This window comes from Cydia fagiglandana, chromosome 25, assembly GCF_963556715.1.
Source record: "Cydia fagiglandana chromosome 25, ilCydFagi1.1, whole genome shotgun sequence".
Lineage (NCBI taxonomy): Eukaryota > Metazoa > Arthropoda > Insecta > Lepidoptera > Tortricidae > Cydia > Cydia fagiglandana.
In genome coordinates this window covers 6175346-6406904 of record NC_085956.1, presented here as the reverse complement: position 1 = coordinate 6406904, position 231559 = coordinate 6175346, and the positions used below count along the sequence as shown (strand labels likewise).

Below are 231559 nucleotides of genomic sequence, written 5' to 3'. Positions count from 1 at the left end.
GATGATGTGACCGCACTGTCTAAGAAAAACACGACAGTTTTATCGATTTTTCGATGACGCGCGCGTTTTTAGTACAGGCCACCCTAACCAATGGCGGCGTTCTGAATTCAAAGGCATCGTATTGGACGGAACTAGTTTCGAAATTTAAACACGTTCTATGACCCCAAATATCCGTCGGCGCTCGAGTACGCGAGGGAATGTTATCTTTATCTCACTTCAGCTTACGGGAAAAAAAACCACGCGTGAAAGAGATAGTTGCAATTTGTGTTGTCTGACGCGTAAAGATTCTACTTTTGTTTAAGAAATACGAAAGATTTTACACTTTTTTGCGAGCCCATAGAGTCGAGTATTGGTCTTAGTTTTGCGAGATCAATTATTCTACTATGACGTCAACAGTATGGCTGATGGCGTATAAATTACTTGGTTTGATAGGCCTTTTTGCGTGCAATAAAAACGTACTTTTATTTTATTTTACTTGTGGGTTGAAGGGGACATGGGCTATGGCACACCCTAGCTGCCATAATAGATAGGAAATAAACAGCTAACATACTAAAAATAGTTTGTTTTAAGACTTGAAGTAAACGTATTTTAGTCACGATACATGAAATTTTTTGGAGCTAATACGATAAATTGATTAACAAGTTAGATTTTGAAGATCTTCGGTCATATGAAATCAAAATTATTACTGCAGGTGCATGTATAGATATTAAGACCTGTATAATGAGCCTTTTTTTTAAAGCTACAAAGTCGCAATTTCATCCGCGAGCATGCGAATGATTTAGATCAGTTTGATGATAGTGTTGAATTTTATTTACGATTTTTTAACAGATGTTTTGGTTTACCTTGTCTAGTATATTATCATATGAAATAGTATGATTTACAGAGACATGTAGGGACATATGTAGGTGAGAAATATACCTAGGTATGTGATTATTAATAAATATTACTGGTTTTTAGGGTTCCGTACCTAAAGGGTAGAACGAGACCCTATTACTAAGACTCTGCTGGCCGTCCGTCCGTCCGTCTGTCACCAGGCCGTATCTCACGAACCGTGATAGCTAGACAGTTGAAATTTTCACAGATGATGTATTTCTGTTGCCGCTATAACAACAAATACTAAAAACAGAATAAAATAAAGATTTAAGTGAGGCTCCCATACAGCAAACGTGATTTTTGACCGAAGTTAAGCAACGTCGGGCGGGGTCAGTACTTGGATGGGTGACCGTTTTTTTTTGCCTTTTTTTTGCATTATGGTACGGAACCCTTCGTGCGCGAGTCCGACTCGCACTTGCCCGGTTTTTATTAGCTAACGTGATATGTTTGAGTTTTGCCGAGAAGCGCGAGAGACGTCAAACTTTATTTTTGACACTGCATGATTGGTTGTTGCATCTTTGTTATACCTAAGCTCGCAAATGTTGGATAATAGTAGGTATGGGATACGGGATACCTACTGTCCCTATTACCTATGAAAATAAGAACCAACATACCTATCCAACAAATTACTTAGCTACAAGGATATAAATAGGTACCTACTTATTCCTAGGTTTTATTGAAAAACCGGGCAAGTGCGAGTCGGACTCGCGCACGAAGGGTTCCGTACCATAATGCAAAAAAAAACGAAAAAAACGAAAAAAAAAAACGGTCACCCATCCAAATACTGACCACTCCCGACGTTGCTTAACTTTGGTCAAAAATCACGTTTGTTGTATGGGAGCCCCATTTAAATCTTTATTTTATTCTGTTTTTAGTATTTGTTGTTATAGCGGCAACAGAAATACATCATCTGTGAAAATTTCAACTGTCTAGCTATCACGGTTCGTGAGATACAGCCTGGTGACAGACGGACGGACGGACGGACGGACAGCGAAGTCTTAGTAATAGGGTTCCGTTTTACCCTTTGGATAGGGAACCCTAAAAACTAAGAAGTGTTAAGTAATTCAAATATATTAGTGTTTAGGGCTATCGATGTATTCTGTAGGTTCCTAGACATTTTTCTGTTCAATTTATTCGTTGTGTATCAGTGTGTACCCAGATACATAAATATCGATAAAAATATCGACCCATACAGAACAGCACTAGTAAAATCCGTTTTAGACTAACACTAGGTATCTCTCGGATCCTATTTGTCGGATAGTAGTGTAAAAAGAGTTTAGGGTCAATGATATTATATAACTATAGGCACAGAATAAATAACAGTACTACCGTACAGAAAGGACACTTCCTACAAAACCGAAGTTTGACAGTGATTCAGGGTCGAATCATGCTATCCCTTTCTAATATATGGCAGTATCCCTTTCGGCTATTTAGGGTTGTCAAAATTCAAATCTTATCTGTGGTCGTGCACGCACAAGGAAGTCAAGTGGTGCCAACCCTAATAATTGCTCGGAGCAATGCTGAGCCGAGCGGAGCAGAGTTTGACCGAAGTCAGGAGTTTCGCACCCCTGCCCTTGGGTACGGAACCCTAAGTATGTAAAATAATAAACATTTTGCTGATCGAGTCTGTTATTACGTAGGTACGAGTAAAGGTAATAATTAGTCCCCTAATCCTACTTACTTACGTTATTTTAGTTCGCTTCGAAATTGGTAGGAATAGGGTATTCATTATTTTGTAGCGTAACATCTACCCGCTATTTTATGTTCCTTTAGCGCGACCTGCACCTTCCTGCTAACCCGGGGTTAACCGGTTAAACCTGGAGTTACCATGGTTACCAGTACAATTTGACACTGGGATAACGATTTAACCCCGAGAGTGCATGGGATATAGGATGGTGCACTGCACGTCAGTGGCACTTATGGATAAAATGGATGAAATGAAGCGTCATTTCAAAGTAGATTTGTAATTTGTATTAAGTAAAAGTAATAATTTGAGATTAGTAATATACCGGGTGTGGCCTGAAACATGAGCAATAAATGTAACTGTAGGCTTTACTCCAGAATAAAATAAAGATTTAAATGGGGCTCCCATACAACAAACGTGATTTTTGACCAAAGTTAAGCAACGTCGGGAGTGGTCAGTACTTGGATGTGTGACCTTTTTTTTGCCATTTTTTGGGACGGAACCCTTCGTGCGCGAGTCCGACTCGCACTTGCCCGGTTTTTGAGTTTATCGCGAACATATAAACAGGCAGACGCAGCGGGGGACTTTGTTTTATAAAGGTGGCCTGACGAGCCTTCCAACAGTCCAAATAGCGTGGCTGCAATCCAAAATCGGTCCGTGAATGTCAAAAACGTACAATGTTTAATATTAGGATGCCGTCCATTTGGATGAATCCATTGTAACGGCATCCATTTGGAAGGCTCGTCAGTGGCCTGCTTAAGTACTGATAGCTGACTTGACCAGACTTTTTATTCATTATTTGTTAGAAATAAATAAATAAATAAATATAGGAAAAGAGTGTGTCGGCAATATAATTTTATTATCTTAGTCACTTGGTCAGCATAGGCCATGTTTTGACTAACCCACTGGCGCCAGCATATACGCCATACACCCTCTATATAGAAGCATATACGGAAATATAACAGGACTTATTATCATACAAAGAAATGTTCGTCAGACAACCTTGTACGTTTTTCTTAGACAAACTAGGTTTTATTATACCTACCTAGGTACTCTTTAACTGAAGTCGTTAGTGAGTTATTATACAAAGAAATTAAAGCGTGTAGAAGTTTTCATACAAAACATTTATAGGTCAGTAAATGAATGCTCAAAAAACGTTGTAGAGGGAAATGCTAGGAACACAATTTTTGACTCCGTAACTTTGTTTAGACTAGTTAGGAGGTGAACATATCAAAAGTCCCCGGCTGTAGCCCCGGTGCTGCGGGGTAGAGGGGGGTAAGAAGGTCGAATTTTTCGGTTTTTCATTGATATCTTGGAAACTTTGCATCTTAGCGACATGACTACTAAGACAAACCGAAAGCTCATAAAATTAGTTACAAGTTTTATCTAGTCAAGTTTTTCGATATCTTGAATAGTTTTTGAGATACCCGCTCTTGAAAGTTTATTTAGGGATTTTAATTTTATCTTGATATCTTCATCAGTGATGCTGTTAGGCCATGTTTGGTATCATTTTCGTATAAATCGGGGGTGCTAAATTCATTTATGATATCACATTGACACTATTCCGAAGTAAAACCGAAATTAAAAAATATATATTTTGAAAAATCCCTCTTCACGCTTAAACCGCTGAACCAATTTCGTTGAAATTTTGTATAGAAATAGTTTCAGTCTCGACACAGGACATAGGATGGTTTTTATAACCAAAAGCATCTTTTGAGGATGTGAAAAGTGTGGTGGAAGTTTGTATGAGGAGTCAATAACCGCTGAACCGGTTTAGGTGAAATTTAGGATGGTATACATCTGTGATTTAGATGAAAAAGATACCTAACATGACTTCAAACTTTACCTTAAGCAGTATTTACCTCAGGAATTCAGTTTCGTCGACGAAGTTGAATTCCCCCCATACTCCATTTCACAACTTTAAAGGATGATTATTGAGATAAAAAGTATCTTATGTCCTGTCATGGGACTCGAAATATTTGTATACCAAATTACAATTAAATCGGTTGAGCGGTTTAAGCGTGAAGAGGAATTTAAAACAAAAGGTATTTGTTTAAAGTTTATATGTTTTTTCTAAGGAATGGTGTCAATGTGATACCAAAAATGAATTCAGCACCCCCGATATATACGAAAATGATTCCAAACACGGCCTAGCAGCTTCACTAATGTAGATATCAAGATAAAATTGAAAGCCCTAAATAAACTTTCAAGAGCGGATATCTCAAAAACTATTCAAGATATCGAAAAACTTGAGTGAATAAAACTTGTAACAAATTTTATCAGCTTTTGGTTTGTCTCAGTAGTCATGTCGCTAAGACGCAAAGTTTCCAAGATATTAGTGAAAAACCGAAAAATGAGACCTTCTTTCCCCCTCTCCCCCCCAGCACCGGGGCTACGGCCGGGGACTTTTGATATGTTCACCTCCTAACTAGTCCAAACAAAGTTACGGAGTCAAAAATTGTGTTCCAAGCATTTCCCTCTATAACTTCTTATTTCTTGGCCTATTACCTACTCGCTCTTTGTTTATAATAAGTTTTCGCAACGAAAACTAGTATTTATGTACCACACAATTAGATAGGTAGGTACCTATAGGTATTTTACATAGTCTAATAAAACATGGTCTTCTCTTCCCAGAGTGACACAAGCCTACGCCGCATTAACATGGCCGCTATATATAGCGCTATCGCATATTATCATATAGCGCTGTCGCATGATGACGTAGGCTTGTGTCAGTCAGGTGACCTAGAAAAGACGGGAAGAGAGTACCAGGCGGAGTATATTATTATACCATGGGTATTTTACGTAGCTCGTAGGTAGGTAGGTACAGGGTCATGCCAAGCCAACGGCATGCATGTCGGTTTAAAATGAGAGTGTGTATAGCCTCGATTGTATGGGAGCGGTTTTTTTTACGACCAATCCGTGTGATTATTAATAAATTCGAAGACGAAAAATCTGGCTAGTTAGGGTTCCGTACCCAAAGGGTAAAACGGGACCCTATTACTGAGACTTCGCTGTCCGTCCGTCCATCCGTTCGTCTGTCTGTCACCAGGCTGTATCTCACGAACCGTGATAGCTAGACAGTTGAAATTTTCACAGATGATGTATTTCTGTTGCCGCTATAACAACAAATACTAAAAACAGAATAAAATAAAGATTTAAGTGGGGCTCCCATACAGCAAACGTGTTTTTTGACCAAAGTTAAGCAACGTCGGGCGTGGTCAGTATTTGGATGGGTGACCGTTTTCTTATTGCATTTTTATCCTTTTTTTTTGCTTTATGGTACGGAACCCTTCGTGCGCGAGTCCGACTCGCACTTGCCCGGTTTTTTTTTTTCGCTTGCGTGCACTAACGGCGCACAGAAATACTTTCCACTATCACCGAGGGTAAGTTGAAAATTATTAAAATAAAACTACCGCCGCCACGATATTCTTGAGATAGGTTAACGAGTTGGTATCTACATATTTTTTTCATCTCACCAGCTGGCAAACGCCCTCTTGATTGTTCAAAAAATACACAAGAGTGCCGAATTAATTTGATGCAAATTTTGAGTTCTTTTTCTTATGTTGGCTGGTATAATTGACTTTTAAATATGGTTATGAATGATGAATAGTGTTTTTGGATTGATTTTGGATTTGATTTTTTACAGTTAGTATTTTCCTTGCGTTGGTGTGGTCAGTGGTGATTTTTTTTTTGTTTCACTCGGGGCCACTTGCACCATCCCAATAACCCTGGGTTAAGCAGTTTAACCGTCAACCCAGTGTCAAATTGTACAGGTAACCATGGTAACGCCAGGTTTAACCGGTTAACCCCGGGTTAGTAGAATGGTGCAAGTGGGCCTCGATGGCAAAATTGATTTATCCCTCGTGCCTCAATACTTTTCGAACCTTTCGCTGCTTCTACTTTCAATTTTGGAATATTTTGCTTGCTCAGTGGCCTATTTTATAAAGCTACAAGTTACAATTTAACCTCTAGCCGCCCAGAGTCCTATAAAATGGTCTCCTGTTCCATTCTAATTTGAACTTTGTCTTGACAAAATAAGATTTCATTTTGCTTGGCAAGGTTTGACGTATGGGCTGGTTATTACAAGCGCAAGTCTCGCTGACACATAGGGTTTAAATTTAAATAAATTTTCGGTTACTGATGAAGTTAAAGTGACGTCACAAAGTTTGTGTCTCCCCCCTCCCCCCATGTCACAATATGTTACATTTTCTTGACCCCCTCCCTCCCCCTAAACGTGTGATGTAATTCAAATAAGTAACAATTTGGAATGCTGCGTTGCTGTGGATGGCGAAGAGTCTAGCTTCTTCCCCGTTACCTGTGGGGTGAAGCAAGGCTGCGTCCTAGCGCCAACACTCTTTGCTCTACTCTACTACTACTTGCTGTGGCTGAAAATGAAAATGAAAATGAAAAAATATTTATTCAGTTTACGAAGTACTTATACAATTGTAAGTGTTGGCGCCTCTTTTTATGTAATAAATACCTGTGTTAAGAGGCACCGCTCTTCCTTGTTATGTATATATTTTAAAATTAACATAGATATTAAATGAAATAAAATTTCACACGAGAGAATAACAAAAAACAAAAATAATTTCTTATACTTAAGTAAGTTTAATTTAACCTAATGAGAATATGGACTTGCAAGTCCATAGTGTGTGTGTGTGTGTGTGTGTGTGTGTGTGTGTGTGTGTGTGTGTGTGCGCGTGTGTGTGTGTGTGTGTGTGTGTGTTTATAATCCAAAAACATTTTGGATTAAGTTTTCTGTATCATAATAAGTCTTACATTTAAGCCAGTCTGTTATAATTTTTTTACATTCATAAAATAGTAAGTGATATATATGTGGCTGTCCGTGAAGTCTTGCAGAGGCAGAGCTCGTCGAATGGAATTCGCATCCGTTTCCGCACTGACGGTAGTCTTTTCAACTTGGCCAGATTTAAGGCTCACACTAAGGTCTCGTACGCTGTGATCACCGAGATCATGTATGCGGACGACTTGTGCTTCATTGCGGAATCTCCTGGTGACCTACTGCAACTTTTGACCGACTTTCACGATTCCTGCTGCAAGTTTGGACTGAAAATCAGTGTCAAAAAGACGGAAGTAATGTCATTAGACATCCATGGTCGCGAGACACTGACTGTCAGACTTGGGGAGGATTTGCTGAAACAGGTCAATGACCTTTTATTTATGTAGACGGGTGACGTTCATAGTTGACAAAACTAAAATTTGATCCAACGATTTTGACAACTTGACAGGTTGGCGTCACCCATACGACTAACTAAATATAGGTTCCGGAACCTATATTTAATGGCTCACGATCGTGCGCCTGGTACCATATCTACCTCAATTTACTTACATCTATGAAACAGGTAGATAAGTTCCGGTACCTGGGAAGCACAGTAACTTCTACGTGCGACCTTGACGCTGAGATAAACATCAGAATCGGTGCCGCTGCTGCGGCATTTGGTAAGTTGGATGGAAAGGTCTTCCGTTCACATGACCTGACATTAGCGACAAACATCTTCATATATGTATGTATATGGCTGCTGTGCTTCCTAACATCTTGTATTCTTCGGAAACGTGGACCATATACCATATACCGTCGTCACATCCGCACTTTAGACCGATACCTAAAATGTCTTCGCAAAATCTTGAACATCAGCGGGTCCGATCGCGTACGGAACACCGAAGCTAAAGTGGATGGGATCGAAGTTTATATTATGCGACGACAACTTCGCCACATGAAGACCTGTAACATTGACCCGCTTCTGTGGGAGAAGCAGGCAGCCGACCGCCCTGTATGGAGAACTTTCGTCTTTAAGCAAACGAATGACTTTAAATCCCGTCGACTTGTGGAACTGTATATCAGACGGGATGAGCTGCAGGCCCGCTCACCAGCGGCTATTAGGTATAATTACGTCAATGGTGTGCTTTCCTGCCCGTCATGCGCACGGGTCTTCGCAAATAAAATCGGCTACGCGAGCCACATGCGAGCACACGAACTTATACAACAACGGAGCTGAAACAGTCGCCGTGAGAGTATATAAATATATATATATATATATATATATATATATATATATAACTAACAATTATCAGTCTAAGCCAAAAAATACAGTTCTTTTAACTCACGCAATCCCTATTCTAGGCTGGCTAGGCTCTCCGAAACATGTCGTAATTTCGACATTTTCCCGCAGTCGAAATTGTTAACCTACTTTTAATATTTAAATACCTAAAGTTACAGAGTTATAGTATGACTCACGACAGTTTATATTCGATTATGATCAGTTTATGATAAATAAACTAAGTAGGTATATACATACGTGCCTAACTATAGGTACGTGTTTTATACTAACCCAGTCGGTGGCGCCAGTCTTAGATAGTCTAAACATTTGTCTAGGCGGAGATAGGGTAAGCCTACCTCACGACAATGGAATTGTTAAACGAAATTAAGTTATTATAGTATAGTTATATATTAAATTATATATTAATAGTTAAGATACTAGAAAAGATATAACACCTACCGTAAATGTATAAAACTATGCCCACCGCGTCACAGTTCAGTAAAAGGAGCATTCCACGGGCTGTCCCGTATACAAACGCATTTTATTTCCTGTGTTGCGACTTTTTTCTCGGCATTTAAAGCAGGCGATTATTTTTCTGTGATTTTTGACCATTTGTCATAGAAAAGGAAACTCTTATACCTATAAATCTTCAGAAACTTCGTGTTTGTACGGGACAACGGTAGACAATTTCATGGAATGCTCCAAAAGCGAAATAGGTAACTTAAAAATATCTGTACTTAAATTAAAAATACAAAATAGTCTTTAAATTTTCATTATTCAACTTTCTACTTTTGTGTTTCTTGGAGGTTAAAATGTAGGTGTTCGAAATTAGTTTGAGCTTTTGGCGCATTCTTGTTATATAATGTAAAACGTTAATCAATCTTCATAACACCCTGTATACAGCTGAGTCAGACTCGTCTATTGATGCTAACCAAAATATGATTTGTTAGCCGTTCGTCTGGCTCGCATTTGGTCCAGGTCGCTATTTGTCCAATGAGCGTTTGGTCCAATACGCAATTTGCCCTAAAATCCGGACCAACAGCGAATTGACTTAGTAGCAGTTGGTCCCAATCGGAGTTCGTCATAAATGCATTTTGACATACTCGCTACTCGCCTGAAAAGCAGTTTGTCCTATACGCAGTTAACCCTTTTTTCGTAATATTAGCCACATCGTCAATTGCATGGTCAGGTATTTGAACAGGAACAATTATCTGCGTTCATCACGCGCGCGTGGATTGTTTCTATACTACCATGCGTGCACGCGCTGCATCCCTGGTGCGCCGTGTGCGTGTCAGTCCCAACAGCATCCTTCGTATAATAGCAGATAGGGTTGACTGTCCCTACTTGTTACACTGTGAGGGATTGTATTTCCCCATCAGTGTTGTTTTGTTTAAAACAATAATCAAAAGAAAAAGAAATAAAAAGCTTTACTAATAAAAATGTGTACATGTGTAACACGTAATAAATAAAATATTCATTCATTCATCACACAAATAAATGCCCTTACCGGTGTTTGAACCCAGGACCATCGGCTACACAGGCAGGGTCACTACCTACTAGGCTAGACCCAAGCTTTCCTCATGGACCAACTACGTATGCACAACTAATTGTGCCATCAAAAATATGTGTTCCTAGTGGCACAACCTAGTTGTGCATAGTACGTAGTTGGTTCATGAGGAAAGCTCTCTAACCCATTCTTTATAACACAACTACAGTCAAAAGACGACATATATAGCTTTCATATTAATAACCTATTCGATAGGGGGAGGATAGGATCACGAAAAAATCACGATAAATCACGTTGGGGGAGGGGGGGCTATAAGGAAACCTCACGTGTATTTTTCTACAGTGAACGAAACTAAGAAAAAAATTCAAAAAATACACGTGAGGTTGTGAAAAAATACACGTGTGGGAGGAGGGGGTTGCCAAAAACCGCACCAAATATCATTAAGGGGGAGGGGGGTTGGGGTCAAAAAGTAGCCGAAAACACCTCGCGTGATTTGTGTACAACCCTTAAGATAAAGAAAGCGGGAGCTATAATTTGTTGAAGAAAAGTGAGAAATGACTTTTTATTTTCACAACTCTACCGCTACGCTAGCTCTACCGCTGGGGATATTTATGGAAGTTATAATGTTCAAATATTCCTACTGGCTTTTAGTAAATTGGAAATATTCCACAAATGTGCACGAAAAAGACCTATACGTATATCTGATGGCGACTGTACAATTCTACAAAAACAGGCAAGACTTAAGAATAGTTGTGTATTTGGGAACTCAAATTAAATGACAGTAAACCAGTTGTGTCTATGGGAAGGATTTAGAAAAAAAAATCCTTATGACACAACTAGTTGTGCATACGTAGTGGGCCCATGAGGAAAGCTTGGCTAGACCGGTCGTCATGGTAAGTGGTTCGGTAGATGGTTGATTGGTACCCATGGCAACCTTCCGACTCCATTATCATACCCTGAGTACAGTCTGCAGCAATAGTTGCTAAGCGGGCGAGGTGTTCATAATGATCTTGACGGGACTTTATTGTTAAGAGAATAAAGAGCGCGTCATGGTATTCTTGAACACCTCGCCCGCTTAGCAACTATTGCTGCAGACTGTACTCAGGGTATGATAATAGAGTCGGAAGGTTGCCATGGGTACCAATCAACCATCTACCGAACCACTTACCATGACGACCGGTCTAGCCTAGTGGGTAGTGACCCTGCCTGTGTAGCCGATGGTCCTGGGTTCAAATACCGGTAAGGGCATTTATTTGTGTGATGAATGAATGAATGAATTAATGATTATTTTATTTATTACGTGTTACACTTGTACACAATTTTTATTAGTAAAGCTTTTTATTTCTTTTTCTTTTGATTATTGTTTTAAACAAAACAACACTGATGGGGAAATGCAATCCCTCACAGTGTAACAAGTAGGGACAGTCAACCCTATCTGCTATTATACGAAGGATGCTGTTGGGACTGACACGCACACGGCGCACCAGGGATGCAGCGCGTGCACGCATGGTAGTATAGAAACAATCCACGCGCGCGTGATGAACGCAGATAATTGTTCCTGTTCAAATACCTGACCATGCAATTGACGATGTGGCTAATATTACGAAAAAAGGGTTAACTGCGTATAGGACAAACTGCTTTTCAGGCGAGCAGCGAGTATGTCAAAATGCATTTATGACGAACTCCGATTGGGACCAACTGCTACTAAGTCAATTCGCTGTTGGTCCGGATTTTAGGGCAAATTGCGTATTGGACCAAACGCTTATTGGACAAACAGCGACCTGGACCAAATGCGAGCCAGACGAACGGCTAACAAATCCAAAATATGAGCCGACGCATTCATTACTATGACAAGGGGTCATCCATTAATTACGTCACACGTTTAGGGGGTGGGAGGGGGTCAAAAAAATGTGACATGTTGTGACATGGGGGAGGGGGGAGTCACAAACATTGTGACGTCACTTTAACTTCATCACTATTCATCAGTAACCGAAAATTAATTTATATTTTTTTATTCGCTGTACATTTAAATAATGAGGTTTTCGAAGTAGGCAATTTTCGTTCCTATTGGTTTTGTGTTATAAAATTACTAATATTTATTTTACCAAAAAATTTTTGTATTAAAAAAAATAATGCCGAGTTAGTATTGCCGATTTCGTTGAAAACAAAATTGCCTAAAATGTGGCGTCACACCAGGTGGGGAGGGATTTGTAAAATGTGACCAAGTGGGACAAGGAGGGGGGGGAGGGGTCAAAAAACGTAGAAATTCGTGTGACGTAATTAATGGATGATCCCCAATCAGTTTCCTACATATGTCGTAGGTTTGTGATTGTGACACCCTTTAGGGCCTACCGCGAAAACAGTAATTCGCAAATTGCGGGGATCTTTCTCTTCTACTCCAATGAAGGCGTAATTAGAGTGACAGAGAAAGATGCCCGCTATTTGCGAACTTCGATTTTCGCGGCTGTAGCCCGTATAAGGTTTACTCGGGTAATTCCGAATGTCGAAAACTGTCGGATAATTCCGAAAAGAGACTTTTATTATGACGGAATTAAGGGTGATTTTCATCTGAATTTCGGAATTATCCGACATTCGGTATTACCCGAATACACCTTACAGCTGATTCAGACTTGTCTAGTGGCTGGCGCCAGCGGTTAGTCAAAACAAAACATGCACGATGCTGACCAAGATATTTCTGACGCAATCATTACTATTGACAATCATCAGTTTCTAACATATTGTGGGCCCGATTCGATGTTTAAGTACGTCAAGTAATAGATCTAGAAACGATATGGATTAGAAATCTCAATGCTAAAAGTGACATTTTTGTTTGTTATAAATTTTTATTTACCAATAACAAATAAAGTGATAATAAAAACAACATTAAAATTAAAATTTAACAGAACTTATAAATAAAAAATGCTCCCCAGGTCACCTTCGTTTGTTATGGTGCCCAGGAGGCTGGCAGCGTTTCCTTTTTGGATGGCCAGGCTTATTCTCTGGCCGAGGTAGCTGCCAGCCCTCTGGTTTGTTTGTTTGAATGAGATATCGTTTCTAGATCTATTAATTGACGTACCATACCTATCTTAATTAAAGTTCGAATCGGGGCAGGGCAGTGTCGTTGGTTTGTGACCAGTGTGAACTAATCAAACCGTGGGCGAAATCACATCTGCGAGGCCCTTTTCTTTCACTGTGCCGGAAAGGGCCTAGCGCGAGGCCCCCCTTGAGCGCGAGGCCGGACCGTGGGCGAATAGTTGTATACCTACAAGCTGAGTCAGACTTGTCTGGCCCCTGTTTCACCAACGTGACAGGTGCGACGAATTGTAAAATCACTGTTGCTGACGTCACAGGCATCCATGGGCTACGGTTACCGCTTACCATCGGGCGGGCCGTATTCCTGTTTGCCACCATCATTGTATTATTAAAAAAAACTTTATGATATCGGAAAAAAACAGATATTTCTCTTGCTAAGTTTATGGCATAATACAATGATGGTGGCAAACAGGAATACGGCCCGCCCGATGGTAAGTGGTAATCATAGCCCATGGATGCCTGTGACGTCAGCAACAGTGATTTTACAATTCGCCGCACCTGTCACCGATGTGAAATTGGGGCCTGGTGTCTAATTGAGTAAATTTTATTTCTAACTGGGACAAATGACAAAATTGATGTCAATCACAGTTCCGATTCAAAGGGGCGATTCAATTTACAAATTAAAAATCTTAATAAGCCGTTGTAATATCCTAAATCCACTTATAAAAGTAAAATAAATGACAAAAAATAAACAAAAAAATAAAATAAAAAAATTTGATTTTAGTAAGAGTAGGGGCATTAAATTGCTCGTTGTTCAATGGAGTTAGAAAAACTTATTTCTATTCACGAGTATGATTCACCCTGTATATTCTTTTATTGAGCTCACATATAGTCCAGTCGACGTCAAAGATTCATGTTTACATTTTTGCACCTTGCTCATGTGCAATATGGCCAGAGAAGTAAACTTATCTGAGTCAGGCGTGTCTCACTCCGCGATTTCGTCGCTTTGCTACAGGTAGCTAAAAGTACATCCGTTCGACCCCAATTTTGGGGTTTGCCATAAGCCGCGCGTGGCGCTGTCGCCACCTAGCGGCCATATCTGTGCTGATCGTGACAGACGCGTTTCGTTAGAGAGTGAGTCTTCTGTACCTAGTACTATTATTTATTCTGTGGTCCAGTCGACGTCAAAGATTTATGTTTACATTTTTGCACCTTGCTCATTTGCAATAAGGCCAGAAATGTAAATTTATCTTTGACGTTGACGTGACTACATCAACTCAAATCGTATTATTCGTATGAATAAAAACAAATTGAAAACAATAAAATATAAATTAAAACATAAAATAAATAAATGAATATGTTTATAATTGTTTGTGTTTGTTTATGTGTAATTAATGATTATGTTTTATGTAGGTATCTACATAAAACATAATGTTTTCAATTTACAAGTTTTTAAGAGACATTTCTTAATTATGTCAGTTTTTTTTTCTATTTTTAGGGTTCCGTACCTTAAATGGAACCCTTATAGGATCACTCGTGCGTATGTGTCCGTCTGTCCATCCGTCTGTCACAGCCTATTGTACCAATATATGTCAACTACTGGACCAATTAAGTTGAAATTTGGTATCGATACCCCGCAGCTCCACCATGTAAAGGGATACGACCTATAGTTCGTTTTTTTAGCATTAGAAAGAACTTGCAAGAAGGTAAGCGATCTTGACACGTCTTTTAATTGAAAAACGCTCTTTAAAAATCAAAAACTATTACTTATGAAAGCAGAAGAATATAAATGATCGTATTAGATTCATAATTTTATTGTTACATATTTGCCGTAACTTAGGTATTTTTAAAATGTGTTTTTCAATTAAAAGACACATCAAGATTGTTTACCTTATTTCTAATGCTAAAAAAAACGAACTATAGCAGGGAGGATGTGATCCGAACCCTTCAGGTTTTTAAAGACATATAAAAAAAATACATGTTAATAATTCTGTAATGTACGGAACTCATGGACTGCGAGTCAGACTCGCACTTGGCCGGTTTTCTATCTATAGATGGTCAAGCAAATCTTGTCAGTAAAAAAAGGCGCGAATTAAAATTTTCTATGGGACGATATCTCTTCGCGCCTACATTTTTCAAATTTGCCGCCTTTTTCTACTGACAAGATCTGCTTGACCAAGTATATGCTATATGCTTTTCTATCTATGAACAGGATTAAGTGATACATTTCGGCCCTAGGGCAAGGTTTTTTCGTTTATTTAAGATTATAAATGAAAATTGGATTTGTTATATAATTTCCATTCTCTCTATTCCATAAATACCTTATAACCCATGTACCCATAGACTAGGAATCCTAGGATGTTTTGTCTGTGCCTTTACCCAAATTCCTCCGATCCTTTCCCGCCATTAGGTACCTATACCTACATTTTGCGAATTGAAATTTAACCAAGTAAATAAAAATATCTAGTCATCCTTCCGATTTTGTTAGGTAGTTAGATAAGTCTAACATAAGTCTGCAACGATTTTGACAGCACACACAGTCCAAAAGTTATTTTAAGTGTATATAAGTATAAATAAAAATAACACTTGCATTGCTTGTGCTATCAAAATCGTTGCAGACTTGTCTTGGTCTAAATCTAGCACTAATAAAATATAGGTACCTACCTAATTAGGTATGTGGCTACAGATTAAAAAAGTTATAGTGCATTATTATCTTTTATTTACACGGCTATACACTTATCGACATATTTTCGCATTAGACATTTAAATTCGCATAAAACAACATTAAAATTAACAATCGCATTGCACATTTTTATAATTCGCATTGCAATATTGCACTATCTTACACAATATAAAGTTCAATATAGGTACATGATCATTATTAAAGTCATTAGCTATACATTTTACTATACATAATGAATATTACAACAAGTCTAATTAATTCGCGTTGCACTAAATAAAAAATAATAACTCGCGATGCTTGTTGAAAACAAAAATAAGGCACAATCAATTCGTCACAATGTTCTCTAGAAACTGTCCAATTTCCAGAATTTTCCTCCTTCAGCTTTCTAAATCTATAGTCACTGAGCTTAAGATTTTAATTTCGGCTTCATCTTCGGTGGTTTAATGATAGATCCTATGCTTTTCCTCTTCATCATTGTCGCTTTCTTCTTAGTTGGAGTTGCCGCCGTTTTACTTTTCTTCTCCTTCAAATCAGCTTTCTTCTTATCTTTCGGTTTTTCCGTCTTCTTTTCCTTATCTTTTACGTCCATCTTGACTTTCTTCGCAGGCTTCATTTTATCTATACTCGCTTTTTCCTTCACAATTTTCTCTTTCTTATCTTTCGTGGGTTTTTCTTTTGATTCTTTACTTTTCTCCTTTTTAGGCTTTTCCTTCTTGATTTTAGGTTTCTTTTTAGTTTTTTCCTTAACAGGCGCTAACTTGAAAGATCCTGACGCTCCGATGCCTTTCAATTGCACTATACTGCCGTCTTCAACACCGGTCTTCAAGGTTTTCTTGATGAGATACTTTACTTTATCCGTTTGAACATAATATTTGTCTTCCATATACTTCTTGATGGCTTGTATTGAGACGCCTTTTCTCGTTTTCAGTTCTGTCAAAGCTTCGTGGATCATAGCTTTGGTTGTGACCTTTTTTTCGTGGGCTTTTAGTAAATCTTCCGTGGGGCTGTTCGGTGGTTTTTTGACGGGCTTCATTGGAGCTATTTTTTTGATTTCGACGTCCGAGTCTGACATTATGAGGCACGTGACAAATTTCAGGTAAAGTTGAGCAAAGTCTTGTGCTTGTTTTGAGCTTGGTTAATAAGGGGGAAGCGTTACCATAAAGAGAGCCGCGGGTAGTTTTAAATTTTAATTTGTTTTCTACCCTCATGACTGCGTGTTTTTTTTCTCTAATATTTAAACATAAATATCTAAAAAACTAAAATTGTATTTGTATTTATTTTGTAGTATTTTTGTTGATTTTGTGGATGCATCTTGTTATTCAGTATTATCGCTCGGGGTTACTTTTAAAATCCAATAACTATTAAAAATCTGAATAATGGCTGATATCCGTTCCATCGCGATAGTATAAAAGTTTTAATAAAAAATAAACATTATGTATTTTATCCTTTTCCTGTTGAAAATTATTGATAATAGCAAAAAGTAGATATATTTATCAGTATTTTAAAAAGTATTCCTAGGGTAGTTTAAATAATATAGTAAACAACAACCCTCATCAGAAAAAAATATATACATTAAACAACTGTACCGCTATTCGGAACCTAATAATAATATTGAGAATGGCAACCCTGTTGTCGGTCGTATTGTCCTTTTCTAGCATATACGTCCCTCTCTCTCCCACACTCCCACCACACAGCAGTTTGCTTTTTGGCGGTTGTCGCAAAAACAAATTTCCAACTCATTGGCTTGCTGTTTTTCCATCTGGAAGGTCGTGAAGCTAAACTGCTGGTGAGTTTTTGAATTGTACCCCAGTTTAGCTGACTATATTGAAAAACAGTTTCTAACGGCTTTTGCCGTTCGAAATAAATAATTAAATTTAGTGTCCGTTAAACTATCTAGCAAATAAAAACGATCCGGAATAGTAATGTGTAAGTTTTCAAAGGCTGCCTGCGCGCACCGTGGCTATGCTAATGAAAATACTAAAACACATAATGGTAGAAAACACATCGAGCTGGTAAAGCGTGCACTTGTCACCATTAGAATTTAATTAATATTATACCTACATTAAGTCTCTTCAGAGTCTTATTACTTAATTACTTTAAATCTTTGTGTGTCTATAATAACTGTTGAAATTAGGTATAACACTTAAATGGTGATGTGTGGAGGCATACCCTTCAGTTTTCAAGTGATTTGTGTTTTCGAATACGAAAGGATCGGATAGTTAATACGTGTTACGTAGAACCTACATATTAAGGTAGAAGCTTATAGACGTGTAGGGTTTATCTGTCCAAGTATCTATCAGCAACTTGTCGGTTTATCCCGTTCCGGGTTAAATATAATATTGCATTTTTGGTAATAAACTTGCTGATAAATAACGTGTACCCGCTTAGGAGTCGACGAAGCCCCGCTTCGCGGGGCTTCTATTTCCGCTCTGAGGGACACAAGGTAACGAACAAACCTACATCGCAAGAATTGCATTTATTTTTGTGGAAAGTGAGTACTTCGGCAGTACGTAAACTTAAGTCTGACTAGATAAAGAGATATATTAGCATGGCTCTGCGCAAGAATGACATGGAAATCCTTAAGTATCTCACTCCTTATCAATTTACATCTCTCCAACTAGATCTTAGATTTTGAAAAAAAAAAAAAAAAAAATGGTTAAAATGTAGGTAGATAGGTATCTCTTTAAATAAATAACAGGTACTAACAGCTTAAAAGAACTCTTGCATGTAGTTGCTATATGTGCTTGTATTATTTTGGATTTGAATAACTTGATTATTCATTCTATATGTAACTATAGGTACATACAAGACGGTTCTTTAAGCCTACCTACCTACCTACATAAATAGTACCTACACTTGTAAACGTTTTAAATAAAATCGGAAGCCTGTGACTTGAAAGGGCATTAACAATATGGGAATGTTTAGATTGATTCATTGACGAAGACGCATGGTTTGCTTCATAATTTCAAATTATATTCGCTAACTGTAGAGTTAAAGTTTAGTCATGGCAAATCTCGTCACCGTGAATGACACTTTCTAAAAGTGCCTATTAAAGTAAATCCTTTCCCCTTGTCGAGCGAAGAACTCGCAACTAAGGGAATATTACCCATAAACATAAACTTCATTTGAATGATATTCTTAAGCTATGTCTGTTATGGTTCCACCTGCGTAAGGTGTGCCTAAGAGAATCTTTTATTCAGTCACAAACTAACGTCAAGTTATTTGTGATGATACCAATATGTTGTGTACCTATTTAAGCCTGCGCAAGGCTGCCATGTTTCCACCTGCGTAAGGTGTGCCAAAGAATCTTTGATTCATTCACAAATTGATGTCAAGTTACTGATGATGATATTACAACCTATATAAGCCTGCGCAAGGCATGTCAGAAATTAAATGATATGGTCATAACACAGGCGAGCGAGTAGGCCACAATCATAAAAATATAACAAAGATGAATATGTAAATACCTCCTTTTGGACAAAGGACAAGTGAAAAGGGTTCTAACAAAATAATGTTCTGGGTAAAAATCAGTCGAAATAGGTTACGTTATTCGAGGTTTCATTTTTGTTTACCAATCTATTTTAAGGGTCCCGGACACCCTATTGGCTAAACTCAAAATTGGAATAATTAACATTTCTAAAATTATAATATAATAGATATGAAATAACCTAAGATTCCAGGCCTATCTCGACTCATTTTTATTTTAAAGATGAAAAAATCTTTGCACCCTAATATAAAATTGTGGTCTAGAGACGCTAAGCCTCATAACGTTGGTGGCATAGATAATACTAAGAGATTTAGTCACCTAAATTCGACCATAAGCCCAGACAGAATATTGATATTTAGAATAAGGTGTGGTCAATCCTCCAAGGTCCAGATAATCTGTGGACTCTAATTAAATCAGGCTCACTTAAGCTCACGACACAACATAGCTTACGGTTCAATTCTGAAATAAGCTATGTTTAATATCACTGATGGTGTGAAAATAAAATTACAAGAACACAAACAGCCTGCTCAAGGTGTACAAAGGGTTCCGTTTAGCGGCCCTATGAATATCTAAAAACCTTTGAAGTCTATGCCTGCTATGACAGACTAGAAATTAATATAAATTATATTTGCCTCGAGAGCACTAGTCTTTCAGTTAACATTTTTACGAGTACCTACCTATGTAGGTACACGACATAACCAAGGTTAGGTACCTATTTAATTATTATATCCCTGACTGGCATGGTATAGGAAAATTGTCATGTGCTGCACAAGCATGTTGGAAATAAAAATGTACAAAACTGACCTAACGGGGCGTTTATGAATGATTTATTTTACACCCTTATGTCTGCCTTGTGAACCTTGAGGATTCGAACCACCTTGATCGTAAGTGCTCCTATGCACAGATTAAGTTTATTTTAAACTACCCATGCACTAATCTCAAAGGCACGTGCTTCTATGCACGGACCAAATATTGTTATCACTTAATTCACTTAACATTATTCGTCATAGTTTGATACTATACGTTTAACAAATGTACCCACCGTGGAATGTAATGTACCCAGTCATAAGGTTTTTAATAAACAGTGACTTAATGGTTTGCACGAACGATTCTAGTATAACTTCTGGGCGGTCACGTCTAGGGCATGACCCTCTAGTTCTCAATTTATACAAAATTATAGCATTGCGATACTGTTTGCTTTGCACAATGTGAAACAGCAGCAAGCCTTGCGAAAAGGCGAAGCTATTTTGAAAGGCGAGTACTTTTCAAAAATACATTGTAATATATATAAATATGTTTTTGTCGTGGAACAAGTACACCCAAACAAATGCAGTCATTTATATTATATTATAATATGTTGGCAAAACTCTGCAAAAGAGTTATATAGTCTGTCTGTACAGTGTAACTTGAAGGCATCAATGCACATGAATCTCTTGAAACATGGTGGATCAATTAATTTACACCCCGTCTGTGTCTTGCTCCTATTACCAAATCCACAAGTTAAGGACCTCAACCTATATATAGGTACCCTTCTTGCTCGAGACCTGTAAAAAATGTACACAATAATTTCATGCAGTCAAGTGTCGGAAAACTAGATCCACACACTTAGCGATATCGTGAATATATATCCAAGAACTCTGTATATTGCCTCCCAGGAGGCGGGATGTTATTAGACTAACCTATATAGTAGGTAGTAGGCCAGAGATATAGTATACAAAAGTACACTGGCCCAAATTAAGTAATATTATATTTCAGAATATAAAATAATTTACAATCTTGCTATTATTGAAATATAAACAAGTAACAATTATCCTTAGTTCATAAGGAGGATAAGTATACCTAAATATCTAATAGATTCGACAAAGTGTTGATTCTAGCATTGGATAAAATAGGTCCCTCTTAAAGGGCCTCTGCGCTGTGGCTTTGGGGCCACAGGCGCCCGGCAAATGGTCGGGAACCCCCTGGTTTCCCACAGCAAATAATGTAAAATCACGAAATAAGCACATAAATTTGTATTTCGGTTAAAAGCACCTATGCGATGAGCTAGGGTTTCGAATTAAGTATCTGATTCCTTATAATTTACACACTGAATAGAGAAAACTGAATATTCAGAATTAAGCAATGTCTATGAATAGTTTACAGAAATTAAGCCACTTTAGCGGTCAGAACCAATAAAGTTTTAAGGCTTATGTCTACCAGTAGGCACCAGATAAAGTAAACCACTAAGAAACTACTCTTACTACATATATACAAATTATTGAGTAAAATTAAGGTTATGATAGCTAAACATGAATTTAATTAGAATGACTCTGCAAATATTATTGATAAAGTTCTGTGGCAATTCTACACAAGAACACCACAAAGCGTCATAACTAGTGCCACAGCGCAGTGAACAATGAGTGTTGTGGCTTAAGCTCTCATAGTACCTAACCTTCACACTTTTAAGTAAGGTTTATTTATGTATTTACAGTGACTTGCGTTCTCGTTAGTAAAGCATATAAAAGGGTTAAATGCATTTTATAGCTATAACTATAACCTATAACCAAGTATATGGCTTACAGTCATTAAATAAATTTAGTGATTCCCTATGACATTTGAATAAGTACCTAATTTTATTAACTCTGTTTGTGGTGATAGTGATATAACGAATAATTAAAATATTCGTCTACCTAATCCCGAGGGATTCTGGAAATAAGAAAGGTCCTGTCCTTGTTATATTCCTGCAACTGCTTACTTTACTATTATAGATAATTATTATCAAATTTGATAAGAATTGCGACTTATAAATAAAAACTACTCTAGTACGTTATTATTTTTATCTTTTCATACTTGAATTACATTACTCCTTATAACAGATGTTGTATGCTCTTTGAAGAGTAGACTGACTTATCACATCTTCTTTTACCTAGTTTTCACATACCTACATTTAAGTAATTAAGTATAGCACCCTTGTGGTGACTCACTTATTCTTTTTGAACATTTATAAGTACATTAAGTACGTATACAAAATGTTAAGTTAGTATCATAATCATAATATAATGGAATATCAAATTGTATGCTTTACTAAATACCTCTCTCCTCACAGGTGTTAAAATAAAGGGTGTACTGCATAATTAATTAAACACTCATAATATAATAATATTACATATACATAATAAGTACATGTATAATCACATTGGCTTGGCGTCTTCCCACCACCAGGCGATAACAAACACGTCTCAATATTATTATTAGGTTCCGAATAGCGGTACAGTTGTTTAATGACAGCGTTTTACACAAAAATAAAACGCTAATTAAATAACTTACCCTATTCGGAACCTAAAGTTTTAATCCTGCCTGGTGTAATTTTGAGACAATGAGTTGGAAATTTGTTTTTGCGACAACCGCCAAAAAGCAAACTGCTGTGTGGTGGGAGTGTGGGAGAGAGAGGGACGTATATGCTAGAAAAGGACAATACGACCGACAACAGGGTTGCCATTCTCAATATTATTATTAGGTTCCGAATAGGGTAAGTTATTTAATTAGCGTTTTATTTTTGTGTAAAACGCTGTCATTTTAATCCACGGTCAATAATAATAAATAACTGATTTTGGGTGTATACTGCAAAACGTAATTCAAGATTAAAAAAAGTAAAACAATGTTGCCACTGCAATAATTTGTTTGTAAAATATACTGGGTCAAGCAAATCTTGTCAGTAGCAAACGGCGGCAAATTTGAAAAATCGCGGGTTAGCAACACTGTGTTCGAATAATTCGAAAATCGCGTGTCATCTGTGCTTTATCTGTGGAATGTGGATCGTGAATGACAGCCGTCATCTTTGTTTATATTTTGTTTACATTCTGAATCGATTCTATTTCAAGAGATATTTCTGCTGTGTCACCATTAAATACCAATATATTAAATAAGATTGTGCTTAATCAAAGCTAAGATGCCTACAATGCCTACGGTGGCAACTGAGAAATCTTATAAAATATTAAAATCCAGTAGTAGGACATCTACCTGCTGAAGCAGTGATTTTATTCATACATTCTTGTTTAACGGCATAGTCCACTTCTAATTTTATTTTGAGATCTTCAAATTAGTTAATCATTTTTATCAACATCACACACCGCTTTTAAATTGTCCGTCCATACCTATTAATAACAATTTCAAACATTTTCAATAGAGAATCCGCGAGTGACAATTTGAATTGACGGGCGCGCTCAGCGGAAAAAAAGTTTAAGTTCGATGTACATTGTACATTGCTGCTTTTCTTAGCGCAATATTACTCTTTGAGTGTTGCCCTACTTTAGTTTGCTTTACATTGCTACTGACAAGATTTGCTCGCACTATAGTAAAATCCTTTTGATAAATAGTCACGCTAATTTATTCATTAGTAATTTTACTCCTACTATTTAATAAAGTAGGTACTTTTATTTAGTTATTGTACATAAATACAAGACGCGCTACTAAAAAAAGTGGCAACATTTCTTTTTTTTTTTTGTCTTGAATTACGTTTTGCAGTTTAGGTAGGTACATAATACCTATATATATTCCCACTTATCCCCCCCCACGGAACCAGATGTGTGCCTAAATGATTCCTATTTGTCCCGTGTCACGTGGGGCGCGGACAAATGGGAATACACCCAATTTCGATACGATTATTAGCGTATGTTATAGTCAAAAGAATTTTTTATATTTCTTTCACATTCATTCATTCAATACTGTTTTTAGGGTTCCGTACCCAAAGGGTAAAACGGGACCCTATTAGTAAGACTTCGCTGTCCGTCCGTCCGACTGTCACCAGGCTGTATCTCACGAACCGTGATAGCTAGACAGTTGAAATTTTCACAGATGATGTATTTCTGTTGCCGCTATAACAACAAATACTAAAAACAGAATAAAATAAAGATTTAAATGGGGCTCCCATACAACAAACGTGATTTTTGACCAAAGTTAAGCAACGTCGGGAGTGGTCAGTACTTGGATGGGTGACCGTTTTTTTTTGTTTTTTTTTTGCATTATGGTACGGAACCCTTCGTGCGCGAGTCCGACTCGCACTTGCCCGGTTTTAATTTTTGCGATTAGCACTCTGTGTAGCTGTATGTGTAATCATTCACCTCAACTCTCCTGCTGATACCTATAAGTCTATATCTTTAGGTATTACCTTTTCCCGTGGAACGTCACATATGTTTTACTTAATAAATTACAAAGCACTAGGAATTTTGAAGTAAAACAAAGCATTCAGTACAAAAAATCTTTAATTTCCACTTAAAAATAATTATTTATATATTATACAAGCGTTTTAACCTTAAATCTATTGGTGAAACTTATAATATACAAGCAGTACAGTCACCTGCAATAATATGTTACACAACGAAGGCCGCAAAAATATCTGACACGATCTTATTTGTAGAGCCATAAGAGCGTGTCACATATTTTTGCGGCCTTCGAAGATCAACATATTATTGCTGGTGACTGTACAACTGCGTTTTCTTGAACTTTGGTTCTGTAGTTAATAAACTATAACCCCCTTATTCCCACTTGCACCATTCCACTAACCCGGGGTTAACCGGTTAAACTTGGCGTTAGCATGTTTACCAGTACAATTTGACACTAGGTTAACGGTTTAACCGCTTAATCCCAGGTTAGTGGAATGGTGCAAGTGGGCCTTATTCACAAAACTTTGCGGGCCTGATTTAGTTAAATTATGTTTCATCCCTTTCTTACAAATACATAAGTTAAAAGACAGAAAAGGATAAACGATTATTTAGCTAATTGAGTTTTGTAGGGCGTTTATGAATAAGGGGTTAATATATACGTACAGATATAGTGCATATATAATTGTTTTCCATCGTATTTCCTCGGAAACGTTCGTATTAGCAAAAAGAATAGATAGTATAGAGGGGTCCTGTCATAGAGTTAGACCGTAAAAAGTCTACAGCGATTTTGATAGCCCACGCAGTGCAAGTGTCATTTTAAACGTCAAACTTCTATGAAATTATGACGTATAAATAACACTTCCACTGCGTGGGCTATCAAATCCGCTGCAGACTTTTATTGGTGCGACTATAGTAAATGTTGTAGTCATTGTAAAACTGCCATCTATCGACACACGACTACAACTCAAAATAAACACGTATAAAATTACCAAAAAATGAATATATATGGATAAATGATTTTATTATTTTTATATCATTTTGATCCATGTTCATTCACTGATATCTATATGTTAAAATTGTTAAATATGAAACGGTGTCGTCACGCCATCTAGCCGAGAAAAAGCTAAAGGTGTGTGCGCCATCTATCCGAGAATGACTTTTTTTTTATTTCCGAGGCACGTTTTTTTCTTAGACTTTATTCATCTTATACGAAGTTACATATGTCTTTGGTATTTGTCATGCTACTTCAGTCAACCTCAGTACTTTTTGTACCGAGACTGACTGAAATAGCAAGACACGTTCGTATGTTTCCGTGAAAATACGATGGAAAATAATTATACACTACATCTGTAGAACAAGATATTATTAAGCAAGTAAAGAAAGGACGCTTATCATAAAGAATTTCGTACATTAACCCCACCTGTTGCTACCTCTATCGCACACACATAATTATATTGTTTTCTCGCTCGCAGTGTCACTGACGGACGGCATCATGGGCGGGACAGCAATATAACAAAGCGCGTGCGATAGAGATAGAAATAGGCGGGTCAGTGTATAAAATTCCTCGTTCTAAGCGTACTTTCTTTAATGCAGAATATTGCAGCTGAAGTAGATGGCGCTGCAAGGAGTACTTTTTGCGGTAACTTCTCTGTAAAGCGCCATCTATTTTAGCTACCAAAGATTCAGCTACAACATTTTGCACTGAGTTGCTTTACACTTAGGCATATTTTCACCATCCCACAAACCCGGGGTTAAACCGTTAACCCAGTGTCAAATTGTACTGGTAACATGGTAACTCCAGGTTTGACCGGTTAACCCGGATTAGTGGAATGGTGCAAGTGAGCCTTAGTATTTCTTTGACAATGGCATGGATAACTAACATTTAAAGTAAGGACGCATAGCACGAGGAATATCGTACATTGGCTCACCTGTTCCTATCTCTGTCGCACGCGCGTAACTATATTGCTGTCTCGCCAATGATTTTTTTTAATACCACATCGGTGGCAAACAAGCGTACGGCTCCGCCTGATGGTAAGCAGTCACCGTAGCCTATGGACGCCTGCAACTCCATGATGCATGGAGTTGCAGGCGTCATGGCTGTCATTTTTTGTACGAAACAGTCTGCTGATTTTTGTGGCGGAGGGGACGTCAAATGTATTGCTATTTCTATATGATTTCTACGTAACGTACAAATAGCCATGTCAGTTCATACAAAAGTTTGCACAATTGTGCAAGGTTTTCGGCAGAGGAGTAAGCTCTTAAAGGCTACTCCAGTCTTAGAGAATATAACCAAACGGAGTGGTCATTAACCGGCGTTCCCCTCTGTCGAAAATAGGCGGCCAATGGTCAACCACATGTATGGACTGACCTTTATCTGACATGGTTATGTTTACGTTACGTATACATTTGATGTGCCCCTCCCCCGCAAAAAACGGCAGACTATTTTGTACCGAAAATTATAGACATGGCGTCTCCGTTGGTTATATCCTCTAAGACTCCAGTTATTAAATGCTCTAAGCAAGGCCGGCGGTCGATACACTGTGCGAGCGTGATAGCAATATAATTATGCGCGTGCAATAGAGATACCTACAGGTGGGTCTTTGTACGTAATTCCCTGTGGCAAGCGTCCTTACTTTATACCGGGTGTGGCTTCTAATGAGCAAAAAATTAAACTGTAGGCTGTACTCCTCATACTGACCAACATTTGTTCAGCGACTTTTAAAAATAACCTGAGGTTTGATTTTTAATACACTTTAAAGTTTATTCTAAGACGCAATGTATTGCGAATTTTGTTATGTTTAAGGCGTGACAAGCAACGTCAATCACAATGGGTGGCGATGGCGTCCATTGAAGATAATATTTTTTTTGTATGAAAAATATGAGTCTAAATACTTCATAATTTTTAAAAGTTGTTGAACAAAAGTGTCACCGTTTGAGGAGTACAATCTATGTTTTAATTCTTTGCTCGTGTTACAGGCCACACCCGGTATATATTCTCAATACGGTTTTGTAGCGAACATGGTAAATAAGTAGGTACAGAGTATTAAAATTTAAACAATTATACTCAATTTAAAATAGCTTTAGGTACAGTCAGTAGCAGAAGTTGTTAATCTAGCGAGGTGTTCAAAATTACCTTGACACGCTCTTATTCTCATAACAATAAGGTCGTGTCAAGATCATTGTGAACACCTCGCCCGCTTAGCAGCTTCTGCCGCTGACTGTACTTAAAGTACATTTGTACAAAGTAAAAGCTGGTGATTCCAAATACATTATGTTACAAAAATGCAAATTTGTTGTACTGTGTGGCTCTGCAGCTTAGTTGCCAAAAGTATCTAACCGTCGTATATCCCTTTAATAACAGAGGTAACTAAACGGTCGAAGTGTTCAAAATTATGTCTACACTAGAGATGCAACGGATAGTTGTTTGGCCGGATACCGGATACCGGATATCCGGCCTGGACACTGGCCGAATATCCGGTATCCGGCCGCCGGATATTCGGCCGGCGGAACTATACCTACATTTCGATTTTTCAGGTGCGCATTCTGCAAGTTTGACCTGTTTCCTAGTAAATCTTCGCGCGGACTCATTTTTAGGTTCGAAATGAGTGCGCGTGCAAGTCAGTGGAATAATTAAAATGTTTTAAAATAATAAACAAGTACGATTATGGCCGTGTCTGTTACTTAAATCCAATTTGTTTACTCCGAAATCAAGCAATGTTACTATCCGGTATCCGGCCGGATAGTAAAATAATGGCCGGATAGGCCGGATACCGGATAGTAACCGGATATCCGGTGCATCTCTAGTCTACACTGTTTAAAACTATAAGAGAGATACAGTGTGTTGAACATTAAGACTCCAATTAGGTACTTTGTCCAATGTCAGTGCGTCTCACTCTCTCATTAAAGCAACATGTGAGACGCAATACACATTGGACATAGAAATGGGATAGGTAGAATACCACCCTTAGGCCCACTTACACCATTCCACTAACCCGGGGTTAATCGGTTAAACCGTTAATCCAGTGTCAAATTGTACTGGTAACCATGGTAACTCCAGGTTTAACCGGATAACCCCGGGTTAGTGGAATGGTGCAAGTGGGCCTTAGCGGAAAAAATACAGAGTGCTCACTTGATACTGTTATTTGTTTTACAAGGGGGCAAAGTTGTTGTTTAACCGCTCGTGCTAATATTGATAGCCGAGCAAGCGAAAAATTCCAAAATTGAACCACGAGCGTAGCGAGTGGATCGAAAAATGGAATCTTAAGCGTTGCTAGGGTTTCAAAGCATGAGGGTTAAACAAAATTTGCCCCCGAGTGAAACACAAAATTTTTCACCACACCAACCCGAAGCAAATATTAAATGTAAAATATCAAACAAAATCGAATCCAAATGAATGTTATTAAATATTTATCATCCAAAATCATCATTTAAAAGTCTATTCTACCAGCAAACACAAGAAAACAACTCAGAATTTGCATTTGATTACTTTGCCTCACATGTGAATAAAATGCAACTTTGCTATCAGTTTTTGAAGTGGAAAGTAAGCCTTTCCGAGCTGGTGTGGTGAAAAGAATATTATTATCGTAGTCGACATCTATAGTTCGTTTTTTTTAGCATTAGAAAGAACTTGCAAGAAGGTAAGCGATCTTGATATGTCTTTTAATTGAAAAACGCTTTTTAATAATCAAAAACTATGACTTATGAAAGCAGAAGAATATAAATGATCGTATTAGATTCATAATTGTTACATATTTGCCGTAACTTATTTTTAAAATGTGTTTTTCAATTAAAAGACACATCAAGATTGTTTACCTTATTTCTAATGCTAAAAAAAACGAACTGTAGCATCGAGCTCTATGGAAAATGGCGTCGCTGCACAGTTGCGCTAACGTTACGTCGTCTGCCATAGTGTTGAGTACACGACGCTCGGGAGACGCTAGTGTGGGGCTCTAAGCGCCAATTGCACCATCCCACTAACCCGGGGTTAAGCGGTTTAACCGTCAACCCAGTGTCAAATTGTACTGGTAACCATGGTGACTGCAGGTTTAACCGGTTAACACCGGGTTGCTGGAATGGTGTAAGCGGGCCTAAGGGACCCACTAACCCGGGGTTAACCGGTTAAACCGTTAACCCAGTGTCAAATTGTACTGGTAACCATGGTGACTGCAGGTTTAACCGGTTAACCCCTGGTTACTGGAATGGTGTAAGTGGGCCTAAGGGTCCCACTAACCCGGGGTTAACCGGTTAAACCGTTAACCCAGTTTCAAATTGTACAGTCGACGTCAAATATATGTTTAAACTTTTGCACTAAGGTTGTTTTTGGAGTAAGCTCATTTGTAATACGGCGAAAAATGTAAATTGGTAACCATGGTTACTCCAGGTTTAACCGGTTAACCCCGGGCTAGTGAATGGTGCAAGTAGCTCAAAGGGTTAAATAATATTAAAGTTAGAACAAGCCTTTTGCCCTGGCTTCGGCCGTGAATTTCCTGACATGAACGATATAGTCCAACATCACTGTCGCGAAGGCGGCGTCGAGCACGAACTGAGGTATTTTACCTGCAACGATACGGAGAAATAAAATCACTCAATTTTATTACAAGTTAAAGGCCCATTTTAATGTTAGATTAGGTAGGGGAGACCGGGTTGCGGAAGAGTACTTCGGCGTTCCTGGGACCTCGCCATATAGCAGCGAGGCGGCAACAGAGGGGTATTAGTGGGTAAACCTGGGGTCTCATTAGCCCACAACAGGGAGTCCCACATAACCATCCCGGCCCGTCCCCGCGCCGGGTGGTATGCGTTAAGCATTTCCCCTCTTGTAGGGGAGACCGAGGTGAGTTGTGACAGAGGAGAGTTGTGACATTGTCGATTTTTTGAAATCTAATAACTGTTAGTGAGCTCGCATCAGTGTGCGTTTGTTAGCTCGCAACTTGAACTAACAAACGCGCGGTATAGGCTACATTCCTACTAGTCAAATCAGCTTCTTTTTTAGAACTGTCAAAACGATTTGCTAATATGGAATTTATATGAAAACGAATGTAGTGACGTCACGGTAAACTCACCTACTTTTTATATTTCAATCCGATTTATTAAATACAAATTGTGTTTAAAAATAGCTGCTATCTATGTTTTATAATTATCTGGTGCTTTATTTCGTGCACGGTTTGAAATAATTTATTTTAAGTACAGGAAACATCCCTATTGCGACCTAGTTTTTAGTTAATAGATTCCAAAAAATCGACAATGTCACAACTAGGGAATGCAAATCGGTTATTTTTTGTATGGAAATGATCGGTTTTTAACCGAAACCGCGGTTATTTCCATACAAAAAATAACCGATTTGCATTCCTTAGTCACAACTCTCCTCTGTCACAACTCTCCTCTGTCAGAACTCACCTCGGTCTCCCCTACATTTTATCCCTTAGATCGGAAAATAGGACGATTGGCCGCCATGTTAAGATTGCTAAGTCACACAATTATTGTTCGTTCGCGTTAAAAAGTCAATAAATAGTAGCCCCCTTATTCATAAACGTTTACCAAAAGTTGACAAGCCGATAATAATCGTTTGTCCCTTTCCGACGTATTGGTATGATGGAAAGGGACAAACGATTATTATCGGCTTGTCAACTTTTGGTAAACGTTTATGAATAAGGGTGTAGGTATTTAATTTACCTTTGAGATCACAGCACATGAGCCACTGGAACTGCGTTTGGTAAGTTTCCGTGCCATCCGGCATTCTCACCAGGACTGGCTTCAAGTACCAACAACCCACTTTGTTGTTACCCCTGAAAATAAAGAATTAAATAACATATACATTAAATTACAACATAAACGTAGTATTTATTCGGTCCTATAGATAGGGGCAAAGAGAATTTAGACTAGAGGAATATTGTCAAATTAATAGGCATGTTGACATGAATCGCGAATATATAACATGTTATGTTTTTACCATAGCAGGGAATAATAGAATGCTGAAAATCATATTTTGCAAGTGTAAATATGCGTAATAAATTAATTAAAAATAGTCAAAAGTATTTAAAATAATGCCCAGTATCACGTGACTGTAAACGCCAATCGGAGCGCGTGACGTCATGACATGAGAAACACCACAGACAAGTCGTCAAACCTGACTGTAATACATACGACACCACCAAAGAGTTTGGATGTTCAAAAACTGTATGTATTTTTTATTTCGACAATAGACATTTATTACGTACAAAAAATATTATTACATGACATAAAGTATATATTTATTTGTTATTAAATAAATAAAATGATATATAATACGATATTTCACCAAAATCTTTTTAATAATTTGGCTGAATGGATTCCTATCATTGCCACGTTGGCTGTCGGAAACAAAAAAACAAAATTTAAATAGTTATATCTGCGCCCGCTATATTTACATTGAAAATTTTAGTTGTATCATAATAATTCATCTTAAATTGTAACTGTAAGTGTTTTTATGTGAAATCAGTTATTGTAATTCATTTTTGAAATGTTTTTATCATCGCTGAACGTAATATGTATACAAATAGTGCGCAATTAACAATATCATTCAAGTCAAGATTCGTAACTGCAACGTAAGTATAAGACATGTAAAACTTGTTATTCATTATTTTAGCTTATATATTTACGCAATATACTTATCTTTTAGAAAGAGAGATAAATTAAATACTACAGCTTTTGTTCTACGCTAGGACTGACATTTTGGCAGCAGTTTGTTTATTTATGTGTTCGTGACGTCACGTGACAGCTTGGAGCGTTTAGGCTCAAACTTTAAACACTAAACTAATTAAGCTCTATTTAGTATTTAAAATTAATGAATAAAAATTTTAAATATTTTTTTTTGTAATAATTACGTGTCTATCTATAAAATGAATACAGTTCTAAAAACTTGTCAACATGCCTATTATGTCGTCAGTACATGTACTACCATCTTTCGACAGTAGGCCAGTAGACTCGAGAGTAGGCCAAAGGTATGGCGCCATCGCTCAAAAAGATGGCTCCATACCTTTGGCCTATCCTCGAGTAGATGGCGATACTTTTTGACATTTAACAAATCTAATACATATCAGTGAATACATAAAGATCAAAGTCAAATGGCGTTCTAAGTGTTAATCATTTGTGTCGAAAGATGGCATTAAATGTACTGACTACATAATTTACTTTGATAATATTCCTCTATTTCAAATTCTCTTTGATAGGGGTAAAGGTGGGCCATAATGGTTACTGAGTGGGACCACAATAGACGGTGGTCGGAGGCCGGGGCTCAGACAGACCGAAAAGGAGATGGCGGGACGACTTGGACGCATTCTACCCCAAATGGTGGGAAAATGCCGATGACAGGGTCGAGTGGAAAAAAGGAGGGGAGGCCTTTGCCCAACAGTGGGACACCAGAAAAAATCAATTGATAGTCAGTTCAGTACCCATAGTCTAGCAAACACAATTTTCCGTCAGTAAGAACCAGGAAAACTATACTCGTCCTTTCTTTTGGGTGATAGTATTACTAAGTACTAGCCTAATTCTAGCTTAAGACAAAAAAAACCGACGCTATTTTTCGACTAGGTAAATAGGTATAGGTATACTAATTTTTACAAACAATGCCACATCTCAAAATAGCAAAGAACTTCAAAGAGTTAGGGATGTAATAAAAAGACAATACTGTTAGAATTTTTATTTTTCAAAACACAATAATAACAATTTTGGTTATTAAAAGTATTACTTAGTTAACTATAATTCACCTTGTCTGTTCTTTTATATAGTTGTAGTCCAACGTCACGAGAACTCGCACGCGAGTTTCATTACATTGCGATATTTGATCGGTCGGCTGAGTTCATGTAACCTCAATAGTTCGCAATGTAACTAAACTCGCATGCGAGTTCGCGCGTCGTCTAAATGAGCCCTAAGTCACAGTACACAGAACAGTAGTGAATCTAAGGCCGCTCGGCAAGTTATTTGCCTACTCTTGCGTTGGCGCTTAGGGTTGTCACTTTTATTGTACCTTCATACTGATACGCGACCCGGCCGCCGCGCTCCGCGCCCCACGGCGGGTCAACGACACCTTCTCGTAACTCATGAGGCCCTGGTACTTGTGTAGCGCTAAATTCAATTTTTAAAGAGTTTTTTTCTCGATTTTAGCCACCGTAGCCTATGGAGACTAACAAGTAACGCTAAGCGGTATTCGTAGGCAATGGATGTTCCTATATTAAGGGTGTCACATGTGCGTTTCTGACTTATGATGCAATTGTTCCTACAATACAATACGACCGCGGCGAGCTGTACTGAGGCCTACCGAGAGCAGACAAATGCGAGCGGGTGGGCAGCGTACTCGAATGCACGCGATCACAGTCGCGGTACGGCCCACACTGCCGCCACCGTATTCCCCCGTATTTTATGCTAATGTGTGCGTGGCAGCGCGTGCGTACACGGCGTCCGGCGCGCACGCACACATTCAAGCCGGCAGCGGCACATTTCTATGAAGGTTCACTACTGTTCTTGTACTGTGCCTAAGTGTTTGAGCAATACATTTTCTCTGCTCTTATTACTGCATTTACTATATCATTATCTTCCGCTTTCCTTTTATAATACTCCAACGGTTCCGGCAACTCATTTATTAATATACAACAATCATCTTCTTTTGTTATATAATTAATCACATTCTCAAGGTCTTTACACTTCACTTGTTTTATTGCGGGGTATTTTAAATTAAGTCTTGTAAACACATATCTGTGGCATTTGCGGTATAACAAGTTGAGATGCTTATGTTTTCCTTCGCGTCCGTGCTCGATAGATGCGAAAATAGGTTTAGTTCTCTGTAATAATATCTTTTCGATTTCTTCATTATAGTTTTCCGGCGAATACACAGTGAAATATATCTTTTCCATTTAAATAATTGGTATTAAAACTTCGTTGTTGTTGCACACCTCGATAACTCACTCCTAAGATCTCGCTGTTCGTCTTGTTTACTTGTGTTTAGATTTCTTTTTCGTTTTTACTAAGAGTTAAACTTGCAGGCAATGTTGGTATCAAAGGCAAAGTTGCAGCACTTCGTTTTGTTTACACGCAGTTGGATTCCTTTTTCGTTTTTACAAATTGATAATTGCAGGCAATTTTGGCAAGGCAGGCAATGTTGCACCGGTATACAATATTAAAATAAATAAAAGTGGGACGTATGACACTCCCCGGTCGAAACGGAATGATGACTAAGTCTCAGTGCGCAAAAATAGCGCGGGCCGATAAAAAAGGTGACGCCTCGGGTTATCGTAGAGTTACGTAGATGCGTTACTCTTCGGATAAATACAGTGCATATCAAGTAATGTCCGATCGAAGTTTCGGATACGATAGGTTTCGGGAGAAAAATCCAAGCCTTTTTTTCGGTAGATTTTTGATTTTTAATGTTTTTTCGGTAGATTTTTGATTCTTGCTTAATAATACAGTAAAATTATACATTTAGCGTTTGCGTCAAATCCGGTAGTTCTGATTTTTTGCAGACTTATTTATGATGTTGGTCCAATGAATAGTCTATGCTGGTGACCTCGAGCGCCGAACGCAACTTTGCCAAAAATCGAAATCCTGCGAAAATTTCGGTTTTTGTTTAGTTTTGGGCGATTCTAACCCTAAAGGACTAGTTTTTGATAGTACCTTCCTTAGACGTTTTTAAAGAAGACTAAATTTGCTACAATACGAGATTAGAACTGTCTCTAGATTGAATAGTTTCCGAGATAAAGGCTTTCAAAATTTAGATATTTTTGAAATTGAGCTCGTAAGCTAAGTTTGTGAGTGCAGTGAGTATGCACTTTTGACTCAGGCGATGCCGCTTGGCACGATTGTTCCTAAGGTCAAACAAAGCTGATTTGGCGCGGTAGCCACGATATCGTACCGTGTCTACCCCCCAAAAAGGGAAGGGAAAGGGTCGGATTCCCCGGTCCAATCTAATGTCTTCCTGCTCTTAGCAACTAGGGCAAGTTATATATGATTTTAAGACCTTTTTAATTTTTGTACTCAGTTGGATTTGTCAATTAATAAAAATTATTAGTTTTAATTTTAATGTAGTAGCTTTAATAATAATTTATATTTCGCTTAGATCCCCACGTCACAGGCTTGCCCAGTGTGGGGATCACTGTACTGCCCCTCTGTAATATCAAGTTATGAAATAAATATATTTTGAATTTTTTTGAATGCACCTACCTGACGAATTCCTTGTTGGGGGGATATCCGGGCACGGTGACACTAACCCCACTGCTGATGTAGCTGTAGGGGTCCGATTCCACCACCATACCCTGCAACGAAAATGTTTATATTGGCAGGGGTGCGAAACTCCTCCCTTCGGGGAAACTCGGCTCCGTTCGGCTCAGCATTGCTCCGAGCAATTACTAGGGTTAACACAACTTGTCTAGCTATCACGGCTCATGAGTTACAGCCTGGTGATAGACAGACGGACGGACAGACGGACAGACTGACAACGGATTATTAGTAATAGGGTCCCGTTTTACAAGGTTTTATTTAGTTTCATCTGACCGTTGTCTGTCTGTCTGTTATCAAATCTTGCAAGTTAAATTTGATCCACTTCCCGGTTTTCGATTGAGCTGAAATTTTGCATGCATGTATGGAGACAGGAGGTGGCCATAGGAACTCTGTGATGAGACAACGCAACCTAACTGTGTTAGGGGTTTTTAGGATTGTCTGGGTGAGTATTAGTTGTCTGTCGTAAGAAAAGTACAGTCAGCGATAAAAGCTTGTACCAACAATGTTTTTTTTGCCAAAAACTTATTACCCTTAGGGTCACTTGCACCATCCTACTAAACTGGGGTTAACCGGTTAAACCTCCAGTTGCCATGGCAACCAGTACAATTTGACACTATTTTAACGGTTTAATCGGTTAGCCCCGGGTTATTTGGAGTGGCTCTTAGGGCCAATTGCACCATTCACCTACCTGGGGTTGACCGGTTAAACTTGGAATTGCCATGGTTACCAGTACAATTTGACACGGGGTTAACGGTTTAACCGGTTAACCCCAGGTTAGTGGGATGGTGCAAATGGCACTTAGGGTACGGAACCCTAACAAGTACATACCTGTTTGTTGAGCGGCGCACAACGCCGCAGTATGACGAAGTCTCGAGGCGCGATGATCCCTTTCCCGCCGCCGGCCGTCACTTGGTACGACAGATCTATCCCTGGTCCGATCTCCTGAAAGTAGTTTTAGGTTGCCATGAATAAATGAAATTATTCTTATTTTTATTCTTAACCTTTTCGACGCAGTGTCAACACACAAAAGCTGTCACGCTGACGCCACGTCACCGAAGTGTCAAAACTGAAATTGAACTTTTTTCATATGCACGTAGGTCTATGTTGCTCTGTGGTCTGTGACTGATTAATTGGTCTTTGGCGTTGAACCGACGGTGCGCATATATCCAAAAGGTTAAATGTTACGCAAGAGGATTAGAAGTTGACTGATAAATATAGTTTATTATTCAAGTAGGCATATTACAATGCGCTTATGAACGTCAAATAAAGCTACACCGGCTCCAACCCTACACCTCTGCCTCGAGAAAATAAAATCCCCCCTCATTTGGAGGAGGGTATCCCAATATGGGGGTTATTCGCGAACGGTCCAGCACGCAAAATGCCTACATCATTTTCCGTCGTTTAATCTTTACGTTAGAGATGTCGACGGAGCCCCGCGCGCGGGGCTCCTATTCTGTGCGGTTTGGCCTTCGGCCATTATAAGATAACTAACGAACCTAACCTACCTGTGTGGTATAAAAAAGTGGTCATTTTGCGTTATAGACCGTTCGCGATGTAGACTAAAAGCGATATAGAGTTAGACCGTAAAAAGCCTGCAGCGATTTTGATAGCCCACGCAGTGCAAGTGTCATTTTAAACGTCAAACTTCTATGAAATTATGACGTATAAATAACATTTACATTGAGTGGGCTATCAAATCCGCTGCAGACTTTCATTGGTGCGACTATAGGCAAAATATTAGACTAGTAATTTTGCGTTCTAGACCGTCCGTGATTATACCGAATAACCCAATATGGGACAGGCAGGAAACTCGGCGGAACACACACACACACACACGTGAGCTCCGCGTTCAACAAAAATTTTTTTTCCGGTTTTTTGCGTAATGGTACAGAACCCTTCGTGCGCGAGTCCGACTCGCACTTGGCAGGTTTTTCTTTCGTGTAAGACATGTGTTTCAGTTTATAATTGGTTAGTTACCTTGATGAGTTCACTCCGCAGTATGGTCGGGTTCCAGTCCGGCAGTTTGGTGACGTTCTCTTTGAACTCTCTGAACAGGAACTCCGCAGGGCAGTCTACTAGGCCCTGCAACAATAATAGTCAAATCATTAAAGCTGTATAGTGAACATATCCATACTAATATACTAATCCTATTTATGGTGACGGAACCCTTTTGGAAAGCGAAATATTTGACGGAACCCCAAATTATAAATTTTCGTTCGTCTCTGTGGACCAGATATACCTACCTATAGAAGTGCTGGTTTTTTTCTTATTATTACAAGTATTTTCGCGGAACCCCAACAGAGGCTTTGCGGAACCCTAGGGTTCCGCGGAACACTATGAGAATGGCTGTACTAATCCATACTAATATTATAAAGGCGAAAGTGTGCATGTCTGTCTGTTACCTCTTTACGCTTAAGCCGCTGAACCGTTTTAGTTGAAATTTGGTATTCTGACACTATGTTATTTAGAAAAAAAAAATCCTTATGGTGAAGAATTTTTACTCGTGTAGCGGGTTCGATTCCCGGTTCAACCGGAATCGAACCGGAATTATTTTAAAATCTATGAATGCAGTTTTTTTTTTTTTATTAATATAATGGCTTCTTTCAGTAAGATGTTCCATCTACAATATTCAAGGTACTTTCCCTCCATGTGGCATAGCCGTGGGACGCCCTGTATACCTATATTGAAATCATACGCAATTCTTGACAAATACACAATTCTTCGTGGCAACTACGCCAAGTGGACGGAAACTGGCACTGGACGGTGAACTGACGCAATGACCCTATTTGCTTTATTCTGACATAGTAAGTATAATAAGTAAATATTCTTTATTGCACCAATAATACATTTTACTTAAGTACATATAAAACTACAAAGAAATTTTGACAGAAGAATAAAACCAGGTAACAACAGGCGGCCTTATCGCTAAATAAGTTTTTGGCAAAAATTTCATTTTTGGTACAAGCTTTTATTGCTGGCTGTACTTTTCTTACGACAGACAACTATTACTCATCGAGACAATTCTAAAAACCCCTATCACGATTAGGTTGCGTTATTTCATCCCAGAGTTCCTATGGCCACCACCTGTCTCCATCATCAGATCAGCTTGATGGTACCATAATATTGCATTGTCATCCGATTTATACATGCATGCAAAATTTCAGCTCAATCGGAAACCGGGAAGTGGATCAAATTTAACTTGCAAGATTTGATTACAGACAGACATACAGACAGACAGACAGACAACGGTCAGGTGAAGCGATCTCTTCCAGACAACCTTTGGGTAAGATATACTTACGGTAAACCGGTACACTTTCCCAAACGCCTCCGTCTGCCTAGTTTCCACTATGTCCCCCTTGGTAACGCCCCGTTTCTCGAACTTCCAGTTCGGCAGTGTGATCACTTTGTACGCGTGCTGCATACTCTCTTCCGCCATTCGCTTGTATTCGTCTATCTGTTGACAATAATATAGTATGTATATTAAACACGTGAATAATTTTTTTTTATCACATTGTTCGGAAAGGCTCACTTTGCACTTCAAAAACTGATAGCAAAGTTGCATTTTATTCACATGTGAGGCAAAGTAATCAAATGCAAATTTTGAGTTGTTTTCTTATGTTTGCTGGTAGAATTTACTTTTAAATGATGATTTTGGATGATAAATATTTAATAACATTCATTTGGATTTGATTTCGGTTGATTTTGTTTGATATTTAACATTTAATATTTGCTTCGGGTTGGTGTGGTGAAAAATGTTGTTTCACTTGGGGACAAATTTTGTTTAACCCCCGTGCTTTGAAACCCTCGCAACGCTCAAGATTCCATTTTTCGAACCACTCGCTACGGTCGTGGTTCAATTTTGGAATCTTTCGCTGGCTCGGGTATCAATATTAGAAGGAGACCACCAGACTACGTCGGAAATTTAGCACTACGACGTTCCATCCCCGGTAAAAGAGGCAGAGGTAAACCGAAAACAAGATGGAAGGACGTAGTGCTAAATGATATTATTGAGTGCAAAGTGTCCGAAAACGACGTCGAGGATAGGGCGAAGTGGAAGCAAATAACACGGAAAGCTGACCCCATCACCATGTGGGATATATAGCTCGGAAGAGAGAGAGAGAGAGAGAGAGAGAGGTTAAATAAACAACAACTTTGCCCCCTTGTAAAACAAATAACTATTTTAGTAGCCTATATTGTGTACCACTGCTGGGCAAAGGCCTCCCCTATCTTTCGCCACTCGTCACGGCTTTGTGCATGCTCCCGCCAGTCGCCGCAGAATGAGTCCAGGTCGTTTCGTCATCTCATTTTTGGTCTAATTGAATAAATATTGAAATGAAAGAAAAAAAAACGAATACAGAAACTGTAAAATCATGGGTCGCTGAACGAAGTGACGGTTTGATTTGAAGTAGCCGAGTGGTTCGAGGCCTTAAAAATATATGAGGCAGGCAACCCTGACTTCTACCTTTAACCTTTATTTTTACCGTAGTACTGTCAGGCGTGTCTCACTCCACGATTTCGTCGCCTTGCTACAGGTAGCTAGCTAAAAGTACATCCGTTCGGCCCCAATTTTGGGGTTTGCCATAAGCCGCGCGTGGCGCTGTCGCCACCTAGCGGCCATATCTGTGCTGATCGTAACAGACGAGTTTTGTTAGAGTGAGTCTTCTGTATTTAGTACTATTATTTATTCTGTGGTACTGTTTCCTTTTTTAAATATTATGTGATTGCATAGTTACAATATATCTAGAGTATCAATTCCACGGGCAACGAGTGTCTAGACTGGACCTTTAATAATCTAAAACTTACTGTCAACCAGTCCGCCTTAAATTCTTCCTCGGGTGCTCTATTAAACAAAATCTTCATCCAATTCGCAATAGAAAAGCCAAATTTACTAGATTTCTCCAATTTCTGCTCAAACTCCTCAACGGTCTCAACATTTTCCAGTTCCGCGATAATTGTTTTCTCGTCGACGGTCTCAACAGCTGATGACGCCGCCGCCATTTTGAATTCGCGCGCTTCAAGTTTTTATCAATGGAATAGCCGGTTGTAAGGTCAATGAACTTGTATCTGTACGTGCGTGTTTTTTTTTAAGTTGTAACAGTAATGTAGGTCGAGGTTATTTCAGATTCTTTGTTTTTTATTTTTATGTTTTACTATTTATTTGTAAATACAATACGATTGTAAATAGTTGTAATAATTAGGTAATACTTATCGAACTGTGTCAATGTTATTTTCTTCTTATTTTAAATTTAAATAGCAAATTTTAATTTTAAATGTACAATCAATTGATTGTACACTACGAAGTACGCTAGCAAGTAGTATATTATCGTCACAACATTGGTATCAACAATCAAATATAGTTCATGTCAACATTAAAATACTTTAATTAAACAACAAAATGTAGCTGCTTCAACAAAATGTTGAGGTTATATTTCTATTTACACGAAACACGCCAACTTATATGTCAACACGGGGTCCCTTTGTTTCCCATACAGTTTTAAGTCATAATGTATTGTTTGTCATATTATCGTTAGTCATAAAACTGAAACCGTTAACTTTTCAGGATTTTCGTAACGTCATTCTATAGATAGGTTAGGTTAGGTTTGTTTTATGCCAATCCTGAAAAGTTACGCGTTTCTGAGAAAAACCAATTATGACTTACGAAAATTCGGACATACAATATATTATGACTTAAAACTATTTGGGAAACAATAGAGACCCATGCCAACACACATTACAACACGAATGCACTCTGCTTTTACTTTAGTAATCAAATGTTATATCTTTAAATGTAAGATAGTAAATCCCTAAAGATAACCTCAGATAACAATTACATTTAGTTGTCAAACTTATCAATACGATTGAAGTTTTTTTTAATTTAATTGAAAGTCAGACGCGCGGTATTTTAGCAAAGGTTCGGCGCGTGGTGCTAGTAGAGAGGCACGGACGCGACTGGCTTCAGAGTTTTTAGCCTAAGAAGTCAATTAGATAAAATAGAAGTGTTATTCGAATCTGTATATAGTCAGCTAGTGACATTGTAAATGCTATGCTATTAAGTGTGGAAGAAGCGTTTGGCCCTGTTGGTAGTAACCGGACATAGAATGTTTGTACTTCAGAAGTGTCACATGCGCGTTGTTAACACACGTACACGTACACGTACACGTTGAATATGACGATGTACAATTAATACAAATAAAATATATCCTATTCTATTCTACAGTCAAAGTCAATAGCAGAAATAGCTAGGTAAGGGGCGAGGTGTTCAAAACGATCTACACAACACGCCCATACTGCTTGTCAATAAAATTGTGTACCACCAATACCTCAGACTGTATTGATATTTATTACGAGTACTTATATCACAATTCACATGTCCTTCTTAACTCATTCCACTTGTAATGCACAATCAATTTACAAGCAAAATTTGATAATACAACGTCAGCATAACATAAATCACAAATTTCAACATGGTTTTCCAAATTGCGGCAATATCACGACATGTCTCTAAATAAGTCGAATACAGCTTCAGTTGTGCATTGGAAATTATGAGTTAGATATCGAATTGTAAACAAAGCTTGATAATACCAAAACTTGATAATACTATGTACATCAAATATTACTATGTATTTCTACAAATTCTACATGGTTTTCCAAATTGCGGCAATATCACGACATGTCTTTATGAAAAGTCGAATACATCTTCAGCTGTGCAATGGCATCGGCAAGTATGATTAATACCCAGCCGATTTAGGCATCGAAGTGTAAACGTTTGTGAAGCGTTGTTGCCACTCTGATAAGGATAATATGACGCCGGCCAACCATGTTATTGTTCTTAAACAAAGCTTACACTTACACGGGCCACAGAAAAAATAATAGGTACAGCAGATTCACTCTCTAACAAAACGCGTCTGTTACGATCAGCACAGATATGGCCGCTAGGTGGCGACAGCGCCCCGCGCGGCTTATGGCTAGCCACCATCAGGGACTGATGTACTTGTAGCTACCTGTTGCAAAGCGACGAAATCGCGGAGTGAGCCACGCCTGGCGGGGCAATCAGAGATGGCCTACTTAAAATAACTTTGTGACTATATTTTTGAAGCATAGAGACAGCTCTCAGGCTATGATAATCTAACGAAATACTTAAAATAGTTATTTACGATAAAAGTGCGGAAAATAGTTAATTCGAAACGAGTGGCGATAAATTAAAAGACGACCGAAGGGAGTCATCGGATTTGCGAATTACCGTCATCAGATTTGAGTATATTCCCTAATCATAATCAGACGGTCTAGCATGAGTTGCGTTCTCACGCGCGACTCTATATTGATGTACAGACTTCAAGTATGGACTCGCGCGCGGGAACGCAACTTATGCTAGACCGCCAGAGACTAAAAATGTTATTTGGACTAATTAAGGATCAAATTTTAAATTACACTATTGTTATATTAAGTTTCATTGAAAACCTCTTCCTTTCTACACCTAGCATTTCGACTGCGTCTTTAGCTAAAAAAACAAATATAAAAATAAATGTTTTTTTTTAGGTAGGCAGTGCCCTTTGTCTTGCCTTCGCGGGGGCACGGCCGTGCCCCCAGATTCTTAGAAACCACTAATCATTCGTAGGACGGATAATCAGCCTGGACGTCAGGACTCGTGCCCTCAATTGACTAATCATGAGACCCCTTTTATGAGTAGCCGAAGTTTTATTAGTTAATCAACGAGGTTGCAACTCGCGACGGTGACGTTAGGACCAGTATTTTAACTTAGGCCACAGAATAAATAATAGTACTAGGTACAGAAGACTCACTCTCTAACAAAACGCGTCTGTCACGATCAGCACAGATATGGCCGCTAGGTGGCGACAGCGCCACGCGCGGCTTATGGCAAACCCCAAAATTGGGGTCGAACGGATGTACTTTTAGCTACCTGTAGCAAAGCGACGTAATCGCGGAGTGAGCCACGCCTGCTTAGGCCCAGTTGCACCAACCACATACCACCAGGTAGAAACCAATGTTCCTGTACACTTCTACCTGTTTACAGTCTAGGAGAATATCGTCAGGTGACAAGCAAGTCATTAATTACTAAAAAAAATTAAACAAAAATCGACCTTCTTTTAGTACTCATATGGTTCACTATGGCTATGAACTTGTGGTGGTACTTGGTGACTTTTGCTTGTCACCCGACGATATGTTTTGAAGGTGTACATCGTCGGGTGACAAGCAAAAGTCACTAAGTACTATCAAAAGTAAAGTAACAATGCACTTTGTTACACTTGTAACATGTCGTCGGGTGACAAGCAAAAGTCACTAACTCCTCCTCCTTAGTCGTACACTCTTGTCAGAGTGGTCGTGGTTATGGGTTGTCCTTTTCTATGTTTATTGTGGCTGTTGCGATACTCCTCCATCTCTCTCTGTTTGTGGCACTCCGAGCAGCCTCAGTCAGGGAACATTTCGTCGTGGACTTTATGAGATCCGTCCACCTTGTAGGAGATCGGCCACGAGAACGTTGACCTTCCACTCTACCCTGCACTACCAACCGCTCCATCGACTTTTCGTTGCGGATGATATGTCCAAACATTTTCAGTATTCGCACTTGCACAATCGACGAAAGTCTTTGCTTAACATTTAACTCTTTTAGGATGGAGAGATTAGTACGGCGAGCCGTCCATTTTATTCTCAGCAACCGTCTCCAGCACCACATTTCAAGTGCGTCAATCTTCTTGCGATCTTTTTCACGGATTGTCCATGTTTCAGCTCCATACAAAAAAATTGGAAATACTAAACACCTCATGAGTCGAACCTTTGTGTTTTTGGTTATTCGGCGATCTTTCCATATTTTCGTGAGCTTCTCCACAGCTGATCGTGTTACAGCACAACGTCTTTTAATTTCTTGTTCACAATTTCCAGTATTTGTGATAGTGGATCCCAGGTAAACGTAACTCTGGACGACTTCGCAATTGGCTATGCTGTGTAAATCTGGTCGATTGTTATTCTTACGATCCACTATCATCATCTTCGTTTTGTCCCGATTTATGGTGAGACCAAAATCGGAACTGGTTGTTTCCAAAAGTAAAAGGAGCTGCTCACTTTCCGCCTTTGACGTCGCAAGAAGGGTGGTATCATCTGCATACCTCAGGTTAGATATCAATCGTCACTAACTAACATCATTGAAATTATTGGACAATAAACCGTGTTACAAGTGTAATAAAGTGCATTGTTACTTTAATTTTTTGATAGTACTTAGTGACTTTTGCATGGCACCCGACGATGTTTATTGTCCAATAATTTCAATGATGTTAGTTAGTGACATTTGCTTGTCACCCGACGACATAATGACTGACCTGTTCTTGTGTCAGTATTAGCTGATGTATCCCCGGCCGTGGTGTGCCGGCTGGGGAGTCTACTGGTGAAAACCAATGGGCAGTAGATTCGCCGACGGTGGACGCCACGCCTTGAGGCTTGCCGGGTAATAGCGGCGTCCACTCTGGTTACAACAAGCTGGATACCAACAGGAAGTATATAGGAATGTATATATGACTGACCTGTTCTTGTGTCAGTATTAGCTGGTGTATCCCCGGCCGTGGTGTGCCGGCTGGGGAGTCTACTGGTGAAAACCAATGGGCAGTAGATTCGCCGACGGTGGACGCCACGCCTTGAGGCTTGCCGGGTAATAGCGGCGTCCACTCTGGTTACAACAAGCTGGATACCAACAGGAAGTATATAGGAATGTATATATGACTGACCTGTTCTTGTGTCAGTATTAGCTGATGTATCCCCGGCCGTGGTGTGCCGGCTGGGGAGTCTACTGGTGAAAACCAATGGGCAGTAGATTCGCCGACGGTGGACGCCACGCCTTGAGGCTTGCCGGGTAATAGCGGCGTCCACTCTGGTTACAACAAGCTGGATACCAACAGGAAGTATATAGGAATGTATATATGACTGACCTGTTCTTGTGTCAGTATTAGCTGGTGTATCCCCGGCCGTGGTGTGCCGGCTGGGGAGTCTACTGGTGAAAACCAATGGGCAGTAGATTCGCCGACGGTGGACGCCACGCCTTGAGGCTTGCCGGGTAATAGCGGCGTCCACTCTGGTTACAACAAGCTGGATACCAACAGGAAGTATATAGGAATGTATATATGACTGACCTGTTCTTGTGTCAGTATTAGCTGGTGTATCCCCGGCCGTGGTGTGCCGGCAGGGGAGTCTACTGGTGAAAACCAATGGGCAGTAGATTCGCCGACGGTGGACGCCACGCCTTGAGGCTTGCCGGGTAATAGCGGCGTCCACTCTGGTTACAACAAGCTGGATACCAACAGGAAGTATATAGGAATGTATATATGACTGACCTGTTCTTGTGTCAGTATTAGCTGGTGTATCCCCGGCCGTGGTGTGCCGGCAGGGGAGTCTACTGGTGAAAACCAATGGGCAGTAGATTCGCCGACGGTGGACGCCACGCCTTGAGGCTTGCCGGGTAATAGCGGCGTCCGCTCTGGTTATAACCAACTTCATACCAACAGGAAGAATATAGGAATGTATATATGACTGACCTGTTCTTGTGTCAGTATTAGCTGATGTATCCCCGGCCGCGGTGTGCCGGCTGGTGAGTCTACTGGTGAAAACCAATGGGCAGTAGATTCGCCGACGGTGGACGCCACGCCTTGAGGCTTGCCGGGTAATAGCGGCGTCCGCTCTGGTTATACCCAGCTGGATACCAACATGAAGTATATAGGAAGGTAAATATGACTGACCTGTTCTTGTGTCAGTATTAGCTGATGTATCCCGGGCCGTGGTGTGCCGGCTGGTGAGTCTACTGGTGAAAACCAATGGGCAGTAGATTCGCCGACGGTGGACGCCACGCCTTGAGGCTTGCCGAGTAATAGCGGCGTCCGCTCTGAGCTCTGGTTATGGTGGCCTGCTGGATATCACAGAAAGCATTACAAATCATTATAATAACATAATAATTCAGCCTATACAGTGTATACGTCCCACTGCTAGGCACAGGGCTCCTCTCATTCGCGAGAGGGCTTACAAACCATGAGACCTGCCCATTCCGGGATTTGCCCCATAGTAAAAGTTGTACAGTATGAGTATGACCTACATATTCACCCCTGAGTTTGGTCAGTGATAACAAAAGCACCCTGTATAATAGCCTCGTAAGTATCCGGTTGTGTAAGTATAGTTACAAATTAAATTCGAGTTTTAAACTTTTACGGAAATAAAAGACTTTCAATTTTAAAAGCATAAAAGTTGCCCTGCCCCTTACGAAAAAAAAAACTCCAGTTTTTGCCTAGGGCGTCAAAAATATGTAACTCAGGACACATTTCAGTAAATTTATTGACTGAGTTTGGGCAGCAAAAAAAAACGTCTATAATTTTAGACTACTCTATAACATACTCGTAATATATAAAAATAAACCAAATCGAAGCCGGACAGTATGGTATATCAGTCATCATACTGTTTTATAAATGTACTGTGGAATTGATTTGACTACTCTGTTTTACAATGACGACCGAAGAGGGCAACCTATTCTTGAATTAAGACAAAACAGGAGCTGAGTTTTAAATATTTTAGGTAAATATATCCGCTAACGGAAGCGGCTCCTGAAACTAGTGCGATTAGGACAAGGCGAAAAATCCTGCGTAAAAATCTCAAAAATCGAGGTTACGTACTCGACTGTTTCCTCCTCCAAAACTTAACCAATCGTAACCAAATTTAGAATTCTAAATGATTATGAAATTATCTGTGTGGGACCGTTTTGTTTTTTGGCTAATTGATATCAGTTTAGAATACTACGCCTCTCAATGCCGCATAGTTAATGAGGCCATTTTGGCCATTTTTGAAGGACTCTTGTGCCTTAAAAAACAAAAAAAAAAACAAAACGGTCCGACACAGATATTGACAATACCTATTAATCTGTGTTGAAAAAATCATTGCTCTAGCATCAAAACCCACGGAGGAAACAGTCGAGTACGTTTGTATGGAGAAATGACCACTCCTGTTGGCTCTTAACTAACAGTACGTAAAAGCAGATGTATAGAATAATTAGTCTTCAATCATATACATGGTGCGGCTTGTACAGTCAGTAGCAGAAGTTGCTAAGCGGACGACGTGTTCAAAATTATCTTGACGCGACTTTATTGTTACGAGCATTCCTATATCTTGCGTGTCAACTTGTCAAGGTAATTTTGAACACCTTGCCCGCATACTTATACTTAAAATTAAGTCCCAATATGCCTTTTTAGGCTACAAAACCAACTCTAAATTCATTCATATTTAAAGAAATAAAAGGTTTCTATCAACAATCAGACAATGGAAATGGAATACCAAGCATAGTGAAGGTTTCAAACGATATTCCTAATCCATACTACAGTATTACAAATGCGAAAGTGTGTCTTGTCTGATACCTCTTCACGCTTAAGCCGCTGAACCGATTTGGACAAAATTTGATATGGAGACAGTTTGGGCCCCGAGAAAGGACAGAGGGTAGTTTTTATCAATCAACATCATTCCACGCAGGCGAAGTCGCCGGCAGGAGCTAGTATAAAATAAGCACTAACCTATAGCCTCTATGATCTGCTTGGCCTGCAACTCCTGGGGTAGTACTCGGAAGTCCAGGAACCAGGCCTCGCCCCAGGACAGCGTGAATGAGGCCAGGATTAGGAATACTTGGAACACTGGCTCTGCCGAGTTGGGCCTCTGTTGGAGGTTAGGGTGGCCAGTTATTGGCCGGTGGTCAGTTACTGCCGAATTACCCTAAATACTAACCTATAGCCTCTATGATCTGCTTGGCCTGCAACTCCTGGGGTAGTACTCGGAAGTCCAGGAACCAGGCCTCGCCCCAGGACAGCGTGAACGAGGCCAGGATTAGGAACACTTGGAACACTGGCTCTGCCGCGTTCGGCCACTGTTGGACAAATAAATAAATATTATAGGACATTTTTACACAAATTGAATAAGCCCTGCCCTACCTTAAGCTCAAAAAGGCTTGTGTTGTGGGTACTCAGACACCGATATATACACCGTGTTTTTATTTAATTCCGTTAACTTCGGGGTATGGTTAAAAACGTTTAAGTGAACTAATTGGCATAGTTAATTTTCAAAAAAAAAAAATTTTTTTTTGCTTTTTTTTAAAGAAAATATTAAGTTTAAAAATTAATTAAATGTAGCATATAGCGTTGTTCTAATTCGGGCATTATATTTAACTCAACCAAACAATTGAAATCTGTGACATATCAATGTCATTTCGAACATCGATCGACCGAGATTGTACTTAAGTTTAGTAGCAAATGTATGAACTCATTCTAAACACTAACCAATATGTAAACCGGCCCTAAGGCAAGTGTACACGCTTGTAGAGGCCTTATAAGAAAAAAATAAACTATTGATTATCTCCGAAATGGAGTTAGTTAGAATATAGGTGTCTTTGAGAAAGTTACTTAATTTAAGCTCAGGAATGCACCTTTGAAATTAACGGAAATAAAAAAAAACACGTAATATGTGTAATTGTATATTAATACTTGAATACATAGAAAAACAACCATGACTCGGGAACAAATATCTATGTCACCACACAAATAAATGCTCTTACCGGGATTCGAACCCGGGACCATTGGCTTCATAGGCAGGGCAGTAAGCCATACCGATCGTCACTGGTTCTGCCGTGTTCGGCCACTGTTGGACAAATAAAACTGTAAAGGCGCCCACTGATTAACAGTCCGCCGGACGGTATCGGCCTGTCAATTGTTCGGAACTGTCAAAATTTTGTTCTAACTGACAGGCCGATACCGTCCGGCGGACTGTTAATCAGTGGGCCCCTTTAGATTTTATTTTATTTACCGAATGCTGTGAAGCATTTGTAGATATAAAAACCCGCCACGTGCGAGTCGAACTCGCGCACGAAGGGTTCCGTACCATTAAGTAAAACATGGCAAAAAAATCACGTTTGTTGTATGGGAGCTCCACTTAAATATTTATTGTATTGTTTTTAGTATTTGTTGTTATTCATAGAATAGAAACGGTACTCACGTCGTATACAAAAACTTTGGCTATCAAAAAGGCGCACGTCCCTGACGTGGTGAGCTGGAACAAAGAAATATATGTTATTTGTGCAATAATAAATAAAAACTAAAGCTCGTGATACTCATATTCATATTTATTTATTGCATCCATGGTATAACATGATGGAGGCATGCGTGGCTCACTCCGGGATTTCGTCGCGTCGCAACAAGTAGCTACAAGTACATCCGTTACACACCAATTTTGGTGGCTGGCAATAAGCCGCGCGTGTCGCTTGCGCCACCTAGCGGTCATATCTTTCCTAATCGTAACAGACGCGTTTTGTTAGACAGTGAGTCTTCTGTACCTAGTACTATTATTTATTCTGTGATGGAAGATATATTCTAAATAGGTTCACATGGGCCCTGTGAGGGCATGGCATCATGGGAGGGTGTGAATCATTTTGAATCTAGCCCGTAGCGAGCTCAAAAGGCACTAGGCCCGTACGATCAACGTTTTTTAAATAAATAAATACATATTTGGGAACAATTAAATTTTGCAATATAAAAAATAGAGTTAGGGAAATTAACTTTTCCTCATAAAACTAAATTTTGAGCGACTGTAGTGAATAATATTCCCTTAGCCACTTTTTAGGAACATATCATTAGGAAAGACTAAGCTACTGTCATATTTTTAACAGTAATATTTATTTGTTATTGAAGTGAAAACTTGTGCACTTTTTGAGGTGGGGAAAAAATGTTAAACTTGAGACAGCGTAACGCGTAAGGCGCTTGCGTGACGTCATGTGTGACGGACAATGTCATTGTTTTTTTATTTAAATGTCATTCCCTCAAACTGGTATTAATATAACTGTAATAAGTCAAGTCAAGTAAACCATACATAGTGCTGCAGATATTTTTCACTAGATGGCGACGTTATTAATATTTTGAGTTACAATGTCGTTGAGTTTTCACTTCTGCCGGCACTCCTGGAGTGTACCCCGTTGTTTTTTTTCACTGTAATATTTTACATACATATAATATGTATTATAATTTAGTATACGTACCGCTATAACGCTCCAGTTATGTATATACAGCACGCCGTAGAACAGCAACAATAAGAAGAACCTACATATCGCCACCAGAACTATGTCGAATAGAGATACTTTAATGCTATAATGTACTATTTCTCTATTTACTATCTGCTCTAGGGTCTCACCCTTCATCTGAAACAAAAAAGCAAATTGTTCAAGTGGTACAGATGTATTAGTGCATAATTATTATTTTTTGTATCTCTCGTAGGTAGGTAATGCATAGATGCGATAGCACCACCCCATCTCGTCCGTGGGTGTCATATAAGGCGACTAAGGGAAAACTGGCGACAGATATGCATATGAGCAAGGCTCGCCCGTATCCTTAGCGGGGTCCTTGCTCACAAGAGCTGTGCGCGCGCCACATCGAAAAAAAAATTATACATAGATGCGTTTTGTAATGTTAGAGAGTGAACCTTCTGTCTAGATTCAGTACTATTATTTATTCTGTCCTATTGTTAGATTATTCCTCTAGCCATCCACCATACCTACCTCTTACCATACCTCTGCCATATAGACCTAACTGATACAATTACCTATAGTTCGTTTTTTTAGCATTTTGAAAGAACTTGAAAGAAGGTAAGCGATCTTGGCGTGTCATTTAATCGAAAAATGCTTTTTAAAAATCAATAACTATTACTTATGAAAGCAGAAGAATATAAATAATCGTATTAGATTCATAATTGTTACATATTTGCCGTAAATTATTTTTAAAATGTGTTTTTCAATTAAAAGACACATCAAGATTGTTTACCTTATTTCTAATGCTAAAAAAACGAACTATACGTTACTCACCATAACACATATGAGCCACATGAGACTAGTGAACAGCAGATCAAAGGTGACGAACAGACAGAAAAACCGCCTGACTGTCGACATCCTGCCATCTGGCCGGTGGCCTGCCACCAGGTCTTCTGTCACCAGGTTGACAGATTGTGAATGAGCTGGAACATATAGACATATGTCAAAAACCGTCTGACAGTATACATTATGCCATTTGTCAAAAATTTCGCAGTAGCGTGTGGGTTTTGAGGCCCATAACTATTTGGGAACCATAGGGCTATTTGAACCCTATTGGCTATTCAGGGCTAATTGGGCTATTTTGGAACCAATTGGGTTTTAATTACATACTTACACTTATTACAGTACACATGGTGCTGCTTTACCGCACTAGTGCGATAATTAGCACATTACGTAACTATATCGAAAATTTAAAGGGTCATACGTACTGTAAAACGTTGTACACGGGCGAATAGGTAATTTGCAACTCGTGCTGAACTAAATCACTCCCTTCGATCGTGTTTTAATTTATAGTCACTTATTAACTCACATTTATAGACGGGTCTAACGCGAATTTTATTCAATTACCTTGATTTACCGACGTGTCCGTACCGACGTACCATAGATGCACAAATCTCTGTTTTGACATTTTGCTGGGACATCAGTCAGCCGCGACCACGACCAGTGAAACCTGTGTCGAAACGTCGGTAAATCAAGGTAATTGAATAAAATTCGTTTTAGACCCGTCTATAAATGTGAGTTAATATGTTCAAAACGCGAAAGTTTAAAATATTATAGTCACTTGTTGCGAATTTCCTACTTTTCGCACTTTTGTATCGTAATGTAATATTACAGTACATGTTGCGCTACTTTCCCGCACTAGTGCGTGTAGAAGAAAAGAAATTCAAACTTTGTATGGAAGATCTTCGCGCCAATATTTTGAGAACTTGTCGCCTTTTTCCGCTGACAAAATTGACGTGCACTATAACCGCGCAAATGCGCGTGCAAATTACGGGCATTTTTCTCTGTCACTCGAGTTACGCCTTCATTGGAGTAAAAGAGAAAGATCCCCGCAATTTGCGAATTTCGGTTTTCGCGGTAGCCCCTCTGAGGGGTCATCCATTAATTACGTTACACGAATTTCTAGGTTTTTTGACCCCTCCCCCCCTCCTTGTCACAATTGGTCACATTTGGCAAACCCCTCCCCACTAGTGTGACGTCACATTTTTTCTACGAAATCGCCAAATCAAATTAAGTAAGTACCGAAGTATTATTAATATTTTATCAAACTATTTTTGACGATATAAATATTAGTAATTTTATAACCCAAAACTGCTTAGGAAAGGAAATTAAACGAATAAAAACGATTATCGTTTTAAAAACTTGTTATTTGAATGTACAGCGAATAAAATAATTTAAATAAATTTTCGGTTACTGATGAAGTTAAAGTGACGTCACAAAGTTTGTGTCTCCCCCCTCCCCCATGTCACAATATGTCACATTTTCTTGACCCCCTCCCACCCCCTAAACGTGTGATGTAATTAATGGATGACCCCTGACTATAAAAGCAAAAACCACAATACTCACATAACGTCCTATACTGCGAACTGCCTCCCAGCAGAGATTCAGCCGCTATCCTAACTGTGTAGTCAGTCATTGTGTAGCCTGCAACGATAACGTTTAATTAACAATAACTAATGAGTTATAAATAACTTTCAATATCTGCCGCACTAATGGACGTGTTTGCTTAAACATTTGTGTTGCTTCTATTTCTTTGATATGGTAAACAAAAGTGACGCAAATTCGACTTTTGACTGCAAAGTAGATTGCTGGGATAGGTGTATCATTCAAACATTTTAAGAAAGTAATACACTCGTGGAATGGGGTTGGCCGGTGGAAGTTATTAGCAGATGGCGCCATCATAGCTTGCCCTGTCAATCCCTAGAATTGTGTCAAATTATTGTTTCTTTAACACCCTGGATGCCAGCTCTTTAAGCCAAATCTCATAGCAAAAGGGGCAAGGTATGATGGCGCCATCTATGCAAACCTTTGACAGTTGCCAACCCCATTGCCCACACCAGCAACACTTGATAAAGTAATCATATCAGGCGTTTTACCTCAGCATGAAAGATAATAAACTGGGATTCTATACACGGTGGCTAAAAAATAACTGCATTCCCGTTGCCAGGGAGGTTTTGGGATTATACTGAGCAACTTTTACTATGGGACCAACCCCGAAATCAGAAAAGAAAGAAAAAAGAAAGTTTTGGCTGTTCCATACATTTTGGCTGGTCCATTTTCTATGGGCGAGTAAATTTTTTTTTTCTTGATTGTTGTCCGATAGTAAAAGTTGCTCAATATAAACCAAAACCTCCCTGGCAGCGGGAATTCAGTTATTTTTTAACCTCGGTGTATAGGTAAAAACTAACTTTCATTTTGGAATTCTAAATGTTCTCTCAAATTTCAATAATTCGCAGTCTGAAATGGTCTTTTTGAATGTGTTTTTCCCTCATATTGTATAAGTATTTTCTACCTCTATTAACCTCTAGCCGCCCAGAGACCTATAAAAAGGTCTCCTGTTCCATTCTAATTTGAACTTTGTGTTGACAAAATAAAATTTCATTTTGCTTGGCAAGGTTTGATGTAGGGGCGGAGAGAGGTTAAAGATCATGATCTTTTTCTTTGAGTTAACCTGGCATTTTGCCACGGCTGCCTGATGGGGTCCCCTATACAACTAGCCCTAAGAATTGGCGTAGGCACTAGTTTTTATGAAAGTGACTGATCTGCCAACCCAAAGGGTAAGCTAGACCTTATTGGGATTAGTCTGGTTTCCTCTTGATATTTTCCTTCACCGCAAAAGACTGATAAATATCTAATGATATTTCATACATAAGTTCTGAAAAACTCATAGGTACGAGCCAGGGTTTAACCTGCAACCTTCGGATTGAAAGTTGCATGCTCTTACTGCTAGGCGACCAGCACTTCCATCTCTATTAAAGATGTATGTAAAATAACATATTTGTCATGTTAGCTTGTTTAATACTAATAGAATAAGATGACTATAGCTGGTCAAGCAGATCTAGTCAGTAGAAAAATGCGGCAAATTTGAAAAATGTAGGCGTGGAGGGATATCGTCCCATAGAAAATTTGAATTTCGCACCTTTTTTTACTGACATAATTTGCTTGACCAGCTATATATTTTACTTGTTCCTTTAGGGCCCCCCCACATCTGGCGTCTTTCGAGCGTCGGCGTCTATCGGCGTCGGTCCAGCGCTATGGAAAATGACGTCGCTGCGCAGTTGCGTCGACGTTGCGTCGACCGTCGACGTCGGCCATAGAATTGTAGACGCCGACGCTCGAAAGACGCCAGATGTGGGGGGGCCCTTAGTTACATGATGTATAGTTTGTCAAAGGACTGTCTCATTTCAATAGACAGAGAGAAATCATAGTATCTGTGTAATCATAGCACCCAAAAGAAAAGGATGAATATAGTTTTTTTGTTCTTATTTACTTTGCTTTGACCAACTATACAAATATAGTCAACTTCCTTTTTGAAATTGAGGTCAAGGGTTTGCAGATTAGGCAATCGAAATGGATTTAAAATACAATGACTGCCTGTAAGAGTATTTCTTTAGAATTAAGCTAGATGTACCCACTTTACATGTTGTAAATTAAACTAATACAAAAAAACAAGGTAGTTTACAGTTTAAATAACATCAATTTGATTGCGGTTCACTATAATTAAAATGAAAAAAGACTAATTTCTCATTAGAATACAATCTCTGCTCTACTTATTTTGCATGTTTATCAGTTCTAACGCCCATTTCTCTGGCTGTTGACGAAAAAAAATAACCTAAAGATATAGTTTTAAATTAACTTTTTAAAGATAAAGGTCAAGTTATAAACATCGAAATGCAAAATACATCTTAACAAAGACTTACCTGATTGGTTTGTAATAACACGACTAATTAACTAAAATCACTTATTAACTAGGTATCAAATGCATCACAAACGGTGGTACGATATACACTTATGTTATTGAGTCTTGCTTTTATCAGGAAAACATAATTTTATTGTTGTTTCAATTATTTTTTGTTATCAAATTAGAAAATATCTCGCGAAAGTGATTGACGTTTGGGACGTTTGTTCGGTTTGTTACTAACAGTACCGTTCCGTTTTACGCCAGTTTACTTCCTTATTAGATAATGCGATTAAGTAAATTTCTAAATTATTTAGAAGTCTGTGCGGAAAGCAGGAAGTTATATATTAATCGGGAGCGAACTGTCACTTTTTTTGTCATACTAAATTGAACCTTATCACCGAGCCAGAAAGTTGTTCGTACCAGACTAGAGAAAACGGTCCACATGAGATAGAAAACCAGAGCCCCGTGTCTCACTCGCACATGTTGCCAATGTAAAAAAGATACCATTGTGGCAGTATTTATATCAATATACTTTATATACTACTGAAAGTAATTACCTTCATATACTATTTTAGTGCTATATTCCGATTACAGTTCCGATATCTTTTAAATAATTTGTTAATCATTATGATGTCAATATTATTAACTGATTAAACCAAGCATGTGCATAACAAAAAAAAACATTAAATTGAATATGGTAGAAATTGTAGTAACTTTGGATATTAATTGGTATCCCCAACTTGATGACATATTTTTCGTGTACACACACACACACACACACGTGTACAATCAAGAAAACACTGTCAAACTCATTAGGGTGACTATGATATCGGTGCGATTTGGATCGGTCTTACAGAATTGTTATTACGTACTTAATGTAAAAATAAGTTTACCTAAATAGTATACTAATAAATAAATAAAGATATACTTATTTCGGCATGTTTAATTATTCGATTCATGTAATGAGAGCTATATAATTGCCAAAAATTAAATCCAAAGTCCTTAGACATTACAGACTCATGTTTATACTTACTTACATAATATTTAATTACTGAAACGTTAATTCTAACTATTTATATAGATGTAATCGATTCTATATAGGTTGGACACACATTTCCGTCAGTATACAAAGGCGGCAAATTTGAAAATTTTGTTGCAGACCACAGATCTACGATGACGCTTACGCTTAAAGAATAGCTTAAGTATGCAAAAGGGAAGTCATCACGTATATGAACACACCATGAGTATGATATTGATAGTGATAGGTATTTTGTTAAGTATAAATAGTGTAAGATGCCGGTTTACACAGTTAAATGTAAGTTTTTATTTCGTTGTGTGCTAATATTTTATTATTTTAGTCAATACTCAAGATAATTTCGTGTATAAACATAAATTGTTACGCCACGCTACGCTAGGGCTTGACAAAATGACTGGTATCGATAACTAGTCGGTATAGTATTAATATAAGGTAATTTGCGATACAAGTGTTGAAAGTAAAGTTGCTAACACACTATCGCACCGCACCAAGGTCATTGTGGGACGCACCCATAAGTAAAAGGGAGAAAGCGATATCTCTTTCTCCCTCTTACTTATGGGTGCGTCCCACAATGACCTTGGTGCGGTGCGATAGTGTGTTAGCAACTTAAGAATCAAATTCGTAACGAGTGGTGATAAATTAAAACACGACCGAAGGCAGTGTTTTTAATCGACACGATTTGCGAATTACCTAGTTACGTAGTACAACGTTTTACCCCATCCTGGATATCTGTCTCGCTCTCTCTTATAGCTGTGTTTTTGATGTAGGTACGGCGGACCACACCTTCCTCACAATCGACCATGATCGCGATTCAATACGCCCATCCCATCTGTAACAGCTTTTATAACGACTAAAAGCTGTTATAACGACTAAATTAAGTAAGGTTGTTGTGAAGCGTTTTACAGGAGAGAAAAGAACTATATCCATCTCTTTTCTGGGACAATTATACTAGCATAGGGAAAATACAGTATGATTCTCTCTGATTATGTACGAATGAGAAAAGATCCTGACCAAACTATACATTCAATCTTATGCTAATATCCCACATACATATGACTTATGGTCACCCTAATTAGAAAGAGATGGAGGGCTCAGGTTTGATGTCTCATGTGGACACACTTTTTGGTCAGTGTACACTATCCCGTTTATTCTCTACGTCCGTGGCGGAAAGAGAAGAGTCGTGGCAGAAACGGGAACTAACATTTTAAATTTTATATGGCAATCAAACCTTTGACACCTGTCTTGTAAAAAGTAAACAAACTTTTGTCATTGTATATTTTTATTAACAAAATCCGCAAGTTTTATGTATAAAATATTTTCAAAACACGATAAAACTGTACATAAAACCACAAGGAAAATTATATTTAACATTGTTCGGTTTTGTCAGCGGGAAGAAAACGGCTAAAAGCTGACTATCGACTTACAAAAAGTCGCAGAACGTGTTTCCGCTATTCGCGGGTATTGATGTTGTTTATAAAATTAAATAATTACCTATTTAATAAGCCCCCTAAGTAACTTGTCTCCGGTACATAATCGGTAAGTATATTCATTCAAAATATATTATGTGTTCCGTACTCCACATCGGATATCTTCATTGAGAGAGTAACGCGATCGTTGACCAATGATGCCGCTAGCGTCTATGTAGTCGCTCCGCCCCACGCCGTGACGTAGTTCCGCTTCCACTTCCTGCGAACCGTTGCTCGCTTCCCGCCACTCGCCACCGCCATGTCTTTGTTTCGTCGACCGTCTTGACCGATGGTCCGCAAATATTTTTTGCGTATATTTTTGCAGCATGGTGCTTTAACATTTCCGATCCAAAGCTCGGTCGATTAAATAGTGAGATATGGCAGAGATCGCCACTATTAGTCTTTTGGCGGTCTCGCGATCGAAGTCATCGAACGGTGCTTTTCGATTCTACCCACTTTTTTCTTGCTAAATTAATTTTCACATTCCATGCTGCTAAAATCGTTACCGTTAACTCGCATTTTCGAGATCGAAGTAGGAAGTGCGTCAGTGGTTTTTGTTAACAAGTGGTAACAAGTCGCTCCGCATCGGAGAGGGAACGCGCGGTCATCGTGCCTGCGGCGGCGGCGGCGGCGCCCGGGCGGCGCGGCGGCGGACGGCCTGCGCGCGCTGCTTTCGGGCGCCGCGCTTCGCTGATAAGGAGGTTTGGATTGTCTCGAACCATCCGGTGAGCCAGTTTAAGATATTCTAATTTTATTGGCGTTCAGAAGTTACTTCGTCACTAAAGGAGGGTTCTCAGGCAGTAGCCTGGGAGTACCTCGTGTTGTTAGTTGCGGCGCGACCGGGGCGCCCCGTCCCCCGGCGCGGGGGCGCGGGCCCGGCGCCCGCCCCCGCCCGCGCGCGCCGCGTCTTCTGCTGTCGTCCAAGGTGACTCCGAGACACCGCGACGCTGCGGGCCACGGTGGACGCCTCCAGTCCGCAGGACTCGGAGAGACGTCACACGCCCGCTCCTGTTGCTGCAGTCGCGGTGCGGACGCCTCGAGTCCGCGGGACTCCGAGAGACGTCACACGCCCGCTCCTGTTGCTGTAGTCGCGGTGCGGACGCCTCCAGTCCGCGGGACTCCGAGAGACGTCACTCGCCCGCTCCTGTTGCTGCAGTCGCGGTGCGGACGCCTCCAGTCCGCGGGACTCCGAGAGACGTCACACGCCCGCTCCTGTTGCTGCAGTCGCGGTGCGGACGCCTCCAGTCCGCGGGAGAGAGCCCGCTCCTGTTGCTGCAGTCGCGGTGCGGACGCCTGTCGCGGTGCGGACGCCTCCAGTCCGCGGGACTCCGAGAGGCGTCACACGCCCGCTCCTGTTGCTGCAGTCGCGGTGCGGACGCCTCCAGTCCGCGGGACTCCGAGAGACGTCACACGCCCGCTCCTGTTGCTACGCCCGCTCCTATTGCTGCAGTTGCGGTGCGGACGCTTCCACTCCAGCGGGACTCCGAGAGATCCGCGTGGCTCTGCGAGACGTCACACGCCCGCTCCTGCAGCTGCGGGCGCATCGCGGGTGGATCGCGCCAAGGTGAAGGCGGACCGCTTCTGCGTCCCGACTGCTCGAGCGGAAGGAAGGTAAGTTACGTGTAAGCAGTGGAAATGCTACGAGTACAGCGACGATCGCCGCGTTGGTTGCCGGCCGTCATGACGTCGCTGGTGACCTACGCGCCGGTGTGGCCACCACGATGGCACCGCCGAGGGCAACAGCGTCGCCGTGATGATGCGTGCAACTACGAGCCTAGCCATCGGCGCCTCCCGTGCCGGTAACGTCCGTCACGCGCACCGGCGCCTGTCGAGCTGGCCGCCACGACGGCGCCTCTCGCACCTGAGCCTGGCGACGGTGGCCGCCATGATGGCGCCGCCCGCTCGATGACACCGCCTGCCCCCCGAGCTGGCCGCCACGATGGCGCCTCTCGCATTACGCATCGACGCGGTGGCGGCGGCTGCCACAATGGCGCTGCCCGCCACGATGATGCCGCCCGCCACGATGGCACCACCACCTGCGCACTGGCGCCTCTCGAGCTGGCCGCCACGATGGCGCCTCTCGCCTCACAGCAGTGCCTCCCAGACCAGCCAGCCAGACGGCGACCGCCTCATGCACCGGTGCCTCCCGAGCTGGCCGCCACGATGGCGCCTCTCGCCGCACGCACCGGCGCCTCCCGAGCCGGTGGCGGCGGCCGCCACGATGGAGCCGCCCGCCTCACGCGACAACGCCTCTAGAGCGGGCCGCCACTATGGGTCCTCGCCTCACGCACCAGCGCTTCCCGAACCAGTGGCGGCCGCCATGAACCGCCCGGCCTCAGGCACCGGTGCCCCCCCCTTCCCCCCCGAGCCGGCCGCCACGATGGCGCCCCTAGCTTCACGCACCGGCGCCTCCCGAGCGGCGGCGGTTGCCACAATCACGCCGATGCTGCCCACCGATGCTGCAACTACGACGATGTCGTCCCTTGCTCGCTGGGCGCCACAGTATCAGTTTTGTCCTGTCCACATGGTTCCATTGAGGTACGCAGGCGCCTATAGCTATGGTGCAGGTATAGGTATGGTATGGTACAGCACGAACAGACCGCTAAGCTCTTGGTTTCGGTTAAAGAATCCTCCGGCGACGGCAGACAAGGTCGTAAAGAGCCCCGTCCTAGCGCGGCTCGACTGCCCGGAGTTGAAAGCGGTAAGATATGTCGATACTCAGAGGAAAATACGTCGTGTTCCCGGGCTTCATAAAGGTGCTGATCGACTTCGCTGTGTCGCTTCGAAGCTCCTACGACTTCTCGAGGCCATGGAGTGGTCCAACCAGAGAACAGCTAGCGACAAGGCCCTGTGCGACCGCTCGAAACCGAGGTGAAAGGCATCGAAAAGGTCTGCAGACTTCACATAATTATCTCTGCTTGCTCGCGCTCTCCAGCTTAAGTTCCGTCTTACAAAGACGAACTCGTGCGAAAAGCCATAATAAACAAAATGGGACAAATAAACCCGCTGCGCCTGAACAAGCTTGAGTTTCCGGTGCTAAGAGAAAGGGGCCAGGAGGACTCCAGCAGTTTCCATCTGTCTGTATTCGACTTTATCGAAACAGTTTTGTTACGCAAAGCGCCAAAATCGATTTTAGACTTGATTTCATCAGTTCGATTTCCTTAAAAGCATGCTACTAACTCGATGCCCTATACTAACTCGATATAGGGTGTCTCTTCGGATAAAGCGAATTAGACCATCACGCTCCTAGACATCACGTGGGACACGCGGCACAACACACCGATTGAAAGTTTTCTTTTTCGCGACATACAGGCCTGCCTTGCTGCAGAGTTTCTCGCAGAAATGAGACTCAATGCCTTCTGTTCAGTCTCAAATTCGCAAACTTTAGTTCATGGAGGAAGGTGAAGCCTTCGCAGTCCCCAGCAACACGGAGCTGCCGAAAGCCTCGCACCACTTTCTTCCTCATCTTATGCAAGCAGTCCGTTACAATCTCCAATATTGGTAGACAATGTACGAGGTAAGGCCCTTTCAGCGAAGAGTAACCGTTAACGGGCCGCATCTGCAGCGCTGACGACAGAAGTGTAAACATACAACCGCACCGGTACAGTATACATAAAACGACGGCGACACTACATCCCTTCCGTTACTACGGCTGTCGCAAAAACTGCTGATGCCAGCAGATCGTCTACAGGTCGCGCTGGTTGCTTGCTACTTGCCAGGTCGGTACAACCCCCGAGGGCAACGGTTTATCAAGAAGTCACTGCGCGCCCGAGTGGCAGCTGCGCCCAGCAGCCGCCGAGACTGTCTTCACCTGACAGGCGCCTTGTTGGCCGGCCTCCGCTTTCGAGAGCCCTCGCACTGTGCCACGGTATTTCTTAACAGACTCATTGAACTGCTACCACGACCTTTGACAGCTGCCTGTGAGACTTGGCATGGATGTCTCCACCTCCCAGCCTAGTCTGTGTACTGCGACGGCGTGATAAGGAGTCTTAAAGCAGCTGTAGTAAGCTTGCAATTTACTGGCGGTCCTAGTGAACACAACGTCAGACCGCCCTCCCTTACGAGTCAACGACCTTAAGAATGAGGCGTAGCTCCTGTCAGATAGGACGCTCCAACACCAAGCTGGCGGGATCAGGAGTGACGTCCGCTACTGGCGTGACTGGCGCATGCATATAACATGCCAAGGTCTAACGCTACGTAGCGAACGAAACGCAACTGTCACTGTCTCACTAATATGGAAGAACCGGATATTCACGATTCCGGTACTGTGTTTGTATAGAAAACAGTAACGGGAGCCCCTAGATCGTCCCCTTGTCTAGGCTGCATGTACGGCCACAATGTAGAAACGGTCTTTATGGTGCATCAAAAATAAGATCAACTGCCAGGTACCTCTATCCAGTGAAGTAGCGAGCTATCTCAGACGTCTATTTCTATTATCCATGTTAGCTTTCAGAACGATACTCGTTCATAAGCCTCTCACAAGTGCTGTGTATGAACCACTATCGGACACTATGCCTTCTTCCAACGCCATTAATAGCGAGACCAGCGCCTCCCAAAGCACCAGCTTGGGACGCGAGACATCTACTTGCCCTAATTTAAATAGCCCTACAACGTTAGGTACGTTAGAAGAAGTACGATAGAATAGCTGCCGCACTTTTGCTGTTAGCATCAGGCAGCAGGGTCAATGACCTTACTCTACTACACTGTAGCCCGGGCAATTACATAGATAATTTTAACGCTATTATTTTGTGTCCGAAATTCGGCTCTAAACCAGATAACGTGTCTTACCGACTGGACTCTTAGAAGCTCCGGAATAAAGTATAGACCCAGTATAAGTAGGTAGTCTGGGTACGTCACCTTGCGAGAATTACACAAAATGTTAGGGGACACTTCGCTTATTTCTTTCAGCCACAGTCTCATCCAAGCCGGCCTCGCCTACGATTGCTTTTGATCCACGATGTACTTAATAACTAAATTGGCTGGAAAGCTATTCACTTAGCGATATTTTCGCTTATGTTAATTGGGAACATGACTCGCCGAGATTCTGCGGATCGGATGCGATTTCGAATGAGAATTCTCTTAAACCAGTTTCGAACCTGAGATTACAATTTCAATTCTCAATTTCCTGTAATTCACATTATAACGAGTCACTGTGATTTCATGGGTTGCAATATGGTGTATACATATTTATTCGTTCTCTGAGTTCTATGACAGTAGGTGTAGCCCTATCGCTTGCGCGCCCGCTAACTCGCCACCAGGAGATAATAAACAGGTCTCAATGAAGATATCCGATGTGGAGTACGGAACACATAATATAAAAATTTTACCTTCCAATAAAATTATTATTATGTTTCCTATCCACATCGGATATCTGAGTAATGCCTTCCTGGCAGGCTACTAGGCTACTTTTATGCCGACGGTACTTCTCCTCAACAATGACATGGCGGTGGCGAGTGGCGGGAAGCGAGCAACGGTTCGCAGGAAGTGGAAGCGGAACTACGTCACGGCGTGGGGCGGAGCGACTACATAGACGCTAGCGGCATCATTGGTCAACGATCGCGTTACTCTCTCAATGAAGATATCCGATGTGGATAGGAAACATAATAATAATTTTATTGGAAGGTAAAATTTTTATATTAATTTTCATAAATATGCAGGTCATTCATGATCTTTAAAATAACTGTCAAATAGTCTTGATACTTGCCATTTTATGCATATTTATATGTAATTTCTTTTTCAGGATTGTGTAAAAGTACCTACGGTATCTCGAATAAAAGACCGCTAAGTAGGTGATATGCAAGAATTCGTAATCTACGTGCCGGATTCAAGCACATCCAGTTCTATGAATGTCCCTGGTTGTTCTGAAGCTGGCTCAAACATAAGTGATATTGAATATTTTAATTTAGACTTCGATTACAAAGAATAAAACTTTTTCTAATAAAATATTTCTTTATTTGTAAGTTCGTTTACTAGGTTCTGACTAAACTTTTTATAATAAAATATTTCTTTATTTGTAGGTTCTGTTAGTTACTAAATTATATTTCATATTTAGCAGTGACTTTTCGGCGAAGTAAAATATCGTGAGATGAGAGAACCGGACATATCTCAATATTTAAGGCCTACCTACTTATGCACTATTTTTATTCATATTCATATTTATTATTAATAATGTACACATACATTACAAGTCAAGTTTACAATGGGTGAAATATATCCCAGATAAAATTACAGTTCTATTGCCCAATTTCTACCCGATCTACCCGGTTTTAATAACTGTTGGAGTGCACAGATTAGGCAGTACATAAATGAGACTCTATCTTGTTTGGTACTAAAATTACAGTTGTATTGGGCAGATTCTTAACTAGTTTTAGCAGTTTTGTCAAACGCACTATCACTTTTTAGTATCTGAGACATAAAAACAAGTGTGTTTTAAAAAGAAAACTAGTGCATGCGCTAAATCAGAGGATTGAGTTGACGAGCCGACACCACCACCAGGCTCCGTTTAGTAAGCCGTGGTAAAAAAACCGGAACAAAAGGGATTCAAGTATCATACATATCACCTTTAGTGTCGTACTATAATCACGTGACCAGTGTTGTCAGCATAGCAAAAACCATAAAATAGCACTGGCGCGCCCTCAAATCCCACGACTCTTCTCTTTCCGCACAGACTCTAAGAACTAATATATTTAAAATTCTCAACTAAAATAATTGGAAAAATTAAAACCGTTTTAAAATTCAATGGATAACCTTTCTTTAAATCCAAATATTATAAAATAATAACTTGACGTTCCGTTTTACACAGCTGTTACTGAACTAATTATTTATATTTATTTCACACCGTGGTCTCGGAGTAATTAACAATGGAGCCGCCATTAACAGGCGTTCCCCTCTGTCGGAAATAGGCGGCCAATGGTCAACCACATGTCAACCATATGTATGGACTGACGTTTATCTGACATGACGTACCTATACATTTGATGTGCCCCTCCCCCGCAAAAAACGACAGACTATTTTGTACCGAAAATTTTAGACATGGCGTCTCCGTTGTTAATTACTCCGAGACCGTGGTGGTAAACAAGCATACTTAATACAACCTTTATAATTAGCAACTTAGCAGTTACTGGAGGTACTACTCTTTGATGTAGCCTATGAAATCACTTGCGTTTCAAAAATGTATTACACAAGGTACTTGCAATCTTTCCAGTTCTGGTATAAAATATTTTCGGCTAATCTTCATTTCTTGGACCGTATATATTATGTAATGTACATATGTATATATTTTAATTATTCATGTGTCTATAGATAGAGTTGTCAGGAAATGAAAATGATAACCTAAGGTTATTCAGCAATAGGCAAGATAATTATGTTGCAATAAGATACAAAATCATATTTTTATTGTAAAATAAAACTTTATTATATTTCTTAACAATATACACAGAAGAATTTGGCTTTGGCAATAGATAATGAATTACATAATCAAACACATAAGTCACTGTTTAAGTTTAATACTTAAGTTTAATTTCAAAGATGGTCCCATTAAGAATGGCCAATGGGGGTATTGGGGGTATAGATAGGAATTGTTTACCATTCTTAATAAGACATTAAAAAAAGTACTGTAGTACGTAACGTTAGAACTAGATGGCGTTAACCAAACAACATTAAAACGAGTAAATAATAGCGCCATCTAGTGAAAAACACACAACTTTGATAAAAAGTGTTGGACGAACATACCTAAATACAAAGTGATTTGGTTATGTGTTATGTCTGATCTGATCATACCTTGAGGGGTCGATATGTGGGTCACAACGAAATCGCAAAAAATATTTTAGTCATTTCGGATCATATATCAATGTTTTCTATGGAATACTAGATTTTTTTCGCGTATTCGGGGTTGGTATATTATAACCTTCTGACCTACATATATCCTCCCCTCAGAGTATGGTCAGACGTAATAAAATCAACCTTGTATAGTGATTTATAGATACATAGGTACATGAATTACATGATTTACCTAATAATCTAAATACTTAAAACGTTGACGTACTTTAGCACATAATATATAGGTATTACCTTAATTAAAGCATATCATGATCTCGTGTATCATCTTGGAAAAACACCCGCCTTTATACGCAAAGTGCAAACACTTCTCAGTAAAAGATGGGTGTTTTATCTGTGTGGCTAAATGCGATCATCATAGGCCCATATTAAAGTTATTAAAATACTATTGTTATTGTTCAATTCTTTCACATTTATACAAATATCCTGTTTAAGTTTTTAAAGTAGGTATTTATTTATACCGTAAAGGTTAGAAATAGGTTAGAACAATGGACCAACAAGTCACGTAAATTACAAATCTTCTACTCAAAACCATCTTAAGGATGATTCACGCTAGACCGGGCCTTGCCCTGGCCGAGGCGTCCGTCATTTTCTATAACGGCTGATCGGTGATCACGTGGTGAAAACGAAGCCCCGGCCCGGTCTAGCGTGAGTCGTCCTTTACTGCCCCTACATTAATATTTCTAACAACACTGCTTTTATGATCCTATACGGAGCGCTTCTTACGAGTATGAAGTTGATTTCAATCTCACTGGCAGTCATTTAATCGACAAATAAGGCCCCATTCGCACGAGAGCTTATTCAACGCGCGTTAAAAAAGCGTTTGAATGACACAAATGAATCACCATGTACCTATATCTATTCACACGACAGCGATGACGTTTTTTATCAAGCGTTGTTGGATTTTCGACTTTAAGCCTCGGTCGTTAAGTCGAATTTAGAGTGTGGACAGATTCAAGCGCTTTTTTAACGCTCGTTGAAAAAGCTGTCGTGCGAATGGGGGCTTAGTATATATGACATTTATTTCAGTATGTACTGATATGTCTTTTAGTGCTTATCTAATACCATCTCACTGTCCCCACTCTGTTATCAGGCGGATCCCTCGCGCAGCAGTACGAGGCGAAAACTCCCAAGGTCGCCACGAACAACGACAACGCGGACACGGCGCACACGGCGCCTGAGGTTATGTCGCTGAGCGGAGTCCCGGGCGTGGGCTGGACGGAGAGGAGGAGGAGGAGACCGAACGCGCTGAGGAGAGAGAAGGAGGAGAGAACGATGTAACCTGAAAAAAAGGGTCCTTAATTAATATGGTAACAAACAAAATGAGTAAGTACCAAAAGCATTTAGGTATTGCTTAGAGGCTTTAGGCCTGGCCAAATACACGGCTCGACGCAGCGCCGCGTGATGCCTGTTCAAACAGGGCGCGCGCGGATCGCGCCGGCCTCACGCTCTCAACACGCCCTCATCGCGCGCGCGAACGCGGTGCGGCCGCGCGGGATCGCTACGCACCGCTCGCTGCCTAACGTCCGATCCGGGTTCCGTCTATTTGGCATAACTTCCGTGACCCGAAACGCATCTGGCATAACCTATTTCGCAGAAATGTATTTCGACGAATGTTAAATTTGCAGAAAGCTTCAGTTTGTATAATATGCAATAGGCCGAATGTTTGCAAGTCCGAATCTTAAATAGACTACTATTATTTTGGCCGACTTTTGATACGAATAATTTTATTTTGCGTTTGTTTAAATGTCCGAAATGTGATTTGCATAATCTGTTTAGCATAATAGGATTTAGGCGAATATTTACATCGCAGAAAACGTATTTCGATTCTTTCTATTTGGTATAACTTGTATGATCTAAAACGAATCTGTCATAAGCTACATTTAGCAGAATGGCACATAGCATTAGCGCCTGCGCTTTGCTACGCAAGGGCGAAGGGGCTGCTATGCCCGTAGCGCAGGAGCAGATGCGGAGCCCAACAAAAAAACTGTTGCTAGAAAAGTGGGTTAGGTTAGGTTAGAACTGCGACCCCACGGAAACAATCTATTGCCAGAAAAGTGGGTTAGGTTAAGTTAGATCTGCGACCCCACGAAAACAAACTGTTGCCAGAAAAGTGGGTTAGGTTAGGTTAGAACTGCAACCCCACGAAAACAAACTGTTGCCAGAAAAGTGGGTTAGGTTAGGTTAGAACTGCGACCCCACGAAAACAAACTGTTGCCAGAAAAGTGGGTTAGGTTAGGTTAGAACTGCGACCCCACGAAAACCAACTGTTGCCAGAAAAGTGGGTTAGGTTAGGTTAGAACTGCGACCCCACGAAAACCAACTGTTGCCAGAAAAGTGGGTTAGGTTAGATTAGAACTGCGACCCCACGAAAACAAACTGTTGCCAGAAAAGTGGGTTAGGTTACGTTAGAACTGCGACCCCAAGAAAACAAACTATTGCTAGAAAAGTGGGTTAGGTTAGGTTAGAACTGCGACCCCACGAAAATAAACTGTTGCCAAAAAAGTGGGTTAGGTTAGGTTAGAACTGCGACCCCACGAAAACAAACTGTTGCCAGAAAAGTGGGTTAGGTTAGGTTAGAACTGCGACCCCCAAGAAAACGAACTGTTGCCAGAAAAGTGGGTTAGGTTAAGTTAGAACTGCGACCCCATGAAAACAAACTGTTGTTATTCGGCGAAATGAAATTATGAGAAATAATAGTTGCGAGTTTCGAAACATTCGGCGAATTAATTTCAGCCAAAAAATATTGAGCCTACAACATATATGATTCTCGCAAGTATGCAAAACATTTCTATGCCATAAGATTTTATGCTTGTAGTACATTATGCTTAATGGCGAATTATGCTAAAATAAATTATTAGAAATAAAATTATGCGAAATGAAACAGATACCAGGTCTCGATTCGGACATTAAAATTATGCCAAAAGACACTTCGATCAATAAAAATTATGCGTAGAGCACGTATGCGCAACAATCCAGTACCAAGTGAGTTTATGCTAACAGTATATTATGCCTAAAGTTATAATGCACAATAGAATTATTACAAAAAAAAATATGCCTAAGATAGGGGAACCGTCCGATCCGACTGATGTGACCCAGCGCGACGCGGCAGGCCGCCGCGTCCGCGTGGCGGAGCGCTGCGCACGCGCCGCGTGGACGCAAGGGGTCGCGCGGCGCGGGGCGCGACAAAAGCGGGGCGTGATACCGGCGGGACGCACACGCAGTCTGTTTGACGTCGGTAACCTGTTAGCATGTGCCGCGGTCGCGCGGCGCGGACGCGGCGCTGCGTCGCGCCGGCTGTTTGGCCAGGCCTTTAGAGGAAAAATTACGCGATAATGGGCCCGATTCGGATTTTGAAATAGACATCTATTAGATATCTTTTAGACATCACCAAGATACGATAACGATATGTTTAAGATCTAACCTGTCAAATTTGACATTAAATTTGCGCGATTCTGGAGATACTATTGAACGATTTCCACAGGATATGACTTACTTAGAGATCCAATTCACATCATCTAATAGATATGTTAGATACTCTATCTAACGTAAAAGTGACATTGGTTGCCCGAATTGCGATGAAAAAGAAAACTAGTTGATATCTAAACTATAACGTACCTAGAATGGATCTAGTACGTGTCGTCTCTTGTGAATATCTTGAAGTTCGAATACGGCAAAATCTCACGATATAACGATACGTCTGGTAAAACCATGTAAACACTTAATTGTAGATACCTATTAGCAACACTGAATTTTATTGTAGTAAATAGTGTTAAGGCCCCAGTACACAATGGGCCATCGCCGGCCATTCCAAGGGACGCATTTATGCGTTAGAGGGAGCAAGTGATATTGCTATCTCATTCTACCGCATGGCTGCGTCCCTTGGAGTGGCCGGCAATGGCCCATTGTGTACTGGGGCCTTTACGTGCCTAACGTTACGTGAAAATAGGAAAATAATTATCCACTAAACTGCAAAACGTAATTTCAAGACCAAAACAAGTAAGAATATGTTGCCACTTTTTACCTACTAGCGCGTCTTGTATTTATGTAAAAATACGTAAAAGTACTTTTTTTAAATCGAAGGAGTAAAATTACTTAGTAAATAATTTCTCTTTGCGTGATTATTTATCAAAAGGAATTTACTATTTTACAAACAAATTATTGCAGTGTCAACATTGTCTTATAGTAGAAGAGCCGGCCGCAAATTTTCTAACCGACTTGATACCACGATGAAATACACAATGGGAAACCATAAAAGTGATGCTAAGTCCGAATTCGATAGTCTGCCACGGCGGAACTTGCCGAAAGTACGAAAAAGAAGGCCACTTCCGGTGCGAAAAAAGGGGGCAGATTTAACCCATCTGATACCGAAATAATAATTATGGCAGCAGTTAGAAATTTACATGTAGACACATAAAAGCGAAGTCTGCCAGTATTTTTTTAGCCGGAAGTGCTTGGCAGACGCTCTCAAAGGTGGCCAACGGGACCCCTAATTTAACCCATCTGATACCACCATGAAACCAATTCCAGTCGGTACCCTAATAGCATTTTCTTGTAGGGATTTTGTTGGGCCTTTGTTTACGTATTAGTTGGGCAACCGTTATATTTGGCCGTACGATTTGCTGGAGGGCCCTCGACAAAGGCCCTCCCGAAGATTCCCAACAGAGGGCCATAAGAGTAATTTTTTCGTTGGGCCTATTTAAATAAATCATACAATTATTCAACGGTGGTGGTTTTGGTTGGGCCTATACACATTTGTTTGATGGTTGGTTAATTGTTACATTTGGCCGTACGATTTGCTGGAGGGCCCTCGACAAAGGCCCTCCCGAAGATTCCCAACAGAGGGCCATTAGAGTAATTTTTTCGTTGGGCCTATTTAAATAAATCATACAATTATTCAACGGTGGTGGTTTTGGTTGGGCCTATACACATTTGTTTGATGGTTGGTTAATTGTTACATTTGGCCGTATGTCTTGCTGTAGGGCCAAAAGCAAAAAAATAAAAAAGGGCAATTTTTTCGTTGTGCTTCTGTTTGCAAATTCAACAATTACCCAACGGCAAGTCAGGTAGGTCGGTAGGTAGTCGTGCACCAGGTTGAAGGCCCAACACAGCTTGTCCCACAAAGGGCCAACATTGTAACTTTAACGTTGGGCCTTGTGTAGGATTCTTACAATACTACCGTAGGTAAATAGTTGTGTAATTTATAGTGTGCCTACAGTCTAATTATGTAATGGGCTTTTGTTTACGAGTCCTACAGTTACCCTACGTTAAGTAAGTGGTTGTGTAATACGACGTTGGGCCTTTGCTGATAAATATTACAATTACACTACCTACGGTAGGCATTGGTTGTATCCACATGAAGGCCCTAGGCAGCAGTTGTTGTTAATCTTCTCTGTATCGTTCCAATTTTAGTATATGTACTGCCAAAGCAAGTATACTTACTATACACTCTAATTTGTATATATACTAACCGCACTTCGAAACTTCGTAAGCGAGATTTATGTTTTTTGAGATTTAAATTGAGAAAATGTTGGTAAAATACAATTTTTTAAATTTATATATAAATTTTATAGTTATAGCTATTAGATTTATAAGTTACTTTAAAAAAATATTATGATTATATCCGGAATAATCGAGAAAATAACTATAACTTCGATGTTTGGAGACAGTAACGCCATCTAGTGACGCCACAAGCAAACTCAACTGGTATTGTTGGGCATCAGTACCACAGCCAATGTTGGTAAATGCGATATTTGTGCTCACTGGGCCAACGAATGTTATCGTTGTTTAGCCACCGGTACCAAAATACACAAAGGCCCATTGTTAGGCGTCAGTGCCACAGCCAATGTTGGTAAATACGATATTTGTCATCATTGGGCCATCGGATGATATCTTTGACTAGCCAACGTTACCAAAATACACAAAGGCCCATTGTTGGGCATCCGTGCCACAGCCAATGTTGGTAAATGCGGTATTCGTCACCATTGGGCCAACGAATGTTATCGTTGTTTAGCGAACGGTAGCAAAATACACAAAGGCCCATTGTTGGGCCTCAATGCTACAGCCAATGTTGGTAAATGCGATATTTGTCGTCATTGGGCTATCGTATGATATCGTTGATTAGCCAACGTTACCAAAATACACAAAGGCCCATTGTTGGGCATCAATGCTACAGTCAATGTTGGTAAATGCGATATTTGTCATCATTGGGCCAGCGGATGATATCGTTGATTAGCCAACGTTACCAAAATACACAAAGGCCCATTGTTGGGCATCAATGCTACAGTCAATGTTGGTAAATGCGATATTTGTCGTCATTGGGCCATCGGATGATATCGTTGATTAGCCAACGTTACCAAAATAAACAAAGGCCCGTTGTTGGGCATCAATGCTACAGCCAATGTTGGTAAATGCGATATTTGTCGTCATTGGGCCATCGGATGATATCGTTGATTAGCCAACGTTACCAAAATAAACAAAGGCCCATTGTTGGGCATCAGTGCCACAGCCAATGTTGGTAAATGCGATTTTTGTCATCATTGGGCCATCGGATGATATCGTTGATTAGCCAACGTTACCAAAATACACAAAGGCCCATTGTTGGGCATCAATGCTACAGCCAATGTTAGTAAATGCGATATTTGTCGTCATTGGGCCATCGGATGATATCGTCGATTAGCCAACGTTACCAAAATAAACAAAGGCCCATTGTTGGGCATCAGTGCTACAGCCAATGTTGGTAAATGCGATATTTGTCATCATTGGGCCATCGGATGATATCGTTGACTAGCCAACGTTACCAAAATACACAAAGGCCCATTGTTGGGCATCCGTGCCACAGCCAATGTTGGTAAATGCGGTATTCGTCACCATTGGGCCAACGAATGTTATCGTTGTTTAGCGAACGGTAGCAAAATACACAAAGGCCCATTGTTGGGCATCACTGCCACTGCCAATGTTGGTAAATGCGATATATGTCATCATTGGGCCAACGAATATTATCGTTGTTTAGCGAACGGTACCAAAATACACAAAGGCCCATTGTTGGGCATCTGTGCCACAGCGAATGTTGGTAAATGCGATGGTGGGCCAATACAAAATTAATGTTGGCTACGGAACGAACCTCATCCCAACGTTTTCCCTACCGTTGGCACCGTGGGCCCCAACGAAAATGCTACTAGGGTAGGTATGAACCCTCATGTCAGGAATATATAAGTCTGCCAAGGCTATTCCTGCCGAAACACCTTGGCAGACGAGATTATGTAAGCAAGGTCGGCATCGGTTACCCTACACTAACCCATCTGATACCACCATGAAACCAATTCCAGTCGGTGGGTATGAACCCCCATTTTAGAAATATATAAGTCTGCCAAGGTTTTTCCTGCCGAAACACCTTGGCAGACGAGATTATAAGCAAGATGACCATCGGTTACCGTACACTAACCCATCTGATACCGCCATGAAACCAATTCCAGTCGGTAGGTATGAACCCTCATTTCAGGAATATATAAGTCTGCCAAGGCTTTTCCTGCCGTAACACCATGGCAGACGAGATTATGTAAGCAAGGTCGGCATCGGTTACCCTACACTAACCCATCTGATACCACCATGAAACCAATTCCAGTCGGTGGGTATGGACCCCCATTTTAGAAATATATAAGTCTGCCAAGGTTTTTCCTGCCGAAACACCTTGGCAGACGAGATTATAAGCAAGATGACCATCGGTTACCGTACACTAACCCATCTGATACCGCCATGAAACCAATTCTAGTCGGTAGGTATGAACCCTCATTTCAGGAATTTATAAGTCTGCCAAGGCCTTTCCTGCCGAAACACCTTGACAGACGAGATTATGTAAGCAGCATCCGCATCCGAGGGATCCGTATTTTGGAATTATACAGATTACGGACATTATTAATAGCTGTAGGCTTATTTATTACTTTATGCTTATACATATTTGTATATTATTATGTTATTAATAAAATATATTTATAATTTATCAAACCTAAACTTAATACATTGGGAATTCATTCCCTGCTTACAGCAGTAGTAGGGATTAGTGGGTGAGTTCTGGCTCACTGAGCCAGGCCAACAGTCCCTCCCCCTTTTTTCCCATGTTGAGGCCCTGCAACCTTGCCTTGAACCCAAACTAATATCATTGTAGCTCGAATTTAACCTAATCTATTTTCATCGCTTTTAAAATATTTCAATTATCTACTTTTGCAAAGTTAAATGTTGTAATCTCTATTTCGCAAAATGGAATTTTAATGTGACTTTAATGTATGTGCAGTCTACTTAGTAATTGGGTTTAAAGATATAAAAACACACATTTTATTTCCTATCCTAAGTATCCTATCCTAAGTTTATTCAAATAATATTCTGAACATATATAGTAACATCATTACTTATTCTGTGTACAGTGGAGAAAACGAATGAAATCATGCAATTTGATTTTGCTATTTTTAAATAAAGAGTAACCAAACAGTATTTTCCACAGTTGTTGGTAATGATACCATCTCTTACAATTTCTCTTCATGAACATTTTATGATACCTAACCTTCCAGTTTTCGCCCGAATTAATCAAAAAATTCACCAACACCATTTACACCAACCAAATAGAAAACGGGTCCGTGTCCGAATTCGCGATCTCGAGTCCGGGTCCGCGTCCGGGTCCAGGTTCAGGTAGAAGTCGAATTCAAAATCTTGCTTGTTTTGCCAGTGGGGTAACTTGCTTAACAATCAATTAGAAAAAGACAAGTCGTCGAGGAGTTCCGTTCTGATCACAATCAGCAATACCACTTCATCAAATGCCACTGTTCTTAATGTAAATCCTTGTTTGCCTGATGAAAATACAAAAGTCACTATACAATGCCATTCAGATCTGTAGAGTTCCCTCGATTCCTTATGTATCCCATCATTAGAACTTGAGCTTGACGAAAATGTGACTTAAAAACCTAACGTGCTTAACAAACATAACGAAGAGGACAAATCCCCAAACATGAGCTATGCGTCGTTGAAGAGTTCCATTCTGATCATCATCAGCAGTTTCACTTCATCAAATGTCACAATTTTGAATGTAAAAGCTTGGTTTGTTTATAAAAACACCAGTATCACTATATGTTGGGGTGGTCCAATAAACATTTTTTTTTCCTAAGGGGCCCTTATTTAGTTACACTTATTATGCTGATAAAATACACCAAGTTTCGTAATTTATCTCAACTACAAGGGGGTGCTTCACCACGTTGAAATTTTGTATGTTGTTTGAAACCCAAAAAATAGAGTATTTATTATTCAGAATTTTATTTAAATATCTGTTTCACACTATTTGCACATGTGATGTATAAGTTTTGAAGTAGAAAAACATTTTCTTTCAAAATAATATCTTTTAAATCACACTTTCAAATAATGTGAAAACTACTACTTACATAAAAATCTAAAAAATAGTAACTTAATTTTTTTGGATTTCATACAATTTGAAAATTTCTAAGTGTTTGAGCACCCCCTTGTAGTTTACAAACTTGGTGTGTTTTGTCAATATAATAAATGTAACAAAATAAGGGGGTGCCGCTTCTTTTAGCTAGAGTTTGAATTTTTCCCATACAAACGTGAACCACCCTACTACTATATGCAGCACAACGTCCTGAGTGGCGCAGGCTGGTGCATGACAAAGTGCGCGATTTCGAGAAGCAACGTAAAGTTGACCTCGACACTAAACGCGATGATCTGAAAGCGCGCCAGCCTGCTTCCATTCACTACCACTATGTGGCTGGTATTCTTACGTGCCCTCAATGTGCGCGGAGGTTCACCTCCAAGATCGGCTATGTCAGCCATATTCGGGCGCACGAGCGCCGAGCTAACTAGGAGTCGAAGTGGTCGCCATGTTCGAAATCGGCCGGAAGGATCATCATCATCATTTCATTCACCTACAAGATTTGAAGAGTGCCCTCGATTCCTCATAAATCTCACCATCAGAACTGGGTTTTGACAAAGCCGGAACCAATCTGTATGTATATTATACAGCGAAATGATATACATGGAAGTATTCTGTCCGCTCAATTATGACCCAACGCAAACTACCCCGCGATAGGCGGTACTTACAAACTGCTCGATTGGCAATCTCAGTACGCGACCGAGATGACAGTCAGTGACAAATGGCTAAATTGATTTATAAAAACAACGTTTTTGTAATAAAAATATATTCATGTGTCGTGAAGTGGTGCAGAAGTTATTTTAGTTCATACCAAGGACAATGGAATCACTTTTCACTTGTAGTAAACAGATAACTCCAGTAAAATTTGGAAAAAACATGACGATTTGTTTTCAATACTACCGTGCTAAGCTAAAACGTAACAACTGCATACGACTTTCATAACAACATACGACTTTTTAAATTGCGAGGATAATAGGGATGGTGTTATGCAAAATGAAGCAGACTATTTTATTAACTTGTGTTTGGTTTAGGTATTTTCTATATAATTATAAATAAATTCCTTCTTACAGATTTGTATTTTCCTTTTTTATTTCATGAGATGGAGCTATAAAAAAACTACCTAGTTATTTCAAATTAATAATCAAATTTGGTATTGCCATTTTACATTACTTTCCATTCAGATTCCCACAAGATGCTATTCGCAGAGAACTATGGAAAAAAGCGTCCAATTAGAGAGACATGAAATTGAGTGGATGCCTGGCAAGATATCTAGAATGGTGTACTTTCGTTTGGGCCAAATACATTTCGCCAAATTTCACTTCCCAACAAACTTATCGCAATAGTTTCATTTCCCAAAGACACCTTTAGCAAAGTTACACTTCGCATATAATTTATTTGGTCAAATTATCATTTGGCATGATTTTACTTTGTCAAATGTTATTAGGACAAAAACTTATTTAGCAAACGTTTTTTATTGTCTAATATTATATTCCAAAAAGACATGCTGCGCCGACCCCAAGTGAATGGAACAAGGACAAGAGAATGATGATTATATTACAATGAAGTATTTGAACAAATTAAATTATAATTATAATTATTTATTATTTTTCAGTTGATGATTATATTCCAAAAAGATGTTTGGTCAAAATTGTCACTTCGCAAATTTGACAAATAAGCATATCTATTTAAAGTAATTTTTGTTATGTTAATATAGGTACGTTAAATTCTACGTAATTTGGGTGGGTTGGGTTAGGTTTGAACTGCGATCCTCACAAAACGGAACCACTATCAGAAAAGTGGGTTAGGTTAGAACTGTGACCCTCACAGAATCGAAATGCTATTAGAAAAGTGGGTTAGGTTAGAACTGCCGTCCATACAGAAACGAAATACTGTGTACTAGAAAAAGGTCATCGAAGTGGATTAATTAATTTAATAGAATAACGAGATGTAAAAAAAATTGCATGTCTTTTTGACTAAAATGTGGTTTAAAAATTGGTAGTTATTTACAATTTTTGGGTTACAATTATTACTTTGGTGTTATTTGCTTTAATAGAATAGCAAGATGTAACAAATTTGGTTATCATTTTATATTAAAATGGAGTTTTAATTTTAGTGATCATTTACTACATATTTTAGAGGAATGTTTTTTTTGACGTTACATTTTACTATGTACATATATGTAATGATCAGCTAAATACCAGACAAATAAATTCCGCAGCCTCCTCTCTATTGGTACCTATGTAAATTGTATGCCATGCAATATTTTGGGACATGTAAGTTATGCTTAATGATACATTTGACTAAATAATATTTGGTAAAATGAAACTTGTCCAAGTAATCATTTGCTAAACAATAACTTGCCAAAAAAGACTATTGCTAACTGAAAATATGCGATAAGTTGTTTTGCCGAACATTTTTTTGGGAAATGATAATTTGGGAAACATAGTTTGGGATGTGATACTTTGGGAAACGTTTTTGGGCCATTCGTTAGTAAACCATCTAGAATATGTTCTATTCATGAGATATAACCCGTGAGATAATCATACCCGGTCTCCTATATGTAGATACATTTTTCCTATCATGCTTTCACTGAATTAATTTAACAAATGCACACAGAAAAAAGCGGCAAATTTAGAAAATGTAAGCGCGCGAACGGCTGTGGTCCCATACAAAATTTTCATTTTGCACCTTTTTCTACTGACAAACTTGCTTGACCGGGTATATACATATAAAATATTCTGAACTGAAAGTGGGGATTTATTGTGACTCCGCCTGTTCAAATATTTTTGACCCGATTCTTGTACCCATGTAAATTTTGCAGACTGTATAGCCAGTCCGATTTCTAAGATCAAGTTCGCCATACATTTACTGTGGCGTACTTGATCTTAGAAAAACGGACAGACTATACCTGAACGTGACTTCGCACTGCCATACAGATAGATAATAAAATATACAAAATACTTATTATAGCGGAATACATTTATACAACAATGATATATATTTACTTATGTTGAGTTAGTCTGTCATGTCATAACAACATTTTAACTAGTTATCTTTTAATCTGCATTAAATTATTATACGTGAATTATTTGACTGGTTCTTCACTGTATGGCATAAACCTATCCCTGTCCAAGTCATATTCTAATCAAATATGAACCGCGAACTCGAAGCGGCCAGTACGTACAGCAAGAAGGTTATTAGCGGATTAATGTCGCTGATTGGTAGTTATTGACATTATATGCATTTCATCTACACTTAGCTATGTACCATTAGAGTAATAAAGATGACTCTTATTTTGTTTACCAGCTTTGATTACAGGCTCTGTAAACGCGTCGTCCTATTTGAATGTAGGCGTAATTGTGTGTGTGTGCTAATTTGGCCCGAGAATTTGAACGGTAATGTTCCTAAAGGCGGTTTCCATACTAAATATATGCGTTCACTGATATTATATACTTACAAGTTACAACTCAACTAAAAAAAGAATTTTCAAAATCGATCCCGAAATGACGGAGATATCAAACATTAAAAAAACCGAATTAATACCTCCTTTTTAGGGTTCCGTAGCCAAATGGCAAAAAACGGAACTCTTATAGATTCGTCATGTCTGTCTGTGCGTCTGTCCGTCCGTATGTCACAGCCACTTTTTTCCGAAACTATAAGAACTGTTGAAACTTGGTAAGTAGATGTATTCTGTGAAACGCATTAAGATTTTAACACAAAAATAGAAAAAAAACAATAAAGTTTGGGGGTCCCCCATACTTAGAACTGAAACTTAAAATTTCTTTTTCATTAAACCCATACGTGTGGGGTATCTATGGATAGGTCTTCAAAACAAAAATGATATTGAGGTTTGTAATATAATTTTTTTCTAAACTGAATAGTTTGCGCGAGAGACACTTCCAAAGTGGTAAATTGTGTGCACCCCCCCCCACCCCTTCCAACCGGTACGAATGGAGGTCCAAGGGGGAGGCCTATGTTCAGCAGCGGACGTCTTATGGCTGAGATGATGATGATGAACATTGTCCGTCACCCATGACGTCAGCGTGTTACGCGTTACGTTGTCTCGAGTTTATCATTTTTTCCCCACCTTAAAAAGTGCTCAGCGCCGCTAAAGAACTTTTCACTTCAATAATACAAAAACAATAATAAAGCAAACCCAAAAAGCGGCCAAGTGTGAGTCGGACTCGCCCATGAAGGGTTCCGTAGCAGCAAGTAACATAACAAAATTGCGGTTTACGATTTATGACGATTAAAAAAAAACTACTAATGTACATCATATATATTTTTTAGTTTTGTCATTCTATTATTTTAGAAATTAAAGGGGGGGGGGTGCACACAATTTACCACTTTGGAAGTGTCTCTCGCGCAAACTATTCAGTTTAGAAAACAATTATAATAGAAACCTCAATATCATTTTTGAAGACCTATCCATAGATACCCCACACGTATGGGTTTAATGAAAAAGAAATTTTAAGTTTCAGTTCTAAGTATGGGGGACCCCCAAAATTTATTGTATTTTTTTTTCTATTTTTGTGTTAAAATCTTAATGCGGTTCACAGAATACATCTACTTACCAAGTTTAAACAGTTCCTATAGTTTCGGAAAAAAGTGGCTGTGACATACGGACGGACAGACACACAGACAGACAGACAGACAGACATGACGAATCTATAAGAGTTCAGTTTTTTGCCATTTGACTACGAAACCCTAAAAAGGAGGTATTAATTCGGTTTTCTTTAATGTTTGATATCTCCGTCATTTCGGGATCGATTTTGAAAATTCTTTTTTTAGTTGAGTTGTAACTTGTAAGTATATACATACAGATTGGTTGCGTCTTTGTCAAAACCCAGTTCTGATGGTGAGATTAAGGAGGAATCGAGGGCACTCTTCAAATCTCGTAGGTATACATATAGTAGCAGGGTGGTTCACGTTTGTATGGGAAAAATTCAAACTCTAGCTAGAAGAAGCGGCACCCCCTTATTTTGTTACACTTATTATGTTGACAAAATACACCAAGTTTGTAAACTACAAGGGGGTGCTCAAACACTTAGAAATTTTCAAATTGTATGAAATCCAAAAAAATTAAGTTACTATTATTTAGATTTTTATGTAAGTAGTAGTTTTCACATTATTTGAAAGTGTGATTTAAAAGATATTATTTTGAAAGAAAATGTTTTTCTACTTCAAAACTTATACATCACATGTGCAAATAGTGTGAAACCAGATATTTAAATAAAATTCTGAATAATAAATACTCTATTTTTTGGGTTTCAAACAACATACAAAATTTCAACGTGGTGAAGCACCCCCTTGTAGTTGAGATAAATTACGAAACTTGGTGTATTTTATCAGCATAATAAGTGTAACTAAATAAGGGCCCCTGTTAAGGGGATTATTTTACTTCGATATTTAAAAATTATGTGGACTGTATTCAAACGAAATACGAGACGAGATACGAAACGATATACCGTGGAACTTAGGACAGGCTAGGTCAATTGGTAAAAGCACTCACCTTGCTGAGCTGTAGATGACGGTGCAGCTCTCGGTGGAGGCTGGCGCAGGCTTCTCAGACCTTCGGCTCGTCTAGACTTACCTCGAATCCGAGTTACCTGGACCAGCGTGGACACCGAAACGGAGCAGGAGCAGTGCTTCTTCAACTGATTAGCCTTCCACAATGAGTACACACAGTTTACAGACGAAATTGAATCTTTTAGATGAACCGAGACGATAATATTCGAAAATAATAACTAGCGCAGCGAGATGCGCCCGACATGTTACATTTGCGATACGAGAAGGGGAAGGTAGTATATATTTTTTTTTAAAGTTTGAACGATAATGTTGCCAGGCGAAATTATTTTAAGACTACAATCCTTAACATTTTCCGCCCACCAAAATACAACGTATTTTCCACAAGTTTGTACTGTTATTGTCAACTGAGGATAAAATAGAATCGATATGGCTCAGGGTTTATTTTCCTATTACTATATATTTTTTACTTTAATCTAAATCTACGATAAAATTAATACTTATGACTATATGATAGTGAATTAACACTAGTTTTGTAAAGGTAAGGGACACAGTTTAACTATCGGACGTTTAAGTTCGCCCGATTCTGTGCGAACTGTGACAACTCGACAAATCCCGTCACTTCCTGGATGGAGTTGTACCACCCGGCCAATTTTCCACTTCATGGGGCTACATTGCTCATTGACAATGAGCACGAGCGTCCCGACGACAATGTTTTTCTGACCATCGAACCATTTGTGGCGTTGCTGCAATGTGTGCAAATATTCGAGGTGCCACTTGCGCCAGAAATCTTGATGGATCTTTTGTAATAATTTCCATCTCTGAAGTGGACCTAATTTCGCATCTACCATGTTGCTTTCAGGCAATATGGTGAGCGGCTCCAAAGTAAGGAAATGTCCGGGGGTCAAAACTGACAGGTCGTTTGGGTCCGAGCTGACAGGGGACAAAGGCCGTGAGTTCAGCATCGCCTCAATTTGGGTCAAAATGGTATAGAATTCCTCAAATGTAAGGCGCTGAGAGCTCACGACGCGAGCGAGATGTGTCTTTACTGACTTTACACCAGCCTCGGCTAACCCCGAGAAATGTGGGCTGCCGGGCGGGTTAAAAACGAAATTTATTTGTTCTGCACGTGAAGCCTTGGCCATGAATTCTTGGAGCATATTGGATGCGCCAATAAAGTTTCTACCCTGATCCGAGATCAGCCTAGAGCACCGACCGCGGCGCGAAATGAAACGGCGCAGAGCTGCGAGATATGCCTCTGTGGTGAGCTCTGAGGCCAGCTCAAGATGTACTGCTTTGGTGGCAGTGCATACGAAAACGCAAATATACGATTTAAATGTGCGTAGACCACGGCCCCGGGCCAAACAAGTATCAAAGGGACCAGCGTAATCTACTGCCGCTGACGAAAATGGTTTAATTTGATTAATTCGAAACGATGGTAAGTTGCCCATTATTGGAGGAGATGCCACTTTAGGCCGAGCGCGAACGCACTTCATACAAGATGAAATAACCGAGTTTATAGCCCTTCTTGCCGATAGAACCCAGAATTCTTGGGCTAATAAATTTTGCAATGTTTGCAATCCAGGGTGCATAAACCGGTGATGGTAATCCTCAATGATCAACGTAGTCAACCTGTGATCACGAGGCAATAATAGTGGATGTTTCACATCGAACGACAGGTCTCCTTTAGAAAGGCGACCGCCCACCCTTAGCATTCCACGCTCATCCACAAACGGCGCCAATTTCCGCATGGGCTTCGATAGAGAGTGGGGTGACTTATCTGTCAACAAGCACCGCAATTCTGAAGCGAAAGCTCGCTCCTGGACATGTTTCACGAGAAAGTGAAGAACTTTCGTAATTTCTTCAGACGACAGGTTCGGATCTGTGATTTTCGACAATGATTTTTGCAAGTTATGCATGAACCGAAAACAATAAGCGAAAATACGCAATATGCGTTGTAAAGACGAGAATCTGCTTAAGATGTTGTCAATCAACGATATATTAGAGTCTGTGAACAAACTATAGATTTTTTGCTCGTTCGAAGCGGCTTGATCTGAAAGGATCTCAGATTGCGGCCAAGATTCTTGTGGATTAGACAGCCAAGTAGGCCCCGCCCACCATAGCGTATTCTGGATTAAATCAGCAGGTAACAAACCGCGGGAGCCGCAATCCGCTGGATTATCCGAACCAGAAACGTGGTGCCAATTTTCAGGGGGGACGTTCTCTTGTATGTGCGCAACCCTATTAGCCACAAAAGTTTTCCACTTTGATGGACACGAACGAATCCAAGTCAGCGCGACAGTAGAATCTGACCAAGCGTGGATATCATCAAAAGTGTAAAAATCTTTTAGAGCTTCTGTAAACGAGACAATGAAATCCGACAACAAGACAGCAGCTAACAGCTCACATCTCGGGATAGAACATTTACGAAGTAGGGCCACCTTCGTTTTAGCGCAACAAAGACGCACGACAACGGATCCGTCATTTTGAACGACACGACAGTAAATGACAGCACAGTAACCCTTCTCCGAGGCATCACAGTACCCGTGAAGCTGTAACGATACGAAAGATACAACCATTCTACGGGGAATGGACAACGAGCTCATTTCCGCCAATTGCGATTTGAATTTACGCCATTCTTGAGCGATAGCGATAGGAACCTCGCTGTCCCAATCGACACCAGAAACCCATAGAAGTTGAATTAAATATTTTGCGAAAAACACGACAGGCGATAATAGACCCAGAGGATCAAAAATACGAGCAATGTCCGAGAGGATCGATCGCTTCGTACAACGACAATCATTCAAGGAGGTCTTGAATGTGAAAGTATCTTCCTTGGGAAGCCACGACAAACCGAGAATTTTTAACGATAACGATAAATCATGGACGTTTTCGACATTGTGAAGTTGACCTTCAAACGACAAGGGAGGATCAACTTCCACCATGTGACCACAACTAAGGTAGTCATCCATGAAATTGACATAATCTGTCCGAAACTGAGGATTCAATTTGAATTTCCTCTCTAAATTTAAGAGACGCTTGAGAGCTATCTCACGAGAATTTGAAAACCTGGGTTTATCCTGAGGGTCGACATAAGTTAATGGTACGACCATCCTACCCTCGGGAGTGCGACAATATGAAGTTTCCATTTGGTTTTCACACGACATTTCTGATTTCGACAAAACGATATTTTTGGGAGGATCTACACTTTCCAGTTCCCAGAAGCGCTTGATATTATTGTCTAATGATAGACTCGACACGAGATAGCACCTCTGAGTATCACCTTCTGAACCTTTATGACAACGAGAACGAGAAGTGTTAACGTTTATAGGGCACTCACCCATTACCAACCAGCCGAAAACAGTGCGGACAGCTATGGGCTCATCTGCGTTGCCCTTGACAACGCCAGATTGTAGTGCAGCAGCGAAAAGGTTGACGTTAACCAACATGTCTATTGGTCCAGATTTGTGGAAAGACGGATCAGCAAGATCTAAATCCTTCAGATGCCTCCAAGAAGACACATTCAGTGGTTCTGGTGGCATATCATGGCAGATCTTGGGAAGCACGAACGCTTCAAACGAAAATTTGCATGAGGAGTCCCCATTCGAAGGAACTATCTCACAATCGACAATTCCAAAAGTGTCAGTCGATGACAGACCAACACCGTTCACCGTTGGTGAATTATTTCTAATTGGTATTCCAAGTTTTTGAGCGCACTTCAATGTTACAAAGTTACAAGCCGAAGCATTATCCATCAATATTCGAATTGGTACAAAATTATTAAATTTATTTTTTATCAGCACGATAGCTGTCGAGAACAAACTTGGTGCATTTGCATTATGCACAGCCAATGCCACTTGGGTCGGTGGAGCTGTTGGTTCCAACTCCTTATCCTTTTCGAAATGCAATAATGTGTGGTGTCTGCGCTTGCAGATGCCACAAGTCACCGCTGATTTACAATTTTTAACCGAGTGTGATGGCCTACAACAAAGTATGCAAAGTCTCCTCTCCTTAACCTGAGCAAACCTTTCCAATGGCTGCAGTTCCAAAAATTTAGTACAGTTATCCAATTTGTGTCCCGGTGCGGAACACATAGCACAGTTGCTCACTGGCGGCACAAGGAGAGCAGGCTTAGCCTTATTCGACACTGGCTTACTATACACTGGTTTACTAGATAATGTTAACGACTTACCAACGCTGTTCTCTAATGCCTGGCTCCGCTTTTCAATAAACGAAATTAATTCCTCATAACTGGGAATTTCTGTGTTTGATTCAAGTTGCAACTCAAAAGCTTCCTTACTACTAACATCTAATTTTGACCAAAGTGCATGGAATAACATAAAGTTCCTGTCAGGCAATTGATACTTTGATAAAATTTCTAAGTTTTCCTTAAAGGTTCGACAAACTCTAACTAATTCCGATGCAGTCTTGGACTTCGCCGCCTCACAGTTTAATATTTTTTCATAAAATATACTGGCAATCACCCTTTTTTTCTCAAAATGTAATTTTAGTGTGTTATAGGCCATTAAATAATTTTCATCACATAATGGGTAATTTTTAATTAAGTCGAAAGCATGGCCGGTAACACTCGACAACAAATAGTGCAGTTTTTCTACTGCCGGGATATTTTTACTGTGAATCAGCGAGTCAAAGATCTGGATGAACGACACCCAATTCTCAATTTTCGAATCGAAAGGAACTATATTAATTTTAGGTAATTTAACACTCGAACTTGAACCGCAACTGTCACTTTTATTTAACACTTCAGGTTTTATTTCTGCTAAACGTATTTTTATGGATTTTACCATTTGTTCGAACTGTGATGATATTTCTAATTCACTTGACCTATCACCAGCTGGAATCGCCGAAAGCAATTCAATTTGAAAGGCATGAAATTCACTTTCAAGTTTAATTACATCTTGTAAACAATAACCTTGCAGATCGGAACTCTTTATATACTCCATCCGCACGAACGCATAATCCCGACCTACACGGCTCTTGTCGAAACTTTCGGACGAATCCCCACCAAGTGTCATGTTTATTTTGTAAAAATATGTATATTGAATCACTAAAACAACAACAAAACTATTTGATTCGATAACACTGATATGATAGGTTATGTTATGATTTTCAATTGACACTTGTCAAAAATGACAGCTAAAAGTTGCGTTCAGAAACGTAATTAATTCGACACACAATTTTAGTCTATGAACTAAACGCTCGATAGTTTAACTAACGGAAAAACGCCCAAGCCAAGTGTTTCAATCTTACCCTCCAATGTTTTTATGATTTTACAATGAACAATTTATTGACGAAAATTGATATTTAAAGCGAAAATAACCACGGTCACCTTACAAGTTATCCGGATCGTGGGACCAAAAAATGTTAAGGGGATTATTTTACTTCGATATTTAAAAATTATGTGGACTGTATTCAAACGAAATACGAGACGAGATACGAAACGATATACCGTGGAACTTAGGACAGGCTAGGTCAATTGGTAAAAGCACTCACCTTGCTGAGCTGTAGATGACGGTGCAGCTCTCGGTGGAGGCTGGCGCAGGCTTCTCAGACCTTCGGCTCGTCTAGACTTACCTCGAATCCGAGTTACCTGGACCAGCGTGGACACCGAAACGGAGCAGGAGCAGTGCTTCTTCAACTGATTAGCCTTCCACAATGAGTACACACAGTTTACAGACGAAATTGAATCTTTTAGATGAACCGAGACGATAATATTCGAAAATAATAACTAGCGCAGCGAGATGCGCCCGACATGTTACATTTGCGATACGAGAAGGGGAAGGTAGTATATATTTTTTTTTAAAGTTTGAACGATAATGTTGCCAGGCGAAATTATTTTAAGACTACAATCCTTAACACCCCTTAGGAAAAAAAATGTTTTTTGGACCACCCTAACATATAGTGATACTGGTGTTTTTATAAACAAACCAAGCTTTTACATTCAAAATTGTGACATTTGATGAAGTGAAACTGCTGATGATGATCAGAATGGAACTCTTCAACAACGCATAGCTCATGTTTGGGGATTTGTCCTCTTCGTTATGTTTGTTAAGCACGTTAGGTTTTTAAGTCACATTTTCGTCAAGCTCAAGTTCTAATGATGGGATACATAAGGAATCGAGGGAACTCTACAGATCTGAATGGCATTGTATAGTGACTTTTGTATTTTCATCAGGCAAACAAGGATTTACATTAAGAACAGTGGCATTTGATGAAGTGGTATTGCTGATTGTGATCAGAACGGAACTCCTCGACGACTTGTCTTTTTCTAATTGATTGTTAAGCAAGTTACCCCACTGGCAAAACAAGCAAGATTTTGAATTCGACTTCTACCTGAACCTGGACCCGGACGCGGACCCGGACTCGAGATCGCGAATTCGGACACGGACCCGTTTTCTATTTGGTTGGTGTAAATGGTGTTGGTGAATTTTTTGATTAATTCGGGCGAAAACTGGAAGGTTAGGTATCATAACACATTCGCGGACGCTCAGTCACACCAGTTGGACACCTAAATTTTGTATGGAAATATTGGGACTGTTACAGCATTCCTGTCACTACAAATATATCTTTTAGGTTTGTATATGACGCGTAATGCTATGCAAGGCGAATGCTATGCAATCCGCGTCAATATGAAGTATATTTTTTATACGCTATGTGACAACAAATGCTATACAATTCGGATGCATAAGCATGTCTGTCACATGACGTAATCAAGATGGGATTTTATATGACATCGCATGTTATAGCATTCATACATCGTGCTCGATGGACTTGATGGCTGAGACTTCTGACTTCCTAAGCGCGCGATTTTTGCTCTAAAGACTCATTTGCTGACCTCTTCAAACAATTTTCTTCTTCTGTTTTGTTCCCTCTTTGCTTATCATTGTAATATTGAGTCCATCTCATACATGCCCCATGCCAAGCACGTTCGCTGTTCATTCGACCTCAAATTATGTGATACTACCTACAAATTATGCGTTGGAGACCGGCTCTAATCTAAAGGCCCAGTCATGGGTCTCATAGCATGTTGTAGAGAGCCGAGTTGCAATGTTGAGCTCTCTTAAAATGAGAGGTTTGTTCTTCTAGCTGTAAAAGGTATACGCAGCATTTTACGCCAACACTACTTCTCAAAAGTGTCAATATGTACCGCATTACACTTTTTCAGTTCCCTGTAACGCACCGCCGCGTTAAGTTCTGGACGTAAAGCGTCCACCACTTTTCCTGCCAAGCGATGATTCACCCAACTTTATATTCTTTTTCGGATGCATCTGCACCAAATACAAGGCATGAAATATACACAGAATGATACCACAAATGCGTGTCATAAGGTGCTTACCTTGTGGGAGGTGATCATCGAGCGCCAACAGGCTATAATTCACAATTATATGACCAAAACTATGACTAGTAACGTAATTATTTCAATAATAGGTATACACATTCATGCCTCACTTTTACACATTAATCGTTATCAAAATTTTACTGTAGTATAATTAACAGCAAGTAAACACGTTTGTTTATTAAAACACAATGAAAAACTTAAAGAAATTGTAAGAAAAACATTAATTACGATTTTATAAAAATACGTCAAAATCGCTATCGCGCACGAAATTGACCCAAATTACATGTGTCCACTCCCAGACGCACCTGCCGGGCTACTAAGGGAGCTGCCATACAAAGACGAATGCTATAGCATCCGCGTCACAGAAAGGGGGGCCAATTTGGAGACGTCACAGGATAATTTTTAACTTCGATAAAACTATGTAATATGGCAGTACGCATTATTTGACTCTGGTGACTGGTAGAGGAAAAGTTGATGAATAATATTATACTGTGGTTAAGCGGATTGATAAGCATTTCAACGAAAAAATTTAAAAAGAATAACGGATGCAATAGCAGGCGCGTCACCAGGAGGAGTACAAAAACGGATGCTATGCAATCCGCGTCCGCGAACGTGATAAAATGTTCATGAAGAGAAATTGTAAGAGATGGTATCATTACCAACAACTGTGGAAAATACTGTTTGGTTACTCTTTATTTAAAAATAGCAAAATCAAATTGCATGATTTCATTTGTTTTCTCCACTGTACACAGAATAAGTAATGATGTTACTATATATGTTCAGAATATTATTTGAATAAACTTAGGATAGGATACTTAGGATAGGAAATAAAATGTGTGTTTTAATATCTTTAAACCCAATTACTAAGTAGACTGCACATACATTAAAGTCACATTAAAATTCCATTTTGCGAAATAGAGATTACAACATTTAACTTTGCAAAAGTAGATAATTGAAATATTTTAAAAGCGATAAAAATAGATTAGGTTAGATTCGAGCTACAATGACATTAGTTTGGGTTCAAGGCAAGGTTGCAGGGCCTCAACATGGGAAAAAAGGGGGAGGGACTGTTGGCCTGGCTCAGTGAGCCAGAACTCACCCACTAATCCCTACTACTGCCGTAAGCAGGTAATGAATTCCCAATGTATTAAGTTTAGGTTTAATAAATTATAAATATATTTTATTAATAACATAATAATATACAAATATGTATAAGCATAAAGTAATAAATAAGCCTACAGCTATTAATAATGTCCGTAATCTGTATAATTCTAAAATACGGATCCCTCGGATGCGGATGCTGCTTACATAATCTCGTCTGTCAAGGTGTTTCGGCAGGAAAGGCCTTGGCAGACTTATAAATTCCTGAAATGAGGGTTCATACCTACTGACTAGAATTGGTTTCATGGCGGTATCAGATGGGTTAGTGTACGGTAACCGATGGTCATCTTGCTTATAATCTCGTCTGCCAAGGTGTTTCGGCAGGAAAAATCTTGGCAGACTTATATATTTCTAAAATGGGGGTTCATACCCACCGACTGGAATTGGTTTCATGGTGGTATCAGATGGGTTAGTGTAGGGTAACCGATGCCGACCTTGCTTACATAATCTCGTCTGCCATGGTGTTACGGCAGGAAAAGCCTTGGCAGACTTATATATTCCTGAAATGAGGGTTCATACCTACCGACTGGAATTGGTTTCATGGCGGTATCAGATGGGTTAGTGTACGGTAACCGATGGTCATCTTGCTTATAATCTCGTCTGCCAAGGTGTTTCGGCAGGAAAAACCTTGGCAGACTTATATATTTCTAAAATGGGGGTTCATACCCACCGACTGGAATTGGTTTCATGGTGGTATCAGATGGGTTAGTGTAGGGTAACCGATGCCGACCTTGCTTACATAATCTCGTCTGCCATGGTGTTACGGCAGGAAAAGCCTTGGCAGACTTATATATTCCTGAAATGAGGGTTCATACCTACCGACTGGAATTGGTTTCATGGTGGTATCAGATGGGTTAGTGTAGGGTAACCGATGCCGACCTTGCTTACATAATCTCGTCTGCCAAGGTGTTTCGGCAGGAATAGCCTTGGCAGACTTATATATTCCTGACATGAGGGTTCATACCTACCGACTGGAATTGGTTTCATGGTGGTATCAGATGGGTTAAATTAGGGGTCCCGTTGGCCACCTTTGAGAGCGTCTGCCAAGCACTTCCGGCTAAAAAAATACTGGCAGACTTCGCTTTTATGTGTCTACATGTAAATTTCTAACTGCTGCCATCATTATTATTTCGGTATCAGATGGGTTAAATCAGCCCCCTTTTTTCGCACCGGAAGTGGCCTTCTTTTTCGTACTTTCGGCAAGTTCCGCCGTGGCAGACTATCGAATTCGGACTTAGCATCACTTTTATGGTTTCCCATTGTGTATTTCATCGTGGTATCAAGTCGGTTAGAAAATTTGCGGCCGGCTCTTCTACTATTACTATTTTTGGTCTTGAGTTACGTTTTGCAGTATACTTACATCTGTAACTTTTGAACGCCAAGAATAGAACCCTTTATAGAGCCGAGAATGCTATTGGAAGTGCTAGTTTATAGTATAGTAATCTTTATAATACCTACCCATGATGTTAACTTTTTTCGTGTGTTTGGGCAATACCTTCTATCACTAAGTACATTATGATGATGCCAACCAGAGCCCCCTGACGATGGGCGCCCTGGGCACGGGTTCCGTGTGCCCTTATGGCAAAGGCGATACTGATGCCAACCCACCTGAGATGTAGTTCCTGTTCGGCAGCAGCTGGTGGCGACGCGAGCGCAGCCCTAGGAGCCCCAGCAGAAAGCAGGTGAAGCCCGCGAGCACTCCGAAGTCCAGATAGTACCGTCGGCCAAGCTGCAAACAACAATTAACCAAATTAATCTAATTAAATTCGGCAGTAACTGGCCGCCCTAAACTAAAAATGAATTCTATGCACCTATAAATAGAATTCATATTGTTATAAGGTGGCCAGTATTGAAAGCTAGCCAGTTATTGAAACCTTATACTAAAATGAATTCTGTTTATATGTGAATAGAATTCATTCTACAAGCTTTGTATATATTTTTTAATTTTTTTTTTTTAGTTTCACCTGTCCGTTGTCTGAGTGATGAGTATTACTTGTCTGTCGTAATAAGTACAGCCAGCGATAAAAGCTTGAACCAAAAATGAAGTTTTTGCCAAAAACTTAATGAGTTTAGGGCGGCCAGTTATTAAAACTGGCCATTTACTGGCGAATTACTCTACTCAATGTTACACAACAGTAAAAAATTAAGAATAAAACTATTTTTTTTAATCAGTTACAGAAATATCAATTGGGGATTGCAAAATGATGACTGATGCTAGACTGATGATGTAGAACGAGGCAACCGACAACATTTTCTATAACAGGCGACCGATGGTCACGTGATGGTTTCTATAGAAAACGAAGTGTCTGATGTCCCGGCCCGGTCCCGGGCCGTTCTAACGTGAGTCATCCTTAAAACGATCGCAACACTCATGCATTTTAAACAGTCCCTACCTAGTTAAGTTTTATTTGATTCTTACCGTACCTATATACATCATATAGAAGCTAAGTCCAGTAGTGAGTCCACCGCTCAGAGTGAGCATCAATGCCGCTATAGTGAGTGACGCGGCGGCAGCGCTCATGGTTTTTATATGGATTGTCTCTATGTGTGTGTTGGTACTGTTGGTTGATTCTTACCGTATACATCATATAAAAGCTAAGTCCAGTAGTGAGTCCACCGCTCAGAGTGAGCATCAAAGCCGCTATAGTGAGTGACGCGGCGGCAGCACTCATGGTTTTCATATGGATTGTCTCTATGTGTGTTTGTTGATCCTTACCGTATACATCATATAAAAGCTAAGTCCAGTAGTGAGTCCACCGCTGAGAGTGAGCATCAAAGCCGCTATAGTGAGTGACGCGGCGGCAGCACTCATGGTTTTCATATAGATTGATATTGTCTCTATGTGAGTGTTTGTTGATCCTTACCGTATACATCATATAAAAGCTAAGTCCAGTAGTGAGTCCACCACTCAGAGTGAGCATCAAAGCCGCTATAGTGAGTGACGCGGCGGCAGCACTCATGGTTTTCATATAGATTGATATTGTCTCTATGTGAGTGTTTGTTGATCCTTACCGTATACATCATATAAAAGCTAAGTCCAGTAGTGAGTCCACCGCTCAGAGTGAGCATCAAAGCCGCTATAGTGAGTGACGCGGCGGCAGCGCTCATGGTTTTTATATGGATTGTCTCTATGTGTGTGTTGGTACTGTTGGTTGATTCTTACCGTATACATCATATAAAAGCTAAGTCCAGTAGTGAGTCCACCGCTGAGAGTGAGCATCAAAGCCGCTATAGTGAGTGACGCGGCGGCAGCACTCATGGTTTTCATATAGATTGATATTGTCTCTATGTGTGTGTTTGTTGATCCTTACCGTATACATCATATAAAAGCTAAGTCCAGTAGTGAGTCCACCGCTCAGAGTGAGCATCAATGCCGCTATAGTGAGTGACACGGCGGCAGCGCTCATGGTTTTTATATGGATTGTCTCTATGTGTGTGTTGGTACTGTTGGTTGATTCTTACCGTATACATCATATAAAAGCTAAGTCCAGTAGTGAGTCCACCGCTGAGAGTGAGCATCAAAGCCGCTATAGTGAGTGACGCGGCGGCAGCACTCATGGTTTTCATATGGATTGTCTCTATGTGTGTTTGTTGATCCTTACCGTATACATCATATAAAAGCTAAGTCCAGTAGTGAGTCCACCGCTCAGAGTGAGCATCAAAGCCGCTATAGTGAGTGACGCGGCGGCAGCACTCATGGTTTTCATATAGATTGATATTGTCTCTATGTGTGTGTTTGTTGATCCTTACCGTATACATCATATAAAAGCTAAGTCCAGTAGTGAGTCCACCGCTGAGAGTGAGCATCAAAGCCGCTATAGTGAGTGACGCGGCGGCAGCACTCATGGTTTTCATATAGATTGATATTGTCTCTATGTGTGTGTTTGTTGATCCTTACCGTATACATCATATAGAAGCTAAGTCCAGTAGTGAGTCCACCGCTCAGAGTGAGCATCAAAGCCGCTATAGTGAGTGACGCGGCGGCAGCACTCATGGTTTTCATATGGATTGTCTCTATGTGTGTTTGTTGATCCTTACCGTATACATCATATAGAAGCTAAGTCCAGTAGTGAGTCCACCACTCAGAGTGAGCATCAAAGCCGCTATAGTGAGTGACGCGGCGGCAGCACTCATGGTTTTCATATGGATTGTCTCTATGTGTATTTGTTGATCCTTACCGTATACATCATATAGAAGCTAAGTCCAGTAGTGAGTCCACCACTCAGAGTGAGCATCAAAGCCGCTATAGTGAGTGACGCGGCGGCAGCACTCATGGTTTTCATATGGATTGTCTCTATGTGTGTTTGTTGATCCTTACCGTATACATCATATAGAAGCTAAGTCCAGTAGTGAGTCCACCACTCAGAGTGAGCATCAAAGCCGCTATAGTGAGTGACGCGGCGGCAGCACTCATGGTTTTCATATGGATTGTCTCTATGTGTGTTTGTTGATCCTTACCGTATACATCATATAGAAGCTAAGTCCAGTAGTGAGTCCACCGCTGAGAGTGAGCATCTAAGCCGCTATAGTGAGTGACGCGGTGGCAGCACTCATGGTTTTCATATAGATTGTCTCTATGTGTGTGTTGGTACTGTTGGTTGATTCTTACCGTATACATCATATAAAAGCTAAGTCCAGTAGTGAGTCCACCGCTGAGAGTGAGCATCAAAGCCGCTATAGTGAGTGACGCGGCGGCAGCACTCATGGTTTTCATATGGATTGTCTCTATGTGTGTTTGTTGATCCTTACCGTATACATCATATAGAAGCTAAGTCCAGTAGTGAGTCCACCGCTGAGAGTGAGCATCAAAGCCGCTATAGTGAGTGACGCGGCGGCAGAGCTTATGGTTTTCATATAGATTGATATTGTCTCTATGTGTGTGTTTGTTGATCCTTACCGTATACATCATATAGAAGCTAAGTCCAGTAGTGAGTCCACCGCTCAGAGTGAGCATCAAAGCCGCTATAGTGAGTGACGCGGCGGCAGCGCTCATGGTTTTTATATGGATTGTCTCTATGTGTGTGTTGGTACTGTTGGTTGATTCTTACCGTATACATCATATAAAAGCTAAGTCCAGTAGTGAGTCCACCGCTCAGAGTGAGCATCAAAGCCGCTATAGTGAGTGACGCGGCGGCAGCACTCATGGTTTTCGTGCTGTTGAAGGACTTGTATGTCTCTTCGGAGTACACTGATGGTGGTGCTGCTACCCTGAAACGGTTTAAAAGTGAGTGACACTCACAACGGCCCTCATAGGACGATTGCCTTTACCGGTTGTTTCCGTTATCTCGCGACCAAATGCTGGAATGATATCCCTCCGCCTTTAAGACAACTTAAATCCAAAAAAACATTTAAAAACCACTTTAAAAAACTTCTCCTTGAAAAACAAACCGCTGGGATTCCATTCGGCTATTTGGTTGCAGATTTTAGGATATAACATGGTGAGGCTGATGTCACACAACTGGGAGACTTACACAGTACACACGGGTCGATTTTACCTACTAACTATTTTATTAAAAATTATCACACGACATGCACATATCACACTTACACTGTACGATTGTTTCCGACGTACGTAAATACTTCTACATAAATATAATATTTGTTGTGACCTGGGTTCCGGCAGAAAATCAGTGCTTTGCTCGAAAGAGCGAAGCGTACCACTGAGCCGTGACCCTTTTGTCCTGCTGCAACGCACACAGTTTGTACCTACCTACTTTTATAAAATTTTACTTTTGTACCTACTCATTTCTATGCTATTTTCTTTGTAACTCAATTTTCTTTGTTAGTGTAATAATTATTGTTTTTTCTTTCTGTTATGATGTGTTTAAAATTATATTGTGTGTCATTGCAGCTGTCAAATAAATGATTTATCTATCTATCTATCTATCTAAAAGTTTAGACATTATTTTCTTGTATACCGGTGAAATGAAGCCCTAAAAGACCTGTCCAACCCCAGTGGTAGGTGTACTCAACTGGCGAGAAGTGACGCAGAATAGGGTAGAGTAGCTCTTGTGTTAGAGGCTAAAAGATCCATTTTTTGGTCACTGAGTCATTGTACAGTGTATATAAGTAGGTAATATGGGGCATTATCTATGAAAAGGGACCTTATTGTCGATGGCGCTTACGCCGCACAGCGTCGCGCGGCATTGTATTTATATCAGAGCATTGTTAATAATGGCGTAAGCACCATCGACAATAAGGTCCCTTTTCATAGATAATGTCACATATGTGGTTTACTAACGAATGGGCCAAAATCGTTTCCCAAAGTATCACATCCCAAACTATGTTTCCCAAATTATCATTTCCCAAAAAAATGTTTGGCAAAACAACTTATCGCAAATTTTCAGTTAGCAATAGTCTTTTTTGCCAAGTTATTGTTTAGCAAATAATTACTTGGACAAGTTTCATTTTACCAAATATTATTTAGTCAAATGTATCATTAAGCATAACTTATATGTCCCAAAATATTGCATGGCATACAATTTACATACCAATAAAGTGGAGGCTGCAGTGGAGTTTGCGAATTTTATTTGTCTAGTATTTAACTGATCATTACATATACATAGTAAAATGTAACGTAAAAAAAAAAAACATTCTTACTGCCAAAAATATGTAGTAAATGATCACTAAAATTAAAACTCCATTTTAATGTAAAATTACAACCAAATTTGTTACATCTTGCTATTCTATTAAAGCAAATAACACCAAAGTAATCATTATAACCCAAAAATAGTAAAAAACCACCAATATTTAAACCACATTTTAGTTAAAAATGTCAAGCAAATTTTTTACATCTCGTTATTCTATTAAATTAATTATTCCACTTCGATGACCTTTTTCTAGTACATAGTATTTCGTTTCCGTAAGGATCGCAGTTCTAACCTAACCTACCCACTTTTCTAATAGCATTTCGATTTTGTGAGGGTCACAGTTCTAACCTAACCTAACCCACTTTTCTGATAGCGGTTCCGGTTTGTGAGGATCGCAGTTTAAACCTAACCCAACCACCCAAATTACGTAGAATTTAACGTACCTATATTAACATAACAAAAAGTACAAATTTTTGTCAAATTTGCGAAGTGACAATTTTGACCAAACATCTTTTTGGAATATAATATTAGACAATAAAAAACGTTTGCTAAATAAGTTTTTGTCCTAATAACATTTGACAAAGTAAAATCATGCCAAATGATAATTTGACCAAATAAATTATATGCGAAGTGTAACTTTGCTAAAGGTTCCTTTGGGAAATGAAACTATTGCGATAAGTTTGTTGGGAAGTGAAATTTGGCGAAATGTATTTGGCCGAAACGAAAGTACACCCACATATGTGTCAATCACAGACCCTGTGGTATCAACAAGTAGTAGAAATATTTAGACGAGATCTTGATCTACCTACTATTTAATACACGAAACAGAAGTAATCTAATTTAGTTCTTTAGGTACTCACCTGGGCACAATAACCGCTGTACTTTTCTTCTCCTTCTTCGGACTTCTTCTTTCATACTCCCTCCTACTCTCCCTACTCATCTCTCTCCTGTCCATATCAAAACTTCGTTCCCGACTCTTCTCCCTAAAACTAGTCACAAACACATCATGCCTTTCAAACTCTTCTGGAGTCCCGTAATGTAACTTCTGTTGCGCTTTAGGGGATATAGGAGACGTGGCATTTCTTGGCGACGTCAAGTTAGCACAAGATTTTGACGGTGTAACTCCATGAGTCGGTGTACTGTGCATAATCTTTTGAGGAGTGCCTGTATAGCGATTAGGACTTGTAGCCTTATTAGGAGTTATCCTTACAGACGGTTGGCTGGCATAGCTCTTTAATTTCCTAGGCGTTGACAGCAGTTCATGTAGTTTCTGTGTCGCTATTATATTCTTCTTCGTCATTACAGGGCTGGATATGGTAACACTGTGTTTTTTAACTGGTTCATCATCGTCTGAAGGTACAATTGCGTATCTATGCGTCTTTCCATTGACAGTTTTTACGATTTCAGTTGGTATTTCTTTCAATTCGTGTTCATCTGGCGCGTCGACATTATATTCTTCTATTTCGTTGGCATTCGCTTCTATTATCCTCTTTTTCGTTGGAGAATAGTCTGCTAGATCATCGAAATCGTCTCTAATAACTTCGTATCTGTGTTTAACACGGCTGTCTTCTAAACCATCATCGCTTTCAGCGTTTCTATCGTATTTAGTCTTCTGTATTTTAAATTGTGCCATTTCTAAGTCTTCGCTTCTTGTCCTACATCTCACAGGAGTTCGTGTAGGCTTACACATCAAGGAAGACTGCCTATGGAACTGTTTTTGGAACTTCGGTGGTTTCGGCGGCAATTCTGGAGGCTCATCTCTGTTTCTCATAGCGCCTGCTGGCGATATCCTTAGAGGATTATCAGAAATGTCTGTCCTAAGTATCCTGTTGCTGTATTCGACTTTTCTTGGTGAATTTCCTCCCAGCGGGGACATTCTTCTGTCCGGACTTTTGACATATTTGGTGTAAGCTTCGCTCTGCCCGCAAAAGGCGGGGTTTGAGTAATATTTATATACTATTTTAGGCGAATCCATGTTATAAGCGTAAGGTTTCCCCGAGTGCGTGGTTCCGTTGGGTTTCTTAGAAAGGGGTGTGCTTCAAAGCATGACCGTTAAGGTATTGTGCTCTCTTCCTGTTATTATTATTCCAAAGTCACAATGCTTCACGTAAGTATTTTATTTCAAAAGATCTCTAAGCACTTGACTTTCCCGTTCACTTTTTCAAATTTTAACGATCACTTTTTAAGAACGCAACTTTCACTTCACTTTTTAAACTTAATTCTTAAATTATTCACTATAAGTACGTATTATCTTAATCTCTGTTTATTACACTTTTTCTAGCCTATATTATTACTTCACTATATTATTATTACTTTATAATTATTAATAATGTACACGTATGTCTCGTTCAACGGATTACCGTCAACTGTTCCTTTTTCAAAAAAACTTGGGGTCGCCGCGTACGCGCACCCTTATGGCACGCGCTATTCGAAATTCAAATAAAACTACCGTTAAACCAAATCGAATCCTGTTACCTTAACATTAAGATTGATTTTAAATTGATATTGTACTTGTTATGCTGTTATATTTGTATCCGATTTCAAAAGGATGTAAGTAGTGTTTTGTTCATTCGGTTTTGAGTCGTGTGTAACTCACATAAGGTTGGTATTAGCATAGTTAGCTGTTGTTATTGTGTCGTTGTGTCTGTCTGTGTGTTGTGCAATTATTGAATAAGACCGGTGAGCGGAAACACAGAGGGAATGCCTTAGGGATCCTTTAGTAGGGTTTTTAAAATAGCGACGGTTTGTATAGTTCGTTTTTTAGCATTAGAAATAAGGTAAACAATCTTGATGTGTCTATTAATTGAAAAACACATTTTAAAATTAAGTCACGGCAAATATGTAACAATTATGAATCTAATACGATTATTTATATTCTTCTGCTTTCATAAGTAATAGTTACTGATTTTTAAAACGCGTTTTTCAATTAAAAGACGTGTCAAGATCGCTTACCTTCTTTCTAATGCTAAAAAAACGAACTGTAATATTATTTTTTGCTGGTTTTATTTGACTCCTCGATAAGAGAAGTAGCTTAGCAATCGAAAGTATAGGTATAGGTGTATGTACCTATGTTAAGTCGTTTGTATAGGTATGTACAGTCAGCAGCAGAAGTTGCTAAGCGGGTAAGGTGTTCAAAATTACATTTGACACGCTCTTATTCTCTTAACAATAAAGTAGCTAGCGTCAAGACCATTTTGAACACCTCGCCCGCTTAGCAACTGCTACTGACTGTACCTAAATAATTTAAAAAATCCCTCTAAATACCTAGAACAGGTACCTATAAGTACCTACATAGGGGAGCTCGGGAGACTTGGCTCATTGGGCCACAGACCATCAGTTTTAACTGCACAGTTTTAACTGTTCAGTCAAACTGTTCAGTTAAAACTTTATATAATGAAATTTCGATTAGATCGTCAGTTCAACTGCACAGTTCAAGATTTGCCTACACACGTACGTTTTAACTGAACAGTTTGACTGAACAGTTAAAACTGTGCAGTTAAAACTGATGGTCTGTGGCCCGCTTAAACGTTTCAATTTGACGTTCATGGTGACACTTCCACACTATGTGCAGAAGCTTGCGGCCCTATTCGAACTTTAAGATACGTCAGCTAATAGATCTTGAAACGATATGGATTAGATATGTCAGTGTCAAATGTGACGTTTCTTCAAACAAATACGTCACTTTTGACACTGACACATCTAATCCATATTGTTTCTAAATCTATTAATTGACATATCATAAATTAAGTTCGAGTAGGTTTATATTTACAAGTTTTTGGCGGTGTCCAGTCATCATCATCATCATCTCAGCCTATATACGTCCCACTGCTGGGCACAGGCCTCCTCTCGAGCGCGAGAGGGCTCGGGCTATAGTCCCCACGCTAGCCCAATGCGGATTGGGGACTTCACATACACCTTTGAATTTCTTCGCAGATGTATGCAGGTTTCCTCACGATGTTTTCCTTCACCGAAAAGCGACTGGTAAATATCAAATGATATTTCGTACATAAGTTCCGAAAAACTCATTGGTACGAGCCGGGGTTTGAACCTGCGACCTCCGGATTGCAAGTCGCACGCTCTTACCGCTAGGCCACCAGCGCTCCAGTCCAGTCCAGTCATATGGAACACAAAAACAACCGGCCATGGACATCCTCACCTGCCGCGCAGATGCATCTATCTTTCTCTCTCACTCGTCTTCTTTCTCACTCACACTAGGGCAGAGGTCAGTACGGTCAGTAATAATATCCCTGACCATTTTAGTACCTTGTCGCTGTTACTGGTTTCAGTTGTTTAGCTGATGTGATACTGTCAAGTTGGTATGACAAAGTTGTAAAATGTAAAGGGATTTTAGGCGAGTAATAAAATTGCAAGTTTTATGGGGTGGCTAACCAAGGGTGACCATTTGGTTATTACTTTCTTAGTTAAATTGCAAAGCAGGTTATGTGAGATTGTTTTTAATATCTGTGCTATTGACGATATGGATTCTAAGACTTTTAAATAACTTACATTATTATAAAACAGAGTCTCCCGCCGCGTCTGTCTGTCTGTCTGTATGCTCGCGGTAAACTCGAAAACTACTGAACGAATTTTCATGCGGTTTTCACCTATAAATAGTATCAATAGAGAGTTCTTGAGGAAGGTTCAGGTATAAAAAAAAACCATTGTGGTCTAAATAAAAAAAAAGTATATAATTTATTAAGACTTACCAGTGTGAAGTCCCTATTTATATTAGTAATATAAATTTATAGATACCTAGATAGAATAAGTACTCTTTATTAGCACACCTCAGTAAAAGATACAGATAAGGAAAGACAATTAAATAAAAATATGTAAGTAAGTAAAACACTTTATTGTACAAAAAACAAAACAAAACAGGAAAAATAACATTCGTCATTAGTACAAACGCGAACTAGTCCCTTAACTTAAAAACATGTACATACAAATAAAATAAAATATACAATAATACATCCACGAAGAAATTCAAAGGTGTAGGTAGGTACCTATGTGAAGTTCCCAACCCGCATTGGGCCAGCGTGGGTCTATAGCCCAAAACCCTCTCTTGAGAGAAGGCCTGTGCCCAGCAGTGGGACGTATATAGGCTAAATTATTATTATTTTTTATTATTTTATATAAAATAATATAAATTAAACTTTTGTGGTCAATCATGGCTAAATTTAAACATGGTGGTCAATATTATTATGTCATTCGGGCTACGGCCAAGGTCGCGATATCGGTCCTTTGTGAAACAGGAGACGATCGATAATCCAGGCGCCCGCGCATGCGGGACAGCGATCGACAACCTTGTTGTATTAACCATTTAATAAAGCAAATTAACGTGAAAGCAGGCGGGTCTCACTCCGCGATTTCGTCGCTTTGCTACAGGTAGCTAAAAGTACATCCGTTCGGCCCCAATTTTGGGGTTTGCCATAAGCCGCGCGTGGCGCTGTCGCCACCTAGCGGCCATATCTGTGCTGATCGTAACAGACGCGTTTTGTTAGAGAGTGAGTGTTCTGTACTTAGTACTATTATTTATTCTGTGGTGAAAGTTTATATGATAATACATATCGATGTTTGGTTTGTTCCTCCTGCACACGTAAACGGCAGTTTGGATTTCGATGAAATTTCCGGACGCAGCGAATTTTGCATACCCTTGCCTTCTAACCCACCAAAGTAGCAATTAACTGCCAGAAGATGTCAACAAGTGCGTCTTGCAAACCGGAATTCATTAAATTAATTGAATGTTGAAAGGATTTCTTAAAAGTTTTTTTTTAGCCTGGTTAAGTGTCCCACTGCTGGTTTTGTGTCTCAAAAGTTATGCACTAAATTTTATTTGACATATGAGTCGCTTAACTTCAAACTCGGGTAAATCCATCTGTCAGATTATGCGATTTTGGTATTAAGAAAACGTAATAGGGTAGATATTTGCTGAGAGGGTCCAATGGATTTACCCGAGTTTGAAGTTAAGCGACACATATACCCAGTTGATCTTCGGTGAGGGAATACCTACATCGATAGATTTGTGATACATAGAAACGAAATACCAAAGGAAATTGGCTTTAATTAACTAGAAGTATGCATAAGATAAATTAGACATATAGGATAGACACTAGGTTTCTAAAACACGTATGTCAATATCATAGACAATATGTAGAAGGCAGAACGAGATTATATGTCAATTTGTGAAGCAATACAACGATGTGCGGAGTGTAAATAGGTACCAATAAAAAGGAGGGTTTCTAAAAGTGTAGTCCACGTCCCGGATCCCTTAGGGGTCCGTAGCATGTTTATCAGGGTTTATGTGTATTATGTTAAGTGAACATACTTAAAATTAGGAAATCTTATAGTCTTATACTTATAATTATCTTGTAGTTTATCTTAATCTTATAGTACCTAAACTTGACGACACCTAAATGTAATTCTTTACCTTATAGCTCCTCTACACGATGGGCCAGCGCCGGCCACTCCGAGGGACGCAACCATACGGTAGAATGAGATAGCAATATTACTTACTCCCTATAAATGCGTCCCTTGGAGTGGCCGTCGTTGGCCCATCGTGTAGATGTACAGGGGTCCGTGAGAATTTTGAAAATGGTCCGTGACTGCAAAAAGTTTAAGAAAAGGACTTCAACTTGCAATATTAGTTGTAGTTAATTATGCCACACGGCCATGCAGCCATTGGATTTTCTACTTTCAATCCCTTGCCATCAGTGCGGGACCCCTGCCCGCAGCTGCGCGCGCAGCTGCTCGCGACCGTTACTGGCGCGTGCGCCGTGCGCACCATCCCCGAAATCCATTCATAGTTCATACACCTCGGTGCTAAAGTTAAAAGGGCGTAACAGACAAGGATGGGGTGGTAAGATGAGTCGTTTTGTGTATGTACGTTATATGCACTTTTACGTTAATGACGTCACATTCTAGCTAGACGGTTTGACACCTCTCATAGATAAGTTTGTACAGTCACCAGCAATAATATGTTACTCTTCGAAGGCCGCAAAAATATGTGACACGCTCTTATGGCTCTACAAATAAGATCGTGTCAGATTTATTTGCGGCCTTCGTAGAGTAACATATTATTGCAGGTGACTGTACGCAGGTATCTGTAGATACCTGCAATTATATGTTACACAACGAAGGCAGCAAAAATATCTGACACATCTTATTTCTTATTTGATCCATAAGAGCGTGTCACATATTTTTGGGGCCTTCGAAGAGTAACACATTATTTTATGTTTTAACAAGCAGAAACCACGTCTGCAAACGATGCTAGATGTATAAATTTAAAAGTGGAAAAATTACTGTCTTTGGCGAGACTTGAACTCACGGCCTCTGGATAACATCAGGCGTGGCTCACTCCGCGATTTCGTCGCTTTGCTACAGGTAGCTAAAAGTACATCCGTTCCGCCCCAATTTTGGGGAAAGTCATAAGCAGCGCGTGGCGCTGTCGCCACCTAGCGGCCATATCTGTCCTGATCGTAACAGACGCGTTTTGTTAGAGAGTGAGTCTTCTGTACCTAGTACTATTATTTATTCTGTGATAACATATTATTGCAGGTGACAGTACCTATGGCTACCACCGGTTTCAAACGTATTGAATCAATTTGTAATCTTCCACGACAGTGCTTATTGAGTAGGTATCTAGGTATGTACATATACCATGTATCTCTAGTAGTCAAAGCAACAAGGTTCTATAGGAATCGAATTAGTCGACTGTACCTATTTAATAAGAGTGTTTTTAGGGTTCCGTACCCAAAGGGTAAAACGGGACCCTATTACTGAGACTTCGCTGTCTGTCCGTCAGTCTGTCACCAGGCTGTATCTCACGAACCGTGATAGCTAGACAGTTGAAATTTTCACAGATGATGTATTTCTGTTGCCGCTATAACAACAAATACTAAAAACAGAATAAAATAAAGATTTAAATGGGGCTCCCATACAACAAACGTGATTTTTGACCAAAGTTAAGCAACGTCGGGAGTGGTCAGTACTTGGATGGGTGACCGTTTTTTTTGCTTTTTTTTGTTTTGTTTTTTTGCATTATGGTACGGAACCCTTCATGCGCGAGTCCGACTCGAACTTGCCCGGTTTTTTTTATTGGAGAATATATTTTTCACCAACGCTTTAAGAAACAAATGTTATACTAAGTATCTACTGTACTTATGTGTACTACTACCTACACCCTACTGCTGTTCATATGCCTAACTTTAGTAGGCTTGCTTTGTAGTAATAGATAAAGATTTAAAACTATAATTTTTAAATTACTTAATACTGAAATGGGAATATAAAACGATAATATATGCACATACTAAATTAACATACAGCATAAAATAACATGTTAAGACTGTGGGGTAGTTTAAAACGGCATATTTTTATTCTACCCATCAAATCATTCAATGATTTCAAGAAGCCGTTCTCTTTCGTGATTGGCCCACGAATTTCTCCGTAGTCCTATAAAACCCGGTCATTTGCTGCCGACAGCTTAATACGCGAATTCATTCCGAATCTTACACTTGTCGTAATAGTAGATTGCAAATTATAAATATAAAAACAAAATGGCGCCCGTCAAAGTTCCGAAGAAAGCTCTCAAGTCCATGGAGCCAGGAGGCGGTATAATCCCGAAAAAGAAGGAGAAGAAGATGGCAAGAAAGAACTACGACAGCTTCTCAATATACCTCTTCAAAGTTTTAAAATCGTGTACAGAAATTAACGTTGGAATCTCTAGAAAAAGCATCTTAATCATGAACAATTTCGTCAATGATATTTTAGAACAGATCGCGTGTGAAGCTGGGAGATTAATAGCGCATGGAAAGAAGACTACTTTAAGCGAGAACGAAATAAGAACGGCCACAAAACTACTCATTCCTGGCGAGCTGGGAAAGCACGCATTGCTGGAGGGCGAGAAAGCACTACGCAACTACAAGAACAACTCAAACAGCCAGAGTTATTAATTTTAGTTAATGTATGAAATCTATATTTGAAGTTGATTATTTGCAATTGTTGACATGAATGGCCCTTTTTAGGGCCGCAATTGTCTGTTTCTATTAAACACAGTCGATCGATCGTTCAATAACACAACTATTGCCCACAGGAGAGAAAAATGTACAGTTCGCGCGAACACACTAGTTTTCTCTCCTGTGGGCAATAGTTAACAGCTTGTGGGCATGTAAGTAATGATTATAAGAAAATTAACCTTTATATAGCCCTTAACTCTTGTGTATGTCTACAGGAAAGACGTAAAAGTTTTATGTTTGACCCGAATCTTGATTTTACAATTTCCAGGTTTTTATTCAGTAGCAAATTTTGGAAAAAAGCATACAATTTAGTTTTCTTAAAAACGACTACTTATTGGATATTTCGTTGTTATTTAGCATTAGAAAAAAGGTAAACAATCTTGACGTCTTTTTATTGAAAAACCCTTTTGAAAAATAAGTCACGGCAAATGCCTACCTATGTATGTAACAATTATGAATCATAGACGATTTTTAAAAAGCTTTTTAGGGTTCCGTACCTCAAAAGGAAAAAATGGAACCCTTATAGGATCACTCGTGCGTCTGTCTGTCTGTCTGTCTGTCCGTCTGTCACAGCCTATTTTCTCCGAAACTACTGGACCAATTAAGTTAAAATTTGGTACACATATGTATGTTTGTGACCCAAAGACGGACATGTAACGTAAACAAATTAATTTTAAACATGGGGGCCACATCGGGGGGTAAATGGGAAAATTAAAAAAAAAAAAATACTATATCGTGTTACATATCAAATGAAAGAGCTCAATGTAAGAATCTTAAATATATATATATATATATATTTATAATTTTAGAATAAATAGTTTAGAAGTAATTTAAGAAAATAGGCAAAAAATTACCATTCCCCTTTATCTCCGAAACTACTGGGTCTAAAATTTGGAAAAGATTACATAAAATAGATCTTTACCCATAGATGTCAGGAAAACCTATTAGAAATATGTAGTCAAGCGTGAGTCGGACTAATTACTTAGTTTTTGATCAGACTCCTACGGGTTATTTAAAGGCAATTCACTCGCGTTTCAAATAAAAAAATCCATTGTTAAAAATTGAGTAATGTACGGAACCCTTGGAACTCGAGGCCGACTTGCACTTGACCGGTTTTTCAATTAAAAGACATAACAATATCGCGCGCGTAGTCGTTAAATGTTCACCTTTCTATTGTATGTAGGCATAGACCTACAATTTCTATCCGAGGGCATACCTGATATCTGAAATTACTAAGCTACCCTCCCATTTAAAACAGTATTTAGCTCAGCATCTATATACATATACCAACATTTCTATTTGAGGGTATGCCCGATATCTGAAATTACTAAGCTACCCTCCCATTTAAAACAGTATTTAGCTCAGCATCTATATACATATACCAACATTTCTATTTGAGGGTATGCCCGATATCTGAAATTACTAAGCTACCCTCCCATTTAAAACAGTATTTAGCTCAGCATCTATATACATTGTAACGTATACATTTTCTTAGATTTTAAATTAATAATTTTGGGTTGAATTCCTTTTCTTATTTCAACGATTTTAACAATATCCCAAACTAACTCGATTGATTGCACTTCTTTGCATAATCTGTTGCATTCAGATGCACCTTTTGATGCTTATCTGTTGTCGGGGTTGTCATATGAGTAAAAATAATTAAAACTTGAGATATTTATGTTGTCACTCCAGGAAAACTTTGTATGATTTAGGTATGATTTTTATAGATAAGTAGAAAATAAGTTTGATGTAAAACAAAACATATAAATTACAGACTTACAAAGTGGCTCTGAAATGAAACCTTATTAGATTTAATGATAAAAATATATTTCTTAGGCTCAGGAGTGAATTTGTCTAAATAATCAGTTCAGAATTTTCGAAGGATTTGTGTCTTCAGGGATTGGCACCCTACTTTTGTTTATGGCCTTTTGTTCTCAACATATGAGGTGGTCATTCTGAGGTGACATGCACTTTTGATGTGTGGACCCCTCCGGGGACGCACGCTCGCATGAGCCCTATTTTGTGATAAGACCACACATTCCACATGGTGGTCAAGATGGTGGAAGCAGTTCGAGTCCTTCGGTGTGTTCCACTGAGTAAGTATAAATGGAATTTAGTTGTGATCAATTCCACAATGGCGTGAAACGTTGTGGGTTTGTTCTTAATCAGGTTTTGGTTCTTTACAGAGGTGACTCCTGCTCGAGGGAAGGGAGCGCTCCGCCAGAAGTCCTAACAGCTTCCAGTGCGGTGAGCTAAATTTCCAATTGTTTCATTTTTTCTCTAGCGGCCATAAAGGGCATCGGCTAATATATCCTTTTCTCGCTTTGCAGGAGCCGGGATGTTTCTAGAAGCTTTTGATGTTTATAGAAGTTTCAAGATGTTTCGAATTTGAAGTTTTAAAATGATGCTGTGGGATCTGTCCCACGTCATCTGCACTGGCCGGCTCCAACCAGGTTAGCAGTCAGCTTCCCGGGGATAGGCGAGGTCACTCCCCGCCGCTCCAGGTCCGGTAGCAGTTTTTGAGGTCGGTCCGATGCATCTTTAATTTTTAAATTGCGTCTGCGCTCGGCTACAAATTTAAAATGTGATTTAGAGCAATAGTTATTTTAATTTAAAGTTTTGAAAGTTCTGGTGCATAAAACTTAGGTATTTCGAAATTTAGTCTTTAGTAATTAATTAATTGGTGTAAACCTTATAACATGAACCTGTGAAGCGACCCAGCTATACCACTGAGCTTTTACACTATAACTTTAGGTTAATAAAGTTTGTTAGACTTAAATTTGTTTAATTGTTTCTCCTCCTAGCTTTCCGACAGCAAGGTTTCCATTTAGTTTATTTTATTTTATTTTGATTTAATTTTATTTTGTTAACATGGCTGTTTCCATTTTAGACAAGCCGGAGCTTTTCAATCATTTATTTTACCCCCTTTCAAAACACCCGTGTTACAACATATACCAACATTTCTATTTGAGGGTATGCCCGATATCTGAAATTACTAAGCTACCCTCCCATTTAAAACAGTATTTAGCTCAGAATCTATATACATATACCAACATTTCTATTTGAGGGTAATGCCCGATATGTGAAATTACTACCTACCCTCCCATTTAAAATAGTATATTTAGCTCAGCATCTATATATACCAACATTTCTATTTGAGGGTATGCCCGATATGTGAAATTACTACCTACCCTCCCATTTAACACACAACCAATTAAACCCAGCTTTGCTAAAACTTAGTTCCGTTACTACTGAGCCACGCCTGGTTTAGGTTAGAATTAACCTAAACCAGGCGTGGCTCACTCCGCGATTTCGTCGCTTTGCTAGAAGTACCTACATAGCTAAAAGTACATCCGTTCGACCCCAATTTTGGGGTTTGCCATAAGCCGCGCGTGGCGCTGTCGCCACCTAGCGGCCATATCTGTGCTGATCGTGACAGACTCGTTTTGTTAGAGAGTGAGTCTTCTGTACCTAGTACTATTATTTATTCTGTGCCTAAACCTATGTTGTTTGTATGAGGATTCACATTTTTGACGTAAAAGCTTAAACGTGGCAACAATTTAGTATGTTTTTTTTAGTTCCAGTTTGTTTAATGTCTACTATTTTATGTCGCACTATAAGATAGGTATATCAATAAGTACCTATGCGGGCTTTGCGGTAATACAGCATCTCCCAAACTAATGGCTCTTCTACACGATGGGTCAACGCCGGCCACTCCAAGGGACGCAGCCATGCGGTAGAATGAGATAGCAATATCACTTGCTCCCTCTAACGCATAAATACGTCCCTAGGAGTGGCCGGCGTTGCCCCATCGTGTAGAGGAGCCATAAGGGTCGCGACCCATTGGTGGGTCGCGAGCGAATATTGAGTGAGCCCTGACGCTACGTCTTACGTAGGCGAACAACGCGCGAACGCGGCGCGGCGCGGCGCGGCGAAAGCGGCCGCCGCCGCGCCGCGCCGCGCCGCGCCGCCTGACATTCGCGTGCAAATCGCGCCGCACCGCGTTCGCAACGAGATCGCTTACGTAGGACACTTCTATGGGCATCAAAGGATTGATTTCGCCGCGCCGCGCCGCGCCGCGTTCGCGCGTTGTTCGCCTACGTAAGACGTAGCGTGAAACTACTACGGCAACTGAGCGTTGCCAAGAGCGTTGCGAACTCTTGTAGAGTTGCCAAGAGGTGGGTCCCGGATTTGGCAGTTTTTGCTCAGAATAAATAATAGTACTAGGTAGTAGGTACAGAAGACTCACTCTCTAACATACGGCGTCTGTTACGATCAGGACAGATATGGCCCATCGTGTAGACTAGCCATTAGGTGGGTCGGAGCCCAGTTAACTTTGGGACCACTGTGCTATTTTAATAAAATATTTCATCAAAGAGTACAATTTTATATAAATTTGCACTAGATTCACAGAATATTAGACAAAATTGAGGACAAAATGTTCATTAACTCTTTAGTTTTACATTGAGGTGGCGGATTTTTCAAAGTTTCGCATATTTTCTTCTTCAAGTCTTCAAACATTTCAAACTCCTCCTCATTTATTAACACGTAAGGTACGTTTCTGAACTTGACCTTGTCAGTCTCCTTTCCGTAGTATTCGAGTAGTTCCTCCCCTTTATCACCTTTAGCGCATTTCTTGATAGGCTTTGAGTCGATTTTCATTTGATCTCCGCACTGAAATCGATAGATTTTAAGTATAAAGTATTGAATTAGTAAATAATTGTGTCGTTTTCAATCAAAAGGTACATTGTGGCTTACCATAAGGACGCTCTGACAGGTTATTAGTATAAAAATACAAGCAAATTTGGTCCTCATGGTACGTGACAAAGACCTTTTACATGACGATGTCAGATTTACAGTAGGATATGTATTTTTCTTTAGAGATTTTTGTATTTGTATCTGTATTTATTTATTTGCTGAATATGGGTTTACAAAGGTGTACAATAACATATTAATTAGTTCAACCATACCCTGCTTGGTGTAGCATGCAAAATTTAAAGTATAGTCGCACTAACATAAAATTATAACATAAAAAATATTAGAAATAACATGTCAGATTAATTATTAACATTAGAAAAGTCATGCAATTCATTATTTACAATTTCAAATTCCTATTTCTATTCCATTTCATAATCAAAGTATTCATGTATGGAATAAAAACACATGTCATTAAGCCATAAAAATAATTTCTTTTTAAACTTGTTGATTGGAAGGTCTTTTATGTCAGCTGGCAACCTATTAAATATTTTTATACACATATAAAATGAACTTCTAGCTGTTTGTTTGAGGCAGGTTTTTGGCAAAAATAGTAGATTGCGCTGTCTAGATATACGGTCATTGTAACTTATCATATCACAGTTTTTTTTTAAATGAGTTTCATTGAGGCGAACAAAAAGAGCCATTTCATATATGTACAAGGATGGTAGTGATAACAATTTATTCTTTTGCATTACTGGCTTACAGGATTCCATTTGTTTCATTTTGAAGATGGCTCTTATACATCTTTTTTGCATTATGAACGCCCTTTGCACATCAAATGAGTTACCCCATACTATTATACCATATCTGAGTGTAGACATAATGTAGCTGTGATATGCCAGTAATGCTGATTCTCGAGTTACTGTTTGTCTGACTTTCCTCAAAGGGAATATAAATTTATTTATTTTACTACAAACACCATCAACATGCTCATTAAAGGTTAAATGTTCATCCAAATCTATACCAAGAAATTGGAAGCTTTTATTTTCGCTGACAGAATCACCTAAGTAAGTTATATTTAGCTTCAAACTTTGACGCTTACTAGTTCTAAATTGCATATACCTAGTTTTGCTTACATTTATTGATAGGTTATTAATTTCCAGCCAGTTGACTAATGCATTCAGAGTTCTATTAATGTCACTTTCAAATGTTTGCATATCAGTACATGGTATAGTAACATAGGGGGCATACTAGGGACATTTTCTGAAAAAACTGTAATTTACTTATTAGATACGAGGTGTTTAAATGCTCTAAAGGCGCGCACAATTATAATAACTGCAATATGACATTGATCAAGGCGATTTGTTCACAAGGGCCTACCGGGAAACGCGAAAATCGAAATTTAGTTATCTGCCTCTTCTCGCACATGCAAGAGTGATATTAGAGTCATAACGAAATTTCGACTTTCTTGTTTCGCGGTAGGCCCCCAGATTGTGATGGATAGTGGTAGTGGCGCCCACGCAGAGTTTCGCGTAATATTCATATTAAAAACCGGGCAAGTGCGAGTCGGACTCGCGCACGAAGGGTTCCGTACCATAATGCAAAAAAAAAACAAAACAAAAAAAAGCAAAAAGAAAACGGTCAACCATCCAAGTACTGACCACTCCCGACGTTGCTTAACTTTGCTCAAAAATCACGTTTGTTGTATGGGAGCCCCATTTAAATCTTTATTTTGTTCTGTTTTTAGTATTTGTTGTTATAGCGGCAACAGAAATACATCATCTGTGAAAATTTCAACTGTCTAGCTATCACGGTTCGTGAGATACAGCCTGGTGACAGACGGACGGACGGACGGACAGCGAAGTCTTAGTAATAGGGTCCCGTTTTACCCTTTGGGTACGGAACCCTAAAAAACATATCCCCGGAAACTTCTTTTTTTGAATGGGCTTACTCATGGCATAGAGAAATATAGTAAGACAAGAGTGCTCACTCCATACATCAGTTTTGGTATCAAAAAAATATTAGTATTTTCATAGTCGACATCCAGCATCGAGTAGCGGAATTATCAGTACCGCTACTCGATACTAGATGTCTCTCGAGTGGCGACCCACAAAAATTGTATTGAACAACAATTTACAACTAATATTAGAAGCAGGAGTTGAAAACAGAGTTCCGGTTAATCCGTTTATAGGTATAATATTAGCTGAAAATTGTTGAGCATTAGACTTTTCGGTCGCCGATCTATTGTCAAGTAACGGTACTGATAATTCCGCTACTCGATGCTAGATGTCGACTATGAAAATACTAATATTTTTGGTACCAAAACTGATGTATGGAGTGAGCACTCTATTCTATATTTCTCTGATGCTCATGGCCACAGACTAGCCGAGGCGTAGACGTGGCCTACGATGGAACGAGCTCGCACTTTACCTTAGTGGCGTCTTTATCAGTGGATCCGTCGCCTCCCCACGTCCCGTTCATCATACAGGTTATGTAATGTGCAGCCTTATAGATGTCCTTCAGTTTATCAATAGCACAGGCGTGAAGCTTGTTCCCGTAACACTCCTCTTCGCCGTGCTGGCAAGTAATTACGGTCTTGCCATTTTTTTCATGCCTCTGAAATGGAACAGAAATCTTAAACATATGTGACGTTCCACGGCAAAAGGTACCTTATGGCGGCTGGCGCTTACGTCGCATAGCGCCGCGATAATATTCGAGCAGCGGCCATAAGGGACCTTTACCCGTGGGACGTCACATATTATTTAACACTGTATGAAAGAGCGAATACCTACCTCCTAACACAAGTGTCAAACTTACAAGGACGATTGACGAATTCTTAGGGAAAAACTTGATAAAAATAACCGAATTTTGCATTTTGAAATGGTAAATTTAATGTTATGCATCCATTTTTCTGATATAGTTTGTTTTTTAGGTGTAGTTTCCACCAGAAATGTGCGAGGATGCGTAGCGTAGGGTGTATTTGTTAAGAACCAATATTCATTTGTTTTCCTCGGTTATAGTGTGCAGTGATTTTATTGGTTCTTAAAAACACATCTTTCGCTACGCATCCTCGCACATCTCTGGTGGAAAGGCAGCCTTAGAAAGTAATTTAACAAGGGCACCTACTTATGTCGTATATAGGTAGGTATCTATCTTCTATACATCTATCTATACATATAATAAAGCTGTAGAGGGTCGAAAGTCTGTACATGGAAGATATTTGAAAAAAAGTTGGCTGGGGATACTTAGAATCGATAACAGAACACGTTCCAACAGTTTTTAGAATTTTTGTCTGTTTGTCTGTTTATCTGTTTATCTGTTTGTCTGTTTATTTGAACGCGCATCACGTGAAAACGGCTGAACGGATTTTGATCCAAACTTTACTAATCTATCGAGAAAATCTCCGGCCAGGTTATAGGCTATAAAAATTCAACCCTTAAAAGGGGGGGTAGCCACAACACTCGCTTGATTCAAGTTTGCCCCTGAATCTTATGGCGCTACTTAGGAAGGAGGGGCAAACTTTTTTCAAATATGTGCTACCACTATTGAGTACCCTGGTAAACTAACAGATGGCGCTGAATTTAATACGTAGTGACATGAAAAGCCACCGAGGAAGGTTTTTGTCAAATTAACTCTAAGTTTAGATGAGGGGGTACGGACATCAACAAATTTAATTGAATAATTATGTCGATATAATAATATACAACAAAATTAAACGACAGTAAATTAATTACCCCTCATTGCACAGTGACATCTTTTTCACGACTACCCAAAAAAAGTGAGAGAGAGTGTATTGTGTTTTCAGCGTTCGTGTTTGTATGTAGGTATATATTTATTTATCTGGGTTTCACTCTCTCTCACTCTTTTGCGGTTCGGCGCTAGGTCTTATGCGAGGCCTTCTGCCTTACGGCAAAGTTGATCTTCTGCCTTAATTACACTTGGGCGTGGATCCAAGCTTTCCTCTTTCGCAGCTGGGCCTACTGCCTTGCTCACACTTCGCCAATTCAATTCTCTTGGTCAATTCCAAGCTCTGCTTTCTTGCATCTTTTATGCATGAAAACAACCTCGCTGAAATCCTTAAATATCGAGCCCTATGCGAAGTTAGGCTGATAGAAAACTGTCCCATCCCTTCTTTGTATGAAATCCTGGATTCGCGCCTGGTTGGGACTAAAAGTAAAATTGCGTTTTTTATATCGAAAAATTTTCGCGCTCGCTTCGCTCAAGTTTTTAATATCTTTCTAAGGTATGATAAAGGTGACATTCGGGTGGCGTCTGCAGCAGCATTACTCTGTTGCAACGTTACTGTCAATTTTCGTCATAAAATGATGTGACCGATTTCCATACTAAAAGTAAAAATGTACAACTGTCTATCATATTGCGTTTTTATATCGAAAAATTTTCGCGCTCGCTTCGCTCGCGTTTTCAATCACTTTCTCAGATATGATAAAGGTGACGTTCGGGTGGCGACTGCAGCAGCATTACTCTGTTGCAACGTTACTGTCAAACGCATTTTATTTCGTATATTAGAACTTTTTTTTCGGCGTTTAAAGCCGACAATTATTTTTCTGGTCATATTTTTGACCAATTGTTACAGAAATAGAAACTCATGTACCTGCAAATCTTCAGAAAACTCGCGTTTGTACGGGACAACGGTAGACAATTTCATGGAATGCTCCATAAAATGATGTGACTGATTTCCATACTAAAAGTAAAAATGTACAACTGTCTATCAAATTGCGTTTTTATATCGAAAAATTTTCGCGCTCGCTTCGCTCGCGTTTTCAATTATATTTTAACCTAAGATATGATAAAGGTGACATTCGGGTGGCGACTGCAGCAGCATTAGGTACTCTGTTGCAACATTACTGCTGCGGCACTGTCAATTTTCGAGATATAATAATGTGACTGATTTCCATTCTCAGCTGTAATGCGGCAATGAACTTCACTCAATTTACCAAAAAAAATAATGTAATCTTAATGACCCTAGGGAGAGGGGGCACCATGGTCTAGAAATGCTTAGGGCATTAAAATATCTTTATACGGCACTGCTTCGGACTTAACCCGACGTACGTGTCGCACTGTACGCGTTCCAAAGCCGGGCGCCTTCGGCGCCCTCATACTAAAAGAATCTGGCGTAGCCCAACAACGTGGCGCGCTGCACGCGGTCCAAAGCCAGGCGACTTCGACTTTCTCATACTAAAAGAGACGTACGTGACACGCTGTATGGTTACCAAAGCCGGGCGCCTTCGGCGCCCTCATACTCAAAGAGTCGGGCGTAGACCGATGTACTTAATTGACACACTGTGCGTGTTCCAAAGCCGGGCGCCGAAGGCGCCCTCATACTCAAAGCGTCGGGAGTAGACCGACGTACGTGCTGACACGCTGTACGCGTTCCAAAGCAGGGCGCCTTCGGCGCCCTCATACTAAAATTCAGGCGTAGACCGACGTACGTGACACGCTGTACGCATTCCAAAGCCGGGCGCCTCCGGCGCCCTCATACTCAGAGCGTCGGGCGTAACGTACGCGTTTCAAAGCTGGGCGTCTTCGGCGCCCTCATACTAAAAGAGTCGGGCGTAGACCGACGTACGTGACACGCTGTACGCTTGCGAAAGTTGGGAGCCGAAGGCACCCTCATACTCAAAGCATTGGGCTAAGCCCGACGCACGTGGCGCGCTGAATGCGGTCCAAAGCTAGGCGACTTCGACTTTCTCATACTAAAAAAGTCGGGCGTAGTCGGACTACTACAAATCGCGCTCTAAAAAGTATGAAACAATAAGATAGAATTATTTTAAGAAATTATCATGCAGGAAATTATAAATGTTATAATTTTTTGAATAAAAAAATACAGTGTAATGTAATTTACTATTTTTTATATATTTAGCAGCTTACTGACACAAACCGAATTCCACGCGGGCGGAGCCGCGGGCACAGCTAGTTACATATAAACCGGAATGGCGGAAGCTGTTTTTCAATGAAATTTTAACTATAATTCTAATCTTATTAAAGTAAATTTCACTAACCTTCGCTTTTCCATAAGGGTACAGTTTAAGATCGATGTAAGATCCGATTTCCTTTAATAAGGGGTCCAAACGTTGTATTTGGAAGTCTACGCAGTCAGGGCATAGACTTTCATAATACAATTTTAGATTCGCTTTATCTCCTTTCTTCATCTGAAATCAAAAAGGTATCCAAAACACGAACTGTTAAAAACTTTAAGAATAAATTTTACTAAATACTTAGTCTTAATACCTATACGAGTATTCATGTTCTGACTCATTTTAATTAAATATAAAATGAGTCAGACCATGAATATACCTATGAAACCAAAAGTAGTCAATACTTAACACGTTCCTTGTGCATGCATCATATGTGTAGCATTTTAGGGTACAGATGATACGTGCATGCACCACTAATGATGCACGACCCCATATAAACTTAAAGCATTGCCAAAATTTACACGTGTGAGCTAGGTCTTTTTTTATTTGCATGCACATACTGGCTTTTTTTTGACAAAAAACATGTTGCACTTGTGGTCTCAATTTCTGGTTCCTAGGTACACAGGGAACGTGTTAAACAGATTAAAAAGGGATATTTTCAGAAAACTACATAAATCATGTTACATGACTGAAACACTACTTAATACCTAAGTTATAATTGGTTATACTTATAATTAATGTCATGACTTATGTCACGATATTTGGAAAACGATAATTAATCTTGGTATTAATGTTGGTAAAGTACGGATGTCTACCCTCTCCAATTCTCCCTCAATTGCTCAAAGGTTAATTGGAAGAGATCCCTTAAAGGGATAAGTTCGCCTTTGTACTAATGACGAATGTTATTTTTCCTGTTTTGTTTTGTTTTTTGTACAATAAAGTGTTTTACTACTACTACTAATCTTACCTCCGTGGATTTGATATCCCAATCACTTGACCTATGTTCTGAAAACATAATTAAAATTAATGTAGGGATTAATGAAGTTTATTATTAACAAATAATATAAATCCCAAATATATTTTAATCACTTGCAGAGAGAGCGACCGATTTTATTATTACATAATATTCAGTTGTATGAGCTCTGTTCTGTGTAAATAATCCTAAAATAAACACATTTATAGCAGACTGTGGGTTTTTTTTCAAGAAACGTATTATAACGAAATAGTTATTTACGATACAAGTGCGGAAAAGAGGAAATTCGAAACAAGTGGCGATAAATTAAAACACGACCGAAGGGAGTGTTTTAAATCGACACGAGTTGCGAATTACCTATTCGCACCTGTATCGTACAACGTTTTACAGTACCAAAAAAATAGGACCATATGTACTGTAAATAAAATTTATATCTTTAGGTACATACCAGCACTTCTAACAGCGGCAATAGCCACGAAAAAAAGCAACAACATGGAATATGGCAACATTCTGACCGATTGTCTGTAGAGCACCTTCTGACGAATGTGAAGAAGTGGGCACGTCAATAAATATATATATAGTCTGTCTTCAGGCGTGCCCGACATTTTTACGCTCGTTCAGTGCAATACAGGGTGGCCCAAATAAAAAAAAGTTGTAGGAAAAATTATCTAACTTACACATTTTTCACGAAATTTCACTAAACACAACGCATTCTCTTCTAAATTTTATGCTTCAGTTTTATCACACAAACGCAAACGTTATCATCAATAAAACACAGTAAAAAATGTCAACGTATTTTTGGGCTAACTTGTAAATAGATAAAATAAGGACTTAGGACACATAAAAGTTCTACAGTATATTAGCACAGTTTTCATAATGAGTGTCATAAATTATCTCTCTTCGACCTAGCGTTTTCCCGGCCTAGCGCCAGTATGTAACGCTACGTCTTACGTAGGCGAACAACGCGCGAACGCAGCGCGGCGCGGCGCGGCGAAATCAATCCTTTGATGCCCATAGAAGTGTCCTACGTAAGCGATCTCGTTGCGAACGCGGTGCGGCGCGATTTGCACGCGAATGTCAGGCGGCGCGGCGCGGCGCGGCGCGGCGGCGGCCGCTTTCGCCGCGCCGCGCCGCGCCGCGTTCGCGCGTTGTTCGCCTACGTAAGACGTAGCGTAATAAATTCAACGAAAAATTTCGATGTTGCCATTTTCATAGAATAGGGTACTTGATTGTCGATCCGAACGACGGCCGACATTGAGGTAGGTACCCTTAGTCTTTAAGCGTGTTTTATTTTGAAGTTATCGTTCGAACTTGCACCGCGGTACCTAGTACTATTATTTTCACCACACCAGCTCGGAAAGGCTTACTTTGCACTTCAAAAACTGATAGCAAAGTTGCATTTTATTCATATGTGAGGCAAAATAATCAAGTGCAAATTTTGGATTATTTTCTTATGTTTGCTGGACTTTTAAATGATGATTTTGGATGATAAATATTTAATAACATTCATTTGGATTTGATTTGGTTTGATTTTGTTTAATATTTTATATTTAATATTTGCTTCGGGTTGGTGTGTTGAAAAATTTTGTGTTTCACTCGGGGCAAATTTTGTTTATCCCTCGTGCTTTGAAACCCTCGTATCGCTCTAGATTCCATTTTTCGAACCACTCGCTACGCTCATGGTTCAATTTTGGAATCTTTCGCTTGCTCGGGTATCAATATTAGCACGAGCGGCTAAACAACAACTTTGGCCCGTTGTAAAACAAATAACTATTATTCTGTGGCCCGGTCGAGGCGGTTTACCCACAGCGCTATACAAAACTTTGCGCGCAGCGGGGCAGTGACACGCCTCTACGTGGGCGCTTCGCTTAAGACGAAACAGGAGCTGAGTTTTAAATATTTAGGTAAATATACGCGTCTCGCTAATGGAACCGGCTCCTAGAACTAGTGCGATAAGGACAAGGCGAAAAATTCCGAGTAAAAATCTCAAAAATCGAGGTTTCGTACTCGACTGTTTTCTCCTTCAAAACTTAACCAATCCTAACCAAACTTGGAAATCTAAATGATTATGAAATTATCTGTGTCGGACCGTTTTGGTTTTTAGGCTAATTGATATCAGTTTTGTATACTACGCCTCTCATTGCGGCATAGTCAATTAGGCCATTTTGGGCATTTTTGAAGGGCGCTAGCGCCTTAAAAAACAAAGCTATCAAAAAAAGCAAAACGGTCCGACACAGATATTGACAATAATAATCTGCGTTAAAAAAAATCATTGCTCTAGCATCAAAACCCACGGAGGAAACAGTCGAGTACGTTTGTATGGAGAAATGACCACTCCTGTTGACTCTTAAGTAGATAGGTTGTGGTTAAATATAATAAAATACGCTAATAAACAATTTCATCAAATAGGACAATTATATTTGCACCAAATTCAGAGTATGTTAGACAAAATTGAATACAAAGTGTCCAATAACTCTTTAGTTTTACATTGAGGTGGCGGATTTTTCAAAACTTTGCATATGTCCTTCTTCAAGTCGTCGTTCAGGTCAAACTCCTCTTCATTTATTAATACATAAGGCGTACCATCTATCCCGGCCTTATCGGTTTCTTTGCCGTAGTATTCTAGTAGTTCTTCCCCTTTTTTACCTTTAGCGCATTCCTTGATAGGCTTTGAGTCTATTTTCATTTGCTCTCCGCACTGAAATCGGATAAATTTTAAGTATATGTAATTTTGATTCCCTTAGAACCCTTCAACGTGCACACTAGCGCCACGGCTAAATAATCGTGGTTATTTAAATTTTAACGAAAGATATTGAAAAAAGGGGGCCGCTACGTACTGTATTGTGTATTTAAGTACCTACCTTTTGAATACATCAAACTAGTTTTTGTGTTGCTGGTTTCGTCGATCTAGGAACTCAAAACAAAAACGGCCGTTTTAACTTTGGACGCATAGATTGACGAATCCAGCAACATAAAAACTAGTTTGATGTATTCAAAAGGTACTTAAATACACAATACAGTACGTAGCGGCCCCCTTTTTTCAATATCTTTCGTAAAATTTAAATAATCACGATTATTTAGCTGTGGTGCTAGTGTGCACGTTGAAGGGCTCTTAAGAGTGTCGAAATATACGTTTATTGTGGCATAAACAGCCGTATCCTTTCTTACTTAGATGTTTGATTTTTTCACAGCTTCCAGGGACTGTAGACCTGAGTATATATAAGGTTTTAATTTCAACTCGGTGTACCTCTACGCGTTCCCGTGATAAAGGGTCTTAAAAGACAGACGGACGGACAACACAGTGATCCTATAAAGGTTTCGTTTTGAGGCACGGAACCCTAAAAATATTTGTATATACCATAGAAGGGAGCATCCTATAGAAGTGGTATACGCGTGCCGCCGTGAGGGACAAAACATACCACCACCATTTCAGCCTATATACCGTCCCACTGCTGAGCACAGGCAGGCCTCTCATGCGCGAGAGGGCTTGGGCTATAAGTCCCCACGCTAGCCCAATGCGGATTGGGGTTTTCACATACACCTTTGAATTTCTTCGCAGATGTATGCAGGTTTCCTCACGATGTTTTTCCTTCACCGAAAAGCTAGTGGTAAATATCAAATGATATTTCGTACATAAGATCCGAAAAACTCATTGGTACGAGCCGGGATTTGAACCCGCGACCTCCGGATTGAAAGTCGGGCGTCATATCCACTCGGCCACCACTGCTTACAAAACATACGCAATGCGACAATATTGAAAACACGTTTTAACATTCCTAACAATAAATAAACAATCTACGTAATTCGGTCGGGTTATTTGTTGCCCACCATAAACCATACTTATGGTGGGGAACAAACAAAATATAGCCCGACAACGTTCAAATCAAGAGTGAACAGGCACCTTCTGGGCGAGTTCGCTCCATCGTAGGCCACGTCTACGCCTCGGCTAGTCTGTGGCCATAAGTAAGCCCATTCATAATAAACATAAAAAAGTGAGATTGTGACAAGGACAAGCAATAATATCGCTTTCTCTGCTACTCCTCTTGAAAGTTCTATAAGTGTATCTCATTGCCTCCCCCCGTTCCCTCTCTATATTATTGTACCTCTATGATATATACCTTAGTGGCGTCTTTATCAGTGGATCCGGCGCCTCCCCAGGTCCCGTTCATCATACAGGTGATGTAATATGCCGCCTTTTGAATATCCTTCAGTTGATCAATAGCGCAGGCGTGAAGTTTGTTCCCGTAACACTCTTTTTCGCCGTGCTGACAGATAATTACGGTCTTACCGTTCTCGTCCTTCCTCTGAAATGGTAAATTAATGTTATTCACACATTTGCGACGTCCCACGGGTAAAGGTATCTTATAGCGGTTGGCGCTTAGGTAGGCTATTATTAATGCCGCTCCAATACTATTGCGGTGGTATGCGACGTAAGCACCAGTTGCCATAAGGTACCTTTTCCCGTGGAACGTCACATTTAATTAGGATTTCGTACCCAAAGGGTAAAAACGGGACCCCTTTACTAAGACTACACTGGCCAGACAAAGTAAAAACAGAATAAAATAAATATTTAAGTGCCCCATACAACAAACGTGGTATTTGCAGTTTTTTTTCGCAATGGTACGGAACCTTTCGTGCGCGAGTCCGACTCGCACCTAGCCGGTTTCGGCATGTCGTTTCCACCAGAGATGTGCGAAGATGTGTAGGATGTGTTTGTTAAGAACCAATAATCAGTTCATTTGTTTTCCTCACTAGTGTGCAGTGATTTTTTAGTTCTTAAAAACACATCTCTCGCTACGCATCCTCGCTCATCTAGGATAGTGGAAACTCAGCTTTAGCAAGCTGCAATTTAATAAAGCACCTACGTATACCGTATATAGATAGACCAATAAAACTCTGCAGCGATTTTGATAGCCCACGTAGTGCAGGTGTTATTATAAACGTTAATCTTCTATGAAATTAAAACGTATAGGTATCTATAACGTATATGTATTTATACCTATGTACCTATAAACTGGCAAGAAGCGCATTTTATAAATGAAATAAAGCTATAATTTTAATCTTATTAAGTAAATTTCACCAACATCAGCATTTCCATAAGGATACAGTTTAAGATTGATGTACGATCCGATTTCCTTTAATACGGCGTCCAAACGTTTATGGAAGTCCACACAGTAAGGGCATAGACTTTCATAAAACAATTTTACATCCGCTTTATCTCCTTTCTTTATCTGAAAAGAAAAACGTACCTTAAACACAAACTTTACTAAATATACTAAATAGTTTAAATAAAATTTTACTAAATAGTTTAAATACCTATTATTTAATTAAAATGAGACTGCATCACCTACTCACATTACTTTTTTTTTGCCGTTTCTCTATTACCCTAAGGTTGTCTGGAAGATATCGCTCTTCAGCGATAAGACCGCCTGTTGTCTACCATAGTTTAAGTTATGCTTAATTTGTACATCATGTTCGTTTTCATATTGGTGAGCAATAAAGAATATTTGTATTGTATTGTATTGTAGGTATGATTACATGAAACCAAAAGTAGGTAGTGAATATACAGATTTTAAAAAGGGATGTTTGCAGAAAATACAGAAGTTATGTTACATAACTGAAACACTACCTAATAAAGTTTTAATGTCATGATGTAAATTTATTACGATTTTTGGAAAGCAGTCTTACCTCCGTACCAGAATCCTTTGCTCCACTTTCTGAAAGCATAATTAAAAATATAAGGAATGTATTTTTTTCATAATAAACCTCTAATAGGTAGGTACTATTTATATATATTATTTGCTCGCTTGCCACTCTGTCCTCCACTGACGACCAGATGCCAGGGGCTCTTGCTGCTGGCTCATTTTCATTGCTCTACGTGTAGTGTGTAACTATGCGCACTAAATACAGAGATTTTGTAGTTTTATAAATGATAAACTTATTTTCGTGTTTATATCTTAGAACACAAATAAATACCCAACAACAAGTAGTAAGTATATATGTTTACCTAAATTAATAAATGCCTTATTTTCATACAAATCGGGAGACAATTAAGGACCACTGAGTTACTGGGAATACTGGGATTAAGAATTATTACAGTGGTTATTTCTTGAACCAAGCTATTGGTAATGTTAGCGTAAATACCTAAGCCTTTTCTCCAGCACAAAACAGAAAATGAAAATAATTGCCAAGTAGGTATTTTAAAATAATCATTTTGTGACACACGAAAATTTGTCAAACAATTATATACCTACTACAAACAGAAGAATGGCCCTTTTGCATACACAGTGTTTTTATTGAATTCCGTTAACTTCGGGGTATGGTTAAATAGGTACGTTTAAAACTTTAAAAAAAGTGAATTAAATGGCATAGCGAATTTCAAAATAAAATAAATAAATTGCTTTTTATAATACCAAGTACCTACAGTCGGCAATAAGCAAATATGTGTTTATTTTTTTATATGAAATGAATCCTATTATGGATAACGAAAATTAAAATACATACTAGCACTTCCAACAGCGGCAACGGCAACCAAAAAAAGCAATAACATGGAATATGGCAACATTCTGAACGGTCTGTCAGAGCACCTTCTGACGAAAGTGAAGAAGTGGGCACGTCAATAAATATATATATAGTCTGTCTTCAGGCGTGCCCAACCTTTTTACGCTAGTTCAGTGCAATACAGGATGGACCAAGTACGTTGAAAAAAAAAACTATTAGGAATATTGCCGTGAGGCATTAAATCCGCCTTTTGTCACTGTATATTTTATACTGTGCAATAAAGTTTAAATGAATAAATATTTTCTAACTTATTCTACACATTTTTCACAAAATGTCATTAAGTTAATTTTAACACTACAATCATTTAACTAAACACGACGCATTATCCTCTACCCTGTACAGTCAACGGTAAAAATATGGGTGTACAAATCATCTCAAAAATGTGTCCTATAACTCTCATGTCAGTGAAGTAAGAACTATGGGACATATTTTTGAGTAAGTTGTCTACACCTATATTTTTACCGTTGACTGTACGTAAAAGAAGTTATTTATTTCAAAACTAAAATAATACATAAACTTAATATAAAACTAATTACAAAACTAAACTTAAATATAAACAATATAAGTATAAATAAAATTGCCTACTGAAGCCCGTCCCGAGCTGCTCCCCTGTAAATAGATAAATAACGACTGAGGGAACCATAAAAGTTCTACAGCATTATCACAGTTTTCACGACGTAGGTCATAAATTAAACGAAAAACTTCGTTGTTGCCATTTTTATTGACTTTAAAGGCAGACAGACTCGAACACAGCTTTTAAAAGCTATGTACGATCTGCTCGGTTAAGGGGCTACCCGAGGTTTTCATCGATTTTTGACAAGTTTTGAATCGTATCTTCTTTTTTTGCACTACAGATAGAATTATACGTAAGACAAACGGTTATCGGTTCTTCAATCTTCTTTCTCCGGTTTTGTCCACCGGATTTTGAAAAAAATGAATCCTTTTTTTTATGAATTTTTTAAACATTGTCTAAAAAAAACACTTTTTTCGTATCTAGTTTACAGTGAAGGATCTTACATGTACGAAATCTACATATTTGGGTTCGTCTTTGAAGTCTCGAAAATCGTGTCCAAGGTTTTAATTTTAAACTAATTAACACAAAAGTTATGGCCAGAAAACCAGTTTTTTAGCCTAAAATTGTTCAACGTTGATGCCAAATATCTCGAAGACAATGAACTTTAAAGTAAATATGGGATACTATAGTGCTTAAAGCCGTTGCTGTTAATATGATAAGCTACAAAAAACATTAGAAAACTAAGGGATCAGATCGAAGGTCATTGGCGTGGGGGAGCCCCTTAATGATAACGACTGGTCTAGGCACTACTTGAGTAGATCGTAAAAATGATAAATGGAATTTTAAAGGTGCGATGCGAAAGCGCTGATAACAGGCGGCATGCCAACCATGGTTGTCAGGCCAATTCACACTGATATTCAGTCTGGGGGCCGATTTTTGAATTTCGATCGCTCGATTTCGTCACTCGAAAATCGGTGGAAAACGGCGAAATGCAAATTTTTGAAATAAGAGCGAAATTTGGAATCTAGCGGTATTGACCACTCGATTTCAATTCTATTAGTAGAATTTAAACGCCTGGTAGTGGAGATATCATTTAACGAAATACACAAAATCGAGTGGTCGAATTTCAAAAATCGGCCCCCCCCGTTATCTGTTCAGTAGTGATCCAAAAGACTCCAGCCTTTTAACTCTTTTTTAGGACTCCCTCATCTCTTGACGCCTAGAAGGCTAAAAGCCTACTTTACAAATTAAATAGAAATAGGCTTTTAGCCTTTTAGGCGTCAAGAGTTGAAGCGAGCCCTAAAAAGAGCTAAAAGGCTCGAATCTTTTTTTTAGCATTAGCATTAGAAAGAACTTAAAAGAAGGTTAAGCGATCTTGACATGTCTTTTATAATGGGTCAAGCAGATCTTGTCAGTAGAAAAAGGCGCGCGAAAAATGTAGGCGCGAAAGGGTATCGTCCCATAGAAAATTAGAATTTCGCGCCTTTTTCTACTAAAAAAATTGGCTTGACCATCTATTACTGAAAAAACGCTTTTTAAAAATCAGTAACTATAATACTTATTAAAGCAGAAGAATATAAATGATCGTATTATATTTGCCGCAACTTATTTTTAAAATGTGTTTTTTCAATTAAAAGACACATCAAGATTGTTTGTCTTATTTCTAATTTCTAATGCTAAAAAACGAACTATAGATGCCATTCAAAAAACGATGGTTTCTTCGTATCTTATGTATGAGGATATTATATCTATAGCTATATAACATCAATGTTTATTTGGCGATCATTTAAATCACATCCTTTATTATAGTACCTACTTAATGGATTAGCTCAAAATTTGAAACGACCTTGAGAAGAAAATACAATCTAGATTTATTATCTACGGTTAGAAATCGATTTAAGTGCTCATTAATGCAAGGCATGTATTATATTTAATACTATTATAATAAATGCATATTAATTACCGAATAATTCATGAAAATTGTGTGAAGCTTGATAAGAGATGTATCACGCTTGACTAGTTTTTATTTATTGTTGCTATGCTATTTTCTTTATAATCACAACGATTTAAAAGAAGCAATAAATAAAAACACATTTGTAGGTAAAACACAGGGAATCGGCCGAGTCTTTAAACTTACGTCTTAGACTTACAATTTTATTTTATGATTTGTTGCTGTACCTGCAATAAATTATTACACAGAAATCTTTGTAAGTACATCTACCTACATATCAATTTAACCTATTGTTTGTATGATCCTGACTGAAGGTATAGTCATATTTTTGCCTTTTTAGGATTTTATCTACAACAGCTTACAGCACAACTGGGATTTGAACCATAGAGAATATTGAATATTAATTTGAACCCATGGGCACACTGCCCATCGGCAGTGACTTGGGGGACGTTTTTTATTTATAGGCTTTTTATTTTAAGTTTATTTAGTTTAGAGATAGTTTGTATTATTATTTGTAAGCTAATTTAATGTTTGTTTATTTACGTTATAACATTATAATTTTTTATCTATAATTTGAACCCATAGTCTAATAAAACATGGTCTTCTCTTCCCAGAGTGACACAAGCCTACGCCACAATAACATGGCCGCTATATATAGCGCTATCGCATATTATCATATAGCGCTGTCGCATGATGACGTAGGCTTGTGTCAGTCAGGTGACCTAGAAAAGACGGGAAGAGGTACCAGGCGGAGTATATTATTATACCATGATTTGAACCCACGGTTTTAGAACATCACACATATATGAAAGGTTAATTCTGTTCTTCTTCTTCTTGCAGTGCCATCTCCTACCGGAGGTCGGCTATCATGAGGGCTATACGAACTTTAAGGGGCCCACTGATTAACAGTCCGCCGGACAGTATCGGCCTGTCAGTTAGAACAAAATTTTGACAATTCCAAACAACTGACAGGCCTATACCGTCCGGCAACTGTTATCAGTGGGTCCCTTTAGACACAGGCGACACAGCTGCGCGGAATAATGAGCGTGTGCTCAGTTTGAACCATGTTCGGAGAACAATTAAAATATCTGTTAACACTAGTAAATTATTATGAGTATTTTGCATAACATTCTATAGTAGATACTTATTGCAAAGACAGCCTGCCTAGCCATGGTGACAATCGCTATCGCTTCGAAAACGAAACGCTTTGTGTCTCTCTATCACTCTTCCATATTAGTGCGACAGTAACAGTTGCGTTTCGATCGCTACGGAGCGTAAGCGATTGGCATGTTGGCTACGCGGCCAGGATGGTTTAGAGTGTGTTAACAAAAATAAAACAAACATATTTGCTAACATTATTTATTTAATCTGCACTTTACAACGAAATATATAATTATATGTAAAATGTAAATATGTGAACAAACTACACGTCGGAATGTAACTCACAGCACACTAACAAACGATATCACTTATAGCAACACTTGCGATTATAGCAAATATAATTATGTGAAGTTTGCCCTTTTATTTATGGAAAGTTTTAAATTACATTTTTTTTTCACAAAAAGAAAGTTTATTTTACGCTTGAGTTATCTAGAATTTAATAGAAGAAATGCTTCTGTTACTTTGATACATGCATTAAGAATAAACCAAAAGAAAATTAAACATTCGCATGTAACACTGAGAAAATACAGCAAAAAAATTCTAAATCACATTTACCAACTTATATTTTTAAAATTAGAAAATTACCTTTTAGGTAATTTTTTCATTGAAACTGGGATCAGTGCTATTAATACTGACAATTTTCTTTGACATAGATAACAAAAAATATTGTTTAGGTATACATATTTATTCACCAAAATATTTTTTACCAAAAATCTAAACTATACGTACATTGCTAATTAATATTGATTTCATCATATATATATATGTTAAATTATTAGAACATTGTATATCATATTTCTGTAAGTACTCATTGCTTTTACATAAATGCTGCCAAATTACAGTAGATATTAAGTAAGTATATAAGATATGGATTATATTGCTTTAGTTGCAAATTTATAATTAATACATAAAGGAACATCGAACATCGAGATCATTAATAGTTAATTGGATATATTCAAAACGTAATATACAATTATTAATACGATTTTAAATTATGTGTATAAATTTCGGTTTATAAATGAATTTTTGTTATTATATAATTCATTTTGAACTAATTTTAATTTGTTTAACATTTATTTGAGTTTGGTCAATTACAGATTTTAGAATTGGATAAAATTATAATAATATAGATATTTTCAAATGATATCACAAAAGGATTATTTTGTTTTGTATTATTTTGTTATTTGATACATGTATACTTTCGTAAATTGATATCCATAATCTCGAGAATCCGACACGATTGGATCCATACAATTGAATCAAATCAAATCAAATGCAATTAAGTATTAGAGCCTTGAAAATATGTCCCTAGTAGGTAATATCAATTTAAAATAGATACTGAATTAATTACATTGATACATACTACGTAAATCTATAATTTAAACAACAGGGAAGTTATTATTGAGCACCTAACCATTATAGAATTTCAAATTTATCAACATATATATTTTACTATACATATAATTTAATACATTTAGGTAGTACCTTTAAGTTTCAATTTCATTTAGGATTAAGTACCATAACACATTAATTGTTGTGAGGACAAAAACCAGCCAATATAATATCGCTATAATTTTGCTTATCGTCGGGTGACAAGCAAAAGTCACTAAGTACCACCACAAGTTCATAGCCATAGTGAACCATATTAGTACTAAAAGAAGGTCGATTTTTGTTTAATTTATTTTTTAGTAATTAGTGACTTTTGCTTGTCACCTGACGTTATATTTAATTCAATTTTATTTAAAAAAGTCACATACGAAATACTGAAAAACATAGTATAATTTGCATTGCAATAGTAAAGTAGGTTTGTCCTCATCAATAGCATAATTATATGTCAATTGTTTTTAACATTAGCATCGAACATTCGTTAAAACTAATATTCTTATGATTACATATAAGTGATCTCGCATAATTTGAATAGACATAATATAGAGATTAATAATTAATATTCTACTAAAAATAAATAAGTACCAAAAGAATACTGGTCATAATTTCTCTACAAAAATATTTCTGCATGGGATGTACATCTAATAGTGAAATTTTATGTATAAATATATAAATACATATCTGGTGTTAGTGACGCCGTGTTTCAAGCACCTAGTTTTATGGTAACAGGTTTAGCACTATCATATAGTAATATAAAAAAAAACAATGATCTGATTTATATAATTTACGGCTGTTTCGTAAAAAAACAATGTATTTCGGTCAATATATTTAAAAACGCATAACAATAATGGCATGGTGATTTTATATATGTAAATAATAACTAGAGAAAACGCCTAAAACACATTAAAACAATGTCATAATATCATGTTATATTATTCTACAAGCAAACTGCGTAATAAATCTATTCTTTACTTTTCATAAAATTTCTTCTAAATTCAACTATCAAAAGGCATGCCACATCTATATGTAATACGTTGGTCGTATTATGTGAAGAACTATTATGTGTATCTGTATCTAGCCTTTAACATTATATTTATTTATATGCTAAATATATTTCTCCTAAATATGTCAGGGTAAATCAACACGCATCGATATAATTACTTACTTATTAATAATTATACTCTTAATAGCTAAATGGAATGATATAAATAAATATAAGTTATAACAAATTTGAACTAATTGTAACAACATCTAAAGTACAAAATTGCTTAACAATTAAAAATATAAAAACAGAAATTAACTTAATTCGTTGATAACAGTTGGTATAGACAAAGCCAAATATCCAAACCATGACTTCACTCGATAATTCAATAAAACTGAGCAATTTTTTGGTAGCTTGAGTAACTTCAATGAAAATTATATCAATAAAAATTATGTGAAATTGATTGTCATTAAGATGAATAGTAATTAATCAGCAGCAACTACAGAAACAATGTAAATTAACAAATTTCGCAGCATTTTATAATTTGCTATAAATAAATCTAACATATGGAACTTTATAGCAAAATTGGTCTAGTACTATAAATGCAGTATGGCAAGTGAAGTCAAAATGGAAAAAATCATGTACTTTCTTTTCTAAGTTTTGTACAAATCGGAATGGCACCAAAATAATTTCAAATTATGGCTTTCCATAGTCTAGGAACCGATATTACTTAAAACAAGCTCATTATGCTGAAATATTAGGACGAAGCTTATTTACCTTCAGTCCAATATTAAATTCTATTTTGTCCTGTAATTATATTTTATCCTTTTAATATTTCAGTAATTAATTCTTGTAAATGCTGCTTAGAGGATATAACCAAACGTCTGTAATTTTCTGTACAAAACAGTCTGCCGAATTTTGCGGGGGAGGGGCACGTCAAATGTATAGGTACGTAACGTAAAAATAGCCATGTTAGATAAACGTCAGTCCATACAATGTGTATGACCATTGGCCGTCTATTTTCGACAGAAGGGAACGCCTGTTAATGGCTACTCCGTTTGGTTATATCCTCTAAGAAATGCTGTGACCTTCAAAGCACAAGTTAATATGTTTGTTGATTTCGGTATTTTTTTTAATCAAATGAATTACCTGTTTATATTTACCATTTGGAACTGATAAAATGTATTTATGTTTTGATTTATCATATCGATTAATATCCTCCTGTTAAAAAAATATCTAGATCAAATAATTATTATAAAAAAATGTAGCCGTTATAACATTTAAATTATGGCAAAATAAGTAACTTTTTTGATTCTTTCGGCATTTGATTTGCAGGCCGAGAGAGAGAGAGTTACTAAATTACTTGCCTTTAATTAATATTTAAGTTCATTAATTATGAAATATACGTTTTCTATGAATAAATAACTATTTTTTTAAATCCTCAACGGTACTGTTTCAAACAGCACCAAAAATATTAAACTGTTCTAAGACAGAACTCGCTTTGAAGCATTAAGTCTGCCTCTAGAAATTGTACTCTTCTTCTACATTTATATAAATAAACATAATCACTTATAAATCATTCTTAAATTCGGTAAACAATTCAATTAAATATTACTTGCATTTAAGCTTACATTAGTTACTATTAGGTTAACATAAATTATATGAATTTTGGAGTTGTATATCATAAAATAATTATTTTTGTTTAGTTTCTAGAATTTTTCAAAGTCCCCCACCGCGTCTGTCTGTGTGTATGTATGTTCGCGATAAACTCAAAAACTACTGAACGGATTTATGACGAAGATTTAGGTGTATAATTTGTTAAGGTTATGTGAAACCCGTGCGACGCCGGGGCGGGTCGCTGGTAGCAAATATAACAGTTAACCCTTTTATCTTAATGAGCATGGACTAAGATCATGTTCAAGTCCATAGGGTTTTCCTGTAAAAGCCTTTATAAAGGCCTCTGGGCTAGTTATATGACAGTTAACACACACGAGCGTCTTCAGCAGCGGGGTTGAAACAGTCGCCGTGGTTGAAATCGGACGGGAGAGTATATATATATGTGTGTGTTAGTTAACCCGTTTATATCTTGGTGACCATAGACTAAGATCATGTTCAAGTCCATCGGGTTTTGCTGTAAAATGCCTTTATAAAGGCCTCTGGGCTAGTAATGTCAGTTAACCCGTTTATATCTTGGTGAGCAGCCCCTCCAGCCCCAGCACGTCGGGCAGCTCGATGTCCTCCAGCCGGATGGAGGACGGGTTGAACGGGAACTGCACCGAGAAGATCATCTTCGAGTCCATCAGGAGGTTTTGCTGGAAAATAAATTGTTTTGATGAGCGTTCTACAACGAAGAAAATATAAATATAGAAAAAAAAAATCTAAATTTAAAATAGCGTAGTTATAGTTCGTTTTTTTTAGCATTAGAAAGAACTTGAAAGAAGGTAAGCGATCTTGGCATGTCTTTTAATTGAAAAACGCTTTTTAAAAATCAATAACTATTACTTATGAAAGCAGAAGAATATAAATGATCGTATTAGATTCATAATTGTTACATATTTGCCGTAACTTATTTTTAAAATGTGTTTTTCAATTAAAAGACACATCAAGATTGTTTACCTAATTTCTAATGCTAAAAAAAACGAAGTATAGTACATGACGATACTAGTGCGAAAAATTAGGAAATTCGCAACGAGTGGCGAGAAATTCATTAATCAACTCTATTCCCGGCACTAAAGGTTCAAATTTCAGTGGCAAATTCTGGATTTTTCATTTGTATGGCTGGGCCTAAGGAGGGTATAGCTCATTTAGTATAGAATAGACATTTACCGGTTCCTTGTCCGCGTTGGGCCCAGCTTTCTCCTGCATCTTCTTCTGTATCTCGTGTATGAACTCGCGTGTAACTTTCACTTCGTAGTCTTCGGCGGGCGTGTACATATTTAGGATCTGCAAAAATATAATTAATACACATCTGTGTTTGTCATACGGCAAGTATTTTACATTTTAGTATTATTTTCGTCTGTTTACAATTTCAGCACCATGTATAATTGTATAAGACCCATTGGAGAATTCCACGGGCTGTCCCGTACAAACGCATTTTATTTCCTGTGTTGCGACTTTTTTCTCGGCATTTAAAGCAGGCGATTATTTTTCTGTGCATATTTTTGACCATTTGCCATAGAAAAGGAAACTCTTATACCTTTAAATCTTCAGAAACTTCGCGTTTGTACGGGACAACGGTAGACAATTTCATGGAATGCTCCCATTGGAAAATCAGTTCGAATGCGCGAGAATACGGCAAACAATTGATCTAGATATTTGAGTAACTGTTACGGCCTTCGACGAACACCGGCTTTCGATCCGACACGTCGGGGCTCCCCCTAGCGATATTTTACCGTACTAATAGTTCTGAATTTTTTTGGGGGTAAACGTGCACACAGTCGCACTTCTCACTCACTACATACAAAATCCAATCTGTAATAATGACCAGAGCTCGGCAGGGGTGAGCCATTTTGACGTCACTTATGTCAAGTGTAGATATTAATATAAATACACCTTAGAAATAAATATTAAAATAAAACTTTATTAATTCAAATGAAACTAAAATGACAATGCCTTATGTACAAATAAACTTTAATAGTAGCATATGGATGGATATACATATTATTTGAAGAGGTTTACTATAAATAGTTATTTGTTTCACTCGGGGGCAAAGTTGTTGTTTAACCGCTCGTGCTAATATTGATACCCGAGCAAGCGAAAGATTCCGAAATTGAATCACGAGCGTAGCGAGTGGTTCGAAAAATGGAATCTTGAGCGTTGCGAGGGTTTCAAAGCACGAGGGTTAAACAAAATTTGCCCCCGAGTGAAACACAACATTTTTCACCACACCAACCCGAAGCAAATATTAAATGTAAAATATCAAACAAAATCAAACCAAATCAAATCCAAATGAATGTTATTAAATATTTATCATCCAAAATCATCATTTAAAAGTCAATTCTACCAGCAAACATAAGAAAACAACTCAAAATTTGCATTTGATTACTTTGCCTCACATGTGGATAAAATGCAACTTTGCTATTCGTTTTTGAAGTGCAAAGTAATTCTTTCCGAGCTGGTGTGGTGAAAATTCATTTGTTTTAATGGCGACGTAAAGATCGTAGCGGAAAGGCAGCCTAAATAAAATAATTTATTTTGTTATTAAATTACACCACATATACCATGGAATGACAAGGTATGTACATGTTGTGCAAACTCTGAAAACAGCTCACCCCCGCCGAGCTCTGATGATGACACAAATACATAGAAAATGACACACATCAAAGACAAATCTTGCACACCACGATCTCTTTATTGTGTACGGATGAGTCACAACACGCGACGCTAGTCGTGTGCATGCCCAGTAGATCTTGTACAGTCATCAGCAATAGTATCTCACACAACTAGGGCCGCAAAAATATGTGACACGTTCTTATTTGGAGCGCAATAAGAGCGCGTCATATATTTTTGCGGCCCTAGTTGAGATACTATTGCTGATGACTGTACCTCGGCAGAGGGGAAATAGTGCGATTACCGACTCCCTTCCGTGTTGCTTGAAGATTACGGCTGTTTTGCGTGGTAGTACTTTTACACTTAATGCATCAACGTGCACAGTAGCGCCACTGCTAAATAATCGTGATTATTTAAATTTAACAAAATATATTTAAATAAGTTTTTGGCAAAAATTTCATTTTTGGTACAAGCTTTTATCGCTGACTGTACTTTTCTTACGACAAACAACCTAATACTCATCGAGACAATTCTAAAAACCCCTAACACAATTAGGTTGCGTTGTTTCATCACAGAGATCCTATGGCCACCTCCTGTCTCCATCATCAGATCAGTTCGACAGTACCATATATTATTGTATTGTCATCAGAACTACATACAGCTGCCAATTTTCATGACGCTTCGATCCTTGGAAGATGGTTAAATTAGTTACCTTAGATTCTATTCCATAGTTAGTTACATACAGGTCGAGAGTTCCTATGGCCACCTCCTGTCTCCATCATCAGATCAGTTCAACAATACCATATTATTGTATTGTCATCAGAACTACATACAGCTGCCAATTTTCATGACGCTACGGTCCTTGGAAGATGGTTAAATTAGTAACCTTAGATTCCATTACATAGTTACATACAGGTCGACCTAATAAAAGCTTGTTAAAAAGGGGGCCGCTACGTACTGTATTTTATATTTAGATACCTTTTGAATACATCAAACTAGTTTTAATGTTGCTGAATTTGTAGATATATGAACTCAAAACATAAACGGTCGTTTTAACTTTGGACGCAGATTTTTTTTATATACCTATCTTTAAATTTAAATAATCACGATTATTTAGCAGTGGCGCTAGTGTACAAGTTGATGAGCGCTTAAAGAACACGAGATACCTTGCAGACTTGCATGGCAGTGAGATTGGAACACATGTCGACAGTGCTCTGAACGTCGGCCAGTGACTTCCGTGCCTGCAGCAGCTGCACTGCTTGTGTGATCGGCTTCAAGACGCTTAGGATCTCATCCACCTGTAAATATAACCATATGTTACAATATAACACTTTAAACTCTCGCGTTTTGTTGTTTGTGTTTTGTGTGTGTTTGTGTTTTGTTTTTTCGTGTTTTGTTTTGTTTGGTCAGTTTTTCCGTGACCACAGCTGGTGCAACTCAGCTGAAACGTCGGAATTAAAGGTAAAAACAATGAAATTATATCGCGGTAGACCCGTTTGCGTAATTAAATACATATGTTACAAATCAAATTTAAAAAGGACCCCGCAGCAAACATAGGGAAAAAGTGGTATCAGTTAAATCTCACGAAATTTTAGTATGATGTTAATTTGGCTCTCCTGATTATTTTTTTGTATGGGCACAATTCTCTCAGAAGTATACTTTCAGAAATGAGTTGAGGCTGCTGCTGATGTAGTTACTTACGCTCTTCTGTCCGTATTCAGCCAGCTGCTCCTTGATCCAGTTCTCCAGGTGTGAGATGTTGTACCGGATCTGCAGACCCTCGGCCCAGCAGCACAGGTCTATAGTTGAGGCCGTTGCTGATGTAGTTACTTACGCTCTTCTGTCCGTATTCAGCCAGCTGCTCCTTGATCCAGTTCTCCAGGTGTGAGATGTTGTACCGGATCTGCAGACCCTCGGCCCAGCAGCACAGGTCTATAGTTGAGGCCGTTGCTGATGTAGTTACTTACGCTCTTCTGTCCGTATTCAGCCAGCTGCTCCTTGATCCAGTTCTCCAGGTGTGAGATGTTGTACCGGATCTGCAGACCCTCGGCCCAGCAGCACAGGTCTATAGTTGAGGCCGTTGCTGATGTAGTTACTTACGCTCTTCTGTCCGTATTCAGCCAGCTGCTCCTTGATCCAGTTCTCCAGGTGTGAGATGTTGTACCGGATCTGCAGACCTTCGGCCCAGCAGCACAGGTCTATAGTTGAGGCCGTAGCTGATGTAGTTACTTACGCTCTTCTGTCCGTATTCAGCCAGCTGCTCCTTGATCCAGTTCTCCAGGTGTGAGATGTTGTACCGGATCTGCAGACCCTCGGCCCAGCAGCACAGGTCTATAGTTGAGGCCGTTGCTGATGTAGTTACTTACGCTCTTCTGTCCGTATTCAGCCAGCTGCTCCTTGATCCAGTTCTCCAGGTGTGAGATGTTGTACCGGATCTGCAGACCCTCGGCCCAGCAGCACAGGTCTATAGTTGAGGCCGTTGCTGATGTAGTTACTCACGCTCTTCTGTCCGTATTCAGCCAGCTGCTCCTTGATCCAGTTCTCCAGGTGTGAGATGTTGTACCGGATCTGCAGACCCTCGGCCCAGCAGCACAGGTCTATAGTTGAGGCCGTTGCTGATGTAGTTACTTACGCTCTTCTGTCCGTATTCAGCCAGCTGCTCCTTGATCCAGTTCTCCAGGTGTGAGATGTTGTACCGGATCTGCAGACCCTCGGCCCAGCAGCACAGGTCTATAGTTGAGGCCGTTGCTGATGTAGTTACTCACGCTCTTCTGTCCGTATTCAGCCAGCTGCTCCTTGATCCAGTTCTCCAGGTGTGAGATGTTGTACCGGATCTGCAGACCCTCGGCCCAGCAGCACAGGTCTATAGTTGAGGCCGTTGCTGATGTAGTTACTTACGCTCTTCTGTCCGTATTCAGCCAGCTGCTCCTTGATCCAGTTCTCCAGGTGTGAGATGTTGTACCGGATCTGCAGACCCTCGGCCCAGCAGCACAGGTCTTTAGTTGAGGCTCCAGGTGCTGATGTAGTTACTCACGCTCTTCTGTCCGTATTCAGCCAGCTGCTCCTTGATCCAGTTCTCCAGGTGTGAGATGTTGTACCGGATCTGCAGACCCTCGGCCCAGCAGCACAGGTCTTTAGTTGAGGCTCCAGGTGCTGATGTAGTTACTCACGCTCTTCTGTCCGTATTCAGCCAGCTGCTCCTTGATCCAGTTCTCCAGGTGTGAGATGTTGTACCGGATCTGCAGACCCTTGGCCCAGCAGCACAGATCTTTACGGAGGAGCAGTTGATTTAGACTGTACGCGCAGATGTAGTAGAACAACTGAAAAATAACAAATCCAGTTTTATTATTAGAGTTATAATCTTTTGTTAAAAGTCTGCATAAAGTTATGTTCGTGTATAATGTAAACCCAGATTGTCCGACTTCCAAGGCTTCATGGACCTTGGCGGATAGCGATTTGCTAACCTGGTCGGACCATCGCATTGGACTGCGGCCCCTTCTCTTTCCTTCCACCGAACCTGTGACCATTAGCTTTTCCAGCCTTCCTGGCTATGTGTCCAAAAATTCAAGTACATTCCGACATGTGGTTGAAAGCCTGGTGGTTACTCCGAGCTCCTGGAGTAGAGAGGAGTTGGTCCAGTGTTCGGTCCATGATATGCCTAGCATAAATAATACGTAGAAGAAGAAGAGGGAAAGAATAACGCACGCAAAGTTCTTTATGCAAGGAATAGACTCTGGTTGGAGAAAAAAGCTTTGGAAACTTAGCAAAAGATAACTGAAAAGCATAACGGGGGTGTTTACTGGCCATTACGGGATCCAAGGAATTCTGGCCAAGATGGGACACTCTGACAACACCGATTTATAGTCCGTTTTTTTTAGCATTAGAAAGAACTTCGCAGAAGTTCGCTTGTGGTTCTAAATCTGGCACTTTTAGCGGTAACAATTTGAAGTAAATTATATGTATTGACCATGCTACATTAGATAATTCAATAATTATTAACAATTAACAAGCCTGATAAAAACTGCACGCTTGCTTCTGCGGAGTTCTTTCTAATGCTAAAAAAAACGAACTATAGTGTAGTAAACGAAGCAAGTTGTTGTATGGAGACCTATGCATTAATTCCTCAGTCGATGAAATTTTGCTTGGTTATTGTATAGCATGAGCCGAAACTAACATTATAAATATCCAAAAAAAAACCGGCCAAGTGCGAGTCTGACTCGCGTTTCTAGGGTTCCGTACATAATTCCGACTCACGCTTGACTGCATATTTCTAATAGGTTTTCCTGTCATCTATAGGTAAAGAACTATTTTGTGTATTTTTTTCAAAATTTTAGACCCAGTAGTTTCGGAGATACAGGGGGAATGGTCATTTTTTGGCTATTTGTATTTTCTTAAATAACTTCGAACCTATGTATTTTTAAATTATACAAAAAATATGTCCATATTTGGGTTACTACTTTACTACTTTACATATGTGTACCAAATTTCAACTTAATTGGTCCAGTAGTTTCCGAGAAAATAGGCTGTGACAAACAGACAGACAGACGCACGATGATCCTATAAGGGTTCTTTTTTTTTCGTTTTGAGGTACGGAACCCTAAAAACACTCCTAAGTTAGGTATTTATACGTAAACATACAAATCTGTTTATTTATTTAACCGAGTAATTCCTCCGTCCGAAATTTTTTTACCAAATAAGTTATTGGTATTTCTGCTGGGATTTTTTTTATTGTTATGTCATATATTGTTGCAATACGTTACATGAATATTTCCGGTGGAGACGAAAGATTGAACGGAGCATTTTTCCGTAAAAAGATATTAACGATTTAAGACTTTAGGTATTTACTTAAATACTATTACTATTATTCTTTGGATATTTATACAATACTTTTTATTTATTGATACTTTATCATACTGTAAAGTTTTTTCTGGCTGAGGAATTACTGCGGGGTCCACTACCTTTATTTACTCCACTAATTGTCGTATGTGTGGCGAATAGGAAGAGACAGTAAAATACCTAACCTAATGTCACGCCCTCTCCAGACAAAGAATGAAGGAGTTTGGAGCAGGATATCTAGAACCGAAAGACTTCAAAACGCTACCCATGAGCTCCATTATCCGGCACATCGATATGGTGGGAAAAGATCTCGAGTAGTTGACGGATCTTTATATGTTTGATAATTGCACAAACGATCCCTATCCAACCAATCAATCAAAGCATTTATATTCAGGCTACTAAGGCCCATAGATATACAATAATAAAAATTTTAAATACTAGAAAATCATTTTCGTGACGCAGTTTTCTGTTGTTGTTGTTTTGTTGTTGTTGTGTTTTCTGTTGTTGTTGTGTTTTCTGTTGTTGTTGTGTTTTCTGTTGTTGTTGTTGTGTTTTCTATGGGTCGAAGTGTATCCGTAAGGGCCCCCGAAAACGATAAGATAAGAAGGAAAGAATAGTGGTTTGGAAGTGTACCTGTTTGAAGATCATGACGCGCAGAGACGCGTCCACGTGGTATGTGTGGAGGTGATCGTGCGCCGCGCTCAGCTCCTGCTTGAGGCGCGCCGGGCCCGCGCCGGGCGGCGACGGCGGCGCGCGCGCAGGACCGGACAGACCGCTGGGAATTATGGATTTCTTCAGTAAATATAGTTCTTTTTTTAGCATTAGAAAGAACATGAAAGAAGGCAAGCGATCTTGACATGTCTTTTAATTGAAAAACGCTTTATAATAATCAGTAACTATTACTTATGAAAGCAGAAGAATATAAATGATCGTATTACATTCATAATTATTACATATTTGCCGTAACTTATTTTTAAAATGCGTTTTTCAATTAAAGGACACATCAAGATTGTTTACCTTATTTCTAATGCTAAAAAAATTAACTATAGAGTTAGACGTTTAAAATAACACCTGCCCTACGGTTGTTGGTCTAACACTAACTAGTTTGGGGACGATGTTACACAAATCCGATTTAACTCAAAACTAATATTCGAATTTAAATCCGGCATTTGTGACGTTTTCAACCAAAAGGTCACATTGTCAGTTGTCGATAAAGTCGATTTCAAATTATGTGCACAAATCACGCGAGGTATTTTTGGCTACTTTTTGACCCCCCTCCCCCTTGGTGATATTTGGTGAGGTTTTTGGCTACCCCCGCTACCCCATGCAACCTCACGTGTATTTTTTTTATTTTTTTTCATTCGACCTAATTTTAAGATAAAGAGTGTTGTATTTAGAAAATATTGTTTATTTTTCTATTTTCGTTAAATACACTCGCTATTTTGAAGCGCAGAGTGAAGATTTATGTTTAACGAAACCGAGAAAAGGTATTTACTCATATGGTTGTTTTTTTTTTCTTAGTTTCGTTTACTGTAGAAAAATACACGTGAGGTTTCCTTATACCCCCCTCCCCCAACGTGATCTATCGTGAGTTTTTCGTGACCCCCCTCCCCCATCGAACATCGCGTGATTTGTGCACGAGCCCTTATTGACAGCCGACAATAAGTACAGTTTTGGTTGAGAATGGGACGTTTATCTGACGTGCGTATCTTAAATCGGCACAAAACAGAATATGTGCTGTTTAGTAGGTATAACTTCTTCTTAAAATGGGTCTAGTCAGGAAAAAATGCAAAAAGAAGATAGGTTATTATTTTAAACGTCAAGTCGAGTATTTTAAACGTTATCAAATTGTATCTAATTATGTCACTACGACGATACACATTATATGATAACTATAACTATGTATATGTCTATCATTATATAGTTACTACATATATTGAACTAAAATTAACATATTTATGTCGCTTAACTTCAAACTCGGGTAAATGCATTCGATCCTCTCAGCGAATATCTACCTTATTACTTTTTCTTAATGCCAAAATCGCATAATTTGACAGATTTACGCGAGTTTGAAGCTAAGCGACTCATTTCTAAATGCAGATACGTACGGTGCTGGCACATTTTCATCAGTGGTGTTGTCGTGTGTACTGGTATATTTGAATAGGCATGCAAAAACATAGTAATCCAACATAAATGCTAAATAAATATGTTCCGAATACTATATCCACTCTACATAATATAAATTAAGAAATAACATAAATAAATTATCAGAAATAAATACACATATTTATATTTTATATGTCACGATGTTACAAAATTATAATAATGTGGTAATATGATAAGGCAAACCCATCGGAATATGATATGAAACAAAATCTAGTTAGTTAGACCAAGAGAAGTCTGCAACGATTTTGATAGCCCACGCAGTGCAAGTGTTATTTTAAACGTCAAACTTCTATGAAATTATGTCGTATAAATAACACTTGCACTGCGTGTGCTATCAAAATCGCTGCAGACTTGTCTTGGTCTAACTTATAGTAGTTGGCTGTTTTGATGGCATGCAGTAATAGAGTTAGACCAAGAAAAGTCTGCAGCGATTTTGATAGCCCAGGGGATATTCATAAATTACGTCATTTCAAATTAGGGGGGTCTGGACATCGGAAGATGGTAGCATGACGTAGGAGGAAACGGGGTCATTCGAAGCATGTTTTTAAGATGATTTTAGGGGGGGGGGGGGGGGCAGGGCAAAAATCGTCAAAAATCGATGACATAATTTATGGACAGCCCCCCCACGCGGTGCAAGTGTTATTTGTACGTAATAATTTCATAGAATTTTGACGTTTTAAATATAATAAATAGCACATGCACTGCGTGGGCTATCAAATTCGCTGCAGACTTTTCTTGGTCTAACTCTATAAATTTATTAAGTATAACCTAAATAAATATTTAAAATAGAACCTGATCTCCTCGTATTCCAATATGGCGCCCACAATCAGCCGCTCCACCTGTCTCTCCAGCAGTGTGATCACACCTGTCAACATATTAAATACTCAGGACAATCACTTTTATAATACCGGGTGTGGCCTGTAATACGAGCAAAAAATGAACGGATGGCTTCCATGCCATCAGACGCAAGAGGGTAGCTTCTTTGCTGCGACGAGTGAGAGACAGTAATAACAACATCCTGAGGATGGTGGCTGGACGCCTCGACTGTCCAATATTAAAATATTGAGTCAGTATTGTGACGGGTAGGGCATAGCATTCTAATTTAATTATGTATTCACACATATTTACTAACATGTAGTTTTTTAAGTTTAGATATAAGTAGACTAACACAAATATGGATTGTAAAAAAAAAATCTGAAATAAACATTTTTTTTTTTATTAAACTGTAGGCTCCTTCTCCTCCTCATACTGACCAACATTTTTCCAGCAACTTTTAAAAATAACTTATGGTTTGATTTTTAATACACTTTAAAGTTTATTCTACGACGCAATGTATCGCGAATTTTGTTATGTTCAAGGCATGACAAGCAACGTCAATCACAAATGATATGGCATGGCGATGGCGTCCATTGAAGATAATATTTATTTTTTATGAAAAATAGGAAGTCTAAATACTTCATAATTTTTAAAAGCTGTCGAATAAAAGTGTTATCGTTTGAGGAGTACAATCTATGTTTTAATTATTTGCTCATGTTACAGGCCGGCTCGTGTTCATGTTAATCCGCCACTGACCCAACGGGTGGCTAAATATAGTTAGTGAGCAAATATAGGAGCAAATATAGTTAGTGAGCAGATATCAGAGAAAAACTGTTGAGTCTAATAAAATCTATCTATCGTCGTGTATTTGCAAAATCGTCATTGGAAGGTTGCCTGTGCCAATTTTTGGAATTATGTTGTCAAAATTAGACCACGAAAAAAAATAATGCTAGCGGTGTGCCGGTGTACCTTGGTGGATGTGAACAGCGGTATCACTGAGGAGCTGGCGGTATTCCGACAGGTCGAAGATACGAAGACACTGCTGGTTCTGACGAGGGGTGTTCTCTTTCTGGTACACGGACTACATGGGTTAGTGATAACGTACCGTGGTAGATCTGCACAGCGGTATCGCTGAGGAGCTGACGGTATTCCGACAGGTCGAAGATACGAAGACACTGCTGGTTCTGACGAGGGGTGTTCTCTTTCTGGTACACGGACTACATGGGTTAGTGATGACGTACCGTGGTAGATCTGCACAGCGGTATCGCTGAGGAGCTGACGGTATTCCGACAGGTCGAAGATACGAAGACACTGCTGGTTCTGACGAGGGGTGTTCTCTTGCTGATACACGGACTCCAGGGGTTAGTGATGACGTACCTTGGTAGATCTGCACAGCGGTATCGCTGAGGAGCTGGCGGTATTCGGACAGGTCGAAGATACGAAGACACTGCTGGTTCTGACGAGGGGTATTCTCTTGTTGATACACGGACTCCAGGGGTTAGTGATGACGTACCTTGGTAGATCTGCACAGCGGTATCGCTGAGGAGCTGGCGGTATTCCGACAGGTCGAAGATACGAAGACACTGCTGGTTCTGACGAGGGGTGTTCTCCTTCTGGTACACCGCGTCGCCGCTGTACTGGCGGAGGTTGTTTAGGAGTCTGTGAAAGAATAATGGGGTTATTCATAAACTTCTGTCAAAAACAAGCCGTTGATTATCGTTTGTCCCTGTGCGTCATTTAGATATGTATTTAAGCTTGTCAGAAAGAGACAAAATTTAACAGAGCTTTGTTTTATGGGGGTAAGTCATAAACAATTATTATACCTACTCACAAAACATAAGCCAGCGAGAAAGGGAGAGGGAAACAGCTGTCGTTAAAAGAGTTTTTCTTCCATCTTGAGTCCGTAATCCGTCTGTACCCACCGTAGCGTATTAGCAAGCTAAATAGCACCGTATATTGTATTCACACGTACGTAGAGGGCGCGCTATACTTCACGCTATCAGCGCGTTTTCTGAGCATCTTCTAGTCTCCAATCCTGACTGCCTCCAGCAGCTGATGCATCTTAGGCTCGTCGTCCACGTGATCCACGTATTTTATACATAAATACCAACTACATACAAAAGATCCCTTACATGGCGACCCTGCCAGAAATAGTGCTTTACTCGGACATGCTTGTTTTAGCCTACCACAACACATTAGTGTCATAATAAGTTGTATTGTAGAGCCATCCTACAGTCGGTACTCCCATCCTTACATGGCGACCCAGTCAACGCATGAGAATGGCTATTTTGTAGGATTTAAGTACTTAAGAGGAATTATAATAAATTCTGTCTTACCGTAGCATATTAGCAAGCCATAGAGCACTATACTCCACGCTATCAGCGCGTTTCCTGAGCGTCTTCTTGACTCCAATCCTGACTGCCTTCAGCAGCTGATGCATCTTAGGCTCGTCGTCGACGTGATCCATGTGGCGCAGCATCATAAAGATGATGTAGGCCGGGAGGCCGGGGAGGAGGGTGACGGCTGTTCGTGGTTTCAGGTCTGAGGGAAAGAGAAAACATATATTCGATTCGGGTTTAAAAATAAACACATTTAATGAGACATCCGACTCGTATGAACAGACATAGAAGTTTCTGTGGCAAAATTAAGTGATAGACTAAATAAAATATTGACATGTGTGTTATCGATGTTACCTCAACGTTATACCAGGGGTGCGAAACTCCTGGCTTCGGTCAAACTCGGCTCCCCTCGGCTCAGCATTGTTCCGAGCAAATTATTAGGGTTGGCACCACTTGACTTCCTTTTGCGTGCACGACCACAGATAAGGTAATCACTTGAATTTTGACAACCCTAAATAGCCGAAAGGGATAGTGCCATATATTAGAAAGGGATAGCATGATTCGACCCTGAACCGCTGTCAAACCGAACCGCTCTCATCTACTCAAAGGTTAACTGGAAGAAATCCTTCAAAGGGATAAGTTCGCGTTTGTACTTCTTACTAATTGTATGTTATTTTTAATGCCTAATTGTACAATAAAGAGTTTTACTACTACTACTATGTTAGGGGCGCACTACCAGTTGTTTCAGAGTATACAATAATGGCGTACCTGTAATAAGCTTCTTAATGATCTTCGCCTCGTCTTGTATCTTGTACTCGAACATGCCTAGATACTCCCTCTCTTTCTTGCGCGTCACGGGCGCTATTTCGGGAGCGAGAGAGGCGTTCTGCGGCACCACGGCATCTAAAAACAATATTAGGATTAATGACGAGTGATATAAAATCAACGAGAATCTTCAATAACTCAAAACTGGAATTATAGTCTGTATCTTTAGGTATTTAAATAGAAGTAAACAAACAATTGGTACATTTTTGGGTAGTTACATTTATTGGTTAACCAACCAAATACAAAACCGCCCGGATCAGTCACTAAACGACCTGACTTTAACCTACATTATTTGATCGCGTAATGTTTCCATCTACCCTCGACTGGCTTAAAGAGCCATTTGAGGGCAGATTTTGATTACTTTAATTGAAATACCTAAAGATACACAGTATAACTTTAGGGTGATATTCCACCTGTCCGGTCCCCTAAACTCATAATATGGTGGAAAGATTTTCTGGCTATGGATGAGGTCTTGGTGGCTCAGATGGCAGAGCGCTGGACTATCGATCCAGAAGCCGTGAGTTCAAGTCTCACCCAAGACAGTAATTTTTCCGCTTTTAAATTTATAGTTATATTATAGAAGGTTTAGATGTATAATTTATTAACTCGTACGAAACCGGAACGGGGGGCGGATCGCTAAGTGTAGTAGCGTGTGTAGTGTAGTGGGTGTGTGTGTGCGTGTGTCTGTGTGTGTGTGTGTGTGTGTGTGTGTAGTGTGTGTGTAGTGCAGTGTGTAGTTATAGTTACCATTGCTTTCCAATATATCGCTGACGTCTTCTATGCCCGCCTCCCGTAACTTGTTGACGAGCAGCCGAATCTGGTTCTTGTAACGGCGGCAGCTCTCTGATAGTTTGTCTACACGCTCCTGTTCAACATTAAAATGAGTTAAAAATAATTCATTGCCATAAATAACTTAGAGTTAGGGCCAACACATGTGTGCTGTAGCCAGCCGGCCTAGCCAAGGTTACAATCGCTATAGGTTCGACAACGAAAAGTCACACTTTAAACTCTCGCGTTTTGTACACATATTCAATTACACAAACGGGTCTACCGCGATATAATTTCATTGTTTTTACCTTTAATTCCGACGTTTCAGCTGAGTTGCACCAGCTGTGGTCACGGAAAGACTGACGTCCCAACAAATGTCAACGGAGATATTAATAAAACAACACTAAACTACCCGAAATTAGTTTATAAAAATGTTCGGGGTAGACAAAGAAATTGCAGCTACCCGTTAAAGTTTAATGTTTATTGTCGACGGCACGACACGCAACACTCACAGTATCCGTACACTGGTCCGAAGACCACTGGTCGGAATTAAAGGTAAAAACAATGAAATTATATCGCGGTAGACCCGTTTGTGTAATTGAACGAAAAGTCATTATGTCTCTCTATCACTCTTCCATATTAATGCGACAGTGACAGTTGCGTTTCGATCGCTACGGAGCGTAAGCGATCGGCATCTTGGCTACGCGGCCTGGGCGTAAGAATACGGCTACGGTATCCCCTGCCTGTCGTAAAAGGCGACTAAAAGGGTTCTCGGGGTCGGAGACGGTCGCAGCTAGGGACTGAAAAAAGAGGAGACCAACAAAGGGGCATAGCGCTAGGACGGCACTGGCGCGTTCACTGGAGATCCCAGAGCCGTCCGAAATGCGCCGAGGAGGACAACTGGGAGGTTTTTAGTCGGTGAAAGTCCGACATAACCTCCGCGCTGTCCCTGCGGTGCGGAGGTATCCATAACGGATTTTCCTCCTGTAGTGTATGCGATTATGCGAGTAGCTTAAATAGCATACATACGCCGTCTCGTGTGTCCTTGTGTTGGCTGCAATGCCATAAAAAAGTAACTGTCACTGTCTATGGTACGATGGCCGCGGGCTGTACGATTGCTGTTGTGGAAGTGAAGTTATATTGTGTTTGCGAGGGCATTGCCGAGCCGGTGTTTATGTTTAGGTGTTACATAGTTACATAACTACTAATTTAACAAACACTATAAGTGGCGACGAGAAAAAGGTAAGCTTTAATGCTAAAATCTCAAGGAAGGGGATCACCGGTCTCTGTACAAAATTAAAGTTATAATTGCATTCCAAAATTAAAATTATTTCGTTATTTTGCGTAGCTTCGTATACAAAACATTATTTTTACAATATATTCGATCGTTTGTAACATTAAATTCCATACATTATGATGTAATTGGGGTTTTTAATGCAAATGCGAGGTTTGTTTACCCGGCTCGTATATAAACAAAGTAAGGAACCTGGACAGCGTAAATACCTAGTAACAGTGTTTCATTCTGGGATTTCTACAATCTTATTACATTTATACGTTAACATTGCATTTAACTTGTAGTTTTTCTTTCCTCCTGCTATTAAGTAGTTAAAAAATAAGTTGTCCATATTCACTCATAATGACAAGACAAGTACTGCTAGTTACCTACAGATACAAAATGATTCCCGGGTTGTTATAAAAACATTTATTTTAATGGTAATTATATTATAAGAATACAGTATTTAAAACACTGGTCTAATTAAGGCAAATCATTTCATTAACTGTATATGGGTCATACCATATGGGTGTAAGAAACAATATTTTCTGTGAGTTCCATACATATCTATTATCTGATGAATTATAATTACACAGTGAGCCTCTAAATAATCACACCATAAGAAACATGTACTGCATATTTTTTAAATTTCAACTTAACTGACAGTGAACAGCGGACAGAATGGCGCAAACGTGTTGTGGAGGGTCGCTAGTTTTGTAATGAAACCGAAATGGTTCGCCACACTCGCTGATAAGAGGTAAAAAAAAAAAGGACGACAAGGTGTCTCAGTACCGGTTTCCACAAACTTCTCTTGTCGAACCTGTAGTAGACCATGTTGGTCTCGCATCGGTCTATTCAGCCACCAAAAAATGGTGTTTCACCGGTGACACCATAAAGTGAAAAGGCCTATGATGATGATGATGATGATGGTGAAATAGAAATCAAGGTATAAATGTTCTATTTTGGTTGAAATGGGTTTGTCTCAAATAATAAGTAAACATTTATTTTACTTTTATTTAACTTGCAAGGTAAGATATACATATGTATCCGTTTTACATTTTGTTACCTCGCCTTGAAATAAAGAAATAAATAAATATGATATAACTATGTATGTTGTAACTATGTATGTATGTTTGTAGGGGTCAAACTTGCCAGATAAATTGGACCCTTTTATCATTGTTCGAATAAGCTTGAACACCACATGCATGTGTATGTTGGGTGGCAATGTGGTATTGTGGTGCCATCGAGCTGGTCTCGTTATGAAGACGGGAAGTGGCATATAGACTTTGTTTTGAATTGTGATAAATAAAAAAAAAATAAAAAAATGTGAATTATGATACAACATAACCTGATTATATTTGGGTTTGTCTGAATTCTGAATTGTCTCAACAAGTGTTACTTAGTTGCCTGTTGGAAGAGGGTTGCAGTCGGCTATATAGAATTATACCAAAACAAAAAAATAAATGAATTTTTCCAAAAATAAATAAATAAAAGAATAACTTATAAAACCTTTTAGTAATTAAAATAAGTTATCATTACCTCTATTAGAAAATATCTGGTAGTTCAAATGAATGCCTCCATTAAATTGGAATTGGTTAACATAACCCCCATTAAATTAGGATATATCTGGTAGTTCAAATGAATGCCTTCATTAAATTGGATTTGATTAAAATAACCTCCATTAAATTAGGAAATATCTGGTAGTTCAAATGAATGCCTCCATATAATTGGAATTGATTAACATAACCTCCATTAAATTAGGAAATATCTGGTAGCTCAAATGAATGCCTCCATTAAATTGGAATGGGTTGACAGCCGCCATTAAATTGGAAAATGTCTGGGTTGACAGCCGCCATTAAATTGGAAAATGTCTGGTAGTTCAAATGAATGCCTCCATTAAATTGGAATGGGTTGACAGCCGCCATTAAATTGGAAAATGTCTGGGTTGACAGCCGCCATTAAATTGGAAAATGTCTGGTAGTTCAAATGAATGCCTCCATTAAATTGGAATGGGTTGACAGCCGCCATTAAATTGGAAAATGTCTGGGTTGACAGCCGCCATTAAATTGGAAAATGTCTGGTAGTTCAAATGAATGCCTCCATTAAATTGGAATGGGTTGACAGCCGCCATTAAATTGGAAAATGTCTGGTAGTTCAAATGAATGCCTCCATTAAATTGGAATTGGTTGACAGCCCCCATTAAATTGGAAAAGGTCTGGTAGTTCAGATGAATACCTCCATTAAATTGGAACGGGTTGACAACCTTCATTAAATTGAGAACAGTCTGATGGGTCACCTATTGGTTACCAACAAATTTGATATTTCAGGTTGCATTAAAGTGATTACATAGATATCATGATCAACAACCATCGCTGACCCTGGAAGGGTTAGATTTGGAAGGCGACCGAAGTTCCATCGGCAGCAAATAGGAGAGATGGAAGAGGTCATTGTTCATAATATCTGAACGCGGCGGACGTCACTGATAAATTAGAAATACATATACGAGGATAAAAACAAGGAAACCTAGATTAGAAACAAGAAGACGAAGAAGTTAATGCTATTTACAATAGAGTCAATAGAAATAATAAAATATATGGTACTTACAGAACTAAAAGGGAAGGGACACACATCAATAATAATATAAACTCTTGTGGACGTTGTGGAAATAAAAATCATTAAATGCATTACAAAGATTGCCCTACACTAGGAAAAACTTGTTTTATATGTGGAAAAATGGGACATTTTCGCCAATTCTGTGGTATGAAAAGGCACTCAAATATGAACACAAGAGGAAACAAAAAAGCTAGAGAAGAAGTAGGTTACATTTTCTAATATGTATTGATTGACAAATATTGCTGGTTAATTCTGGTTGTAAACCGAACCTTATTACTGTACAAAAATTGGAAACCTTGAATAGTTTAGAAGCTAGAGCAATTAACCAAACGTCCATCACAACCAAATTTCATATGAATATGTCACGTCACAACCATTTCCTAAGCTTACAACTGCTAGCTATGTTAATTTCCTACATTCGTTTGAATTGGTAGTTGCAGTTAGTTGTATTTTATAAAATTGTTGATGTATTGTTATTATTTTTGCTTGTATGTAAATTCATGTTCACGTGTAAAAGTGCCCTTGTGGCCTATTTGCTGAATAAATGTTGAAGTTTGAATTCAGACAGCTCTAGCAGGTTGTAAGGGAGGAGTTTTGATCGTTCTGTGTAGAGTGTAATATCATTGTTTAGTACTTATGTTGGCCCTATATGAATGAGTGAAATGTTTCAAATTTAGTCATTTAGGATGGAGACAAAGGACTTTCAAGAAAGTCTAATGGAGTACCTAATGTACCTATTAAGATATAAATTATATTATATTAGCGTATTAATGTATGTAGGTACAGCCTCATTCATCCACAGAAAAAAAAAACTGTTCATTAGATGGCAGAACAGGAACAAACTTCCATCGATTGATAGACTTAAAAGCACTGATGTTGATCTGGATGTGCGTGAGCGAAGATACAAAAAGAAAAGGGGTAAGAGTATGAGTCTAGCTGAAAGAGATAGAGTATATATGTTAAGAATATGGATAAAGGAAATAAATTCAGATCGAACTACAACCCAACACCTCATACTGTACAGAGTTTTAATAGAGGTGATGTATCTGTGGAGAATTATGTAACAGGGCAGATACTCAGAAGGAATATGGTTCATCTGAAAAGTGGGAAGATGTTCAGAGGAACGATCAGGAAGAAGGAACTAATAGAGAACACAATGATAGTGATAATGAGCGAATGTAGCTGTGATTTAATGTGCCATGATTTGGTTATTTGTTTCTGGGTTGTGGTTGTAATGCTGTTAATTAGTATGTACTTTCATACTTTATAAATATAATATGTACCTGATTTATCTGTTTCAAAAGTACATATAATATGTTTCGTTACTGTTTAATTTGGAAGACTGATTCTAGTATTGTACCTAGTAATATATTTGCTGTGGTCATAAAGCTCTTGTTGTTAATTATCTAATTTAACTTCAAGGGAGGGATGTAGTGTATGCGATTATGCGAGTAGCTTAAATAGCATACATACGCCGTCTCGTGTGTCCTTGTGTTGGCTGCAATGCCATAAAAAAGTAACTGTCACTGTCTATGGTGCGATGGCCGCGGGCTGTACGATTGCTGTTGTGGAAGTGAAGTTATATTGTGTTTGCGAGGGCATTGCCGAGCCGGTGTTTATGTTTAGGTGTTACATAGTTACATAACTACTAATTTAACAAACACTATACCTCCCAATAAAATAGGGCCCAATAAAAAATACGACGTCGTTATACGTCGTGTCAACGTTGCGGCGCCGCAACGTGGAAATCTAAGATGTGCATTGATTGATTCACGACACGATATGGGATTCCAACCCGGGACCATCAGCTTCACGGGCAGGGCCACTACCCACTAGCACAGAATAAATAATAGTACTAGGTACAGAAGACTCACTCTCTAACAAAACGCGTCTGTTACGATCAGCACAGATATGGCCGCTAGGTACCACGCGCGGCTTACCCCGGCTATTTATCGTTACGTATGTAGCCGGCATTATGGCTTTCCCCAAAATTGGGGTGGAACGGATGTACTTTTAGCTACCTGTAGCGAAGCGACGAAATCGCAGAGTGAGCCACACCTGTCACTAGGCCAGACCGGTCGTCAATATGAATAATACTCAACATTTTGCAGCAGCAATCGTACCTGCAAAGCGAGACTTTCAGCCGCCAATTTGATGATCTCGTTCTGAGCGAATTCCTGCTGCTTGTTCTTCGGCTCCTGACTGAGCTCCACACTCAACAACCTGCGTTACATAATTAAATTAGGAAACTTCAAGAATTGACAGCAATCGAATTTAAACTGTTGTTATACATACTATCATTGAATAATTTTACGGTTTAGACTAAACTGCAAAACGTAATTCAAGACCAAAAAAAGTTTAAAATGTTGCCACTTTTTTACTACCGCGTCTTGTAATTATGTAAAAATAAGTAAATAAAAGTACTTTTTTAAATCGTAGGAGTAAAATTACTAATAAATAAATTATCTTAGCGTGATTATTTATCAAAAGGAATTTACTATTTTACAAAATGAGTAATATTGCAGTGGCAACATTGTCTTACTTTTTTTGGTCTTGAATTACGTTTTGCAGTATAGCTTGTTTATAGTCACTCACGCAGCACAACACTAGCAGCGCATGACGCGCGAGTGACTAAAAACAAGTTAGTCTGAACCGTAAAATTAAAAAGAATAGATAGTATAGTCCTGTCATAGTAATTTTGTAGTCACAGTAAATTTACTGCCCATCTATCGACACACGACTAAAACTCAAAATAAAAACGTATAAAATTATCAAACAAATGTATACATATGGATAAATGATTATTATTTTTATATCATTTTGATCCATGTTCATTCACTCATATCTATGTGTTAAAATTGTTAAATATAAAACGGTGTCGTCACGTCATCTAGCCGAGCATAGGCTAAAGGTGTGTGCGGCATCTATCCGAGAATGACATTTTCTTGATTTCCGTGGCACGTTTTTTCCTTAGACTTTATTCATCTTATACTAAGTTACATATGAGTCGCTTAACTTCAAACTCGGGTAAATCCATCTGTCAGATTATGCGATTTTGGTATTAAGAAAACGTAATAGGGTAGATATTTGCTGAGAGGGTCCAATGGATTTACCCGAGTTTGAAGTTAAGCGACACATATGTCTTTGGTAAAATTATTCAAAGATTGACAGTAAATTAGCCTTAAAAGGAAATGTTATACTTACTTTTGATATTTCTCATTCTCCTCCCTCAGGCGGTCGATCTCGGCCTTCGTCTTCGATATGTGATCCGAATAGAACTTCTTCTCGGCCATAAGCTCTTCTTGCAATTGCCTGCAATTATAAAAGCAATAGTAACATCGTGAGGAATCCTGCATACACATCTGCGAAGACATTCAAAGGTGTATGTGAAGTCCCCAATCGGCATTGGGCTAGCGTGGGGACTATAGCCCAAGCCCTCTCGCGAGAGAGGGCCTGTGCCCAGCAATGGGACGTATATAGACTGAGTTATGTGTTATTATTTAGTAGTAATAGCAAGCCAACATACTATTAGTAGACCTTATATTTGTGCAATAAAATGCACACATCACATAGTCAGTCATCAGACAGATAGAATATTCAAACCTTTGAATAATAACTTATCATTTTACCCATTCTAATGATAAAAGTCAATGATGATCTGATATTTATCGCTGTAATAGGCTACATTCCTACTAGTCAAATCAGCTTCTTTTTTAGAACTGTCAAAACGATTTTCTAATATGGAATTTATATGAAAACTAATGTAGTGACGTCACGGTAAACTCACCTACTTTTTATATTTCAATCCGATTTATTAAATACAAATTGTGTTTAAAAATAGCTGCTATCTATGTTTTTCTAATAATTATCTGATGCTTTATTTCGTGCACGGTTTGAAATAATTTATTTTAAGTACTGGAAACATTCCTATTATCATGTAATATTAGGATCTAGTTAGAGAAGATTTTCTAGAATGCATATTCAGTCACTTTACAGTGACGCCTAAACTATTTAATTAAAGCCTCTTGTCTTCAAGCGATTTCGAACTCTATAGCTAGAGAAATAAAATTGAAATTGTGTCACACACCTGTTGATGAAAACTATAGCCAACTTGCCAAGATCATTGAAACGAATGATTTTAAGTCTACGATCTATATTAGCATACCCCGGCGTTTATTGTAAGATACTTTAATTCAGAGTTACAAAACTATAATTTAAAAACCGGGCAAGTGCGAGTCGGACTCGCGCACGAAGGGTTCCGTACCATAATGAAAAAAAAAACAAAAACAAAAAAAAGCAAAAAAAAACGGTCACCCATCCAAGTACTGACCCCTCCCGACGTTGCTTAACTTTGGTCAAAAATCACGTTTGTTGTATGGGAGCCCCATTTAAATCTTTATTTTATTCTGTTTTTAGTATTTGTTGTTATAGCGGCAACAGAAATACATCATCTGTGAAAATTTCAACTGTCTAGCTATCACGGTTCGTGAGATACAGCCTGGTGACAGACGGACGGCCGGACGCACGGACGGACGGACGGACGGACAGCGAAGTCTTAGTAATAGGGTCCCGTTTTACCCTTTGGGTACGGAACCCTAAAAGTATGTAGAAGGTAGAAATCTCCAAATGTCCTTAGAAATGTTGGAACAGTTTCTTTTTTACAGTTTTTACCTATTTTTTGACTAGTGTAAAACATTCCCGTACCTAAAAGCCCGATGTATGTATATCAGTAACATTAACTTTGCCTTGTGTCTCATATTCTAACTCCCTTTTCATAAAACTTTACGGGCTTGATTTAGTTAAATTATGTTTTATCTCTTTCTTGCAAATACATAAGTCAAAATGGCAGATAAAGACAGACGATTATTAGCTAATTGAGGCTCGTAGCGCGTTTATGAATAAGCGGGTAAGTCTTCAAGCGATTTCCAACTCTACAGTTACAGGAATAAAGTTGATATTGCACTCACCTGTTGATGCCCTTCTGCGTTTCGTATGCCGTAGCCAACTCGCCATCTTCGTTGACGATGTCCACATCGGACCCGTAGCTGGACGTCGTGAGCGACTTCAAGTTCACCGTCTATACGAATAAGGTTCAAATTGTAATGACATACCGAATTTATAGATAGACTGGCTATGTAAGACTTCTTCCATACGTTGACAGAGGAACTCAAAATATAATGTCAAGATAATAAAAAATACCCTCCCATAGGAAATGGACCAGTCAAAATGTATGATCAGCCAAATTATTTTTGCGATTTCGGGATTGGTCCCATTGTAAAAGTTGCTCGGTATAATCCCAAAACCTCCCTGGCAACGGGAATGCAGTTACTTTTTGGCCACCCTATTTACCGATATATTGTATCTATAATTCTGTATCTTAGAAGTTTACTTTTTCTAATGATACTTTCTGTCTTTCACTGCAAGGTCTATGCAAGGTAGCTTAGTCCGACTGTTAACTGTCTTTATCGAATAAAGAAACAAGACCGGAGTGATCCCATAAGTGTTCCGTAAACAAAGTTTTGTACGGAACACTAAAAATGGAAAGTCTTACATAAACCCAACCAAGTTTACTTTTAATACTAATTAAATGTGACGTTCCACGGAAAAAGGTACCTTATGGCGGCCGGCGCTTACGTCGCATGGCGACGCAATAATATTGGAGCGGCGTTAATAATAGCGTAAGCGCCAACCGCCATAAGGTACCTTTACCCGAGGGACGACACAAATTGACTATCATTCGTATTGAAATTAATCGTAAAATAACAATATTGAATTAAAAATAAACTAAATACCATGCAATGTTCGCAAAAGAAGGCGTGGGTGGAAAAATAACGGATTAGTAAAAACATTCAAATAATCAATAAAATAACTTAAATAACATTAGTTTGACTAACGAAAGCTTAAAAATAACCCGTGAATTCTTATTACGGGGCTAATAGAAACATAGGAGTCGACGGGGCTATTAGAAACAGAGGTACATTGAATCGGTATGTATGTATTCAACATAGTAATAAAGTATATTTTGCCCAATCCAGTCCAATGAAGTCCAGGCGGTCTAGCATGATTGCGTTCTCCCGCGCGACTCCATACATCTAGCGCGACACCAAGTATGGACTCGCGCGCGAGAACGCAATCATGCTAGACCGCCAGATAAAATATCTCACAACTTGTAGTTAATAAAATAAAGGAACTAAACAGTCACGGGATCCAATGTATCCACATAAAAACAATACCACGTAATTTAATATGACAGATTTAAAAGTTTAGCCATATGCAAAAAATCAGGCCAAATTTTAGAAATCATTCAAATAATATCGTGCAAAACCTGTAAATAAATACACAATCGATACAAATAATGAACACCATGCAAAATAAGATCAATAATCGTACGATGGGTAGCAGACGTCTTTATGTTTCTTTTGTTTTACTCACGACATTTTTCAGAGTTTGGAACCATTGCGGTTTCTGTCAGGAAAAGGAATATTGTCAAAATAGAAACTTGAAATTTTTTTCGACATTTTCTAAACACTTATTTTGATAATTTAACTATAAATAAGTAGATAAGGGGTGAGTTTGACCGGTAAGAATACATTTATTAATGACCGCGTTTAAAACTGTAAGATTAAATGGGAAATATAGACCCTTCTCAACATCTGTCTAATTTTTCAATTAAGAAAAGGCACTCATCAAAGTCACCCCATTTATAAAAATAAGACCCAAAATTCTTGTTTTGTGGAAACTGAATGAAATGAAAATATACAATCAACCTTAGCCCTGTTTCATACTTATGTAATGTAGCAGTATTTCACTCAATAGAAATTACAATAATAATACTAAAACATATATATTTTTTTTTGAATTTTTAAAGATATTCTGAAGTAACATTAAATAAATCTAACTGCACTATACTAAGAGCTGGGGGCTACCTCGCACAACGTATCAGCATTGGGACACAGCGAGGAAATGCCGCCAGCATTCTTGGTACAATGCCTCAAGGGCCTATTTTAGATTTAAGCTACTTATTCATTTAGTTTAGTAGTACCATTGTACATATATTTTACGCAAATAAATGTTTAGTATATCCAGATCCAAAATAACTATACTAATTGAGAGATTTCGATCTGTTCTTTACCTTTTTAAAACCTTGTACGAGATTGCTCCTGGCTAACGGCAAATCTAAATAAAGCATCTTCGAAATCTTAAGTTCATTCGAGTGGGGAACTTTCAGACGCCTACGCGTATATACTATAAGTTCCTGTTTAGGTGTTTCAACTTTTTGTATAGGTGTACCCACTTGTTGTGTTATTTCAACTTGTTCTATAGGAGTTTCGTGTTGCGTAGGTGTTTCAACTGTTAGTGGCCGTGTTTCAACATGTTGTGTAGGTGTTTCAACTGTTAGTGGCCGTGTTTCAACATGTTGTGTAGGTGTTTCAACTGTTAGTGGCCGTGTTCCAACATGTTGTGTATTTTCAACTTGTTCTGTAGAAGTTTCAACATGTTGGATAGTTATTTCAACTGGCAGCGACCGTATTTCAACTGGTTGTGTAGGAGACTCAACAGTATCTTTTTCTACATTCGTTGAATCTGTTTTAATTTCGCCCATTTTATTCAATATGAAATCTTTTTCACTGTCGAATAATAGTATAAACTCATGCATATGTTCGTGTTAAAAATAATGTATTAACTAATTCCAACTCAATCAATTTATATCAAAAAATAAGTTCACATTGCACATACGAATTTTGTTAAAATATTAAAGTAATTATAATTAATTGAAACACTGATCAAAGTCACCCCAGTTATAACTAAGCAGAAACTACATCTTTGCGCGAGTTTTAAAAATCGATATCTACACGTTATTACTGTCCAAACCTGGCCGGCAAATAAAAGTATGTACATTAAAAATGTGTCATGTTTGCTTCGCTATCAGGATGAGATAGATCATTTAGATCAAGATAAGACAGACGGACAGGTTATTTTAGCTGAGCTGTATGTAAACATAGGTAAACGCGGTGACCATTTATAATTTATTATTTTTTCGGCTTAAATAAATATTTTATATGTATTAAATAAACAAATTCTAACGGAATATATCGCGTACAATGAGTTTAAAATACATCCACAATAATGAATTATACGCGATCTAAATTATCAATAAAATATGCGTTCAATTCGTTATATTTCATGAATATATAGCGGTAACCGAAGACAATATCATTTTATATGTATTTTAAATCGTTTTTTAGAATATAATTATGAAGCGTTTGACTGTTGCGTATACTGTATTGCCGTCGAAATAAATTAGATTTTTTATGCGCCGGAGCAAAAAGGCTTGTATTTCAATGTATAATTTCGAATTAAAATATATCAAAGAATGTAAGGCAAAGTAGCTAGTAGGTACCTAAAGAGGAATTTAATTATTTATGAACTAAGCCGCTTCCGTTATACACCGTGTTTTTTTTTATTTCCGTTAATTTCAAGGGTGCATTCCTGAGCTTAAATCAAGTAACTTTCTCAAAGACACCGATGTTCTAATTAAGTCCATTTCGGAGATAATCAATAATTTATTTTTTTCCTATAAAGCCTCTACAAGCGTGTACACTTGCCTTAGGGCTGGTTTACATATTGATTAGTGTTTAGAATGAGTTCATACATTTGCTACTAAACTTAAGTACAATCTCGGTCGATTGATGTACGAAATGACATTGATATGTCACAGATTTCAATTGTTTGATTGAGTTGAATGTAATGCCCGTGTTACAACAACGCTATATGGTACATTTAATAACTTTTAAAACTTAATTTTTTTTACAAAAAAAGATTTTTTTTTTCAAAAACTAACTATGCCGTTTAGTTCTCTTAAACGTACTTAACCATACCCCGAAGTTAACGGAAATAAAAAAAAACACGTTATATATTTAAAATGCACATACCTTCATGTGTTAGCGCTGGATTCCTCTTTAATCACACGTGTGTACACATCATGTCACAGAGCAAAGAAAAATGACATAATCTAGACATGTGACGTTTGTGTGTAAGCAAAGGATTTACGAGATTTCAATGTTATTACTATCTGATTTTATTTTTATATTACTTGTGGCAACAGTTGAGTCATCGGTCTAGATCAGCGGTCGGCAACCTTTTGGCAGCCAAGGGCCACATAGTAGTTAACGAAGTTGACGCGGGCCGCACTTTGGTAATATTTATCAGACATTGTCGTTTGTCACTATTACATACAAAATAGCCAAAGCGGAACTCGGGCCGCAAGTGACAGTTTCACGAGCCGCATGCGGCCCGCGGGCCGCAGGTTGCCGACCGCTGCCGACCCGCCGCGATTTTAAAACATGACTTTATACGACGTGTTGCTATACCATTTATAAGTTCGTTTTTTTTAGCATTAGAAATAAGGTAAAAATCATGATGTGTCTTTTAATTGAAAACACATTTTTAAAATAAGTTACGGCAAATATGTAACAATTATGAATCTAATACGATCATTTATATTCTTCTGCTCTTATAAATAATAGTTACTGATTTTTAAAAAGCGTTTTTCAATTAAAAGACTTATCAAGACCGCTTACCTTCTTTCAAGTTCTTTGCTGCTAAAAAAACGAACTATAGCAAACATAATTAACATGACAGTTATGTTAATCGGTATTTTAGTAACAGACGTTTAAATAAGGGCATTAGACATTAAAGCAAGTTTTTGCTTCTCCATAATTTTTTTTTTAATTTATATCTACAATTTCTACACGTCGCAAGGATGACAGACAACCGATGGACTCACAGACTGACCACTTGGAAGGGACCATCAGGTACAAGAAAACAAGGCAAGCCCAAAGCGCGATGGACTGACGAAATAGTGAGACTGGCTGGTGATCAATGGATGCAAAAAGCTAATAATAGAGACGCTTGGAAATCACTAGAGGAGGCCTTCACCTTCGAGTAGCGAGGGGTTCTTACATTATTAGATACTATAAATTAAGTATAAAGATGTTAGAACGTAGAACTGTTTTGTAGAAATAGGTTTATTTAAAAGTGTGTAATTTTTTTTTTGTAAGAAATATAAGGCTTTTTTATTTTATTTTATTTTATTTATTTATTATCTACAATTTCATTCAGTTTCATCACAATATGTAAAGTAACACGGCAAAAGGTACCTTATTGCGGCTGGCGCTTACGTCGCATAGCTCCGCAATAATATTGGAGCGGCGTTAATAATAGCGTAAGCGCCAACCGCCATAAGGTACCTTTATCCGTGGGACGTCACATATGTAAAGTTACATACATAAGTTATGTTTCCTAAATAACTTTATCAGTTTATCACTATTATCAGCATATCACTTACCGTATTTATGACTTACCGTACTTTGAAATAAAGTTCAAAATCAGATAAGAAATATATTCACTCTACCTTATAAAGGCTTAATAAAATACAGAGAACGCCGGTTCAATCCCAGCCCTAGGCACTGGAGGCCATGGTCACTTATTTTTTCGTGTATGACATCTATTTAAGTAGCCCTACCACAAGTTGACACTTGAGTCGCTTAACTTCAAACTCGGGTAAATCCATCTGTCAGATTATGCCATTTGATTTTACAAAAGGTAACAAGGTAGATATTTGCTGACGAGAGGGTCAAATGGATTTACCCGAGTTTGAAGTTAAGCGACATATTTGACGTTTACGTTAGCGACTACGTAAACTCGATCGCAGTCTATCTCGCTCGCTCTAATACAGCGGTCGGCAACCTTTTAGCAGCGTAGGGCCACATAGCAGTTAACAAAGAGGACGCGGGCCGCACTTTGTTAGTATTTATGACTTTATCAGATATTGTCATATGTCAATATTACATACAAAATAGCCAGGGAGGCTCGCAGGCCGCAATGCAGCCCGCGGGCCGCTGGTTGCAGACCGCTGCTCTAATGTATTGGTGCGATAGAGGAAATGCGATCGAGTTCACGCAGACGCTAACGTAAATTATATATACGACATATACGAAATAATTATATATTTATTTCGTATATGACATCTATTTAAGTGTAAAACTAGTAATATACGTACGGTATTGGTAAGCACGCTCTTTAGCTGGATGCACTCGTCTCGACGTCTGTCCAGCTCTTTCTGCATTATGCCCAGTTGGTCTACAACAAAAGACATTGCTAACCTATCTACTCTGTATATTTAGGTATTTAAAAAAAAGTAAACAAATAATTTGTTTTGAATAATTTTACGGTTTAGACTCACTTGTTTTTAGTCACTCGCGCGACATGTTTCGGAGAGCCTAGGTCTCCTTTCTCAAGCACTAAGGGTTGTTTCATACGTACCACAACCACACGACAACCACAACCACAACACGTGGTCGGGCGCATATTTTGTATGTTTAATGAATAGTGGTACGTGTGAAACAACCCTAACAGTGCGAGCAGCGTTCACGACGGCCGTGTATCGCACGCGTACGACGCGGCGAGCCGCACTAGCCGCAGTACGCGATACACGGCCGTCGTGAACGCTGCTCGCACTGTTAGTGCTTGAGAAAGGAGACCTAGGCTCTCCGAAATATGTCGCGCGAGTGACTAAAAACAAGTGAGTCTAAACCGTAAAATTATTCAATGTTAGTATGTCTCACAACAGTTTAAATAATTTGTACATTTTCGGGTAGTTATAATATAACATTTATTGGTTAACCGACCAAATACAAAACTACCTGGATCAGTCACTGAACGACTCTCTACTGGCTTAAGGAGCCATTTCAGGGAAGATTTTATTTACTTTTATTTAAATGCCTAAAGATACAGACTATCCTCCTAAGACCCAGCCATACAAATGAAAAATGCAAATTTGCCACAGAAATTTGAACCTACAATGTAGGAAATAGAGTTGATTTTTAGTTGTTCAACAACTGAACGAAACAAAGCAAAAGCAACTCTGTTCAAATCGAATATGATTTAAATTTCATTGAACTGAATAAATACTATAGGTAGGACCTTGGGCCTAAGGAGGTTATAATTAAAGTCCATTCATACATCAGGGGACCGAAAATATTTTTTACAGTACATACGGTCCTATTTTTCCGCACTAGTGCGTAAAATAGCACTTTTCGTGCGATGTCAAAAGTTTAAAGGGCCATATGTACTGTAAAACGTTGTACGATACACGTGCGAATAGGTAATTCGCAACTCGTGTCGATTTAAAACACTCCCTTCGGTCGTGTTTTAATTTATCGCCACTCGTTTCGAATTTCCTCTTTTTCGCACTTGTATCGTAAATAACTATTTTCACCACACCAGCTCGGAAAGGCTTACGTTGTACTTCAAAAACCGATAGCAATGTTGCATTTTATCCACATGTGAGGCAAAGTAATCAAATGCAAATTTTGAGTTGTTTTCTTATGTTTGCTGGTAGAATTGACTTTTAAATGATGATTTTGGATAATAAATATTTAATAACATTCATTTGGATTTGATTGGTTTTGATTTTGTTAGATATTTTACATTTAATATTTGCTTCGGGTTGGTGTGGTGAAAAATGTTGTGTTTCACTCTGGGGCAAATTTTGTTTAACCCTCGTGCTTTGAAACCCTCGCAACACTCAAGATTCCATTTTTTGAACCACTCGATACGCTCGTGGTTCAATTTTGGAATCTTTCGCTTGCTCGGGTATCAATATTAGCACGAGCGGTTAAACAACTTTGCCTATACTGTATGTAAATAGTACTAACTACCTAGGAAAGAAACTGTACCTACTTAAAATGTTTGGAAATAAAGAGCTTTATTATTATTATTATATTGTTTGGAGATATCGGCCATGTACAATTACAATTGTACTCGTACAGTCCTTACCTATAACTTCCTTGGTGAGTAGAGTGGTATCGCCAGCGGAGCGCAGCCGGTCGAGATGTTCTCGAAGCTTCTTGTTTTCTATCTCGAGTTCTTCCACTTTGAAGCGATCCAGGTTGGGATTGGTGGGGGGTGAGGACAGGCGATCTGTTATACAGAAAAAACACGTTAGGTCCCCAAACTGTTAGGTTAGGTCACAGAATAAATAATAGTACTAGGTACAGAAGACTGACTCTCTAACAAAACGCGTCTGTTACGATCAGCACAGATATGGCCGCTAGGTGGCGACAGCGCCACGCGCGGCTTATCGCAAACCCCAAAATTGGGGTGGAGCGGATGTACTTTTAGCTACCTGTAGCAAAGCGACGAAATCGCGGAGTGAGCCACGCCTGGAGGTTAGGGAATTGCGTTAGAATCTAAATAAATCCATATTTAGTGTAACAATACTAGCGTCTACAGCGTAGAACTTGGTAAAATAAATAAATAACATTGTGCTACCAAAATCAGTACACAAAACATATATTTTTATTCATATTTTTCTAAGGCCCACTTGCACCATTCCACTAACCCGGGGTAAACCGGTTAAACCTGGCGTTACCATGGTTACCAGTACAATTTGACACTAGGTTAACGGTTTAACCGCTTAATCCCAGGTTAGTGAAATGGTGCAAGTGGGCCTAAGACAGATTGTAAAGTAGCTAACACACTATCGCACCGCACCAAGGTCATAGAGGGACGCACCCATAAGTAAGAGGGAGAAAGAGATATCGCTTTCTTCCTCTTACTTATGGGTGCGTCCCTCTATGACCTTGGTGCGGTGCGATAGTGTGTTAGCTACTTAAACCTGTTCTACTGTAGTCTGTCAATAATAAGTATTTGTAGTGTAGTATTTTCAATGTAAATTCAATGTTGACGTGTAAAAGTGCCCTTGTGACCTATTTTCTGAATAAATGTTAATGTTTGTTTGATGTTTGATGTTTGTTTAAAATCTAAAAAGTGCTTACTCATGAGACGCTCCTCCAAATCACTCGCTCGTTTCGTAGTTCGCGACAATTCACTCTGTAAGGCGGATATCCTGTTCTGCATTCGCAGCACCAATCCAGCATCCGCGATCTGCAAAAAATATATTCCTATAGTTCGTTTTTTTTAGCATTAGAAAGAACTTGAAAGAAGGTAAGCGATTTTGGCATGTATTTTAATTGAAAAACGCTTTTTAAAAATCAAAAACTATTACTTATGAAAGCAATAAGCAATATGAAAGCAGGAGAATATAAATGATCGTATTAGATACATAATTGTTACGTATTTGCCGTAACTATTAAAAGACACATCAAGATTGTTTGCCTAATTTCTAATGCTAAAAAAAAACCGGGCAAGTGCGAGTCTGACTCGCGCACGAAGGGTTCCGTACCATAAAGCAAAAAAAAAACAAAAAAAAGCAAAAAAAAAACGGTCACCCATCCAAGTACTGACCCCTCCCGACGTTGCTTAACTTTGGTCAAAAATCACGTTTGTTGTATGGGAGCCCCATTTAAATCTTTATTTTATTCTGTTTTTAGTATTTGTTGTTATAGCGGCAACAGAAATACATCATCTGTGAAAATTTCAACTGTCTAGCTATCACGGTTCGTGAGATACAGCCTGGTGACAGACGGACGGACGGACGGACGGACGGACGGACGGACGGACGGACGGACGGACGGACGGACAGCGAAGTCTTAGTAATAGGGTCCCGTTTTACCCTTTGGGTACGGAACCCTAATATAGGAATGTGCTGAAGCATATGATGATATTTTAACGGCCTCCTAGCCTAGTCGGTAGTGACCCTGCCTACGAAGCAGGAGGTCCCAGGTTCGAATCCTGGTAAAGGCATTTATTTGTGTGTTCATCACAAATATTTGTTCCTGAGTTATGGATGTTTTCTATGTATATAAGTATTATATATGTGTATATTATATATATCGTCGTCTAGTACCCACAACACAAGCCTTATTGAGCTTACTGTGGGACTAGGGTAATCTGTGTAAAATTGTCCTATAATTGTCCTAAAATATGATGGTATCATAATTACGGTCAACGTGGTTAAGACCGTCAATCAGATAAGACCGTCTACAAGCTGTTTCGTCGCTTCTAACTCTTGCGCTTGTATAACTCCAATAACAAACGGTCGGTAGAGCAGAACGTGGAGCTCTTTCTTACGAGAGTTCTTGCCTTTTGACGGACTTACCGACCAAAATGTTTATATGACGGTCTTCTCCACATAAGCAAGTATGGCTTACAACAACATTTAATTAAAAAAAAAACAATACAAACAGAATATTGAAAATATTTTATAACAGTAACTCTGAAGGAATTAAGGCATTCACTGCCAGGGGGCGTGGCCTAGGAACAAACTTGTATGACGGTGGACGCACATGTGCGTCGGGGGCAGTGAATGTGTTAAGAATGCGTAGCACTCTGGTGTGTGCGTTAGGGGCTATTCATAAATTACGTCATTTCAAATTAAGGGGGGGGTCTGGACATCGGATGATGGCAGCATGACGTACGAGGAAACGGGGTCATTCGAAGCATGAATTTTGGATGATTTTAGGAGGGGGGGGGGGGGTCAAAAATCGATGACGTAATTTATGGACAGCCCCTTAGGTACCGGCATAGGTCCGTTGTGAGCGCCGGCCGACCAGTTGACGGCCTCGAGAGCGGGCCGGGAGTTCTCCACAGAACGCACTGACCCGTACCCGAAGTCCTGTAATATACATTACATTACATCAAAGTTCCACATAACACCATATAACACTAGACCCTGCTGCTATGAAATAATTTTCTTAAAAGTAGTTTATATAATACTGATTTCTGTGCCGTCTTTAACATGCGGGCACACAGGGCCCGTGCCCAGGGCATCCTCGGGGCAGGACAGACAGTAACAGTATATTTGATTACCCATAAGATCATTGCATAAAAATGTTAGTTTAATTAGTGTAAGAGTAAAAACACCAGAACACCACTTAATACAATATTTATTATGGTATCACAAATATGAGAGTATAGGTCTGAAAATAATATGCAACGACGCTCTCTCGCAAAACCAATCTGAGATGGACCTCTAGTGAATCACCTCTAGTGATGGGGCATACCGGTTATGGTAGTGATGTAAATTAGCTTTGTTCACTTTCCAAAGGGCCTCAAATTCTTGTGTGCCCAGGGGCCCCAGCATAGTTTAAGACGGCCCTGACTAATTTTAATAAGGTATATCACAATCATCCTATTATTTATTTATATTAAACTTTATTGCTGTTTGTACGTGCGTTAAGGACACAGCTATAAGTTAGAGCGAGACACAAACGACACTCACATCTTCAACCGTCGTCTCCTGTTGAGAGTTGTTGCTGGCGTCAGAGAGAGAACGCCTGTGTTCTTTCGTCGCGGGTGCCCTGAAAAAAGAATTGGTTCACATTACTAAAACTCGATACCTACGGGCAGGCAAGGCTCACTCCGCGATTTCGTTGCTTTGCAACAGGTAGCTACAAGTACATCCGTTCCACACCAATTTTGGTGGCTAGCGATAAACCGCGCGTGGCGCTGGCGCCACCTAGCGGCCATATCTGTCCTGATCGTAACGGACGCGCTTTGTTAGAGAGTGAGTCTTCTGTACTATTTAGTGATCCAAAGGACTCTAGCCTTTTAGCTTTTTTTTTAGGGCTCGCCTCATCTCTGGACGCCTAATAGGCTAAAAGCCTATTTAGCTCTTTAGCCCCCGACCCTAGTTCTATTTAAGATCCTAAACTCTTGGGGCTTATTAAGCTTTAATAACCTTATTAAGCCGGTCGGGGCAAAAGAGCTAAATAGGCTTTTAGCCTTTTAGGCGTCAAGAGATGAGGAGAGCCCTAAAAAAGGAGCTCCAAAGGCTCGAGTCTTTTGGATCACTACCATTATTTATTCTGTGCTAGGGGTCGACAAGAGAGTTGATGATGCGAATGATTCCTTTGTTTTTTCCCAAGATCCCAATATCAGAATCTGACATAATACAAACGGTCTGACGTAATGTACCGGGTGTGGCCTGTAATATGAGCAAAAAATTAAACTGTAGGCTGTACTCCTCATACTGACCAACATTTGTTCAGCGACTTTTAAAAATAACTTGTGGTTTGATTTTTAATACACTTTAAAGTTTATTCTAAGACGCAATGTATTGCGAATTTTGTTATGTTTAAGGCGTGACAAGCAACGTCAATCACAATGATATGGCGTGGCGATGGCGTCCATTGAAGATATATATTTTGTATTAAAAATAGAGAGTCAAAATACTTCATAATTATTAAAAGTTGTAGAACAAGTTTTAATTATTTGCTCATGTTACAGGCCACATCCGGTATATGTCTAAAATTAGTTAATGTAGCTTCAGATACCATACCTACAGTTCGTTTTTTTAGCATTAGAAATAAGGTAAACAATCTTGATGTGTCTTTTAATTGAAAAACACATTTTAAAAATAAGTTACGGCAAATATGTAACAATTATGAATCTAATACGATACGATATTCTTCTGCTTTCATAAGCAATTGTTACTGATTTTTAAAAAAACGTCGTTAACATTAACGTCTGTTTATAAAAATACAGCAAATTTAAAGTTTTTAATACAAAATTTGTTTTAGCTCTATTTCGTTTGTTTTATTAGCTGAAGCTACATACATACATCACTGGCTCAGTGATCCAAAGAGGATCTTGGCCTTGGCTTGGTCTCGGCTTGGAGGAGCTGAAGCTATATAAACTAATTACAGACATAGATATACCTCATGTCATTGCATGTGCATAGTTTCTCTACATTCCAAATCGTAGTTTTAAAACGAGAACTAAACTCGTGCGCTTGATCAATAGCTAGGATTTGTAACAATTTTAACTTAATTGTAATTAAAAACTTCAAATTTTTTGAAGTCGGTTAAAAGGAGATTTCTCCCGGAACTGAGATTGTAGGGCACGTCCCGGGAATCCCCAGTACCGGACCGAATTTGTACAGAAAACCGGTATCGGGAGCACGCCTTAATAAGTTTTTGGCATAAAATTCATTTTTGGTACAAGCTTTTATCGCTGACTGTACTTTTCTTACGACAGACAACTAATACTCATCGAGACAATTCTAACAACCCCAAACACAATTAGGTTTCGTTGTTTTATCACAGAGTTCCTCCACCTCCGGTCTCCATCATCAGATCAGCTCGATGACACCATAATATTGCATTGTCACCCGACTTACGTATGTATACAAAATTTCAGCTCAATCGGAAACCGGGAACTGAATCAAATTTAACTTGCAAGATTTGATTACAGACAGACAGACAGACAACAGTTTTGTGAAATTCTTAGTATTAAATTTGATCTGTATAATAATCCAATATTACTATGGAATAATATTAACTTCAATAAATTGCTCTGATAATTAGCTTAAGATAATATATTATTATGTAAAACGTTCATAAGTGCTTGTTACTAGGCCTACATGAATAAAGTATTTTTGACTTTTGACTTTTTGACAGTCAGGTGAAACTAAATAAAAGCTTGTAATAAAAGGTTTTACAACCTTAGAAAAACGTTAACGAATATACTATAGTAAATATAGACAGTCAAACAAGTTTGTCAGTAGGAAAAAGCAAGAAATTTAAACCTTTTTCGGGATGCGAACTCCTCGCGCCTACATTTTTCTAAATTTACCGCTCTTCTCTACTGACGGAAATAGCTTGACAAATTATAAATAGTTATTTAATGTATGAATGTTTAAATATCTTACTTTTTTTACGTATAATATGATGATGCCACGCCCTTGTAGGGTCCATGCTGTACTTAATGAAACTTAAACACCTGTATAAACACCATGGATTGCCTCGAATAAATGATTATGATTATGATTATTACTCACCGCTGTAGAGAGTCCAAACGCTCCTGCAACTCGTATTGCGTGGAGAGTAATTTCTGTCTGCTCTGCCTCTCCGCTTCCAGCTCCGCGCTCAGCGCCTTCTTTTCTTGCTCGTGCTGCTTGTCTCGTTCTGTAACAAAATAGGCCTTCGAATTTAAACTGTTGTGAGACATACTAACATTGAATAATTTTACGAAGAGTGCGACGTGAGTACGAGAGAGTGCGACGCGGCGAGCCGCACTAGCCGCAGTACGCGATACACGGCCGTCGTGAACGCTGCTCGCACTGTTAGTGCTTGAGAAAGGAGACCTAGGCTCTCCGAAACATGTCGCGCGAGTGACTAAAAACAAGTGAGTCTAAACCGTAAAATTATTCAAAAATAGGCCTTATACGTATTTCCAACAGCGCAGCGTGGTTAGATCCCCCACAAGGTGGGCTGATGACCTGGTAAAGGTCGCGGGAGTCCGCTGAATGCGGGTGGCGCAAGACCGGTCATTGTGGCACTCTTTAGGCCTATGTCCAGCAGTGGACGTCCTCTGGTCGATAAGATGATGATGATGATGACGTATTTCCAAAAATACCCAATCGTACTAGACTAGTATTAGTTGCTGAAATGTCAGTATGAATTAATCAAGAAATTAAGTTAAGAAATCTTTCTTAAACGCGATTTCTAAAAAACTAATCCAAGTCAATTCGCGCATGAATCCAAATGTATACCATGGTTAGTAAATTTGCTACCCGACCTTCCTCTCAATTTATTTTGTCAAAAAACAAGTTTTTTGTTTTTTGACAAAATAAATCCTACATGTTATCTTTGAACACTGTGGTTTTCATCCATTTTTAACAGTTTACAACAAGAAACCGCACAAACCTTTCCAGAATTGAGCTCTGCTCTCAAACTCCTTCGACCACACCGGAACTTCTGGCGTCGTGTGGTCACACTGATCATATTCGTCCGTTCCATGTTCGGGAAATTTCGGCGATTCACATGTATCTAATGAGGCCACCGTGGGCTCCTCTGGTGCCTTTTCAGTTGGGACCCCCATTGTCATTTTACCTCGGCTTCATTACATGTTTATACTCTGTATCTTTAGGTGTTTAAATAAAAAGTAAACAAATAATTTCTACATTTTCATCACATACAATTTATTGGTTAACCAACCAAATAAAGAACCGCCTGGATCTGCCACTGAACGACCTGACTTTAACCTACATTATTTGGCCATGTAATGTTTTCATCTACCCTCAATTGGCTTTAGGAGCCATTTGAGGGTAGATTTTGTTTACTTTTATTTAAATACCTAAAGATACAGACTATAAGTATTTATCTTACTTTTCTGTTCAATCTTATGTTTCATTATATTTTCTTACAATTAGTACTTGCATTGCATAAGGCAGCCATTCTAAAACTGTGCTTTGCGGACCCCTAGAGCTCCGCAAAGCCTCAATTAGGGCTCCGCGAGAATACTTGTAATAATAAGGAAGATAACAGCTCTTCTATATGCGTGTCCGGTCCACAGTGACGAAGGAAAACTTTTAATGAGGGTCTACACAGGGTGGGGTAACTAAACAGACTTGTAACCATTGTTACCAATAAACTTTCATTTTAATTTTTCATTTTCATTTTTCTCTGTCAAATATTTGCGGTACATTTTGCACTAGATGGCGCTATTATTCATATTTTGAGTTACAATGTCGTTGAGTTTTCACTTCTGCCGGCACTCCCGGAGTGCAACCCGTTGTTTTTTTTCTCTATTAAGATTATAGCTAGTAATTGCCTCTTCCAAAAATTATGAATAAAGTGTTGAACGGAGCACAAAAATTATACAAATCAATTCACAACACAATCACCGATAAAACTTATAAATCTCACTCGTTATCTACATTTTAATTCATTTTACCATCAAACATATGTTTACAATTACGGGCCAAAACATAAACAATTAAAGGTTATATCACAGTTTTTGTCAATAATTCGGTTCAAGCCGCGTGGCCAGTAAACAATACAATATGCGGCTTATCAAAGCTGTTATCAGCTTCATTACGTTATCAGATTAATCAGGTTTTTTTATAATAGCACTAGCTACTCACCGTGACTTCGTCTGCTGATAATGATTTTCGTGATAATAACTATCCTGAGTTCTTCCCCGGAACTCTATACCAAATATGTATACCCCCCTTTTTTAACCTCATAGATATCGTTCGTTCGAACGTTTTTAGATATTCTGTGTGATTTTATGATTTGCTATTAGAAATATTTTAACATGAATAATATTTTGTAATATATTTAAGAGTATATACCATTGTATATAACTACTGTTTAATTGTAATTTAATTATTTATTTTGTATCCGACAATCGCTATACGATAAGTAATTGCTTCTGTATTCTTTTACATTAACTACGAAAATTGTATTGAGACATCAATAAACTAAACTAAACTAACCTCAATAGTTTTCTTCCGAAATGCTAGGGTTCCTGCAATTTTTAACGCATTCGCTGCCACGCCTGCCACCGCGGGCGTGGCCTAGGAACAAACTTGTATGACGGTGAACGTACATGTGCGTCGGGGGCAGTGAATGTGTTAATCTTATCAACAATGTCCCTTATCATATATTGTTTAGATTGATGTTAATCAATTTTATTTTAATTAAGTACAATCATCAGCAGAAGTTGCTAATCGGGCGAGGTGTTCAAAATTATCTTGACACAACTTTATTGTTAAGAGAATAAGCGTGTCAAGGTAATTTTGAACACCTCGGCCGCTTAACAACTTCTGCTGCTGACTGTACCACCCTTAGCTACACGTTCTAAAGTAAACCTTACCTTCAATCGCCAAATCGAACTGCTCCTTAGAACTCTTCAACTCATTGGCCAGCTTCTCGCTCTCTCCCTCCCACGCCTCCCTCTCTATCTTGTACGTCTTCTCTATCTCTTTCTTCTCCTCGATGAGCTGCTTGTTGCTGTCCCGCTCGCTCGCCAGCTCGGCTTGGAGTGCGGCTATAACGCTGTCCTTGTCTTCGATGGACACTTTGAGAGTCTTAGCCTCGATTTCGACTAGGCGCAGGAGTTCCAGTTTCGCTCTAAAAATGAAAATAATAAGTTAAAAGGGATAATGGACTCTTGAACAACTGAATGAAAATATTTCTAAGTTTATGAAACTACACAACGGGACTTAATCGCGTATTTAAGTTTTAAGATTTACCTCCGACGTTTCGAGGACGGCGTTGTCCCCGTGGTCTCGGAGAAGACTGGCTCAAGTTGACATCAACATCTTCTAGCCGCGCGAGTTTTTCGAACTACCCGCACTTGGTCTTGTTTATCAGTTTGAACGTTTTGCGCACTAGGGATGTCACTCTGTCGACACACAACACTAACAATATTCGATTTATCGACTGTCGATATTCTTTTCCGCTTACATTTACTAATGACTGGATTCCATGTGGATGAGATCTTAAAACCCTCGTCCCGATTAAAATTGCAATGTTCCCGATGATGATGATGATGAGTCCCGTTGTGTAGTTTCATAATGTTAAATAATCGTGAAAGTTTAAATCAGTATTTCTAAGTTTGTTTAAAAACTCCGAAATTTATAATTTTTGTTCACTCTGTGAATAAATCATGTCCCCAAAAGGGTATTCTCCTACTAGTCAAATCAGTTTCTTTTTTCGAACTGTCAAAACGATTTGCTACTATGGAATTTATATGAAACACTAGCATGTGACGTCACGATCAAATTGCCTACTCTTTATAGTTTTATACGGGTTTTAAAATAGATATTGTGTCTAAAAATAACTGCTGTCTACGTTTCTCTTTTAATCTTGTGGTGCTTTATTTCTTGCATACGGCGCCGCCATGTTTTGTGTAACTACATTAACAGAGTGTCACATATTTTTGCGGCCTGGGAAACAATCTACCGGTCTAGACAGCCAGATGAACCTGGGTATTGTGGTTGTTTGCAACCCTCATAACACATACTTAGCCTCAGCCAGCTGAGCGGCCTACGGTTCCAGCGCTTTGGTCTTCTGCTGCGCTTCCCCCAACTTCTGCTGCAGGCTGATGATCTTGTTCTCCAGACCCTTGTTCAAGGTCTTCACGTGGTCCAGTCTCCTGGCCTCGATGCGGAGACGCTATAGGGGACCTGGGTATTGTGGTTGTTTGCAACCCTCATAATACATACTTAGCCTCAGCCAGCTGGGCGGCCAACGGTTCCAGGGCCTTGGTCTTCTGCTGCGCCTCCCCCAACTTCTGCTGCAGGCTGATGATCTTGTTCTCCAGACCCTTGTTCAGGGTCTTCACGTGGTCCAGACTCCTGGCCTCGATGCGGAGGCGCTTGTAGAGGACCTGGGTATTGTGGTTGTTTGCAAACCTTCATAATACATACTTAGCCTCAGCCAGCTGGGCGGCCAACGGTTCCAGGGCCTTGGTCTTCTGCTGCGCCTCCCCCAACTTCTGCTGCAGACTGATGATCTTGTTCTCCAGACCCTTGTTCAGGGTCTTCACGTGGTCCAGACTCCTGGCCTCGATGCGGAGGCGCTTGTAGAGGACCTGGGTATTGTGGTTGTTTGCAAACCTTCATAATACATACTTAGCCTCAGCCAGCTGGGCGGCCAACGGTTCCAAGGCCTTGGTCTTCTGCTGCGCCTCCCCCAACTTCTGCTGCAGACTGATGATCTTGTTCTCCAGACCCTTGTTCAGGGTCTTCACGTGGTCCAGACTCCTGGCCTCGATGCGGAGGCGCTTGTAGAGGCGGCGGGCGAGGAAGCGACGGACCTGTATTATGGCTGTGTTTAGAGTGTGTGGCGATACGGGGTTATGATTTGGGGTAGCGAGCAATGGAAACATCGTAATAATCAGTGATCGGCAAGGATGGTGCCACACGGGGTGAATCCGATGGACAGTTGTCACGTATCTGGATGACACATTTAGACTGGTTCGACTCGCCAGCACTCAGTAGCCGTAGAGAATTACACCACCCTTTTTTTTACAGGTTTTACTTAAAAATCATTAACGATAGACAAAGGATTAGCGGCTCGGGGCCAGTTACAAATCGAAAGACTATACTCACAGCAGCCTGCGCTATAATGATGCCGCGTCGCATCGCCTTGACGCGCTTCCTCGCGAGGTAGCCGCGCGCGTAGCGTTGAATCGTTAAAGCCTGAAACAATTCATATATTGACATACAAGAAGAGAAACGAAGAAATTCTATAATCTCAACTAAGCAAAATCGTTCCGGTTTTTCCTTTTGAGGTACCATCGCCTACACTGTTAACAGTCCATCGGTGGACGTTATGTCTTTTGTAATAAGTAGAGATGCACTGGATATTCGGATACTATCCGGTATCCGGCCTATACAGAATACAGGCATTATTGGTAAATATAAACATAGTTACATTTTACACCATAGTATTCGGCCATTATTTTAACATCCGGCCGGATACCGGATTGCGGGCTACTATCCGGCCGGATACCGGATAGTAACATTGCTTTATTTCGGAGTAAATAAAATTGGAATAAGAAACAGTCACGATCATAATCGTACTTATTTATTATTTTAAAATTATTTAAACATTCCACGCACGCTACGCGCACTCATTTCGAATCTAAAAATAAGTCCGCGCGAACGTTCACTACGAAACAGACAAAAACCTACACAATGCGCACCTGGAAAACCGAAATGTAGGTATAGTTCTCCGGCCGAATATTCGGCGGCTGGATACCTAATATTCGGCCGATAGTCAGGCCGAATATCTGATATCCGGTCAAACAACTATCCGTTGCATCTCTAGTAATAAGGTCCACCGATGTATAGTTAAGAGTGTTGCTGTTTGTACAAGCAAACAAAATAAAAAAGTCTTACCGCTTTGACCCTGCGTGCATCCCTATAGAGCCTGCGGGCTAAATATCCTCTGGCGTGTGCTTGGAGCCCTATGGCGAGGCGCCGCAGCTTGTTGGAGCTCTATAGCAAGCATCGGAGTCCCTAGTACTGAGTAGGTAACATTAGCAAAGTCTACTGACTTACCGCTTTGACCCTGCGTGCATCCCTATAGAGCCTGCGGGCTAAATATCCTCTGGCGTGTGCTTGGAGCCCTATGGCGAGCCGGCGGAGCTTTTTGGAGCTCTATAGCAAGCCTCGGAGTCCCTAGTACTGGGTAGTACCATTAGCAAAGTCTACTGACTTACCGCTTTGACCCTGCGTGCATCTCTATACAGCCTGCGAGCGAGGTAGCCCCTTGCGTGAGCTTGGAGCCCTATAGCCAAGCGGCGGAGCTTCTGGTACTGGCGGCGAGCTAACCAGCCGCGCAAGTAGCGTTGGATCTTGATCGCGGCTCGCGTGCGGCGGACCTCTTGCGCTTTGCTATAAAACACAATGCAATATTCTTATTAGTTGGAAATACAAAAAAATATATAGTTGTCTGTAAAGTCGGTTTACGGACGGTAATTTTGCGTGATAACGTCATAAGAAACCATTACCATTACGTTACGTAAAGTTACCATGGAGATTTGTCCATAACGTGACACTCTTTCGTGCATGCTACCGGTGTTTATCGATTTATAAGACGTTATCACGTCAAAATAACAAATGTAATTACATAAGTATAAGTACTATGCCTAAAAAGGGTTATAATATATCTTACTCGTATAGTTTCAGAGTTAAATGGATGTAACATGCAAACCGACAGGCAAACGGCGACGCAACTTTGTACGCGCACGCAGTATAGGCATTGTATGTCCATCTTCTCTGAATATCAATGAAATATAAATAAATTCTATACACACCTAAAGAAAAAATATCCTAAATAATATAAAGTAATGTATAATGTAATATAATGTAATGTAATACCGTCTGGCAAGGAAGCCTCGGCAGTGAGCGTGCAGGCCCCGCAAGGCGCGCATGCGGCGCAAGTACTTGCGTCGGGCCACGAAACAACGCACGCAACTTTGCACGCAATATAGGCCGAAATAATGTAACATCATACTGACCGTCTGGCGAGGAAGCCCCGGCAGTGAGCTTGCAGGCCACGCAAGGCGCGCAAGTAGCGCAAGTACTTGCGTCGGGCCACGAAACGCCGCACGCAACTTTGCACGCAATATAGGCCAAAGTAATGTAACATCATACTGACCGTCTGGCGAGGAAGCCCCGGCAGTGAGCTTGCAGGCCACGCAAGGCGCGCAAGTAGCGCAAGTACTTGCGTCGGGCCACGAAACGCCGCACGCAACTTTGCACGCAATATAGGCCAAAGTAATGTAACATCATACTGATGACCGTCTGGCGAGGAAGCCTCGGCAGTGAGCTTGCAGGCCACGCAAGGTGCGCAAGTACTTGCGTTGGGCCACGGAACGCCGCACGCAATTTGCACGCAATATAGGCCAAAGTAATGTAACATCATACTGACCGTCTGGCGAGGAAGCCTCGGCAGCGAGCTTGCAGGCCACGCAAGGCGCGCATGCGGCGCAAGTACTTGCGTCTCGCCACGAAACGCCGCACGCAACTTTACACGCAATATAGGCCAAAGTAATGTAACATCATACTGACCGTCTGGCGAGGAAGCCTCGGCAGCGAGCTTGCAGGCCACGCAAGGCACGCATGCGGTGCAAGTACTTGCGTCTTGCCACGAAATGACGCACGCAACTTTGCACGCAATATAGGCCAAAGTAATGTAACATCATACTGACCGTCTGGCGAGGAAGCCTCGGCAGTGAGCTTGCAGGCCACGCAAGGCGCGCATGCGGCGCAAGTACTTGCGTCTTGCCACGAAACGACGCACGCAACTCTGTACGCGCACGCAGTATAGACGTTGTATGTCAGCACGGATCTTCTCTAAATATGCCACCTGGAAATAAGAAGGTACACTATTATTATTACTATTTACAAAAAGAATAGATAGTATAGAGGGGTCCTGTCATTGTAAATTTTGTAGTCACAGTAAATTTACTGCCATCTATCGACACACGACTAAAACTCAAAATTAAAACATGTAAAATTATCAAAAAAATGTATATATAAGGTGCTAACAAATTAGAAAATGATATTAGAAACCTCAATATCATTTTTGAAGACCTATCCATAGATACCCCACATATGGGTTTGATGAAAAAAAAAATTTAAGTTTCAGTTCTAAGTATGAGGGACCCCCAAAATTTATTGTTTTTTTTTTCTATTTTTGTGTGAAACTCTTAATGCGGTTCACAGAATACATCTACTTACCAAGTTTCAACAGTATAGTTCTTATAGTTTCGGAAAAAAAGTGGCTGTGACATACGGACGGACAGACAGACAGACATGACGAATCTATAAGGGTTCCGTTTTTTGCCATTTGGCTACGGAACCCTAAAATACGCGTTTTCCTAGAGATAAGACCTAGCTAGATCGATTTTACGCCCCACCGCACGCTGCACCATACAGCAAATTTCATCGAAATCGTTAGAGCCGTTTCCGAGATCCCCGAAATATATAAATAAATATATATTTTTATTTTATTTTTTATTTTATTTACAAGAATTGCTCGTTTAAAGGTATAAGATTATCGTCTTACCTGCCCAGCCCTGAAGAATATCTTGGTGGCACCGAACTGGTATTTGTCCGGGTCCTTGAGGTGCGCGGCTAAAATCCGTCGACACGTGCCTTTGATGTCTCCGCGATCTAGCTCCTTGTGGGCGCAGAGAAGGCGATATCTGTGGAACATTTTAAATGTGAAGTAATTATATACATCAACCATTTGAGACCCGCATTTGTATTGATAGTAATCTATTTCATAAGTATTATTTTTTGTTTAAGACTGTTTGTATCCTAAATAAACTAAAACAAGTGCGGGTCGGATTCCCCCACCGAGGGTTCCGTACTTTTTAACAGAATATAAAAACCGGGCAAGTGCGAGTCGGACTCGCGCACGAAGGGTTCCGTACCATAAAGCAAAAAAAAACGGAAAAAAATGCAAAAAGAAAACGCCCGACGTTGCTTAACTTTGGTCAAAAATCACGTTTGCTGTATGGGAGCCCCACTTAAATCTTTATTTTATTCTGTTTTTAGTATTTGTTGTTATAGCGGCAACAGAAATACATCATCTGTGAAAATTTCAACTGTCTAGCTATCACGGTTCGTGAGCTACAGCCTGGTGACAGACAGACGGACGGACGGACGGACGGACGGACGGACAGCGAAGTCTTAGTAATAGGGTCCCGTTTTACCCTTTGGGTACGGAACCCTAAAAACAATGCGTAAAATAATAATGGCCGGCATAAAAACAGAATTACAATACATTCAAAAACAGGAACTTAGAAAGGGAACAGAGATGATTAGCCACATTATCACCTACAGCATTACCTTTACTAAACCCTGGACAAACTATCACACCGTCGTTAAGAATAGCAAAAACGATTTTACAAACACTTTAAAAAGTACTACAATGATATTCATACTAGCCCCGATGCAAATGATTTCGTCTAGTTCCGCGCAACAATTTTGTTTATTTTAATAAATTTTACACATGAACAATTATAATGACCCAGTAATGGGAACCATAATAGCAATGTTTAATGTAGTTTATTTTGATCGTATAATAAAATTGCATGAGACTTTTATTGCTGAAAAAAAGGACTTCAAAAACGTTGTCCAAATCATATTGTCCTCTCTTACAGCACTGCTGCATGCATGGGCTCGAAACAAAATTGTCAGTACATTGGCAGAGCCCTATTGCTTTCCCTGGTAATAAGGGCTATTACCAGGGAAAGCAATATATTCACATATGTTGTAATCCTACCCGTCAAAAAAAAAATCATTATTTTTTTCTTTCAGTACAAACGGTATTTCTTGTATTTGGATTTTGTTATTGCAGAGTATTACCATATAAAATTAAATTACATTAGTATAAGCATTAAATATTAGTAATTTTTAAACAAAAACATTATTTTTGAATAAACGCGAGAACCTCAAAAATGGGGTCACCTGACGAAAACATATGCATCGGGGCTCGTAAGAGATAGCATCGGCATTTAATTTTATAACATACTGATTCGACATCTAACGTAAAAAAATCTACCTTGAATGAAAATAGTTTACCTATTGAAGAAGTCCTGGTACAACCACCTGGATGGGAAGCCGGCTGCTGAAATCCTAATGGTCTCCAATACACCGCACGCTCTGAAACCAACACAGACGTTTCAATTTAATGGGAATATTACGCGAAACTGTGTATAAAGGGCGCAACTATCACTATCCGTCACAATCTGGGGGTCTACCGCGAAACAAGGAAATATAAATTTCGTTATCTAACCTCTCTATCACTCTTGCATATTCGAGCGATACAAAGGCAGATAACTAAATGTCGATTTTCACGTTTCCCGGTAGGCCCTTGTTAACAAACCATCAATGTCATATTTTATTGTCTGTGAAAACTTGTCAAAAAACGGTTTAAGTTTAAGGCACAGTATGAATACTCTATGGTAAACTAGAGGAGCTAGATGCACTCTGGCGACAGAACATTGCAGTAATACCCCCTATTGACCCACCGCGTACGAAATCAACTATCTAGGCCGGTCATATTTAACACAAAAAATTGCTAAATTCGCAAGCTAACGGCTAGTTCTGATTTTTAAATATGTTGTTAGGATCACTACCAGCATTATAAATCCAAGTTTGCAGCTTCGAAAGACCTGTGCTAATTTTGCACCACTCAAAAAACCGCGAAATTTTCGTACTTTTTTTGGTATTCTCTATATAAGTCCTAAACTATGCATTTTTTATCAAAAAGGTCTATGAACTAACTAAAGTTAACTAAAATTCCTACAATTTGAGACTAAAATCAACTTTATAAGTTCAATACTTACCGAGATACCGCTCTGCAAAAATGGGCAATTTTATCCAGTATAGTGAAATGTTAACATTCGGGCAGTTTTCGACCCCGAAATCAGAAAAAAATACTTATTTTACGTTAGTAAAACGATGTTGTAGCAAACGTAACCTGTAATATTAGGGTCAAACAGATCACTGTGTTACGTTCTTTCCTGTAGACATACACAAGAGTTAAGGGCTATAAAGGTTAATTTTCTTATTTTTTAACCCTTACCCACGTAAAAAGGTCCTCCTTTTATTTACATAACTATGATAAAATCATTACTTACATGCCCACAAGCTGTTAACTATTGCCCACAGGAGAGAAAAATGTACAGTTCGCGCGAACACGCTAGTTTTCTCTCCTGTGGGCCCAGACCCATTAAGCAAACAATGATATCGCTTGACTGTAGGTAGGTACCGTTTATTCACTAAGCTTAAAAATCCAATAAGTGGGAAAACTGCATTTTTCGCAAATTTGCTCTGTTTAGTTCTCACAATGGTTTGAGGGTAGTCTGAATTATAAATATTTATTAAACATATTTAAAAGGTATCAAAAATAACATTTAGTTAGAGCTGTTCATATTGAGATAATTCAGTCTAAAAAATAGGCATATCGACGTCGTCTTCAATTTCTTCTGCGATTTGAAGCTTGGCGACGTTGTGACAAAAGACACCGGAGCAAAATTTGCATAACTCTGAGAATTTAAGGCCTGCTGCTTTTATGCAGGTATACAGCCGCCTCCGCTACAGCCTTTCTTCCATCATCCTCCTGGCGTCAATCCCGGCTGTGCCCCCGCGCGGGGCGCGAGGACCCGGGGTCCGCCTTCCGACTCCTTCGTGACCACTTTGCCCGATCTTCGGCATCCCTGGTAGTGAGTCCGTTGGCACGCATGTCCTCCTTGACGACATCAAGCCATCGCTTCTTGGGCCGGCCTCTTCTTCCCGTACCGGGAGGAGGCGGCATGGCCAGGCATTTGTTACCCACGTAACTTGCCGGTCTGCGCGAGACGTGGCCATACCAACGAAGGCGACACTCTTGCAGTTTGTCTGCGATGTCACGGACGCCAAGACTACCCCGAATGTGGGCGTTTCGGACGCGATCCTTGCGTGAAACTCCGCACATCCACCGTAGCATCTTCATTTCCGTGACACGCAGTTCCTGCTTGTGCCGCTCTAGTAAAGGCCAAGTCTCGCTGCCGTACAGAAGGGCAGGTCTAATGATGGTCTTATAGACCTGTCCCTTCAACTTAATCGGCATTTTGGGGTCACAAATAACCCCAGTCATCTCCCGCCATTTGACCCAAGCAGCGGAAATTCGGGCTTTGACGTCGCTGTCGATGTCCCCGGTAGTGCTAAGTACAGATCCTAGGTACTTAACTTGATCCGTGCGCTCGACCATGTCCACGCCTATGCGGACGGGTAGAGGATCTGTACTATTGCAGGCCATGTACTCTGTCTTCGCCACATTTAGTTTAAGACCGCCGTTCTCCAGCGACCCCCTCCATCTGTTCACACGCTGGACAAGTCGGCCCTTATCAGAGTCTGTCAGCGCGATATCATCAGCATACATGAATAGCCACGGTGGCTGCTCATGGTAGTCTCGGATGCTGGCTGACAGGGCGTCTAATATCACGCTAAACAGAAACGGGCTGAGCACAGAGCCCTGATGTACTCCAACAGTGACAGAGAAGGGGTTGGTGTCACCAACAGCGGTCCTGACTATTGAATCAGAATCGTGGTACATGTCCCGGATAGTGTCAATATAGGCCTCAGGTACAGCCTTGGACCGCAGCGCCCACCAGATCATCTCACGAGGGACACAGTTAAAGGCCTTTTCCATGTCCAGAAACAGGAAATGTAGAGGCGTGTTCTTTGCTCTGTATCCCTCCACGAGGGTCCTCAGGGCAAATACAGGGTCCATCGTTCCGCGCCCTGGCCGAAACCCATATTGACACCCCGAGACTGTACACTCCTGTCGGAGCCGAGCATCGATTATGCGCTCAAAGAGCTTCATGGTGTGAGACATAACCTTTATACCGCGATACTTGCTACACTCCCGCACCGAGCCCTTACCTTTGAATACTGGAGTAATGATACTCAGCCTCCACTGGTTGGGTATCTTCCCGGTGAGGAGTATGCGGTTATAAATATCAGTGAGTATGCTCACACCCTGAGAGCCCATCGACTTCCACGCCTCTATAGCGATTCCGTCGGCTCCGACAGCTTTCCGATTCTTCATGCGGCGAAGAGCCGCCTCGACTTCCTCCGGCGTTATCGGTGGCACTAGTCCTTGATTCGGAGGGAGATCCGGAGGTTGCACCTCTTTGTGCTGGTTATTCAGCAGGTTGTGGAAGTAAGAGCGCCATCTCTCCTTTACGCTACAGCCTTTCTTGTACCCGCAAAAATTCAAAAGGAAGGGAGGTGCCACTTATTCACTCGTCATTTGTATTAATTGTATTGGAATGAGAATGATGATGTTTGCGGTCTTTTCCTATCCCCATTTAGTTGCATCGTTTTCCACCCCCAACCACTTCTGAATTTGGTGGTAAGGTCGGTAAGCATGGAATGTTGCACAATCTTCCGTTGGAGGTAAACGGGCCAAGTCAACCTTAGCGAAGGCGGCTGTTTTTATATATGTTTTGTAGCGTAAGCTATGGAGCATGGGGTGTATCTTTTGTGTAGTCCCCTCCATATAAAGCTACTAGGCATTTTGCTCCGGCATCTGCGATGGCTAGGTAGGCTGCATTAGGTTGCAGGAATACTTCAGCTATGGTGTTATCACCAACGCTCAACGTTCTTCTTAACGGCGCTCCACAGTTTGTTCCTCACATGCCAGAAAAGGGCAGAGGTAGTATCACACCCAGTAAAGGCGGGGAGAAACAACTCGAATCCTGGAGGAACTTCCAAATCTCCGCGATTAAATGAGGTTGAAGAATATTGTATGGGGCCAGAGTCACCACTGCCACTTTTGACGTACCCTGTGCAACGGTATTCCTCACGAAGTTGTTACGATGCCAGTAAGAAACATCCATCTACCACAACAAACATGTCGGCTCATACTGAGATGCTTTGAGGTAGCGGAGTGAAAGCTGAGTAGAACAACGAACCCTCTTCTGTGAACAATGCAGTAGGCTAGCAGCTAACTAAGCAGAGCAAAAATGCGAAAAAAGCAGTTTTCCCATTTTTTGGACTTTTAAGATTTGTGTGTAAACGGTATCTGGAACCAAAGGACTTCAAAACGATACCCATGAGCTCCATCATTCGACACATGGATATGCTCTATGGATAGCTCTTGAGTAGTTCACGGATTTTCTCTAGGGGGTAATTGCACAAAAGATTCCTATGGGTCGAAGTGTATCCGCAAGGGCCCCCGAATACAATAAGATAAGATAAACGGTATGGTCTAGAGATGTCGTTCTTTGCTTAAATTAGGGGTTACATTTACATTTTCTAGAACATCGTTTTATTATTTTAGCCGTAAAATGAGTATTTTCCCTGATTTCGGGGTCGAAAATTGAACAAATCTTAAAATTTCGCTATACTGGATAAAATTGCCCATTTTTGCAGAGCAGTATCTCGGTAAGTATTGAACTCACAGAATTGATTCTGGTCTTAAATTGTAGCGATTTTAGTTAACTTTAGCTTGTTCATAGACGTTTTTGATAAAAAATGAATAGTTTAGGAGCTATATTGAGAATACCAAAAAAAGTATGGAAATGTCGCGGTTTTTCGAGTGGTGCAAAATTAGCACAGGTCTTTCGAAGCTGCAAACTTGGATTTACAATGCTGGTAGTGATCCTAACAACATATTAAAAAATCAGAACTAGCCGTTAGCTTGCGAATTTAATGTTCGATATGACTGGCCTAATCTATTCGTGAACTTTATTGCTGAGATAACGGCTACAAATGGTCATTTATGTGCTTGAATATTTGCCGGTGTTACAATCCATTAGTAATAAATAAATAATAATAAATAAATAAATAAATAAATATTATAGGACTTTCTTACACAGATTGACTAAGTCCCACAGTAAGCTCAAGAAGGCTTGTGTTGTAGGTACTCAGACAACGATATATATAATATACAAATACTTAAACACATAGAAAACACCCATGACTCAGGAACAAATATCTGTATCATCATACAAATAAATGCCCTTACTGGGATTCGAACCCAGGACCATCGGCTTCGCAGGCAGGGTCACTACCCACTAAGCCAGACCGGTCGTAATGATATTAAGGCACAGATAGTAGGGTGCATACTGCATAATGCCGGGGAGGGTCGCCGTAAAAAGTGACAAACGTTTGCGTGTCTACTGTCTGCTTTACGGCTCGGCCACGACATTGCGCGACCGGCGGCGGCAGCGGCTGCTACCATAGGTTGGAGCGAGACACAGCGATCGTACCTTTCGTTCCCACCTATGGTTGCCCCCACCGCCGCCGCCGCTCGCGCAATGTTGTGGCCGAGCCGTTAGAATATGCGCTTACGTCCCTATTTGTTAGGTTACTTTGTTATTGCTTACATCTGAAATAGGGCTATACCTTACGATTGTTCACGTCTTCAAGCCAGCAGTAGTGACTTTAATTAAAAAATTGTTGCCAATGACTGGTACTTTAGTGCCAACGATTGGTCGTTTTTAAACGACGAATCAGTCCCACCTGAGTTGGTTGACGGCCCTCGCCGGATGGAACTGGAAGGGCTGCTTGGTGTCGTTGGGCTTGATGCAGCGCACGTAGTGGGGGGTGGTCGCGGACAGGGTCGCCATGAGAGCCGACAGGGAGGCTCCGAGACAGCGATCGTACCTTTCGTTCCCACCTACGGTTGCCGCCGTTATGTCGTAATGTTATGGCTGAGCCATTACAATATTACTAGCCTCATCCTGCGTTTATGTCCCAATTTTTTAGATTACTTTGTTTTTGCTTACATCTGAAATAGGGCTATACCTTACGATTGCCCGCGTCTTCAAGCTAGCAATAGTGACTTTAATTAAAAAAATGTTGCCAATGACTGGTATAGTTCGTAGGTTTCTAATAGAGCCAGACGGCTAATCCTATTGTCTATTGTTAAGTAAAACCGCTCGTGCCACCTGCCACAACCACCTGCATAAAAAGTACAGTACTTCGGTTACTGCGTGCCGGCGAGTCGAACGCTACAGAACCAGTCTAAAATGTGTCATCGAGATACATAACAAAGGCGCGTTATCGGAGAGCGCACCTACACTGGTTTTTTCAGCGTTGGACTAGCCCGCGCTCAGATGCCAAATAGAATAATTATGACCCTTTTTTGCAGGTAAGTAGGTACTTACGTACGTACGTACATACGTGCTTAGGTAAGCACGTGCGGTTTTACTTAACAATAGACAATAGGATTAGCCGCCGGGCTCTATTACAAAGCTACGAACTATACTTTAGTGCCAACGATTGGTCGTTTATAAACGAGGAACCAGTCTCACCTGAGTTGGTTGACGGCCCTCGCCGGATGGAACTGGAAGGGCTGCTTGGTGTCGTTGGGCTTGATGCAGCGCACGTAGTGGGGGGTGGTTGCGGACAGGGTCGCCATGAGAGCCGACAGGGAGGCTCCGACACAGCGATCGTACCTTTCGTTCCCACCTACGGTTGCCGCCGTTATGTCGCAATGTCATGGCTGAGCCATTACAATATTAGCCTCATCCTGCGTTTATGCGTGTATGTATTTTTTAGGTTACTTTGTTATTGCTTACATCTGAAATAGGGCTATACCTTACGATTGTCCGCGTCTTCAAGCCAGCAGTAGTGACTTAAATTAAAAAATTGTTGCCAATGACTGGGATAGTTTGTAGGTTTCTAATAGAGCCCGACGGCTAATCCTATTGTCTATTGTTAAGTAAAACCGCTCGTGCCACGTGACACAACCACCTGGATAAAAAGTACAGTACTTCGGTTACTGAGTGCCGGCGAGTCGAACGCTACAGAACCAGTCTAAAATGTGTCATCGAGATGCGTAACAAAGGCGCGTTATCGGAGAGCGCACCTGGTTTTTTGAGCGTTGGACTAGCCCGCGCTCAGGTGCCAAATAGAATAATTATGACCCTTTTTTGCAGGTAAGTACCTAAGCGCGAGCGGTTTTACTTAACAATAGACAATAGGATTAGCAGTCGGGCTGTATTCGAAAGCTACGAACTATACTTTAGTGCCAACGATTGGTCGTTTTTAAACGAGGAACCAGTCCCACCTGAGTTGGTTGACGGCCCTCGCCGGATGGAACTGGAAGGGCTGCTTGGTGTCGTTGGGCTTGATGCAGCGCACGTAGTGGGGGGTGGTCGCGGACAGGGTCGCCATGAGAGCCGACAGGGAGGCTCGGAACTGCGCTCCTACCGTCTGCTTCTGCCCGGATGCTCGGCGAGGCGGTTGCTGAAAAAACAACGCTCATTACAAGCTTTTATTTAGTTTCACCTGACCGTTGTCTGTAATCAAATCTTGCAAGTTAAATTTGATCCACTTCCCGGTTTCCGATTGAGCTGAAATTTTGCATACATACGTAAGTCGGGTGACAATGCAATATTATGGTGTCATCGAGCTGATCTGATGATGGAGACCGGAGGTGGTCATAGGAACTCTGTGATAAAACAACGAAACCTAATTGTGTTTGGGGTTCTTAGAATTGTCTCGATGAGTATTAGTTGCCTGTGGAAAAAAAAGTACAGTCGGCGATAAAAGCTTGTCCAAAAATGAAATTTTTGCCAAAAACTTATACAATACAAAATTTCAGTGGCGGATTTGCCCTAAGGCCAAGTAGGCCCGGACGGCAAATTGTGAAAAATTATTAGCTGATGACAAGAAGCGTAGCCGTGACGGCGGAGGTAGCGTCGCCGTGGCATTTCCCTCCGACACCCGATCGGAGTCAAACATGGCGTGGATCAGCCGACAACTGGTAGCTGACTTGATACATTCTAACCGAACTTACCGTAAGACTAATAAGTGGCACGCCGAGCGTATTGTAACGTCGTAACGTCATTTTTGGTCATTGTGGCATTTTATTTATTTTAAACTTTATGTAACACACGCAATATATAAATATGAATGGCGGACTTAAGGCATAAGGCAAGCGTTCCAGTCAACCATATAACCATAACCAAACCAAAAAAAATACTACAATTTACCGTTAGACTAGTAAGTGGTACAGCAGGCGTGGTCCGTCGTCGTGACGGCGGAGGCAGCGTCGCCGTGGCATTTCCCTCCGACACACGATCCGAATCAAACATGGAGTGGATCAGCCGACAACTGGTCGCTGACTTGATACATTCTAACTGAACTTACCCTAAGACTAATAAGTGGCACGCCGAGCGTATTGTAACGTCGTAACGGCTCATCATTTTTGGTCATTGTGGCATTTTATTTATTTTAAACTTTATTCAACACACGCAATATATACCGTAAGACTAGTAAGTGGTACAGCAGGCGTGGTCCGTCGCCGTGACGGCGGAGGCAAAGTCGCCGTGGCATTTCCCTCCGACACCCGATCGGAATCAAACATGGCGTGGATCAGCCGACAACTGGTCGCCGACTTGATGCACTCTAACTGCTCTTCTGATACGGTGTCCCTGTTCTTCTCTAGGAAGCCCCCGCATTGGTATTCCACGTTGTCAGCGAAGTGCTTTATTATGAAAGCTGGAACAAAAATGTTTTATTAGAGTCAGACCGAGAAAACTCTGCAGCAATTTTGATAGCCCACGCAGTGTAATTTACACGTCGTAATATCATAGAAGTTTGACGTTTAAAATGACACTTGCACTAAAATCGCTGCAGAGTTTTCTCAGTCTGACTCTAAGAATCATAAGTCAGAGATACTAAAGAATTTGATAGGGCAATACTAAACGGAAATATTTATTTATAACGCGATATTTTCGCCGTTTTAGCATTTTTCCCGTTTCGGTCTATAAATATTATCCAATATTATCCTTTGATTGTGTGTTGTTTGTAGCAATTGTACCCGATTAAGATGCCATGGACATATATTACGCTTAAGCCGAATAAAATATGGCCACCGCCATTATGAATCATTTAAAAATGATACTGAATCTACAAAAAACATCTAATATAATGAACCTGCTTAATAAATTCACGAGAATCGGTTGAGAAATGCAACCTGTAGAAGAGATCATCCGGATAAACATACGACAGTTTCGCCCAACCTGAACCGAAGACCGCTTCGCTCGGTCAAATATTTACCTTGATTCCCGAACCTCGGTTTCATGAAGTGCGGGTACTTGTGGCAGCTCTCGTGCAGCTTGGCCACGAAGCCCTGGTCGGAGCCCTGCGGCACGCGGCACTGCTCGTCCAGGAGCGCTAGGACTCCAAGCCGGTCCTCGATTAAATCGATGCAAGGCTGGTTGTCGTAGAAGTCGATCATTTTCCATGATATTTCTTCCTGTAAAAAATAAATGGTGTAGATGCCATCTTTTTTCTTACGATTTTTAGGGTTCCGTACCTCAAAACGAATAAACGGAAGCCTTATAGGATCACTCGTGCGTCTGTCTGTCCGTCTGTCACAGCCTATTTTCTCGGAAACTACTATAACAATTAAGTTGAAATTTGGTACACACATGGAAATTAGTGACCCAAAGATGAACATATAACGTAAACAAATGAATTTTAAACATGAGCCCATGGGGGCCACTTTTGTTTGGGGGGTAAATGAGAAACTTAAAAAATAAAGTTTTTATTAAGGTGATCATCAATGCAGTTATTCTAAAATAGGTACTAACTTTAATATATTCGTCCTGCTCTAACTTGAACACGTGCGAGTTGAACTGCTGTTGAAGCTTCTCGTTTGCGTAGTTGATGCAGAACTGCTCGAAAGAGTTTATTTCGAACGTTTCGAACCCGTATATGTCCAGTACACCTAAAAGAAGAAATAATAAGTTAAAAAATGTTTATTAAACAAAATTGTAAACTACATATTAGGGTACAGTATCTAAAATTAAAAATTAAAACTAAAATTAAAAACCGTCCGTTAGTTAAAAGTTAATATTCCTTATTGTAAGCACTGATGGTGGCCTAGCGGTAAGAGTTCGCGGGTTCAAACCCCGGCTCGTCCCAATGAGTCTTTCGGAACTTAGGGGCTGTACATCGATTTTTAACGATTTTTGACCCCCCTCCCCTAAAATCATCCAAAAATCATGCTTAGAATGACCCCGTTTCCTCCTACGTCGTGCTACCATCATCCGATGTCCAGATCCCCCCCTCCAATTTGAAATGACGTAATTTATGAATAGCCCCATTATGTATAAAATATCATTTGATATTTACTAGTCGCTTTTCGGTGAAGGAAAACATCGTAAGAAAACCGGACTAATCCCAACAAGGCCTAATAGTTTCCCCTGTGAGTTGGCAGATCAGATGGCAGTAGCTTTCGTAAAAACTAGTGCCTATCCAATTCTAGGGATTAGTTGTCAAGCAAACCCCAGGCTCCCAAAATGATGGTATTTTAGAGCGTCCATAGACGACGCTATATTTGTAGGTAGTAGTTTCTTTTGAGTCATAAAACCCTCGGTAATTAATAATTACTCAGTAAAAATAAACGCAAATAAGATTTATTATGAACAAAAAGTCGTATCAATTAGTATACTCATCATACTACTATTTACGACTCTAAAAATGAAAAACCGGGCAAGCGCGAGTCGAACTCGCGCACGAAGGGTTCCGTACCATAATGCAAAAAAAACAAAAAGAAAAGCAAAAAAAAAAACGGTCACCCATCCAAGTACTGACCACTCCCGACGTTGCTTAACTTTGGTCAAAAATCACGTTTGTTGTATGGGAGCCCCATTTAAATCTTTATTATGTGTTCCGTACTCCACATCGGATATCTTCATTGAGAGAGTAACGCGATCGTTGACCAATGATGCCGCTAGCGTCTATGTAGTCGCTCCGCCCCACGCCGTGACGTAGTTCCGCTTCCACTTCCTGCGAACCGTTGCTCGCTTCCCGCCACTCGCCACCGCCATGTCATTGTTTCGTCGACCGTCTTGACCGATGGTCCGCAAATATTTTTTGCGTATATTTTTGCAGCATGGTGCTTTAACATTTCCGATCCAAAGCTCGGTCGATTAAATAGTGAGATATGGCAGAGATCGCCACTATTAGTCTTTTGGCGGTCTCGCGATCGAAGTCATCGAACGGTGCTTTTCGATTCTACCCACTTTTTTCTTGCTAAATTAATTTTCACATTCCATGCTGCTAAAATCGTTACCGTTAACTCGCATTTTCGAGATCGAAGTAGGAAGTGCGTCAGTGGTTTTTGTTAACAAGTGGTAACAAGTCGCTCCGCATCGGAGAGGGAACGTGCGGTCATCGTGCCTGCGGCGGCGGCGGCGGCGCCCGGGCGGCGCGGCGGCGGACGGCCTGCGCGCGCTGCTTTCGGGCGCCGCGCTTCGCTGATAAGGAGGTTTGGATTGTCTCGAACCATCCGGTGAGCCAGTTTAAGATATTCTAATTTTATTGGCGTTCAGAAGTTACTTCGTCACTAAAGGAGGGTTCTCAGGCAGTAGCCTGGGAGTACCTCGTGTTGTTAGTTGCGGCGCGACCGGGGCGCCCCGTCCCCCGGCGCCCGCCCCCGCCCGCGCGCGCCGCGTCTTCTGCTGTCGTCCAAGGTGACTCCGAGACACCGCGACGCTGCGGGCCACGGTGGACGCCTCCAGTCCGCAGGACTCGGAGAGACGTCACACGCCCGCTCCTGTTGCTGCAGTCGCGGTGCGGACGCCTCGAGTCCGCGGGACTCCGAGAGACGTCACACGCCCGCTCCTGTTGCTGTAGTCGCGGTGCGGACGCCTCCAGTCCGCGGGACTCCGAGAGACGTCACTCGCCCGCTCCTGTTGCTGCAGTCGCGGTGCGGACGCCTCCAGTCCGCGGGACTCCGAGAGACGTCACACGCCCGCTCCTGTTGCTGCAGTCGCGGTGCGGACGCCTCCAGTCCGCGGGAGAGAGCCCGCTCCTGTTGCTGCAGTCGCGGTGCGGACGCCTGTCGCGGTGCGGACGCCTCCAGTCCGCGAGACTCCGAGAGGCGTCACACGCCCGCTCCTGTTGCTGCAGTCGCGGTGCGGACGCCTCCAGTCCGCGGGACTCCGAGAGACGTCACACGCCCGCTCCTGTTGCTACGCCCGCTCCTATTGCTGCAGTTGCGGTGCGGACGCTTCCACTCCAGCGGGACTCCGAGAGATCCGCGTGGCTCTGCGAGACGTCACACGCCCGCTCCTGCAGCTGCGGGCGCATCGCGGGTGGATCGCGCCAAGGTGAAGGCGGACCGCTTCTGCGTCCCGACTGCTCGAGCGGAAGGAAGGTAAGTTACGTGTAAGCAGTGGAAATGCTACGAGTACAGCGACGATCGCCGCGTTGGTTGCCGGCCGTCATGACGTCGCTGGTGACCTACGCGCCGGTGTGGCCACCACGATGGCACCGCCGAGGGCAACAGCGTCGCCGTGATGATGCGTGCAACTACGAGCCTAGCCATCGGCGCCTCCCGTGCCGGTAACGTCCGTCACGCGCACCGGCGCCTGTCGAGCTGGCCGCCACGACGGCGCCTCTCGCACCTGAGCCTGGCGACGGTGGCCGCCATGATGGCGCCGCCCGCTCGATGACACCGCCTGCCCCCCGAGCTGGCCGCCACGATGGCGCCTCTCGCATTACGCATCGACGCGGTGGCGGCGGCTGCCACAATGGCGCTGCCCGCCACGATGATGCCGCCCGCCACGATGGCACCACCACCTGCGCACTGGCGCCTCTCGAGCTGGCCGCCACGATGGCGCCTCTCGCCTCACAGCAGTGCCTCCCAGACCAGCCAGCCAGACGGCGACCGCCTCATGCACCGGTGCCTCCCGAGCTGGCCGCCACGATGGCGCCTCTCGCCGCACGCACCGGCGCCTCCCGAGCCGGTGGCGGCGGCCGCCACGATGGAGCCGCCCGCCTCACGCGACAACGCCTCTAGAGCGGGCCGCCACTATGGGTCCTCGCCTCACGCACCAGCGCTTCCCGAACCAGTGGCGGCCGCCATGAACCGCCCGGCCTCAGGCACCGGTGCCCCCCCCTTCCCCCCCGAGCCGGCCGCCACGATGGCGCCCCTAGCTTCACGCACCGGCGCCTCCCGAGCGGCGGCGGTTGCCACAATCACGCCGATGCTGCCCACCGATGCTGCAACTACGACGATGTCGTCCCTTGCTCGCTGGGCGCCACAGTATCAGTTTTGTCCTGTCCACATGGTTCCATTGAGGTACGCAGGCGCCTATAGCTATGGTGCAGGTATAGGTATGGTATGGTACAGCACGAACAGACCGCTAAGCTCTTGGTTTCGGTTAAAGAATCCTCCGGCGACGGCAGACAAGGTCGTAAAGAGCCCCGTCCTAGCGCGGCTCGACTGCCCGGAGTTGAAAGCGGTAAGATATGTCGATACTCAGAGGAAAATACGTCGTGTTCCCGGGCTTCATAAAGGTGCTGATCGACTTCGCTGTGTCGCTTCGAAGCTCCTACGACTTCTCGAGGCCATGGAGTGGTCCAACCAGAGAACAGCTAGCGACAAGGCCCTGTGCGACCGCTCGAAACCGAGGTGAAAGGCATCGAAAAGGTCTGCAGACTTCACATAATTATCTCTGCTTGCTCGCGCTCTCCAGCTTAAGTTCCGTCTTACAAAGACGAACTCGTGCGAAAAGCCATAATAAACAAAATGGGACAAATAAACCCGCTGCGCCTGAACAAGCTTGAGTTTCCGGTGCTAAGAGAAAGGGGCCAGGAGGACTCCAGCAGTTTCCATCTGTCTGTATTCGACTTTATCGAAACAGTTTTGTTACGCAAAGCGCCAAAATCGATTTTAGACTTGATTTCATCAGTTCGATTTCCTTAAAAGCATGCTACTAACTCGATGCCCTATACTAACTCGATATAGGGTGTCTCTTCGGATAAAGCGAATTAGACCATCACGCTCCTAGACATCACGTGGGACACGCGGCACAACACACCGATTGAAAGTTTTCTTTTTCGCGACATACAGGCCTGCCTTGCTGCAGAGTTTCTCGCAGAAATGAGACTCAATGCCTTCTGTTCAGTCTCAAATTCGCAAACTTTAGTTCATGGAGGAAGGTGAAGCCTTCGCAGTCCCCAGCAACACGGAGCTGCCGAAAGCCTCGCACCACTTTCTTCCTCATCTTATGCAAGCAGTCCGTTACAATCTCCAATATTGGTAGACAATGTACGAGGTAAGGCCCTTTCAGCGAAGAGTAACCGTTAACGGGCCGCATCTGCAGCGCTGACGACAGAAGTGTAAACATACAACCGCACCGGTACAGTATACATAAAACGACGGCGACACTACATCCCTTCCGTTACTACGGCTGTCGCAAAAACTGCTGATGCCAGCAGATCGTCTACAGGTCGCGCTGGTTGCTTGCTACTTGCCAGGTCGGTACAACCCCCGAGGGCAACGGTTTATCAAGAAGTCACTGCGCGCCCGAGTGGCAGCTGCGCCCAGCAGCCGCCGAGACTGTCTTCACCTGACAGGCGCCTTGTTGGCCGGCCTCCGCTTTCGAGAGCCCTCGCACTGTGCCACGGTATTTCTTAACAGACTCATTGAACTGCTACCACGACCTTTGACAGCTGCCTGTGAGACTTGGCATGGATGTCTCCACCTCCCAGCCTAGTCTGTGTACTGCGACGGCGTGATAAGGAGTCTTAAAGCAGCTGTAGTAAGCTTGCAATTTACTGGCGGTCCTAGTGAACACAACGTCAGACCGCCCTCCCTTACGAGTCAACGACCTTAAGAATGAGGCGTAGCTCCTGTCAGATAGGACGCTCCAACACCAAGCTGGCGGGATCAGGAGTGACGTCCGCTACTGGCGTGACTGGCGCATGCATATAACATGCCAAGGTCTAACGCTACGTAGCGAACGAAACGCAACTGTCACTGTCTCACTAATATGGAAGAACCGGATATTCACGATTCCGGTACTGTGTTTGTATAGAAAACAGTAACGGGAGCCCCTAGATCGTCCCCTTGTCTAGGCTGCATGTACGGCCACAATGTAGAAACGGTCTTTATGGTGCATCAAAAATAAGATCAACTGCCAGGTACCTCTATCCAGTGAAGTAGCGAGCTATCTCAGACGTCTATTTCTATTATCCATGTTAGCTTTCAGAACGATACTCGTTCATAAGCCTCTCACAAGTGCTGTGTATGAACCACTATCGGACACTATGCCTTCTTCCAACGCCATTAATAGCGAGACCAGCGCCTCCCAAAGCACCAGCTTGGGACGCGAGACATCTACTTGCCCTAATTTAAATAGCCCTACAACGTTAGGTACGTTAGAAGAAGTACGATAGAATAGCTGCCGCACTTTTGCTGTTAGCATCAGGCAGCAGGGTCAATGACCTTACTCTACTACACTGTAGCCCGGGCAATTACATAGATAATTTTAACGCTATTATTTTGTGTCCGAAATTCGGCTCTAAACCAGATAACGTGTCTTACCGACTGGACTCTTAGAAGCTCCGGAATAAAGTATAGACCCAGTATAAGTAGGTAGTCTGGGTACGTCACCTTGCGAGAATTACACAAAATGTTAGGGGACACTTCGCTTATTTCTTTCAGCCACAGTCTCATCCAAGCCGGCCTCGCCTACGATTGCTTTTGATCCACGATGTACTTAATAACTAAATTGGCTGGAAAGCTATTCACTTAGCGATATTTTCGCTTATGTTAATTGGGAACATGACTCGCCGAGATTCTGCGGATCGGATGCGATTTCGAATGAGAATTCTCTTAAACCAGTTTCGAACCTGAGATTACAATTTCAATTCTCAATTTCCTGTAATTCACATTATAACGAGTCACTGTGATTTCATGGGTTGCAATATGGTGTATACATATTTATTCGTTCTCTGAGTTCTATGACAGTAGGTGTAGCCCTATCGCTTGCGCGCCCGCTAACTCGCCACCAGGAGATAATAAACAGGTCTCAATGAAGATATCCGATGTGGAGTACGGAACACATAATATAAAAATTTTACCTTCCAATAAAATTATTATTATGTTTCCTATCCACATCGGATATCTGAGTAATGCCTTCCTGGCAGGCTACTAGGCTACTTTTATGCCGACGGTACTTCTCCTCAACAATGACATGGCGGTGGCGAGTGGCGGGAAGCGAGCAACGGTTCGCAGGAAGTGGAAGCGGAACTACGTCACGGCGTGGGGCGGAGCGACTACATAGACGCTAGCGGCATCATTGGTCAACGATCGCGTTACTCTCTCAATGAAGATATCCGATGTGGATAGGAAACATAATAATAATTTTATTGGAAGGTAAAATTTTTATATTTTATTCTGTTTTGAGTATTTGTTGTTATAGCGGCAACAGAAATACATCATCTGTGAAAATTTCAACTGTCTAGCTATCACGGTTCGTGAGATACAGCCTGGTGACAGACAGACAGACGGACGGACGGACGGACGGACGGACGGACGGACAGCGAAGTCTTAGTAATAGGGTCCCGTTTTACCTTTTGGGTACGGAACCCTAAAAAATGTCATTTTCTGCCAAATTTTCGACATATTTTGCTAAATATGCCCAACTTACCAATAGGTTTTGTTAATTGTGGCATTTTTATATTTTTTTACCTACCAATAAAGTGGCTCTTATTCTGCTCCGTTTCCAGCGCGCGGTTCACACACTTGACGAGCCAAGCGAACATTTCACCGTACATTCGTTTCGCGAGCGCGTCGCGAGCGAATGCGGCTCGGTTCGTGTCCATTCGGGACACTATCACCTGAAAAAAATAGAAGCTTTTACCGCGACTTGTTTTTCAACAGTCCTCCTCACCGTTTTCGATGACGACAACCTTAAATAAACATTATTGACGTTCTCTAGCGTGAGCCCTAATGTGACTGGGCAGGCCGAACTTGCTCTTAAATACTCTATTGCACGTGTGACAATAATGGCCAGCTGCGTTGGACGTGTACACGTAGGAGGGCTTAGGTTTCACTTTCTAAATCCCAAATTACATCTCAATCAAAAGCACATTTTTGACGACAATTTTTACATAGTAGCACTTGAACACTGCCACTGCAAAGTCTGTGCGTGGTCTGTGCAGACTTAGATTGGTCCGAATATGGTAACAGGTCAAAAGTTAGCGCGTGTAGCTTGTCGGTCGACAGGGAGCGTGCCTTAACTGTAGGGGACAGCACTAGAGCCCCGTGTTTATTGGCGCAAAATGTAAATGTCTAGTTTATGTTTCCGATTTAGGCCACAAGATGGAAGATCCTCCAATGCGCAGAGAGATTGTATGGCCTGGCATACCTCATGGGCAGAAGCGATGCGCCGATGCGTCAGCCACCGACTTAGCTCCGGCTTCGCCACCCCGAGAAGCGAGCAGACTATTTGTAGGTGTTTGTCGTTCGGCTGTAAGAAAAAAACAATTTATCAAAAAACGGTGATAAATGTATTGCTATAGGCACAGAAGAAATAATAGTACTACCGTACAGAAAGGACACTTCCTACAAACCCGAAGTTTGACAGCGATTCAGGGTCGAATCATGCTGTCCCTTTCTAATATATAGCACTATCCCTTTCGGCTATTTATGGTTGTCAAAATTCAAGTGATTATCTTATCGGTGGACGTGCATGCACAAGGAAGTCAAGTGGTGCCAACCTAATAATTGCTTGGAGAAATGCTGAGCCGAATGGAGCCGAGTTCGACCGAATTCAGGAGTGTCTCCCCACTGCTATAGGCCCCGTGCATGAACTATAGGGGGCAGCATACGAGCCATCAGATTTTTGGCGCGAGGCGTAAATGTGTCGTTTATACTTCCAATGTAGCCCACAAGATGGCAGAACTTATGCACAAGGAAACGTACCGACGAGAACGGTAGATGGTAGCACTTGCTTTGACAATGTAGGTACATGTGCACATATGTTTCCGATTGAGCCCACAAGATGGCAGACCCTCCAACGCGCACGGTCCCTATTCCGCCTGGCGCCTCCACTTGGGCCCAGTAAAGGAGAAAAGCCCATGTAATCCGTTGAAACGTCAAGCACCTCTAGGGTGCTCAAGCACCTCTAGGGTGCTTGACGTTCGTTCGAAACCCGAAGTTTGACAGCGATTCAGGGTCGAATCATGCTATCCCTTTCTAATATATAGCACTATCCCTTTCGGCTATTTATGGTTGTCAAAATTCACTGCTATAGGCCCCGTGCATGAACTATAGGGGGCAGCATAGGAGCCATCAGATTTTTGTCGCGAGGCGTTACATGTCTCGTTTATTCTTCCGATGTAGCCCGCAAGATGGCAGACCATGCACAAGGAAACGTATCGACGAGAACGGTAGATGGTAGCACTTGCTTTGACAATGTAGGTACATGTGCACATATGTTTCCGATTGAAGCCACAAGATGGCAGACCCTCCAACGCGCACGGTCCCTATCCCGGCTGGCGCCTCCACTTGGGCCCAGTAAAGAAGGAAAGCCCTAGAGGGGCTTGACGTTTCAACGGATTACATGCGCACTACTATAAAAGTCGGACAGCGGTCCCTAGACTCCGAAAAATCGGGATAAACACAATTTACAGAGAGAACAAACAAAAATTATTATTCCATGTTAGATGTTTGTAGCTTTTGAGATAGAAACGGAGGTCTCTTGGCCACAATTTCACCACGGTGACAAGTGCGACAATTGTCGACATGACTGTTACTGACGTCACAGGCCTCTATAAGCTACGGTAACCGGTTACCTTCGGACGGGCGGTGTGCTTGTTTGCCACCAACATTTTAACAAAAAAAATCCTCCATTCCATTATATCGCCAGTAAATAAGTACTTATTTTGCGAAGCTCTTGACAATTCACGCACCTGTCACCGTGGTGAAATAGGGGCCTGGAGGCTTTTTGGAAACTGCATCTTGCACATACAGGTGAGATTCCGTTCATACATCATTCGTTTCATTCACCTTTCTCTTCAAACTTCCGTGAGACACAGACATATTAAATATATTAAGAACGGGTCACTCACGTATTCACAACAACAACATGTCGAGCGTTTTTCGACTTAAAATACGTGAGTGACCCGTTCTTAATATATTTACGAGTAATACGCCTTTCTCTAAATTTCAAAACCTATACTCACATCGAGAAAGAGATGGCGGGACGACCAGCGGTATTGGCGGGATCTTGCTCAGCACAGGGAGGATTGGAAAGGGAGAGGGGAGGCCTTTGCAGTACAAGAATACAACCACACAACACACACAAGTACCAGGGCCTCATGAGTTACGAGAAGGTGTCGTTGACCAACCCGCCGTGGGGCGCGGGCGCGGCGGCCGGGTCGCGTATCAGTATGAAGGTACAATAAAAGTGACAACCCTGAGCGCCAACGCAAGAGTAGGCAAATAACTTGCCGAGCGGCCTTAGATTCACTACTGTTCTTAGTGTACTGTGCCTTTGCCCAGCAGTGGGACACACACATAGGCTAAAAAAAAATACTCACATCGATATAAGCGCCGTCTTCCTCCACGTCCCCCGAGTCTGGCTCGCATGTTAGCTCTATATTTCCAAGATGGAGGATACACGCCAACACGGTGAACATATTCTGTTGTTCCGTTTCTGACACACCTGTGAACAAAAAATTATGTTATTAACGCACAAACGGATACAATAGTAGTTTGTGTTACAAGGGATCAAAATGATATATTTCCGTCAAGGGCGTACATTGAATCCTGAGCGTAATGAGGTTTTCAAGTGTTAACGCCCAAGACGAAATAATTATGATACCGTGTGACACATACCGCTTTTCACATCAACTATGAGGAAAATAAAAAAATCTTAGTGTTGACACAATCTGATGCTTAAACGGATTATTTAAGCTAAAAAAAAGAATGTGAAATAAAATGAGAATATAGTGTGCTAGAACAGAAAAGTGTTACTTTCTTAATGAATGTTAAGTCTTACTGAGTCTTTTACAGTACATATGGTCCTATTTTTCCGCACTAGTGCGTAAAATAGCACTTTTCGTGCGATGTCAAAAGTTTAAAGGGCCATATGTACTGTAAAACGTTGTACGATACACGTGCGAATAGATAATTCGCAACTCGTGTCGATTTAAAACACTCCCTTCGGTCGTGTTTTAATTTATCGCCACTCGTTTCGAATTTTCTCTTTTACGCACTTGTATCGTAAATAACTATAGCGGCGCTGAGCACTTTTTGAGGTGGGGAAAAAAATTATAAAATCGATTCAGCGTAACGCGTAACGTAACGCTGACGTCATGTGTCACGGACAATGTTATTCACCAAAGAACTTTTGTCATAACACTCATAACGTATCATAATCAGGTCAATTATTTAAAACTGGACTTTTACATTAAGCAATAAAGCTCAATGTTCTAATATTGTACAGGCTGAAATACGAGGATCTCACAGTTACATTCTAACTTTATATCACTCAAATATAATTCAATAAAGCTACATCTTGATGAAATCGCTAATAAACGTGAACTCTAGTACTGGTGAATAAAACTCAAAATATCATGACCAAATATATTTAGATGCGAGGTCTGCAAGGTAACTTCACAATTTCTATTCGAATTTTAAACAATTAACGCTACAAATGTAAGCTCACTGGCCAGCAATTTCGGAACTAAAGTTTTTCAATAGAAAGGAGGATGGGTCAATATACATAGTGCTGCAGACATTTTGGACTAGTCATTGAGTTTTCACTTCTGTCGGCACTCCCGGAGTGCAACCCGTTGTTTTTTTACGCGTTTTCAGGGTTAGGCCCATAAAAGTTGCTCAGTGTGACCTAAGCATTAACCGGTTTGAGTAATTGCTTTTCTTTCAGTTACATCAGAGATATATATAACTCCGTATAAGATAGATAAAGTCTAAGAAAAAAACGTGCCTCGGATATCAAGAATAAGTCATTCTCGAATAGATGGCGCCATTATAATTTATACCTTTGGCCTATTCTCGGGTAGATGGCGTTGAGGACACCGTTTGATATTTAACAATTTTAACACATATCAGTGAAAGAACTTGGGTCAGTATGGAACAATAAAAATTAAAAATCATTTATCCGTAAACATATTTTGATTAATTTATACATTTTCAATTTTATTTTAAGTTTTAATCGTGTGTCGATAGATAGCAGTAAATTTACCGTGACTACAAAATTGACAATGACAGGACCCCTCTATACTATCTATTCTTTTTGGTTACATACTGTATACTTGTACTTGCCTAATGTGGTGAGTGCGTTTTTCGTCTCGTTGAATGCTCTCAGGTCGTCGACGCCGTCTATGTCGGGGCTGCCGCCCTGATTCAAATAGTGGAACGAGTCTTGGTGGTCTGAAACAAAAACCGGGCAAGTGCGAGTCGGACTCGCGCACGAAGGGTTCCCGTACCATAATGCAAAAAAAAAAAGCAAAAAGAAAACGGTCACCCATCCAAGTACTGGCCCCTCCCGACGTCAAAAATCACGTTTGTTGTATGGGAGCCCCATTTAAATCTTTATTTTATTCTGTTTTTAGTATTTGTTGTTATAGCGGCAACAGAAATACATCATCTGTGAAAATTTCAACTGTCTAGCTATCACGGTTCGTGAGATACAGCCTGGTGACAGACGGACGGACGGACGGACGGACGGACAGCGAAGTCTTAGTAATAGGGTCCCGTTTTACCCTTTGGGTACGGAACCCTAAAAATGTATTGTAACGAATTTACTTCTGGACGCTGTGCATCTAGAGCGTCCAAGGATATTGAAAATGACACGAGGTAATCTTTATTATTCTGTAGCCGCCCACGCGTCAAAACTTGCCAAGACAAATGCAATTTTGATTTGTCAAAATAACGATTCAAATTAGAATGGAATGGGAGACCTTTTTATAGGCCTCTGGACGGCCAGAGGATATCAGCCGCCTAAATTAAGGCCTAAATTATCATACACATTACAAATATTATTATAACTAAAATTATAACAAATTATTTCTGCGAAGTGTTAGTTGTAATATTTTTAAAATCGATTCTTGCGATAGCGTGTGTACTATCCTTGTCCTCTGTAAATAGTAATCTGTAGATTAATAAAAAGAGATTAACCTTTTGAACGCCTTACGGCGCATCCATTTGCCGTGCCACTGACGCCACGGGGGTAAAATTTAGTTTTGTGAATAAATAATGCCAACACCTTAAAATGGGTACATTTTCATGAAAAAACGATTGACGTCAAATTCCGTCTGTGGCGTCGTTGGCACGATTTTGCGTTGGCGTCAATTGCCGTCTGTGGCGTCACAGTATAATAAAGAGTACTAGCGTACAGTATAGACGCTCCCTGTCTCCCGTTGAAAGTATATTGTATAAATCGAGCTTTGATACCCACCTTACAGCATAATGTGATTCTTATTTCTTCCTAATTCGCGCAATGAGTTTTCAGTCATTGAGGTCATCGAACTTGACAACAAAATGGCGGGTACCCTAGCACGTCTTATCTCACTCACACAAGCATGGTACGCTTTTACCTACACGAGCTTAGGCTGTGTGCGTAGGAACGCGTTTGTTTCATACATTTGATCGTGAGTGTCCGAGGTGTGGTGGCGTTCAAAAGGTTAAGGGCAAGTCTCACCTAGCTGCAGCTCTGGCATGCTGCGCGCCGCGGCGCACAGCTGGTAGAATACGTGATAATTCCTCTCCCCAGAACTTTGATACACCTGGAACACAATGGAAATGTCTTGGCTAAATAATTATAATTATTGAGTGTATATAGATTCATTTTTGGACCGTTAGCCATATTGTGCGAGGTGATTAGGTAGGTCGTACTGAACAGCTTTTTCTATTAGACCAACCCCGAAATCACTAACTCTAAAATGTAAGTACTTGTAATACTAACAATTTTATGGAACCTGTTGCGGATATCATCATTGGTTTGTTTTGGACGAAGCATGTTGCGGATTTGCATTTGTAGCCTCTATTTGTTTAAATATGTTTTAAGTATATTTCAAAACACTTATCAGCATTATGTAATAAATATTGTTAACTGTATTTTATGGACTTATGCAGTCTAAATTAAATATATTGAATTGAATAAATGATCTATCGGTCTATCATAAAAACACATGAGGGCGTGTCTCCAGCAGGATTGCCGTGTCGTTGTTACAAATGAACGCGGCGCCATCTAGTAGACACTCACCACTCTGCTTTTCTCAAGCAAGTAAGTCCTCATACTGGCACCAGATATTCTGTACAGCTCATCGAAGTGTATCTCTATGAATTTGCCGAACCGGGAGGAGTTGTCGTTGCGAGTGGTTTTCGCGTTGCCGATGGCCTGAGGATTAAAAAATAATAAATAAATAAATATTATAGGACATTTTTTTTACACAAATTGACCAAGCCACAGACTAATTTGGTTTGACTGACTATATTATTGGTAGCACAATCAATATAGCGACGGACCGGTATTCCAGAGAGGTAATTATTTCTATTTATTATGCTCTGGTTTCCTAGGATAGCGGCCGTCTCTATACAAATACTACGACATCCATATTTAGCCGTATTATTTAGTATGGAGACGGCCGCTATATGACGGCACCGCTATCCTAGGAAAACCGATCTTTAATGGTAACGAATGTATCTTTTGGCTAGAAATACTGGCTTACCTCCATAATAGGACTGGAAGCGAGCACTTTCCGCTCCACCTGCGTCTCGCTCGCGTTCCCGCCCACGGCCGCAAAGTAACGCATTGCGTACTTAGCTGACACAGTTTTGCCGGCCCCTGATTCGCCGCTCACTGTCCAAAAATAATTTATTTTTAGTGGGTCTGTGGCTGTATACATAGGTAATTTTGAATAAAAAACCGGCCAACTGCGAGTCGGACTCGCGCACGAAGGGTTCCGTACCATTACGCAAAAAACGGCAAAATAAACCTGTTTGTTGTATGGGAAATACTTGCTTAAATATTTATTTTATTATGTTTTTAGTATTTGTTGTTATAGCGGCAACAGAAATACATCATCTGCGAAAATTTCAACTGTTACGAGTTTCGCGTAATATTCCCTATTATGGTATTCTTTAGTTATCTAGTTCTGTATATGTATCAGTGGCGGCGCGTCTAGATTGTTTGTAGGAAAGCCATAGCTGAGTTGCCCTTCCTTTTCTTCATAAGTTTAAAGAAAATGGCCCAAGAGTCTGAATATCAGACAAGCCGATGGGAATCGAGTTCTATTATCTCAGCCATAAGACGTCCACTGCTGAACATAGGCCTCCCCCTTGGATCTCCATACGTGCCGGTTGGAAGCGACCCGCATCCAGCGTCTTCCGGCGACCTTAACAAGGTCGTCTGTCCATCTTGTGGGTGGACGTCCTACGCTGCGCTTGCTAGTCCGTGGTCTCCACTCGAGCACTTCTCGACCCCATCGGCCATCTTCCTGCCTGCCCAGTTCTATAGCGTTTTTGAAAGGCAACAAAAGTATCAGCCGTATTCGAACAATGAGATACGTCAAATACTAGATATTGAAACGATATGGATTATAGATATGTCAGTGTCAAACAAGTGTCAAAATTGATATTTCTTCAAAAAAAACGTCACTTTTGACACTTGTTTGACACTGACATATCTATTCCATATCTTTTCAATATCTAGTATTTGACGTATCTCATTGTTCGAATACGGCTGTATGTATTACAAACCTATGATGCTCTGGTCTCGCCGCTCCCTCTCAAGTTTCGTGTAGGCCTCCTCCGAGACGGCAAAAATGTGAGGGTCCAGGTCGCCCATGGACTGACCGCGATACGCCATGATGGTCTCATCGCCTGCAACAGGAGATTTAAAGATCGGTTAAGTATTTCAATAATAATAACAACTTCACTACTAAAAAAAACCGGACAGTTGCGAGTCGGACTCGCCCACCGAGGGTTCCGCACTTTTTAGTATTTGTTGTTATAGCGGCAACAGAAATACAGTCGACGCCAAAGATATGTTTACAATTTTCGCCTTATTACTAAAGGCGTAAGGTGCAAAAGTGTAAACATATCTCTGACGTCGACTGTACATCATCTGTGAAAATTTCAACTGTCTAGCTATCACGGTTCATGAGATACAGCCTGGTGACAGACAGACAGGCGGACAGTGGTCTTAGTAAGAGTGCCGTTTTTACCCTTTGGGTACGGAACCCTAAAGCTTACCGTAAATAGGCAATTCGTTGTAAGGGTTGATGGCGACCAGCACGATACCGCAGTACGTGTAGATGGCGTTGCGATCGCAGAACCTAGAACAGGAAACATTTTAGTTAGTGTAGGAAAGCAACGGATATTTACGAGTATGTTAGTGCTTTCCTAGTACAGTCGCCATCAGATATATCGGAGCGGCCAAGGTGTTCACAATATCTGAACAAGCACTCTAACGCTTTGACAATAGAGGCGTGTTCAGATATTTGTGACCATCTTGGCCGGTCCGATATATCTGATGGCGACTGTACCTATAGTTCCTAAACGTTTTCATTTATGATGAAATTGATGAAATTGATGAAAAACAACTAAACATTAAGTGAAATATCTTCAAGTGCCATTTAGTAATAGTAATAGTAATAGTAATGGCCCTTATTTCTTGCGTTTTTGTTATTTTTACACTTTCATTGTTATTACATTTATTTATTAAATTATTTTTTTAACTTTTATTGTTTATTCAATTTATTTGCATTTGCATGCCGCATGTGCGGAAAAGGCCTCCCCCAGTTTTTCCAATTCCTTCCTATTCTGTGCTGTTCTCCACCAGTATCTATCGAAATTTCGAGGCTCATCTCTCCATCTAGTATTCGGTTTTTTCTGTTTTCTCGGTGTGTCTATTGGTAACCATTCTGTGACATGTTTGGTCCGCCGGTTATCTGTAGTACGACATACATGGCCAGCCCAGGCCCATTTACTCTTTTTTATTGCATGTATTTGCCAAGTGCCATTTACCATACCGATAGAACTAAAAGAAATTAGCACTGAAATGTCGTCATGGTCTTCCCCTAAAATATTTTTTTGCGTGCAATTGGCCGTTTCTCCGTTTCACCAATAGTTTAGGTACTATTATGCAAACTACACGCCTCCAAATAATATTACGACCTTTGCGAACATGGACAGTAAAGAAATATTTAAAAAAATATTATGACCCTAAGGCCCACTTGCACCATCCCACTAACCCGTGGTTAACTGGTTAAACCGTTAACCCAGTGGCATATTGTACCGGTAACCATGGCAACTCCAGATTTAACCGGTAAACCCCAGGTTAGTGAATGGTGCAAGTGGCCCTAAACGGCCTAAGACCCACTTGCACCATCCCCCTAACCCGGGGTTATGCGATTTAACTGTCAGCCCAGTGTCAAATTGTACTGGTAACCATGGTAACTCCAGGTTTAACCGGTTAACCCCGGGTTAATAAAATGGTGTAAGTGGGCCTAAGCCGTTAAAATAATTATGGTTGTTGAACCACGCACATAAATAATTTTTTGATTCTAAAAATAGATTTTATTTTGAACTCTAAGTCACAGTACCTAAAGCTGTATTTAGCTTGTGTCTGTGTGTGAAAAATAACTCAATATATATTATTCGAAACTATTTAGTATTAACATTTATGGAATTAAAATTTCAGAAATCTATTTACACAGCTGTAAGTTCTTTAGTCCAGAGAACGCGTCATTTTGTAACGTAACTAAGAATTCATCATATGTATAAGTAATAAATTTGCTAAAAACGGCCTTCAACTAAGTTTTCACCAATACAATATTAAACTCTATTCCACTGACATAAGAATCAAAATTTGTCGTGTGAAAACCAATTATCAGTCATGATATCATTACTAAACTTATGGCAATACACATCCCTATAAGGTCATAATTTTATATTTAAAAAAAAACGTTTCTTCCCTCAGTCATTGAAGTTATTAGTTATTTTACTATCGTACTAAATTATATACTTATGGTTTTTTTCATACAGTATACGTATAATATACTTATATCGCCATGGATCCATTAAACTAAAACTATTTTAATATTTCACTAATCTAGAAGACATTTTTTGTGGTACACAAATCAGTGAAAGTAAATTTAATTGTTACTTATAAAATGTCTTAACTGACATGTCTAACATTATCTTTGTCAAACATGTCAACTACACCGGACACGGACAGTGTATAAACAAAAATTATATTATCTTTTGTAAACTTAGCAGGCAAGGTAGAAGTACTAGTGCTCGACGCTGCACTAGTATTCGACATGGGAACTTTATGTCAAAGTAACATAGGTTAAATTTGAACGGCGAAGATTTTTCTGTGTTCAAATTTAATCCTTGTCACTTTGACATAAAGTGCCCATGTCGAATACTAGTGCAGCGTCGAGCTCTAGTACTTCTACCTTACGTAACATAGGGTATAGACATCTGAGGGGTCCGTTTGATTTGTCAGAATGAAAGATCGTGACATGACGCAAAAATGCATGTGTTTTACGCCCCTTTATGTAAACACATTAGCGACACATAGTTACGTACAATGTACCGATAGATATGCACGAGTTCGGATGTAGATAAGTATATCCGTATACGTAATGCTTATGACTAGTTATGACACATAAACGAGTAATTTTAGAAGTTGGAATTTCAACGTGATTTTTCTAAGATTTTAGTGATAAAATAAAAACTGGATTTGTTTGTCACTAGCGACCCACCCCGGCTTCGCACGGATTAACAAATTATGCACCTTCCTTAAGAATCACTCTATTGATAGGTGATAACCGCATGAAAATCCGTTCAGTAGTTTTTGAGTTTATCGCGAATATACAAAAACACAAACTTTGCTTTATAAGGTGTAATAATTAAGGACGTCGTGAAAAGCTCAGACATATAAATAACATACTAGTACAATTATTAATAAAAACTTACATTTATATAACGTCTAACTGACAAACACTGATTTAAACTTTCACGATTATTAAACATTATCAAACTCCGAGACCACGGGGACAACGCCGTCCTCGAAACGTCGGAGGTAAATCTTAAAACTTAAATACGCGATTAATTCCCGTTGTGCAGTTTGATAATGTCTAACTGCCAGTTTTCTTTTTGGATTTAACGTAAGCGTTTGACACTGTTGACCGATCTCTGACGACTGTTAGCTAACTGTAGGTAGCTTAAAAACGGCTTATTAATAGCAGAGAACATACCTGACTCTAAGGTTGTGTAGAACTGCAGGTTCGTGCAGGTATGACAGCGACGTGAGGTCATTCTGCCCGATGAGGAGAGAGGGGTTCCGCAAGGGCGGCATTTGGTTCTCATCTTTTATCTGTTAAGAAAAATAACTCGTTATTAATTGACCTCTTCCTAATTCGAATAGTGCAATAAAAAGAAAGACGTCACGCGCGATTTACAACTTGACAGCTAGTCATGCTAGCTTCATGGATTGGTATACAAACAATGTTTGGTAAGCAGTCATGACTGAATTTCATTTTTATGGTAATTTTTATGGAATATTGTTGAATTCGCGCCAATTCATCCGAATAAGGTAAATAAAGTTTGATTGATTGATTGAGATACTAGTGAAGTAGGGATTAACAGGACATTGTTACCCTTTGTAAGGGCCATTCAAATTAAAGCATTGTTAACTTATTACGTAGCCATTCAAAGTAAAGCATTGTACACAAGGTCATGTTGATGTACCTACATGATCCCTAAATCCAATTAAATGTCAACAGAATCTTATGATTATGGTACAGTCGCCATCAGATATATCAGAGCGGCCAAGGTGTTCACAATATCTGAACATGCACTCTAACGCCTTGACAATAGAGGCGTGCTCAGATATTTGTGAGCAGCTTGGCTGCTCCAATATATCTAACGGCGACTGTAGAAACAGCAATACTCTTAACTGTCCATCGTTAGACCTTATGCCTGTTGTAATAAGGATTACGAACTATCAGTTAACAGTACGGGTACATACCTTGATCTGTCGTATCTCTCCAGTCTGGTCCAACTTGGCAATGAGGACTCCGGAGCGGTAGTCCGCGGAGACTGTGGCACTCTCCCAGACTTTCTCGGGGTGTTCCACCCATATCCGGGCCCCCTGGAATTTTCCAAAAGTATTTACTTTTATAACTAATCTACACCAATTAGGTAAGTAAATATTCATTGCTATTTATTTTTATTTTATTTTTTTATTTTAATCTTTATTGCACAACACATGAAGGTACAAATGGCGGACTTAATGCCTTAAGGCATTCTCTACCAGTCAACCAATAGGTCCAACCAGAAAGATTAAGTAGGTGCAGTGTCATATCTGCTATTGTCTCATATATCTCAGTGTGTCTCACTCTCTCATTAAGCAAAATGTGAAATGATATGTTATTAGGGATGTACCGACTAGTCGCCGACTAGTCGGGAAAGCCGACTATCCGGCCACATTTGTAGTCGGCGATTAGTCGGCGACTAGTCGGCAAAAATGGCCGATTAGTCGGCACTTTATTAGTGAAAGAAAAACAGAAAAAAAGAAACCAACAGTTAATATTTACCATATGTTTTATGTCTATTTTACCAAAATACCTATTCAGGGTGTGAAAACTTTTTCTGCTCATCAGGATCGCAAAATAAAAGAAAGACAGAAATTGAACGAGGATTCTTGTGATAGGTCTTTGAACCAATAGAAAACACCTTTTAGCCAAGCTAATATATGAATAGCGCAACCAAAAGAGCAAAACTATTGTTTTTCAGCTGAACTTATACGAAACTAATGATCTGGCCGACTAGCCGACTAGTCAGCCGACTAATCGGCCATTCGAGCGCCGATTAGTCGGCTAGTCGGCCAAATCAATAGTCGGTACATCACTATATGTTATCTATTTTAGAGACATACAATAATATTATGATTGCATTAAACCAGGGTTCTCCAAACCCGGCCAAATCCGGCCCACGAGTGTTCCAATCCGGCTGCATTAAACCATTAATCCGTAAGCCTTTTGGCACCAATGAAAAACTGCATAACTTTGTTTATAACTCAATCAGAAAATGAACAAACCAAATCAAGATGACAATTTTGTTAGCAAAAATGTCAAAAAGTTTTCGGACATTCAATTTATTGTGATAGATTTTTTTAATAATAATATTGCCAGCGATACACACTCCCTTTTCCCTATCTCAAAAAGAAAACAAAAGTATAGGAATGTTCCAACCACATTTTTTTTTATTTTTCTTTTAACAAGTCAAAGCTCTGTCTATTCATTTTGCATTATTTGTCCTACATATGCATTAACTATGTTTATTCTTAGCTGCTAAATCATAGTTTATAAATAAAATGTTTAAGAAAAGAGTGCTGCTCCTATAGTATATTTTCATTTAAATCGATAGGTGGTCATAAAAATTATAATCATACAGATAATAATTAACACAAGCATAATCCAGCCAGAAAAAGTAACAATAAAAAAGCAAGATATTATCATTGATATCAGTAGGTATTTAAATTAACATAGCAATTATGTGTTATGTAGACATGATATAATGTATACGCAGTATACGGTGATCTTTACCGTGAACAGATTGAGGTGATAATTTACAACAAAATGAATAAAACATGAGACATTAAATTATCTCAAGCATAGTAGCATAGATAGTAAAAGTGGTGTAAACTTTGCCTATTACAAGTCCCCTAGTCCGACTAAACCAAATACGGCTTTAAAACTAAAAATTAAGAAAAAACTATTCCAAATTTAAAATGTTTTAGGTATGCCAAAATAAAAATAATCATTACCTTTGTGTAAAGCTCTTTCGTAGTCATTTTGATTTTTAGTTACAATCCTGGTTGAATAAAGGAACTGTGTTCTATAACATTATTTCACCACTAAATCAGAACTTTGATAATTCATTTTAGAAACAAGGTAGATTCGAATTCGCTAATTTTTACAATGCGAAACGTCACTGCATTGCATTGTTATTGACAGATGTCAAATTAGAAGCAATGTTTTTATCAATAATCGCTATAATCACAGCTGTTATTGTAATAGCGAAAGATTTTCTCCCCACAAGAAAACCTCATACCAGTGTAATGAGAATTCATAAACTCCTATAAGAAACTAGTTGGAATATCTAAAAAAACTGAAAACAATCGCGAAGAAAGTCATTCTTATCTTAATTTTCCCACGAGGGTTACCAACTCATAATATTCAAATGTAGGTCAAATCGACTATCAATTTTAAATTGACCTAAATAAATAAAACAACAATAACTAATGCATCGCCATGATTTATTAAACTTTTAGACTAGAATAACATGAAAATATTCCAGCCTTTATCATATCTTTTTTACATTTTTACTTAATATTTAAGGAAAACATTTCAAAATTTAAAAAGATAAGCGTGTCAGTGTTGCTAGTAAAGTGTAAATATTTCCATTAATGGGGAATAATATTTTATCAGTATCATAATCCATGACCAAAATTAGGTATAGTTGCGTAAAGTTCCATGAAGTAGCCTTTTTTATTTGTTTTCTTGAGACGGGAACCACGCTTGACATGCTTCCGTGGCGATTTCACATAGAGCGGTAAAGGTTTTGCCCCGGGAATCATATTCTGAAACAAAATTAAAGTTTTATAAGAAAAAAAAAGAAACATGACAGTACTGAGTGGCGAAATTTTAATAGCCATCAATATTCATATTTCTTTTCTTTCTAAAATATAACTTAATTACTATAAAAATAAAAATAGGAAAACGCAGCCGTATGCCGATTTTCCCGCCAGGAGTTGTCACATGCTTGTGAGTATTTTAAACCTGATTATTATTATTATAACTTATCGGGCATCAATAGAAACTATTATTTATTTAATTAATAACAAATTGAAATGACTACACTATGTAAAAACCATTTTGTTAGTTAAAAAAAGGAGCTAAAAATTGATTTGCCAGACTATAATCTGATTTAGTGGTATTCATCAAAATTTTATATTCAATGGATTGCACAGTAGATGCCATGGTATCAAGGAAAAGAGAGTCATATAGAGTAACAATTACATACATGTATGTATAGCTATTGGGTAGATCATAAACTACAGATGGTCAAACAAATTTTGCCAGTAGAAAAAGGCACGAAATTCAAATTTTCTATGGGACGATATCCTTTTGTGCCTACATTTTTAAAATTTGCCGCCTTTTTCTACTAACAAGATCTGCTTAACCCAGTATAAATACTGTAATATATGTTTATGTTTACAATACATACCAGAAGGCCCCCTCTTTCCAAACATTATTCCGTTCATAGGGGCGTTTTTGTAATTCGCTTCGCTGAGTTCTGCTAGAGACAGTAGGACGACGGCAACGCAGACTACACCGATAGTAAACCTCATCATGTCACCGGCCATCTATGGAAGATATTTATTAAATAAATTATCAATTTTATCCTTTTTTTTACATTTAAATCCGTCAATATGTACAAAAATGTACGTCAATATGTACAAATCTTATTAATGTCACCTATGTTAAAAATGGTCCTTCGAACCGGATCTATATTAATCCGTTAGAGATAATTAATTCTAGTAGGTCTAAGTAAGATGCATCAACCCAACTTTAATTAGTACATACTTAATATAGCAAATGCTGTATGGTATCTCCAACAAAATTTTACTTTACATTGTTAAATATTTATTTATATCTGGGTTTCTCTAATCTCTATTGTGTGATCTGTATTGAATGATCTTCACCAAAATATTAAGTACATGGATATCAAGCTGCAAAAGTGCATATCCACTTTATGAATGAATTCCATCTCATAAGCGGTATGTACAGGACACGATATGTACAGGAAATCTCGTTCAACTTTAATAAAATAGGCATTATAATTTGAAACTTAACCACGAAAACTACAACTTACCTTTTTTTTGCAATATTTTTTCTTCACTGGTAACTCTCGAAGCGACAGACGTCAACTGATGCCAGGGCCAAAGTTTCCCGCCATTTTATAGGGCAAAGCCTGAAGATGGCGGCTACTCGAGCAATTATTGGATTAGCGCACTCTGACCGCGTATTGACACTGATAGGGGAGTCTTCAGGGATTATAACTTAGTTAGTTAGTGCATATTGCTCGGATGTCCACGGGCTATTACTAAGCCCTTAATGTAGTTACCCGCAAATCCATTTAAGTTCGAAATTTATTGCTTTAATAAATAGTTTATTAAAGCTTACGTTTGGTTTATGTAGAGCCACATCTTACATTTTTCTTTTAAAAACATTAATAGAGTTAGATCAAGAAAGGTCTGCGGCGATTTTGATAGCCCATGCAGTGAAAGTGTTATTTATACGTCATAATATCATAGAAGTTTGACGTTTAAAATAACACTTGCACTGCGTGGGCCATCAAAATATATGCAGAGTTTTCTTGGTCTAACTCTAACATTATTTTATTTGAGTATGTATATGTATTAAAAATAGAGCAAGCACAAGTATCAATTTCTAATTATTAATACACCATCTTATATTTACATAGATCCTTCGTAACAGGTAGCAGGCACTGTTCAACAATCATCAGGTATGTTGCGGATGCAGATTTTTTTTACATCCGCGGATGCGCATGCGGATATTTAAAGCCACATATCCGCGGATGCGGATGTCAAGAATTGTTACTCAAAAAACGTCAAATATTACAATTTCAGCTTTTTTTATTAAAAAAAAACGAAACGTTTAGTAGTTCAGCCAGAATTTTGGGATCTAGATCATCTAGACGAGTTCGTTATATATATAATGACGAAATTACCTTAGCACTTACGCCGCCGCTAATACGTTCCTGTTACCGACTTGGTCGACATCCGCATTATGCGGATGCTCCGCATCAATTTTATGCGGATGCGAATGCAGATGCGGATGTTGAAAATAATGCGGATGTTCCGCGGATGCGGATGCGGATGCGAATATCCGCAACATCCCTGGTAATTATATATTGCCTATAAACTACAACTTGTTTTTAAAATACTTATTTAGTGCTATATTTTATACAAACTGCTGGAAAGAGGATTCTGGAGATAATTTAATAAGGTCAGCGGTCAGCTTTCGTTGGTCAAGTTTTTCTGTAAGCTAGACATCCAATCTTCATCCTTAATCAGATCATGCTGGGAAGTATAACACAAATTAGTGATAATAAATACGAAAGAGGATAGCCTCAGCTGCGGTATAAAACGGAGTACAGGGCGGTATTCTTTAACAGTCTACTTCTGGGCTTGTAAGGCATCAAAAGAGATAGAAATTTAGAGTAATCAATAAAGCAAACTTTAAATTGTTGTAAGTACCTAGTTGTAAGCAAAGCCAACTGAATATGAATACTGTTCGAACAAGAAAAGACTGCAGAGATTTTGATGTGTTGTTTTAAATGTTAAACTTTAAATTACACTTGCATAGCGCGGGCTATCAAAATCGCTGCAGACTTTTCTTGGTCTAACCCTATCGTTATTTCAAATTATAGCCTAGCCGATGCGTGGTTCATCCTATTGAAATAATTGATTGGAAAAGTACAATCGTCTAATGTTTAGAGTTAGACCGAGGTAAGTCTGCAACGATTTGGATAGAACACGCAGTGCAAGTGTTATTTATACGTCACAGAAGATTTCATAGAAGTTTGACGTTTAAAATAACACTTGCACTGCGTGTGCTATCATAATCGGTCCAGACTTATCTCGGTCTGATTCTAAACGAATTAAAACTGAAACGTCTGAAATTAAATACGCATCTAATAAGTAGGTATCTTTTAATATGATATCTTTTGTTGGATTTCAGATTCGCGATGCATGCCTTCATCACTCTTTGCTTCCTGGTTGTCGTCATGTGTGCTCTCCATTTCACTGAGGGAGCATACAAGAAGCCTCCATTTAACGGTTCCATTTTCGGAAAGCGGGGCTACGTTGGTAATTTGCAATATCAGCTGACAAAGTTTAAATATGGCCCTATTTTTTTTTTACTCGGTACATTACTTACCAAGTTTTGAAGGACATATTCTTACACGTGTAATAATATGTTATGTATTATCTTTTCAGAATATGATCCAACAGGCAGAGCCTTGTCTGCCCTCTGTGAAATTGCCTCCGAAACCTGCCAGGCGTGGTATCAAGCATTGGAAAATAATTAATTTCGTACAATTTATTCCATTCAAAATCTCCTAAATGTAATTACTAATTATACACTCGGCCTTTTCAACTTTCAATACATACAATTACGCTTTAAGGGATATGTAGATAACATTTGAGGCGTGTTTCTTATATAAGAATTAATCTAATTTTTCTGTAGTCTAGTCTAGCATAGCTCTACTCCAAATATGGCTTTATTATTTTTATTTTACCTGTAATTAAAATTGATCGTGATTTTAAAGTTATAAACATTTAACCCAAGCTGATACTGGACAATAGAGAAATTGTATTCCTTGTTTTATTTTTAAGCCAATTTATGAAATAAAATTATGATATATAATGACTAAATGATAAATAAAGAATATCAAAATATATCTTTAGTATTTTTTTTCCTTAGCCTATTTAGGTGTCCCATTGTATTATTTAAGTAAAACAAAACTTTACAATTTCACGTAGGTAACCAAAACGGACCTACCAGGTAGGTCCTACCTACATATAATAAAATAAAAATGTGTACTTAAGTGAAGTAGAAACAGAAATATAAACAATGTAGGTATGTTGTATATTGTATGTGACATTATGAATTCGTATGTTAATCAAGATTACTTAGCCAGAACGACGTAATGAGTAGGTATATGCAAGTATATATGTAAACTGGTGGGATTGGTAACTAACTTAACTAATTGCTTGGCGAGTTAGTTTGTCTTAGCAAGTTCTTAATGGACGGTTAATCTTGAGTTCCACTTGTGTATACTTCATATACTGTATAAGCAATATCACCTAAAACAAAATTACATAGCTTTCACGTAGATTAAATGATAGAAAAAACATAGATTTTTTTGTTTTATATACGTACTGTCGTAATTTTATTTCAATTAAATTAATATACCTAAAGAAGTGTGATTTAACAGTTTCCTCGTAATTCCGTAAACTGGAAAACATCATACACGGAACCTCAATTTTCACTTCAAGATTGATTTTGTTTTGAAATAGGTACCTATGATCGATAACTATGAATGTATGTAAGAAAGAAATAGAGGATATAAAGGAGAAGTACGTGACATTGGCTCAACATAATGGACTGAAGGCAGATCTTGATCTCTTGAAGTCAAGTTCAGATAAATCTAACAATTTTAATTTTGTGAATACTAAGCGCGGTGGAGCTGGTGTGTTTTGTAATTTAGATAACACTAGTCTTTGTAATAGCGGGCCCATGGGTTTACTACCCCAAACGCAAGATTTGAGTAATTGTGACGTGTCCAAAATAAGCAATGACAGCGTTATAAGTAACCTGCAAACCTCCTTACCATCACTACAACATCCCACGCAAACCCGAAATGAAACGGTTACGTTACATAAATCAAAACACAAAAGTGATGTAAACAAATGTTCGCCTACCGCAAAAACGTCAAAGTCAGCTGCTGACTCGTTATTTCAAATGCACCATACGAGTAGCGACGAGGGCGAAACCGGTCCCGCGGCGGCGCAGGCGCAGAGCGCTGGTGGGGCGACGAGCGCGTTATCAGTTACTGGCGAGATTACAAGTGGCTGCGTGAGACACACGGATGCGGCGTTCGGTCCGAACATAAATAATCAAGTACCAACGGCAAAATGTGATGATGACGAGGAATGGCAATTAGTGCAACGTAAGAAGATGAAAAATCGTCGTTTTATAGGTAATAGTGGAACAGCAATTGTAGACCCTAATAGTAAATTTAGGGCCGTTTCCAATATTTTTACGATGTACATATACAACGTTGACAAAGAAGTCACGGAAGAAGATATTATGCAGTACGTCAAGGAAAAAGGGAGCATACAAGTGAATGTGGAAAAAATGAAAATGAAAATCTCAAAAAGTTATAACTCTTTTAAAGTTTTTGTACCGAGATCTAAGCTTCAAATGTTTATGAGTGATGACTTCTGGCCGGAAGGTATTTCATACCGGAAATTTATTGGCAGAGCAGATGCTCTGAAAATTGGCGTAAAACATAAATCAAAATAATGGAAGATACAGCTAAGTTAATAACTTTTAATTGTAGAAGTGTAACTAGATCGGTTGACTGTATTAGGCGACTGTGTGTATCATCGGACATTATTGCGTTGCAGGAAACATTTCTTTTGCCGCATGATATTGCATACTTAGGCCAAATTGATGATAAATTTGCCTTCACGGGTACATCAGCGGTGGATACGTCGGCCGGGGTACTTCGCGGGCGTCCTTATGGAGGAGTGGCTCTGTTATGGAGGAAATCGCTCTTTACAGATGTTACAGTGATAAAATGTAGTAGTGTTCGTCTTGCTGCAATTAAGGTACGATATCGGAACTGCTCTTTGTTATTTTTCTCTGTGTACATGCCCACGGACTCGTTGGACAATATTATTGAGTTCACTGAGTGTCTAAGTGAGATAAGTGCCATAGTAGACAGTAACGATGTGCAATCCGTTTTCATGCTAGGGGATTTTAATGCTCATCCCGATACATTGTTCGGTCATGAGTTATTGACTTTCTGTGCGGAACAACAATGGACATGTGTAGACTTAGACTTACTATCGTTAGACACCTATACCTATGTTAGTGACGCACACGGATGCCGGCGATGGCTTGACCACTGTGTAGTCACGGAGGCCGCTCGGGGCCTTATTGATGCGGCTGAAGTGCTTTATGATACATATTGGTCGGATCACATGCCTTTACAGATTAAACTTAACTTGACCTTGACTAGGCAGTCTATTCATTTGTCGAGCCCGCCTAGTAACAATAATGTCAGATGGGGAGAGCGAGATGCTATGCAAATATCTAGGTATACAGAATTATGTAATGATAAGCTAAAAGAAGTCGATTTTCCTTCTGAATTGGCTAGGTGTGCCGGTAGGTTGTGTAGAGATTGTAGTCATAAAAATGTTTTGAACAATATGTATTGTGACATTATTAGTAAACTTACCGAAGCATCACAGTTAACTAGTAAGAACAGCAGGGCAACATTTAAACGTATAATTGGATGGAATAAGCATGTTAAGCGCTCTCACGGGGAGGCTCGGTCTGCTTTTCGAGAATGGTGTATGTTTAATAAGCCGCGTTCGGGTCCTTTATATGACAACATGTGTATTACCAGAAAGCTCTTCAAGTCCGCACTAAAATGGTGTCAAAATAATCAAACTCAAATTAAAATGGATATACTGGCACAAAACCATAAGGTGAGGGACTTTAAGAGTTTTTGGAAGAATACTAATAAATTGAACCCTAAGTCGAGTGTCCCTGTGAGTGTAGCGGGGCAACATGATCCCACCGCCATAGCAAACCTTTTCAAAGACCACTTTAAGGTAAATGCGCCCTTAATACGTCAAACTAAGGTGCTTAATATGGAGAGTCAGTCAAGGGACCTGAGTGTGCACTTCACCGCTAAGGAAGTCGCGTCAATAATTAGTGGTATGGAAAGAGGCAAGTCTCCGGGCCACGACCAGCTCAGTATTGAGCACCTAAAGTACGCAGGGGTGCATTTGCCCAGAGTATTGGCTATGTTTCTTAATTTGTGTCTTAGCCACTCACACCTGCCCGATGAGTTGATGAAGACTATTGTCGTGCCAATCATGAAGGATAAGACTGGTGACATTTCTGAGCTTTCTAATTATCGACCGATTTCGCTTGCCACAGTAGTAGCAAAAGTGTTAGACAGTTTGCTTGACAGGCATATGGCCAGTCGCATACACTTACACGATGCGCAGTTCGGCTTCCGGCCAGGTCTTTCTACCGAAAGCGCAATCCTGTCTCTCAAGCACACTGTCTCTCATTATACATCTAGAAAAACACCTGTCAATGCATGCTTTCTAGACTTGTCTAGGGCATTTGATCTTGTATCATATGACATTTTGTGGCAAAAGTTGACAGAGGAGACTGATGTGGCGGGCGAAGTTGTGTCGGTGCTTAGATATTGGTACAGTAAACAAACCAATTATGTAAGATGGGCAGGGTCACTCTCTGATATGTATGGGTTGCAGTGCGGGGTGCGGCAGGGGGGGTTGACCTCGCCTCGTCTCTTCAACTTATACATTAATCGTCTGATTGTTGAACTCAGCAGCACCTATAAAGGCTGTCATATCGGTGGAGTGTGCGTAAACAACATTAGTTATGCAGATGATATGGTGCTGCTGACTCCATCAATCAACGCGATGATCACTCTTCTCAGTATTTGTGAGAAGTATGCCGAGACCCATGGACTCAGATACAACGTAAAGAAGAGTGAGTGGCTTGTGTTTAAGGCTGGCTCCAAATATTATCCTGACGTACCACACCTAAAACTATGCGGGACTCCTCTAAATAAAGTCGTCAAATTTAAGTATCTGGGTCACTGGGTCACGGAAGATCTGAGTGATACCATGGATATGGAACGTGAGCGTAGAGCGTTGTCAGTCAGATGCAACATGTTGTCGCGTAGGTTTGCACGGTGTACGAAACAAGTCAAGGCGACGCTGTTCACAGCATATTGCCAATCTTTTTACACCTGCAGCCTATGGGCCAACTACACGCAGAAGGCTTACAACGCTCTACGCGTACAATATAACAATGCTTTCAGGGTTCTGATGGGGTTGCCTCGTTACTGTAGCGCCTCGGGGATGTTTGCCAATGCCGGAATAGATGGATTCCATGCCATCATGCGAAAGAGGTGTGCTTCAACCCTGAGCAGGATACGGGACAGCCCCAATGGAATCCTGGGCATTGTCTCAGAAACGTGGGACAGCCCCCTAATGAGGCACTGGCTCGGTCTGCATGCGCCAGTTCCGTATGTACCGGGTCATAGGTTAAGTTAGTTTTGTTTTATTTTTAAATTTTAATGTATTGTTTAGTTTTATATGATATTAACCCTAATTTTAAGTTTAGTAATAATGATACTAACCCCAATGGACCTAAAGTCTGAAATAAATTATTTTTATTTTTTATTTTATTTTATTTATTTTGAACAACTAAGATACAACATAAAATAACATAGAATAGAATAAAAATCTTTATTGCGAAACCATGGTACATATAGTCGTTGCAGTAAAAATTTGTAGAAACACAAAAAACAATTGTATGTTATCCGTATTTAAAATTTATTTGCAATGCCCTAAAAGGGTGTTAGGCCATTGCAAATAAATTTTAAATACGGATAACATACAATTGTTTTTTTTATAATAAAAAAATCAAAAAATATAAGCAATTTTGGCAAACTGTTTGATAATATCCTGAAAAAGGGGACTATTTTTATCCTGGTATCATTGGACTAAATGAGGCGTCTTTATCATATTTTTAAACGCAAGCATGGTTTAATGATGCGTCAGTCTTCAAATTGAGCATGCATTGAGATAAGGTTAAGTCAAACTGTACCTGTTTGTTTAATCAAAATAGGGTCTTATTTTAATGAAGTTAAAGCATATTATAGAAAAAAAATCATGTACATCGCATGGTGGCACGGAAAACCCGGAAAACCGATGGAGAACTGTCAGAAATCACATTCCTTATCTGTGGCGTCAATGGCTGACTGATTGATGTGGTATATCGTGTGTGAAATTATTTTTATCCGTAAACTATTAAGTTTACTTGGTTTACACAAAGCTTATTTCTATATGTTTATATGTAGTGACAATACATCTTTTCGGTCCAACTGTGTGACCAGTCAAAGTGAAGCGTAAGTGCGTCATCCGGATTTAAATTAAGGTAAATTTTCCTTTAATTTTATTATTTTTATGGTGCATAACTAGTGAGACGAATTAGCAGTTTTATTTCACATTACGCCGATAATAGTGTTTATTTACATATATTCCGTATATGGCGTGGATTCACACTGATATTTCCTATAAGAATCTGTTCCGAATCTTGATATGCAAAGTAGGTATTTATTACTATTTGATGTCAAAGCCAGTTGTTCTCACTAATCGGACTTTTGAACTTAACTTAGGCATTTACTTAAGTGCTAAGATTAGAAACTATGTATTAAGTTAAATATCTAATCATATTACAGACTAAAATGTTGCTATACTTCATTTTTTTAGCATTAGAAAGAACTTGGAAGAAGGTAAGCGATTTTGACATGTCTTTTAATTGAAAAACGCTTTTTAAAAATCAGTAACTATTACTAATGAAAGCAGAATAATATAAATGATCATATTAGATTCATAAATGTTACATATTTGCCGTAACTTATTTTTAAAATGTGTTTTTCAATTAAAAGACACATCAAGATTGTTTACCTTATTTCTAATGCTAAAAAAACGAACTATATGTTATGATTAATTTGGTCTGGTCTATAGTCTGTATCTTTAGATATTTAAATAAAAGTAAACTGGCTCCTACCCTAAAATGGCTCCTTTAGCTATTTGAGGGTACATGAAAACATTACACGATCAAATAATGTAGGTTAAAGTCAGGTCGTACAGTGACAGATTCAGGCGGTTTTGTATTTGGTTGGTTAACCAATAAATGTTATAACTACCCGAAAATGTACAAATTGTTTGTTTACTTTTATTTAAATACATAAAGATACAGAGTATGGTACCTACTTAGTACAAACCCAGTACCCATGTTTAACAAATTTAACTAACCTGTCTATTCTAAAACATAAAGGCAACTTCAATGTTTTATTATGTATCATCACCCACACTGTTACCTGTAACAGGGGTGCGTAACTCCTGACTTCGGTCAAACTTGGCTCCGCTCGGCTCAGCATTGCTCCGATCAATTATTAGGGTTGGCACCACTTGACTTCCTTTTGCGTGCACGACCACAGATAAGATAATCACTTGATTTTTGACAACCCTAAATAGCCGAAAGGGGTAGTGCCATATATTAGAAAGGGACAGCATGATTCCACCCTGAACCGCAGTCAAAGTTCGGTTTCTGTGCGGTAGTACTATTCATTATTCTGTGCCTGTAAGGTCTACTGATGTACAGTTTGGAGTGTTGCTGTTGTACTAAGCACAAAAAACAATACTAATACCTATTATGCTGATAAGCCTTCTTGGTATTGGACTTGTTTAACAACAATTGCACAGTAGCAATACTGTGTACTATTTGTACTATTTTACAGCAAAAAATGCATAATATACAAATAGGGATCGCTCCCATTTGCTAGTACTGGGGCCTGTTTCTCAATAGCTTGTAACTTGTAATACAAGTGGAAGTCTCTTTCTAACTTATAGTTCGTTTTTTTTAGCATTAGAAATAAGGTAAACAATCTTGATGTGTCTTTTAATTGAAAAACACATTTTAAAAATAAGTTACGGCAAATATGTAACAATTACGAATCTAATACGACCATTTATATTTTTCTGCTTTCATTTTAAGTAATAGTTTTTGATTTTTAAAAAGCGTTTTTCAATTAAAAGACATGTCAAGATCGCTTACCTTCTTGCAAGTTCTTTCTAATGCTAAAAAAAACGAACTATAAGCTGTCAAAAAGTGACATCCACTTGTATTACAATACAAGTTACAAGCCAAAGAGTAAAGCAAGGTCTGTTACAAGCTTTCACTTCAAAATCACTTTATGGGAATACAAGCGGATGTCACTTTTTGACAGCTTCTGTTGGAAAGGGACTTCCACTTGTATTACAAGTTACAAGATTTTGAGAAACGGGCCCCTGGTAGTAAACCCAGGGATGGTAGTAAACCAATTAAAATTATATACTTATGGTTAGGGAGGCGAGGTAGCTAAATGGCGTAATTCAACGGCGCCGTCGAGACCTATCAAAATCGAAAGATAAAATAATTTCGAAAAGAAAAGCTCGTATGGCAAAAACCATTTTAGCGGTGGGTTTGGCGTGTACGGTTTTTCAAAAATGTTAAAAAAAACAGTTACTTGGGCATTCTCGAGCGCGTCAGATATTCATACTACGTATGCCCCGAGTGCCTCTGATAACAACGGTATACTAATCTGCCGGTTTGCGTGGTGGGGGTAGGCATATAAAGTAGTCAAAAATGCAAAAAAAAAAAATTTACTCGGGCGCGTCAGATTTTCGGAAGGGGTGTTAAGTAGGCCCCAAGGAAGCTTCCTTTAAAAAAACTGACGATTTCGGCGTGACGATAAGTTACGATGAATTTTTGAAAATGCAAAAAACAAAAGTTTTTTTGAAATACTCGAGCGCGTCAGATTTTCATAGGGGAGGTTTATCTCGGTATCCTGAAAGCATATTTTTTTAATCTGACAAAAATGTTGGTGGGTTCTCTTAATCTGACCGATTTTATGATGCTTCAAGTCAAAAAGTTTTAACTTTGGACAAAAATGTAAAGAGACCTTTTTTGTGTAAAATAAAATTACCTTTTTTGTTTATTTAAACTTTTTTTTTGTAAAATGTATCGTTCGCGACTTATATGCCGCAACGCGTTCTTAGGAAGACGAAATGGCTCCTCCACACTTCCGGTCATGCGGAAACCGGCAGATTTTGTATTTTTAGTAAGTTTTAGATTATATTCTTCAAAATAAAAAATAAAAAAATCGCGCTTGAGAATACCGGATTAACGTTTTTTTTTTACAAGTTCGCGACCCTATAACTCGGCGGCGTCAAGGACTTATCGTCAGATTAGTTAAATTTAGTCTTTAAACACTAAAATCAACCCCCAATATCTTAATCTGACGCGCTCGAGTATTTCAGACTATCCATTTTTTTTTACTAATCTGATCGTCTATCCTAGGCGCGCGTCACTACATATAGAGCTAAATACTTTACAAGGTTGTTCTATTAGGTCTAAGGTATCTCTCATATCTTAAACTGCCACGCTCGAGTATTGCAAAAAATTCCCCTATTCGCCTCCCTAACTATTAGGTATTGTTTCTAACACATTGATGGAACTATTGTAATACACAGGCCTATTTCACACTATACAATTACTACAGGCCTATTTCACTGGCAAACGTCATAGCTAAGATATTGGACAGGCTGCTTGACAGACATTTGGATAGGCACATACATTTACATGATGCTCAATTCGGGTTCCGACCTGGCCTATCCACTGAAAGTGCCATCCTGAGTCTCAAGCAGACTGTTCAATATTACACAGCTAGAAAGACACCTGTATTTGCCTGTTATCTGGACTTATCAAAGGCTTTTGACCTGGTATCGTACGATAGGCTGTGGCTGAAGATGAAGGAAGAGACTAACATATCTGGTGAAGTAATTTCCATTATGAGGTACTGGTACAGCAGGCAGAAAAACAATGTTAAATGGGCGGGTGCGCACTCGGAAGTGTATGGGTTGGAGTGCGGGGTGCGGCAGGGGGGGTTAAGCTCGCCTCGGCTCTTCAGCCTGTACATGAACCGGCTCATCGAGGAGCTCAGCAACACCAGCGTAGGATGCTCAGTAGACGGAGTTTGCATAAACAACATCAGTTATGCGGATGATATGGTGTTGCTCAGCCCCTCGATTAGTGCGTTACAGAAAATGTTACACATCTGTGAGTCATACGCCGAGGTCCATGGGCTTAAATATAACGCAGACAAGAGCGAGTTCATGGTTTTCAAGGCTGGCACTAAAACATATCTCGATGTACCACCTGTCAGGTTATATGGGGCGCCGTTAAAACAAGTACAACAATTTAAATATTTAGGCCACTGGGTCACCGATGACTTAAGCGACAATCTTGATATAGAGAGGGAACGTAGGGCGCTGGCTGTGCGTTGTAATATGCTGGCCCGGCGGTTTGCACGTTGTACTGATAAAGTCAAAGTAACCCTTTTTAGGGCGTACTGCCAATCTTTTTACACGTGCAGCCTTTGGGTCAGACATACGCAGCGTGCATACGGCGCCCTGCGTGTCCAGTATAATGATGCGTGTAGGGTGCTGTTCGGGCTGCCACGACACTGCAGCGCCTCCACGATGTTTGCGGAGCGGCAAATTGATGGCTTTCACGCCGTAATCAGGAAACGGGCCGCCTCGATGATGAGGCGTGTGCGTGGCTCCACGAACACCATCCTGCAAACACTGGCTGAGAGGTGGGACTCCCCGATACTGCGGCGATGGATTCAGCTCCATACCGCAGTGGGGAAATAAATTTAAATAAGTGTAGGTACCTTTACTAACATAGTTTTAAGGATTACCTAATGTTACTAACATATTTAATTATACTTTACTTAATTTTAATTTTATTGTAATTATCTTATTGTAAATGGAATGTACATATATGGAATTTTATTCTGAAATAAATTATTTGAATTTGAATTTGAATTTGAATTTGAATTGTAATGAAATTACTAAATATTTACAAAGTTATCATTATATTTACCTATATTTTGCTCGGAAAGTAGTGTCTCTCTCGAGGCCTGTGCAAGCAGGCCTACACACCGAAATATTACATAAGGTGATTAAATTATAGTTCTTATTAAAATGTCCGAATTTTATGTGCTCTTAAGTATTCAATTACCTTAAATAAATCAGGATTATTCCATGAATTTATGTATTTAAACCAGGGGGTTTCAATTGTTTCAACAGTAAATGCCAAATACATGCTAGATACATGTTAGGGTAAAACACTGTTCATACTACAAGCTTTTATTTACTTTCACCTGACCGTTGTCTGTCTGTAATCAAATCTTGCAAGTTAAATTTGATCCACTTCCTGGTTTCCGATTGAGCTGAAATTTTGCATGCATATATAATTCGGATGACAATGCAATATTATGGTACCATCGAGCTGATCTGATGATGGAGACAGGAGGTGGCCACAGGAACTCTGTGATGAAACAACACAACCTAATTGTGTTAGGGGTTTTTAGAATTGTCTTAAGAGTATTAGTTGTCTGTCGTAAGGAAGGTACAGTCAGCGATAAAAGCTTGTACCAAAAATGACATTTTTGCCAAAAACTTATGTTTCTATTGTGTGTGTTACCTTTATTACCTTACCATGTGTATTTGATACGGATTGGCCAATTCGGTTGTGATTTTCAGTAAAGAGATATAGTCCGTGTTTTTTAGCATTAGAAAAAAGGTAAACAATCTTGAGAAATAAGTCAAGGCAAATATGTAACAATCATGAATGATATACGATTATTTACATTCTTTAGCTTTCATAAGTAATAGCAGAGATATATATAACTCCGTATAAGATAAATAAAGTCTAAGAAAAAAACGTGCCTTGAATATCAAGCAAAAGTCATTCTCGAATAGATGGCGCCATATACCTTTGGCCTATTCTCGGTTAGATGGCGTTGGCGACACCGTTTGATATTTAACAATTTTAACACATATCAGTGAAAGAACATGGGTCAGTGTGGAGCAATAAAAATTAATAATCATTTATCCGTAAACATATTTTGATTCATTTATACATTTTCAATTTTATTTTAAGTTTTAATCGTGTGTCGATAGATGGCAGTAATTGTACCGTGTCTACAAAATTTACTTTGACAGGACCCCTCTATACTATCTATTCTTTTTGGTAATAGTAACTGATTTTTAAAAAGTTTTTCATTTAAGACACGTCAAGATCGCGTAGTCTTTTTCTAAACCTAAAAAACGAATTATATAGCGGTTAATGTTACGGTGGTTTACGAATCGTCTGTAATCAAAATAATTAAAACCGGGCAAGTGCGAGTCTGACTCGCGCACGAAGGGTTCCGTACCATAAAGCAAAAAAAAAACCCAAAAAAAAGCAAAAAAAAAAAACGGTCACCCATCCAAGTACTGACCCCTCCCGACGTTGCTTATTAACTTTGCTCAAAAATCACGTTTGTTGTATGGGAGCCCCATTTAAATCTTTATTTTATTCTGTTTTTAGTATTTGTTGTTATAGCGGCAACAGAAATACATCATCTGTGAAAATTTCAACTGTCTAGCTATCACGGTTCGTGAGATACAGCCTGGTGACAGACGGACGGACGGACGGACGGACGGACAGCGAAGTCTTAGTAATAGGGTCCCGTTTTACCCTTTGGGTACGGAACCCTAAAAAGAGATGCTAATTACATGTATTTCGGTCAAATTTATCTCTGCATCGGCATGAGATTGTCTACTTTTCCCTCTTGAGAGGACTTGATTTTTAAAGGATACAAATGCTGACTAAAAAGTGTTTTATTGTGAAAAATATGAAGCGCCTAAACGTATAGCAATATCAAAGTGTGTAATGCAATAGTGGAACATTTCTTTATTTTCAGCGTCTCAGGAGATCCGGGCAGAATCAAAATGGATACATTGGCCACGGAACCGCCGCCAAAAAAAGTAAAAACAGAGTGCTCTATAGTCAATACCATAGACTATTACATTGAGAGTATAAAGCAAAGAAAAAGTAATCTTGTTGCAGTATTGCAAGATGATTTATTTCAACCAATTCCCTTAATAAATATATACATTGGACATATAAGGGACTTAAAAGATATTTCGAAAGCAATGGCCGTTCTCAGCGACAAAATACCGTTAAAAGAATTATCGCACTTGAAAAGAGTTCGGAAAAGGGATATAGTCCTATGCCCAGTACATTTTTTAAAAGGCATGTCGTCAATACAAGAATATATAGAAAGTAATGTTGAAGAATTGAAAGATATGTTTGAATATTTTAAAGAAGTCGCTGTGCCGTTTACACCACCGATTTTGACGAGCCATTTTAGAGATTGCAGCAAATTATGGTCCTGTAATTTTCATCCGAACAAATATTTAGAAAAATTAGTTGATGGCAACATTTTTAATCAAACAGAAAATGATGATCACACCAAGTTTATGACCATGGCTTTTGAGATAGCTAAATGGTATATCGGAGACTCACAAGTCAATTTATCCTGTCTGAACGTAGCAATAGTCGTCGATCCAACTTTTAATTCAATAGTCGCTGCTTCATTTGACCACAGATTAGAGCATCCAGTGCAACATGCCGCCATGTTGGCTATAGACAACGTAGCGAAGTCTCAAAATGGCGGAGCGTGGGGCGAAAGTAAAGCTGAGATTAGACTACGTGGCATAGACGAAAACTTGTTGGAATTTTTGAGAAAAAAGTTTCCAAGTGCAGCTTTTGGTGTGAAACCTGCTTTTAACGACAGGGGGCCTTATTTGTGTACTGGGTACTATGTTTATCTAATAAGAGAGCCGTGTTTAATGTGTTCCATGGCCCTGGTACATGCAAGAGTGAAGAGAGTATTCTTCTGTCTTCAGAACAACTCGTTGGGAGGCCTCAAGTCTCGTGTCAAGTTGCAAACTGTGACGTCACTGAATCACCATTTTGAAGTTTTTACTGGTTTTTTGGAATGATTGTATTTAGTTATAAGCAATAAATGAGGATTTATCAGTTTAATTTCTATTTTATTACAGTATTTACAGTAAATACCCTTGTAAATGAGAAAATACTAAATGGATATATTTGCTCCAATGAGCTTACCGTGGGGCTTAGTCAATCTGTGTAAAAATGTCCTGTATTTATTTATGTTTATATCTTTATTCTCTTTATAAAATGCCACCCATCGCCTCTAAGACCTACCTGCTTTTCCAACCTCTGGCTACCACATCACGTGAGCTACGGGTAAATGGATGGACATATATAGTGCAACTTATTTTTTTTTTTTTTTTTTTTTATTATGAATGGGCTTACTCATGGCCACAGACTAGCCGAGGCGTAGACGTGGCCTACGATGGAGCGAGCTCGCCCAGAAGGTGCCCAGAAGGTGGTATATTTACAGAAACAGATCTGCGGGCACAGCTACTGATAGCTATAGTATAGTTAACTTACATCCCAGATCCAAGGCTAACCATTATCCCTATTGCGTCATCAGTATTGTCATTTTCACAACTTCTGAACAACAGAACCTGACCAGAACATATTGACCTCCGCATACGAATAGTTCTTACTTATCTGTAGCAAAGACATATGTAACTTCGTATAAGACGAATAAAGTCTAAGGAAAAAACGTGCGACGGAATTCAAGTAAAAGTCATTCTCGGATAGATGCCGCACACACCTTTAGCCTATCCTCGGCTAGATGGCGTGACGACACCGTTTCATATTTAACAATTTTAACACATAGATATCAGTGAATGAACATGGATCAAAATGATATAAAAATAATAAAATCATTTATCCATATATATACATTTTTTAACCGACTTCCATTTCATAGAAGGAGGAGGTTCTGTATTCGGTTGAGGCTATTTTTTTTTCTATGTAAGACGGATGACGGAGTAACCGGTGAACGTCACCGGTTACTCCGACATCCGTGGTCCGATTTGAATAATTCTTTTTTTGTTTGAAAGGAGCTACCTCCGAGTTGGTCCCATTTTAATTTGGTTCTGTTCTGATGATGGAATCCATGAGGAATTGAGGGAACTCCTCAATTTTTAAAGGCACATGCATGGTGATTTGGGTGTTTTCTTAAGCAACTCGAGCATTTTCTCCCGAAAACCACCACTTTGATGAAGTAGACCTGATGATGATGATTGTTTTGATGATAATGATATGATGATTTTTTGAAATGTATGTTCAGCGATTACTCCGGCACCTGTGATCCGATTTGAGTAATTCTTTTTTTGTTTGGAAGGAGTTACCTCCAAGGTGTTTCCAAATTATTTTTGGTTCTGGTCTGATGATGGAATCCATGAGGAATTGAGGGAACTCCTCAGTTTTTAAAGGCACGTGTAAAGTGATTTCGGTGTTTTCTAAAGTAACTCGAGCATTTGCTTCCGAAAACCGCCAATTTGATGTAGTGCAAGTGTAGCCCTACCACGAGTTTGACATTGACATATTCGCTAAGTTAGCGACGCTAACGTCTTTGTAACTTACTTTTTATGCATCTCGCTTGCACTAATATGCCAGTACGAGCGAGATGCAAAGAAAGTAAGTTACACACACGCTAGCGAATAAATCAATGTCAAACTCTTGGTAAGCTGGTAAGGCTACTGATCGGGGGTTAGGGTTAGGAGTTAAGGGGTCGGGGAATGGCGGTTGAAGGGCTGCTGGTTCAGGGTCGAGGGGTTCATGGATCAGGGGTTGATGCGCTGTGAGGTAGAGTGATCGGGGGGTTGAGGGATTGGGTCAGTGACGGGGCGGAGGATGGATTTAGTGTAGTGACAGGAATTATAATTTCCCAGACGGACTCGAGAAAATTCCTGATTACATATTTATTAAAGTAGGTACCCGCATTTAATTTTAATCATGATGTTGTTTTTAATTCATGCGTCCTGCTCTTAACAATGCATTAAAACTAAAAATTGAAAAATAAAAACCTTTTACAAAAAAAAAGAAAACCGACTTCAAAAAGGATGAAATAAAATATTATCCTTTTTAAGTCTATGCGTTACCAACTGATATGTTTGAAGTCGGTGCCAAGCCAAGTAGTAACAATACCCGTCAAAAATAATCAGCTTTATGACTATAAATCCCATTAGAACTGTACTAATAACTATTATAAATGTGTAAGTAATTCTGTCTGCCTCTTTGTCGCCTTTTCATGGCTAAACAACTGAACCGCTTTAGGTGAAATTTGGCAAGAACGTAAATTCCTTGAATTGTTTTATATTTTGAAATGTAGTCCTCTGAATAAGGAACGGGAAATAACTCAGTCCCAATCCCACGCTTGCGTGCCCACAAACATGGTACGGACTGTGCCAAGAAGGTTAGATCGTGTGTTCTGAGGTGTGTTCTTAGTACAGTCGACGTCAAAGATATGTTTACACTTTTGCACCTTACTCCTTTGTAATAAGACGAAAAGTGTACCTAAACATATTTTTAACGTCGACTGTACCTACAGAAAGTACGTTCATTGTCGTCGTGTAAGGCAATCTAACGTACATCCTTATCGAATCGCACCAAAATCATGGTATGCTTCAAAAGTTGGCTTGGCACCGACTTCAAACATATCAGTTGGTAACGCATAGACTTAAAAAGGATAATATTTTATTTCATCCTTTTTGAAGTCGGTTTTCTTTTTTTTTGTAAAAAGTTTTTATTGATAACTTTATACGTTTTCATTTTGAGTTTTAGTCGTGTGTCAATAGATGGCAGTAAAGAGTAAAGAACCGTGTCCCGCATAGTATGGGTTCTGGGCCATGACGCATCCCGAGGTAACTTATATATCATTAGATAGTGCATAGCCTATATTGATAGAATATATCGTTTTTATGAGCGTATTTGGTGGGCATACCTTGTTAGCAAAAAAGTCTACTGCCAGTACTGCCTTATAATAGGGCGGCAGAAACCCATTTCATTTGTAAAAATATTGCCTATTATTTATATTGTAACATATTGAAACATTGTATTCATGCTTTTCAAATGCCAGATTCAGTTATTTTTTAAACATTTTTAATGTTTGACTTTGGGCATAATTTAATATAAATGGAAATCGTCACAGTCACGTGCTACAAATTATTATTCACAAAAAAATATATAAGTGCCTATTTTAAAGTGATACTTTTTAGTATGAGGAATAAATGAGCTAAATTACACAATTTTTTATTTAGTACAAATCGCCATACAGTGATAGTAAAGGCCATAATTGTCCTAAAAAAATACATATATATTTCATTTATTGTGCAAAAAACAGTTTATTTGTATGAAAAGGTATAACGATTATTTCAAAAATGAATTCATCGTCCCTAAATTATACGAAAATGATATATAACTTGCCCTAGATGATAAGAGCATGAAGAAATATAGCATAGATTGGACCTGTGGAGCCGACCATTTCCCCTCTTCCCTTCTTTTTGGTACACGGTATGATCTCGTTGCTACCGGGCCAAATCAGCATATTATTTGGTAATAAGGGTATGCAAGGCATCGAACACAACCAATAAAACCTCCATGATTAGAAATAGGGGACATATTTTATAAGATTTGACAGTATCCAGGAAGAATCTTCAGATATATATAAACGGCAATTAAGCCAACGGTGATGGGTTGCCTATAATCATATGCCCACTTCAATTAACAATGAAACTATTTTTCTGTGAATGTACTCGTAAACCCGTATCCGTTAGTATGCAATTCATTAATGGACGCACCATGGCCCAAATCGGGACACGGTTCTTTACAGTGACTACAAAATTTACAATGACAGGACCCCTCTATACAATCTATTCTTTCTGTAAGAACAACAACTAATCGAAGTTTTCCTCTCATTATAACGAGTCGTTATATTATGCTAAAATGACATGAAAGTTGGCATGGAAATTAGAGCAGGTAATATCCGGAGACGCCTTCAAGAGCTTACCCCTCTGCTGAAAACCTTGCATAATTGTGCAAACTTTTGTATGACATTTATCTGACAAGGCTATTTTTACGTTACGTACAAATACATACATTTGACGTGCCTCTCCCCCGCAAAAATCGGCAGACTGTCCAGAAAATTACAGACAAGGCATCTCCATTAGGTTATATCCTCCAAGTTAATTGCATTGCAATTTTTACTAATAAAAACTGAATACAAAATTCTATTGTATGAACCTACTGCACCCAATGTGGAGGATGGAAGTTCTAACTTAACTGGTCTAGGTCTCAGAGTTCAAGGATCTAATTCCCTGTGAACCTTGGCTGAAAGAGCTGAATGTCTATTGTATATTATACAACGTTGATTGGTTACATGGAGCTCTGAATAGTATGAGGCATTTAAAGGACCATGCGACTGGTAAATATCAAATGACATTTCGTACATAAGTTCCGAAGAACACATTGGTACGAGCCGGGGTTTGAACCCGCGACCTTCTGATTGAAAGTCGCACGCTCTACCGCTAGGTCATCAGCGTCACTCAGTGGCAATGGAAAGAAGATTATTTCTTTAATATTGGAATAGGCAATACACTGACAGCATAATAAACGGCTAAGTGCGAGTCGGACTCGCGCGCGAAGGGTTCCGTACCATTACGTCCCACTTAAATATTTATTTTGTTTCGTGTGTAGTAGCGGCAACAGAAATTACATCATCTGTGAAAATTTCAACTGTCTAGCTATCACGGTTCATGACGAGTTACAGCCTTTCCGCCTGGTGACAGACAGACGGACAGCAGAGTCTTAGTAATAGGGCCCCGTTTTTACCCTTTAGGTACGGAACCCTAAAAATGAAGTGTCCAGAGTCTTGGGACCGTCAGCGTAAAAGAGACAGTTTGCCTTCTCTCTCCATAATGTTCTTGTAATTGGCTCTTGGGACAATTCCCGTGCCCCATTTTGCTTAGCGACGAAATGAATGACATTAGGCGGGGTTTACTGCGTACAGTCGACGGCATATTTTTTTAAAATTATTATTAGTGGCGTTTTCAGTAAGAGCGCTAGAAGTTAGTAGAAGTTTTGTAAAAATTGATTTATTCTGTGATTTCCCCAACTTTGAAATATGTTGCCATTCGTAAAATGACGTTGTATCTCTCTTTGTCTTTCTTCTTCGTTTTATGGGACATTCAAAGCTGAAATGCAGCTCCTGCTTATCCTTAACCTTTCATATGTGTGGTCATAAATGGAGGGTTCAAACCTGGGCTGTTCTGTATCTTCTTTATTTGCCATGCCCTAACGGATGTCGGCGACCACCTTTGCCATCTCTCCTGCTTTTAGCCATTCTTGCTAGTATGGCTGCGTTACCTACGTTCGTCCATTTTTTAATGTTGTCAAGCCAGGTGACCCTCCTTCCCTTTCCCCTCTTCTGTACTGACAGAACAGTATACATAATTCTCGACAATAATGCAAAAAAATGGGTCACAATCATTATCATACGGAGACAAGAGGTTAAAGATATCCTGAATTCATAAAGGGCGTAACCCTTTTTGAATGCAGGATATTTGCATATAAATAAATATCCGCACAAATAATTTGCTAGGTCGATTAGGTCCCCTAGGGCTGATAGGACAATTTGGTTCTAAAAGCGGTACAAACCAGTATCGTCGAATTAGTAGTGGCCAGCGTTCTGCAGAAAATAACCTTTGCGATATTACTGGTGTGAACTAGATTCCGCCGTGTGGCTTAAAGACGTTACCTGTATT

At 39.7% G+C, this 231559-nt stretch overlaps 11 protein-coding genes and 1 non-coding gene across 12 annotated transcripts; 5 read left to right on the top strand and 7 right to left on the bottom strand.

The window, feature by feature from the left end:
• Positions 1 to 16245: 16245 nt before the first annotated feature.
• Positions 16246 to 16946, bottom strand: LOC134676732 (histone H1.1, embryonic-like). The gene has a single exon (XM_063535118.1). The coding sequence runs from the start codon at positions 16909 to 16911 to the stop codon at positions 16246 to 16248; it is 666 nt and encodes a 221-aa protein (XP_063391188.1). The 5' UTR covers positions 16912 to 16946.
• Positions 16947 to 24548: 7602 nt separating this feature from the next.
• Positions 24549 to 55698, bottom strand: LOC134677144 (steroidogenic acute regulatory protein-like). The gene is made up of 13 exons (XM_063535603.1): positions 55509 to 55698; positions 53155 to 53232; positions 51583 to 51731; positions 50764 to 50922; positions 49728 to 49781; positions 48468 to 48606; positions 46451 to 46614; positions 39010 to 39165; positions 37689 to 37793; positions 36540 to 36653; positions 35655 to 35746; positions 31137 to 31249; positions 24549 to 30023 (listed from the first exon to the last, which is right to left on the bottom strand). The coding sequence occupies exons 2-13, from the start codon at positions 53222 to 53224 to the stop codon at positions 29914 to 29916; spliced, it is 1425 nt and encodes a 474-aa protein (XP_063391673.1). The 5' UTR covers positions 53225 to 53232; positions 55509 to 55698; the 3' UTR covers positions 24549 to 29913.
• LOC134677163 (neuropeptide SIFamide-like) lies at positions 49703 to 212701 on the top strand. The gene is made up of 3 exons (XM_063535621.1): positions 49703 to 49706; positions 212318 to 212440; positions 212570 to 212701. Exons 2-3 carry the CDS (start codon positions 212320 to 212322, stop codon positions 212659 to 212661), a joined length of 213 nt encoding a protein of 70 aa, XP_063391691.1. The 5' UTR covers positions 49703 to 49706; positions 212318 to 212319; the 3' UTR covers positions 212662 to 212701.
• Positions 66886 to 97970, bottom strand: LOC134676723 (uncharacterized). The gene is made up of 4 exons (XM_063535109.1): positions 96755 to 97970; positions 94353 to 94512; positions 90913 to 91033; positions 66886 to 67109 (listed from the first exon to the last, which is right to left on the bottom strand). Exons 1-4 carry the CDS (start codon positions 97867 to 97869, stop codon positions 66886 to 66888), a joined length of 1620 nt encoding a protein of 539 aa, XP_063391179.1. The 5' UTR covers positions 97870 to 97970.
• LOC134676863 (histone H2B-like) lies at positions 104435 to 104919 on the top strand. The gene has a single exon (XM_063535245.1). The coding sequence runs from the start codon at positions 104444 to 104446 to the stop codon at positions 104837 to 104839; it is 396 nt and encodes a 131-aa protein (XP_063391315.1). The 5' UTR covers positions 104435 to 104443; the 3' UTR covers positions 104840 to 104919.
• Positions 109269 to 117073, bottom strand: LOC134676973 (GILT-like protein 2). The gene is made up of 5 exons (XM_063535349.1): positions 116958 to 117073; positions 116504 to 116541; positions 115621 to 115770; positions 112031 to 112216; positions 109269 to 109576 (listed from the first exon to the last, which is right to left on the bottom strand). Exons 1-5 carry the CDS (start codon positions 117016 to 117018, stop codon positions 109310 to 109312), a joined length of 702 nt encoding a protein of 233 aa, XP_063391419.1. The 5' UTR covers positions 117019 to 117073; the 3' UTR covers positions 109269 to 109309.
• Positions 118901 to 122236, bottom strand: LOC134676836 (GILT-like protein 2). The gene is made up of 4 exons (XM_063535217.1): positions 122198 to 122236; positions 121594 to 121758; positions 120628 to 120813; positions 118901 to 119207 (listed from the first exon to the last, which is right to left on the bottom strand). The coding sequence occupies exons 1-4, from the start codon at positions 122234 to 122236 to the stop codon at positions 118941 to 118943; spliced, it is 657 nt and encodes a 218-aa protein (XP_063391287.1). The 3' UTR covers positions 118901 to 118940.
• Positions 126881 to 208698, bottom strand: LOC134677126 (unconventional myosin-Va). The gene is made up of 43 exons (XM_063535584.1): positions 208310 to 208698; positions 206510 to 206632; positions 205737 to 205855; positions 202723 to 202805; positions 202228 to 202350; positions 201198 to 201328; positions 200732 to 200866; positions 200168 to 200252; positions 198790 to 198897; positions 197043 to 197167; positions 194867 to 194968; positions 194192 to 194336; positions 187289 to 187425; positions 186753 to 186951; positions 185956 to 186191; positions 184756 to 184934; positions 177771 to 177851; positions 176248 to 176386; positions 175388 to 175545; positions 173894 to 174068; positions 172779 to 172868; positions 172299 to 172483; positions 170537 to 170793; positions 167715 to 167841; positions 165156 to 165234; positions 164454 to 164549; positions 162811 to 162919; positions 161810 to 161953; positions 160032 to 160111; positions 155402 to 155434; positions 153937 to 154046; positions 152174 to 152281; positions 151093 to 151192; positions 145063 to 145180; positions 144259 to 144393; positions 143488 to 143692; positions 142665 to 142810; positions 141128 to 141200; positions 138803 to 138944; positions 136504 to 136653; positions 134500 to 134631; positions 131891 to 132007; positions 126881 to 131376 (listed from the first exon to the last, which is right to left on the bottom strand). Exons 1-43 carry the CDS (start codon positions 208334 to 208336, stop codon positions 131248 to 131250), a joined length of 5475 nt encoding a protein of 1824 aa, XP_063391654.1. The 5' UTR covers positions 208337 to 208698; the 3' UTR covers positions 126881 to 131247.
• On the top strand, positions 144785 to 144857 carry Trnad-auc (transfer RNA aspartic acid (anticodon AUC)). Its single transcript has one exon. It is a non-coding gene; the product is annotated as a tRNA-Asp (tRNA).
• Positions 208783 to 209923, bottom strand: LOC134677122 (neuropeptide IMFamide). The gene is made up of 2 exons (XM_063535579.1): positions 209773 to 209923; positions 208783 to 209125 (listed from the first exon to the last, which is right to left on the bottom strand). The coding sequence occupies exons 1-2, from the start codon at positions 209909 to 209911 to the stop codon at positions 209034 to 209036; spliced, it is 231 nt and encodes a 76-aa protein (XP_063391649.1). The 5' UTR covers positions 209912 to 209923; the 3' UTR covers positions 208783 to 209033.
• A 5459-nt stretch (positions 212702 to 218160) lies between the features above and the next one.
• On the top strand, positions 218161 to 225902 carry LOC134677062 (probable inactive tRNA-specific adenosine deaminase-like protein 3). Its single transcript, XM_063535502.1, has 2 exons — positions 218161 to 218351; positions 224776 to 225902. Exon 2 carries the CDS (start codon positions 224804 to 224806, stop codon positions 225857 to 225859), a length of 1056 nt encoding a protein of 351 aa, XP_063391572.1. The 5' UTR covers positions 218161 to 218351; positions 224776 to 224803; the 3' UTR covers positions 225860 to 225902.
• LOC134676881 (uncharacterized) lies at positions 221523 to 222702 on the top strand. The gene has a single exon (XM_063535266.1). It carries the CDS (start codon positions 221771 to 221773, stop codon positions 222674 to 222676), a length of 906 nt encoding a protein of 301 aa, XP_063391336.1. The 5' UTR covers positions 221523 to 221770; the 3' UTR covers positions 222677 to 222702.
• Positions 225903 to 231559: the final 5657 nt, after the last annotated feature.

Coding starts and splice junctions, on each gene's coding strand:
- LOC134676732 (XM_063535118.1), bottom strand. CDS start 16,911: ATGTCAGACTCGGACGTCGAAATCAAAAAAATAGCTCCAATGAAGCCC.
- LOC134677144 (XM_063535603.1), bottom strand. CDS start 53,224: ATGACTGACTACACAGTTAGGATAGCGGCTGAATCTCTGCTGGGAGGC. Junction 51,732..53,154: donor TTCGCAGTATAGGACGTTAT/GTGAGTATTGTG, acceptor TATATGTTCCAG/CTCATTCACAATCTGTCAAC. Junction 36,654..37,688: donor TGCGGAGTGAACTCATCAAG/GTAACTAACCAA, acceptor AACTACTTTCAG/GAGATCGGACCAGGGATAGA.
- LOC134676723 (XM_063535109.1), bottom strand. CDS start 97,869: ATGGATTCGCCTAAAATAGTATATAAATATTACTCAAACCCCGCCTTT. Junction 94,513..96,754: donor ACAGCGGTTATTGTGCCCAG/GTGAGTACCTAA, acceptor AAACCGTTTCAG/GGTAGCAGCACCACCATCAG. Junction 67,110..90,912: donor GAACAGGAACTACATCTCAG/GTGGGTTGGCAT, acceptor CCTTTTTTTCAG/GTTACATCGTTCTCTCCTCC.
- LOC134676863 (XM_063535245.1), top strand. CDS start 104,444: ATGGCGCCCGTCAAAGTTCCGAAGAAAGCTCTCAAGTCCATGGAGCCA.
- LOC134676973 (XM_063535349.1), bottom strand. CDS start 117,018: ATGTTGCCATATTCCATGTTGTTGCTTTTTTTCGTGGCTATTGCCGCT. Junction 112,217..115,620: donor ACCCTTATGGAAAAGCGAAG/GTTAGTGAAATT, acceptor GTTCCATTTCAG/AGGCATGAAAAAAATGGCAA. Junction 109,577..112,030: donor CTGATAAAGACGCCACTAAG/GTAAAGTGCGAG, acceptor TATCGATTTCAG/TGCGGAGATCAAATGAAAAT.
- LOC134676836 (XM_063535217.1), bottom strand. CDS start 122,236: ATGCTTTCAGAAAGTGGAGCAAAGGATTCTGGTACGGAG. Junction 121,759..122,197: donor CAAAGGATTCTGGTACGGAG/GTAAGACTGCTT, acceptor TTTGTGTTTAAG/GTACGTTTTTCTTTTCAGAT. Junction 120,814..121,593: donor ATCCTTATGGAAATGCTGAT/GTTGGTGAAATT, acceptor TTACCATTTCAG/AGGAAGGACGAGAACGGTAA.
- LOC134677126 (XM_063535584.1), bottom strand. CDS start 208,336: ATGACTACGAAAGAGCTTTACACAAAG. Junction 206,633..208,309: donor CGAAAGAGCTTTACACAAAG/GTAATGATTATT, acceptor GGAAAATTCCAG/GGGGCCCGGATATGGGTGGA. Junction 186,952..187,288: donor AGCAGGACGAATATATTAAA/GTTAGTACCTAT, acceptor TATTTTTTACAG/GAAGAAATATCATGGAAAAT.
- LOC134677122 (XM_063535579.1), bottom strand. CDS start 209,911: ATGGCCGGTGACATGATGAGGTTTACTATCGGTGTAGTCTGCGTTGCC. Junction 209,126..209,772: donor TGGAAAGAGGGGGCCTTCTG/GTATGTATTGTA, acceptor ATTTTGTTTCAG/AATATGATTCCCGGGGCAAA.
- LOC134677163 (XM_063535621.1), top strand. CDS start 212,320: ATGCATGCCTTCATCACTCTTTGCTTCCTGGTTGTCGTCATGTGTGCT. Junction 212,441..212,569: donor CGGAAAGCGGGGCTACGTTG/GTAATTTGCAAT, acceptor TTATCTTTTCAG/AATATGATCCAACAGGCAGA.
- LOC134676881 (XM_063535266.1), top strand. CDS start 221,771: ATGAAGGAAGAGACTAACATATCTGGTGAAGTAATTTCCATTATGAGG.
- LOC134677062 (XM_063535502.1), top strand. CDS start 224,804: ATGGATACATTGGCCACGGAACCGCCGCCAAAAAAAGTAAAAACAGAG.